The following is a 285,719-nucleotide window of genomic DNA, read 5'->3' as shown; positions in this document are numbered from 1 at the left end:
AATCCCCATTAAAAAAGGAAAAAAGCATAATTAAGAAACCCAAATAAAAATAGTAACGTTCTTCTTTTTTTCTCCCAGTGCAGCTCTGCTGGTGTTTCTTTACAGCCATCAGATTCCTGAACTAAAGAGCAGCTCAGGAAGAGGAATGGTTTTGCCCTTTCCTGGATCCTTTGGACATTGTGCTCAAGCTAACGAGGAATTTGCTTTTTTTTCAGGCCCTGAATGCCTTCAGTGTCTGTAAAACCCCCCTGACAGCAGCTCCGTGCAGACATTCCCATTTATCCACCTCCTGTCAGGGCGCAGATGCCGAAACTGGAGCCGCTCTTACAGCCGTGCTCCAGACAGAGGGAATATTGTTCCCTGCATTCCCGTTCCCCCACCAACACCATGTTGTGCCCCTCTTCTTCCTCCCCTCCTTGCACAGTGTTCTTTGGTTTCCTATGGCCACTGAAGGAAAATAGGGAAAAATATCACTTCCATATAAAAATTTCCCCTTTACCTTCCTGGTCTCTGCATTCCACTGCATTAAAATGTTGTTAAGTCAGGGACAGCTTTTCCAGGGAATCCCCATCCCTTCCTTTTACTGGGCTCTTCTCACTGTCGTGTGTAGTTCCCAAAATGGGATGGTTTCCTTTATCCTACCAGGTCTTCCCGACAGGAAGGGGAAAAGTTACTGTAGTTATCTATGAACTTTAATCCTAAAATAGAATCAGGGAATGGTTTGGGTTGGAAGGGATTTTAAGGATCATCCAGTGCCACCCCTGCCATGGGCAGGGACACCTTCCACTGTCCCAGGCTGTTCCAATCCCATCCAACCTGGCCTTGGACACTTCCAGGCATCCAGGGGCAGCCACAGCTGCTCTGGGAATTCCATCCCTACCCTCCCCACCCCCACAGTAAAAAAATTCTTTACCTATCTCATGTGGGAGAACGAGAGAAAAAAAAAGCATTAAAAAATCCCACGCCAAGATTTAATGGTGGAATATGGGCATTAGGATTTGTATCATGGAATCGTGGAATATCCTGAGTGGCAAAACCACACCGGGATCATTCAATCCAGCTCAGACACCCCAACAGTCCCATCCTGAGAGCATTGTCCAACCCCTCCTGGAGCTCTGGCAGCCTTGGGAATGTGCCCATTCCCTGGGAAATTGTTCCAGTGCCCCAGCACCCTCTGGGGGAAGAACCTTTTCCTGATATCCAACCTAAACCTCCCATGGCAATCTTCCCACATTTTCTAGTGCTACTAGAAACATATTTGAATGTTCATATTTCTTTCCCCCCCCCAAAAAAAAAAAAAAAAAAAAGGATTATTCCTGCCTCTCCTGTGCAGCTCTCCGGGAACACACAGCTCTGCCTTCCACATATTTCAAAATATTCATTATTTTTGCCCTTTCCAGCGTCGCCTCATAAAAATAAATTACAGGAATGAAAATTGGGAAGGTGATGGTTTAATTTCTCAAAAGCAAAATAATGACTCAAGCAGATGGAAATTGGGTTGTCCAATAGGAAATGGGGAATATGCAAATGGCTGCGGGTGGGAAGGAGGTTTTGGCACCGGCGGGTTCGGCATCGCCCTGGGAGATTTTTCCCCCCAGCTCAGCACTGGTGATGGGTGTCCATGTCCTTCATGGCCATCATCTCCAGTGAAAGGTTCCCTGCCCATGGCAGGGGTGGAATGAGGTGGGATTTAAGGTCCCTTCCAATCAAAACCATTCCATGATTCCATGCCTCCACGATCCCATGACTTTCTGACCGAGCCGCCATGGATGCAGGGTGACATTTCATCACAGCTTTGCCCTCGGTGGAAGATCAGGGATTTATCAGGAAGATCCAGCATTTATTCCCTGCTGTTTCAGGTAGGAAAGCCAGGCACGATTTAGGAGCTAACGTTGATAACTTCCGCAGGAAAAAGCTAATCAATCAGGGCATTGATCCTGGAATTTATTTCCTGATCACCCCAGTGGTTTTTAGATGATTTACACAAGAATTTGTCCTCACACCAACAAGTGGCTCCTCCCACCTGGATTTCTTTCCCTTTAGGGAACATTTTGCACCAGTGTGACTTTAATTAATATTTTGCTGAGCTGCCCTTGCCTCTCCCCAGTTTGAAATCCACTGGTTCCAAGAACAAGGATGGCAAATCAATCACCACAGGACCATTTTGAAACAACTCCTCTAATTAAGAAACCTGCTGAGCAAAGCATCCAAGCACATGGATAAGTCCATCTGTATTCAGCCAGACATCAGCACATGCAGAAAGTTTGGAATGTGCTTCCCTCCTGAGGAATTGCTGGATGGCTTGGGACTTCAAGGAAACCAGGAGAGATAGATCCATGTGCTCTTCCCTTAATGATCCCGTATTTTATATTCTGGAAGCAGTGCTTTTGCAGTGTGGATTTTCTTTTTCCCTTGGAAGCACCTCCACAGAATATTTCTCGGCACGTTTTTGTCAAGCTTCTTTTGGAATATTGAAGGACTTGGGGAAGAAAAGCAAGTGCACATTTCACTGAACCCCAGGACCTCTGAGGTTGGAAAAGAACTCCCAGATTGAGTCCCAGCTGTGCCCGATGCCCACCTTGTCCCCAGCCCAGAGCTCTGAGTGCCACATCCAGGAATTCCTGGGACACCTCCAGGGATGGGCACTCCAAAGCTCCCTGGGCAGCCCCTGCCAAGGCCTGAGCACCCTTTCCATGGGGAAATTCCTGCTGCTGCCCACCCTGAGCCTGCCCTGGCCCAGCCTGAGGCCATTTCCTCTTGTTTCCCACCCCTTGGAGCTCTGAGAGCCCAGATGTTGAACCCTCTGCTCCTGACAAGGATGACAAAATCTCTTCGATGTTTCCCTCTAATCCGAGATTTCACATTCAGCAGAAAAGTGGGAATCTTGCAAGGGAAATTCCCCTGGTGACAGCACCACGCCCTTCACAGGCAAAGCAAATTTTCATTTTTTAAGCCATTTTTATTATTAGGAAGCAAAATTTGGAGAGGGACTTCGGACAAGAGCATGGAATGACAGGAGCCAGGGAATGGCTTCCCAGTGCCAGAGGGCAGGGCTGGATGGGAGATTGGGAATTGGGAATTGCTGGCTGGGAGGGTGGGGAGGGGCTGGGCTGGAATTGCCAGAGCAGCTGGGGCTGCCCCTGGATCCCTGGCAGTGCCCAAGGCCAGGTTGGATGGAGCTTGGAGCACCCTGGGATTGTTGGTGTCCCTGCCCATGGAATGGGTGGAATGGGATGGGATTTAAGGTCCCTTCCATCCCAAACCATTCCATGATTCCTTGTTAAACCTTCTCAAGTGTGCAGAACTCACCAGAGCAGGAGCAGCTTGGCTCTCCTGTGACAAGAACAAGTCAAATCCATGTTTTCAGTGGGAATCAGGTCAAGCAGCCACTTGGAAACAAATTCTTCATTTTCTGGTGGCTTCGTCAGCTGCTGGGTGACCTCCTGTCCTCCCATCCCACCTGGAACTTGTCAAACCCCATAAATCCCTGGAAAAGGCCCTGGTTTTGGCGGCTTCTCTCCACTGAACAAGCTGCTTTTGAAAGCTCCCACTGAGTGCTATTTATATCCCAAACCTGCTCCTGGGCTCCGTGGAGAACGCAGGGATTCCAAGGAATTCCAAGGTGAGCATTTAGGGTTGTCATCATTTTATACATCACAAAGTTCTTCTCTTCCAGCTCCATTTTTGTCAGGTTCAAAGAGAAAAAGGAGCTTTATAATTTCCAAAAGGCTGGAAAAATCCAGGCTTTTTTCTTCCTGGAATGTCCATAACCAGATCCTTCCCCTCTTCCAATTAGGACACAAGTGATGTCAATTAGTGCACGTCCAGTGATTAAAATCTGTCTCCTCACATCCTGTTTTCCACAAAAAGCACCAGGATGTGCCAAAAGGCTGTTGCAGAGCCGGGCTGATCCCAGCACTCCAGGAGAGGGGAATTGTGCCAGGAAAACCTGTCAGCTTTGGACACCCAACATGCAGGACCTGGGAAGACCCAGAGCCAAGACCCTGCCTTGGCCAAGGAATTCATGCAGCAAAATATGGGATTGACTGATCAAAACTGTCCTCATCCACCCAAAATGATCCTTTGGAGAGAGGGATGAGCATGGTGGAGCTGGAAAAGGGAGAGGATAACTCCACATGTCCTCCAGTTTGGAATATTTTAACCTGAGCTCATTATTTCACCAATAAATTGAGGTTAAGAGCGAGGAGTTGGCTCTGCTGAAGGGTTTGAGAGTTCAGGACTCAGAGGCTCCAGCTGTGAACAACCAAACTCAAAGCCAACAATCTTTTGACCATAAATTTTTAACAAGAATTGTCATTTATATCTCAAATGCCAAGAATTTTTAGGGATTTTTTTTTCCCCAGTGACTTCAAATTGACCAGAGGTTCCCAGTCAGAATCTGCCTGGTACCCCATGGTTGTGTTAATTCCTTTTTTCCCCCAAAACAATGCCTGGCAGAGCTCAGTTTTATGGAGAGATGTAAGGAATTTATCAAAGAAAAGCCTTCAGAATTCCAAAGTTTTCTGTGATTATTTATTTCCGCACGGCTGTGACAAGATACGCTGGGATTGTGCTTCCATAGGAAAGAAGCCAATGCTGGATAAACTCACTTTAATGTAGAAAAAGAGTCCAAAAATTCCAGCAATGACCTTCCACTTGTTTTCTCCACGAAAATCCACACCTCGCAACCTGTTCTCCAAAATTTATTTGTCCAAACACCTCACAGATGCTTCAGGCCGCAGAAGGAGACCTGTAGTGTAAAATGCAGCCAGGAAAAAGAGGAAAATCCATGAATTTGTGGTTCAGATGGACTTTGAGCCAGTTCCTGGCAGGCCCTGATGCAATGCAAAGGCACCTGCCTTCCCTATTTTATTATGTTTTCCAAAAATACAAGTAAAACCAAGGGATGAGATATCCTGAGCTTGGCAGATGAGGATCGGATTTGTCACTTGGTTTATGGCTGATTTGGGAGCTGATTGGGAAAGGGAGGGAATGTTGGGAATGGTTATTCCCTCTCCTTGAATCCTCCCAAAGTGGGACAGAGCAGATGGGGCTGAGGTGCAAAACAGACAAAAAACTCCTTAAACTCCAGACGTCAGGAACACACGGAATATCCTAATTTTTTGCACACTGGAGCAAATTTATTCCTGCTCCAATCACCCTGGAGTCACACATTCCCTCCCTTTTGCCCCTCCAGCTTTGCCATCCCCTCCTCCGGGACTGAGATGTCCCAAATCCTGCCTGGACACTCTCCCACAGAAGAGGCAGCGAACCTGAGAGGGATTAGGAGGGCAAACCCCGTGTCTGAAGTATTAAACACCATCCACTCCCTCTTTTGAATAACAATTTGATTATTCCTGGCTGTGTTCCGGACAGAAGAACTCCTCTAATCCCATTTAACCCTCTTTGGGTTTGGAATTACTTTCCTAAGCTTTTAGGGTAATGAAAAGGCATCGCTGTCATCTGGCACTGTTCCTTTCTCACCACCTGGAAGCCCCCCCAGCCTTGTGATGCTGCTGAGCATCTCCCACAAAGCTGAAAATCCAGGGAATCTGCACAGAGGAAGGTGCTGCTTGCAAGGATCAAGAGGGAATTCTTTCCACAACCCCCAGGCACTTCCAGATGGGATTTCCTTGAGTTTCGTGACCCTTTGTGGGTTGCATTTATAGTCAATATGAAAAGAACCCAAAATCAAAACCAACTGCTGGAGTTTGGAAGATTGTCCGCTCTTCTGTCGGATTTGGAATTCAGAGTTCTTTGCTCCCCTGTGTCTCTTTTGCTTAAGGAGAGAGGAAAAGACGTGTGTGAATGTGTCGGAAGTCATGGAATTACTTAAAAACCTTCTAAGATGATCAAGTCCAACCATTCCCCAGCACTGCCCAGGCCACCACTGCCCCAAGTCCCCAAGTGCCACATCCACAGGGCTTTAAATCCCTCCAGGGATGGGCACTCCACCACTGCCCTGGGCAGTTCCAATGCCTGAGCACCCTTTCCATGAAGGAATTTTCCCAAATATCCACCCTGAGCCTCCCCTGGCCCAGCCTGAGGCCGTTCCCTCTCCTCCTGTCCCGACCCCCCCGGCTGCCCCCTCCTGTCAGGGACTTGTGCAGAGCCACAAGGTCCCCCCGGAGCCTCCTTTGCTCCAGCCTGAGCCCCTTTCCCAGCTCCCTCAGGAATTCTCCAGCCCCTTCCCAGCTCCGTTCCCTTCCCTGGACTCGCTCCAGCCCCTCCATATTTTGTTGGGAGGGGCCCAGAACTCTCTCCTTAATCTGAGGTGCCCCAGCTCAGGAGATGTCACTGCCCTGGGCCTGGTGGCCACACCATGGCTGGCACAAGCCCAGTGCCACTGGCTGAGCTCCCAGTTATTCCATTTCTGTTTTTAGGAAAAGCAAGTGGCTCCTCACTGGGGTGTGCCATATGCTGTTCCCTTCTCCCTGAAACTTCCCAACAGAATTCCGTTTCCTCCTCACCCACAGTGAATGAAAACCCAGCTGAAATCCATCCTCCCGCGGGATCTTTCCTCTCACTGCCGTGGCCAAGGAAATCATTTCCTTTGTCAGCAGGTGACACCGCTGTGTCCCCAGTCAATAAATGGTGACAGAGACGAGCGTCCCTCCCTATTAAACCCTCCTGATCCACTGGATTCGAGTCCCAACTCCACCTCCAACACCCACATGGATCCATTACCATCAATTCCTTCCCCCTGGTGTTTGTTCAGTAGATTGGGAGACACCAGGGGAGTTTTAAATTTTATTCCCAGCCGGGGAGGGATTTTAATGTCATTCCTCACATGGAGCTCTCGGCTCGGCAAACGGGCCGTGGGTTTTAATGGGGGAACTCGTGGTGCGGAGCATTATTTAGGGTGATTGAAGGGGGTGTAATTGGATGCTTTGTGTTCATTCCCATAATGGGATGTGCTGAGAACAACAGGGAAGCTGCTCTTTGCTTTCCCACCAGAACAGGGAGAGGGTGGGATGTGGGAAGTGGGATCTGTTCTCCAGCTCTGGGAGGTGGAATTGGAACAAAGGGATGCAGATGGCATTTACCTGTTTCTTTCTGGCTCTTTCTGGCTATTGGTTAGCATTGGCAATTTCCAGAGGTTTGGAAAATTCCAGCCTTTTTCATATCTTTTTTGTATTTGTCATAGGTTAGCAAGCATAGTCCCGGAAGGGACGTCCTTGCTAAGGGGTGCTTACAGTTTCCTCTGGGAACTGATAGAACCTATCAGCTGGCCAGTTTGAATATGGACAATTCTCTAAGCCACTTAAAGTTGTGATCACCTCTGTGATCCACATTTAAGAATAGGCAAACTCCCCCTCCAAGCTCTCTCTCGTTTCCGGCGCTGGCACAGGTGGCTGCGGGCCCTGTGTGGGGGCCAGTGGGCCCGGCCAGGCCCTGCTTGGGCCAGGCCGGGCCGGGCCACGGCCATCCTGAAGCCATGGACCTGTTCCAGCCGTGGAACCCCCCCCACTGCCTTGCCGTGGGCAGCCGGAGCGGCTCGGCTCTCCCCCCTCTCCACTGCGATAAGAAACATTCAACATTCCAGCTGCAAAGCTGCAAGGCCGAGGTGAGATTAACCCTTTTTATTGCTGTGAAGAGCTGAAAACCTGAGGGAAGAGAGAGAGGAGATGCTTAAAGCTGAAATTCTGTTGTGAAGCTATGATATATCAGAGTATCCTGTTGTAATTTCATGAAGATATGGGGGGTGGAGTGTTCAACTCGTGAGCAAAAGCACCTGCACTGAGATAGGCAGATGCTGACGCAGCTGTAATTTCATGAGAAGTTTGGACAGGGAGAGATGAAGCAGATGAGGACTTTTGCTCCAAACGGGAAAGGAGAAAACCTCAGTCCCTAGAGATGAACCAGATGAGGACTTTTGCTCCAAACGGGAAAGGAGAAAACCTCAGTCCCTAGAGATGAACCAGATGAGGACTTTTGCTCCAAATGGGAAAGGAGAAAACCTCAGTTCCTAGAGATGCTCCCAGAGATAGTCCTAACGATGAAGATGATGAAGACCCTTTGCTCCCAGGGAAGGAGAAGGGCCTCTGTTTTTGTTTCTGAACGGCTCAACCTTAAAATTGTACCCCAAAAAACTTCAAGAGTGGACCCTCGAAAGCAGTTGCGGGAAAAGCTGCAAGTCGGGGGAAAGGACTCACACGCAGGCAGAGAGACTCCTCTTCCTAAATGGACTGAACAATATTTGGAAGTGGGCGGCTGGCTCGTTGTGATAATGTTTTCATAGCATGAGCAAGAAGAGACTTTCTAAATGGACTGAACAAGGTTATTATGGAAGTGGTGAACAGACTGAACATCTTAAGGGTTGTCTTTTCACATTGTCAGTGGGAGAAGGGAGGAAGGTGGGGGGAGGAGGAGAGTTCTGAAGGTGGTACAATTTTTTTTTTCTCCCTCTTTTAGGTCTGTTAATAAACTTCTTTATATTCTTTCAAGTTTGGTGCCTGTTTTGCATTTCTCCTAATTCTTATCTCACAGCAGATAAACAGTAATGAGTATTTTGGACCAAACCACTACAGTATTTTTATCTTCCTTGTAGGAATTTTCACACAAAATGGACAGAGTTTGCTCACAGAATCATGGAATCATCGAGGTTGGAAAAGCCCTCTGAGATCATGGAGTCCAACCATCCCCCAGCCCTGCCCAGGCCACCATTGCCCCAAGTCCCCAAGTGCCACATCCACAGGGCTTTGAAATCCCTCCAGGGATGGGCACTCCACCCCTGCCCTGGGAGCCTTTCCATGAAGGAATTTTCCCAAATATCCACCCTGAGCCTCCCCTGGCCCAGCCTGAGGCCGTTCCCTCTCCTCCTGTCCCTGTTCCCTGCCAGCAGAGCCCGACCCCCCCGGCTGCCCCCTCCTGTCAGGGACTTGTGCAGAGCCACAAGGTCCCCCCTGAGCCTCCTTTGCTCCAGACCAAAAGGTTCATCCATAATCCCGAGGGATTTGGGGCTCTGGGGCTGCAGTAAATCTCTCCCAGCCCTAAATGACTAAAATGAGCAGGACTCCAGGGGTGCTTTGGTTGGGACTTTCCATTTCCACCCCGGAAGTCCATTTCTGCCACAGACACCTTGGATTGGAGAGGAATTGGTGTCCCATGTCCTGGATGGAGAAGAAGCTCTTCCCAGGGATGTCACACGTTGCATTTTCGGGCTCTTCTTCAATTGTCCAAGTACAGGGTCAGCAGAAGGACTTGGACCTTCTCCTTATTCCAGAGCTCCAGGAGCGTTTGGACAACGCCTCCAGGGAAGCACAGAGTGGGATTGTTGGGGTGTCTGTGCAGGGCCAGGAGTTGAACAGGATGATCCCTTCTCACTCAGGATATTCCATGATTCCACGATTCTCCCCTTCTGCTCCCACCACCTGCGAGTGGGGACATCAGGAATCCCATTTTTTATTTTGATAGGATTGAAAGAGTTTTTTCCTTGGGTTTGTTTCATCCACAACTTCATCATTTCCAGGCAAGGGAAACGTGAGTGAGAAAAGCACAAAGACCATTTTCCACAGCAGGTTTTGATGGAATTTCCCTGTGTCTACAGGTCAAAATCCATGGAGAGGATTAGCCTGGAGCAGCAGGTGTGCTATTTCATTAGGAGAAGCTTTTCCCCTAAAAGAAAAAATGGGAAATCTCTTTTTTTCTGACATAAATTTGGGAGATTTACACAGGAACGTGACAATTCCAACTCATTTATCTGTGTCTTAATCAATCCAAAAGACCCAAATTGAGGGAAACCCTCTGGGAAACTGGTTTTTTCTCAGAATGAGTTTTACTTTGAAATATTTATATTTGAAATATTTTCCCTGCTCCTTCCGGCTTTTATTGCCTTTGGGTGGCGGCGGCTCCGGATTTTGGAGGAAACATCTCCAGAGAATATTTTTACAGAAAGATCCAAGATGAGTCATTTAATACAACCTTACAAATAATGGTAAAAACCTCAAATTTCCAGGACTAATTACAGAGAAATTGTTACATCAAGGCTTCCAAATAATCGATCATAATTCACACGGCTGCTAATATGACAAGGAATCTGCCAGATAAAGAATAAAATAGAAGGAGTGGGAATATTTAGGAGCGTTTAACGATGAATTAAGGAATTCTCATGGTTCTTCCTGGGGATTTTAATTGGAAGTGGAGAACATTAAGTGCCCCTGTTTCTTGCCTCATTTAACTCTAGCAGGGATTGTCTGTTCCTTTGTTTTCTGGATGTGTTCCCTGTGGTTCAACCTATCCTGTTAATGATACTCCATGAGTTTTACTACCCTTTTTTCCCTTCTCCCAGGACAAAAAAATCTCCTTTGGAGAGTGTGGTATTTTCTTTGGAATGGCCCTCAGCAGGGCAGCCTCCACAGAGAAGAAAAAAGGGGAAAAATAGTCACCAAAAACTCCTCTTTCCTTGAAATTAAATGTCAACAACCACTCTATGTTGTCCATATATCATGGAATCATAGAATGTTGGGGTTGGAAGGGACGTTAAAGCCCATCCCATTCCAACCCCCTGCTGTGGGCAGGGAGAGCTTTGGTGACCCATCCTTAAAGGGAAGGAGGCACCCTGGATTTGTAGATGGTTGTGGTTGAAAGGGATGACAAAATTCCACCAAAGATTCCGAAGTTTTATAATTAAGTTATACACTTGGGATGGAAACTGGTGTTGGATGGTCCCTGATCTCCTGGGATGAGCCCATGGAAGTGGGGTTTGGATAAAGGGTGGGGTGAAAGGGAACGGAGAGAGGGAAAATGGGATAAGGGGAGATCTCCAGTGCTGGCTCCAGCACTGATCCAGCTGATGGGATGTGCAGGGTCCTGGGGCTCCTCCCGGGGTTTGGGGGCACCTTTTTCGGGATGAGTTTTCCCCATCCTGAGGGAAAAATTAGTTCTTGTGCTCAGTCCGTTCTTCCAGACCTTCCTGGGGATGGGTCGGAGGCTCCAGGGGCTTGGGGTGGTCTCGATCCCATTCCAGACCATGGGCACTTCCCAGCCTCATTCCTGCTCGGTGCTGGGATGCGCCGATCTCCGGGAGCCAGGACAGGGATGGCATTCCCAGAAAAGTGCTGCCCTGCCTTTTCCAGCCACATCCTGCTCTTTCCCAAGGAGTGTCACCAACAATCCTTGGATGGCTCCATCCGGCTGTGGGTATTTGGGACACACATCCCTGAGCTCTGGGACTCCTACACCCCTTCCACAAGAGCGGGCTGTGGGATCAGCTCCTTTGGCCCAGATCCTCCACCCTATGCCCGGACAGACTGTGGGACAATGGAGCCATTTCCATGCGGGAATATCCCTCAGTGTCCTTCATGCCAGCCCAGTTTGCTGCAGGATCTCGAAGGTGTTACTCAATTTATTGCCCAATACATCAGCCTGGGTTCCCTCAAACAGCTCCTGATGGGCTTGGCTCGTGTTCCTGATCCGTAATGAAGTCTGGAGCCAAGCTAATTAAAGCTGAGTTGTGGTTTCACCTCAACTCCATGCCCAGGCTGTCCTCAGGTGAACCTCAGGGAAGGACCAGGCCCAACACCAGCCTTGAAGGACCCAACTGTGAGGGCACAAATGTCCCCAGAGAGGTCCTGCAGGGCGCAGGGACCAATCCCTGGGAATATCAACTGTTTGTGCCGCAGTGTTTTTGATGGGCCAACATTATTTGTTCTGATCCCGTGGGATTTGCTGGATTTTGCCTGGAATAAAGGGCAGCAGGAGCAAAAGAGCTCCTCAGAGCCTTCCTGCATCTTCTTGCAAGGGAAGGGTGGGATTTCACTCACAAATTAAGGAGGCAGAATCATGGAATCACGGAATTGTTTAGGGTGGAAAAGCCTTTGAAGATCATGGGCTCCAACCATTCCCCAGCACTGCCCAGGCCACCACTGCCCCATGGCCCCAAGTGCCACATCCACATGGATTTGAATCTCTGCAGGGATGGGGACTCCACCCTGTCCCTGTGCCAGGGCTGGACAATCTATTTAGGGAAGAAATTTTCCCAACTGTCCAATCTAAACCTCACAGAATCCCTGAGGCTGGAAAAGAGCTCCAAGGCCACCGAGTCCCAGCTGTGCCCGATGCCCACCTTGTCCCCAGCCCAGAGCTCTGAGTGCCACCTCCAGGAATTCCTTGGACACCTCCAGGGATGGGCACTCCAAAGCTCCCTGGGCAGCCCCTGCCAAGGCCTGAGCACCCTTTCCATGGGGAAATTCCTGCTGCTGCCCACCCTGAGCCTGCCCTGGCCCAGCCTGAGGCCGTTCCCTCTCCTCCTGTCCCTGTTCCCTGCCAGCAGAGCCCGACCCCCCCGGCTGCCCCCTCCTGTCAGGGACTTGTGCAGAGCCACAAGGTCCCCCCGGAGCCTCCTTTGCTCCAGCCTGAGCCCCTTTCCAGCTCCCTCAGGAATTCTCCAGCCCCTTCCCAGCTGCATTCCCTTCCCTGGACATGCTCCAGCCCCTCCGTGTCCTTCTTGTCATGTGGGGCCCAAAATAAGATAAAATTTTGCCCTTTCTCTGCTCAGAAGAGGCATCTCAATCCAGTTTTAAACAACACAGCCTAGAAAAAATCTGTCCTGGGCACCAACAAAGGAACGAGGGCTCTTCTCTTTTGCTCTTCTCGTTTCTGAAGCTTCAGCCTGACTTGATTTATTCCCTGTACCTCGTGGCTCTTCTTCCTTTGGACAAACAGACTCCTTTTTGAAGCAGTTTGAAAAGATGTTTTCATCTCTCTTGTCTGGGCTGAATTGACATCACAGCTGGTTTGTCCCTGACATCGCTAAACAAACAAATGCCTTCTCCTGGTGTTAAATATTAAAGGAGTATCAAGCACAGAACAGGTGATTAATGACTCGGATGCTTCCAGCTGGCAAATTGAATTACTGGGAATATTGGACAGCACAAACTTCATCGTAAATTGATTATTCCATCCTTACTTAGAGTGGAAGGAAAACAATCCCAGAGGACTGGGAATGAGCCATTCAAGCGTGGCCTCAGACCGGAGACTTCCCTCAGATCCTTTTGTTGACCTGCTTGGAAAGCTCTGAATATTTCATGAGTGCCAAACCTTGGAGTGGGAATGGTTGATCCATAGGCAAGTCCTGGTGCAGGCAGATCCTGCAGCAGACTGCGTAAGCCTATTCCCAAAATGAATCATGGAATCATGGAATTGTTCAGGTTGGAAAAGTCATCTAAGACCAAGTCCAAACATCAACCAGCACCATCATTAAACCACGTCCTCAAGTGCACATCTGTGTGTTGTTTGAACTCTTCCAGGCAGCTGTGCCAGGGCTGGACAGCCTTTTCCAAGAAAAAAATTCCCTAATATCCAACCTAAACCTTGCATGGAGCAGTTTGAGGCCGTTCCCTCTCCTCCTGTGCCTGTTCCCTGCGAGCAGAGCCCGACCCCCCCGGCTGCCCCCTCCTGTCAGGGACTTGTGCAGAGCCACAAGGTCCCCCCTGAGCCTCCTTTGCTCCAGCCTGAGCCCCTTCCCAGCTCCCTCAGGAATTCTCCAGCCCCTTCCCAGCTCCGTTCCCTTCCCTGGACACGCTCCAGCCCCTCCATGTCTTTGTGGTCCTGAGGGATGAAGCTGGGAATCAAATTCCCTTTGATTTTGACTCTTCCTCTGCATTCCCCACCCAGACCCTTGGTCACCCGCTAGACCTCATTACTCACAGACAAATCCCATATTTGAATTGATAACAAAACTCCTTCTAAAGATGGGAATTTGTCTTTTACAACCTTTTCCTGCGTTTTCCTGGTGAAGCACCCCCAGCACAGCAACCCCAGCTCACTCTCAGCTTTATTTTGCCATTTTCCAACACATCTGAGACATTTTGGGAGCAGCCAGAGTGCCCTGTGCCAGGCTCTGGGTGGGCACAAGCCCAGCCTGATGTAAACTCAGTTTTGTCTGAGCTTTTGCTATTCCTAAACTCTGAAGTGACACCTCCAGAGGGAATTCCAGCTTTCCCACACACGGCTGATGTCCAAGACCTCCGGAAAACATCGGGGTTTTCTTGATTTCCAAACAAAATGAGGCAGAAGGAATTTTCAGAGCAATTTTTAATTTGCTGCTCAGTGTCCTGCCCGCACCCATGGACTCTTCTCCCTGGGTGACTTATGGTCTCCAGCTCCAAAAAGTCCTGGAGAGGTCAAATTCACCCCGTCCACATCTGGTGGTGGGATAATGGGAATGGGGCACCATGGACATAAACTGAGGTGTAACAGGGGAGAAATGTTTGTGTTTCTTTCCCAGTGTTGCTCCTGAGATTTCCTTCCCCAAGTTCCTGGTATTGTCTGGAGGGATCATTCCATGACCAAGAGTTTTTTTCCAGAACCAGCATCCCTGGCTTTTTCCTTCCTCTGAAATGGGAAAAGATGGAGAGAAGTGGTGAATTCAAATTTACAGATTCTTATTTTTTTTTTAAAGCAGAGGAGTCATTCATAGGGATTGGTCATTAATTCATGGAATTCTCATGGAATCAAAGAGCCATGGAGTGGTTTGGGTTGGAAGGGACCATAAATGCCATCCACTTCCACCAGGGACACCTCCCACTGTCCCAGGCTGCTCCCAGCCCCAATGTCCAGCCTGGCCTTGGGCACTGCCAGGGATCCAGGGGCAGCCCCAGCTGCTCTGGCAATTCCAGCCCAGCCCCTCCCCACCCTCCCAGCCAGCAATTCCCAATTCCCAATCTCCCATCCAGCCCTGCCCTCTGGCACTGGGAAGCCATTCCCTGGCTCCTGTCCCTCCATCCCTTGTCCCCAGTCCCTCTGCAGCTCTCCTGGAGCCCCTTTAGGCCCTGCAAGGGGCTCGGAGCTCTCCCTGGAGCCTTCCCTTCTCCAGGTGAACACCCCCAGCTCTCCCAGCCTTTCCTCCCAGCAGAGTTTATATTTTCTGTTCTCTTTAAAGGAAAAAATATTCACAACAAGAAGTAAAAAGTCCCCAACAACCGTGAATGGCTTTAAAAATCCTATTTTCCTTTTCCTCCCTCAAAAATGAAGGTTTTATTGCTTCTTCTGGTCAGGCCTGAGGCAGGATTTGCTGTTTGAAAACAAACTGCCAGCAGCCTCCAGCAAAGACAAGCTGCAGCCTCTGGTTTCTTCCAGCTGCCTGTGATTTCCTTGCCTTTGTAAATATTTTTCCCAAGCAAGAAATTCCGCAGGATTCCTTTGATCAGCCTCACATTCCTGCACAATCCGTTGGGGAATGCCAGGTAGGATTTGGAACCGGGTCCAGGAAGGAAATGGGGCTCAGGGAAGAGTGATTTTGGAGGGGGGTTTATCCCATCTAATCATGGGATGTTCCCATTTTTATGGGATGTTCCCATAATAGATGATCCCGTCTAATTATGGGATGTTCCTCCTTAAATCCTTAATGCAGTGAATTTTGGGAATATTGATGACATTTCCTATTTGTCAGGAGGCAGCTCTGTGTCTTTCCTGAAAGGAAGGAAGTGAGGGTTGCCTCCAGTGTCCATGGAAATGTTTTCCAGGTCCCGGTGCTGAGGAGCAGAGTTGGGAAAATCTCTTGGAGAGCATCAAGTGCCAGCCAGGATCCAGTGGAGGATGCGGGGAGGAGGTGGGAAAAGGATTTGATTTTAAATGTGGGTTCCTAAATCCATCCCAGAGCTCAGAGGAGGAGCAGGGTGGGATTTTGGGGTTTCCCATGCAGGATCAGGAATTAGACTGATGATCCCTGCGAAACCAGCTCAGGTTATTCCATGATTCTGTGATTCGTTGGAGAGTCAGTTCATGCCAAAAAAAGGTGTTTTCTCTCCCGGTTTTTTTTGGAAATTCCTAAGAATTCCTGCTCAGAACAGCTGGTTCCATGAAAAGCCAGTGAAGTGGTGGCAGCTGCAGGCACAATCCTGCCAGGAATGCCGGTGATCCCGGCTACGCCTGGGACTGATGGCTCATCTGGGCTCCCATCCACCCTCTGTGCCTCAGTTCCCAGCTTTCTCCATCCTGACGGAGCTGGAGAGGGATCTGGAGGGAGCTCCCATCTCCTCCTGCTGCCCTAGGCCAAAACAGCTTTTCCTTAGCACACAGATCCAACACTGGAGCGTGGATCTTCATCTGGGAGAAACTCTGGATGGAGGCAAAAGGCACAGCCAGCTTCCCAAAAATCATAAACCAGTCTGGAAAAGGTTTGGAGAAAAAAAGGGAGCAAATATTAACCACGGGTGAGCTTCTGGCTTATATTCCCCTTTTCCCTGATTTCTAGGACCCATGGAGCATTCCAGGGATGCTCCAGGGCAGGAAATATGGATGGCTCCAGACATTAGGAATTTTTGGTTTACTAATCCCAGAATGCCAGGATGGGTCAGGCTGGAAGGGACCTCAGAGGGTCACTGGTGCCACTCCCTGCTCCAGCAGGGCCATCCCAGAGCCCAGGGCACAGGAGCGTGTCCAGAGGGCTCTGGAATATCCCAGGGAGGAGGCTCCAGCCCCTCTCTGGGCTCTGTTCCAGCCCGGGCCCTGCCCAGGGCAGCAGTTCTGCCTCCTGTGCAGGGCAATTGCCGGGCTCAGGCCCTGCCCGTGGCTCTGGTGCCACTGCCGGGCCCCGGAGCAGATTCCAGTTCAGTTCAGGGCGATTTCTTTGCTGTTTGGGAAAAACGATGCCCCAAATTCCACACCGAAACAGACCTGGCTCAGTGGTTGTGCCCAGCTGTTTAAGACCAGAATTAAATCTTGAGGTTCCACGGAAAGCCTCAAAAAATTGCTCTTTTTAAGATCTCCAGCCTCTTCTGGAAACCAAAGCAGGAACTATTAACCAACAGGAATGTGCAGTGTGGGCCCTAAATCACCCAGATTGCTGCGGGTTTGCACTTCTGCTCAGCAGCTCGGCCCCGCTGCCTCCCCAAAATATGCCAAGTGCTGCTCCTGCAGCAGCTGAGGCAGCACAATCCTCCTGATGGCCCCTCTGCCGCCCTTCGTTCTGCTCCAGCTGCTCCCGAGGCTTCATTTGTTCCACCCCTTGCTCCATTAAGGATTTTATCCCAATTACTGAGGCTCCCCATCCTGCTGGAAATGGAATCTCAAAGTTTTTCCCTCACGGGGGTTGGGAGTGGAACTTCCTCAGCCTGGGAGAGCTCAGAGCCCCTTGCAGGGCCTAAAGGGGCTCCAGGAGAGCTGGAGAAGGACTGGGGACAAGGGATGGAGGGACAGGAGCCAGGGAATGGCTTCCCAGTGCCAGAGGGCAGGGCTGGATGGGAGATTGGGAATTGGGAATTGCTGGCTGGGAGGGTGGGGAGGGGCTGGGCTGGAATTGCCAGAGCAGCTGGGGCTGCCCCTGGATCCCTGGCAGTGCCCAAGGCCAGGCTGGACATTGGGGCTGGGAGCAGCCTGGCACAGTGGGAGGTGTCCCTGCCAGGGCAGGGCTGGCACTGGGTGGGCTTTAAGGTCCCTTCCAATCCAAATCTTCCTGGAATTCCAAGATTCTCTGAAACTTGGTGTCTGTGGCCCTGCAGAGCAAAGGGAGAGCAGGGGACTGCAGAGTTCATTTCACTCCCTCAATCAATATCTAATCAAAACCTAATAAAAATGGACAAATCTCTAATTGCGTTTTGCACCGGGTTTCCTTTCATGGCCAGAGTCAATATTCCAACAATAAAGCTGATCCCAGAATAAACCTGGATTATCAAATACGTTTGGTTTGTTGGATAAATGAATCATCAAGCCCTCGATAATCCCAGCAGCTCACGCAGATTTGTGCAGCACTGCAAACAAAAGGCGCAGTTCCATCTTTATTTACCTAAATGCTCATTAATTTTTCCTTCCTTTCCTCCTCCTTCTGAGACTTCTCCACCCACTCTTGGAAAATCAAAGCATTTTAACACCTTTTCCCCTCCTTCCTGCACAGTTCAGTGCCTTTGCCCATGTGGGGCTGCTGGAGCTGAGTTAATTTTTAACAGGAAGCCCCACAATGTCTGAGGTGGTTTGGAGACCCCCAAAGATCATCCCAGCTCCATCCTGTCCATGAAGTTTCCCCAGATCATGGATCTTGGATCCTCTGGTACCACCTCTCAGGCAGGGAAGTGGACGAATTTTGGCTTTATTAGCAATTAAAAGTGGTGTTTGTGCATTCCAGGGGCAAGGAATTCCAGCCTGGATGGAACAGATGTCATGGATTGGTGGAACATCCCCCAAAATGCACCAGACTTGGGGCAGGACACCCAGCACCGGGGTTTGGGGCTTGGGATGAGGTTCTGTTCCTCAGGATGGCTGGAATTCCTTGTTCCCAGCTAGTTTTCCGAGGGCTCCGGTTCACTGGGTAAATGAACAAGTTTTGGGAGCTGCAGAAACTGAAATCTGGCTGAGGGGACACGTCTGGTTTCATTCGTGTTCTGAAGAACAAAATCTCGGGTTTTGAGCTCAGATTTGAGGCCGTGTTGCTCTGATGAAAATAATGTAAAATAAAAAATATAACATATAAAAAAAATTTATAAAATATAAAATATAACATATAAAATATTATATAAAATAAAGTATAAACTATAAACTATAAAATATTAAATACTAAATATAAAATACAATATAAAATATAAAATATCCAATATTAAATATAAAATATAGAGTATAAAATAAAATATAATATAAAACATGATATATATATTAAATATAAAATATAAATTATAAAATATAAAACATAAAGTCTAATATAAAATATAAAATATAAAATACAAAATATAAAATATAATATAAAATATTACATATTAAATATGAATTATAGAGTATAAAATATAAAATATAAAATATAACATATAACATATAAAGTATAAAATATAAAATATAATATAATATAAAATATATACTATAAAATAGAAAATATGAAATATATAATATAATATGAAATATAATACAGAATAAAAATATTAAATATCGTAAAAATATTTTGAATATAAAATATGAAATATAAGATTTAACATATAACAGAAAATAAAAGTATAGAATAAAATATAAAATATTAAATATAATATAGAATATAGTATAAAAATATAAATATTAAATATAAAACACAAAATAGAAAATAAAATATAAAATACAAAATAGAAAATATAATAAAAATATAAAATATAAAATATAAAATATATCAGCTTTTCCCTGTTCCATTGATATCCCTGAAACCAAATCCTTCTCCTCTGCTGAGCCCAACATTTCCTCACTTAACACCTCGGAACTCGATGCAATCTCGTGTTTGGCTTTGGAAAATTTAGGGAAGGTCAACGTTTAGGGAGAGATGAGGGATCACATCTGGCGGAGCTGAAGCAGGGGCTGCAACAACGGATAAATGACGGATAAATCCCATCCATCCCAGCAAGGAGAGCCCCTGGCGGCTCCTCACAAACTTCCCAAAAGCTCAGACACACAAAAAGCTCACAACATCCGAAGTTACTTAAAATAATCTGAGGAAAAAAAGCTAAAACCAGAGTGGACAAATCCCCAGCTGCTTTATAATCCCATTTTTTGGGGGATTTGTGGAACAACCTGCTGCTGCCGTGTGCCATAACCACATGCCCACCAACTTCAGAGCTCTTGAGGGGCTTGAATATTCCGATATTTAATGAGGCTCCCAATTAAGCCGAAGCATGGCCATTAGTGCTGCCGTCTCTCCCAGAAACCGGAGGGATTTGAGTCCCTGACTCATTAGGACCTCGACATGTAAAGCCTGAGTGGGGTTGGAAAATAAAAAGAGAGAAAAAGAAGTTCCTTGGTGCTGTTCTGATGGAAAAGAGGGGATTAGGAAGGGTGGGACAGGAGGGCTGGGGACAGAATTCCTTGGGGAGTGAAGAAAGCGAGGCAGGGATCGTTCCACGGGTGAGGACATGGAAAAATTGGGAAAATCTTGGCCTCTGCAATTTGCATCTCCCTGGATGGAGCCAGATCCATTCCAAGTTTCAAAGGAAAGTTGTTCAGCCTGGAGAAGAGAAGGATCCAGGGAAAACTCAGGGCCCCTTTCAGAGCCTAAAGGGGATCCAGGAGAGCTGGAGAGGGACTGGGGACAAGGGATGGAGGGACAGGACACAGGGGATGGCTTTAAGATCGAAAAGGGGAGATTAGGTTGGATCTTGGGAATTGGGAATTGCTGGCTGGGAGGGTGGGATAGGGGTGGGCTGGAATTGCCAGAGCAGCTGGGGCTGCCCCTGGATCCCTGGCAGTGCCCAAGGCCAGGCTGGACATTGGGGCTGGGAGCAGCCTGGCACAGTGGGAGGTGTCCCTGCCCATGGAAAAGGGGGTGGGATGGGATGGGCTTTAAGGTCCCTTCCAACCCAAACCAGTCTGGATTCCAGCCCCACTGATGGGTTTAGGGGAACTTATTTCTAAAGCAGCAGCAGCCAAAGCAGGAAAATGATGTTCCAAGGAAATTTCCAAGGAACAGGGACCACGGATGTGCCTCGTGCCCCCTCTGAGCCTGTGGGAACAAATCTGGCCGGGACACTGTGACAGCAACGCCGACATGAGGTGGAGACTTGACTGCAGCCCTCCATCCAAAGCTGACTCCTTGGAAATGTTGGAAGTGGACACAAATTGTGCATCGTGGATCTGCTCCCAGCCAACGTCGTGTGAGCAGCACCAATTCCATGTGCTGCTGGATTTTGGGAATGTGTTGACCAGAATTCCTTTTCAGAGCTCATTTCTTCAGGATGAGGCCCATGGCACCAAATACCAACAACCCGTTGGGAATTCCAAAGACTCCATCTCCCAGGACAGGCGTTATTCCAGGTGGAACCACCCTCTGTGACAACATCTCGTGGAACTTCCCCCTCCCAGACATTGTTTTGCTCTTTCCTCACGGAATAAATCGTCTTTTGGGATCTTAAACCACTTCCTGGCCTCGGAGCTCTCATCTTTTATTGACTGAAGCCCTGCTGATGGCTCTGAGGACAGCAATAAATATTTGCAGTCTGGATTGACTCGAATTTATTGCAAAAAATTTGGAAACCTTGGGTTTGGAGGATTCAAAAACCCAATTCAACAATCCAAACAAAGCTGGATTTGTGTGTGGGGTTTTTTTAATGTTAATCCTCCAAATTATTAATATGGACAGGCCGTGGTGGTGGGGGCAGAAATTCCTTCTGTTCAATGATAAATAAAGACATGTTTAAATACGTATAAGATAAAGCAATTAAATTAATATTATTTGAATATAATTAAAAGTCCAGCTGAGCATGTTCAGGTTATTCACTGCCCACAGCTGCTGCTCACCACCCCACGGGTGCATGGACACCAGATTTTAAATGAGCTGAGTGTTTAAATACTCAAAGTCTGAATTAAAAAATCGGATGAAAAGAATCCTTTTTATATCTCTTTATATTAGTAAGAAGTGTTATGGAAGGGACAATTGTTTTATTTGTACTAAAAGGGAGCAGTATGGAATAAAGGGAGAGGTCCATTTCACAGAATTCCTGAAGGATTTGGGTGGGAAGGACATTAAATCCCATCCCATTCCCTGCCATGGCAGGGACACCTCCCACTGTGCCAGGCTGCTCCCAGCCCCAATGTCCAGCCTGGCCTTGGGCACTGCCAGGGATCCAGGGGCAGCCCCAGCTGCTCTGGCAATTCCAGCCCAGCCCCTCCCCACCCTCCCAGCCAGCAATTCCTGCCTAATATCCCCCCCAAATCTCCCCTTTTCCAATTTGAAGCCATTCCCTGGCTCCTGTCCCTCCAGGCCTTGTCTCCAGTCCCTCTCCAGCTCTCCTGGAGCCCCTTCAGGCCCTGCAAGGGGCTCGGAGCTCTCCCTGGATCCTTCTCTCCTCCAACCTTTCCATCTGCAAAAGCCAAACCGAGACATTCCCTAAATCCCATTTTTTGGGTGTGTCCGGGTATCCCTGCAGGCCCAGTTCAAGGCTGGAACATTCCCTGGGATCTGCAAACAACACCGAAAAAATTCCAGGTATCCCAAAGCAAGGTCAGATCTTCCCACAGAGCAATGTGGGCATGGATTTATCACATCCATGGGGCGGGAGGACCAAGAGGGAAAAGAAGAAGGGAGGAAGAAAGGAAGGGAGGGAAGACATCTCTCGTAGGATATCGATGGATTGAGCATCCCACAGGTGGTTTTTCCATATGTTTTTTGCTTTTTCCCTGATCTCTTCATGCCTTTCAGGCTGTCCCACCTAAAAATTTTCCCTGACATGGACAACGAGGCTGCTGGAAAAGGTCTTCTTTTCCTGCACTCTCCCACTACTGGCAGGAGTGAGGGATGTGGAATTACTTCCCAATTTTCTGCAATAAAAATTCCTCTCTGGGCAGCCACAGAGCTCTGAGTTGTGCTTTCCCAGGATATTTCAGGAGGCATCAAACAATATCAAACCTCAGGGCTATTTAAGCAAATACCAGGGAAATAATTGCTGGCAATTCCCTGGCAGCTCCCAGCAAGATTCCTGGGAAGTTAAAACAAATATTGGATGTACAGAAAACACAACAAAACCTCTGTGTTTATGATGCCAATTTTTAAACAGTTTCCTTGCTCTCACTTATATTTAAATGTAGGGAATAAATGGATGTAACTAAGATTCCCAATGTAGGGAATAAATGGATTTAAATAAGATTTCCTGTGTAATATATCCATGATGCAACTTTTTTATTCCTTTATTTGAGCAGGAACTTGCTGGACGGATGGAGTTGATTTTTCCTGCCAGGAGTAGGGAAGAAAATATGGCTCAGGCCTTTCCAAACCTTATCAGCGAATAGTCTGGGATGTTTCCAGCTGTGGATGGGAAAATTCCACTGCTCCTGAGGCTAAAATCCAGCACGGGATGAGGGTGAGGCTGTGTGCAACCAGCCAGGGAAATGGGATGTGATCCACAGGAAAACGTGGTGATAAATCCAATAATTACTGATTTTTAAGGAACCTGACAGGCAGCCTTGTCCCAAGAAATCCTCCTGTTCCGGAAAGGGGGTCAGGCTCTGCAATCTCCACTTGTTTGATCCGGCTGCAGCATCTTTTAAATGAGCTCTGAAATCAACTCTGCTCCAGCTGGGATTTGAAGTGGAATTCCCTGGAAGTGTCCAAGGCCGGGTTGGATGGGGCTTGGAAGAACCTGGGATAGTGGAAGGTGTCCCTGCCTATGGAAGGGGGTGGAACAGGATGGGATTTAACATCCCTCGATTCCAAACCATTCCATGATTCCGTGATTCACCAAGTGCTCTGATCCTCATTCCTGACCAGTGGGAATTCCGTGATCCAGGTAAAACTGGCTGTACCCACTGATATTTCCCTACAAAGGTCACCAACAACCTGCTAAAGGTTTTCAGTTTTGTGGATAAGAAATTCCAGTACCTTGGACAAGTCCCTGCTGCCCAGCTCGGGAATAGAATGTTCGACCAGGTGGAAATAATGGAAATTTTCCATAATTTCCTGACAGGAGGGGGCAGCCGGGGGGGTCGGGCTCTGCTCCCAAGGAACAGGGATAGGAGGAGACGGAACGGCCTCAGGCTGGGCCAGGGGAGGCTCAGGGTGGATATTTGGGAAAATTTCTTCATGGAAAGGGTTATCAGAAGTGTTATTGTTGTCCCACCTCCCAAACCTGACCAAATCCATAGAATGAGATTCCAACATGCACTTCCCAAACTCCCGGACATCCAGAGCTGGGAAGAAGCTCCTCATGGAGTGGGAAGTGAGGGAGAGGTGCAGGGAAAGCTGGAAATTTAAACCTTTGTCCTTTCTGAAGGGCCACACGACATTTTTGGCTGTTCCCAAAGTGGAACCAGGGCTGGAAAAGTTGGATCAAATATTCCCTTTATTTTTGGTCGTTTGGCTGGCATCAGATTCCCGAAGCACAACAAGGCTTTCCAACATGGAATTATGGAAGTGCCGTTGCTCCCGCAGCAGCTGGAGCAAGGAAAAGCAGCAGGGTCATGTTGGGGTTTATGGAATCCACTTATTTCCTGTCCTTAGGAATTTTATCCGAGTGCACCGGGAGCCTTCAGGGTGCAGGAAGTCACTTCTGTCCTTTTTGTTGGGAAAAGCCAAGTTCCAGATTCCTGTGGCCAGGAGGGGTGGATGAGCATGGGAGATGTGTCCCACAGATCCCACCAAACTGGGAAAAATGGGAAGCTTTTGTCGCTCTTTTTCCCCCTCATGCTTCCAGGATAACAATTTAACGGAGCTTTTCCAGGAGGGATTAAGGATGTTTTCTGTGTCTGATTTGTCCCACGAATCCCACCAAACCGAGAAAAACGGGATGCGTTTGTTGCTCTTTGTTTTCCCCTACTCCCAGGATAACAATTTAACTGAGCTTTTCCAAGAGGAATTACGGATGTTCCCTATGTTTGCCCGAGTCAGCTCGGATGGAGGGAGTCACGATTCCTGCTTTTACGTTTCCTTGGGTTTTTTTCCCTAAAATTTTATATATTATTATGATTCCACCTTCCAAACCTGAACAAACCCATAGAATGATATTCCAATAGGCACTCCCATATTCCCGGAGCTGGGAAGAGCTCCTCATGTGGAGGGAAGGGAGGGAAAGGTTCTGTCACAGCACCCAGGAAAAATCCCCCGGAATTAATTCCATGGATGCAGAACTGGCGACTGCTTCCCATGGCAGCTTTTCCAGCATCCCAATCTCCCTCAGCCCCAGGAAATGTGCATTATAATCCCCTTCTAGGAATAAAAATATCCGGCATTATAATCTGCTCATGCTCTCTCTTCATCCCTGGATTTGGGAGAACAGAATAAAGCGAACACGTTTTATACAAATAAACAAAATGACTCACCCAGTAACCCGGGATTAATCTGGAACATTGCTATTCTGGGATGTGCCACGGAATGAAGGGAACCTTTAGATGAGAGGACTTGGAAAGGTCAGGAGTGAGGATTGGGATGCAGCTGCCAGGAGGAGGGAAAGGAACGATTCTGAGCAGAGGTAAAACAAAACAGAAGGAAAGGTTTTTAAAAAGAAATAAAAATAGGAAAGGAGGTGCAGGAAATAAACTGGGATTTGGGAAAATCATCCTCAGCAGAGGAATTTCACCACATTCAGATATCTTGGGGTTTGGTCCCAGACAGAATCATGGAATTATTTAGGTTGGAAAAGCCCTCCAAGAGCATCAAGTCCAAGCTGTGACCAGTCCCCACCTTGTCAGCAGCCCAGAGCACTGAGTGCCACCTCCAGGCATTCCTTGGACACTTCCAAGAAAGGGCTGGAGCCACTTTTCCCAATCTTTAGGAGTTCCTTATTGATCTTTGAAATTCTCCTGAAAAACTGGTAAAAAAGTATTGCCTTCATCCTTTGGACACCTCCAAGAAAGAATTGAAGCCACTTTTCCTAATCTTTAAGAGTTCCTTATTGGTATTTTCAATTCCCCCAAAAGAAGAAATGATTCCCTTTATCCCTCTGGATGAGGCTTGGAACAAGCTGGGATGGCAGAACCCATGGCAGGGCATGGAATGAGATGATCTCTTCCAACCCAAACCATCCTGGGATTCTGGGATTCCATGACCTTCTGTTATTTCCTGGTGCTCCGAACACCTTGGAGAAGAAAAGGGATAAAAAGCCAGGTAGGGCACATTTGTATGGGCAATTATGACCCCTAATTTACCGCTGTAATTATGATGAGAGTGCATTAAAATCATGTAATTTGCATGCATAATGAGCAATTAGGGGTGTGTGGGGATACGATCGGAGCACTTCCACGTTGAACCCTAGAATCTGTGTAAATATTTTCCACAGTTTTCACAGGATTTACTCGTTTTACCCTCACAAGAGTCCTCAGCGTCCTACAAAACCCCACTGTTTTGTATAAATATAAATATAAATCTAAATATTTAATATAATATGTATTTATATTTATATTTATTATTTATTGTTATATTTATATTTGTTATAGTTATAGTTTTACTTTTTATTTTTGTTTTTATTTTTATTTTTAAATTTTTAAAATTTTTTAATTTTAATTTTAATTTTTATTTTTATTTTTATTTTTATTCTTTAAAATTTTTTATTTTTATTTTATTTTAATTTTTGGTTTATTTTTATATTTTTATTTTTATTTTTATTTTTGTTTTTAAAATTTTTATTTTTATTTTTATTTTTATTTTTATTTTTGTTTTTTAAATTTTTATTTTTATTTTTATTTTTATTTTTGTTTTATTTTTATTTTTATTTTTATATTTTTATTTTTATTTTTATTTTTAGGTTTTCCTTCCCAAGGAACCAAAATGCTGCATTTTCCTCATGGAAAACCCACGGAAGGAAGGCAAATCATTCTGGATTTCCTGGAAATAACTTGGTAAAATTGAATTTTGGTGGATTTGCTCCTCCAGCTGTGGGCAGTGCTGGGCAATCTCTGGTTGTTGTGTTAGAAAATCCCAATTTAAAGGTGATTTACCAACATGAAGAATGATCCATGGAGCCTGATCCTCGTGTTTATTTATTCCAGAGGATTATCAAATCCACATTATCCCTTGTTTATCTGTAATTAGGCCGGAGCAAGGTTTGCTTCATTCATGTTCTCGTTCCACCCATTTTCCAAAGTGTCACCTTAATCCGCTGTAATTACTGAGCGCTTCACACATCCAGTGGCTTTTGAAACCCATTAAAAATCCAATTAATGCAAAACCTTGGGAATTCCTGCCTTGCTGGGGCACTGCCTGCAGCCCTTGGCTTGGGAGTGAAGTGCTTTGGCTTTGACGCCGTGCTCTGCAAGGATCACTCGTTTCTCGAAAGGCTCGTCAGCCCCCGCTGCAGAGCTGCTGCTAATTGGGCGCTTGAATTTCATGAGCTTCCCAAGCAAAACTTTGGGATTGAATTTCGAGTTGAGCCAAGTTGGATAAAGTCGGATCTTTGCTCCTGTTTATCTGCTCCTGCCTCTGGTCACGCTCCCAAGAAAGATCCTCAGTGTCCACATGCTCCAACCTGGATCTTGCTGTTCACAGAACACTGTGGCCACAATAAAATTCATCTTCCCACTTCAAATTCCATCATCTGCTCATCCAGAGGTTCCAGATATTTTCCCACACCTCCCCAAACATCTTTCTTACAGCACCTGCAGAGTTTACTGCCCCACCCATGGTTTTGGTGTCCATGATTTGGTTCCTCTCCACAATTATTCCCATGGTTTTGGTGTCCATGATTTTCCTCCTCTCCACAATTATTTCCATGGCTTTGGTGTCCATGATTTGCCTTCTCTCCACAATTATTTCCATGGTTTTGGTGTCCATGATTTGGTTCCTCTCCACAATTATTTCCATGGTTTTGGTGTCCATGATTTGGTTCCTCTCCAAATTTTTCCATGGTTTTGGTGTCCATGATTTGGGTTCCTCTCCACAATTATTTCCATGGTTTTGGTGTCCATGATTTGGTTCCTCTCCACAATTATTTCCATGGTTTTGGTGTCCATGATTTGGTTCCTCTCCACAATTATTTCCATGGTTTTGGTGTCCATGATTTGGTTCCTCTCCACAATTATTTCCATGGTTTTGGTGTCCATGATTTGGTTCCTCTCCACAATTATTTCCATGGTTTTGGTGTCCATGGTTTGGTTCCTCTCCCTGGTTATTTCCTTGCCTTCCTGACCTACGCAGGAGCAGCAAGCTCAGCTTATTCCCTCTCCATCCTTCACTCTGTCCTTGGCCAGCACCTCCAAACTCAATAATCCCATTGTCCCCACCTCTCCAGAGAGTTTTTTCCCTCCTCTGGCCAAACCTCAGGATTGCAGTGAACCTGTTTCCATGGGATCACGATCAGCAGGGATCCAAATAAAAGGTTGGCCCCTCCTAATATTTGGGAACAGCCCCCCAGTCCTTCTCACTGGCTGAAGGAGAATCACAGAACCATGGAATGGTTTGGGTTGGAAGGGACCTCAAAGCTCATCCCATTTCCACCCCCTGCCATGGGCAGGGAGACCTTGCACTGTCCCAGGTTGCTCCAAGCCCCATCCAACCTGGCCTGGAATATTCCCAGGCCTTTTCCAACCCTAATGATCCTAAGATGCCATGATTCCGACATCACTTCCGTGTGCAGAAGTGGTTGTGGAAAACCAGACCTCGATACTGTTGGCACAATCCTGGGAATTAGGAAGGAGTGAGGTTGGATTGATGAAACCTCTCTATCACTGCCCTTAGCAGCAGGACAGAGGGAGGAGAAAAAATGAAGGAAAGAACTCATTTTGGGATTCTTGGAGTTGTCCTGTGCAGGGCCAGGAGTTGGAGTTGATGATCCTTGTGAATCCCTTCCAACTCAGGGTATTCCATATTTAGGGAGAGGGTGATTTCCTAGGACACATCACTGATTCCAGGCACTGAAAGGGACTCGATGCTGACAGAGCAACCTGAAAATCCTTTTAAATTCTTATTTTCCCTGATTAAACTGATTCTCACAGAGGATAAACAAAATGTTGGGAGAAAACTCTATTTCAGCTGTTTTCCGAATGAAGAGTTGCTCAGCTACGGTGGTGTTGTGTCCCAAAGGTCCCAGAGAATCAAACAGATTGCATCCCAAAATATTTCACCTGGAAAAGGCATCAGAGTTGGCATTATCAGTGCTGTTGTACCCTTTAGTGTGGAGGTCCAGATCTTTTCCAGGTGTCCTGGAAAAAAAAAAAAAAAGAGATTTAAAATAAAGTTAGACTGGACCCCTTATCATAAAAAAGGGATTTGAGGAATTGGAAAGATTGGGGAGAGATGTCTGAGCTGATCCAGGGATTTTCACTGGTGTCCAGTGGTCTGTCCATGCCAAGGAGGGGGTATCTGGGACAGATGGGATGGGAAAAGGTCGAAATTCAGGGAAGACGGGCAGAGCTTTATTCCTATTCCATAAAATTTTTCCAGGTGGCTCCCAAAGTATGAGGAGAGCCATGAGAGGCTGGAGCCCCTCTGCTCTGGAGCCAGGCTGGGAGAGCTGGGAATGTTCACCTGGAGAAGGGAAGGATCCAGGGAGAGCTCCGAGCCCCTTGCAGGGCCTAAAGGGGCTCCAGGAGAGCTGCAGAGGGACTTGGGAGCAACAGAAGCACCTGGAAAAGCCCTGGGAAGAACTGGGATATTGCTCCAATGGCCAATTCCCTCTTTAAAAACGAGCAACATCAGGGTCCTATTTCCAATCCGAATTTCCTTGTCCAGCTTCACCTTCCAGCCACTGACAGGTATTTTTTCCCTGCTCCCTTTTTCAGGATTTATGTCCCCTCTCCCAATAATTTTTCCGTGTAGGAATCCCTGGATTGTGTCCTAGTGAACTCTTCCCCTTCCCTTTGTCCAGCTGAACACTCAGAGCTGCTCTGGGCTCTCCCTGGAAGCGAGGAAGCTCCAGGACATGATTATTTTGTGGAATTCCGTAAATAAGAGGCTCCTTTGAGAATGCTGAGGGGGCACAAGGCGTGGAGAGGATTTAAGTGGCACATCCCTGATTTCTGCAGGCAGCGATTAGGGAATACTGACAGGGTTGGAAGGAAAATCCCATTAATGGAGGAGGTGTTCACCCCAGGAATGACCCCGCAACCTGGCTGCCCTTAATGAGGGCTGAGGAGCAAACTGCAGCCACAAACTGCAGGAAAATATTCCTGGAGCCGAGACAGGGAGCTCTGGGATCGATCAAACGGCTCACGGAGAGTCTCGGCTCTGCCGCAGGAAAACTGCGGAGATAGAAAATTGGGGAAGCTGCTGGGAGGTCTCAGCATCACCTGGAGAATATTGAACATTGATTTCAGACACACAACATGGAATTGTAAATCTTGGAATGGTTTGGGATGGAAGAGAACTTAAATCCCATCCCATCCCACGCTCTTCCATGGGCAAGGACACCTCCCACTATCCCAGGCTGCTTCCAAGCCCCATCCAACCTGGCCTTGGACACTTCCAGGGATCCAGGGGCAGCCCCAGCTGCTCTGGGAATTCTATTCCAGGGCCTCCCCACCCTCCCAGCCAGGAATTCCTTCCCAATATCCCATCCATCCCTTCCCTCTGGCAGTGGGAAGCCATTCCCTGTGTCCTGCCCCTCCATCCCTTATCCAAAGTCCCTCTCCAGCTCTCCTGGAGCCCCATTTCCTGTCTGGAAAATGGCTCCAGGATAAAGCTATCGAGCACTCAGAGGAACCATCCATCCACCCACTGCTAAAAGCAAGGAATCCTTGGATCCCATAATCACGGAATGGTTTGGATTGGAAAGCACCTTAAAGCTCATCCCATTCCAGCCCCTGCCATGAGCAGGGATGTCACTCATTGGTCAATCAGATGGATCTCCCATCCCTGGTGGGACTCGGTTTTCCCAGAAAGATGCCAGACTTGGACTAAACCAAGAATTTCCCTGGATCAAAAAGAAGCCATGGGAAAGACACTTTGCAATTCCAGAGTTAATCCTAGAAAAGGTCCTAGGATGAAGTTTTATGTGGGAGAAAAATGATTTTAAAGAATTCTTTATTAATCCGAAACCAGACATTGCTCACGTGACACGTGACACGCTGCCACCACCAGCGTCCCCTGCCACCACCAGAGTCCCCTGAAAGGAGGACAAGGACAAAACCTGGATCATCCCCCTGGACAGCCTTGGTGAGTCCAGCTCAGCCCATGGAGCTGCCTCAGGAGATGTCACCGAGTCCCTTCTGGGGAGAACTTAAAACCTCCATCCCAAAGGCCCATAAATACACGGATTGATTTCCTTGGACCAGCATAAATCCCTGGAGTGAGCAGGGCCGTGCTGATTTACTTCCACCAGGAAATGGCCGATAAAATGATGTTTAATCACTGTCTCCCTCCTTTCATGGGACACTTGGATCATTCCCATGCTGTGACCGACAGCATGGACTTCTCCAAGTCCCCCCAGATGGGAGGAGGAGAAATGGCAGCATTGCCCACATCATTCCAGAGGGAACTTCCCTTGGGATATGTCTCATTTCCACCCTAATCTGGCTTTAAACTCCCACTTTTAGCCATTGCTTTCCCTTTCTGCCGTGTTAAACACTTGGAATCCAAAGCCAAGGGTTCTCTCAGGGTTTTGCTGTGCCTGGTGGCGATTGGGATGGGATGAGCAGCTGTGGCTGTTTCCTTGGGGACTGAGAAGGAAAAGGGGAATGAAAAGGAGAAAAGGGAAAGTAAAAATGGAAAAGGAAAATGGAACAGTGAAAGGGAAAAGGAAAGGGAAAAGGGAAAGGAGAGGGAAAGGGAAAGGGAAGGGGAAGGGAAACTCACATTTTTCCAGTACCTAAAGGGGGCTTATAAAAAGGAAGGAGAGGGACTTTTTACATGCACAGATAGTTCCAGAACAAGGGGGAATGGCTTCCCACTGCCAGAGGGCAGGGATGGATGGGATATTGGGAAGGAATTCCTGGCTGGGAGGGTGGGCAGGCCCTGGCACAGATTCCCAGAGCAGCTGGGGCTGCCCCTGGATCCCTGGCAGTGTCCAAGGCCAGGTTGGACACTGGGGCTTGGAGCAGTCTGGGATAATGGAAGATGCCCCTGCCATGGCAGGGCTGGGACTGGATGAGCTTTTCCATCCCAAACCATTGTGGGATTCCATGGAATGCTCCTCTGTGGCTGCCAGCAAAGGCTTCTCTTTAGGGCTGTGTGAAAACCCCTCTGGGAAGAGGCACAGAAGCTGAAAATTCCCTCGTCCTCACTGGAATCTGAACCGGACCAAAGTCAAGATCACATCCATCGGAAAGCCAAGTCCTTCATGCTCTGCCTGTGGAGTGGTGCTTTCCACATGGAGAGAGAAATTGGATCAACCTGTTCCCAGAGCCCAAACCTTAACCCAGTAAAGGGAAATAAAACCCCACACAAATAAATTGCTACAGTTGCAGTTCTTTTATTGGCAGGAATGAAAAATCCCACTCCAGCTATTCCGGTATTTGTTTTAAAGATAACTTGGTCCTTTAGGGAAGGAATTTGGAATAAACGGAGCAGATTTATCCAATGGCAGGGAAATATAAATCTTCCCTACTTAAGCAGAGCAAACATTCCCTGCTTTTCCTGCAGCCAGCCTGGAAAGCATCCTGAAGGGCATCACTCCCAAACTGGACTTGATTAAATCAAACCTGAACTGCTCCTTCCATGGGAAAACTGTTCAGGAAGAACCAGATTTTGGGATTTTTGTGGGATGAGGAGCCCTGAGCTGTGGTAGAGCACTTGTGCATCCCATGGACCTGTTGGCAAGAAACTCTGCAGGACACACAGAGAATCCCAAACTGGTTTGGGTTGGAACAGACCTTAAATCCCATCCCACTCCCTGCCATGAGACACCTTCCACTATCCCAGTGTGTGGAAAATCCCGCTGGGAAGAGCCAGTGTCCATAAAGGAGACAGAGGAGTCCTGCAACTTTACTGGAATAAAGGCAGAGAGCCCCCTGGGCCACAGCCCGCGGGGTTTTCTCTCTCTGGGTTTCGGAGGACGCAGCCTCCTTTTATCCCAAACTCCGGCCGCACGGGGCCCTCTTCCTTCCCCATTGCTGAGGTACCCGGAAGGTGCAGCCTTCCCGAACCGCCTGCCCCACATCCCCCCTTAAAGCTGGCATTTGACCCCAAAATTCAGAAGTTCCGGCTCGTGCGGCCCCATTTGGCTGTTTCGGGAGCCAAACTGGAACAAACCCACGGCTGGAAGTGGGAACAGACATCCAGCCCCATCTCAAAGCCGTTCCCACCCATCCCCTCACCCACGGGATTGTTTGTACCAACACCAGCGCACACCTTCCCTATCAATCCCTCCTCTTCTTATTTCTCAATTTGTCTTCACAGACCTTTGTTATCATTAACTGAACTTCTTTAAATGCCTGGCGTGGTATAAAAATGAACATTTGAAACGCCCCCTCCCAACTTTTCCACCTGTGGTCCCTGCAGCCAGTGGGGCAAGGAAATCCAGAGAAACAACTCAGCCTAAAGCAGCAATGACAGCTCCCATCAGCCCAGAATCACCAGAGGTCCCTGTAACCACAGTCCGTAGTTACTGAAAGCCGAGGTCTCCCATCCTTCCCTCCTGCTGAGAAGTCCCAATCTCCGGGGTTTTAGAGACCTTGACCCGAGTGCGATGGATCCCCCCCGTGCTCAGCTGTCCCGAGCGCTGTTCCTGTGATCCTGGCTGGATGTTCTGATCAGCAAAGTCCAAAGGCAGTGTCTGTGCTCCCCAGGCTCCCTGTCCCAGAGATTTCACTGACGCGGGATTCTGGCCACAGATGGCTTTAAATACACATCACTTACCTCCACCCCCACTGTGCTGAGAATTAACCGGGTGAGAATCCCAAACGTTCACTCAATGGGGAATAATTGAGTGTCTCCTCGGGGTCTGGCTCTTACTCGTGCCAAAGCCAGCAGCAAAAGCCATACCCAGGGCACCTCAGTTTCTGCCACCAGCTTCAGAAGGTGTTTCTTTATTTGTCCGCTCATCCTTTCTGTTTGACCTGAATTCTGAGGGTGCTGGGGGTGTGGAGGTCCCACTGAATTCTCAAAGCAGCCATAATCCCTTGAAGGATCCTCCTGTAAAATGAGTTCCCCTGCCCGAGTCTGCAGCCTGCACTATCCCACATTCAGAAATCATTTATTAATGATCCAATAAACGCTGAAGTGCCCAGAAATGCCTCTGGTCACCCTGCTGTTGGAAAATGATACAAAATTTAAAATTTTTTGTAACTTTAGTCAGTCTCATTTGCCTTTGTCCTGGGGGAAAGGAATTTTAAATTTCTTTTCCAAGGACTGTTTCATCACTCAAGGTCTGATGATCTGAACATCTCAACAGATTAGGAGTAGCACAGAAGATGCACAGAAGATACACAAAAGATAATGACCATTGACAACCATTAATGACCATTAACGACCATTAACGACCATTAATGACCATCAACTCCAAACATCACCCCTGGCATGGTCAGGCACCTGGTCTGGGAAAAGATCAAGAAGAATGAGAACCGAGTTAACATCGGAGTTGAAGAAATCCGTATCCAACAGGAAACCAATACTGAGAGCAGCGCAACTTGGGACCAATGAACATCGAACCAGGGAATTTGTCTGGGTTTGGACTGTATAAAATATGTGAAAAATCTGGTAAAATCCATGTTTCCTGGAATGATTTTCTCTGCACAACCTGGGCAATGTGTGGATGAAATGATTTCCGTTGCACATCCTGGCCGGAATAAAGCGATGCCTCAATTCTCTAACCCTAAAAATGTTGGAGAGTTTTAATTTTTCCTGTAGTTTCGGTGACACTTGGGTTCTCCATCCAGGATTTGAAGGACAAGAGGTGTCTGTGCAGCCAGGGACTCCTGATAAATTTCTGCTCCATTAATTATTCCAGCCTCCCTCCAGAGCTGTGCACTCTCCTTCTGGAGTTGTAAACCCTGGCAAAAATCCCTTTCTCTTGTTGGTTTTCCCACAAAATCCCTCTCTCCTTCGTATACCTCCAGCTGAGCCAGAGGAGGTTGGACTCCGTGCTCCAGACAAGGGAAAAAAGTAATGTTGATTCTATTTCATGAAGAAAATTTCATGAAAAAAATATCCAGTCTGCCTGACTCTCTCCCTTTATTTTTCCATGAGCTGGGAGTAGTGATCCCTCCAAAAAATTCCTCCTGCCCTTTGGGACTGCGTTAAGTGGTGCCTGAGCAAGTTGCAGCTGCTGCCTTATCAGGAAGATAAAGTTCTGGAGAGGTTGGATGGGAAAGAATTGGGAAAAACTTGGGCTCTGCCTGTGCTGGAGGGCAATTCCTTCAATTTGTGCCTTCCCTTCCTTTTCCTTGTGTGCCTTGGAAGTGACTACCCACAGCAAGGAATTGGTATCCAAATAAAAACTCCAGGATTTATCCCAAAGGATTGGTATCAGCAGGTCCTGGTCCCTCCTGTTGGGTCAGTGCCACCCCGTCGCTGTCTGAGCCCCAGATGGGCTCAGCCCACCCAGATCTGGTCACTTTGTGTCCAAGGAACTCCAACAGCAGCAGGATGGGCTGGGAACATCCAGGCTTGCAGCCCTTGGCCCTGCAGGATTCCCAATCCCAAATCACAAAACTATTGTGGAGTTACTTTAGGATTTCTCTCCATGTTTGGATGATCTCAGCGCTTCCACTCACCCATCCAAAAGGGAATATTCCCAATTTTCAAGCTGGAGGTGTCCCTGACAGGAGGAACATGGAATACCAGTTTGTCCCAGTTAGCCCAGTCTCCAGTGGGATTTTGACCCTTCTGCAGGTGAGACAGACCAAGTCCTGCAAAGCCATATCCCAAAAAATGCCACTGGGCACCCTCCAGGTGACCTGGAGAGGAGGGAACAAGAGGTCGGGAACACAGTGTCACATTCACAGCCAGCATTAATGTCATTAGTGAGATAAAATTTAATTAATTAATTCATTAATCAAGGAGAATTTCTCCATGGAAAGGGTGGTCAGGCTTTGGAATCAGGCAGGGAGGTTTGGAGTCCCCATCCCTGGAGGTGTCCAAGGAATTCCTGGATGTGGCACTCAGTGCCAGGGTGGGGACAAGGTGGGGATTGGGCACAGCTTGGACCCGATGATCTTGGAGTTCTTTTCCAACCTCAAAAATTCTGGAATTCTCTATTAATGACCTCACTTGCACTGATCAGACACAATTTTGGTGCCCACAGTGAAAATTCATGGACACCAGGAGCACAAAACCTGGAAAACTGCTGGGATGGGTTTGTCTGGAGAAGGTGTGGAGGTGTCCTGCTCGTCATTTCCAAGAACCTCCACGGGACACATTTTCTGAGGAGAGGCCTCTTCCCACCAGGAACAATTTAGGATAATCTTTAGCACCCAGACCTGGAAAATCTCAGCCTTGAAATGAGCTGGAAATTTTAACCAGAAGTAGAATTCTCCACTGAGATTTTCCATGGTTCTGATGCCACTTGAAGGCCTGAAATCCAGTTTGGATCCTGCATTTAGCAGGAACTTCAGGTGGGAATTTTGGGGAAGGGGCTCTGAGAGGAGAAGGAAAGAACCCATCCCATGGACCAGCTCAGCTCATGCGACGAATCTTAATTTGTTACCTCTGACCCCCAAAATGGCCCATTTTTAATGGCTTTAAATAAGAGGAATTTAAAATAACACAGCAAATATTTTAAAATAAAGACATGTAATGCATTTAAGGAATTTGAGCTTCGAAGGAAGCAAAACTTGAGGATTTTTCTTGGATTTCAGCAATATCCAAGATCAGAACAACAATTTTCCTGAATATTTCAGCTCCTGGTTAAACGCCGCCAATATTGGCAAAATTCCTAAAGGTCTTGGCCAGGTTTCTGATCCTTTGAACCTCCAACATTCCAGGATATTTGCACAACTTCTGGATTCCAAATAATGACCTTCATTCTCAGATAAACACCTGGCTCCTGTTTTTGCCTTGCTCCTCTCTCCGCAGAAACCGTAATGTTCCTTAAAATCCCGATTTTCCACTCACTGGAGTGTGGCAGCCACGTCCCATTAAAAGAGTTTTACCAGGAAAATTATCCATGCCTTTAAATAGGTCATGCATACACTTAGCATATGTTCCATTATTCTCCACGTGCAGCCAATCCTGCCGGATAACTGAAAATATCTGGAGTCACGAGCAAATAAAATCATTCCTCTGATCATTAACAAGGAGGAAGTGTGGGAAAAACATGGGAAAAAAGAAGCAGGGGAGTGAAAGAAGAATGAGGTTTGGTGGGAAGTTCTAGAAGAGTTGTGTCTTGCAATGGGCATTCCAAGTGCTGAAGGAATTTATGGTTAAAAATAAAGGTGCCATCGCTATCCCCGAGAGCACCTGGAAGTCCTGGGCAGGGAAGGATTCCTTGGCATCTTCCACCTGCTTGGGTGGGATGGGATTCCAAAACCTCCCTGGGCAGCCCCTGCCAAGGCCTGAGCACCCTTTCCATGGGGAAATTCCTGCTGCTGTCCAACCTGAGCCTTGCCTGGTGCAGCCTGAGGCCGTTCCCTCTCCTCCTGTCCCTGTTCCCTGCCAGCAGAGCCCGACCCCCACTTTTAAAAAGGCTTCCAAAAAGGAGGAAGAGGGAATTTTTATATGGATAGTGACAGGACAAGTGGGAATGGCTTCCCACTGCCAGAGGGCAGGGATGGATGGGAGATTGGGAAGGAATTCCTGGCTGGGAGGGTGGTGAAGCCCTGGAATGGATTTCCCAGAGCAGCTGGGGCTGCCCCTGGATCCCTGGCAGTGCCCAAGGCCAGGCTGGACATTGGGGCTTGGAGCAGCCTGGGACAGTGGGAGGTGTCCCTGCCCATGGCAGGGGCTGGATTGGATGGGATTTAAGGTCCTTCCAACCCAAACCATTCCATGATTCCGTGGGCTGGAGTGATGCTGGCACAGTCTGGAGACATTTCCACGCAGTCCATCCTCATCTCAGCTGCTGAAACTCCACCTGGATTTTACAGAAGCCTGGAGGCTGAGCCAAAGCTGGATTAACTGGTGATGGATATTCTGAACCTGCCCACGGAGCAGAGCCCAGACCTGGCCCCACACTGGGCAGGAGCACTGCTGATCCCACAAATAACAGGAATTCCCACATGGATTCATTTTAAGTGATTTCTCCATCTGACTGATCCATGGCTGTTGGTTTGTGCTACTGGGAGGTTTGGAGCTGTGAAATAATAACTTTATGAAGTAGGACTGGGGTGGTGGCTATTAAACCTTTTCGGCCTTTGCCCTTCAGGGAATTGTTTGACACGGCCCCATTCACCACCTCACTCCATCTTTATTCCAAAGGGTACCAGCAGACCAGAAAATCATTTCAGATTTCACAGGAGCTTCATATCTGGAAGGCGCCTCTGAGTTCCCTCATCCATGGCCGTGTAGAGGGAAGGATTCGGAGTGGCAACAACAATCTGTGTTCACTTCCAGAGCGGGATAATCCAGGGAAAAACATGATTCTGATGGGATTCACTGAGGAACAGCTCCCTGAGAGAATTCCAGGTGCCTGGGGAAGAAATGGGAGCCGCATTCCAACCAAGTTCCTAAATCATCACCATCAAAAATGAAAACGCAGAAATCCACAGACAGTGGCAGCTTTGGGTCCCCGTAAATGTTTTAAATAATGTTTTCCTTTCACAATTCCAGCTGTTTATGCACATTGGAATTGCTTGTCATGGATTATTATTCATGGATGCAGCGTTGTTCCTTCCCAAGTGAGGGGCCTGAAGGCTGAAGAGTCCCCTCAACCCCAACCACCAGGTGAGCGAGGATGCTTTCACCTAAGTAATCCAAACCATGGGAACAAACCGGATTTTTGGCAGAATTATAGAATTACGGAATATCCTGAGCTGGAGGGATTCACAAGGATCATGGATCCAACCCCTGGCCCTGCCCAGACCCCCCAACAACCCCAGCCTGGGCATCCCTGGCAGCGCTGTCCAAACGCTCCTGGAGCTCTGGCAGCCTCGGGGCCGTGCCCATTCCCTGGGGAGCCTGGGCAGTGCCCAGCACGCTCTGGGGGAAGAGTCTTTCCCTAAAATCCCACCTAACCCACAATTCAGGAATTTGGTGTCCTTGACCCTTCTTTTATTCCCATATAACCATCGCTGTTACCGTTTCCTCTTCTTGTGTTTGGCGGCAGATTTAAGGGGGCAAAGCAGAATCCCTCGGTCCCGGAGGAGCTCAGTGGCCCCCCAAGTTGTCATAAATCCTGCTAAAAAGGCCACATTCTGGCACAGCCCCTCTAATTTATTTAAGAACTTCCATGGCCTTCATCGCCATAATTACCTGAGTGCTGTCATTAATGAGTTCGTCAAGGTTGATGAGCTTTGTGTGATTTTAGCTGCAAGGGGAAGCTCTGCTGAGGGAACCGAGGCACGAGCAGAGGGACACGTTTGGTGTCGCACCAAGTGTGAGCACGAAATGAAACAAGTTCAGGGCCACAGCTGCAAAATTTATTTGTTTTCATCTCTGAGGATTGATTAGCAACATAATTAAACATAATTAATGAAGATTCTCTGCCCCAGAGTGAGGAATGCCCCAAAAACCACCACGTGTATTACAACTCTCAGGACTCAATGCACAAAAATGTTTTATTTTGAGGTGGTTTGGGTTTTTGGGCAAGGTTTTGGTGGCAATGGGGCTGCAGGGGTAGCATCTCTGAGAAGGTGACAAAAGCTTGCCCCGTTCCTGATGGAACCAATTCCATGGGCTCCCGGTCAAGGAATTCCACCGGCTCCACGTCAAGGCTGAGCCCAGCAGCAACACCAGCAGGGTTTTGGGAACAAAAGAGTTAAGAAAGGGGGAGAATCCCGTGGAGAATCCCACACTGGAGCAGGGGATGTGGCCAAAGGAGGTTGTGATCCTGTGGGAAGCCCAGCCTGGAGCAGGGTCCTGGCAGGACCATGGATAGAGGAGCCCAGGTTTGCTGGTGGGATTTGTGACCCTCCAGGGAATCCAGGCTGGAGCAGCCCATTCCTGAAGGGAACACACGATTTTACAGGATTTTACACCACCTTCACCTGTGGGGGTGGGAGGTTTTAGTCATTTTCCAGGTGTGAAACTTCCACTTTCTCCAGAAATTCCCAAGACACGGAGTTACGACTCTTTCCAAAGGAAATAATTATTAGGGCTGAACAATTATCTTTTTTTTTTTTTTTGGCCTTTTTGTCTCCCAAACCCCACCTTGGTGGAGCCAGCTCTGATTTCCCATTCCCAGAGGTTTTGGGGTTTTTATTTAAGATTATAAGATTTTGGAGGGTGTGAATAAAGTCCTGGCTCCTTGGGAAAATTGTGCAAACAGATGAAGCGGGAAAAGTTCTTGGAAGGAGAAATGTGTGAATTCATCCTGACTGTAAGAAGGAATCTTTATCCTTGGAGATATCCAGAAATAAACTGGCCTGAACTCGGGGTTACCTCATTTGACTTTGCACTGCTTCGAGAGGAATGTTGGGTCCAAGGAATTCCATCAATCCCTCCGAACCTAAATTACCCTCAAACTCCGTGAATTTAAAATCTGGTCAAATACCACGGATGGCAAAATTGGGGTGAAGTTACTTCCTGTGGAATTTGGGAAATATTCAATAAATCCAAGGATTAATTCAGCATTTCCATGTCCCACCTGGCAAAGGGAGGATGTGCTGAGCTGGATGAGCCGGGGCAGATGGAAAAGTCCAAGGCTGGATGAAGTTTGGAGCAACCTGGGATAGTGGAAGGTGTCCCTGCCCTTGGAACATGATGGGATTTAAATCCCTTCCAGCCCAAACAAATCTGGGATCCTCTGGAGCCAAACTCCTTGGGACAAGCACCTGTTATATCCCAAATTTCCACCCTGGAGCTCTTTCTATATAGGATCTGTCCAAGGCAGAGCAGTTCCCTCTGCATCCCATGAAATTCCTGCTCAGCATAGACGGACCAGCTGGAAATACAGGGATTAATCCCAGCATCTCCACCTTTAGGAATAATTCCCTGTGGGGAGCAAAGTCAAATGCTGCCCTTAAATGAGATCACTTGGACCCGCTACATTTCCCTTATCTAAGAACCTGTTTCCATATCTGAAAGATAAGAAGGTGGGCGATGTCTCTGCTGTAATTTAACCGAGATAAACGAGGATGGAAATTATCCTTTGGTCTCCTTTGCTTCCACAGCCTTAATTACTCTTTCCTTTGGGAAGAATTGGGAGGCTGAGCAGAATAATGAGTTATCCAATCAATTCTGGAACTTCCCAGGCCCTTCCCAGTGGTTTTTTTTTGGATGTTTTAAACCCACCAAGATCTGACTCTCAAGATCTTGAGAGTGGAATTTTCTCTTGGGGTTTTTTCGGTACCAAAAGGAGTGAAAAATGCAGCAAGATTAAAATTCAGCTTCTCCACACGCAGCACTTGGAGGTTTTCTTGCCTCTCCTATCCTGCAATTTTGGCTGCATCACTTTCATTTCAGAAGGATGGAGGGTTCTGACTCCTGGATTCCTTCTCCTTATGGAAAACAAAGGGAATTTCATGCAGCATTTGAGTTTTCTGAATTATCTCTAATTTCCTTCCTATTTAGCCCTTTTTGTGTGCACACTCACATCATCTGTTGGCCACTCTCATTTTCCTTTCATCCTTTCTGAGTATAAGAATTGGCCTTTCCAGACATTCCCTGCTGGGAATTCTCTGCTCATTCTCAGGATCCTTGAGGTTCCTGTACTTCCAGGGAAATCTGTGGCTTTACCCAGCTACTGGTGGGGTGTTTGATCTCCTGGTGGGAATATTTTAGGAAGGAATTCCTGGCTGGGAAGGTGGGGAGGCCTAAGGGTGCCCAGAGAAGCTGACGGCTGCCCCTGGATCTCTGGAAGTGTCCCAGGCCAGGTTGGATGAGGCTTGGAGCAGCCTGGGACAGTGGGAGATGTCCCTGCCCATGGACAGGACATGCCCAGAGGAATCTCTGCTCTGAACCAGGCACGAAAATTCCCAAAGACATCTCCTTATTGAGACAATTCCTCCAAATCCTTGCACTTCCCTGTGGGATTTCCCTGGTGGAGGACACCAAAGACTCCAAGTCTCTGTTTCCACATTGATATCCAGGATTCAATCCTTCAGATTCCTTTAAAACTGTGCCTGGAAAGCAAATTCTCAGTGGTGTTTATTAACACAGAACCTGTTTTCCAGTTCTTCCCGTGTTTTCCAGCTCTTCCCGTGTTTTCCAATTCTTCCCGTGCTTTAATCGGGATGGAGCTGCCTGAGGCCAAGCAAAGGTGCAGCTCTGAGCAAACTGTTTCATGTTGGGAGCTTCTTCCTCGTCCCTGTTGGGAGAGAGGAGAATGAGCTCCTCTTATCACATTTGGATAATTAAAGGAAAAAACCAAATCCCAGGGAATTCCCGAGTGTGGGATGCAGTCAAACACAATCATTTATCAGCCCCGGCTTTGGAGAAAATCCTTTATTATCCTTTCCATCAAAGGCAGAACTATCCCATGGCTAAATCATCCCGACCTTCAACCCCTCTTTTATCCTTATATTTATTTTCCCTCATGTATTTTCCCAGTTTTCCAGGCTTGGAATTATTCAAGGTTTTGCTTCCATTCATTTTGATGGAGGTGGGAATGAGGAAACTCAGCTTTTGCTCTGGGGGAGTTGCTTTTCCATCCTGTTGATGCTGGCAACTCCCAGATGGATTCCAAGGTCCATTCCAAGCTTCCTTTCATAGGGAAAACCATTCCCAGTGCATTTTTCCTTCATCAAGAAGACCCCACAAGCAATACAAAAAAACCGCTCATATTATCCATAAAATCTTGATTTTTTTCTCAGCAAACTGCATCAGGTCCTGATTTAGGCTCCTGCTGACTTCAAAAGTCATCCCAAATGAGTGATTTAGGGTCCCTCAAAGAACCACCATCAAGATTTTTACCAAAAATGGGTTTAATATGAATTTATGCAAATGTGACTCGAAGCTGGATGGCAAAGTGACCTTAATTATTTACGACATGGATGAAACACAAAATAAAATCAGGTTAGAAATGATTTTGGAATGATTTCCACAGAGACCAAAGATGCAAAAGGGTAAGGTTGAACCATGAGGCTCAGGGTGGAAAAATCCTGCTTAAAATCATGGAATATCCCGAGTCGGAAGGGACCCACAAGGATCAGAGTCCTGGCCCTGCACAATCCCATCAATCCCACAAAACCACCTCAGAGTGGTGCCTCTCCGACCTCACTGACGGCTGTAAAACTTGAGGAGAACCCAAGGTATTCTGAAACAACAGCAAAGCTGAATAATTAAATCAGGACAGAAAATTCCGAGCCTGTCTCCTCTGAAATCTGGCTCAAATCCTAAATCAAACCCTTTCATCCCAGAAACTGGGTGGAAACTCCCAGTTCCAAGTGAAAATAATCCAAACCATCTCTTGTGGAATGAAGAGTTGTCCCATCTGAAAAGTGATCTTTAAAATTCCGTAATTTATCCTCAAATAATTGTTGTATGGGAGGGGACTTTTTCCTTCTTCCTGCTCCCACTTGTGCCCTTCAGTAGGGAAACCCGCTTTGCTTTTCTGGTTTGTGAATAATACAGGAATTCCATAAATAACTGATAGCTTGTTAATAAAGTGGCCAGATATGTTTTGCCCTCAAAAGGCAGGAATTTGAAGAGAATATCAAAGATTCCGAGAATAATTGATATTTGAATTTATTGGGCAATTCCTTTGAGGAGTAGCTCCATGAGATTCCATATCCCTGATCCTCCATCACATCCACCACCAACTCCTTCCCCAGTTTGTCCAGGAAGATTGGTGATTGCAAAAATCCAAACTTCCCTTCACGCTGACTCTGAGGATGTCCATCATGGGCTGCTCCTTCCTGCTCATCCCATTGGAAAAGCAGGAAAATAAGGCAAAGGATGCTCCAAACGGATTGGATTTCACCCAAGCTGAACTGAAAGAGGTTCCCCCTTTGAACCCAGCTTGCACAGATGAAAAAGAGACATTAAAACGGGGAAGGAAAAGCCTGACTCATCTGGAACAGGAACAGAAAAACATCTTGGCTGAAAAGAGATGAAAAAGGAGCAATTAATGTCTGGAATTCACCTGGAGAACTCGTTGCCGTGAGCTATTATTGTTCAAATTATTAGGCAGGTGTGTGAAGTGCCTCCTAAACTGGAGAGAAATTAAAAGACAGATTTTGCAGCAAACTCGGTGCTTATTACACAATTACAACCCCGCGCTGAGAGCCAGGAGCCGTTCCCGTCCATTTCACCTCGACTACGCCTCGAAATGCACCTGATGCCAAATTCCTCTCGATTTTAGTCTCAGATTCCTTTCATTGGCCTGAATTGGGAAAAATAATTGGATTCAGAGCGCAGGGGAGGATTGCAGGGAGGGTCTTTGTCCTGGGCTGTCAAGGGGAGGGCTGTGCTCGGTGTTTGTGCTGTTGTTGTGGGACAGACAAACGATGGTCAGAAGGTCACAGGCAGTGAAGTCACCATGTGGAAGGGGCTGGAGCCCCAGGAGCGGCTGAGGGAGCTGGAAAGGGGCTCAGGCTGGGGAAAAGGAGGCTCAGGGGGGACCTTGTGGCTCTGCACAAGTCCCTGACAGGAGGGGGCAGCCGGGGGGGTCGGGCTCTGCTGGCAGGGAACAGGGACAGGAGGAGAGGGAACGGCCTCAGGCTGGGCCAGGGGAGGCTCAGGGTGGGCAGCAGCAGGAATTTCCCCATGGAAAGGGTGCTCAGGCCTTGGCAGGGGCTGCCCAGGGAGCTTTGGAGTGCCCATCCCTGGAGGTGTCCAAGGAATTCCTGGAGGTGGCACTCAGAGCTCTGGGCTGGGGACAAGGTGGGCATCGGGCACGGGGTGGACTCAGTGGGCTGGGAGGGCTTTTCCAACCTCAATGATTCCATGATTCTCTGGGAATCAGTTCCAGGGCCTCATCATCCTCACGCCTTACACCACCTCAGCTGGGAATATTCCAAATCCTAATCCAGCTCCACGCTGCTGGAATTTTATTAACACTTTTTTCCAGACACCTCTAAGCTCCCTGTCCATGGCCAGGAATCACCAGCGACACCTGAAGTGCAATAACCCAGGGAAAATTTAATTTGTTCATCTCCAGCTTCCTGGCAAATGTGAGACTGATCCCTTAGCGCCTTCCCAAGAGGTTCCATCCCACGTGATCCAGGAGGAAACTCCCAGCATCCCATCATCTCTCCTCAAAACTGGATTAAAATAAAGATATTCCTTTTCATCCTTAATCACTGTGGGTTTTTCTGGAAGGGGAACTGATTCCTGCATGGATTTGGGGTTGGAAAATAAAGCAGGATCGGGTGGTGCTGAATCCCTTGGTCCATGTCCAGCAGAGTGCACTCCAAAGTCATTCCATGCCCATGGAAAGATCTCCTGCTAATCAAATCCATCCTGTGTTTAGCATGGAGTGGCTGCAGCGAGGAGCTCCTGGAACAATTTAATTGTTTCCCCCTGAATGATGGAGAATGCAGAGGCTCCGATGGGATTTCATTTTATTCAGGGAAATAAACTCACTCTGATTGCGTTATTCCAAAGAATTCCCAAGGTTCATTTCCATAGTGCAACGGGGGCAACTTTGGCAGCAGGAGTGCTGTGGATTGATATTTCCCTGTGCCTTCACAAGAATTCCCTTTTTTCCCTGACTTTTTCTGTTGATAATGCACAAGACACTCATTATTTTTGGAATGTCAGCCATCCTGGAGTTCTCCTCGTTCACTCCTTCTTTGTCCAACAAATCTTTGGGAAGGAGCACATTTTTAACGGGCTTTTTTTTGTGATTTCCAGGATGGAAAATTCCAATTTTGTTGCCATCATTGTGGCCACCCAATGGATTGAGCAGCCCTGTTTGTCACTGGTTAATTAAATGGGATCCACTTCTTTCCCAAATCCCAGGGATTCGCTGTTCCCATGCCAGGGAATGTCGGCACAGCAGGGCACGGGATTCTTTTGATTATTTCACAGCACAGGGCTGAGTTTTGCAGCCAGAGCTGGGTGTGAACCCACAAAACCAGGAGCAGGAACATCCACATCCTGCTGGGTAACAACAGCACCATGGGCGGGAGCCAAATCCCGAACAATTCCATCCTCCCATGGCAGGGTTTGGAATGGGATGGTCTTGAAGGTTCCATCCCACCCAAACCAGTCTGGGATTCTGTGGTTCCATCATCCAGCCCCAGGCAGGATGTGTCGGGTGGTGAAAGGGACTTGAGGACATTGAGGCCTTTTGGGAGTGATAAAAATGAGGGAGAGGGAATTTTCCATGGGCATGGAGCGATAGGGAAAGGGGGAATGTTTTAAACTAAAAGAGAGTGGGTTAGGTGGGACATTGGGAATTGGGAATTGCTGGCTGGGAGGGTGGGGAGGGGCTGGGCTGGAATTGCCAGAGCAGCTGGGGCTGCCCCTGGATCCCTGGCAGTGCCCAAGGCCAGGCTGGACATTGGGGCTGGGAGCAGCCTGGGACAGTGGGAGGTGTCCCTGCCATGGCAGGGATTTGATTAAATGATCTTCAACTTCCCTTCCATCCCAAACCATTCCATGATTCCACGATTCTATGGAACAGGAATGTCCCTTTTGGTCACCCCACACCGAATCCCATGGGAACTCTTGGATTTGCTGCTGGTTTGCAGCTCTGGGATCAGCAAGAACCACCCTTTCCATGGGGAAATTCCTGCTGCTGTCCACCCTGAGCCTGCCCTGGCCCAGCCTGAGGCCGTTCCCTCTCCTCCTGTCCCTGTTCCTGCCAGCAGAGCCCGACCCCCCCGGCTGCCCCCTCCTGTCAGGGACTTGTCCCCTCTGCCCCCCTCACGTGGATGTCATTGGATGAACTTCCAGGTCCCTTCCTGCCCCAACCATTCCATGATTTTTCTGGGCATTCCCAGTGGTTGGGTCCAGCCACAAGGGCTGCAGCCAGTTCCCATGGAGCTCCTTTTCTCAGCCATTCCTGAAAAATCTGAATCCTGAATTCCTGGATCAGGAATCCTCAGCTGTTGCTGCTCTCCCAGCTCTTTTCCCCATGGATGCACCACCCATCCGAGGTGTGGTGGCCCTCTGGGCACGCTTTGCCTGGAAGAACCCACACCACAAATTCCAGCCATGAAGGATCCCACAGACCATTCCCTGATATTATCCTGGGGTGCTTTGATCTGGAAAAACGGGAGACCCCCCCAGGGAGACCCAGCCCAAGGCACAGCCTAACATTAAGCTTGGCCTTAGACCCGCGTCTATCCCACCAGCAGCACAAATTGTTGCATCCACGTAAATCTTTGGACACCAGGAAGATTCCTCTTAATTCCAAACGATCATGGGGAGCAGAGCGGGGCTGACACAAGGAGGTTTGATGGGATTTATTATCATTTAAGTGATTTTTAATTTAAAATTCTGATGAATTTGTTATTACTAAATTAGATTTAAACTGCAGCACTGAAGATAACAGGTTAATAACTCCGTTATTTATCCCAAAACTCCATCCCTCCCAGGCTCGGCCCTAAACATTGTTCAATGAGCTTGTTCCAAATTCCAGGACAAACTCCATCCCATCAGGAGAGTGGGAAAAGCACAAGGCAGAGCTGCTGGAAACTTTGGGGGACCTGGAGCCACTTAAAACGGGCCTTCGGTGGTGATTTTAAATTCCAGCATCTGCCCCGGAAAGGGGAAACCTTGCTGGGATGGACTGAAATCCAGGGGCTGGGAATAAAGTTGGGAAGAGCCTGGTCAAGTCAAGAGTCAAGTGCTCTTGACTTGTTCCTCTGCCAGTCTGAATGGGAAAAATCTGTGGGAAAAGTAAAAATTCCATAAAGTATTTCAGATCATGGAATTCTGGAATTGTTTGGGATGGAAGGGATCTTAAAGCTCAGCTCATTCCACCCCCTGGGACACCTTCCACTGTCCCAGGGTGCTCCAAGCCCCAGTGTCCAACCTAGCCTTGGACACTTCCAGGGATGGGGAATTCACAGTTTCCCTCTTCCGGGGCTTCCCCACCTCATTCCAGGATGATTTGTTAATTACGCATAATCTGTTCCCAATCTAATCACACCCCAAATCCATCAGAGTTACGAGTCCAAGTGAAATCATTGAGTTTTCCCTCAATTTCATTGGAAGCTGGAATAAGGAGGGACTCCAGCACCACAGAACTCCCCCACACCACCCAATCCCTCTGGATTTTAATGGGGATTTATGGTCTCCTTCAGTCAAATCCCAAATATTTGTGGACTTGTTCCCAACTGGGAGAGGGAAAAGAATTTGGTTCTGATTGCTGCTGGATACAACAGAAAAGCTGCTCTGAGAGCTCCTGGGATAAATGGCTGCTGGAATGTGGGAAGCATTAAAATCCCAGAATTTTTGTTATTTGAGTAAGACTAATTCAGACTGATTTGATTTGATTTGATTTAATTTGATTTGATTTATTTGCAATAAAGGTTTAAAGTTGGTTTTATTTTTTCCCTCCTGCAACAGAGGGGTCTGGAACACACCCTTGGTGCTCCACACCATCCATAAACCTCTGGATCCCGGGAAATTCCAACGGCTCCTCATTCCTGAGGGGAGAAAAGCACAGTCAGGGATAAAACTGGACTAGGAAAGTTTTATAGGAAAAACCATCATTTTTCCTATAAATAGGAAAAGTGCTGCAGGTGAATTCCTTGGGATTCAAGGTGTTTTTATAACCCACCCTGATATTCTGATGGACCAAACCATTCCAGCTGTGATCACCCACTGGATAATCCTTGGAATGGGAGGGATGGATAAAACGAAGGAGTTAAAACCAGCCCCCAGTGCCTGCTACCAATATTTTCATTTCCCCCTTTTTATAAAGTGAGAACAACCTGATGGATGGCAAAAAAATTCCCAGGATTTTGTGAAAATCAACTTTTCTCGTGAGCTTGGAGAGCTCTGCCTGTGACCAAGACACCCCACGAGTCCCTGGCTGCGTCTCTGCCACGCATGGATGAATCCCAGATCTCCCGATTCCCCCCAAGGGATTCCCAGTCCAGATCCACAACTCAGGAATCCTTGGCTGCTGCTCTCCCAGCTCTTTTCCCCCATGGATCCCATCCGAGGAGTGGTGGCCCTCTGGACACACTTTGGGTGGCTCCCATCAGCATGAATTCTCATGGATTTGGGATCAGGAACAAAGCCAGGGACTTGTTTTGGGGTTAAGAGTGCCCGATGAGCCTCATGGGCTTTCCCAGGGATAAATGAAGCCATGAAGTGCAGCTGGGGGGGGGTTGCAGGCTCGGAATTTCCCATTGTCTGGGAAATGTTTTCCCACAAGTTCTGGAGCTGCTGGAGCCCGACCACAAACCCCAATCCTGCTCTTGGGAACATTCTGGGACCAGCTGAATTTCACAATTCCCAGCTAAATTATTGCAGCAGGGAGCAACCCCATATTTAACATCACAGAGAGTGATTTGGGGCACTCAGGAAAATCGGCTCTGACTCGATGAGTTATTTTAATTCCTCCTTTCTCCTCCCAGTCTGGAGAAATTCCTGGATTTGGGATCACAGCTGAACATCCTCAAGCAGATCTCAGCAGGAGCCTCAAAATTTCAACTTTTAGGAATAAATACTTTCAAAAAAACCACCTCAGATGGAAATAATTCAGGCTCTTACCCCACAGAGATTTGTGCGCCTGCTTAAATCCAGGCTGGGAATTATTTTCCCCAGTTCCAAGCGTTTTTTTTTTTTTTTTTTTTTTTTTTTTTGTGAGGTTTACTCCTCGTTTTCCCCTCTGCAGTGCCAAAGGCTGAAATTCCAAGGAATGCTGTCAGTGGTGTGCTAACAACCTGCTAACAACTTCCCTCCTAAGGGCTGTTCCGTGGAGAGCAGCAGCCAGTTAATGATTCCAGCCTTCAGGATCCAATAACATCTGGCTGCGCTGGGAGGATCTTGGAATTAACCATGGGAAGGCTGGAAATAGGGAGAGAAAGGCTCCGTCCTTCCCGTGTTTTTGATGTTCAACCCACAGAGCAGCCAGTGAGGAGCATGGCATTTTTCCCGGCATTTCCACGGGAAGAATTCCAGCTTTTCCTCCAAAACCTGCCCCTGGATGGGGCTTTCCAGGTGAGGAAAACACTCAGAGAGGTGAAAAAAGCTTTTGGGGCACGGCCACGTTGGGGTGGTTTGGTGTAGGAGTAAGAAGGGAAAATAGGGGGGAAAAATCCCTGGGAAGGGACCAGAGCTCTGGGAGCACGTCTGGGCTGGGATGGGCACAGCCCAGATGTGGCCCACATGTTGCTTGGAGGGCCAGCTGGGCACAGGTGTGCCAGGGAAAAGGGGGAAAAGTGGAAAAAAAGGGGAAAAAGTGGAAAAAAGGGGAAAAGGGGAAAATGCGGAAGGTAGAGAGAAGCCAAAGGCAGCTGAAGGTCACGCTGTGAGTGCAACCTCTGGAGATGGTCCCAAATTCCCCTTGGAACTGAAAATCAGGGAAAAAGGAGCATCGGGTGGACCCAGAGAAGCAACCTGGGAGTCCCCTCAGACAGGAGACCAAGCCGTGAAGGCGATGGGATGCAGCCAGAGGCAGGGAGAGGGTCTGGAATGGCACAGGACGGTGTCCCCTGAGGGGGACACGGGATTTGAGCACAACCACGGGGCCACCTCAGTTCCACCCTCAGCTGGCAGCAGGCTGGGGACAACCTCTGGCCAGCGCTGGGTGCCAGCCTGAGCTCTGGGGGCACGGGAATGGCACAGAAAAAGGGCTGCACCCATCCCTTCTCCCATTTCCCACATCCTTACAGGCTGGGAGTTGGGAACAGCCCCGGCTGGGACGGAATTCAGCTCCTTGCAGGAATTCCAAGTGGTGGATTGGGTGCTCTGAGCCCTTTGCGGGTGGAAGCACAGCAGAGCAAGGCACTGGATCATCCCATGGAGATGATGGAAGAGCTCAGCCCCTGGCAGGAGAGCACTGGAAGAGTCCTGGCCTCGTTAGCAGTGTCCTGTGGGGTCACAGCAAGCCCTGACAGTGCAGGTGTCCCTTCCAGAGCGCTGTCACCGTGCTGGCCCGGAGCACTGATCCGTAACCGGTGCAGGCAGACGAAGCTGAATTAACAATGCCCAAGGTGCCCATGGGTTTGGGGCAATCCTTGCAGGCACCAAGGAAGAAGGGAAGAGGACAGGGGCAGTCGTTTGCCCAACAAATCCTTCTGGGAAGCTGGAGGGGAGAGACCTTCACCAGCACAAATCCCAAAATGTGGGGACATCAGGCAGGCTGGGAAGGTGCTGGGAGCCAGTGGGGGGTCTTGGGTACTTGTGACCACTAAAGAGGGGATGACAAGATGAAAACCCCGCGGCTCAGGTGTGCTCAGCTGGATCAGACACACAGAGCAGCCCGTTTGTCACCTCCCCGTGTCCCCTCTGTCACTCCCGGGTGGTGACCGGCCTTAGCCCCCTGCCCTGGGGCAGCACCGTGGGCAAGCACAGGGTTTTTAGGCGGTGGAGGCTGGGGCAGCAGCGGGGTCAGAGCCCGGGGGTGCCCCAGAACCGGGCAGAGAGGGAGCAGGGTGGAATGGGGGGACACAGGGGGACAGCGGGCTCGGAGCCGGGAAGCGCAGCCCGGGACGGGCAGGATGGACCCCTCGGGCCGGGAGCGCAGCGCGGAGCCAGCGCGGGCTCAGGGCGCCCCTCACCGTCCCCACCGCACCGCGGCACGCCGCGCATCCCGGGACAGAGGGACCGCGCCACAGCGCGCATCCCGGGACACGGGGGGATCGCGCCCGGAATCCCGGGACAGAGCTGGACCGCGCCGCTCATCCCGGGACAAAAAAGAACCGCAGCAATGACACGGCGCATCCCGGCACAGAGCGGGACGCTCCGCGCAGCCCGGCTCCGTGCGAGCCGCACCGCCCAGCGCATCCCGGGCCAGCGCGGCTCCCAGCGCTCCGCGCGTCCCGGGAGGGAGCGGGCCAGACCCCACATCCCGGCTTGGCAGCGCGGCTCACAGCGCTCAGCGCATCCCGGAGCGGCGCGGGTCCCACCGCGCATCCCGCCTTGGCAGCGCCCGCGGCCACGCGCGCCCGGCGGCGGTGGCGGAGCCGCGGGGCCACGGGGGCGGCGGCGGCGGCGGCGGAGGAGGAGGAGGAGGAGGAGGCGGAGGAAGGCGCGCAGCAGCAGCAGCCACGCAGCTTTGACGTCGCCGGGCTGCGGCTGCCGGCCCCGCACGTATAGCTCAACGTGACGGCCCCGCCGCCGCCACTCGCGCCCGCTCCCCCGCGCTCGCACGGCAGCGCACCCGCACCCAGCGCGGCCGCGGGAGCCCCGCGCCGCCCCCGCCATGGGCCCGGCCGCCGCCCCGCAGCCGCGGTGAGAGGAGGGGGCCGCTCCCGGAGCGCCACAGCCGGAGCATCCCCGCGGCCCCGCGCCCGCCCCCGCCCCGCGCCGCCCCGCCTCCCCCCCTCGCTCCGCTCCGCTCCGCGCCGCGCGGGGAGCCCCGCGCACCATGCGGGGGCCGCGGCGCCGCGGTGGCATCTGATGGCCGCGGGGCGCAGGCGGCTGCGGCGGCCCCGCGCGGCGCTCGGCGGCCCCGGGAGGCGGCGGCGGCGGCGGCCGGAGCCCTGAGGGGGCCGCGGCCCGGAGGGGGTGCGGGGGCTGCCGCTGCCGGGGGCTCGCTCTGAGCGGGGCTCGCCCCGCGCCGCCCGCTGCGCAGCGGGAGGAGGAGGAGGCGGAGGCGGAGGAGGAAGGAGGAGGAGGAGGAGGACCGGCGCGGTGCCCGCCGCCTGCCCCCGCCGCCCTGCCTGCGCGGGCGTGCGCGGCTCGGCCGCCAGCGGAGCGCGGGGCTCCGGCGGGCGCTGCGCTGCCCCCCCCCGCCCCGCCGGGCTGGATATGTGGATGCTCACGTGAAGATGGATGTAGCGATCGGGCTGCTGGGGCTGCTGACGGTTCTGCTGGAGGGCAGCTCCGGCCAAGGGTGTACGGTGAGTCCGGGGCGCCGCGTGACCTTGTCGCGACTGTCGCCGGGGCGGAAGGGCGGGGGGGGGGGCGTGGGGGCGAGCGGCGTGGCCCCGCTTGAGCGCCGCGGGAGCCGGCGGAGGCAGAGCGGAGGCAGCGCCGTTGCCATGAGACGCTGACATTTCACGGCGAAAACCGGGCCGGGGGGCGGGGGGGCGATTCGGGGGGTCGGGGAGGGGGCGCGGGGGGGGCCCGCAGCCGGTCCCGGGCCGCGCTGGCCGCCGCGGCGGAGCGGGTGGGCGCCGCCTCCATGGGGCTCCTCCGCGCCCGCGGAGCGCCCGCGGCCGCCGCACTTGTTACCGGCGGCACTGCCGCCCGCGGCCGCGGAGCCAGGGGCGGGGGAGAAGGCGCCGCAAACTTCCCGGGTCTCCGCCGGGGGCGCGCGGACCCCGCGGGCGGGCGGCTCCGCTGCCCCGGCCCCGCTGCCCTCGCCCGTGACTTGCACATCGCCGGCGGCATCGCCCGCTCCGCGCTGGGGCTGCGGTCTTGTTGCTTCTCCCTCGCCCCCGCGCCCTCGAGGTGGCCCCGGTTCGGCGGTGCCCGGAGGCGAAGCGGCGGGGAGAGCGGGGCGCTCCGCCGGACCCCGCGCGGCCGGGATGCTGCCCGGTGCCCCGCTGCCGGCGCTGCCCTCGGCCGCGGTGATGCCTTGGTCCCGGCGATGTCTTGATCCCGGTGATGCCCCCGGTTCTGTCGATGCCTCGGCCGCGGTGTGGCCGGTCCCGGTGATGCCCCGGCCACGGTAATGCTTCGGTACCAGCGATGCCCCGGTTGTGGCAATGCCCCGGTTGTGGCAATGCCCGGATTGTGGCAATGCCCCGTCCCCGGTGATGCCCCGATTCTGGTGATGCCCCGGTTGTGGCGATGCCCCGTCCCCGGTGATGCCCCGGTTCAGATGATGCCCCGCTTGTGGCGATGCCCCATCCCTGCCCCGTACCCGCTGGTGCCCCGGCTGTGGCGCTGCCCCCGCGGTGCTGCCCGGCCGGGCGGGGGGGTTATGTAAGCGGCGCGGCGGGGCTCGGCGGCGGTGCGGTGCTGCCGGCAGCTCCGGCACTTGGGGCTGAGCAAGGAGATCCATGAATTTACCATGAAACGCTTCGTGTGCCATTCGCTCCTCCGAGCCCGCCCGCTCCCGCACTTCGGCATTCGCTTCCCACCGGGAAGAGAGCCCAAATTAGAGACGCACCCCCCTTTTTATTCCTTAATTTGGCAAAATCTTTGGGATTGCAATGTCTGAGGGGCTCAGCCCGCGGCGGATGGATGGCTGGGTGCGGATATCGGCGCTGGCAGCGGCTCCCTGCCTCCCCCGGCACACAGGCACATATTGTTGGATGCTCTGGAATAGCAACTGCCTGGAATAGGAGAGGGCTTGTTCGGGGAAGAGCGTGGTGGGGGCTGGAGGGAGGAGATGCGGGCTCAGCTCCGACGGCACTCGGGGCTTCGGAGTGAGACTTTGGTGCTGCTGCTTTCTCCTCCGGTGCGATCTGACGGCTTTATTTAGGTTAAGGACGGGGAGCGAGGGCTGCTGAGAGCGGGGGGAGCACCGGGAAGTCAGGCGTGTGTGGCTGCTCCGTGTTTGGGAGCGGTGCCGTGCGAATTTCCATGTCTTCATGGACTGCTGAAGGTCGGCTTGGGAATGTGGACAAAAAAATTGCAAGCCCGGGCTGTGCCTGCAGCCCCCGAGGAGCCTGCTCGGTGCGCCAGGGCCATTTTGGGAAAGCAGGATTGGAAGGCTGGACCCTGTAGATGATCCAAAGTGAGCCCCAGCCTGGGAGAGGGATCCTGCTGGGATCTTGGTGCTTTGGAAAAATCGGTTTGCGGGATTTGAACGAGTTTTTTGTCCTTTATCGAAGATCCCGAGAGCCTCGCAGCTCTGCTTCCCGGCGTGGTGCTGCCAGGGAGGTGTCTTGCCACGTTAACACTTATTCCTTGTTTTTGTGCTCCTCTGGGAGCGGGCACACCTCCAGAGCCCTCTCCATGAGGAAGGTGGCGAGAGGAAGGAGCAGACTGGAATCCATCCCTGCTCCCTGTTGATATTCCCAGTCCTGCAGGTGGCTCAGCCCCATCCCGCAGGCTCCGGCTGCTGCTCCAGCTCCTCCCTGGCTCATCCCACGGGAGGACCTGGCCTTGGCACGGCTCTGCCTGGTGATGGGCACTCGCTTCCCAGCCCTGGATGCTCCCATGGCTCCGGCACTGCTGGAGGTGCGGGGAATGCCGGCACGGAGCCTGGCACGGCACCGCCCGTGCCCACCCGCCACGGCAGCACTCGGGAGCTGCTCCCCTGCCTTTAAATGCAAAATAAATCCCCCATTTGCTGATTCCGAGTTCCTATAACAGTCCGGATTAATGTGCCGTGCTGTCTGCCTGGGCAGCTCCTCGTTAACTCCCCCGATGTTCCGTTGGAATGCTAAAGCTGGGATGGAAAAGCCGCGATCCTAAAGGGAAACCAGCGCAGAACTGGGAGCAGGGCAGGCCCAGCCCTGCCCTGTGCCACGTTCTGCTTCCTCAGGGGATGGGGGAGAGCGGAGCTGCTGAAATCCTTGGGAATTCGTGCAGTTCCTCAGCTCCGCTCGTTTTCCTGGCCAAAGAATCGGGAACGACTCCAGTGCTGCGCTTTTCCTCCCCTTTCCATGATGCATGACTTGCACTGCTAATAAAGCAGAAAATTTAGGGATTCAGGACAGGAGGGTTCTCCTTTCACCCAACTTCCAATTTCCAGAGGGAAAAATCGGCTCAGCGAGGAGCCTGACACGGGCACGGGGAGGTTTGAACAGCGCAGAGGCCACTCAGCAAAAAAATGGGAATTTTGGGAGAGTGGAGAAGGAATTCTGGGGTTTGTTTCTCCCCGGCTGAGTGGGCTCGCTGGGGATTTGGGATCCCGTTTTGTGCCCTGTGCAGTGAGGAACAGCGCAGAGAATTCCTGGATGGGAGCCTGGAGAGCCTGAGTGCTTCCAGCACCTCCGGGGTGGGGGCTGGAAAGATCCTGGGAATGGGGGGGACCTTGCTGGAGTAAGGGGCTGGTGGGGTGACAATCCCGGCTCCAGTGACAAAGCCGACACTTCCTGACTCCGGGAAGCTGATTCCAAGTGGAATCTGGGAGCGGCTCTGGGACCCCCTGGGTGAGATCCCGCTGGGGTCCCACGGGGGGTGCACCCCCCTCTGAGATCCTGGGGCCGCTGGGCTGGGGTTTATCCACTCCTTGCCGAGTTTTCAGGAATTTTGCCATGATTTCAGCTGGAATTCAGCAGGGCAGACCCCGAGGATGAGTTTTTCACGGCTGGGAACACCAGGGATGACACAGGAAGGGTGTGAGGATGACAGTGACCCCTCAGTGCCGCCCGCTCGCTGTTCGAACCCAAATCCTGTAGGGAAAAGGGCTCAACATCCCATCAGGATAACCACAGCATGGCTCTAAATATTCCTCCTGGAATCACACATGGAATGACCGTGGACTGTTTTCAGGAATATCGGAGCCTTCCCGAGCCTTTGCACCAAATCCAGGTGTGCAGAATTTTGGGAGAAGCACCCACGGCCTTGGGAACAACGAGGTTTCCCATTGCTGGTGCAAAAAACCTGGAAGTGAAGGAATTTAGTGTGTTAAATTCCAGGGAAATTCCTGGTTCCTCTGGAAGTGAAGGAATTTAGTGTGTTAAATTCCAGGGAAATTCCTGGTTCCTCTGGAAGTGAAGGAATTTACTGTGTTAAATTCCAGGGACATTATCCCGGTTGATCCAAGCCCCAAATGTCACCCAACGGCCTCAACACTCATTGCAGCTTTTCCAAAGAGCCTGCTTGGAACTGGGCATCCCAAAACATGGATCTGCCCCTTTTTCCCGGGATCCAGCTGGATTGGGGGCTGCTGGAGCTCCTTGGATCCCGGGGGAGGTGGAGCAGGGCCAGAGGGCATCGGGAAGGATCTGGGAAGGATCTGGGAAAGATCTGGGAAAGATCTGGGAAGATCTTCCGCCCCTGCGGCCGCCTCTTTGTGATGCCGGGGATTATTCTCTGGTGCCCAGCTCCCGGAGGGATTAAGGATCGCTGCCTTTAGAGCTGGGAGTGGCCTCCAGCCGCTCCAACCTGGCCTTTCCCAACGTTTTTACGGGTGGAGCGAATGGATTGGAAGGATGAGAGGAGGGATGGGAAGATAAAATCACTCTGAGGGAGAGCGTTGGGCTCCTTAGAAGGGCCGGGTCCTCGTTGCGAAACCTCTGGATCAGCGGCCAGGGAAAACCTCTGGATCGCCAATCCCAGAGGGAGGATATCCCATGGAGGGGACTTCCACGGAGGGTATTTCCATGGGGAATATTTCCACGGCCTCGCTGGGTGAATGCCGGCCTTGTCTGGGGCGCTTGAACCCCGCACAATTCCCGACATTGTGCCAGGGAAGCTTCCCTGGGAACAGGCAAGGAATTATGCGCTGCCGCAGGGGCAGCTGCGCTCCTCCGGCGCCTGCTCCAGGAGTTCTGCGGGAGCCAGCGGATCCTTGGGAGTTTTAACTCTTCCCTGAGCCCTGGACAGGGATCTCCTCCTCCCTCCGTGCCGCACTTGTTTGGGATTTCTGGGATGAGCTTCAGCTCCGTGCAGAGTGGGGAAGAATGCGTGGAGAGCCAAGGGATTGGGATGGACTCCGCTCCCACGGATCGGGTTGTGCCGAGGGTAAGGAGCTGGGAACACCCGGAATCCCGGGAGGGAGGGACTGGTGACCTCTGGTGTGCGAAGTCAGATGCCGGTTGCGCCCCAGGGTGGGGATTTGGGGTTTAGGGTGAAATTGTTGAGATTTAAATCGGATTTAAGCTCGGTAAATGTGTGGGATTTAAGATGAGCCAAAACTTCCCTGCGGTTTGGTGCATCCCAGGGTGCGCGGAGAGCTCGAAGGATCCTCCTGGAATGCCGGGAGCTGCATCCCTGCTCTGCTGCCTGTGCTGTGGGGTCAAAACGTTGCCTTGGACCCACGTGAGGGAGATTTGGAGGGAATTTGGAAAGGAAAAGTCCTAAAAAAACCTAAAATTCGAGTTCTGGGGGCTCAGAAGAGCAAAATCCAGAGGAGTTATGGTCAGTCTGAGGAAGAGGAAGGAGGAGAAAGGGGATTTTGGGAGCTTGGATCTGAGCTGGCCACGTGCTGGATGTTTGGGATGAAACAGAAATGATTAAAGGGCAGTTCAGTTTTCCACCTTCCTCAAAAGTTTTTTGGGATCTCCTTGGGTGAAGGGATAATGATCCCTGTCAGTCCATATATGGATTATACCGATCGGTGTATTCCTATAGGGAATGGGCTCCTCTGCATGGAATCCTCTTCCTCCAGTGGGAAATTCCCTTTGGGATGGGATCCCCGTGCAGGATGCAGACTGGAGCAGGGAGGATGTTGCTCCTTCCCCTTCCAGGACCAGGATAATCCCATTCAGCCCTAACTGGATGAGCTCAGGGATAGAAATTGTTTACTTGCCATGTATTTTATATCTTGGAAGGAATTTTTTTTTGGAGAAAGGGGATTTTGGGAGCCTGGATCTGACCTGGATGTTTGGGATGCTGCAGCTCCATCACCGCTGGATCACCCTTCCCTCGAATCCAGGCTGAGTCCTGACAATTCCCATCCCATCATCTCCTTTATCCTTTTATAGCCCCTCTATCCAATTCCGAGGCCTGTCTGGATCCAGAGGAAATTTTTCCTGCCTTTTCCAGAAATAATCTCTCCAAAAATAGCTGGGAATGGAGGGTGCTCACTTGGCTCTTCCCAGACGGATTTTGAAGCCTGGGCTCTTCTGGGATAAGGACTTTTTCCAGGACGTGGGATCAGGCTGTCCATGAGATTCCTCCTCCCATGGAATATTGAAGGACCGAGCCTTGAAATTCCTGCCAGGCTCACATTTTGTTGGATCTCAGGGAAAAGTTCTTCCTCCAGAGGCTGGTGGGCTCTGACCAGGGAATGGGCACATTCCCAAGGCTTCAGGATCTCCAGGAGCATTTGGACACCGCTCCCAGGGATGGGATTGTTGGGATGTCTGGGCAGGGCCAGGATGATCCCGGGATGATCCTGGATGATCCCGTTCAATTTGGGATATTTTAGAACCACTCCCAGCAGCACCAGAGTTGATTTTGATGCGTTTGCCGTGGAATTCTCAGGAAAACGGGACTGGAGGAGCTCTGTGCTTAAAGAAGGACATAAATGGGATAAAATTATCCCAGGAAAACAGGGGCAGGAAGAGGTGAGGAGCTGGATCCAAGGATCCATTGGAGACGTTGGAGGAGGTGACAACATCTGAAGTGATCAAAGCCCCAAAGTGAAAATCCAAAGGATTTTTTTCCTGGCTGGGTAATTGGAGCAGCTCCCTAAGAGATGTGCTGGAATTCCTGATGGAAAACATCGGATGGTCCATCAAATGTGCCAGAGGTTGGATATTGGGAAAATTCCTTCATGGAAAAGGTTGGCCAGCCCTCCACAGCTGCCCAGGGCGTGGTGGAGTCCCCAATTCCAGAGGGATTTAAATCCCTGTGGATGTGGCACTTGGGGAGCCGGGGCTGTGGTGGCCTTGGCAGTGCTGGGAATGGTTGGATTCGATCTTGGAGGGCTTTTCCAACCGAAATAATCCTGGGATTTATTAACAAATGGATGTGACTGTGGAGTATTTCAGCATTTGAGGGAGAAAACGGGGCAGGAAATTGGGGTCGGATGCCTCTGTCTATATTGGAGGTGGATCCCATCCTGGATGGTTCCAGGATCCTGGGATATCCTGGGAATTCTGCTGGTAGGCAATGCACGGAATTAATGGGGCAGTGCCATGAAATCCAGGAGTGTCTTCCCGGCAAAGCAGATTTCCATGGAAAATGATTAAAGGGATTGGTTTTCCTTGCAATTCCTGAATTTTAAAAATAATGGGATTTTCCCACAACTGGGGAAAACAGGTGGGAACCATGGAGTCACTGGGATCTCCAGAAGGAGCAGAGGAGAGGCTGGGAATGACGAGCGATCCATGTGGCCAGTCCAACTTTTCCTTTCCGTGGAGGTCGGGAATACTTTGGAATGCTGACAGGGAATGGATGGATTGAGCCTTTCCGTGGCCACCAATCTGTGCTGGTGCTCCTCCATCCCTCCCTGCTGGAATTCTGGGAGGACAGGTGGCCTCTGGCGCCTTTTGTCATCTCCAGAATTTCCCGGAAATCTGGGAGATTTGGGAAAATCCCGTTCCAGCAGCTGCTTCGGCAGCCCCAGGGTGGGATTCAGAGCAAACCTCAGGGATCTGGTATTCCAGTCTGGGATCCTTCAGGAGATATCGGGAACCCAGGATGAGGGGAAACCGCTGGGATTTTATTCCCACCATCGATTCCCTGAGGAATCCTGGCTGCTCGCCCATGGATTTGGGAGATGGGGATCAGAGGCTCCCGCTGAGCAGACGGACGAGAATCCCTCTTCCTGTTTTTTTCTGGGATGCTTCATTCCAGTCCAGGATCCATCCCTGCTCCATCCCTGGGTGTTGCTAGCTCCGGATTCCTCCCAGGAATCCATGGTGCTCTCAGCACTTGGATTAATCCACATTTCCAGCTCGTTTTTCCAGCTGGAATTCCCCTTGTTCTTGTTTTATGGATATTTAACCTTCGGGAAGTTTAATGCTGGACTTGGAACTGTTTTCCATGAGATGGGACATACGGAGATCCTGAATCCTGGAATGGTTTGGGCTGGAAGGGAATTAAATCCCGTCCCATTCCAACCCTTCCATGGGCAGGGACATTTCCCATTATCCCAAGTTTCTCCAAACCCCATCCAGCCTGGCCATTCCATGATTCCAGGATTGATATTCCTAAGGGAGACGACTGATCCCATCCTTTTATCAGCAGTAGTATCCTTATATAAAGTGTTCCCAATATCCTGATCCAACAGGGAATGCCGAGGTGTCGCCTCTTCCCTGGGTTCGGGAAGGAAAATCCGTTTGGAACGGGAAATCTGCATTCCCAACTCTCCGGGCTGGAATGCTGAGGTGGGATAACAACTCCTCATGGATCTGCTGGAGACGGCGCTTCCAGAGGGATCCTGCAGGGAGCTCGGCCACCCCCCGGGATGGTGCAGGGTGTGCAGGCTTTTCCTTGGAATTTCTGGCATCAGGGAGATCCTGAGAATCCCAGGGAAGGGTTTTCCCAAGAATTTTCAGCTGAGAATCCTTGGGAAGTGCTGGGAGCTGGAATGTGCCTGGTGGGAGTGGGAGCTGCAGGGAATTGGGATTGTTTGCATTCCAACCCAACCTTTTGGAGAAGGATGAGCCAATGTGGGGAACGGAGGGAATTCCCAGGTCATGGAATGTTCTTTATCCAGCCTCTCCTGCCTCAGGATCCCATTATCCCATAAATGTGACCCCTTTCCCAAGAAAATTATTTGCATTGTTAACAATAATCCTTGATAGAAAGGGAGCTGGATACCTGAAAAATTCCAGGATTTCCCTAGGAGTTAAAAAAAAAAAGGGATATTTGGCATCCCTGCTGTGCCATCCATGGGTTTTTGCACTGGAAAAGGGAAAATGGGAGCGGGGAGCTGGAGGAAGGAGAGGAAAAGGTGGGATGGGGGGGTTGTTCCTTCCCATATTCCCACTGCATCCCATTCACTTCTGTCGTGGATCCCATCCCAGCTATTCCACCTGCAGCTAAAAACTGGGAGATTTTTCCAGCTCAGGAGCCTGGAATACGAGTTGGGAACTAAGGGAATATTCACAAGGGAGGGGAGCTGCAGGAACTGGGCTCTGCCATGGGAGTAAAGGATTTTCCCTGGAAGTGGGAACTCCGCTCCCGGGCTGTTGGATGCCTTCCCTTTTCCTGATTTTTTAGCATTATTTTGATGGAATATGGAGCAATCCAGAAGTCTGGGAAGTGTTATACTTCAAGGCTCGAATCCATGCGGGAATGCTGCCACAGGAGTTTTCGGGACAGGTTTTAACCTGGAATTTGATCTCTTCAGGTGATGGGACAAAGTCATTCCCTGTTTTCCCAGCTGTCCCTCCTCTAGGAAGGGATGAGATGGAGAAAAATGGGAATTTTCCCAATTCGGTGCAGCTGGAGCAGCTCATTAACCAACCAGAGCTGCTCCCATTCCCATTTTTTTTAACTCCTCCCACCTGGAATTCATCCTGACCATTATTTAAATCCCAGCCAGGCTGGGAGCTTGGTTTAATTCCCCCCCCCAAAAAGCCTTGGAATGAGCTGGAAGAGCTCTGGTTATCCTGCTTTTCCAAATGTGAGTTTTTATTCCTTGTTAAAATCATTCCTTCAGCTGCGCAGGGAGGGAAAGGTGTGCGGGAAAATCTGGTGTTTTCCTGGATGAAAAATTCCAAATAAAACACGGATAAGGAGGGGATTTCTTTGTTGTGCTCCAGGTTTTTCTGGGATGTTGAGTAAAAGTTCTGGAGCAGCTTTGGTGGGGCTGGAGGGGGGCTCTGCTCCCAGTGCTGCCTCTGGAATTGCTGTGCCAGGAGCTTTTCCAGGTTATTCCATGTGGATTGATGGAATTCCAGGGGAAAAGGAGGCTTTAAGGAGTCTGGAGTCTCTGAGATGTGGCTGATTTAACATGAGGGGAAGGATGTGGAGTTTGGGATAAATTGTGACTTCCAAGAGTTATTCCAGGGGATCAGAGGGCTTTGGAAAAGCTGGAGTTTTCCTGGATAAAGAAAGAAATTCCAAGTCAATGAAAACATGGATAAGGAGTGGAATTCTTTGTTGTACTTCAGGTTTCTCTGGGAATTTTGAGTAAAAGTTCTGGAGCAGCTTTGGTGGGGCTGGAGGGGGGCTCTGCTCCCAGTGCTGCCTCTGGAATTGCTGTGCCAGGAGCTTTTCCAGGTTATCCTATGCGGATTGATGGAATTCCAGGGAGAAAAAGGAGGTTTTAAGGAGTTTGGAGTCTCTGGAATCCGTCCTTTTCCTTGCTGGAACAACAGTTTGGTGGGAGGAGAGGGAAGGATGGTCCCACGTGGAGCCACAAGTCGGGTGGATGAGGAATGAGCTGCTCTCCAATCCCAGAGGAGAAATTCTGGCCTTTTCCAGGAATTCCCGGTTTTGTACTGTGGCAGGAAGGGAGCTGGAGGTGTTGGAAAGGATTTACTTGGGATCAGCAAGGCTGGGTTTGCTCCTTGGCTTTGTTCCTGACCCCAGCTGGGCTCTATTAAACCCAAACAGTGTTGTGACACCAATTAATTAATTATCAGTTAATTAATGGGACCTGGCTGTGGGTGCTGATGGAGCTGGGATTTTTGGGATTGTCCAGTGTGGGGCCAGGAGTTGGATTGGATCCTTGTGGGATCTTTGACCTGGGGTTCCTGATCCCAGCTGGGCTCTATTAAATCCAAGGCATTGTATTAGAACACCAATTAATTATCAGTTAATTAATTGCACTTGGCTGCAGGTGCTGATGGAACTGGGATTCCTGGGATTGTCCAGTGTGGGGCCAGGAGCTGGATTGGATTCTTGTGGGATCTTTGACCTGGGGTTCCTGATCCCAGCTGAGCTCTATTAAACCCAAATGGTGTTGTGATGCCAATTAATTATCAGTTAATTAATGTCACGTGGCCATGGGTGCTGATGGAGCTGGAATTCCTGGGATTGCCAGGAGTTGGATTGGATCCCTCTGGGATCTTTGACCAGAGGTTCCTCATCCAGAAGTCTGAGCTGGACTCCATCAAACTTTGCATTGGGACACAGATTAATTAATTATCAGTTAATTAATGGCACCTGGTTGTGGGTGCTGATGGAGCTGGAATTCTTGGGATTGCCAGGAGTTGGATTTGATCCCCATGGGATCTTCTCAACTCAGGATATTCCGTAATTCCATGAATGCTTTGTGCCAGCCAAAACAGGGGCTGAACTGATGAATTAAGAAGCGTTTTCCAAACCTCCGGGCTGGGATTTAAGCTGTATCCATGGATTTCTGGGATGTTGGGAATGTCCAGGAAGTGGCTGCTCTTTTCCAAGTGCAGAATTCCGCAGATCCCAGCAATCCGTGCTCGGCCAGGCTGAAAAGCTTTTGAAGAACAAAACGTGAGGGAAAAATTCCCTCATGGAATGGTTTGGGTTGGGAAGGACCTTAAATCCCATCCCACCCCACCCCCTGCCATGGCCGGGGATGCTCTTCCCGATCCCAGGTTGCTCCAAGCTCCATGAGCACTAATTGGATCTCGTTAGTTTAATTAATCTCTTTATTTTTGCCTTGTAGGAAAGCTTAGCTTTACCTCTGGCACCAAAACCCCCGGAATTTTCCCACTGCGATCCCAATCCTGAGAAAAAGAACATTTTTTGCCCACAGCAACTCCGTGCTAAAAAAAAAAAAAAAAAAAAATCCCTCAAACTTCTGGGATTTTTTCAGAAGTGCAGCATCAATACCCTGGAACCAAATTCCCATCCGGAGAAATCCAATGGGAATTCTCCTATGGGTTTTTCCCACCTCCCCTGAGAGGCCAATCCTGCGTGTGCTGAGGGAAGGGAGCTCCTGAGTATTTTTTAGGGATTGTGGGAATGAAGGCAGGCATTCAATGAGGGTGTTTAAGGAATAAATGGGATCCGTCCTTTCTGTGTTTGCTGGGAAAGCTCTGGAATTCTTCACTTTTGGGTGGGATTTTCCAGCTGATTTTTAGGAGACACAGAAGTTCCATGTTCTCTGCCTGAGATGTCCAGGGATTTGTGGATTGGGAAACTGGGACAGGATGGGATAAACTGGTGGATCCTGGAGCTGAGCTGGTGGATCCCTGAGTATGGAAACATTCCAGGGGGATGTTTGGATGTGGATGAAATCCTGGAGATTTTCCTCCTCTTGATTGGTCGGGAATAGAGTTTAGGTGGAAGATTCCTGGTGTTCCACAGGATGGATTGATCCAGGTGTTTTCCTGTTTCCAATTGGAAAAGTGCTCTCCCAACAAATGGGATGGGTTGAATTTAATTCCAGCCTCTGGAGCTTTTCCATGGTGGTCCTGGTGGGAAAAATATCCAGCCCTGTCTGCAGCAGAACCCCCTTGGATGTGGGAGTGAGGGAAATCCAGGATGGCCTTCCCTTCCCAAAATTTCCCACTTGGTTATCCTGGATTTCCCTCACTCCCAGCTCCTTTTCATCCCAAATTTCCCCCCTTGGATCTGGGAGTGAGGGAAATCCTTCTTTTCCCAAAATTTCCCACTGCCTGGGATGCTCTTCCTGGAAGAACCAAAGCTCTTGGGGGAACATCTGCCAGGGATTCCCTGCTCAGGCTGGGAGAGGTTTTATGGAATGGGATTGTGGAGCTGGGATTCAGGGACTTGGAGTAAACCCTGAGTAAGTTACTCACGGGGTGGCTCCAATCCCGTGGGAAAATGGAGTGTTATCCCAAAAAAGTGGGATTTGGAAAGGGACCTTGAAGGGTTTTGAGTGGGCACTGATATTCCAGGAATTTCCCAGGGCTGATGGGAACTCAGAGGGCTGGGCTGCTTCCTGTTCCTCTTTCCCAAATTCCTGGTTGGAAATGCAGGATGTGTGGGAAGAAACGTTGCTCTGGGGTTTTCCCAGGATGGATTCAGGGTTGGGATAAGCCAGGGGAGGTTTGGGATGAAAATCGGGGAAAAGTTCTTCCCCCAGAGGGTGGAATAAGCACCGGAACAGCTCCCCAGGGATTGGCAACATTCCCGAGGCTGCCAGAGCTCCAGGAGTGCTTGGACACCGCTCCCAGGGATTGTTGGGATATCTGGGCAGAGCCAGGAGCTGGGACAACCCCTGTGAGTCTTTTCCAGCTTGGAAATTCCATAGTTCCCTGAAGGCTCCAATCCAGCTGTTTGTCACTCCTGTGCCCAGATGTGCTCCCAGCACCGATCCCGGGGGGGTTGGGAAGCAGAACTTTGGGAAGCAGGAATGAGGCTGCCAGCCCAATCCTTGTGTTTGCGCCACTTCCATGATGGATCGTTGGATCCCAGGGCTGCACATGGAGGAATTCATTCCCCATCATGCCCACTTGGGTTCTGGGCCAAACTGGTTTCTCTTTTCCAAGCCTGGAATGACTCACCAGGGAATGTGAGCTCCTCCCCCCCCCCCCCCCCCCCTTCCCTTGGTTTTCCATCCCCCCCCTTCCCTTGGTTTTCCATCCCCCCCCTTCCCTTGGTTTTCTCCCCCGCTCCATATGGAGGAATAATAAATAAATAAAGCTTTGAATTTTGGGAATGCTGAGGGATGTTCGGGATGGCAGAGTGGTCCTGGGTGCCTGCTTTGGAATTTCTGGGAAGGGCTGGGATAGGACAGAGCTGCTGGGCACAAGGAGGACCTGGAGGCTGGAATAAAGGGATTTTTTATGTATGGACCTGGATTTTCTGGATGCTCCAGAGGTGCCTGATCTTGGCTCTTCACATCCATGGAAACTCAGGATTCCTGGAGCGTTAAAACCCTCAACGTTTGGGAAGAGAAGGGTGATTCCGTAATTTAAAAGGAGGATGTGATGGGAATATTTAGGTTGGGAATGCAATGGGAGAAATGGAGAATTCCAAGGAATCAAAGAGCTTTAGCAGGGAATGGAAATTAGAGCTTTTTTCCCATTTTTTTTTTCCATTTGGATCCAGATTTCCTTGGCCTCTAAAGCCTTTAGGGTGGGTTTGTGCATCACCTGGCCCAGTGGGATCCCAGCTCCTGGCACGCTTTCCAAGGATTTCTGACCATGGGAATAATAATAATAATCAGCATATCCTGGGGGAACCGTCATGGTTTTATGGAATTTAAGGGGGAGGGAAATTCCCCCCCCCGCCCAAAAAAGGGATTATTAATTACTGTAAGAGGCATTAAAAGATCGTTTGGATTTCATGGAAGTTTCAGGAGAGCTGATCCCAGGAGCTCGTTTTAGTGGGAATTCCATCAGCTCGGAGCTGCTGCCCAACTCCAGGGCGATTTCCAGGAGGTCCTGGGGAGTATTTCCCACTTTTATTCCAAGGAAAAACGCGGAGAAATTGGGAGTTTAAGGCATACAAGGCAGGGTTTAGCAGCTTGGTGCATTTTTAAATAGGGAAGTGAAAATGAGGATTATGGAGAAAAGTGGGAATTCCAAGGATGGTGCTGCCTAAATTTTCCTTGGAATTCTCTAAAGTGCATCAAAGAAATCCTCTTAAATTTAAATACAGGGAGAGGTGGGAATTTGGGAGGGAATCTGGGTGTTGGATTTGGGTCCTGAGCGGTTGGTGCTAAGGATATTCCCAAATTCTCTTATGGAAAAATGTTATTTTGTTAGAATCCCGGTATTCTGGAATGGTTGGGATTGGAAGGGATTTTAAGGCTCATCCCAGCTGTTGGCAGGGACACTTCCACGCTCCCAGGTTGCTCCAATCCTGGACCTTGGACACTTCCAACACTTCTTTTCCAGGGAAAACCCTGCTTTTTCCATGTGCTGCTGTTGGAATTTGACAGAGTCCTTTGCCTCGGGGGAAAAACCTTCTGGCATTTTCCTTCCTCTGGGTCCTCTGTGGGGTTTTGGGTGTGACTGGAACAGTTTGGGGCCTTAGGAAGATTCCTCACAGGCTCTGTGTCCATGTCCCACCTCCTGATCCTGAATTCTGAGAATTCCTTGCAAATTTCTTTGGATTCCTGGAAAAGTCAGTGTGAGTTATCACTGGTGATAACTTGGAGGAATTTTAGTGCAGCTCCAAGAGGGTTTTTTCCTCTTCCTGAGCCTCTGGAATGCTCAGGCCGGTGGCACGAGGACATCAGAGCTTCCAACTGTTTTTAAGAGCTGGACAATGGGACTCGGATGGGTTTGGAAAGCGATAATTTGGGATTTACTTCCAAGGATTCTTGCTGGATTGGCCCAGCCCATCGGTTGATTATTGTCTGGGAATTCTGCACTTCATCCTGTGCCCCAAAACGCCTCAGCTCAGATCTGATGGAACTGGGAGAGCTTGAGGTTCAAGGGAAAAGCTGGGAATAAAAATGACTGGAGGAGCAGGGAGCAATTCCCTGTGGGATTTCAAATCCCTGTGGATGTGGCACTTGGGGACAGGGGGCAGTGGTGGCCTTGGCAGGGCTGGGAATGGTTGGATGATCTCAGAGGGCTTTTCCATCCCAAACAATTCCCATTCTGGAATTATCCCACCTCAGCTCCTTTGGGAGCATCCCAAAATCCAGTTTGCCCACTGGATTATCTCCAGCTGAGTTTGGCGTGCCCGGGAATGTCCTCCTGGCACGAAGCAGCGATTGGACCCCACAAAGCCCAGCTCACCCCAAAAAGGGTGCGGGGCACGTGGGGCCTTTTGGGGTGGGCCAAAAGCTCCTGGAGATTCCAGAGCTTTGCCTGGGAATGAATTACTCATCCCAAGCCAAATGATTTTGGGATCATTGGAACGGGGCTGGGAACGTGCCAGGAACATCCTCTGGTGCTGATGGCCTCGATGGAGTTGGGATCATCCACGGGATCTGTGGAGTTTTGTCCCAGATTCTGCCCCAGCTCCTCAGTCCCACCATGTTGGGCTCTCCAGGCTCAGGGTGGGCTCCACCACAAGTAGGAGGACGCACCTGGGAGCTATTCCAGGCTTTTTGTCCCTTTTTTTTTTCATGGAAATCATCACGGAACAGGATTTAGGCATATCCTGGCAGCTTTGCATAGTTCCTCTCTCCCTCCAGCCCTATTAATCCATGTGACAAATAATGGGGACATCAAAGGACAACTTCCAGAACTTCTGTTTTCCCACCCACCAGCTCTTCCAAAGCCGCTCTTCTCCCAAATATCACGGCACAGCGGCAGCTCCGATGCCGTTTCCCAGCATCCTGCCTTCCCTCCTTTTGACTCATTCCCAGAAATCTGAGTGGGGCAGCTCCTTCCCTCCCAGCAGATGGAAGAACCGGAGACATTTGGATAATTGTGAGGGGGATGATTTTCTTGGAAGTTGGAAGGGATCTTAAATCCAATCCCATCCCAATCCCACCCCTGCCATGGCAGGGACACCTCCCACTGTGCCAGGCTGCTCCCAGCCCCAATGTCCAGCCTGGCCTTGGGCACTGCCAGGGATCCAGGGGCAGCCCCAGCTGCTCTGGCAATTCCATTCCAGCCCCTCCCACCCTCCCAGCCAGCAATTCCCAATTCCCAATCTCCCATCCAGCCCTGCCCTCTGGCACTGGGAAGCCATTCCCTGGCTCCTGTCCCTCCAGGCCTTGTCCCCAGTCCCTCTCCAGCTCTCCTGGAGCCCCTTCAGGCCCTGCAAGGGGCTCGGAGCTCTCCCTGGATCCTTCTCTTCTCCAGGTGAACATTCCCAGCTCTCCCAGCCTGGCTCCAGAGCAGCTCCAGCCCTTGGAGCATCTCCATGGATCCCTCTGGATCACTCCAGCAGCTCCATGTCCTGCTGTGGAGCAGCTCTGCAGGTTGGGTATCACCCAAGGGGGGCACAGGGACAGAATTCCCCCTTTCCTCCTTCCCACACTGTGGGATCAGCCCAGGGAACGGAGAATTCCAGCCTGAGGCACTTCCAGCTCTCTTCCACCAGCATTCCCAATCCTTCTCCTCAGCCCTGAGCCATTTTCCAGCTCTCCCAATTTTTGGGAACAGCCTGGTTTGCACTGGGAGGGGCTGTGCTTTGTGAGGGGCTGGAATTCCATGGAAAGCTGGATTTTTCCATGCGGAGAGGGAAGGTTCAGCCACATCCCAGGCTTAAATGCAAGCACTGATCTTCCTGGGCTGACTCTGAAATGGCAACTTCCTAAATTCCAATAATTGGGAAAAAATAATTGGGGAAGAATTGGGAAAGCAATAATTGGGGGAAAAGCTCCAAAATAACCTTTTCATGCAATTTTCCTGTGTTTATCCAAGGAATTTCTGTGTGCCTGAAGGCTGGGATTGCTCATCCCACTGGATTTGTTGTCCAGCAGGAATGTGGTGAAAAAGATGGAAAAATGCACCTGAGTTTTTTAAGGAATGATGACAGTGGGGAAAAACATTCTTGGAATTTGGAATTTTAGTGAAACCTCTGGAAAATGGAATGAAATCTGGGCTAGGAGAGACTGGATAAAAATGCTGATGGATGCAGGGCATGGAAATATCCTGGATTTTTCCAGGGATAATTGTAAATTAACTCCTTTTATTTGTCAGTAGCTGTTTTCCATGGATTTCTACATCCAGCCTTTTTTATGGAGCATCCAAGCAAGAAAACCGGGAGAAAACGGAGGTGCAAACAGGATTTGAGATACAAAATCCCCCCAATTTTCCTTTCCCAGGTTTCCATACACTTAAAAATCCAATCCAAGCTCAGAGATGCCCCAGAAGAGCTTCCCGAGTGCTCCTTTATCCCTTCCCTCTTTTCCATATGGATTTGCCGGGATTTCAATTGCAAATTGCAGCTGCAGGTCCTGAGCTTGGCAGTAGCTGGGAGGTGCTTCCAAAGGCGTTGGATTCACCCTGGATCCATTGGATTCCACTTCCCCCAATCCCTTCTCCCGCCATCCTGATCTCCTCAGGGTGTTTTTCCTTGCCCAGCTGCTTCCCAGCCCTTCCCAGTGCTCCTGTTCCGTGCTGGTGCACAAGGAAAGTGCTGGAATGCCAAGGTTGCTCTCCTGAGATTCCCTCTCTGGAAATTTATGGAGTAGGGAAGTGGAATCTGATGTGAGCACGGATGGATGGAAGCCATGGATGGTTGAGCCAGCTCAGCCATCCATGAGGAATTCCTGCTTCCATAAATACCTGTCTCTGAGGTGTCCATGAGGAGAAGATCCTTCTCCAAAGGATGTTTTCTCTGTATTTTGGTCATTTTTTCCATGATTTTATTCTGGAATTTGCTCTGGTGAAGGGGCTCTGGGCACAGCCTCTTCCCAAAAAAATCTCAGGTGCGGGCAACCAGGAAGATCCCATTTTTTTCCATGGTGAAATTTGCTCCCTCTGGAATGCTGAGCTCCCTGTGGGATGTGTGGTGCCCATGGGAGGCTGCCCAGGCTCCTCTCCAGTAGCACCAAATCCAAGGAATCCTTGTTCATCCCTGAGCTCCCATTCCCAGCCTGGCTCAGGGCCTCTCCTCTCCTGTGGCTGCATCCTCATCCAGGTGGATTTGGGATTATGGAGCAACGTTGGGAATGGATGGGAGAGGATCCTTGTAGGGATGGCCTTGATCTCTCCTGTCCTTGGCTTATCTGGGTGGGAAAACCAGGAGGAGATTCCTAAACAGGGAATTTTCCCACATTTCTGTGGTAGGAAGAGGATTTGGGAAGCTCACAGGGAGTGGAGCTGCAGCACCCTCACATCCCAAAATCCCTGTTCCCACTGTGGGCTGGGAAATGGCTCATTCCATGAAAAACTCATTTGCATCCTAATGACTCTGCCAAAGAAGGCTGGGAAAAATAATCCTTCCATGGAGCAGGAGGAGGAAATTTATCCCTGAATCATGGAATGGGTTGGGTGGGAAGGGATAAATCCCATCCCATTCCCATGTCCCAGGCTGCTCCCAGCCCCAATGTCCAGCCTGGCCTTGGGCACTGCCAGGGATCCAGGGGCAGCCCCAAGCTGCTCTGGCAATTCCAGCCCAGCCCCTGCCCACCCTCCCAGCCAGCAATTCCCAATTCCCAATCTCCCATCCAGCCCTGCCCTCTGGCACTGGGAAGCCATTCCCTGGCTCCTGTCCCTCCAGGCCTTGTTCCCAGTCCCTCTCCAGCTCTCCTGGAGCCCCTTTAGGCCCTGCAAGGGGCTCGGAGCTCTCCCTGCATCCTTCTCTTCTCCACGTGAACATTCCCAGCCTGGCTCCAGAGCCCTGGGATGGACTTAGTGGCTTCCTCTGGATTCATTCCAACATCTCCACATCTTTGCTGTGTTGAGGGCCCAGAGGTGGATGCAGAATTCCAGGTGGGAACTCAGGAGGACACAGCAGAGGCCGAATCCCTTCCCTTGACCTCAGATCTCTCTCCCAACACCCCCAAATCCTCATTTCCAGGGCTGTTTTCCATCCATTCTCCACTCAACCAGTTTGTGCTTGGAATTCCCGTGTGCCAGGGCCAGGACCTTCCCTTTATCCTCATCCAAATCCCGGGGCTCGGGAATTTTTCCCACACACAAGCCCACAATCCGGGTTTTTCACTGCGCACCCCAAACCTCCAAAGTAGCAGCTCCAGAGCCGGAGAGCTCTTCTTTTCCAACTTCCCGACTGAAAAAAGATGGGAATATTCAGCAGCTGAGGTCGGAACGATCCAAAATGTTTCATTTTCATCCCGCTCCGCACTTCTTGTGCTCAGATCAGCCCCGTGGGCGTTGCTGGCACCACCAGGATTTCGCTGTTCTGTGCTGCTGGCAAAGCTGGCGCTGCCTTCCCAGAATTTCTGTTGGAGCTGTGCTGGCTCTTGGGATTGAGGAGTGGGAAGCTCTGCTCCAGGTGGGATTACCTGAATTATTATGGGCTGGCTTTGGACCTTTGCTGGAATTAATTCTTATTTATAATTATTTTAATTGAATTTAAGCATCCTGATCCTCCGTGCAGAAAATTGGGATTGATGCCCATCCCGAGGTTAATCATGGAATGGCTTTAGGTTGGAAGGGACATGAAAATTCCCCCCACTTCACCCCTTTTCCATAGGCAGGGACACCTTCCACTATCCCAGGCTGCTCCAAGCCCTGTCCAACCTGGCCTAAATCCATGAATTCTCCAGGATTTCTGGTCACTTGGATATTTAAGTTTCATTTTTCCCATTTAATTTGGGATTTCACCCTCAGCTCCAGCCACGCTGAGCGTCTCTCCCAACTGCTTTGTTAGGAGCTGTTTTGCATGGATTTGTACATCCAGCCTTTTTTAGGGAGCATCCAAGCAGGAAAAACCGGGAGAAAACAGAGATGCAAGCAGCACCTCACCCCACAAATTCCCCACGATTTTCCTTCCCAGATTTCCATAAAAATCCAACCCAATCCAAGCTCTGAGATGTTCCACGAGAGGGAGCTGAGAAAATGAGGTTCAACCCCAAGTGACCCAACCTCTTCCCATCGGTGGTGAAGTCACATCCCTCTAATTCCGGGTTGGAATGGTTCTAATCTACAATTTTAATGGAATTTTCCCCTGGAGACCTCACTAAGAGCCACTTTTCCCTCTCTGGATTCCCACAGCAGGACCGTGGGTGCTGATGTTGCAGAAATCCTTCATTAACTGCTGAAAATTTAATTGCTCCTGAAGTGCCGGCTGTATTCCCAGATTTCCCCGCATGCTGGATGATCCATGTGCTGTTCCTGTTTGTGGCAATTTGGAAATGCACCGGGGTCTCTCGGAGTCATTTGGCCCAAATTCCAGAGTGGCCCGTTAGGTGCTGCATTCCCAAAATTTTTTGCTGGAGCTTTGACTTCCCTGGCAGCCAAATTGTTCCTCCTTGGCAGAGGGAAGAGAGGCCTGGGAGTTTTAAAAGTGCAAATTGGAACTGTTGGAATGTTCCGGGGAACAAAGGCATGGGGAAAATGATTAAAGAATATTGGGAATGCAAACTGGGATTGGAGATTTTAGCTCCAGGATAAGACAGGTGCCGGTGGGATGAGTGTGTGCTCCGAGTGTGTGGGGCTGTTCCGGCTGAAATCCTGATTTTTCTTGGCTAAAGCAGCAGGAAATGGAGCCCAGCTTGATTTATTCCAGGGGAAAAAGAGTTCACGATCCAGGGTTTTATTTTTGTTGTGGATTTAATTTGGCGGAGTGATCATCAACCCTGATTCCCAAGGATTTGTGCCCTTGGAAGGGACCTGGTGTGAGTTAGGAAATAATCCTGGGAATGTTGGTGAGATCAGCTTTGTCCTGAGCGGGCGCAGTGTTCCCTAACACCTGGATATCATGGAAAAATGGGATAAACTTCAGGATGTAAAGAGGTTTCTCACATGGGGCCAGGCTGGGAGAGCTGGGAATGTTCACCTGGAGAAGAGAAGGCTCCAGGGAGAGCTCCGAGCCCCTTGCAGGGCCTGAAGGGGCTCCAGGAGAGCTGGAGAGGGACTGGGGACAAGGCCTGGAGGGACAGGAGCCAGGGAATGGCTTCCCAGTGCCAGAGGGCAGGGCTGGATGGGAGATTGGGAATTGGGAATTGCTGGCTGGGAGGGTGGGGAGGGGCTGGGCTGGAATTGCCAGAGCAGCTGGGGCTGCCCCTGGATCCCTGGCAGTGCCCAAGGCCAGGCTGGACATTGGGGCTGGGAGCAGCCTGGCACAGTGGGAGGTGTCCCTGCCATGGCAGGGATGGGATGGGATGGGATTTAAGGACGCTTCTGTCCCAAACTCTTCATGGAGTCTGGATTTATCCATTTTTCCAAGGCATGGGGCAGTGGGAAAGGGAGGAGAGGCAGATTTGGGGCAATTCCAGCCACAGATGGATTCTATGGGATTTTCCTGCTCACGGGAAAAATCCACTCACTGTGCTTGGTGCGGAACTGTCCCTGTAGGAGACGATTTGTATCCAGCTGATCCCATCAGAAATTCCTTTGGGAACAAATGTTTTGCCACTGGAGCAGTTTGGGCAGCTCCAGCCCTTTCCGTGTTCTCCCTCCTGGAATTGGCTCCGGAGAGGCTGGAGGAAGTTGTGCCACAGGTGCTGCAGTTTGAGGCTCTTCCAGATCCATGGGGACCTTTCCTGGCTGCCCCAAAGAGTTTGGGAATGGGAAGCTGACATGGATGGGATGAGGAGAGCAAACGTTGCTTCCAAAGGTGGCCACACCTCTGGAATGCTGTTTCCATGAGGAGAAGCTGCAGGAGCAGCCCTGCCCCCAAGCAGGGAATGGTCAGCTGAGCTGGAATTGTTCCTAAACCTTGGGCACTGCCTGGATCCATGTCCCAGCTCCATCCCGCTATCCCACATCCAGAATTCCCATACAGCACCTTCAGCTGGATTTCTGGGCTCTTTTCCCTTTCTTTCCACTGATTTTCCTTGTCTTGGAGCAGTGCTGGGAGTCAGCTGTCACCTCCAGGTGACAACTCCTGCGTGTCCCCCCTCTCCCACTCTCAGCTCTTCATTTCATGATTGGGCATTGTTTGCCTGGATGAATTCCCACTTTTTTTCATGGAATGTCACCTGCTGTGAGTGCTGTGCCTCTGGCTGGCCGCTCATCCAAGGCCTGGCCAGGAGGGAGATGGGAATGGGATCCCTGCTGGGAGGCTGCTGTGTTCTTCCTTTAGTTAAATTTATGGATGCAACGATGGTTTAAAGGCACCTGGGATCGAGGATACCTGGAATAGGCACGGGAATTAGGAGGGGGATGGGAAAACGCTGGCACAGATTCCCAAAGCATCTGTGGCTGCCCCTGGATCCCTGGAATTGTCCAGGTTTGGAGCAGCCTGGGATAGTGGAAGTGTCCCTGTCCATGGAAAAGGGCTGGAATGGGAGGGGATTTAAGGTTTCTTCCAACCCAAACCATTCCATGTTTGGGATTATTTCCTTTTCCCCCCCTTTTTAACCCTTTGTTTCCTAAGGCTGGAGTGTCATGGGAATGAAATTCCCACAGGGATTTTTGGGTGGAGTTAATGCTGCTGCAAGTGGCTCACGTGGGATTTGTCCTTCCTGTGGGAGTTTGAGCCTTGGGCTGGGAATGATGGAGAGAGCGGGAATAGGGAGTGATCCCAGCATGGGAATGTGGGTGTCACCTCTTGGCAGAGGAATTTGGGATTTCCTGGAATTTCTCTTTCCTGGTGCTTTAAATTTGGGATTAAGCACTTGGGGAAGATCCCAAAACTCAACCAGTGGCTGTCCAATCCCTGGGGACACATTTCCAGCTGATTCCAACAACGAAACCCCATGGAAAGATCCCCAAGGCTGCATTTTGGCTGTGGAATTTGGTCCCAGCCAGCAGGGATCCGAGAAAGCTGGGAATGGGTGCAGAAGGTGGGAAAAGCATCCTTTATCCCAAAAATGGAAGTGGCAGGAATTACTTCAGCACCTTCTGTGGCTGTACAACAAAGGGAACGCTTCCCACAAAAAAAGTGGGATCAAGGAATGAAAAAATGGGGAAGTTTTCCCTGTGTGTGATGTTGGACTCGGATATCGAAGTCAGGGATTTGTGCTTCCGGATCTTTTTATTCCAGCTCCGCAAATGCTCCCTCCAAAATTAGCCAAGGATTCCAGCCACCGCTATTTTTAGGGAAAAGGTTTTATTTTGGATCCAGTTGGTCAAAGGAAACGAGGAGGATTTTCCAAGAAACTCTGGGAAGTGGGAGAGCGGCTCCATTGGGAATCGGCCTCGAGTCACACCAGGAGAGGCTTAGATGGGAGATTGGGAATTGTGTTTTTCCCAGAGAAGGCTGGAAAGCCTTGGAATGGGCTGCCCAGGGAGTAGTGGAGTCTTTATCCATGGAAACATTCCCAAAAAATATGGATATGGCGCTTAAGGGCATGGTTGGACTCTGATCCTAAAGGTCTTCCCCGACTTAAATAATTTTAGGATTCCTCTGGAAACCTGACCACCATTGATATTCCCAGTAATTCCTGGGAGCTGAGACTGTTTGAGCGCTGCCAAATGATCCCAAAATCCCACAAAACTCATGGAATGGATAAGTTTTAGACCTCTCTGCTTCCAGATTTTTAGGCTTGGAGTTGTTGTCATCGCTGGGGCTTGGAAGAAGGAGACCCCCTTAATTAGTGATGGGATTATTTTAATTCTTTTGAATTCTCTGGATCCTCGGACAGTCCCACAGAGGTTTTCATTTGTGGGGAAAAATGGTTTGGATGAAATACAGGGAAGCGCTTTCATTGCCGGGATTACTTTTTGTGGGATTGATGGAAAAAATCCCCTAAAGACATCAGTATCCCATAACTGCAGCTCTTCCCTGAGCTCCTCGTTACGTTTTTATTTCCACCTTGGATTGTTTTTTCTGGATCCTTGGGAATTACAGACAGGGATAAAACCCCACCCAGTGAATTCCTGCATTTTTCCCTGCCGGAATTCCGCCCTCATCCTCCTCTGATGTGGAGCCATGTTGTGATTTCCTTACACGTCAGCCAGGTGTTGTTTTTCCTGAACTTATCCCAGTTTTCCCGGCTCTTGGATTCCCACATTCCAGTCAGATGCCGTTACCTCTGGAATGCAGCTGCAGGAATGTTTTCCAAGGGGATATTTTTATATATGGATATTGTTTCTATAAGGGCACACCCAGAGCCTTTCCTGGCTGATTGAATGTCCTCAAAGTCCCAATCCAAAGGAATTCCAATGGAATTTGGGAGTTTTCTCAGCCTCACTGGAATCTCACTGGGAAGATATTTGAGGCTTGAGGAGGATTTGGTGATCCCTGAGCTGTGCTGATGGATTGGGAGTGGCTGGGAATTTCCTCTGCTCCAGGGGCTAGTGTTGGCCTTTTTTTTTATGGAAAATGACATCAGGATCCTTTGAGAAAAGTGGGAATGAGGTGGTGGTGATGGATTGGGAATGTGGGGAAGTTTGGGAGCACTTTGGGATTCATTCCAGCTGGAATGGGAAGAGGAGTTTGGAGATTGGGAATTGTGGAGCTGTGAATGGGAATCATTCCCTGGACAAGGCCTGGAGGGCCAGGAGCCAGGGAATGGCTGCCCAGTGCCAGAGGCAGGGCTGGATGGGAGATTGGGAATTGGGAATTGCTGGCTGGGAGGGTGGGGAGGGGCTGGGCTGGAATTGCCAGAGCAGCTGGGGCTGCCCCTGGATCCCTGGCAGTGCCCAAGGCCAGGCTGGACATTGGGGCTGGGAGCAGCCTGGGACAGTGGGAGGTGTTGGATCGGAACAGGATGAGCTTTAAGGTCCCTTCCAACCCAAAAATTTCTGGGATTCCATGGATTCAGTTGTCCCTTTCCCTCCTTTTTCCAGCAGCACAGGACAGTGGGAGCTGGGAGCTCTCAGCCTCGTGCCCATCCCTTTTCCCATCCCGTTTTCCAGTTGTGCTTCCAGCAGCTCCTCTGAGCTGGGGAATGTGGCCGCCGCTGAGGGAGCGACATTCCCGGGATGTGAAGGAAGGAAAAGATCTCCCAGTGCAGCTCCAGGCTGGTTTCTTTCTTAAATTCTTTGTTCCAAGCCAGCCTGGAATCCTTCATTCCCAAAGATATTCCTCAGTTGTCCTTGAAATCCCTCTGCTTCCCTCCTTAGGAATGGGAGTTGCTGTAAAACCCAATCCTCTTCCAAGGCTTCCCTTGGGAATCTTGGAGTGCAGATTGAAGGGAAAAGCTTGGAATGTGGTAGGTAAAGACAAGTGTGGGCAGGTGTTGGAATTAGCCGGGAAAACTGCAGGAAAAGGTGCAGGAAAGCAAAGAGGGAGAGGGCAGGGACATCTCCCACTATTCCAGGCTGCTCCTGACCTTGGGCACTGCCAGGGATCCAGGGGCAGCCCCAGCTGCTCTGGCAATTCCAGCCCAGCCCCTGCCCACCCTCCCAGCCAGCAATTCCCAATTCCCAATCTCCCATCCAGCCCTGCCCTCTGGCACTGGGAAGCCATTCCCTGGCTCCTGTCCCTCCAGGCCTTGTCCCCAGTCCCTCTCCAGCTCTCCTGGAGCCCCTTTAGGCCCTGCAAGGGGCTCGGAGCTCTCCCTGGATCCTTCCCTTCTCCAGGTGAACATTCCCAGCTCTCCCAGCCCGGCTCCATCCCTGGAATTTATCAGTGATCCCATTTTCCTAAAAGCTTTATCTGGGAAGATTTCTTTTCTTTTTTCATGGAGACTCCTCCTTCAATCCCTTATTTCCCACACCAAGATTTCCTGGTTCTGCTTCTCCTCATTCCCAGATTTTCCCTATCCAGGTGCTATTTTGGGATGCTTTCCGTGCTCTGAGGGAAGAACCACTGGATAAACTCTCCTGCCCTTCTCCAGCCAGGACACCATGTCCTCCTTCCCTTTGGGCTGAGATTTCCATGGAATGGGATCTGATCCCAGCTGGAGCTCCCTGTGGAGCTTTAAGCCCATCCAGAGGGGAGGTGGAATATTCCAATCAATTCCTTTGAATTATTTAGGAATCCATCCTCAACTCCGGAGCTGCTTTTAGACAACAACCCTGAAACAGGAAACCTTTGTTATGGATTTTTCCATCCTCCCATTTCCTCATGGAAACATTTTGACTTTGCCACTAGGATGCGAGGTTTTCCTTCAGAACTTCCCATTTAGGATCTAAAAATCCAACAGAAAATCCAAAAAATTCACAACCAAAGCCTCCTTTTATCCAATTTCTTTTTCTTCTTTCTCCTCTGGAGAAATTATTTTCTGCCCCTTCCAGCTGATCCCTGCTCCTCCTTCCTGGTGGGATTGCCCTGTGTTGTCAGGTTTTGGGGATAATTCATCAGATTTTGAGGCAGAAGGAATTCCTTGGATTTGTTATCCATGAGGATGGAAAGGCTCCTCCTCTCCAGCTCCTCCCAATTCCCAGTTTGCAGTGGGAGAGGTGCCAGCTGCAATTGGGGTCGGGGTTATCCCGGTGATGGAAAATTCTCCCGAAGGCTGGAGAGAGGAGAAAATGCTCCCCGTGCTTCTTCCCTCTCAGCTTTTCCAACAGAGAAAACTCCGGAATTTTTCCATTTCTTGGCCCTGTTTTTTCTCATGGAATGAAGGAAAATCAGTCTCTTGGATATGGAACTCAAAGGGCAGGAGGAAGGCGAGGATGAAGTGTTGGATTGAGGTGGATTCATGTGGGAAAGGGTTGGAAAAGCCCTCTGATGGTGTTGGAGGCAGTAAATTTACAGCTGTGGATAATGGAGCTGAAATATTAGGAAAAAGAGGGAATTCGGGTGGTTTGGGATGAGCTTTGGGAAGCCATTCCTTCCTGGGAGTGGAGGAAGCAGCTCCAGCTCTCCTGGGTGAGCTCTGGAGGCTGGGACAGCGTCACTGGGGCCGCTTTTGAGGGAAAAACTGGGAAAAGAAACATCCTTTGGTTTTTTTTTGGTTTTTTTTTTTTGGAGGGCTGGATTCCTGTTTTTTTGAGCCTGGATCCTCCTTTTATTTTGAAGGGTTGGATGCTGAGTGTTTTAGGGCTGGGTCCTTCTTTTATTGGAGGGCTGGAAAGAAACACAAGGAATTATGGAATCCATGTCAGGATTGGGCACAGAATTCTAGAATGGTTTGACGTGGAAAGAACCTTGAAGATCCTCATTCCATTCCTCTGCCATGGGCACGGACACTTCCCACTATCCCAGGGTGCTCCAAGCCCCGTCCGACCTGGCCTTGGACACTGCCAGGGATGGGGACTCCATCCCCTGCCAAGGCCTGAGCACCCTTTCCATGGGGAAATTCCTGCTGCTGCCCACCCTGAGCCTGCCCTGGCCCAGCCTGAGGCCGTTCCCTCTCCTCCTGTCCCTGTTCCCTGCCAGCAGAGCCCGACCCCCCCGGCTGCCCCCTCCTGTCAGGGACTTGTGCAGAGCCACAAGGTCCCCCCTGATCATTCAGGGACCTCTTACCTGGGAGCTGCTCATGGCATGGAAGCCCCAGGTGGTTCTGTCCCAGCTGCTCAGCCTGCAGCATTCCCAGAATCCCAGAAAACCTGTGGAACAGTTTTCCCCGTTTCAGGAGAAGTTCCTCTTTGTGATGAGCTGCAGAGGAAGGGAGGGCTCAGGTGAGGGCTCAGGGCTTTGCTGTGGAAGTACGTGGAATCATGGAATATCCCGAGTGGGAAGAGAGCGCCAAGGATCAGCCAGTCCAGCTCCTGGGCCTGTTCATCCTGGTCCAGCCACATTCCCAGTGGTGGGAATGGGAGATGGGAAGATGGTTCAAATCCTGGAATGCTTTCTGTTGGAAGGGACCTTAAATTCCACCTTATCCACGGCAGGGACACCTCCCACTGTCCCAGGCTGCTCCCAGCCCCAATGTCCAGCCTGGCCTTGGGCACTGCCAGGGATCCAGGGGCAGCCCCAGCTGCTCTGGCAATTCCAGCCCAGCCCCTGCCCACCCTCCCAGCCAGCAATTCCCAATTCCCAATCTCCCATCCAGCCCTGCCCTCTGGCACTGGGAAGCCATTCCCTGGCTCCTGTCCCTCCCTCCCTTGTCCCCAGTCCCTCTCCAGCTCTCCTGGAGCCCCTTGAGGCCCTGGAAAGGGCTCGGAGCTCTCCCTGGATCCTTCTCCTCTCTGGCCACAGCTTCTCTGGCTGGAATTGCTGGGATGTTCTCCTGGCCTTCCTCAGCTCATCCCTCTGAGCTTGGGAGCCTCTGGAAATGCAGGGAATTCTTCAGGAAACACAGTTAGAACTTCTCCATCCAAGGTGCCAGTGAAGCTCAGGGGGCCCCACGTGTGTCCCCCGCTCGCCGTCACTCGGGGTTTTTGTGGCAGGACTCACTCAAAGGGAACTGGGATTACCTGAGTCCATCAATCCCTGGATGTTTCTGGAATAATTCCTTCAGGAATGCTCCACTTGGAGCTCCAACCTTTCACTCTCAGCAGTGGCAGCGTGGCCTTGGTGATCCCAGCCTCCTGTGTCACCCCTTTGTCCTAAAAACGCCAACAAAAAATTGGGAATTTCTACTAAGGATCAAATCCAAGTCAAAAAACGAGGCTCCAACCTCCCCCTCCCCATCCCAAAAAGGGATTTCTCATCATCCCGGATCTCTTCCTTCGGGAAAATGGGATGAGTTGGTTATTTTTAGCCCGTGGAGGCTTTTGGAGTTAATCCGTGGCTGCCACTGTTTCTATTTTCCCACAATTCTGACCCGAGAGGCGCCTGCCAAGGTTGGGAGTTGGTAACGACCTTTGATCACCCGACAGTTGTTGTTTTAATTAATTAATGGCAGATGATTAATGCCATTTGTATGGTCTATCTAATAATATATTTAAAAAGAAGTGTTAAAGTAATATTAATTTAATTAATAGCAGGTTATTAATGTCATTTATATGTGCTATATAATCAATGTTATATTTAATCAATATCAATTTATTAATATCATTTATATCTTCTATATAGTAATATGATATTTAATAATATTGAAGTAATGTTAATTTAATTAATAGCAAATTATGAATGTAATTTATATGTTCTATATAGTAATATTCTAATTAATAATAATAAATCGATATTAATTTAATTAATATCAAATTACTAATATATTTTCTATGTTCCATGGAACTCTTATTATACTGAATAATAAATATTAAAATAATATTAATTTAATTAATATCAGATTATCAATAGAATTTATAGGTTCTACAGAATTAATATTAAATTTGATAATAAATCGATATTCAATTAATATCAAATTATTAATATAATTTGTATGTTATATAATTATGTATGTTATATTATATTTAATAAAATATTTAATAAAAATCTTAAATTGATAATTATTGATTAAATTCAAATTAGCAATGTAATTTACACATTCTATAAAATTAATTTTCTATTTAATAATAAATATTAAAACAATATTAATTTAATCAAAATCAAATTATTCTGATAATTTCTATGTTCTATATAGTAATACTTAATAATCATTAATATATTGATATTAATGTAATTAATATCAAATTATAATATATCTTCTATAGAAATAATATATTTAATAATCAATATTAAAGTAATATTAATTTAATCAATATCAAATTAATAATGTAATTGATATGTTCTATATAGTAATATTATCTTTAATAATAATAAATTGATATTACAATAATTATATAAAATTATTAATATAAATTATATGTTCTAGATCATTAATATTCTAGTCAATAAGAGGTATTTAATTATAATTTAATTAATTAACATGAAATCATTGCTGGCTTTAGCCAAACAAACATTAATTAAGCACAGACACGGAGCTCCCCAATCACCTCCCAAAAATGGGATTGATTGGAAAAGCGCTGGAGGAGAGGGGCAGGAATTCGCAGCATCCAGCTTGGAATGCGTTGGTGTTTCCACTTGGCAGGATCCCGGATATTCCCAGGATCCCAAGGACCCCGGGAATGGCTTCCCAGTGCCAGAGGGCAGGGCTGGATGGGAGATTGGGAATTGGGAATTGCTGGCTGGGAGGGTGGGCAGGGGCTGGGCTGGAATTGCCAGAGCAGCTGGGGCTGCCCCTGGATCCCTGGCAGTGCCCAAGGAGAGCACTTGGAGCGATCTGGGAATAGTGGAAGTGTCCCTGGAGCTGGGAAAAGGAGCAGGAGCACCTGGAGGCTCCCCACCACCATTAAATTCCTGCACTTCTTTCCCAGTGCTGATTCCAAGGCTTTTATCCATTATTTCCTGCTTCCAGATCCCAATTCTAAAGGAATTTTTAAGCTCCTTGCTGGTTTTATTCTTTGGGCATCGACCTGGCAGCCAGACTGGTTTTATCCATGGATTTCTCTGCTTCCCTGCTCTCCCGCTTTGCCATTCCAATCCAGTTAAACATTCCCATTTTCCTCCCTCCTTATCCTGGTCCTTGGGTGGCTCCTCCAGAAGCACCTCTCTACATTTATCCTCCATTGGATACCAGGGAAAATTCCTTCATGGAAAGGGTTCCCCAGCCCAGGGAGGTTTGGAGTTCGCATTCCTGGAGGAATTTAAAATCCCTGTGGATGTGGCACTTGGGGCCATGGTGGCCTTGGAAGTGCTGGGAATGGTTGGACTCAATGGTTCCAGAGGAATTTTCCAACCTCTTCATTCCCTGATTTCTGTTCTCCATGTCCTTCTTCCCACCCTGCACAGAATATTCCGAAATCTTGAAATAATGAACTGCAAGAGGCGTAAATCCAGATTTGCTCCTGGATGAGTTATTCCAAGTGCAGCATTCCCAGGGATTTGCTATAATTTATTCCATGAGCTGCCTTCTGCTTGGGCTGGATGGTTTATTTTGAATATATTTTGAATATATTTTGAATATATTAAAAATACACATTTTAATACTTTGATATAGTTTATATATTTTTTTATATTTCTATAACTTTTTATATCTCTATATATTTAATTATTTTAATAGATTTTCTATTTTCATGTATTTTTATATTCATATTTTAATTTGTATATATTTTCAATATTTTTATATCTTTGAATATATTTTTGTATTTTTTGTATATTTTTGTAATTTTTGTATATTTTTAATGTATTTTAATATATTATTATACATTTTTCATGTATTTCTATATTTTCCTATTTTTTCTATATCTTCCTATTTTTTTCTATTTTTAATACTTTAAACATATTTTTAATTTAATATATTTTTATATTTTTTTCCATCTATTTTTAATGTATTTTTAATCTGTTTTGATCTACTTTTAAAATATTTTTCTATCTTTTTACTTTATTTGAAATATATTCTTAACACTTAGCTCTGGCAGAAGAGAAATCTGGGATTCTATTCCTACAAATGCAAAAAAAATTTGGAATTTTAACTGAGGGTCAGCTGGAGAACGCCAAAGGAATTCCCTCACAAGGTTAAAAATCCCCATAAATGATGAAACCAGAAATAATCCTAAATAATACTGCAGGAAGTTCCTAAATTTGGATGGTGAAATCCCGTGTTTTCTACACAAAATTCCCATTTTATCCCGGTAAATTCCACTGATATCAGTAAAATTGATCGTGGAAGCACCAGCCCTTTTCCTGGGATTATTGGCGCTGGATCAGGATAGGGAAAAGGGAAACGCGTCGGGAATTTGGTTCTTCCAAAGCTTCCATGGTGCAAACCCTGAGGATTCCTGCAGCCGATCCCATGGATTTATAGAATTCCGGAACGATCCCTGGCTGTGCTGGGTGGCTCCATGGGCTGGGTTTCCATTCCTCTCTCCAAGATGGGAGCTCCAGGCCCTTTTCCATGAGCTTTTCCCGCTCTGAACTCCAATGTGATGGATCTTCCCGGTGTTAAAGGGAATGAGGATTTGCCTCTGGAGCAGCCCAGGGATGATAAATGGATGTTCTGGATGCACAGGGCTCTCCTGCTGTGCCTGCTCGTTCCCACAGCAGAATTCCAGGGAATTGGGATGCGCTCTTGGCATCGATTCTGCCTGGGCAGGGATTTCTGGGCAGTCTGGGATTTATAAAGAATTTCTGGGATTGTAAAGAGTGGGATAATATTGACCAGGGGTTGGAGTAAGGTGCTTAATTATCATGGAATTATGGAATTTATGGGATGGAAGGGACCTTAAATTCCATCTCATTCCATCCCATTCCATGGGCAGGGACACCTCCCACTGTCCCAGGCTGCTCCCAGCCCCAATGTCCAGCCTGGCCTTGGGCACTGCCAGGGATCCAGGGGCAGCCCCAGCTGCTCTGGCAATTCCAGCCCAGCCCCTGCCCACCCCTCCCAGCCAGCAATTCCCAATTCCCCAATCTCCCATCCAGCCCTGCCCTCTGGCACTGGGAAGCCATTCCCTGCCTCCTGTCCCTCCAGGCCTTGTCCCCAGTCCCTCTGCAGCTCTCCTGGAGCCCCTTCAGGCCCTGGAAAGGGCTCGGAGCTCTCCCTGGATCCTTCCCTTCTCCAGGGGAACATTCCCAGCTCTCCCAGCCTGGCTCCAGAGCAGAGGGGCTCCAGCCCTGGGAGCAGCTCTGTGGATTCCTCTGGGTTTCTCCAACAGCTCCACATCCTTCTTATTTTGGGGACCCCCCAGCTGCTCCTCATATGATTTGCTCCCTATAATCCATAGAACCGTGGAATGATTTGGTTGGAGGGAGCTTAAATCCCATCCCACGGACAAGGAAACTTCCTCTATTCCAAGCTGTTTCAATCCCCACTCTGTGCCCATCCCACATTTCCCTAATTACACATTCCAGCTCCTTTTCTCCTTTACTTTTAATTACTGTTTCCACCAAGTGCCTGGACCTCAGGAATAATTACCCAGCGCTCCTTAACGAACATCCCTGCACCAGAACCCTCTGGAAGCTGCAATAAATCTGCTCCCACCTGCAGGAGCTTCCAGGATTTAATTAATGGCTCGGGAAGAGCATTCCAAATCCATTTGTTCCCCTCTCCCCCTCTCACTGTTGCTCATTTTTCATTCGTGGGGTTTTACTTGGGAAGCGAGGCTGGAATTGTTGAGCTCAGGGATGTTTGGAGAAGCTGGAAAAGTGGGATGGGAAGTGTGGAGCTGGCTGGCTTCTCCACCTTCAGCTGATGAGAATGAGAACATCAAAAATAAATCCCCCGAGCCCCACTGGTTTCATTCCTTCCTCTGCTCCTGCAGGATTTGGGGCTTTCCCTGGATCTCTGCGTTTATGACAGTGCCCGTCACTGGTCCAGCACAGAGATTTTCCTCTCCCAGGATCTCACACATTCCTTCCCCTGCATTCCCTGGGTCACACCTGTCCTTTTTCCAGGCTGGCTGGTGCATTTGTAGGAAAACTGTTCAATCCAGGTGTGCAGATTCCCGTAGGGATTGGATTTGTCTGAAGGAAGGTGTCGAAGTCCTTGGATGAGCTTTGTTCATGGAAAGGTGCAATCATCTCTCTCCAGGAACCACTTCCCAAAATATCAATGCCATTGATCTCCTTTCAGCTTTAATTATCCGCAGCTTCCTTCAGGAAAGCACAGGGAAGGGTTTTGCTGCCTGTTGCAGACACGGATTCAGCCCAAATCCTTCTGCTGCTGCTGGAAAATCTATGGAAACAACACCCTGGCACTCTTGGAAGCCTTTCTGGGAAGGGCATGGATTGATAGGACAAGGGGGAATGGCTTCAAATGGATGGAAGTTAAGTTTAGCTTGGATATTGGGGAGAAATCCTTGGCTGGCCCAGAATTGCCAGAGCAGCTGGGGCTGCCCCTGGATCCCTGGCAGTGCCCAAGGCCAGGCTGGACATTGGGGCTGGGAGCAGCCTGGGACAGTGGGAGGTGTCCCTGCCCATGGAAAAGGGCTGGAATTGGATGAGATTGAAGGTCCTTTCCGACCCAAACCATCCTCGGCATCTCTGATTATTCTTTGGGCCAAAGCTGGAAAACTGGGTTGAACTCTCCTTGAAAAATTCCCAGGGCACATGGAATAATCTTTGTGGGAATCTGCTGGGAAGGCTTTTGTCTTCAGCACGGAAGGGAAGGAATATTTGCAAGAGTTTTCCCATTTTCCCTGTTTTTTGGCAAAACGTGTGGAGGCCATTTTAGCGAAGTTAGATTTTAATGAAAGATAATGATCTTGATTAATTTATATTTATTTCCAATTAGAAAGTTTGGATAATTCCTGTTTTACTGGAATTCCTGCCAACACAATCGCTGCTGTCGTGGCTTGGTTTTTTCGTTATCCAGTGGCATTAATAGAGAGGGGAAAAGTCCTTCCCATCCCACTCCAGTTAAGGGGATGATCCTTGAGGGAATGGTCCCAACCTCATGTCCTTGGATTTCCTGGTGCTCAGATGAAGCACAATTCATTTCCATGATTATTTCCATGATTATTTCCACATTTCAGTAGCCCGTGATTGCCAGGTCGTTGTAAATACTCAGGAATATTTTGGTTTAAAGGTTTGTCCTTATTTAATTTGTAAATTTTTCTGTGTGAAACAACTTGGCCACGGAAATGATTTGTGTCAATTTTTCTGGAATTTTCCTGCTTTATATTTCATGGGAAAAAAAAATGGATAACTTCAATTTAATCTGGCAAACTCCCTAATTAGAGCGGCATGGCTGGTTTCTTTATTTGTATTTATTTTGAGGTATAAAAGATGCTTTTCTGAGGGTAGGAAAAAAATCCAGAAGAAAAGCTGGAATCCTGAAGGGCAAAAAATCCAATATAAAGCAGCCACTGAAGTAGGTCAGGTTTTAAATCCAGCAATTTGTTTGAGCCTCTGGAAAATAGGAGCTGTCAGATGTCCCGGTCCTCTGTCTGCCTCCAGGATTTTTGTCTGGGTCTGGTAAAACCAAGACAGAGAAATTCCCATCCTGGATTGACCTTGGAATGCTGATGTCCTTCAGCTCAGTCACTGCGTTCAGCATCCACATTCCAGATTTGCTGCGCCGTTCTGAGTATTCCCAAATCCAGCAGGACTTCCCAGAGATCCAGACTTTGGCTCGGGTCATCCAACCTGGCAGAATCCTCCATCCATGTTTTGTTAGGAGCTGTGTTGTTGCTTCCGAAGTCATTCCAGATGATGGGAAGAGAAAGGAGTGGTGGGAAAACCTCATCCCAGAGTGTCCAAAGAATTATTGGGATCTCTGGGCAGCTTCATCTCATGGATGAGGTGGATGCAGCTCTGGAGAGGAAGCAGAGGAGGTGAAGGGAAGGTTGGATGATGAATTATTCCAAAATAAGGGAAAAAGTGGAGGTGGGAATTCTAAAAGTAAGGAGACACCGGAATTTTCAGGAGCAGCATCGCAACCAACCTGGTCCAGTGGAGTTATCCCTGCCCTTGGCAGGGCTTGGACGAGGTGGACTTTGAAGGTCCATTCCAAGTGAAATATCCAGGGATTCTAAGGCAGCTGAATGGGAATTCCATCCCAAAACCTGGGGGATGGCTGAGGTTATCCAGCATTTCCGTGGGAAATTGTGGGATGGTTTGTGGATCTGCTATCCCTAAAATAATCACTGTGATCTGTCACTCACTGCAGCAATAAAAGAGACAATTAAAGCTTGGCCTAGATTAAGCTGGGTTAGCAGAGGCCTTGCGCACCAGCGATTTCCAGAGCAGCTAAAATCGGGGATATCCGCATTCCAGGGTCTATTTAAATCCAGAAAAGCAGGCAGGACACCCACAAGGGAAGGATTGGCACCTCAAGGGGTTGCCTGAGGGTAACGGAAGGTTCAGTGCTTGTCTGGAGAATCCCAGAATATCCCGAGTTGGAAGCAACCCACAAGGATCATGGAATTCAATGGATTCCCAAAAATGCAGCTCTGCAAGGGGGTGCCAGGGAAGGCTCCCAGAGCTGACCAGTAACACCAGTTAGGTGTGAGGGGAGCAGCCGCCATCGTTCTGTGAGCAATGGATTGATCCCGTGAGGTGGTGGGAATCCATCCTGACCATTCTCATCCTCTGCTTGGGATTGGGAAGCTCTGGATTTGTATAAGAACAGCCCCTGCAATCAATTTTTTAAATTAAAATTTCCATCCTGCACCCCCAGTGCTTCCCAGCAGCCCAGACACCAGCAAAATCCCGGAATTTGGGTTTTCCTTTGGGAAAACACTTCTGCCCCCGCTTTGTCCCTCTCCTAACTAGATCCTGCTCTGGAAAAAACAATGGAGTGATGGAGAATGTTGGTGTTATTCCATGTGAATCCCTTTCCGTGCTGGAATTTCTTAGTTTTCTTAGTTGTCTGAGGTAGAAACCTCAGTCTCAGACCGTTGTTTTCCCATAAAATGTGCTTTTGTCTTCTCATTTGACATGGAAATGAAGGAATTCACCTTGGATGTGGCCATTGGGACATGTGGGAAGTGAAAGCCGAGCGAAGGTCGGGCATTCCAGGCTGGGATTGGAGGTGACACTGTCACTTCCTTGTCCTTTGAAAAGTGACAAAAATGGACCCTTGCACTGCAAAGAGACTGGGGGAGAAGGGAAACCATCTGTTATCCATGGAAAAGTTGGAAAATTCTGGGATTGTTTTTGTGCTGTGGAGAGATTTAATGCTGGAATTTGCTGGCGATCCCAGGAGCAGGGAAAAGGATCCGCTCTGGGCAAAGTTTGTCCGTCGTTATCAAAGTTTGATGTGGGAGGCTGGGATCAGCACAGGTTCCTTTTATCATGGATCTGCTGGCAGGATTCCCACTGGGATATCAGGATCGGAGCCGTTTATTGGGATGGAGAAATGGAGACGGGGGTCAAGGTGAAGTGGCAGCTCCTGATGTGGTGGATCCCAACCCGGATCCCAAATCCATACAACCTTGATCACCAGGAGCCCATGGCTTCCCAGTGTTCCCTAATTATTGCAGACTGGTGGAAAAGTCATCCCAGTCTTCCCTCTTTTATCGCCAGGAGTTTTTGGGGGGTTTTTCTCTAAATTGGTTGTGGGGAAAAAAAGAGCTAGGATGAATCACAGAATCCTGGAATGGTTTGGGTTGGAAGGACCTTAAATCCCATCCCATTCCAACCCAACACCTTCCACTGTCCCAGGCTGCTCCAAGCCCCATCCAACCTGGCCTTGGACACTGCCAGGGATGGGGTTTGGCATCCTCCATGTGAGACACTGAAAATCCAAATTATTGGTCAAGTGGGTCAGGATTTCTTTTCCCAGGAAAGGGCTGCCCTGGAATTCTTTGGATGTTTGGGTGTCAATAATAATCCTGTCCCTGTCACATTCCCTCAGTTTGGATTTTTTCTGCACTCCTGTTTATTTATCAATGTGTGACCAGGTTTTGATATTCCAAAGTTTCTCTGGAATATTATCATATTCCCCTGGCATGGAATGAAGGGAATAGAACAGGGAAAGAGGCTGGGGATGTTATCTGTTACTGGGAACTGGCTTATTCTTGGGAGGAAGCAATTTCCTAGGAAAACAGGGTGGCATTTCTGGAGTCTCCCACTCACAGCTCATGGAATCCAGACCTCCCGGAGATCTGTCTGTGCTTCCCAGTTATCCGGAGCTCAGAATCCATTAGGTTCAAAATCCATCTTCTGGAATGAGCTTGAATTCCTGCTCCAGGGTGGATTTACTCCTGATTGTAGCCTTTCCACCCCTGCCTGAAATTAATCCCTCAATTAGTCTTATTCTCCTGGGAATCAGATCTTAAAATTGGGAGGAGATGGGATGAGTGGCAATTTTAACTCACTGAATTCCAGAATTATTTGGATTGGGAAGGACCTTAAAATCATCTCATTCCAGGCACCATGCCACAGGCAAGGACACCTTTTTCCTGTGGGATTTTTTCCCTAAAATTGTCTTTCCTGTTGCTTCGTGCTGTGCCTTTCCTGTCCTTGCAGCATTTTCCAGGCTGCTGCTTCTCCTGGAGACCATTCCCAGCTCTCCCAAGGCTCCTGCTTTATTTGCAGGAGGGGTCACTCCAGCCTTAGTCTCCTGGAGGTTTTGGAGGAGCTCTAATAAAGCCTCGTGGGAGGTGGTCTCGTTTTTCCATCTTGTTTTCCTTCTTGGAGCCGTATTTAAAGGAATCTGGGATCTCTGCGGTGCCCATGGAGATCGAAATGAAGGGAAAGGTCAACACCAGCTTCTCATTCCCACTCCTGCCTGGAGAGAGTTGTCTCCCATGGGAAAGGCTGTGGGCTCTAATTTATTGCCTTGGGAAAATGCTGGGAGGGTTGTTAGGAAAAGAAACGGGAAAAGGTGGTTATGGAAACACTGGGAACTTGGGAAAGGAAGGAGAGAAGGAATTTCACCATAGCAGGGCTTGTTTGGCTGGCTGGGCACGGCACTGAGGAGGGCCAAAGATTTTGTGGATTTTGGAGAGGTTTATATGGAATCATTGAGGTTGGAAAAGAGCTCCAAGATCACTGAGTCCAAGCTGTGCCCAATCCTCACCCTGGCTCTGAGTGCCACCTCCAGGAATTCCTTGGACACCTCCAGGGATGGGCACTCCAAAGCTCCCTGGGCAGCCCCTGCCAAGGCCTGAGCACCCTTTCCATGGGGAAATTCCTGCTGCTGCCCACCCTGAGCCTGCCCTGGCCCAGCCTGAGGCCGTTCCCTCTCCTCCTGTCCCTGTTCCCTGCCAGCAGAGCCCGACCCCCCCGGCTGCCCCCTCCTGTCAGGGACTTGTGCAGAGCCACAAGGTCCCCCCTGAGCCTCCTTTGCTCCAGGCTCAGCCCCTTTCCAGCTCCCTCAGGAACTCTCCAGCCCCTTCCCAGCTCCATTCCCTTCCCTGGACACGCTCCAGCCCCTCCATGTCTTTCTTCTCACGAAGTGTCCAGAACTGGAGTTTCAGCCCTCGAGGTCCCTCACGGGTGCCCAGCACAGGGGACAGTCAGGACAATCCCTTCCCTGCTCCTGCTCCCACACAATTCCCGATCCATCCCAGGTGCCTTTGGCCTTCTTGGCCACCTGAACACACCCGGCCCCATGTGTTTTGTCGTGTATCTCCTCTGCCAAAGAGTTTTGCAGGATCTGGGCATGGATGAGGGGATGTGGAATGGTGTTTCCAGCTTCTGTGATGTCTCTGGAGGTCCTGGGGTCGCTGTAACATCTGAAAACAGAAGTTTTTTGCACAGTTTGCCTTTGTCTCGTGCACAGAACACGTGCAACCCTCCCACCTCCCCTGCTGGACTTGGCTTGTCCTCCTGAGGAGGGTGAAAATGAGGGAATTGATTCCCAGAGAAGCCCTGATGGGAGGCACTGGGACTGAATTCCATGGATTCTGCGCCTCAGATCATCTGGCTCCTCATTCTGCCACTGCTTATTTAAATTTTAAATAGGATTTAAACATTCCTTGGCAAGCTCAGATTTGCCTGTAGGATTGCAGGAAATGCCTGGAATGAACATTCCCATTTCCTCTGGAGATTCCTGGATGGGTTTAAACCTGCAGCCAGCAGCTGGTCCTGTAAAAGGCTCGTGGAAGAGCAGGAACCTTTCTCCACCTCAGCCAGGCTGTGGTGCTCCTCTTTTCCCAGTTTGTTTCCATGCTGATGTGAGCCATTCCCTGGAGAACATGGAATTCCAGCACCCTGGGAGCTGTACTTTACCTTATTCCCACTGCAGGTTCTGTGGGATGTCACCACCACCCAAAACTCCAGACCTGAGCTGGAAATGCTGCACGAGAACCACGGATTTTCCTATTTAACCTGCCTGAAAATCCAAAAGTGCTGCAGGAATCTCTGGATGATGATCCCAGTGATGAGTTCTTCCCATTCCTCCACCATTCCAGAACCTTCTTAGACCAAGAGACACTCCCTGCCCCATTTTTACAGCCAATTTATCTTTGAGGGCATCAAAAAGTTCCAAATGAGCTCAAATTGTCATTTTTCGGCTTTGAGGCTGCTTTGCTGGTCCTGGGAGGATTTTAAGGTGGGAAGAGAATAAAGAACATCCAAAACTGCTCAGCCGCACGTGGCTGGTGTTCGGCAGAAGTGTAAATTGAATCTGAGCCGGGCTGCAGGAGCTGCTTGTGTGACAAAAGTGACCTCAGTGAGAGCTGTTTGGGTGACAGCAAAAAGGGCACCACAAAAATAGAGATGATCGTGTTGTTCTGCTGCTGGGAAAAAAGAAAATTCCTGAGAAAGTCAGGGAAAATATCAGCTGGAAATGTTGGTTTGTTGGTTTTCTCCGAGGCTTCCCAGAGCTTTTAATGGGAGCAGAAGCTGGGTTGTGTCACACAGGAAGTTCAGCTCATGGTTGGGATCCTGGAGGTTGGGAAGATGTGGATTTTGGGGTGGGAAGATCATTTTTGGCTGGGGTGACAGGAATGTGGAAGGTTTCTGGGATCTCAGCAATTAATGGGATTCACACCTTGAACTCCACATGTCCGGTTTGCCCAGAGTCTGTGGAATCTTCATCCTTGGGGATCCTGTGTCCAGCTCTGGGCTCCTCAGGACAGCAGGGTCAGGGAGCTCCTGGACATGGTCCAGAGGAGGGCTGTGAGGATGAGGAAGGGCTGGAGCATCTCCGTGCCCAGCACAGGCTGAGGGAGCCGGGGCTGCTCAGCCTCGAGAGGAGCCCCAGCTGAGAGGGGCCCTCAGGCCTGGCTGTCCCTGGCTGCAGGGAGGGCTCAGGGCAGGGCCCGGGCTCTGCTCCGGGGCCCGGCAGCGGCACCAGAGCCACGGGCAGGGCCTGAGCCCGGCAATTGCCCTGCACAGGAGGCAGAACTGCTGCCCTGGGCAGGGCCCGGGCTGGAACAGAGCCCAGAGAGGGGCTGGAGCCTCCTCCCTGGGATATTCCAGAGCCCTCTGGACACGCTCCTGTGCCCTGGGCTCTGGGATGGCCCTGCTGGAGCAGGGAGTGGCACCAGTGACCCTCTGAGGTCCCTTCCAGCCTGACCCATCCTGGCATTCTGTGTCCCTCCAGAACTGCCAGTATGAAACACAGTCCCATAAAACCAAGTTATCACTGGAATGCAGTTCCCAGAAACTTCCTTGGCTGTCAGCACCCCGAGCAGACTGATTTGGGTTCCCAGTAAATCCATCAACACCATCGGATCCTCCAGGAGAACGAATTCCCTAAAGCACAGTTCCTTCGCTGGCAGACACAACCAAGGCCTGGGATTCAGGTTATCCCTGACAACCTCAGCATGGTGGGAGCTGATTTTAGGACCAGCAAAGGAATTCCTGGTTGGGAGGATGGGGAGGGGCTGGCACAGGATGCCCAGAGCAGCTGTGGCTGCCCCTGGATCCCTGGCAGTGCCCAAGGCCAGGCTGGACATTGGGGCTGGGAGCAGCCTGGCACAGTGGGAGGTGTCCCTGCCATGGCAGAGATGGAATGGGATGGGATTCAGGTCCCACCAACCCAAACCAGTCCCTGATCCTGTGTTGGTTCCATGATTACACCCAAACCCTTCAGGAGAGAAGCTGACAGATCAACATCTCCATCCCAAGACTGGGAAGGGAATGCCAAGACCCTGCCAAAGCTCTTGGAATTCTCCAGGACTCAAATGAAGCTCTCTGAATGACGTGCCAGCTCTTCCTCTAATCTCCAAGAATTCCTTTTACTCCAAACCTGACTCTGCTTGGAGCAGGACCTTGATCCAGGTGATCTCCAGAGGTGCCTCCAACCTCAGCTATTCTCTGGATCAAGGGATTAATGCACACTCGAGTGGAAAAGACTGGATCTATGTAATTCCCTATATTTCCACCCACCTTCTTGGCTTTCTTCCACCCTAATCCCCATCCTGCCACCCAAGTTGGGAAGCATTTGGATGAGATTTTGGAATGTGGCCCACGGCGAGGCTCCCTTGGAATGGCTGCCACAAAGACGATCTCAGCAGAAAGAAACAAAGCCCAAAGCTGTGCCAAAGGCGGTGCCAGAGCTGCAGGAACACAAAACACGAGCGGTGGGGAAAAAAAAGGAAAAATCAAAATCTTGGATAGTGGTGCAAATTAAATTAGGAGGTGGAAATAAGCAATTAAAAGGGGATGAAAACAGGAATTTTGTGTGCCAGAAAATAACAAAATATTTTTAAAAAGCTGTTGTGTGAATTCCAGCCCCTTGGAAAGTGTGAAGCTCTTGGGTTTCGGGCAACGGATCGCTCGATTTGCTGCGTAAAAAGCAGAATGAAAAGCTGTGGATTTCGTATTTTTAGCACTGTTTTAAAGGCACTGGAAATGCTTGGAATGGGTTTCCTGGAGAAGTGATGGATGCTCCATTCCTGGGAATGTTCAAGGCCATGTTGGATAAGGCTTGGAGCAGCCTGGGACAGTGGGAGGTGTCCCTGGCCATGGCAGGGGTGGGAATGGGATGAACTTGAAGATCCTTCCAACCAAAACAATTCCGAGATTCTTGTGCAGGATAAGCCGAATAAAGGCAGCTGGATGTCTGTGCTGGATAGAACAGTCTTGGATCTGGGAGAAGAAATGGAGAACATTGTCCTCAATTTTCCTTCAGCTCCATCTCCTTTTGGTGTTCCCTTTCCCTCTCCCTTTCCCTCTCCCTTTCCCTCCCCTTTCCCTCCCCTTTCCCTCCTCTTTTCCCTCCTCTTTTCCCTCCTCTTTTCCCTCTCCCTTCCCTCCTCTTTCCCTCCCCTTTCCCTCTCTTTTCCCTCTCCTTTCCTTCCCCTTTCCTTCCCCTTTCCCTCCTCTTTTCCCTCTCCTTTCCCTGCTCTTTTCCCTCCCCTTTCCCTTTCTTTTCCCTCCCCTTTCCTCATCAAAACAGCCAAACCCGATCTTGGATTGCAGGGAATTTTTCTCCGTGGTAGTTTCTGGTTTGAGGCAGGTTGTGAGCTTGGAATTTTCCTCTTTGGCAGAGCTGGCTCTTCTTTGGAGATACGGAAGTTTGGAAGTAATGCTAAGAGTTGGCTCAGTGTGTGTGAGAAATTATTTGGGAATGTTCAGCCTGGAGAGATTTTGAGGTGACCTCCTTGTGACCTTCCAGGACCTGAAGGAGCTACAGGAAAGATGGAGAGAGACTTGGGACAAGGGATGGAGGGACAGGAGCCAGGGAATGGCTTCAAATGACAGAAAGGAAGTTTAAATGGGATCTTGGGAAGGAATTGCTGGCTGGGAGGGTGGGGAGGGGCTGGGCTGGAATTGCCAGAGCAGCTGGGGCTGCCCCTGGATCCCTGGCAGTGCCCAAGGCCAGGCTGGACATTGGGGCTGGGAGCAGCCTGGGACAGTGGGAGGTGTCCCTGCCCATGGAAAAGGGGAATGGGATGGGATGGGCTTTAAGGTCCCTTCCAACCCAAACCATTCCAGGATTCTCTTTGGCATCATGGATGAAACCAAGGAGAAAGGGACTGTGAGGGAACAGGGAATCACATCAGCACCGGACTTTCTTGGAATATTTCACACCCCTGTTTTTCATATCAAAACAGCTCAAAATCCAGATTTTAAATTTTTTTTTTAATGGAAAATTAATTGGAACAAATATCTAAATGAGAAGTCAGTGTAGAAAATCCAATTTCCCACCCTGAAACTGCTGGATACAGGGATGAAATTCCACAGTCAGTCTTGGAGAGGTGATGGAGCCCATGTGCTGCCTTTTAGATCCCTGAAAACCAAGGGAACACCTTGGGCATCCCAGATTTTCCCTGGCAGTGGGCATGGAGCAATCCCAACCCTTTGGAATCACCCTCCTGGCAGGATTAGCTGCGTGATGAAGCCACTTCCTGAATTCCGGAGGATCCTCTGGAGACTTTGCTCTCTGGAGCTCTCAAAGTGAACACGGGGAGCAGGAGATTGGTTTGGATCCAGCAAGGAATGGGAATTCTGATTCCATGCAGAGCCACACTGGCATTTTCCCAGGAGTGATGGCCTGCAACTCCTCATCAATTCCTGTTTGGATGCCTGGATTTTGTGGGAATATCTGTACTCTGTCATGCCCAAGATAAACAAAGGATGCTTGGATAAGGAATTTATATTTTAGATGGAATTTGCTGCTTTCCCTTCACCTGTTCCTGTTTATTTTCCTCCTTTCAGTCAATCACTGCTCGTGAATTCCTCATTTTTTCCAGCTGGAAGTTCATTTTATCCAAGTTTTTCTTGCTCCTTAGCATTCCCATTGATATTCCCTCCCATGCTCTGTCGCTATTCCCTGTTTCCCATGTCATGGATATTCCCTTTGGAAAAAATCTCGCATGGTTTGAGCCCTGAAATTTGGATTTTTTTCCCAAATTTTACCCAAATCCTGCCCTGCAGGGTTTATTTGGCACTTCAGGAGTCTTACAAGGAATTTTGGTGATCTCTTTCATAAAATCATGGAATTATTACAGTTGGAAAAGACCTCCAAGGTTATCAGGTCCAAACTCAGAATAAATCCCTCTGGGATGTTTGGAATTTTGAGGAATTTGATGTGGGCAGTGAAGCCGAGGATTCCTTGAGGTTGCTCCTGATTTTTCCCAGATTATATTCGAGCACCATTGGGAAAAGCCTTTATGGCTTTCCAAGTTTATTTGTTCTCAGAGGTTTCTTTGGGATCAATATAATTTGATTTAGAGGGGAATCCCGTGGCTCAGTGCTGGGAGAATTTGTTCCCTGTATCCAGAATTTTCTCCGTCAATTCCAAAGAGTGGCAGCTCTTGCCTCTGGAATTGTGCTGGGAATTTTGGGGGCTTCTTTTGGAAATTTCAGCTCCTCTGATTATTAAAAAATCCCAACAAATCGAGTGACAAAACAATAATTAAAAAGGATAATCAGGCAAAATCTTTGGAGCTTCGAGAAACGAGGGATTTGCACACGGAATCAGGGAATCATGGAATGGTTTGGGTTGGAAGTTTTAGGAGCTTCTAGAAGTGAGGGAATTGCACATGGAATCAGGGAATCATGGAATGGTTTGGGTTGGAAGGGATCTTAAAATCCCATCCCATTCCACCCCCTGCCATGGGCAGGGACACCTCCCACTATCCCAGGTTGTTCCAAGTCTTATCCAACCTGGCCTGGAATAATTCCAGGGATGGGACAGCTCCTCTGGACATCCTGTGAGGACCTCACCTCCCTTGTCATCATGGGCCACGTGGCTGTCCCAAAAACCTCAGGAATTGTCAACTCCCACCTTGCTTTTTAAGGAAAACTGGGAGTGGTTGTTATCCCAGGGTATTTTCTAGGGAGATTCCACACTGGATCCGTTGCCCGTGGTCACCCCCGAGCAGGAGAAGGGGCAGATTTTGGGGTCACCACCCAGGAACAGTCTGAGCCCACCCCTTCTTGCCAAAGCCATTTATTTAAATAAATATCATTAATTCTATCATTAATTCTGTTGTTAATTACATCATCAAATATCCCGAAAAGAAATCAACTTCCAGCCAAATCCACAGGGAAAATTTCTTTAGGAATTGTGTGCAAAGCCTGGCAGAGCAGGCAGCCCTGTGGCCCCGGCAGCGGCAACATGGTATCCCTTTAAAAGCAGGAAAATTAGGAATATTTTGGGAATTGGGGCTATAAATAGACGTTATGTAAGGTCGGGATGACGTTCCCGTCTCCGTTCACCTTTTGGCTTCGCTCAGCAGCTGCTCTGGTGCATCTGTGGTGCTGCTGGGCTTAGGAGATGTCCCTGGGAATTTAAGCCAGGCCTAAGCTTCCTAAAAACATCCTAATGGCCAAATGGTTGGAGGAATGTGTGGGAAATAATTAAGTCTGGCTTAAGTAATTAAAAACCATTCCTGAAATGTGGGAGAGCTCCACAAGGAGAGAAATCCTCTTGGAGAGGTGAGAAACAATCTTATAATTCCTGAATATTTGTGTGGATTTCAGGATTTAAGGGGGCTCAAAATATGGGAGAGTGGTGTTTTCCATGGGCATGGAGGGACAGGAAAAGGGAGAACGGCTTCCACTGCCGGAGGGCAGGGATAGATGGGATTTTGGGATGTTTTAAAAGCATCCTAATGGCCAAACAGTGGTAGGAACGTGTGGGAAATAATTAAGTCCGGCTTAAGTAATTCAAAATCATTCCTGAAATGTGGGAGAACTCCACAGGATCTCGTGATTCTGTACTGCTGTTAGAGAGTCTCTATTTTATTCCTTAAGTATTTTCTCACTTTGTCCCTTCTTATCCATGAAAGTTCCCATTTTTATAGGAAAATCCGGATTTATTTGGGGTTTTAAAGAGCCTTTGTGGTCAGGACTGCCTAAAATCAGGCTGCTGAACGAGCCACCCTAATTAAACCCTTCCAACTCAGGATATTCCATGGTTTTATGCCCTAAAGATGTGGATGTGATGGATAAATATCCAGTCCTGGAGCTCTCCAGAAGGAATATTGCAGCCTGGGATTGAAAGGAAGCTGGAAAAGCCTTTGGAGATCCAGCTCAGCTTTGATGATGCTTCCCAATCCATCTTCCGTATTCCTGAGTGGTTCCTCCTGGGCTCTTGAGGAGGAATTTCATTTCTATGGAATCTTATCCTGTTTTTTGGGGGGTTTTTGTGACCCTCAGCAATCCTCTTGGGAGAGGTGAGAAGTAATTTTATAATTCCTGAAAATTTATGTGGAATTTCAGCACTTGAAGGGGCTTAAAAAATGGGAGAGTGGCATTTTCCATGGGCATGGAGTGATAAGAAAAGGGGGAATGGCTTCCCACTGCCAGAGGGTGGGGTTAGATGGGATTTTGGGAAGGAATTGCTGGCTGGGAGGGTGGGGAGGGACTGGAGCAGAATTCCCAGAGAAGGTACCCAGAGAAGAGCGGGGAAAGGACCCGTTTTCCTCTGGAATTCTCAGTTCAGAGCCAGGAAAGGACCTGTTTTCCTCTGGAATTCTAAGAGCCAGGAAAGGACCCATTTTCCTCTGGAATTCTCAGTTCAGAGCCAGGAAAGGACCTGTTTTCCTCTGGAATTCTCTTCATCCAAAGGGAAATAACAACTCCTGAGCTCAGTGCCCCGCAGCCCCGTAGGGATGTCAGGGTTCATAAGTGTCCCTGGAATCCGTACCTGTGGAGCAGAGCTAAAAATAGGGAATGTTGTGTGCTCCCGCTTGGGCTCGGAGACGAGGCTGGAAAACAGGCCGGGAATTTTCCTCCTTGGTGGGGGTTTTTTTATCCAGGGCTGAGCGGCTCTGCTCACGTTTAGGGAAAGCTGGAAAAGCCCCAAAAAGGAAAATAATGGATATCCCAGGGAAGTTTTTGTGTTTGGAGGAATATGGGGTAAAGGAGAGGGAGGGGAAATGGAGGGAAATCCAGGAATGTTGTGGAGAGGGTAAGAAAAGGAGACTTGGGGTGTTATCCGTGAGGAGCTGTAGGAATAAATGGTGAGCAGATCACAGAATCCTGGAATGGGTTGGGTTGGAAGGGACCTTAAATCCCATCTCATTCCACCAGGAACACCTCCCACTATCCCAGGGTGCTCCAAGCCCTGTCCAGCCTGGCCTTGGGCACTTCCAGGGATCCAGGGGCTGCCACTTTTATCCATATTTATATAAATTTTTCATGGATGTATCCAGTCTGTGTCCCTCCATGCTCTTTTCCACTTGCTCAATTCCCAGGCTGTAAAAAGGACCCTTGGCTTTGTTTCCTGGGTTTTCCTGTCAGGAGAGGATTTATGGAATGCCTGTGGATGGGAATGTTGCTCTGGGGATTCCTCTGTGTGGTTTGGAGGGAGGAAAGATTCCCTCATCCATTCTTTTTAGCCAGGGAATTTTCCAAGGGCATTTCTTGATGCTGTTCAAGAGCAGATCAATATAAAATGTATTAAGATAATCTCCAAATTAATCTATAAATTACGATAATTCCTAATTAAGCACCTATTTAATAGCAAGGGGCAGGGAAACCTTGGAATGTGGTGGCTCCCAAGCCTGGATCCAGGAGCACCACACGAAAACCTGGGAATTTGCTCAGGGTGCTCATCATATCCTAGATATTAGGAAAATAGCTGGAATTCTGGATAACGCCAGAGGGATGCTCCAGGGATGTCTCACTCCATTGGAGCGGTGATGGACTAGGAGAAGCCTCTGGCAATTAATTGTTGAGGGATGGGGGTGTTTAATTAGCACAGAATTCGGTAATTTACGATTCCAGCGTGTACTTAATCATGCACATCCTGTTGGTCTGGTGGCTCCAGTGGGCTCAGAAGATTTAGGGAATAGAGATATCCCAGATTTGATTGGAAAAGGTGATGAATTCCAGCAGAATTGGTTTTCCCTCTGCTGTGCAGGCACCTGAACCTCAATATTTACTGAGCTGTGAAAAAAACTCCTTTCCCTCTCCAAGTCTTTGGGATCATCCCAAATACCAGCTGATAATTTTCCATGATTCCAAATCGCCTGGGAAAGAGCATTAATAGCTCAAATCTCCCAATGTTTTGTTTCCCATTGACTCCCTCACAAACGCTGATTGGAAAAGAGGGGAATTTTTTCGGGTTGATTGGGAGAAAATTCATTTTCCTATGTTGATCATTTAATCCAGAGCTTAAATTTGACCCAGTTCTGGCAGTGTCATTATTTCACCTCAGGTATTCCCAATCCAAAGTCCTCCCTCCATTGTCCTGGGCTCCAAATCCTGGGAGGCTTATGTGTAATGATGGGATCGACGCAGGGATGGGAACAGGAAAAAATGTCTGCAGTTTTTTGGGGAGCTGATGAGGGGTTTTGAATCCTCAGGAGGAATTTTTTCATGGAAAGGATTGTCAGGGATTGGAAATGGTGAAGTCCCTATCCTTGGAGGTGTCCAAGGAATGATTGGATGTGCGTGGGTGACAAGGTGGGGATCGGGAACAGCTTGGGCTCGATGGTCTTGGAGGGCTTTTCCTACCTCAGTAATTCGGGAATTCTCTCATTAACGGACACAAGGAGAGGAGATTCCTTGGTGTGGCTCCAGGATCATGGAATTCTCAGGCATGGGCAACATGGACTTTCCAGGGTTTATGCAGGCTGGGAATTGTGGGAAATGCCAAGGGAATCATGGAATTGCTGAGGTTGGAAAACCCTCTGAGATCATGGAGTCCAACCATCCCCAGCACTGCCAAGGCCACCACTGCCCCGTGTCCCCAGGGGCCACATCCACATGGATTTGAAATCCCTCCAGGAATGGGGACTCCACCCTGCCCTGGACAGCCCATTCCAAACTGGATAACGGATCTCACGGAAGAATTAAAATAGAGCCTGACTTGGATTTTAAGGAGAAAACACCTAAAAGGAGCAGCAGGAATGACAAAATCTGTGAGATTTTCCTGCTGTGTTATTTTTGCCGGAGAATCCAGAGATTTATAAAGAATAAGGGGAAAAAAAAAAAAAAAAAAACAACAACCCAAAAAAACCCATTTAAATGAACTGAGTGGAATTTTTCTCCCTGGGGAATTACAAGTTTTAGATGCCAAATGTTCTGCTCTGGTGTTATCTTTTCAACTGCCTTGGAGCTACCATGGAATGTCATCATCCCTCAAGGGAATATCAGGAATAACATGGAACAGAGCCAGTAGGAACAACAGACAAATGATAATCTGATAAATCCTGATAAAGCCATTTTTTCCCTGGAAACTCCAGGGTGTTTTTGTCTGCAGAGTTCAACCTTGGGAATATTAAAAAGATATTTGATATTAAAGTAATTTCAATCGTAACGGGAAGGTGCCCACAGGTTTTTTTTCCCCCTTGGGATAAATGATTGCAATAATTATTTTCTTTTTCTAAGGAAATGAGTAATTTCAGAAAATAGGGATATGGAATTTCATATCAGAGCCTGATATTTAAGGTAGCAATCCAAATAATTGCCTCTGGAGCAACTAAAAGTGGTCAATATTTGGGCTTTGTTAGGTCTAAACTGGCTCAGAGCATTCAGAGGGAATGGGGTGGGTTTAAAATCCCATTTTCTGATGGTGCAGAACCATTAAAATTCCCACATTTCTTGGCTGTGAGGGATGCTATAAATACCCAGGGAAAATTTATCCATAGAAAAGCTTGAGCTCAGATCTGTGCACAAACCCAGGAATAGTTCTGGGTTTGAACTGTTGGGGTTTTTTTCAGTCTCCAAAGAGGGTGGAGAAGGTTTGGAAGAGTTTTTCAGTGGGAATGGAGTTGCTTCCAAACTATCCGAAGGAAAACCTGCTGCTCTAAGTGTGGTGGAAAACAGGGATCAGTTTTTATTCCTTAGAGAGGGATCTGCTCTCCTGGAAGCTGCAGCTGGTGGGGCAGTGATGCTCCTGTGGGGCTGTGTCCAGCTGGGGATCCAACATCCAGGAGGATGTGGAGCTGCTGGAGTGATCCAGAGGTGGCCACGGAGCTGCTCCCAGGGCTGGAGTCCCTCTGGAGCCAGCTAGGAGAGCTGGGAATGTTCACCTGGAGAAGAGAAGGATCCAGGGAGAGCTCCGAGCCCCTTGCAGGGCCTAAAGGGGCTCCAGGAGAGCTGGAGAGGGACTGGGGACAAGGCCTGGAGGGACAGGAGGCAGGAATGGCTTCCCAGTGCCAGAGGGCAGGGCTGGATGGGAGACTGGGAATTGGGAATTGCTGGCTGGGAGGGTGGGGAGGGGCTGGGCTGGAATTGCCAGAGCAGCTGGGGCTGCCCCTGGATCCCTGGCAGTGCCCAAGGCCAGGCTGGACATTGGGGCTTGGGTCCATCTGGGATAGTGAAAAGTGTCCCAGCCCATGGAAAAGGGGTGGGATGAGCTTTAAAATCCCTTCCAACCCAAACCATTCCAGAATTCCATGTTTCTGTGCCACGGGGTGGAAGTTGTCACCCAGGAGTCTCCCTTGCTGATGCTGAGCCCTTTCTCCGGCTTGTCTGGATCTTGGGAATGGCATTGTTGTATTTCTTGATATTTTATCCATTGTAAGCAATAATTGTTGCTTCCAAATCCATCCTCCAGATGCTCCAGCCAAATCCGATTCCAGGTGCACAACTCGTTGTCCTGGGAAGAGTAAATAATACATTAAAAATGGAGAGTTTAAGTCTTTATCCTGTCCCTGTGTGGTAAGAGGAAGATTGTTTGTCACAGCACTGGAATTATTCCTGATTTATGCCAGGAGCGCCTGGCTCAGTAATTCCTACGGATAAATTAATTGTGTGTGATATTCCCAAGCATCCAAACAAACATCTCAGTGATTAATTGGGATTTATGCCTCAGTAAAACATTGGGAATATTCTCCTGTCCTTGCAGCACCGGGATAAATCATCTCCAGGGTTTCTGGGTGTGTTTTGTTTGGATTGTGTGGAAGTGGGATTAAACTCTGGCACGGCAGGGTTGGGAATTGGGATTGGGGTGGAAGCTGCACTTGGAAAATGGAAGTTTGATGTGTGTGTGAGGGGGAAAAAAATCAGGAATGACAGTTTATGAAAGTCAGGAGAGTGTTTTCCCTCTCTCCTGCCAACCGAGTGTGATCAGCCATCAGAGATGATTTCCCTTTATTCCTTGACTTTAGAGGGATGTAAATTTTCCTGTGGAATAACAATTACCTTTGGAAGGGCGACAAAATCCATTCCCACTTGCCATGATGGATAGGGAGAGCGTTGGAGCAACAAGAGGAGAGGTGATTTAGGGTCACCTGGAGGCACAGTGGGAGAGGCTCCAAGGAGCGCGAGCCAAGTGCCACCGCCGGTGCCAGGTTGGAGATGAATCCTTCAGGGAAACTGGCAGGTCCTGGCAGGTCGAGTGTCTGGAGAGGGAGCAGGGAGCAGCCTGGGAAGCTCCTTGCAGGGCTCCAAGGATGGAGAAGTTGGGGAGAAACAGAACCAGTGTGGTGGTTCTGAATTCCCATGTTGTCACTGCAGGCAGCTGTGTCGGGCTGTTAATTTCATTAATTGACTGAATTCCAACCTGGAGGTTGTTATCCTTCTCTCTTGTGCCCATTCCTGTTATTGCTGTGATATTTCAGGAGCTTTGACGATGCCATTTACATCCTTAGGTGATTTGGTGGAATCATGGAATTGTTGGGGTTGGAAGGGAATTTAAATCCCATCCCATTCCCACCCCCTGCCATGGCAGGGACACCTCCCACTGTGCCAGGCTGCTCCCAGCCCCAATGTCCAGCCTGGCCTTGGGCACTGCCAGGGATCCAGGGGCAGCCCCAGCTGCTCTGGCAATTCCAGCCCAGCCCCTGCCCACCCTCCCAGCCAGCAATTCCCAATTCCCAATCTCCCATCCAGCCCTGCCCTCTGGCACTGGGAAGCCATTCCCTGGCTCCTGTTGGTTATAGCTCTGATAAAGCAGAGGGAATTCCTTTTGGGATACATCTCTTGCATTGATTGGAGGCAGAAATCCTATTCCTGCTGGACTTTTGCTTTGGGAACTCAACCAACATGGAGCATTTTTGGGAATTATTAATATTATTCGACTTTTACATTTTGTTAGGAATTTGTCCTGTGCAAAGCAGCAAACAAAAAGTTACCGATTTTGGGAAAAAATTCTATTTCGAGTCAAGATGTCTCTATCTGCTTAAAAAGAAATTTCCTAATTTTAAGAAACATAATAATTTGTATAATTTGTTATGTCCAATTTCTCTTTTGGAAGGATCTCAACACTTATCTTCATGTTGGGAGTGATGGGTTTGTCTGAAAAAAATGGATTTTCCAAGTTTTTTGTGATGGGCTTCCAAGAGAGGATTATTCAGGGTTGTCTAAAGGCATGGATGCCATTGGGTGAGGAATTCACTTTTGTCCTGGTGAGGCCACACCTCGAGGGGTGAAACCCCAGTTCTGGACACCTCATGAGAAGAAAGACTTGGATGGGCTGGAGCAGGGAAGGGAACGGAGCTGGGAAGGGGCTGGAGAATTCCTGAGGGAGCTGGGAAGGGGCTCAGGCTGGAGCAAAGGAGGCTCAGGGGGGACCTTGTGGCTCTGCACAAGTCCCTGACAGGAGGGGGCAGCCGGGGGGGTCGGGCTCTGCTGGCAGGGAACAGGGACAGGAGGAGAGGGAACGGCCTCAGGCTGGGCCAGGGCAGGCTCAGGGTGGGCAGCAGCAGGAATTTCCCCATGGAAAGGGTGCTCAGGCCTTGGCAGGGGCTGCCCAGGGAGCTTTGGAGTGCCCATCCCTGGAGGTGTCCCAGGAATTCCTGGACGTGGTGCTCAGTGTCAGGGTGGGCATCGGGCACAGCTGGGACTTGATGGTCCTGGAGGGTTTTTCCAACCTCAGTGTTCCTGGGATTCTGGGATTCAGTTAACTTTGGAATAACCAGCTCATTCTCCAGTCTAGAGCCCGTTGTAGTTAATGAGAGATGTTCTGCTTGGTTTTGTTAATTTTTTTTCCTGATTGCTCATTAATTGTGTGTAAACAGCTTTGGGTCAGCACAAGTTTGTTTATTGGGATTTATTTAAAGATTGATTTTGGTGATTCATTTCTCCTCGAGCATTTGGAGGAGATTATTCCAACCACTCCCATTTGCGCTCCGTTCCTGGATCCTGACAAAATGAGCTCTCTCATTCCCTTATCCAAGAGCTGCTTTTCCATGAGTTCACAGGCGAGTTCCCAGGAATTTCTGCCCTGCTGTGCTGAGTGTGGGCAGCGCTCAGCCCTGTGTTTATCTCAGTAATTATTGCATTATAGATGCTTTAATAATTAACACACAGAGGCATTATTGGGTTTATATCCCTAATGAACAGTGACAATATCATCGACTAATAATTACCTTCCTCAAAACTTTACTCCGTGAGCAGAGCAGCACGGAGCGGGAAGCTCCCAGGCTCTGGAATGTGAGTTTGGAGTTGCACTCAAGTTCAAGGCTTTCCTTTTCCCCGTCTAAACAATTTAAATATTTATTGATCTGCAGCCCTTCATTATTTAACGTTATTTTGATGTCAGCCTGATCTAGTTCAAGGTGGCCCTGCCCATGGAGGGGTTGGAATGAGATGATCCTTTCCAATCCAAACCATTCTGGGATTGACTGGTGGTTTTGGGAGGGAATTTCTGCCATTGAGTGTAGGCTGAGCTGGTGGAGCTGACAATCAGCTGGCGGATGCAGAAAGTTGTTCCCTTGAAAAATTTGCTGAAGTCATTCCCAAAAAACGTTAATGGGCTCGTGTTGTGCAGCTCCAAAAGGGTTTTGTGCCGTTTGGCTCCAGCCCACACCAAAGGATCTGGGCAGAAATCCTTCTGGAGTGATCTTATGGCCTTAAAGATGAAGCTCTTAATGCATCATCGGATAAAATATGGATTTTGTGGTACTGTTAGCATTCAGATTTTTGGATCTGTGTTTTTAAGGGGAATAAATTGAATAGATTTCAATGTGAGTGTGAACATTCCGGTGTCTGAGCTGGAAGAGAATCCCAGAATGGTTTGGGTTGGAAGGGACCTTAAAGCCCATCCCTGTCCCTGGGCACAGAGCCTCTTCTCCATTTGATGGAATCATCGAATGATTTGGGTTGGAAAGACCTTGAAAATCATCTAGTCCCACCCCTGCCATGGGCAGCGACACCTTCCACTATCCCAGGTTGCTCCAAAGCCCATCCAGCCTGGCCGTGGACACTTCCAGGGATCCAGGGGCAGCCACAGCTTCTCTGGACAAGAGAAAAAAGGGACGGGAGAAGGTTCCGGATATGCAGAATTGGATCAGGAATAGTTCTTGCCTTGTTAAGTTGGGTGGAAGAGAAACCTTCAACATCCAGCATTCAGTGACAGTTCCAGGGGCTGAAATGCTCCTGGGAAGCAGGAAAGTTTGGAGCTGGATGAATGTGGAACGGAATTATTGGAAAACAGGGCCAGGTGAAATGCAGGCTCCGCAAGCAGCGGGGCAGGGATGAGAGGATGGAAAAATCCCTGGGTCAGTTGTTTGGAAGGAAAGAGAGAGTCTGGATTTCTGCTGTCAATAATAGAAATGGACACACTGGATTTGAGCATTCCAAGGATTTTCTGTACTAACTCCTGATATTTATGATCCTAATCCTAAAGGGCTCTAGACTGTGTCTTATATATTGTACATGGAATTGGAGGATTTCCCATCCCTGGAGGGGTTTGAAATCCATGGATTTCATACTTGGGGACACGGGGCAGTGGTGGCCTTGGCAGTGCTGGGGAATGATTTGACTCCATGATCTCAGAGGGTTTTCCAGCTTAAATGATTCCATGATTCTTTGGCCTCAATATATCCAAAGACAGGAAAAGCAGGAGTGGGAGAACATCCCAGGCTGGAGCTTGACACCGTGGTTGCCCATTCCATGGGAACTGAATTGTGCCATGGAAATCTGGGTCTTGCTCTGGCTGAAATCATGAGGCACATTCCCAGAAAAGCAGGATCCAGCCCTGAACACGCTGTGATGGTGGGAAATAACCCTCAGTCTCCCAGGAAACCCATGGAGATCTGGCTTCTTCTGAAAAGCTTTGATCCCACTGGGAGATTTGAAGGAATCTTTTACCTCTCTGCTGAGTGTTCTCCCAAATCCTCCTCTCTCAGGGGGCTTGGGGGGGTTTGTGGGTGGGCAGAGGGCGGAGCTTCCTTTGGGAAAAGCCTGTCCTGGATGTGTGGGTGGATGCCCAAGAAATGTGGGTACCTGTCCCTGCCAGCAGAAGGGATGGGCAAATCTCCTGTCCTGGGATCAAATCCCTGCATCCCCTCATCCGTTCAATAACAGAATCATGGAATCCAGAATTCCTGAGTGGGAAGGATCCACAGGGATCATTGATCCAGCTCCTGGTCCTGCCCAGACACCCCAACAATCCCACCCTGGGCATCCCTGGCAGCGCTGTCCAAGCGCTCCTGGAGCTCTGGCAGCCTCGGGGCCGTGCCCATTCCCTGGGGAGCCTGGGCAGTGCCCAGCACCCTCTGGAATAGCAGAAACATTCCGTGATATCCAACCTAAACCTCCCTGACTCAGTTTTGTGCTTCACGGATCTCTTTTCCGTGAGCTTCCCGAACAACATCTCTATTGTAGATGTCAGGCAGCTTTTCCTTCTGGGAAGAAAAACCGGCAAACACAGGTTGAGATCACATTTCTTCATCATCTGAACTTGTTCAGCCTTGTCTGAAAGATCAACGCAGCCTTCAAACACCCAAAACCCAGGACAAGATGCCTCAGGTGAAAGTCCATGGAAAGAGCATTCCTTCGGAGGGATGGATGCACAGTGGAACAAACACCGGCTGTCTGCAGGAGCTGCTGTCAAATGTGACAGGAGCAAAGGAGGCTCAGGGGGGACCTTGTGGCTCTGCACAAGTCCCTGACAGGAGGGGGCAGCCGGGGGGTCGGGCTCTGCTGGCAGGGAACAGGGACAGGAGGAGAGGGAACGGCCTCAGGCTGGGCCAGGGCAGGCTCAGGGTGGACAGCAGCAGGAATTTCCCCATGGAAAGGGTGCTCAGGCCTTGGCAGGGGCTGCCCAGGGAGGTTTGGGGTGCCCATTCCTGGAGGTGTCAGGAATTCCTGGACGTGGCACTCAGTCGTGTCCATTCTCCTGGCCAGCATGGAGAGGGCTTGGATTGGCCCCGGATGGACTCATGGACCCTGTGAAATTGCAGATCCAATTCCAACAGCCCCTCGGGTTGGGGTGGTTTCATCCTCTGGGCCTCCCAGGAGTTGCTGTGAGGGTGGGGAGCCCCTGGAATAGAATTCCCAGAGCAGCTGGGGCTGCCCCTGGATCCCTGGCAGTGCCCAAGGCCAGGCTGGACATTGGGGCTGGGAGCAGCCTGGGACAGTGGGAGGTGTCCCTGCCATGGCAGGGGGTGGGACTGGATGGGATTTAGGATCCCCTCCAACCCAAACCATTCCAGGATTCTATTTTCAATGCATCCCATTCCCGTGCTCTGCATCCAGAAGCCATCCCAGCCCTTTCATCCTCAGAGAAATTCTCGGTATTGCTCCAGAGGGAACAAAACCCAGGAAAAACCCTTCTCCCATGGTGCTCTTTCTCCTCTGAGTGACTTCTCCCATGCAAGGAGCAACCCAGCCCACGGATGCTGCAAGCCTGGGGTCCCTGGGCACATTCTCACCTTTGGAGAATCCCAGAGTTTTGTTTGGTTGGAAAGAGACCTTAAATTCCACCCAGTCCCACACCCTTCCATCTGCAGGGACACCTTCCACTATCCCAGATTGCTCCGAGCCCCATCCAACCTTGGCCCAACCTGGTGCTGCAGCTGGAGCTGGGGGGTCCTGGGATGTCCCCAAGTGCCACCACTCCTTGGCAGCTCCCACAGAGGGGAATTAAAGCTGCCTTTGATGTCTGAGTTTTGCCTGCACTTTAATATGGCTTGATCAAAGCTTTGAGCAAGAGCTTAAACCTTGATTTTTCGCTCACATCCCGCTCGGAGTGGCTGGATTCTCCCATGGATGTGTGGAGAGATGTTAAACCTTTTGGATCTTGTTTTTAATATTTAACAGCCACTTCTGCAATCGGCTCTAATTTCAAGCTATCAAACACTTTGGGGCCCAGATAATAAGGAGGATATTAGGTAGCAATATTTTATTTCTTCTGAGCTCGCACCGAGGATTTATGCAATCATTATTTTGATTAAGGACGTTTGAAAGCATATGTGAGTATTTTTCAGTCTTTGGTGCTATCTTTAGCTCTTCCAATTAATTTCCAATTCCAGGAGTCCATGGAATCTGCCAGAGTTTGCTGTGCTGAGGGATGTATTAAGGACAGCTTATGATCCATTAATTAGGAGTGTGTTTAAAGCCATAATCTCAGCGTTTCGAATGCATCTTCTTTCCACCCTTCCCATTTTCATCTGGTTTTCCTCAAATATTTGGTTTGCTGGGATCAGGAGAAGGATTTGCAGCTCCTGAAAATCAAAGTGCTGGGGAAGCTGGATGCTGCTGGATTCCTCCAGCTGAGGATCCTGTTCCAAAGCTCAGCCTTAAGCATTTCGTCCTCTATGGCTTCAGATTCCTTCTGTGAAATTCTTCCCTCACCTGGGCCTTAAGTGAGATCTCGACCAGGATTTTGTTGCTTTGTCTGGGGAAAAATGAAAAAAAAACCCTGTTAAACTCATCAAGTCAGGGCCTTGTGCAGGTGGAAAACACTTTGGGATGGATTTAAGGAGGGAAATGGGATTGGGAATATCCTGAGTGCCACCAGAATCTGCTCCACATGGAACTGACTCCACAAATTATTTCCTGGTGGTGATACCTGTGTGGATATGAAAATACAAAGGGATTTCTTTTGTATTTTGGTGGAAAAATCAGTGATCATGGATGGAGATCTGGAAAGGGCTGGAAGCTAATTCTGGTGTCTTCGGAGGGGCTTGCTGTATCCCTGTTCCTCAGTGAAAATTCCAGGCAGGCAGATGCCACTTCCTCATTACTCATCTGCTGGAAGTGTTTTCAATTCCAATTACGAAATGAAAAACATTTTGAGATCATTCCCGAAGAGATTTAAAACAAATCAACAATCTGACAAATCCAAAGGTTAATCACCATGTTTGGGATTTAAAATTAAGTTCAAAACCTGTGGGTTTTGGACGGGAAAGGAGCTGGGAAGGGTCTGGAGCCCCAGGAGTGGCTGAGGGAGCTGGAAAGGGGCTCAGGCTGGAGCAAAGGAGGCTCAGGGGGGACCTTGTGGCTCTGCACAAGTCCCTGACAGGAGGGGGCAGCCGGGGGGGTCGGGCTCTGCTGGCAGGGAACAGGGACAGGAGGAGAGGGAACGGCCTCAGGCTGGGCCAGGGCAGGCTCAGGGTGGGCAGCAGCAGGAATTTCCCCATGGAAAGGGTGCTCAGGCCTTGGCAGGGGCTGCCCAGGGAGCTTTGGAGTGCCCAGCCCTGGAGGTGTCCAAGGAATTCCTGGAGGTGGCACTTGAGAACATGGATTAGTGGTGACCATGGTGGTGGTGCTGGACTGATGGACTCTTCTGGTCTTTTCCTGCTTTATTGATTCTGTGGTTTTCTGATGAAAAAGAAAATTTTCAAAAGCTGTTTTTTGCATTTTTTCCTCCTTCTGCCATTTTTTCCCCCCTGCTCTTGTTGAATGGATTTGCTCCCACACGGAAGGACAGGAGGAGCTTGGGGTCTGAAATGACCAAGTGACAGAAGCTCTGGAGAAGAGCTGAGCTGCTGGGAGGTCCAAAGGCAGCCAGATGTGATGACAGGAGAATCCCCATTTTTACCCCCATCCACTGACTTGGCTCCGTGTTGGGAATTGAGGATGTGGAGTTCCTGGTTAGGAATTGAAGAGTTCCTTGTTGGGAATGGAGGGTGTGGAATTCTCTGTTAGGAATGGAGGATGTGGAGATCCTCGTTGGGAATGGAGGCTTTGGAATTCCTTGTTGGGAATGGAGGATATGGAATTTCTTAGTAGGAAGGGAGGGTGTGGAATTCTCTGTTAGGAATGGAGGATGTGAAGATCCTCGTTGGGAATGGAGGATGTGGAGATCCTTGTTAGGAATGGAGGATGTGGAGATCATTGTTGGGAATAGAGGATGTGGAGATCCTTGTTTGGAGTGGAGGATGTAGAGATCCATGTTGGGAATGGAGGATGTGGAGTTCTCTGTTAGGAATGGAGGATATGGAGATCCATGTTAGGAATGGAGGATGTGGAATTCCTTAGTAGGAATGGAGGATATGGAGATCCATGTTAGGAATGAAGGATGTGGAGATCATTGTTGGGAATGGAGGCTTTGCAGTTCTTTGTTGGGAATGGAGGACGTGGAGTGCCTTGTTAGGAATGGAGATGGGAAAGATGGAAGGAATAAACTCTTTTTCCTTTATCTCTCTCTTTCTATTCCTAAATCTTGGCCCTGATGCTTTATGAACGTGCCGAGCTCGTGGTGATTCTGGCAGAGCAGAGATTTTCTCTGGAAAAGCTGAGATAGGGTGGATAGTATTTCCCTTGCATCCATGAGCGTATCCATGAGGAGCTGGCGGCTCCTCTCCACCAATCCCAACCCTTGGGAAGCCAGTGCTGCCAGATAGGGATCAGATGTGGAATTGCTGCTGCTGAACTTGGGGCTGTGCAGAGTTGGGTGAGGAATTTTGCCTGGGAGAAGTGACATCCATTCTCCCACAGATTTTGCATGGAAGCAGTGACTTCCTAATGGAAGTTAATGACTAATTACCCTCTGTTAATAGGATTGGAGCTGTCCTCAGCCCCTGGAAAGGAGCTGGAAAAATCCTATAAACAATAACTCCCAACCTGGCGGTGTCTGAGTGCCCAGGTGGGAGTTTATTAATTCTCCTCATTAATTTTTATTGATTTGTTGATCGCTCATCGATGCCAGTCCAAATAAATCATGGAATGCTGAGGGATAACTCCGCTCCGGAGGTGTTCACGTCAATACCGAGCTGTTAGTTTGGCTTCCCAAGGAATCTGATCCATAGGGAGGTGATTTCTGGTTCTGCCAGACTCTGTGTCAATCCAATTCCTAATTAATATTGATGTTCTCCAATGATGGAGGAGCCTCAATAATTGCTCAGCTGCCAAATCTCATGGAATTGTTTCGATTTCCAATGGTTGGACACAAAGGAGTGTCCTAACAGCACTTCCAGGAGAAATATGGCCATGGGAGCTGGTATCCATCAAAACACAGGAAAAAGGAGAGGGCAGGGATTGACTGAGGGATGTTATCAATTCCCAGTGCCAGGAGAGCTTGGATCACCCAGAGCATCTCCCTGAGGGATGAAACACTGGAAACGGGGCTCCATAATTCCTGGTGGAATTCTTCCATGGGGGGTTGGTCCAACAATCCACGGTTGGTTGTGTGGGCAGCTGGCACAGAAACCATGGAAGCACCAAGGAGCCCTCAGGATCTCTGTGCCCTCAGCTCCTCTGCAGCTCTTTCCTGTCCCAGCACAGCCTGGGATTTACTAAAATGAAGGAAAACTTCTGCTTATCTCCCCTCATGGCCTGAGCTGGCCAAAATTTGGGAATGGGATGATTTATGCTGTGAGCAGGTGCAATTTTCCTGAAAAAGCTCCCAAGCATTCCAAGCTCGGTGCTCCAGAATTCCTCTACAGGAGGAAAAGATTCAGGGCTGACAGAGCCCCCAGCTCTTTTCCCAATGCCAGGGCCTGAAGGAAATGGGAGTTTTTAAGGCAAATCAGATTTTCCAGTGGTTGGAATATCTTGGAATGATATTTTAAGTGCCAGATGTGGCACTTAAAGCACTTCGTGGTTACCCTGATAAAGCACAGCTGGCACTGAAGTGGTTGGAGAGGTGGAGGGCAGGGTTAGATGGGATTTTGGGAAGGAATTCCTGGCTGGGAGGGTGGTGAAGCCCTGGGCTGGAATTGCCAGAGCAGCTGTGGCTGCCCCTGGATCCCTGGCAGTGCCCAAGGCCAGGCTGGACATTGGGGCTGGAAGCAGCCTGGGACAGTGGGAGGTGTCCCTGCATGTGGAATGGGCTTTAAGGTCCCTTCCCATCCAAACCATTCCATGACTCCAAAAGATCCATTCCCATAAATAAATTTTGATGGAGCCTGGAACACCTAAAATCCAGGCAATAGATTCCCAGCTTTTAAAAGGCAACACATTCCAGTCATTCAGCTCCTTCTCCACCTGGTGTTTGACAACAAAGATGTGAGAATGAGGTGTGAGACACCGAAGTACAGGAAACACGGCTTTAATTCAAGAAATCACTTCATTCCCTGAAAAGTGATTTGTTTTCCTTGTTTTCCTTGGGACAGATCTGTGCTGTCTCCCAAGAACTGCAAATGGTTGCTTTAAAAAGCTGTTCATTTTCGCTTAATATTCCAAAGTGGCATTTCCGTATTCATTTGCATTCGTGGATGGTTCTGTATTTTAAATTTTCTCTTTAATATTAAACTGTGCTTTTTCCAGGCAGCAAACTCAACTGGAATACATTCCGTAGTCAGTGGAATTTTTGTTCCAGAGCCAAACAAGGACAGGTTTTTTTCAGGATGGTATTATCCCTGCTGCTGGAATTTGCGGGGGGTTTTTGTAGCACCTGCAGCACTTCCTGCTGCTTTGGGACACCCTCAGAAATTGGATTTTTAGGGCTTTTCCTGGGCAGATGAGGGTGAAACATGGGAGGAGTGGCTGAGGGAGCTGGGAAGGGGCTGGAGAATTCCTGAGGGAGCTGGAAAGGGGCTCAGGCTGGAGCAAAGGAGGCTCAGGGGGGACCTTGTGGCTCTGCACAAGTCCCTGACAGGAGGGGGCAGCCGGGGGGTCGGGCTCTGCTGGCAGGGAACAGGGACAGGAGGAGAGGGAACGGCCTCAGGCTGGGCCAGGGGAGGCTCAGGGTGGACAGCAGCAGGAATTTCCCCATGGAAAGGGTGCTCAGGCCTTGGCAGGGGCTGCCCAGGGAGCTTTGGAGTGCCCAGCCCTGGAGGTGTCCCAGGAATTCCTGGAGGTGGCACTCAGAGCTCTGGGCTGGGGACAAGGTGGGCATCGGGCACAGCTGGGACTCGATGGGCTGGGAGGGCTTTTCCAGCCTCAGGGATTCTGTGAGGTTTAGATTGGATAGTTGGGAAAATTTCTTCCCTAATTAGGTTGTCCAGCCCTGGCACAGGTACAAGGTGGAGTCCCCATTCCTGGAGGGATTTCAAATCCCTGTGGATGTGGCACTTGGGGCCATGGGGCAGTGGTGGCCTGGGCAGTGCTGGGGAATGGTTGGACTTGGATCTTTGAAGGCTTTTCCAACCTCAATAATTCCATGATTCCATGAATATCTGTCTTGAACTCAGGCCAAGTGGGGAAATGGTTGGACTTAGAGGATAATCCCAGAGAACTTTTCAAGCTTCTGCTGGCCTTGGACACTTCCAGGAATCCAGGGGCAGCCACAGCTCCTCTGGGAACCCCATCGCAGCCTCTCCCCGCCCTTCCAGCCAGGAATTCATTCCCAATATCCCATCTAAACTTCCTCTAGCACATCTTGAGGCCGTTTCCTCTCATCCTCATTTTATGTATGGGCACTTTCCTTTGGGATAAATCCATGTCCTCAGTGCTGCCTGTCAGGAACTGCTCCACCAGCACTTCCTGACAAGAAAAAAAATTAAAATAGGGATTAAAAATACATTTCTAAAAGAGATTTTACCAAACTTCACAAATTAATTAGAATTCAGGAGTCTTTTTGATGAGGTGATTTTTAATGTGCTTGATTTTCATCCCTCTCTGCCGTTTCCAGCGGGGGGAAATTCCACATTTTCTGTGTGCTCCCAAATAAGTGAGATGTGTTTGCTGCCAGCCCGCGATGGTGCTGAAAAGGGTCTGGCACCGTCATCTGTTTTGTGGTGCCAGGAACAACCAAGTGTAGGTTCCATCAAGCCCTCCCTGGTAGATGATTCCTTGTCTTATTTTAGTAGATTCCTTGATCCCACTGCCGGCAATCTGTGGGATGCAAACGGCTCCGGGAGCACTTCAGGGAGGGAGTGGAGTGTGGGAAGGGTTCCCTCTATGCTCGTCTCTACAGTTCCCACCGAATCAGTGGGAAAAAAATGGAAAATGCCCTTTTTGTTGGGTGTAAGGGATGGATCGACCTTGGAGTGTTGTGGATTAACCAAGGAATTGTGAGTGTGGTTCTCTGGAACTGCTGGAATAAGGGGCTGGGAAATTTGGAAATCAATTTCCCTGGTTGTTACTTAAGTATGAAAAGCTCAAAAAATCTCAGTTTCAGGGTTTCAAGCATAAGTAAGAATTTAAGCATTGTCTCAGTGACTTCATTCTCACTTAAAACCAGAACCCAGCTTAAAACCCGCACAAAAATCCTAAAATTCCTCAGGAATCCTGCCTGGAATTCTCAGACCAGAGGGATATTTTCTCAGTGCTGATGCTCCAGGCAATTCAGTTTTTAATTCCAAAGTTATTTGCCATGAGTGTCCCACACGTGGTGCTGGTGGAAATGAGAGAACCCGCGTAATCCCTGGATTTCTTTTGGGAGAATTAATGTGGCAGCCAAAATCCATAAATCCATCATGGCAGCAGGCACGGAGAAGAGCAGCTCCTCTCTTGGAGCTGAAGGAGCTGAACTCTGCATGAGGGAATGAACGAGCAGGAGGGAAGTCAGGAAATAAATTCCTGTGGGAGCACAAAGGGAATTATCTCTAATTGTTTGCCTGGGCAGGGACACACGGGGGTGACCCGGCGGCGACGGATCTTTGAGAGACCTTTGCTCCCGCAGAAATGGCAGGAACTGGTCTTGCAGGGACGTGTCCGTGGCTCAGTTGAAGGAAAAAGAGGCAACATTCCCATAGGGAATGAGTGTGGAGCACGAAAAGGGAGTTCCTGGTGTTTTATTTACTCCCACAACTCCCGGAAATGGGATTGTATCCAGGGAGGGGATTGGTGGCTTCTTCCAAGGATAGGACAAGAGGAAACGGCCTCAAGCTGTGCCAGGGAGGTTTAATTTGGATATTTGTAGGAATTTCTTCATGGAAAGGGTTCCCCAGCCTTGGCACAGCTGCCCAGAGCAGGAAGTCGCCATTCCTGGGGGGATTTCAAATCCCTGTGGATGTGGCACTTGGGGCCATGGGGCAGCCTTGGCAGTGCTGGGAATTGTTGGATTTGATGGGCTCAGAGAGTTTTTCCAACCCGGACAATTCCAGGATGCAAAGAGACTGGAATGTCAGCAGGGTTGCTTTGGGCTGCAGGATAAATGATTAAGGACAAATTAAAGCTGGTGAAAAGTAAATAAGAAGGTGTTGAATCATTGGAGCAGACTAGAAACCAAGTTCCTGGGCTTTTTAGGAATTATTTCCCTCTCTGAATTTCCTAGAAAATTCCCTTTAAATGAGGTTTTGCAAGGGATATTCTGTATTTGTGCTCCTGCAGTGAACTGAAGGGTGCGACAGCCCCAGTTTGAGTGGGAAACTTGATTTTCCAGGCATGGAGGAGAAGGATCCCAGTGCTTCCAAAGGAAATCAGCTGGGGAGGGGTTTGGAAAAGGGATGGAGGGACAGGAGCCAGGGAATGGCTTCCCAGTGCCAGAGGGCAGGGCTGGATGGGAGATTGGGAATTGGGAATTGCTGGTTGGGAGGGTGGGCAGGGGCTGGGCTGGAATTGCCAGAGCAGCTGGGGCTGCCCCTGGATCCCTGGCAGTGCCCAAGGCCAGGCTGGACATTGGGGCTGGGAGCAGCCTGGCACAGTGGGAGGTGTCCCTGCCATGGAAAAGGGATGGGAAAGGGATGATCTTCAAGGTTCCTTCCAGAACCATTCCATGATTTTAGGATCTCAGCCCAAATCCATGTCTGAGGAGATCTCCTGGCCTTTTCCTGATCCCTCTCCGAACTCCAGCAGTTTTTAACACCTGCCCAGCAGCAGGAACAATACCCGGCAGTGCGAGGAGTTGTAAAGGGTGGAAAAAAGCCATAAATCCATCTGTTCCTGGAAAAAACAGCATTAGGGCAGCCCTAGCTCAACAGATCCACCACAGATAAGCTTTGTAATGTCAAAATTAGGTCAGGCCTAATTTTGTGGCAGCAGTGTTGGGAAGCAGCAGTGGGATTTGGTTATCTGGTAGCGTTGGGATGGCAGTGCCCTCAATCACGGAGCCTTCCCAAGCTCCACAAACACCGGGATAGGCAGGAATACTGAGCAACGCGGCAAAATCAGCCCCAAATGGGATAAAAGGTGACTTTGTCCTGTTTGATGGGAAAGTTTGGCTCGGGATCAGCTCAGAGGAAGGTGCACAACAAATATTCCCATGGGTGTCAAGTGGGAAATATTTAGGAATGATCCAGGAATGGCACGACTGGTTTTAAATCAGGTCAGCGTCACACCTGGAAGTTTCCTCTCTCAGGCACTTGGAACTTTGTCTCAGCCAAAATGAAGGATTTCTCCATAAGTGGAATATTTATTTAATAAAAGCTATTTGGGTAACATTTGACTTTCCCCAAAGAAAAATCCACTTAGAGAAGAAATAAAGAAAAGCTGTTTCAATAATGCATTTATTTGTGGACTGAGCCTCACCTCCAGCTGCAAAAATAGCCCCAAATCCCAAATTAGCTGCAGTAAAGTGCTCCAAATTCTGCCTTGATGAGGGCAGTGCATTCCCATGGCAATACCTCGGAGATTCCTGGTCATTCCATTTGCAGTTTAGGAGAATTAAGAGCTGGAATAATATGGGAAAAGTGAATTCTGAGAGTAGCAAACGTCTGCAATGACTTTAAATCTCCTCTTTCCTCAGAAAACCCCATTATTTCATCCTTTTTCTGCTGCAGAGCTGCACGAAATTCACTGGGGGCTTCACTCCTGCTAATTAATTTTCCATGGAAAAAGGTCCTGATGCAGAATGTGGAGCAGGGAGAAAGCTCATGGCTGCAGGAGGGGAGAAGGACTGGATTCATGGCAAATCCATCCTGCATTTTCCAGCTGGTCCATTACGGATCTCCTATTTCCCAAAAATGTCTCCAAAAATTCCCAAAAAATGTATTTTTAAATAGGCTTTAAGGAATCCTACACATTCCACAAATCAGGAAGATCTTAGAACTGCTCAGATTAAGGGAATTCATTCCAGGATCTGAGTTCTGATGTCGGTCAGAGCTTAATTCCCTAAGAACTGGTTTCCAACAAGGACTTGACCAAATCTCTGTGTGTGGGAGTGGAACTTTTAACCAGGAAGGAGCTGTGCCAAGGGATCATGGAATCGAATCCCAGAATGGTTTGGGATGGAATTGAATCCCAGAATGATTTGGGATGGAAGGAACCTTAAAAGCCCACCCAGTTCCACCACTGGAATCCACACCTTCCCTATCCCAGGTCGCTCCAACCTGATCTTGGACACTTCCAGGGATCCAGGGGCAGCCACAGCTTCTCTGGGAAATCCATTCCAGAGCCCCTCCAGCTTCCCAGCCAGGAATTACTTCCCAATATCCCATCTAAACCTTGGAATTGGTGGAAAAGAGCAGCCAAGAAGGACGACCTTTGTAAGGGGACAGGGAAAGGGGAAACTGGTACCATTTTTCATGGGAAGAGGGAATCTTGTGGGGCCACACAACTCTTCCAGCAGAACGAGGGGGTTGTGCTTGGATTTGTTGGTTTGTCTTTTCCTTGGACAACCTTTCCTTGCTCCAGGTTGTGCCTTGCTGGGAATGGTGCCGGGATGGATCCGCGCAGCGTTTTCCGTGTGTAATCACCAGCCAAATCCTCCTCAAATGTCACAAACAAAATCAATGCTAGGTTTATATTATTTTAATGGATGAAATCCCTGGAAGCAGCTTTCAGAAGGGGCTGGAATGAATATTCCTGTAGGAAAGAGGGAGGTGACGTTTCACAATTACGGGATGTCTTCTGAACCATAAGACTTTTCACTTAAAGGAAGAAAAATTTGTCATTTCCCGTGATTGGTTTGATCTCCTCTTAAAGCCGTGTTTTCCTTGGAGATGATAACACCCAGGGGGGCATTTTTCCTTTCCTGTTCCTTCCCAGATTTAATGGCTACAGGAGAGTGGCACAGGCGCTGAAACGAAGGACACTTCAGCTGTGATTTGGAGGGAGTTAGATGAATATAACGTGAATAAAAATGTAATATTAATGGAATATGGATTGAAAAGGATGTTGGAATAATGTTGCTGACTCCTCTAATTTGATCCCGAGTTTGATGAGCTGTGCTGAACCCTCTCTTACCTTTCTGCTCCGTGGTTCTGCTTCAGCATTCCCGTGTTTTGGAATTGGCGGTGTGGGAGATGATGGAAGTCCCAGTGGTGGCTCAGAGCCCTGTCAGTGACCGGACATGGCAGAACAAGGAGCGCATTCCATGTCCTTAGGATGTTGAACTCGTGAGGAGTGTGGAGGAGGAGCAGCATTCCTAGGAATTCCAGGGAAAAGCCAGCACACCGAGTATTAGTGCTGCTGTTCCACTTGGAAAAATAATCATAACAGGAATTAACGGATTCTTTCCAGGTCAGAGGGGACACATGGCCCCGACTCCTAACCAAGGACATTCCTGTCCTTCCAGGAGTGACAGGAGTTTCATGGAAAGAGCCTCCTGCATCTATGGGACTAGGGAATCATGGAATCCTGGAATGGTTTGGATTGGAAGGGATCTTAAACCCCATCCAGTTCCACCCCTGCCATGGGCAGGGACACCTTCCCCTATCCCAGGTTGTTCCAAGCAGCTTTATTCGATCATTGCATTGGACTTGGAATAACTGAAACTTGGGAGCACTTTTGGCTCACAAAACTACCTGGAGCAGGGATTGGTCTTTGCTGAACCTTCTGGAAAAGAGTGGAGAGGGAAAGCTCTTGGGACTTTGGAACTCAGGATGTGGTGGCTGGAAAAGCAGAGCTTGCTGGAGGCTATGCTGGAATGATGGCTTCAAACGGAGTATGGTGTTGGATAGGATTTTGGGCAAGAATTCCTGGCTGGGAGGGTGGGGAGGCCCTGGAATTGAGTTCCCAGAGAAGCTGTGGCTGCCCCAGGATCCCTGGAAATGTCCAAGACCAGGTTGGACAGGGCTTGGAGCCACCTGGGATAATGGAATGCACTGGGTTGGAATGAGATGGGATTGAAGGTCCTTCCAACCCAAACCATCCCGTGTTTCTATGGAGGAAACATCCATTCCCTGCTCCTCCTCTGCCTCTTCTGCCTCTTTGGCTCCAGCCTCATTTTTTCCAGGCTGTGGAGAGCCAGGCTTAGAAATCGGAAGTATTGGCAGGTTTGATCCAAATCCCAGGCATCTGGATCAGGATCCCATGGCTGTGTCCACTGGGAGCTGTGTGTGGGTTGGACCAGGAATGCCATGGTGAGGGGGGGTCTGCCGGGATGCCAGAGCCCCGCATCCAGGGAATACCATGTGGATCTTAGCAGAGGAATTGCAGAATGATCAGAGAACCAGGATTGATGTGATGTGCAGCACAGAGACCTGGAAAAGTAGCCTTAGGAAAGGGATCCAGCTGTTGCAAGGGACTTGGGGAGAAGTTTTGGGGCTCTTCCATGGGGAATGGGGCTGGGAGCTCGATGGCATCACATGGATGAACAGAAATGATGGCATTCCAGGTGTTAAAATCCCACAGAATTCCATTTTATCCCTTGTGGTATTTAGTTTCTGTGATTTTATTTGGGACTGTAAATGAGTTTCCTTCTCCTATCGATCCACTCCCTGGAAATTGTCATAGCTGTGAATTTCACGGTTCAGAAGTGAAATCGTGGAGCCGGGAATGTGCTTTGGAGACTTGTGGAAGCGGAGCTGGGATTTATGCAGGTGTAATAACAGGAATCTCGTGGTTTCCTTACACTTACAACGTGTAAGGCTGAGTAATTCCTGTACTACAGGTTGTACCTACAAGGAAATTAAAGTAAGGTTTTGCCTGAACTTAACTCCTGCTCCAAACCCCGATCCCACCGACAGCAACAGGATTTGGAAAGGAAGCAGCAGCATCAGTGCCACTGTTTCTCCTGCTTAATTTCCCTGCTTTAATTAAGTCTTTTCATTTGCATAACAGGTGCGATAATGCATTTAGGAAGATATAGAATAAAAACAATAACGCCGAGTTCATTTTGGAAATGAAAACGAAAAAAATTGGAGTGGTGAAGGTTTTGTTCAGGGAATTGCCAGGGATTAATTAAAACCGTGGAAATCTCTTGTGGTGCTGAGTATGTGCTGAGTAAACAAAGAGGATCTGTGGGGGGGAGATACTCAGTGCTGCTTCCAGGGGTGGGGTGGCCTGGGATGGGCTCGGTTGGTTGGATCATGGAGCTGAGAACGCCAAAGTCATGGGGTCAATTCCCTGAAGAGCTGGACTCGATCCTTGTGGGTTCCTTCCAATTCTGACTATCCTGTGATCCCATGATCCAGGTGGTTCTCATCCCATTTCTCTGCTGGCCTCGCAGCCCCTCCCATCCAGGGCCAGCCCCAGGGGTGGAGTGGTCTGAGATGGGCTCAGTTGGTTGGATCCTGGAGCTGAGAACGCTGAGGTTGCATTTGATTCACTGAATAGTTGGGCTTGATGCTGATGGGTTTTTTCCAACTCGGAACATCCCGTAATTCCATGAGCTGTGTGATTCTCATCTCATTTCTCTGCTGGCCTTGCAGCCCCTCTCACTGAGGGCCAGCCCCAGGAGTGGAGTGGTCTGGGATGGGCTTGGTTTGTTGGATCACGGGGTTGAGAATGTCAAGGTTGGGTTTGATTCCCTCAGGAGTTGGCCTTGATCTTTGTGGGTTTCTTCCAACTCTGACTATCCTGTGATCCCATGATCCGTGTGGTTCTCATCCCATTTCTCTGCTGGCCTTGCAGCCCCCCCAGCTCATGGCCAGCCCCAGGATTGGAGTGGTCTGGGATGGGTTCAGTTGGTTGGATCGTGGAGTTGACAACACCAAGCTTAAGTTTGATTCCCTTAAGACTTGAACTTGATCCTTGTGGTTTTTTCCAACTCTGACTACCCGTAATTCCATGATCCGTGTGATTCTGATCCCATTTCTCTCCTACCCTTGCAGCCCCCCCCACGGTGCGGATCGTGCACTCGGGCCTGGCCTGCAACATCGAGGAGGAGCGCTACTCTGAGAGGGTCTACACCATCCGCGAGGGAGAGACCCTGGAGCTCACCTGCCTGGTCACCGGCCACCCCCGGCCACAGGTGAGTCCCTGCCCACCCCGGCTGTCCCCACCACACCTTTTCCCCCTCAGACCCTCTGTGAGTCGGGTTCACCTTCATCGAAGAGTGTGGGGGCTGGGCAAGATCCAATGGGATCCAGGTGGGAGGATCCATCCTGGCTGTTGAGTGGATGTTGGGTGGTCCAGAGGAACATCTACAGCAGGAAAGTTGAGGTTTTTTTGGAATATCTGGTGTTAAAATCAGCAATATTGTGCTTTAAGGTCCTGGGGTGTTTTGGATCTATGGAGGTTGGTAAAAGAGAGGGAAACAAATATGAGGATGACAATTGCTGGATAAAAACCCCTAAAGTTGTCCTGTTATCTGGGATCTTCTCATCCCAGGGGTTTTAGTCCTCAAAATCCAGCTGGAAGGCTGGAAGAGTGAACACCCAGGAGTTCGGGAAGGTCTCCCTGTGCACCTGGATCTGGGATGTCATGGAAGCCCTGGCGTTGAAGCTGGATAAAACAGAATTAAAACTTGAAATAAACCAGCTTTTTCCAGGTCTGACCCAATTTTGTCAAGCTCAAGAGTGTTGGCAGCTCGTGCTGCACATCCTTGGTGTATCCCCATCCCAACCCCTTGGGCCAGGGCACCTCATTAATCAATTATTTTTAATTAGGATAATCACCAGGGATTTTCTTCCCGAGGTGATGAATGAAACCCTTTGCTGTTGGAAGTACAAAGGACAGGCAGGAGCTGGGAGAAGGGAATTCTCTGGGATGGTGAGCTCCTCCAGGAAGGAGGGATTTGCTGCTTCTCTCCTGTTTATTCTGTGATTGTTTCCAATTTAAGGAGAAGATTTAAAGCCAAAGTAGTGGAAGTTTATTCTGTGCTGGTTTAGGGCTGGTTTTTCCCAGTATTCCAATTTTTTCCTGATTTTTCCACAGGATGCTCTCAGATTTGGGTGGAAAATTGCACGGAAATTGTTTTCCAGCTGCTGTTTGATCAGATGCTGGGAAGTGAGCTCATAAAATATGGAACCGTGCATTCCAAGAATGCTTTTACTCTTCCACGTTCCTCAAATTTTCCAATATTCTTGGCATGGAAACTCCTTTTGGTTTAAATGCTGGAATAATTAAACAACGCTGGATTGGGAATCTGTAAAATCACAGAATCATGGAATGGTTTGGGTTGGAAAGGAGCTTAAAGATCAAACAGTGACACCTCCTGCCATGGGCAGGGATATTTGCCACTCCAAGCTTCGAACATTCCCACGGATTTCTAATCTGTGGGATTCGAGGCTGCCCGTGACGGGCCTGGGAGGAGAAATCCGTGAATATTTTCCATTTTTTCCCCCTCTCTCCTGTCACTCCTCCTTCCTGCTTTACCGAAGTGCACATTTATCCCTTTTTGTCTTTCCAGCACTAATTCTTTTAACTTTGGGATCAATGGATGTTGTTTTTTGGGATCTGATGGCTTGGGAATGTCTCTGATCTGCTCCAAGTCACCCTTGCAGTGACTCCACTCTGGGGGAGCTCCCTTTGAATACGAATCTTCAGATTTATCAAATCCTCCCATTTTTTTCAGCTCTCTTTGCTGCCTTTCCCACCACGTGCCGCAAAATTTTCCCTGGGTTTATTTCCAGGCAGGGAAATTCCTTTGTTCAGAGTGATTGTTGCACTTTCCAATTGAAAACTGCTGGAAATTTTCTGGAATTTCTACTCTAAATTATCTTGGAGTCTTGAGTTTTTTGGGATGAAAAACATAAGGATGTGGGAATTTTTGGAAGGAAGGAGAATTACAAATAATTCCACTATTAATCCCAAAAAATTTCCCTCACTCCTAATTAAATATAAAACTCTGAACATCCCAAAACTTCCTCGAATGTCTGCTTGTTATCCATGGAATGGTTTTGATATGTTCCATGTGATTATTATTTGTTATTCCCGATTTCCCAGCTTTGGAATGCACCATTAGTTGCCATGGAAATAAATTTTCCTGGATGGAGTTTTTCCAATGCTTTATCCCCGTTCAGGTGAGGTGAATGCAGCCCCTTCTTTCCACAAATTGCTGCTCTCAGGAGAGGTTTTTTGGATAAAATCCTGCAAAGTTTGGAGCAGGATCAACCTGGGGATCTGTCCTTTTCCCAGATTTTATCCAGGATCCAGGGGTTGGGCTGTGCCCGCTCTCCAGCTCCACAAGGGATGTGCCAGGATATCCAAAGGTCACTTATCCCTGGACAAAATGTGGGATTTGCTGGTTTGAGTAGCTAAGAGGTGACATTTTATCCACACTGGTGACCATCTCCTGCCCAGTCCTGTAGGGATGTAGCTTTTCCTGATTTTCCTTGGGAATTCTCACCTGTGCTGGCAGGTCCAGCCATTGGAAGCAAAGACTGTGACTTTCCAAAGTGAGGAATGACATTTTTGGACATTTGGATCATGGGGAGCAGAGGGAGAAGCATCTGACGAGCCAGGATTGGCTGGGATTTTGTACTCCTGGTTTTCCACTGAAGGATGAATGAGAAATTCCTGACAGGAGGTTGTATCCAGGCTTTTTTTTTCCCCAAGTAACAATGGGAAATGGCCTCAAGTTGTGCCAAGGGAGGTTCAGGTTGGACATGATGGGAAATTTCTTCTTGGAGAAGGTTCCCCTGGGGCAGTGGTGGAGTCCCTGTCCCTGGGGGATTTAAAATCCATGTGGATGTGGCACGTGGGGATATGGGGTGACCCTGGAAGTGCTGGGAATGGTTGGACTTGATCTTGGATGGCTTTTCCAACCTCAATGATTCCATAAGTTTATAAAGCCCTTGTTTGCCAATACAACCTCCCCTTCCTTGGGGATTTCTTTCCTCTGGGCGTGACTTTTCCAGTGTTTCTCCTCAAAGCGCTGTCCCACCTCGGGTGACATTATCCGTGTGGGAATGGCACATTCCAAGCAGCAAAACGTGCGGAGTTGATGGACGGCAGTTCCCAAGTCCTCCCCCAGTCCCTCACTGTGCTGCAGGGTGGCCTCTGTCCCTCCCATCGTGTCCCTCCCTCTTCCAGGTGCTGCCTCCCCACCCTTGTCCCCTGTCCCTTCCCGAGGGTTGGGAAGCAGCAGCTGCCAGTGCCACACGTCATCCCAACCATCTGGAAGCTGCACACTCCGGGATTTATCCTATTTTGAGGTTGCAACACATCTTAACGAGATTCCACCTCCTCCTCACATCCTCCCGCCACCCTTCTCCCAGGCACTGCTATCAGGCCACATCCCTTTCTCCCAGAAAAATCCAGGCGTGCACTCGGTGCCGGTGGGGTGTGAAGAGCGTGGTGGATCTGTGGTTCTCCTGGGAAGTAAAGCAGGGGAGGATCTGCTTTTAGGAGCCCTGGAATTTCTCCCTGCCTCTGTTTGGTTGTGTTTTCTTCCCACTTGTAGGAGTTGGGTGCTGTGCTGATGCTACTGAGGCAGCAGGACCTGCACCCCTTGGAGATTCCTGGGATTATGAGCCCAGAGCAGAGCCAGAAGAAATGTTGCTCCAGGGGGAATGTGGGCCTGAAAAAACACATCCTTCCTGCTGGGAATTGGGGTGGTCAAAGGGAGTGACCTAAGGGACACAGAGCAGGGAGTGGTTGGGGTCGGGAGAGACCTTGAATCTCATATCTATATATAAATGTATATATGCAGAAATACGGAATTCCTGGAATCCTGGAATGGTTTGGATGGGAAGGAACTTAAAGCCCATCCAGTGCCAGCCCTTCGATGGGCAGGGACACCTCCCACTGTCCCAGGCTGCTCCCAGCCCCAATGTCCAGCCTGGCCTTGGGCACTGCCAGGGATCCAGGGGCAGCCCCAGCTGCTCTGGCAATTCCAGCCCAGCCCCTGCCACCCTCCCAGCCAGCAATTCCTTCCCAATATTCCATTTAAATCTACCTTCCTTCACCTTAAAGCCATTCCCAGCGTCCTGTCCCTCCATCCCTTGTCCCCAGTCCCTCTCCAGCTCTCCTGGAGCCCTGTTAGGCCCTGCAAGGGGCTCGGAGCTCTCCCTGGATCCTTCTCTTGGACCTGATGATCTTGGAGGGCTTTTCCAACCTTAACAACTCCACGGTTTTAATGGGAAGGATTAGGTGGGATGAGGAGGCCTCTGTTGAGACATGACCCAGACTTTCCTGTACGATGGGATGTCTGGGTTCCCAAACCAAGGCAGAGTCTCTCCAGGGAAGCAGAAGGGAGGAAAGTTTTCACATTAGGGAGGATCCATAAGGAAAATCAATGGGTTGGGGAAATCTGGGCACCTTTGGAACAGGAACATCCATCCTTGCCAGGGAAAAGCCAAGGTTCTGAGAGACTGGGAATGTCACTCCAGCCCAGCAGAGCCCAAATCAGCAGCAGCTTTTCCTTGGACTTTTAAGATTTTCCTTTAGAAACGACAGTAGGAAAAGAAATAAAAAAACCTGGAGAAACCCAAGGCCAGGTTGGATGAGATTTGGAAAACCTGGGATGGTGGAAGGTGTCCCTGCCCATGGCAGGGAGTAGAATGGGATGGGATTTAAGATCACTTCCAACCCAAACCATTCTGGGATTCTAAGACCATTCCTGATCAGGATTTTTTCCCTGATTTTTTTCTCCTGATTTTTCCCTGTTCCAAATAGATGGATGGAACGAGCCGATCCACTGGAATGAATGTTGGTGAGTCCCAGAGTGTGTGTGGAGTTTAACTTCAGTTCCTCACACAACGCAGTGCTGACACCCAGGATTAGAGCCCAGGACGTGCTCAGAGGCACCGGTGGCTCATTCCCAAAGATTCTGGTGCCGCTCCCGGAGTTTCTTACTCCATGCTGTCCCTCCCTGTGGACTGTGTGATTCCTGTCCCGGATTTTTGGCACATTTCAGAGCGAGCCCTGCCTGGCTGTGCAGAGCTCTGCCGAGGTGTGAATTCAGGTGCTGCACTCGAGGGAGAAAACATCAAATAAACTCCTCAGAGCAGCACAAACGTCATGTAAAGCTTAATCACAGATTTCTTTTTGTGCTGGAGCAGGATGGAAACATTTTTCCTTGCTAAATGGGAGCTTTATCCAGTCAAACATTCAGGAAGGGGTTTTTTCCAGCATAAAATCCAGGCTAATTTAGTCATGAGTCAGGCTGGATTTTGTCAGGTGCTCAGTGAACATTTGTAAAGTCTTCCCGTGAACTGAGGAGTGTCAGATGGAATCAGCATCAATTTTCCTAACAAGGCTCCAATTACTGCTCCGAGGAGCCGCGGACTGGGGTGGGAAAACAGCTGCTCCTGTGTGAGAGACCCCACACCCCCCTTCCCTCGGCTGCATCAGCACTTGATAAGGATTCTTATCAATTAAAATCAAAACCCACCCACTTTGCCTCAAAGGAGCCTTTTGTGTCTCACTCGCAGCTGATCAAAGAGAACAGAGCGTGGGGGCTTTTTGTTGTGGGTTTTTTGGGTTTTATGGGAATGCTGCTTTTTCTGTTTGAATGGATGGAGAGCCGGGGAATGGGAATTTTTTTCCTTTCCAGGAATTAATAAGGGGAAGGCAGGATCCTGTTCTGCAGCACTGGAGGAGGCTCCGCTAATCACAGGGAGTAATTAGGGGGATGCATTTGAAATAATTAAGGGTTTTTTCCAACCTGCCACAGTTACCTGGGTCTGTTCATGGGACGATCTCGGTGCTTTCCAAGGAGTTTATGAGAGATGGGATAATGGGGAATGGCTTTAAACTGACAGGGAATAGGGGCAGGTGGGATATTGGGAACGAATTCCTGACTGGGAGGGTGGGGAGGGGCTGGGCTGGAATTGCCAGAGCAGCTGTGGCTTCCCCTGGATCCCTGGAAGTGTCCAAGGCCAGGTTGGAGAGCACTTGGAGCAACATGGGATAGTGGAGGATATCCCTGCCTTTAGGATGAGATTTAATATCCCTTCCAACCCAAATCATTCCAGGATTCCAATGGTTTGTAAGCTGATAAAAGGAATTAAACCCCTTAAGCTGTTTTATCCTGAATAATTGGAGCCATTCCTGCCAGATTTCCTGTTTCCAGGTGGCTGCGGTCTCTCCACAAGGAATGTGTTAGCAGGTTCCTAAAAAGGGCTGGGAAGTGCTGAGGGGAAGAGGTCAGGTTAAACCCAGAAAAAAAGCAGCAGCAGGGAAGGGAAGTTTGGGATTCAATCCCACTCCCTCAGTCGGGAATATCGAGCCCAGGCTTGTTAAAGCCTCAGCAATAATTGGGATGAGCCTGGAGGGAATCTTATGGAGCTGGGAATGACATCCAGGTCGGGGAGTGGCTCCAGAGCAGTTTCATGGTGACTTTGGGCAGCTGAAATCTGCCAGAAGTCCCATATGGAAAATTTCCAGTGCCCACAGAGCAGGACTCTCCTATTATTGTAAGGAAAACAGGAAAAAATTCCCGTTTTACCAAAAAATGGACTTGTCCTCTGAATATTTTCCATCTTTTTTCTCGCCTCCCAAAGCTCTGCAGTCTTTTGTTTTCCTCTTTGTGCTGTCAGCTTTTATTCCCCTGCTTCTGACAGGCTCTGGAAAGGCCGGAGCAGCGGCTCTGGGATAATGTACCAGGAGCTGCTTTTCCATGAGCACGGAACTCTCCGGTCTCCCGGCGCAGGGGTGGGGGTGGATCTGGAACAAGGGCTGGAGCTGGGAGGTCTTGGAGAAAAGGAATGGATTTGATGAGTAACTGGATAATTTGGTAACCAGGGAAACCAGCAGCTGATGCAGATCAGCCGGGGCTGGAGGAGAAGCTCTGGTGCCTTTGGAATGAGATCTTCCAAGGAAACTCTTGAGAGGCTTTTTCTGGAGGATAATCAGGGATCGTTCCCATTGTTGTGGATGGAGTGGAACGCAGGTTGTACATGAAATCCCACCCGCAGAGCTGATTCCTGCTCTGGGTCCAGCATCCAGGAGGATATGGAGCTGCTGGAGTGATCCAGAGGAATCCATGGAGCTGCTCCCAGAGCTGGAACCCCTCTGCTCTGGAGCCAGGCTGGGAGAGCTGGGAATGTTCACCTGGAGAAGGGAAGGATCCAGGGAGAGCTCTGAGCCCCTTGCAGGGCCTGAAGGGGCTCCAGGAGAGCTGGAGAGGGACTGGGGACAAGGGATGGAGGGACAGGAGCCAGGGAATGGCTTCCCAGTGCCAGAGGGCAGGGCTGGATGGGAGATTGGGAATTGGGAATTGCTGGCTGGGAGGGTGGGGAGGGGCTGGGCTGGAATTGCCAGAGCAGCTGGGGCTGCCCCTGGATCCCTGGCAGTGCCCAAGGCCAGGCTGGACATTGGGGCTGGGAGCAGCCTGGGACAGTGGGAGGTGTCCCTGCCCATGGAATGGGATGATCCTTAATGTCCCTCCCAGCCCAAACCATTCCATGATTCCCTGAACTCCTAAGGATCTGGAATTTGTTAGTTTTAAATTTTAAGGGAAGAAATTCTGCTCCCAAAACCTCGTCCATCCAAGGTGTCTGACGGGGAGAATTTGAACAAATCGGGATGTTCCTGCTGGGGTGGGATAACGACCCCTGGGGATCCTTCAGGGATGTTTTAATCTCCGTGCTGCCATTTCCATGGATAACATTTTCTCATGGATTGAGTTCTCCTTCCTCCTCTGGCAGCTGGGAAAGGCTTGGGAAGCTCCAGGTGGGTTTTGCTGCCATTCACCGGAGCACTTGGATGTTCTGACTGAGTTATCAGGCTGGAAAATCCACATCCAGGAGGATTTATATTCCCAGCTGAGATTTATTCCCAAGTTAAGGCTTCCTCTCTACTCCTCCAACATTTATGGGCAGCTCAGCCACTTGATTTTGAATTTATTTTTATTTTTTGGGCTTTTTTTTATAAACCGATCTTCACGTCAGGAAACAAATCAAGAACCCTGAACTCGAAGAGCAGGAGTTGGACTTGAAATAAATTCAAATATTGCATCAGGGGATAAATATTTGCCTTCCCAGCCCAAAGCACTTTAAAAAAAAAAACCAACAATTTTTTGCTGTCCCAATTAAATTATTTTGCTCCAGGTGTTTGTTCTGGTGCCGTCCCACAGCACAGACACTGAAATAAAACAAAATCAAACTAAAATATTGACTTTTCTGATAAATCTGGTCGTCTCAGAGGGGCTCAAAATTCAAGGTGTTTTCAAATCTCTTTTTAGGAGGCGACAGCATCTCCATCAGAATTTCTGTGGGATTTTTTGGGTCTGTTTCCTCTTTTTTTTTTGGTATTATTTTTCTTCTTAAAATCAAGTGAACATTAGAATTAAAAATTCAATATTTCAAGACAAATCTTGATTTCTTTTTACAGAAAAATCTTGCTGCACTTTCCTTAATTTTCATATTGGAATATTAGACTTGGAAAAAAGAAAATTCCACATAAGTCTTAATTTTTTTAATGGAAGATCTTGCTGCACTTGGGGGCTTTCCCCTGAATTTTCATATTGGAATATTAGACAAGAAAATTTCAATATTTCCAGATAATATTAATGAAAAATTAAATCTTTCCAGATAATTCTTAATTAAAATCTTGGCAAATCTTGGTGACTCTTTCCTGAATTTTTGTATTGGAATATTAGACATGAAAAATTCAGTATTTCAAGATAATTTTTAATTTCTTTACAGAAAAATCTCGCTGCTGCTGTTTTCTCTTTTATTTTTCTTCCTAAAATCCATGGAATATTAGACATGAAAAATTCAATACTCCCAGATAATTCTGAATTTCTTTTTACAGAAAAATTTTGCCGCACTTCGTGCCTCTTTCCTGCATTTTTAAATTTGAATATTAGACATGAAAAATTCAATATTTCCAGGTAATAGTAATGAAAAATTAAATCTTTCCAGATAATTCTTAATTAAAATCTCGTAAAATCTTGGTGATTCTTTCCTGAATTTTCATATTGGAATACTGGACATGAAAAATTCAAAATTTCCACATAAACCTGAATTTCTTCAGAGAAAAATTTTGCTGTGCTTGGTACCTCTTTCCTGAATTTTCCTCCTCCTTTTTGAGTCGTTTTCCTCCTTCTGTTCTAAAGGAAAACCTCGCTATCATTTTGATAAATAATAGAAATTATATAAATAATTCCAGCGCCATTCTGGGCTGAATCCTGAATCCTCCTGCGGATTTCGTGATCCAAGGAGATAAAAATAACGAGTGGGATTTTTTTCCCCCCCCTTTCCCATATGTCTATCAATCAAAAACGATAAAGATATTTCTGACTCGCAGCTTTAATGGTGTAATTAGGGCTAATTACATGTTCCAATGATTACATGTATGAACACTAATTACATAATTGCAGACAATTATGTTAATTAGGTAAATACATCGTTAAGGAGAAAGCTCTGGCAAAATCCAGGGAATTTGCACCAGACCCAAAGAAAGTGAAAACACAATAAATGAGGAATAGTCCTTCATGTCTGCAAAATCCAGGAGCCATGGGAATTGGAATGGATGGGTTGGAATGGTGTTGTTGGGAAGAGCTTTCAGGTGCTCTGGAATCTTGGAATGGTTTGGATTGGAATGGTGTTGGGAAGAGCCTTCAGGTGCTGTGGAATCTTGGAATGGTTTGGATTGGAATGGTGTTGTTGGGAAGAGCCTTCAGGTGCTGTGGAATCTTGGAATGGTTTGGATTGGAATGGTGTTGTTGGGAAGAGCCTTCGGGTGCTGTGGAATCTTGGAATGGATGAGTTGGAATGGTGTTGGGAAGAGCCTTCAGGTGCTGTGGAATCTTGGAATGGTTTGGATTGGAATGGTGTTGGGAAGAGCCTTCAGGTGCTGTGGAATCTTGGAATGGTTTGGATTGGAATGGTGTTGTTGGGAAGAGCCTTCAGGTGCTGTGGAATCTTGGAATGGTTTGGATTGGAATGGTGTTGGGAAGAGCCTTCAGGTGCTGTGGAATCTTGGAATGGTTTGGATTGGAATGGTGTTGGGAAGAGCCTCCAGCTGCTGTGGAATCTTGGTGGAATGGTGTTGTTGGGAAGAGCCTTAGAGTGCTCTGGAAAAAAATCCAGGGAATTTGCACCAGAGCCAAAGGCAGTGAAATCACAAGATGAATAATCCTTCAAGTCTGCAAAATCCAGGAGCCATTCCCATGTTGGGAATTGGAGTGGTTTGGGTTGGAGCTGTGTTGTTGGGAAGAGCCTTCAGCTGCTCCAGAATCTTGGAATGGTTCAGGTTGGAATGGAGTACTTGGGAAGAGCCTTTAAGTGCTGTGGAATCCTGGAATAGTTTGGGTTGGAATGGTGGTGTTGGGAAGAGCCTTCAGCTGTTGTGGAATCATGGAATGGTTTGGGTTGGGAGAACTTCAGATCCCATCCCATTCCCAGCCCTGCCATGGGCAGGGACATCTCCCACTGTCCCAGGCTGCTCCCAGCCCCAATGTCCAGCCTGGCCTTGGGCACTGCCAGGGATCCAGGGGCAGCCCCAGCTGCTCTGGCAATTCCAGCCCAGCCCCTCCCCACCCTCCCAGCCAGCAATTCCCAATTCCCAATCTCCCATCCAGCCCTGCCCTCTGGCACTGGGAAGCCATTCCCTGGCTCCTGTCCCTCCTGTCCCTCGGGGAATTCAGATTTTGTCCGGTTTAAACATTCCCTGTTTTTTAGCTCTCATCCCTTCCCTTTGGAAACCACCGCATCCCACTGCTGCTTCCCGTTGTGCTGATTCCCTTCACCCTGCCTTTCCAAACCCTTAATCCCAGCCCTTAATCCTGGTTTTATTCCTTGCTGCAAGCTGATCCAGGCTCTTTTTTAAAATTTTCCTTAATATCTCTTTGCAATTCTCTTGAAATGTGGGAAGCATTCCCAGATTCTGTTCCTTGGCACTTGTGGGAGTCCTTGGAAGGTGTGCCAGGAGCGCTCCACAAGACATGAATGATGCCATTTGGGATTCATGGAGTTTGCTGAGTGTTTCTTCTCCTGGAATTGGAAATGAGCTGGAATCTCAGCCAGTGGGATGCCAACATCTTTCCAATTCCTTTTCCCGGAACAAAGGAATTGCTGGAACCTTTTTAAGCCGTGCCAGGCTCAGGGCAGGAGAGATTTGATCCTTTTCCAGTGTTTTTTAACATTGTTTGAGGCATTTTCCTGCCTGGAGGAGACTTTGCCAATTCATCCTCTGGAAAAAAGGGAAAATCAGTGCACAGAGAGCAAAAACCATGGAAAAATCGAGTCAAAATCTTCGGAATTTCCATCCTGACTGAGCCCACACGTTCCTTGTCCTGTCTCCAACACCTGGAGTGTGCAGGCAGGATGTGCTCAGGCCGATATTTTGGAATTGCCTGATGGAAAAGTTGCATCCAATGCCTGGGATAAGATGGTATGGATGGATTTAATTCCCACCAAGGAATGCTCTCCTCTTTGGAATGTGTTCAGATCCCTGAATTTTGTGCCACCACATTCAATAATGTGACCACCAGTACCTTGTAATTTGAAAGGGAAAAGGACGGTTTTAGGAAAAACCCCAAACAAATAACCCTTGTCCAGCCAGTTACTCTGATTCCTGATTTTCTAAGGAATATTTTATCTGGAATATCTGATTTTTAAAGGAATCAGGGAGTTTTTGCAGGATCTGTGAGGAGCTGCTCCTCCTGCCCGGCCTTTGCTGTCGATGCTTTTCCTTCCAAGCTGCCGCCCCAGCTGAGCTGCCAAATCCCTCTCATCAAGATTCCCACCCTTTTCCCATTTTTCCCTGCTCCCTCCTTCCCAGTTCTCCCACCTTTCCAGCAAAATCAAATGTCAGCTCCTTCCATTGTCACCACAGCTGAACCTGGCGGCAGCTCAGACTCTCACTCCCGTTTTGGGATCAGCGAGAGCATCAGGGGGAATTGGGATCCTGTGGGAGGAAAATACAGCACAGCTGATTGGGATCCCTGGGAAATTTTGGGTTTGGATCACTGGGAAATTTCAGTTTTGGATCCCTGGGAAATTTAGGACTTGGATCATTGAGATTTAGGGTTTAGATCTTTGAGATTTAGGGCTTGGAACACTGGGAAATTTAAGGTTTGGAAAACTGGGAGATTTAGGGCTTGGATCTCTGGGAGATTTAGGGTTTGGATCACTGGGAAATCTGCGGTGTGGATCACTGGGAGATTTAGGACTTGAGTCATTGAGATTTAGGGTTTGGATTACTGGGAAATTTAGGGTTTGGAAAACTGGGAGATTTAGGGATTGGATCACTGGGAAATTTGGGTTTTCATTCAGAAAGTTTTTCTGGAAATGTGTTTGGGGTTCATTTCCAGTCTCACAGGGATATTCTGGAAATACCAACAAGGTCTGATGTGCGCATAAACTGGGAGTTATCTACTCCCAATATTTAGGGATTTTTCCCGGATTTTCTTCCTCTGCTGTTGGCACTGTCAGAAAGACAGCAGGGTTTTTCCGGATTATTTCTCATGGAGTTTTAAAAATGGGAACAAGTGGAAGCAAAAGGCTGATATTGACCTGCAGGGAATCAATAACCTCGGTGATGTAACCGAGCACAGAGACAGGGTGGGAACAGAGCCGCTTAAACCCGGCCTTGTGGGAGCTTCACTGGAGTGGGTTTAGTCTGGTCTAGAAAAGCTTCCCCCAAAACCTGCCTGGGTTCCTGTGGAGGGCATGGGATGGGTTTCCTGCCTTGGGAGTGTTGTGTGGGCCTGGTGGAGCAAAAAATTAGGGATGGGTGAAACTTTGGAGATTGAACTTGGCACTGGTGAGGCCCCACCTTGAATCTTAGGGTCAGTTTGGGGTCATCCACGACAAGAAAGACATGGAGGGGCTGGAGCGTGTCCAGGGAAGGGAACGGAGCTGGGAAGGGGCTGGAGAATTCCTGAGGGAGCTGGAAAGGGGCTCAGGCTGGAGCAAAGGAGGCTCAGGGGGGACCTTGTGGCTCTGCACAAGTCCCTGACAGGAGGGGGCAGCCGGGGGGGTCGGGCTCTGCTGGCAGGGAACAGGGACAGGAGGAGAGGGAACGGCCTCAGGCTGGGCCAGGGCAGGCTCAGGGTGGGCAGCAGCAGGAATTTCCCCATGGAAAGGGAGCTCAGGCCTTGGCAGGGGCTGCCCAGGGAGCTTTGGAGTGCCCATCCCTGGAGGTGTCCCAGGAATTCCTGGAGGTGGCACTCAGTGCTCTGGGCTGGGGACGAGGTGGGCATTGGGCACAGCTGGGACTCGGTGACCTTGGAGCTCTTTTCCAGCCTCAGGGATTCTGTGAGGTTTAGATTGGACAGTTGGGAAAATTTCTTCCCTAATTAGGTTGTCCAGCCCTGGCACAGGTACAAGGTGGAGTCCCCATCCCTGGAGGGATTTCAAATCCCTGTGGATGTGGCACTTGGGGCCATGGGGCAGTGGTGGCCTTGGCAGTGCCATGTTGCACTTCATGATCTTGGAGGACTTTTCCAACCTTAATGAATTTCTGAGGGACAGGAATCTCCTGAAAACCAAACTGGACTTTTTGGAGGAGGGCTTGCTTGGTTTGGTTTTGGTTTTTTTGTTTGTTTGGGCTTTTTTTTATTTGGGTTCCTTTATTTGTGACCCTTCTCATCCCAAAATCTTCACGTCAGACCCAAAATCTGTCCCCTAATGACTGTGGCAGGAAATGGAGTCAGGATTTTTATTGCTGAAAGATCAGAGGAGAAACATTTCCTCGTGTGGCGCTCAGTTGAGTTGCTGTCATCTCTCACAGCATTTTGGGAATGCTCCATGAAGCTGCTTCCCTGTTTTTCCCAAGGGTTTTCCAGGGGAGCAGAAAGGGTGGAGATGAAGAGAAGGAAAAGCAGAAACAACACCTGAAATTGTTGTTTTAAGATGAAAAAAGCCTCAATTTAAACCACCTGGGTTTCACCACAGCTTTGTCACTTTGAACCGCGATTCTGCTCCGAGGAGTGAATTCCAAGTGGAAAAAGATCCCTGTTGAAGGCATTTTCCATCTCGGTTTAGACCCCAGTGTGTGAGTTAATGACACAAGCAGATTTTTACACCTTTTTGCTTTTGAAAGAAAGAAAGAATTCTGGGAATAGGGAGCTGCCGGCTCCTGGTTTCCCAGACCTGCTTGGAGGAGTTCCAAAGATCTCCATCCTCCTGTAACAAGCAATTCCCAAAGTGGATGAAGGCATCACCTCTGGGTTGGGGTAACAACTTGGGGTAAACTGGGATCTCAGAGGTTTTCCAGGGAGGACCAGTGAGGCACTTTGCTGGGAAAACTTGGAATAATAAATGATTTTTAGGGAAAATTTGGGATTTGCACCTTTGGGCACTGGGGGTGGTGCATTGGTGGCAGTTGAGTGGTGGAAGTCCCGAACCTGGGGATGGTTTGGGCCATGGAGCTGATCCTGGTGGGGAGGAGGAGATTTCCCATCCCTGGGACTGTCCTAAAACTTCCAGCATTCCCAGAAAAATCCTTTGGAGCTGCTGACTCCAATTTAATGGAACACCATGGCTTGCAGAAGTTTTCCATAAACATTTGGGGCTGAGCAAACAGGAAGTGCTTCCTGATCCATTTTGTTACTTCCCTAACTTTGCCTTTTATGTTGGGAATTGATCCACGATCGATTTCTGGACCATCCTGGGTGTTTTAAAGCTGTTGATTGTTATTCCCTGATTTTTCCTTGGATACTGCACCACTGCTGAGCTTATCCCTTGCTTTCCTGAGGAAATTTTTGTCATTTTAATGAGTTTTGTGGCTTTTCTCCAGACTTTTTCCTGGTCTTCCACATCTTCCCGAGGTTACACCCCTCACAGAGGGGCCCTTTGCTTGGATTTTAATCCAAAGGAATTGTAAGAGCTTTAGATGGAGACAATGGGAAATTCCTAATCCGATTATTTTCTGGTTTATGGAACAAAAATGAACTTTTTGGTTCACTGGGAGTTCAGAGCAGTGGTGGGACTGGCATGGAGCACCTGCTGAGCACTGGGATCACCTCCCAATCCAGTACTTTCCATGGAATCCTGGAATGGGTTGGAAAGGATGTTAAAAACCATCTCATTCCAACTCCTTGCCCCAATGTCCAGCCTGGCCTTGGGCATTGCCAGGGATCCAGGGGCAGCCCCAGCTGCTCTGGCAATTCCAGCCCAGCCCCTCCCCACCCTCCCAGCCAGCAATTCCCAATTCCCAATCTCCCATCCAGCCCTGCCCTCTGGCACTGGGCAGCCATTCCCTGGCTCCTGTCCCTCCAGGCCTTGTCCCCAGTCCCTCTCCAGCTCTCCTGGAGCCCCTTTAGGCCCTGCAAGGGGCTCGGAGCTCTCCCTGGATCCTTCTCTTTTCCAGGTGAACATTCCCAGTTACCTTATTTCCATAGGAGAGGTGCGATTTTGAGCAGTTTTGGCTTCTGGGAGGTAACATCCCTGGAATTACCTCATCCTTGGATCCAATTCCCTTGTTTCCAACTCTCCCAGTGCCCAGCCTTCCAGGTTCTCAGCTCTTCCCAGTGGAATGGCTCTGAACTCCTGCGTGTTTAATCAAACCCGGGCCTTTCTTCCTGAAAAATGCGAGGATTTGATCAATTCCTGAACCTGGATGGCAACAACAGCGACTCATTCTGTCCCTGGAAAAAAAAAAAAGCAGAATTTAGATTGGTTCACAAGGGAAATAAGAGTCAGGATTTGGGTTTTATGGAGTTCTCATCCCCAGGCTTAATTTTGTGCCAGTTTAGAAGCTCAAAATTACAAAATGTGTCGTATTTATTTGTCTTTAGAGAATTACAGGGAACAAATTCCCAAGCATTGAAGTTATGAGGATGTGTTTGTGATTCCAGTGGTTTGACGTGGAATTCCAGCATTGGAAAACCACCATGAAAAGGAATAACTGGGAATTCCAACTGGAGCTTTGTCTGCTTCTTTCTGCCCTTAAATGATGTCTTTACTATTAAAATGAATTTTTTAAAATTTAATTGATGTTGCTGAAGAAAAAAAGCTATGGGAATAAAAAACTTCAAAGTTTGGTGCTATTTGGATCATTTCCTCAAATTCCCTGGATAATTGCAGTGGGGGCCAGTCCATCCTTTCCCACCAGGAAGGTTCAAATGATCCTGACCCCAGAAGAAAAAAACTCTGTGAAATTCCTGCCCTCAGCTCCTGGTTAATGCTGGAAAAGGCATTTTCCAGCCACGCAGGATGCAAAATCCATCATCCTTCAGTGGGATATTGATAGGAAAACCTTTATGGATGATTCAGGATTAAAGTGGTAATTTTTGGAAGCAGGGAAACGTCTGAAAGTTGTAAGGAACAACATTGGAATCAAGTAATCCAAATTAATCAAAGATTAATTGCCGCAATTAATCATCGGCCAGGTTGTTCCGAGGTTTTTTGGGAAAGAATTTGTGGGTATTTCCCTAAATCCTGCTTTTCCATAAAAAAAAGACTGATCCAACTGCGCAGGATAAAGGAATTTTATCAATTTATTATTTTTAACAATTTTTTAACTGAAATTTTACCAATTTACCTAAGATTGAAATATTTTTTCCCTCAGGTTCCACTCATTAAAAGCCTTTTAAATTATTCAGCAATTCCTTAAAACTCCTTTATTATTTCCAGTAATAGTTAAGCTTTCAGCCTTGGAGTGTAAGGAATGCTTCCTCTGCAATTCCAAAGCCAAATCCTTAATTTTTTGGGATTCAGACCTCTTGGACATCCGTGCTGCCTGATTTTCCAGAGCTTGGAAGCCAGTGTGTAAAATCTGAGTCCGGAGGTGAAAGAATCGATTTTTAGTTGATTTTATTTTATTTATTTTATTCATTTCCATTTTGGAAGCATCCCCAGATTCCAATCAGGATCACTCTGGAATTTTTGGGAATCAAGCGAAAAAAGCACTGAAATTCTTCCATAGGAGTTATGGCTTTGTGGGTGTGCTGCTGATTTTTTCCATCATTAATAGCCACAGTTTTCCTCTGCTGGAAAATAGAAGGAAATATCCTTTTCCCAAAGTGTTACAGCAACCAAGCTGGAAAAGAGCAATTTCCTTGGGATCCCTGGCACGGAATTCGGATGCTCACGTCCTGCCTGTTCACAGCTCCTGTCACTGCCGGCTTTTACTTGGATCTGGAAAAAATTGTGTTTTCCCTGGCAGCCTGTGGAAGTGTTGGGATGTGGAATCCCAAGGACACGAGTTGTCCCGTAAGGGCAATTTATTCTCTGGAAGTGGGAAGCCATTCGCTGTGTTCATGGAATCACAGAATCATGGAGTGGTTGGGGTTGGAAGGGAATTCCATGGCAGGGACACCTCCCACTGTCCCAGGCTGCTCCAAGCCCCAATGTCCAGCCTGGCCTTGGGCACTGCCAGGGATCCAGGGGCAGCCCCAGCTGCTCTGGCAATTCCAGCCCAGCCCCTGCCCACCCTCCCAGCCAGCAATTCCCAATTCCCAATCTCCCATCCAGCCCTGCCCTCTGGCACTGGGAAGCCATTCCCTGGCTCCTGTCCCTCCAGGCCTTGTCCCCAGTCCCTCTGCAGCTCTCCTGGAGCCCCTTTAGGCCCTGCAAGGGGCTCGGAGCTCTCCCTGGATCCTTCCCTTCTCCAGGTGAACATTCCCAGCTCTCCCAGCCTCTCCCTCTCTCCAGGTGAACTCCTCCCAGCTCCAGAGCAGAGGGGCTCCAGCCCTTGGAGCAGCTCCATGGATTCCTCTGGATCATTCCAGCAAGTCCACAACTTTCTTGTGCAGAGAACTCCAGAGCTGGACACAGTTCCCAAGGTGGAGTCTCCCAAGGGCAGAAATTTTGGAAACCAAGGACTCTCCAACTCTGCTTTTGGTTTCCCACTGGTTGGAAAATCTGAATTCCAACCTTTCCAGAATCAAGGATCCTCACTTTTCCAGAGGAAGCAGTGATTCTTTTGAGTTGTCTGCTTTTCCACTCCAATTTTCCATGTAAAACTTTGGAACGATGAACAACACTTTGACCTGGAGCTATTTACTAGCCCAATATTCCAGATATTCCCATGTGGAATAAACAGGAAGAGAGGTTTTGATGCCACTGTTGTGTATTGATGGTCTGGAGCAAAATATATTCCTAAAAGCCCAGAATTCCTGGTTATTAAGAAGGAATTTCTTCCCTGTGAGGGTGGGGAGACCCTGGCACAGATTCCTGGAGAAGCTGTGGCTTCCCCTGGATCCCTGGAAGTGTCCAAAGCCAGGCTGGACGGGGCTTGGAGCAGCCTGGGATAGTGGGAGGTGTCCCTGGGTTGGAATGGGATGAGCTTTAAGGTCTCTTCCCACCCAAACCGTTCCATGATTCTGCGATTCCCAAAAGAAGAAAACCATCAGAAAAAAATGGGAATATCAATTCATTTCTCCTCCCTGACCCATCACGGGCAGCCACAAATCCCACAGATCGGAAATCCCCGGGAATGTTCAAGGCTTGGAGCAACCTGGCATAGTGGGAGGTGTCCCTGGTGGTAGCAGGGGGTGGAATGGGACCTTTAAACTCCTCCCAACCCAGACCATTCCAGGATTCCATGAAATGCAGCTGCTCAGGGACTCTTGGATGAAGTGTTCGTACACAAGAGCTGTTGATTTCCTTGGGAATTTCCCTGATTCCTCCAAACTGAAATCCTAGTGCCACCTCCACAAATCTCGTGGTTTGGTGCCGAGTTTTAGACTGTGCCCATTTTCCAGACCTAAATTAATCCTTGTTTTTGGTGCAGAGTTTTAGACTGTGCCCATTTTCCAGACCTAAATTAATCCTTGTTTTTGGTGCAGAGTTTTAGACTGTGCCCATTTTCCAGACCTAAATTAATGCTGGTTTTTGTTGTCGAGTTTTAGACTGTGCCCATTTTCCAGACCTAAATTAATCCTGGTTTTTGCTTTCGAGTTTTAGACTGTGCCCATTTTCCAGACCTAAATTAATGCTGGTTTTTGTTGTCGAGTTTTAGACTGTGCCCATTTTTCAGACCTAAATTAATCCTTGTTTTTGGTGCAGAGTTTTAGACTGTGCCCATTTTCCAGACCTAAATTAATCCTTGTTTTTGGTGCAGAGTTTTAGACTGTGCCCATTTTCCAGACCTAAATTAATCCTGGTTTTTGGTGCAGAGTTTTAGACTGTGCCCATTTTCCAGACCTAAATTAATGCTGATTTTTGCTGTCGAGTTTTAGACTGTGCCCATTTTCCAGACCTAAATTAATCCTGGTTTTTGTTGTCGAGTTTTAGGCTGTGCCCATTTTCCAGACCTAAATTAATCCTTGTTTTTGCTTTCGAGTTTTACACTGTGCCCATTTTCCAGACCTAAATTAATCCTTGTTTTTGGTGCAGAGTTTTAGACTGTGCCCATTTTCCAGACCTAAATTAATCCTGGTTTTTGCTTTCGAGTTTTAGACTGTGCCCATTTTCCAGACATAAATTAATCCTGGTTTTTGCTTTCGAGTTTTAGACTGTGCCCATTTTCCAGACCTAAATTAATGCTGATTTTTGCTGTCGAGTTTTAGACTGTGCCTATTTTCCAGACCTAAATTAATCCTGGTTTTTGCTTTCGAGTTTTAGACTGTGCCCATTTTCCAGACCTAAATTAATCCTTGTTTTTGGTGCAGAGTTTTAGACTGTGCCCATTTTCCAGACCTAAAGTAATCCTTGTTTTTGGTGCAGAGTTTTAGACTGTGCCCATTTTCCAGACCTAAAGTAATCCTGGTTTTTGGTGCTTGCTCAGATCAGGTGGACCAAAACAGCAGGAAGTGCCTCTGACAGATTCCAAGATTCCAGTGTCTTCAACGAAACCCTGAGGATTTCCAACATCCAGAGACACCAGGGAGGCCGCTACTACTGCAAGGCTGAGAACGGCCTGGGCTCCCCGGCCATCAAATCCATCCGAGTGGACGTGTACTGTGAGTAAATCCTTGGAATTCTGCCTTTGGTGCTCTTTTCATGCCTTAAAATGTCTGCTGTTCCCAAGAAATGATCGGCTCCTTGTGAATCCTGATTTTAGCGGTGGATTCTACAGATCTGTGGTGCTTTTATGGTTGGAAAAATGTGAATGGTTGGGATTTCAGGAAAAAATGTGAAGGGTTGGGATTGGAGTGAAAAATGTGAATGGTTGGGATTTCAGGGAAAAATGTGAAGGGTTGGGATTAGAGTGAAAAATCGGAAGGGTTGGGATTTCAGGGAAAAATGTGGAAGGTTGGGATTGTGGTAAAGGATTGGGATTGTGATGAAAAATGTGAAAGACTGGGAATGCAGTGAGAAATGTGATGGATTGGGATTGCTGGGAAAAATGACAAGGATTGGGATTGGAGTGAAAAATGTGAAGGATTCAGATTGTGGTGAAAAGTGTGAAGGATTGAGATTATAGGGAAAGATGTGGAGGATTGGGATTGTAGTGGAGGGTGTGAAGGATTGGGAGTGCAGTGAGAAATGTGATGGATTGGGATTGCTGGGAAAAATGAGAAGGATTGGAATGCAGTGAAAAATGTGAAGGATTGGGATTGGAGTGAAAAATGTGAAACCTTGGGATTGTGGTGAAAAACGTGGAGGATTGGGATTGTGGTGAAAAATAAGAAATATTTGGATTTCCATGGAAAACATGAAATATTTGGATTTCAGTGAAAAGTGTGAAGGATTTGGGATTGGAATGAAAAATGTGAAGGATTGGGAATGTGGAGAAAAATTAGATTGGTGGGATCTGTGGTTCCCAAAAATTGCCCTCTCTGTGTCAGGTGGACCTCGGGATACGGGATAATTCCGACACAATTTTTGTGGCATCTGGGATTTGTGGCATGGTGCCTTTTGGGGATCCCAACTATTTCACCGGAATTTTCCCTCCGATTGGGTTTTGTTTGTTTTAGTGAACGTGTTTTTAGTGAAATTACACAGAAAACAGACAACTGTCAAAAACAAAATCTGTGGAAAACAGATGACGTTCCCGGCTGGAAGCGAATCCATCATTAGAGCAGGAAGGGAATGTTTGAATTTTTGAAGGAATCTCTCAAATGTGTTTTAAAAAACAACTTCAGTGTTGATATTCTTTAAAATATGGATTAAATATAATTTTGGAAGCATCTTGGCTTGTAAATTAAGAGGAAAAACAATATCAAAGCCGTGTTCCACGCTAATTTGGGAACAAGAGCATTGCCGAGGCCTTGAATTTAAAATTCTTTCTAATTCCAGCCTCTAATTGAAAACTGGGAAAGATTTGACAATGAATTCTTGAAAAAAATCCATGGAAATTCCATTTTTTTCCCCTCATTCATCTCCGTTCTTGACTTGGGACAATTTGACAGCAGCACATGGGTGGGAGATCTCCCTCTCCAGCAATTCCTGGATTTCATTTCCCGCTTAATCTGGGATTTGGTGCTTGGAACTGCATTGTTGTTCCTGCAATAATTAATTGTTGGGATATAAATGAAGAATGAGCCAGAGCATTGGGATGTGTGAGGGAAAGGGGCAATTCCATCATTTTTATGGATTTGCTGCGGTCTTGAAAATCCTTTCAGTCCTGCTTTTGCAGGAAGGATCCATCGGAAGTTTCCAGGTGCTTTCGCTGGATCTGCTCACGTCCGGTGGCTTTTCTGTTAATGAGTCCCAAAATATCCAATTTCTCCTGAGCTCAGTTCATTCCCAGGGATCCAGGGGCAGCCCCAGCTGCTCTGGCAATTCCAGCCCAGCCCCTGCCCACCCTCCCAGCCAGCAATTCCCAATTCCCAATCTCCCATCCAGCCCTGCCCTCTGGCACTGGGAAGCCATTCCCTGGCTCCTGGCCCTCCAGGCCTTGTCCCCAGTCCCTCTCCAGCTCTCCTGGAGCCCCTTCAGGCCCTGCAAGGGGCTCGGAGCTCTCCCTGGAGCCTTCCCTTCTCCAGGTGAACATTCCCAGCTCTCCCAGCCTTTCTCACATCCAGTGTGGGAATTTTTCCTTTCCATTCTGAATGTTTTCCATGTGTAACAGGAAGATAATTCCAGCCCAACACTGCTCAGCAGCCTCAGATCCATGGGCGAGCATTCCCAGCCCTTCAGCTTCCCAAAAATCCTCTGCTGTGATCCTGCACCTCCTCGGGCCATCACTGGGCACAAGAATTCCCTGTGATCCAATTGTCCAGCCCAAAAATTCATGGAGAGATAGCAAAGGATAAGAGATAAGGAAGGGAGGAGCTTTAGATGGGATATTGGGAATTAGGAATTCCTGGCTGGGAGGGTGGGGAGGCCCTGGTACAGCTTTCCCAGAGGATCCCCTCCCAGTAAACCCCAAACTCATCTCTTTTAGGAGATTTTAATGTTGGAAATGTCCAAATTTGACCTCAGAGAGCGAATAACAAGAACCCCGCTAATTAATTGAATTAATTTGCATTTCTCTCCTGCCGAAAATTCCATTTTTCAATGCTTTAAATGCTTTCCACCTGCAGAATATTCCAAATTGTCTCCTCTTCTTGTATCATGGAAAAAAAAAAGGGAAGGAAGATGAATTTATTTGCTTTCCTTACACGCTGCTCTTATTGTTTTATATTAATTTCCCTCTTGTTTTTTCCCCTTTAAATTTCCATTCATGAATCCTGTCCTCATTTGAACGAGGATTTAATCTCATCCCTGGGTTTTTAATGAACAAAAGGACAAGGAAAGGAGGTCCAATAAATCCATAAATATTGGGAGACACTGGAGCTGGGAATTAAAAATGTTGCTGCAATAGAAGCCTGGAATTCCATGCAGCCACTCCAAGGCAAACACAACTCAGAGAGGCAGCAGAGAAATTCATAAATTCCATTTTCAACATCTCAATTCTGGCTTAATTACCACGACCGAGAGAGCAATTCCAACATCCACAGGGAGGGGGGTAAAAAAGAGGAACCAGGAGTGGGGGGGATTGAAGCCAAGGAGAAGAAATTCAGGAATCCTGCAGAGGTGAGGGCAGAATTTCAGCATCACTCCCCCCTTAAAACCTTTCTGGCAGGAGAAAAACTCGGGAAAATAAACACGTGGGTGCTGCCTGTGTCCATGTTTTAAACGTGGATTTTATTTGGCATGCAGGAATGGGAGTGGAAGGGATTTCTTTAAAACTCTCAGGTTTAGGACTCACCAGAAAACCCCAATTTCACTTTTACCCCCAATGTTTGATGCCTAAAACAGCCCCTTCCTCGAAATCCTCTCTGTGGTCTCATGTGGTGATTAAACCAGTGGAATTAGGGTAAAAATCCCATTTTAAAATATTTTTCCATCCAAAATTCCCCACATTTTGTGTCAGACACACGTGGCCCCACACCAGGGGTGCAGCATGAGGGAACCTCAGGAGCCTTTTTAGCATTCCAAGAGAGGAAAAAATGCTCTCCCTCAGGCAAAACCTGCTCTCCATGAGGAAGCATTACCTCCTCCTCCTCCTCATCCCTGCAATTTCAATCCAGTTTTTCCAGCTTCTTCGGATGGGGAAGGCTGGGAAGGACAGGGAGCGATGTCAGGAGCAGCTGGAAGGTCCAGCTAAGAATTCCCTTCCCCATTCCCAGTGCTCCATGGTCGTTCCCCCACCCATTTTCCTCTAAAAAGTCGCATGTTGGGAGCACGGGAGTGTCTGTGGGAGGGGATGAGCACAGGGAGCTGCTGGAAAGAGTCCAGAGGAATCCATGGAGATGATCCAAGGGCTGGAGTCCCTCTGCTCTGGAGCCAGGCTGGGAGAGCTGGGGGTGTTCACCTGGAGAGGAGAAGGATCCGGGGAGAGCTCCGAGCCCCTTGCAGGGCCTAAAGGGGCTCCAGGAGAGCTGGAGAGGGACTGGGGACAAGGCATGGAGGAACAGGAGCCAGGGAATGGCTTCCCAGTGCCAGAGGGCAGGGCTGGATGGGAGATTGGGAATTGGGAATTGCTGGCTGGGAGGGTGGGCAGGGGCTGGGCTGGAATTGCCAGAGCAGCTGGGGCTGCCCCTGGATCCCTGGCAGTGCCCAAGGCCAGGCTGGACATTGGGGCTGGGAGCAGCCTGGGACAGTGGGAGGTGTCCCTGCCCATGGCAGGGGTGGGAATGGGATGGGATTGAAGGTTTTTCCACCCCAAACCATTCCAGGATTCTTTGACCCTGTGATTTTAAGACTCACAGACAATTTTTACCCAAGTAGAAAATTGATGACAAGAGCAGGCAGAAAACTGGGAGTCATGGGAATGGTCAAGGTCAGCAGGAATCAGAGCGTCCATGCATTCCCACCTTGCTGGTTCTGGGTGTCCAAACCCCAAAACCCTTCAATCACCCACTAAAATATCTGATTGATCCATCCTGATTAATCCCAACCCTGCTGGGGCAAATTCCACGTGAGAATTAACCATGCCTGGAGGAATGGAATTGCAGAATTCCCATTAGCTTGAGCCAGGGAATATTTTTATTTCCATGTTGATGATGTTTAATTAACCCCGAAGAGCTGAGGAAATTCCTTGCAGAATTTGCTCCTCAGAATCCTCCTGACATTAGGAATTTTTAACTCAGGGATAAAGCTCCCAATTAATTCCAGAGCCTTAATTCCATGGTGTTACCTGGCTGTGGATGCGGATTTTCTTTTCGTCCTGGAACAAACTCCAGGAAAAGTGCCATGAGGTTATTTGGATGCCTTTTATGCTGTTCCTTTCCTAAATTAAAGCTGGCTCTAATAGCTGTGGTTAGATCAGCCTGAGACGAGCTCGTGTCAGATGAAATTCGGGATAATTGATGCCGTAAATATCCCTGGAGTGCAAAGACAGCTTCTCTTAATGGCTCCAAAATTCCCTCTGTTTATAGGGATCTATAAACACTCATGGAAATAGGCCTGGTTTTTATAAAGAGCTGAGTTTAAGGCTTAAATGTGCTGTTCCTGACTGGAATACTCAGCTCCTGCCAATCCCTGGAAAATTTCCTGTGTGGGGTTTGTTCTGGGAGGCAGCTTCTCCTGAAGGTGAGGAGAGGTTTGGTGTGGGTGGTCTCACTGGGAATGTGGAATTATGGGAAAATAAAGGTTGGAAAGACCTTTGAGATCTTCAACTTCAACCTTCGAATCCACCAAAATTACTAAATCGCGCTGGGAGGTGTCTACTTGCTTTTGGGACATTTCCAGGGATGATGATTCCACCACTTCCCTGGGGAGTCTCTTCCAATGCGCGGCCGCTCCTTCAGTGAAGAGATTTTGCTCTTTGTCCCTTTTGCATTCGATAAAATCATGGAATGATTTAGGTTGGATCTTAAATCCCATCCAGTGCCACCCCTGCCATGGCAGGGACACCTCCCACTGTCCCAGGCTGCTCCAGCCCCAATGTCCAGCCTGGCCTTGGGCACTGCCAGGGATCCAGGGGCAGCCCCAGCTGCTCTGGCAATTCCAGCCCAGCCTCTCCCCACCCTCCCAGCCAGCAATTCCCAATTCCCAATCTCCCATCCAGCCCTGCCCTCTGGCACTGGGAAGCCATTCCCTGGCTCCTGTCCCTCCAGGCCTTGTCCCCAGTCCCTCTCCAGCTCTCCTGGAGCCCCTTCAGGCCCTGCAAGGGGCTCGGAGCTCTCCCCGGATCCTTCTCCTTCTCCAGGTGAACATTCCCAGCTCTCCCAGCCTGGTTCCAGAGCAGAGAGGCACCTTCCACTATCCCAGGTTGCTCCAACTTGGTCTTGGATGCTTCCAGGGATGGAGCAGCCACAACTTCTCTGGGAATTCCATTGCAATCCCTCCCCACCCTCACAGGGAAGAATTTGAAGATCCTCCGCTTGCATGACTCTAAATTATTTGGGATAATTAGAATAGCAAAATTAATAAAATGCTGATTCGGACAGATTTTTCCTCATCCTCCCTCTCCAGCCCCCTCCCTCTCTGTAGGACTCCGTGATTCCAGGCTCTGGAGAGCATCCATGTTTATCCAGCCTTGCTCCAGTGCCCACTTTTTCCCCACACCAATTTTTATGAAGTTCTGGCCCGTTAATTATCCTTGGGATCTTAATCCTCATTGGAATTTCAGCTTGGTAGACTTTGGGAAAGGAAGGCTTGGCACATGGGCAGGCTAATGCAATTCTCCAAGGAGGAAAGTCTTGGCTGCTCCTTGGAATTCTGCTGCATTTCCATCCCGAAAGAACATTTTGTGTTGGATTTGTGCTGAACTGAGGAGCAGCATCGCCATGGATGGCGTTTAGATGACTCCCTGAAGGTCTTTTCCAAGCTGGATGGGATTTTAGCCTCTGCTCCTGGAATGGGCTGGCTGGGAATTCCATCCAGTCAGCAGAAAGACTTCACTTGTCTGGGTTTAGGCCTGGCTCTAAATATTCTGGGCAGGTTGATTTTCCTCTTTGCTACACTTTGCTTTGATTTGTCATCTTCATTTGCCTCCATAGAGTTCCTTCCACAGATTTCCTCCTTTTTTCCTCATCCGTTCACTGTTATTTATGGCCTCTAGTCCCGGTTTTTCCTATTATTCCTCTTCCCTGAAATGTGGATTTTATATTCTTCTGGAGTCAGGCTGAGGAGAAAAGGGATCTTCTTTTCAAGCAGGGATTGTAGGGCAGCACTGGAGAGGTTCCTGCTCTGACTTTTTTAATGGGAAAGAGTTTAGGGCTGGAAAATAAATGGGAGCTTTGGAAGAGAAACAGGATAGGAGGGAGGAAACCTGGCACTTTTTGTTGTCGTGGAATCAAGGAATGCTTTGGGATGGAAAGGACCCTAAATCCCATCCAGTCCCTGCAGGGACACCTCCCACCATCCCAGGCTGCTCCCAGCCCCAATGTCCAGCCTGGCCTTGGGCACTGCCAGGGATCCAGGGGCAGCCCCAGCTGCTCTGGCAATTCCAGCCCAGCCCCTGCCCACCCTCCCAGCCAGCAATTCCCAATTCCCAATCTCCCATCCAGCCCTGCCCTCTGGCACTGGGAAGCCATTCCCTGGCTCCTGTCCCTCCATGCCTTGTCCCCAGTCCCTCTGCGGCTCTCCTGGAGCCCCTTTAGGCCCTGCAAGGGGCTCGGAGCTCTCCCTGGAGCCTTTTCCATGTAAACAATCCCAATTCTCCCAACCTTTCCTCACAGGAGCAGTGCTCCAACCCTCAGATCATCCCCACCACCCCCTCTGCACTCCCTTGTTTATTATAAATGAAGGAATAATCAGCTTATATTTCTATTTTTCTCTATGCAAATATTTTTTATTCTCCTTTTAGACCATTTAAAATCCAGAATAAGGCAGGGAGAGAGCAATGGGGTCTTACCAGGAGCCCCTGCTCATTATTTACACTCAATTAATTCAGAATTTCACTTTGAACAGGGATTTATTTAAACCTTGTAAGGAGCCTCTGGAAAAATTTCACTAAGCGGAGATGGATGTGCTCTAAAACCAGACTTTCCTAACCCAGTTTGTTGTTCATTAATTCCACAAAATTAAGTTTCTGTCCTTTAGAAAGTGGAGGAACGAGCATTAATTAGGTTTGGGATTATGAAACCAATAATTACTGACTTAAGGTGTTAATACTTCCAATTTGTAACAATTATTCCACGTCGAGCACGTCAGGTGGCCTTTGGCATCAACGCCTGTTTTTCCTGGCTTGGGAAATCCATTTTTCCTGCTTTTTTTTTAATGGAAAAATTATACAGGTACAGAGGGAATTAATAACCCAAAATTGCTGTAAAAAACCCAGTCCCTGCAGTGCCGGAGTGGTTTTAAATCCTGTTTATTCCACATTTTTTTGTGGGTGCTCCGGGTCCATCTGGATTTTCCAGCACGGTGGGGATCCAAAGTGAACTCTGGAAGAGCCTGATGCAAGTGGGATGAAAAGAAGCTTTCAATTGCTCTATGTCTTGATTCGAGTGCACTTGATTTAATGATAATGATCTGGGATTTTTTAATCAACTCTGATTGCATTTTTTCCACGGAATTTCATCTTTGGATTGACCGCGACTCCGGTTGAGTTCGACCTCTTTTATCTCATGGCTCTGTCTGGTTCTTAGGGTTGATTTTTTTCTTTGCTGCTCTATTAAAAATCAATGTAATGACATTTTTTTTTTCCATGAAAAATCATCTGATCGTGGAGCTTTGAGGAATCCTTTCTCAGCCCAAGCTCCTCTGTTCAGCTGCTTCCTTTTCCAAGAAAAATTAGTCTGGTTCTTCCCCAAACCGAATTTCCATTTCCAGCGATTCTTATTCCTTACATTTATATTCCCTGGAGCCAAAAGAGCTCTTTTGTCCTGTTTTCCCTCCTGAGGTGCTTACAGCCAATAATAATTTATATAATATAAATATAATTTAAATTATTCACTGTTCTTTTTGGGGAAATTCAGTGTTTTGTGCTCGTTATGTCTTCTCCAGCAAACTCAGATCCTGAATTATTTTTCCAGTGTGGAATTGTTTTCCTTTTGGTCTTTTCTTTGCCCTTTCATTAATTTTTTTTCATTGTCCTTTAATTATTTAATGCTGCTTAAAAACACATGAGACTAGGTTAGGATCCTGTACTCGGGTCACTGATTCTGAGTGTGGGAGTAAATTCAATACTTCCTGCACAGTGATCCCAGAAATTCCCACTATTCCAGGACTTTTCCAGTGTTTCAGACCATGCTGGGGCACTCTGGTGCTGGGAACCTCTGCTGGGAATTCATGGATGTGCCTCATTCTGTGTGAGCTTCTGATTCCTGGTGATTGGGAAAATCCATTGGTTGGGAAAATCCACTGGTTTAGAAAATCCACTGATCCTTTCCCATCTGTGCATATGTGCGAGGAATAATGGAATCATGGAATGTTTTGGGATGGAATGAGACTTAAAGATCATCTTGTTCAGCCCCTGCCATGGCAGGGACACCTCCCACTGTCCCAGGCTGCTCCCAGCCCCAATGTCCAGCCTGGCCTTGGGCACTGCCAGGGATCCAGGGGCAGCCCCAGCTGCTCTGGCAATTCCAGCCCAGCCCCTCCCCACCCTCCCAGCCAGCATTCCCAATTCCCAATCTCCCATCCAGCCCTGCCCTCTGGCACTGGGAAGCCATTCCCTGGCTCCTGTCCCTCCAGGCCTTGTCCCCAGTCCCTCTGCAGCTCTCCTGGAGCCCCTTTAGGCCCTGCAAGGGGCTCGGAGCTCTCCCTGCATCCTTCTCCTCTCCAGGTGAACATTCCCAGCTCTCCCAGCCTGGCTCCAGAGCAGAGGGGCTCCAGCCCTTGGAGCATCTCCATGGATTCCTCTGGACTCTTTCCAGCAGCTCCATGTCCTGTTCTGTCCCAGGGCTGGGGCAGCTCGGCAGGTGGGATCTCACCTGAGCAGGGCAGAGGGGCAGAATCCCACTTTTCCTGCTTCCCACACTGCAGGATCAGCCCAGGGCACAATTCCAGGTCACGTCCAGCCTCTCACCCCTCAACACTCCCAATCCTTCTCCTCAGGGCTGCTCCCATCCCTGTGGAAGTCCAGCATTGTCGTGGATGTTGCTGTTTGTTCTGTTAGTCCTGGACATGCCAAACCTGTCTGCTCCCCGGGAATTCCAATGCTAATCCAGCCTCAGAAACAATTGGAATTGGCTCCGTTTGGTGCCCTTGGAGAAGGAAAACCCTCCTGTAGTGCTGCACCCCCTGTGCCATCCCCCTGATGTCACCAGGACGTGCTCATAGGAGCAAGTTTCAACCAGGTGCATTTATAACCTCATTAACAGGGTGGAGAAAACATTTTCGCCATGAAATCCCATCACCGAGAGCTCATTGTATTTTTCCTTTCGGAATTTTGTTGTAGCCTGAACCCTCAGGAAAGCATCACAGGCTGGAGTTGTGTGGGGATTGTTGACTACTGAGGTCTTTTGCTTTGTCCTTTTGTGTTGGAGTGTGTTAACAGCCTCCTGGCACGGCTCTGATCCTCCCGAAATTCTATTGGAAATCGATGGAAGCTCCTCAGGGGGCTCCTGGGGTCACGCTCTCCATCGTGGGAACAAGGAGGGAACATTTGCTTCCTTCCAGCAGCTGGAAATGCTGCTTGTTTGCAGTGCTGGGGCTGTTCTGCACATGCAGCACTGCAGATGCAGAATAAATCTCTTTGAAAGGGTTGGAGAGGGAAAAATAGCTCACATGGAGCTGGGAATAACTCAATCCCTGTCTTTCCAGCTTGGTTAGAGCTGTTGTGTGTCCACACTGGACACACGAAGGGATGGAGAGCAGGAGAGCTCGTTATCCTTTCTGTAAGATGCAAGAAATAGAGAAATTAATTGAATTTTTGTGCTTTATATCCCACACTAAGCACTTCAAAGCTGCCCTGATAAAGAAGCTGTGGCTGCCCCTGGATCCCTGGAAGTGTCCAAGGCCAAGCTGGACAGGGTTTGGAGCAGCCTGGGACAGTGGGAGGTGTCCCTACCCATGGCAGGAGTGGGAATGGAATAAGCTTTAAGGTCCCTTCCAACCCAAACCATTCCATGATTCTGTGAATTACTGAAAGTAAATCTGATGAGGAGCAGCTGAGGGAGCTGGGAAGGGTCTGGAGAGTTCCTGAGGGAGCTGGGAAGGGGCTCAGGCTGGAGCAAAGGAGGCTCAGGGGGGACCTTGTGGCTCTGCACAAGTCCCTGACAGGAGGGGGCAGCCGGGGGGGTCGGGCTCTGCTGGCAGGGAACAGGGACAGGAGGAGAGGGAACGGCCTCAGGCTGGGCCAGGGCAGGCTCAGGGTGGGCAGCAGCAGGAATTTCCCCATGGAAAGGGAGCTCAGGCCTTGGCAGGGGCTGCCCAGGGAGCTTTGGAGTGCCCATCCCTGGAGGTGTCCCAGGAATTCCTGGAGGTGGCACTCAGAGCTCTGGGCTGGGGACAAGGTGGGCATCGGGCACAGCTGGGACTCGATGGGCTGGGAGGGCTTTTCCAACCTCAGGGATTCTGTGAGGTTTAGATTGGACAGTTGGGAAAATTTCTTCCCTAAATCGGTTGTCCAGCCCTGGCACAGGGACAGGGTGGAGTCCCCATCCCTGGAGGGATTTCAAATCCATGTGGATGTGGCACTTGGGGCCATGGGGCAGTGGTGGCCTTGTCACTCAGTGCTCTGGGCTGGGAACAAGTGGGCATCGGACACAGCTTGGACTCAATGATCCTAAATTCTTTCCCAACCTCAATAATTCCATGGTTGAAAGCTTGTGCTGGGCCAAGGAGGAAAAATAGCTTGGAAAGCACGGGAGTTTTACATTTAAGGATAATTTAGGAGCTGAATAACTCCCAGCTCAGCGATGCGTCACCGCTGTCTCCGCTCTGCCCGCCGGGATGAAGCCGTTCCCATCCCTTTCCCAGATGTGTTTTATTCTTATCCCGCCTGCTTCGAACATCTGAAGACAAAGGCAGCTAATTAACAAATGAAATCAGCAAACTGTGCAGGCCCAGCAGCTGAGAGGAGATGATCCAGCAAATCCAGCCTGGATCCTGCCGTGCTGTTGGCGCGTGTGACAGTCCCAGAGCTCAGGTGAGGGCTGTGGGCATGATCCGTGTTTCCCACTCCCAGACAGCTCAATGCCTTTGGAATTCTGCACAGGGAGGATTTTAACAGCATCTGCCACACTCTGTGCACCTTCCACTCCGCCATCCGGATGCAATTCCCGGGGAATTCGGATTAGAGCTGTTTTGAGCAGGTTAGGTTGAGCTTCCCATTTGTTCGAGAGCTTAGGGATGTGTGAGGGGAATTCTTCCAAACCAGTGTTTACCATGCCTGGCCCACCTGGGTTTTGGGGAGCGTTTGGTTCAATTCGGAGATTAAAGCCTGAGAAATCAAACCTGATGGTAGCACAAACCTCTGTGGGAAACATCTTTCTGTAATTATTTTCAGTTTGATTAACAGATTTTAACGACGTAGCCGCGCCCACGACTTCAGTTTTATTTAAAGAGTGATTAATCTGTTGACTCTTCATAATTTCATCAACCCAAAATGAAAATTCGGGGGTATTTTTTTTCCTTCTTGTAAAACAGCAAAGAGATTCATCTTGTTGAGCTTCCCAAGGTTAAATCTTTCTTTTTCCTCTTCGTTTATTTTTGTGTAGTTTTTGAAATTATTGACTCTGGAATGGTTTGGGTTGGGAGGGACCTCAAAGTTCATCCCATCCCACCCCTGCCATGGCAGGGACACCTCCCACTGTGCCAGGCTGCTCCCAGCCCCAATGTCCAGCCTGGCCTTGGGCACTGCCAGGGATCCAGGGGCAGCCCCAGCTGCTCTGGCAATTCCAGCCCAGCCCCTCCCCACCCTCCCAGCCAGCAATTCCCAATTCCCAATCTCCCATCCAGCCCTGCCCTCTGGCACTGGGAAGCCATTCCCTGCCTCCTGTCCCTCCAGGCCTTGTCCCCAGTCCCTCTCCAGCTCTCCTGGAGCCCCTTTAGGCCCTGCAAGGGGCTCAGAGCTCTCCCTGGATCCTTCCCTTCTCCAGGTGAACATTCCCAGCTCTCCCAGCCTGGTTCCAGAGCAGAGGGGCTCCAGCTCTGTGATCTCTTCTCCAACAATTCCATGTTTTCCTTGTGCTGGGGTTCTGGACTCAGCGTTCCAGCTGGGCCCTCCAAGCACACAGGAACAGCATTCCGTGTGCAACTCAGCCTTGGCTGCAACCATTCCAGAACCTTATCAGCACTTCTTGTTCCTTAAAACACCAATGACCATTCCAAGCCCTTCCCATTCCTTGCAGATTTCCAAGCCTGGAATATTCCCGTGCTGCTGGGAAAGAACAGCCACCCCCAGCCACCCACAGGCACCGAGCTTTGAGTAGGGGGTTTTAAAATCTGTGTAGAAAACTGAATCTCAATCAGTGCTGATTCAATCGGAACTGAAGCTGGAATTCTGGAGAGCTTCCATGAGCATTGGGATCAGGTGCCTTTAAACAACCTGCCTAAAGGCAGGGAATTTTGGAGTTTCATCATCCCCTGGAACACCCCTGCAGAATCCCTTGTCCAAAACCCGTATTTTTCCTGCTTCTTCTATTTTCCAGCTCTCACACGGCCTGAGCAAAGCCCAGCTTTATGGAACCACCCCCAGTCACACATTTGTGCGGCCCTTCCCGACAGCAGGAATATTCAGGGAAATCTCCCAACAATTGGGAGCATTCTTTGCTCTCCTGGTAGTGCTGCTGCTTTTGCTTTGCTGCAGCCATCGGGATCTTTCCAGCACTGCCGTTGGAAAAAATTCCATCAGGTTCTGCAGTGCGAATTTTCCATTAATTGACCATTATGAAATGCTTTGGCAGAGGCTTTGCTGCAGCTCCATTCCCAACTTGGATTTCTTGGAGCTTTCCTGATATTCCTATCAAAATCCATCCCTTGCCATAGTTCAGTGCCTGCTTGGAGGGGATTAGCTGGAGAGGGACTGGAGACAAGGCATGGAGGGACAGGAGCCAGGGAATGGCTTCCCAGTGCCAGAGGGCAGGGCTGGATGGGAGATTGGGAATTGGGAATTGCTGGCTGGGAGGGTGGGCAGGGGCTGGGCTGGAATTGCCAGAGCAGCTGGGGCTGCCCCTGGATCCCTGGCAGTGCCCAAGGCCAGGCTGGACATTGGGGCTGGGAGCAGCCTGGGACAGTGGGAGGTGTCCCTGCCCATGGCAGGGGTGGCACTGGATGATCCTTAAGATCTCCTCCAACCCAAACCATCCCAAGTTTCCATGATCCAGCATGGACCTGTTCCAAGAGAACAGATTGGACAAGCAGGTGATGACATCACAGCTCCTGGAATCATGGAGTAATTAGGAATCATCCATCTAAAATGACCTCTTGATCAACCCCCTGCTCAAACAGGGCCACCTTCAAGATCAGATTGCTCAGGTCTGTGTCCAGCCAAGCTTTGGATGTCTCCAAGTATCCCATGGACCCTCTGGACACTTGTCCGATTGCCCAGGGAATTTGTTTTCCTTTTATCCAGGTGGAATTTCTCTTGATACAGCTCAGACCTCTTGGCTCATAGTCCCTTCCTCTGCACTTCCAAGAAAAGTTTTTCGTCTTTTCCAGAACCTCCTGGTGGCAATTTAAAGACAGAAATTCCATCTGCTCTTCATCCTGGCTTGTCCTTTGTCTTCATCTTCTCCAGAAGTCCCTGGTTGGCATTTGAAGACAGAAATTGGATTTTCCCTTCATCCAGCCTTCTCCAGGATGGCCAAACCCCACTGCCCCAGAATCTGGATGGCCTCTGGTCAGCTTGGTGGCCTCCCCTGCATTGCTCCAGTTTCTCCATGTCTGGAGCTGGACAGGGAAGTCAGGAAGTTGCCGCATGAGGATGGGTTGGAAAAGAAGGCATTTTCCCCTGGAAACAGCTCTCCTGCTCTTGCAGCCAGGGATGGAGGTGGTTTCAGTCCTGGTTTCAGTCCTGGTTTCAGTTCTGGTTCCAGGTTTTGAGGGATTTCCTGTGGTTTGTCTTGAATAACTTCATGAAAATGAAGCTGAGCTCAGATTTGGTACTCTCAGGTCTTTCATCCAAGGATTCACCTTCACCCAAGGGTCAGAGCTTGGAGGAGCATCCCTGGACTCCGTGATGGAGCTCATGGCTTCTTGTTTGCCATCCAGGGATGTGCTTTAATAGGGATAACCTGGAAATCAATGTGGGAAACGTTCTGTTCTCCATCAAAACTCCGGGAACAGAGTTTAGGTGTTTGACCCTAAAAACTGAAGCGAGTTCATTTTCTCCTCTCTTTTTTCTACTTCATGAGGAGAAGCCAGAATTTCTGAGCACTCTCAACCCTTTTCAGATGCTGCTGTGATTTAAAATAACCTTTAGAACAACACTGAAACCTCATTAGGAAATGCCATCCTAATTTGGAGCAGCAGATCCATAATTTGCTCCTGCGATCTTAAGTTAAATGTTTTGGAGGTGAGGACGAAGGTAACATTTCCTTAAAATCCGTGCCCCATTACGAGGTATTATTGCTGGAATTGTCGGGAATTTTTGGAACAGGTTTTGTTTCATAATTAATCGAGAGGCTCTCCAGCTTCACTCTTCTTATGCAAATAGAAATGGAGCAGCTAAAGATGAATTTTTAGTCTTTAGATGAATTTTTAGTGTTTAGATTGGGTCTTTTTTTCCTGGAATTTGCTTTTCCACGTGGAATTTTGACGCGTTCTAATCTATTTATTTTATTAACAAAGTTCTTCCCTTAACAATTCCATGGATTGTCAAGCTTTGGAAGAGGCTGCCCAGGGAAGGGGTGGAAGGGGCACCGCTGGAAAAGTTCAGCCAGTTGTGGATGTGGCTCTTGAGGCCGTGGTTTAGCTGTGAGTGTGGTGGTGGTTGATGGTTGGATTTGGTGAGCTCAGGGGGGCTTTTCAACCTCAACAATTCCGGGATTCTCCACCTTTGCAGAGGGATTTGGGGGTGCCTTTGACTGGTTCCTTTTGGTCACGTGAAAATTTGAGAACCTCGTTCTCCATTTCACTGAATTTTGGCCTCAAATAAACCTGATGAACCAACGTTTTGATAATTACTCGCACCAGATTTTGCGGAAATTGGGTTAAAGTTTGGCATAAGGGAGTAATTAGCTCCTATCCAAAGGGTTTTTAAGGAATTTTAAGGAACAAGCTGTGCTGATAAGGTTCTGGAATGGTTGCAGCCAAGGCTGAGTTGCACACGGAATGTTGTGTTCCTGTGTGCTTGGAGGGCCCAGCTGGAACGCTGAGTCCAGGCCCCTGGCACAAGAAAAACATGGAATTGTTGGAGAGGAGATCACAGAGCTGCTCTGAGGGCTGGAGCTGCTCCAGAGCCAGGCTGGGAGAGCTGGGAACGTTCACCTGGAGAAGAGAAGGACGCAGGGAGAGCTCCGAGCCCCTTGCAGGGCCTAAAGGGGCTCCAGGAGAGCTGCAGAGGGACTGGGGACAAGGCCTGGAGGGACAGGAGCCAGGGAATGGCTTCCCAGTGCCAGAGGGCAGGGCTGGATGGGAGATTGGGAATTGGGAATTGCTGGCTGGGAGGGTGGGGAGGGGCTGGGCTGGAATTGCCAGAGCAGCTGGGGCTGCCCCTGGATCCCTGGCAGTGCCCAAGGCCAGGCTGGACATTGGGGCTGGGAGCAGCCTGGCACAGTGGGAGGTGTCCCTGCCCATGGCAGGGGTGGCACTGGGTGGGATTTAAGGTCCCTTCCATCCCAAACCATTGGTTTCCAGGGTTGGAGGGACAGGACAAGGGGCAATAACTTCCCACTGCCAGAGGGCCAGGTTAGATGGGATATTGGGAAGGAATTCCCAGCTGTGAGAGTGGTCATTTGGAAGTTGGGTGGTTTTGACCAGCACTTAGGAAAAACATCCCTTCCTTTCCTTGTTTGACCTTGTTCCATTTCTTTCTTTCCTCAATAAAATCATCCCTCCAAAGAAAGCTCAGAATAACTCCCGGACCAGGAATCTCCTTTTTCCTGGTGGGATAAAGCGCAAATTAATTACTTTGGTCTCCCCATATTCCAAGGGCTATTACATTTTTTTCCCTATGGAAGCAAATTCCTGGTTGTGGACATCTCATTTTCTTGGAGCTGCTGCAGTGGGAGTAATTATCCGATATCTGTATTTTAATCAAGAGAAATGTGTTCCGAAGCCTGGGATGAATTTACCTGCTGGAAGTTAAATGCCTGTAACTAAAAGCAGGGAATCTGCATTAAATTGCTGTATTAAATTGCAGCTTTAAAAGCAAACAGCTGCGTGCACATGATCCGCGGACTCCTGGATCCTGCCATTTGGATGCAAATCAGGCTGTCTATTTATTTCCAAAGCTTTATAATTTTGTGGAAAAGAGTTAGAAGCAACAAGGAGTAAAGCTGCGAACCAGACGAAACCGCGGTAATCACCGAACTATAATAGAAATATGATTGACATTAGCATGAGATTGGTGCTGTTGTTCTGCCTAAAAATGGGAGTTTTGAAGGAGATCCAGTTGGGGACGAGGAAATAAATCCTAAACCTGACTTTTGCTGCAAAATTCCTAAAATTTGGGGCTTTTAGAGCTGTTTTGTCTCCGGTTTACTCCTGACTTGTTATGAGGCGTCACAGGAAATTCCCAGCACCGCGGTATTGTCGAGTCAACTAAAGCCTGGCCTAATCTTGGTTTTTCCTGCCTGTTTTTTTCCCAGATTTGGATGATCCCATAGTCACGGTCCACCAGAGCATCGGGGAAGCCAAGGAGCAGTTTTACTATGAGAAGACCGTGTTCCTCAGGTGCGTGGCCAACTCCAACCCACCTGTGCGCTACAGCTGGCGCCGCGGCCAGGAGGTGCTGCTGCAGGGCTCTGACAAGGGAGTGGAGATCTACGAGCCCTTCTTTACCCAGGTAGGCCTGAAAATCGGGAATTTTTTCCATCTTGAGGCTTAGTAATGGGATCTGCCCGCTGGGTTTGGCGGGGGGGCACGACTGGGGATGGCCTCCGGATAACAACACTCCATCCAAACGCTCCCGGGTGTTGTTAAAAGACTTCCTAACATAAAATAGGTTTAAATTTTTGTAAAAATAGAAATTATTAAATGATGAGGGAGTGATATCTACAGGAGAGCCTTTAAAGCGATTTTTATTGGGTGCTACAATTCCATAGCTCTGATTTGACTCCTATTTCCTCATCCTTCCCGGTCCAATGCTGCGATTCCACACACAGCCTAAATTACAGCTTTAAAAGCTCTTCATGTAGGCCGGGGGAGGTTTAGATTAAGTTTTAGGAGAAGCTCCTTCATGGAAAGGGTTGGAAATCATTGGAATCGGGATGGGGTAGAGTTACCACCCTTGGAAGTGTTCCCAAAACGTGTGGATGTGGCACTTGAGGACATGGATTAGTGGAAAACCTGGTGGTGGTCGACGGTTGGAATTGATGATCTTGGAGGGCTTTTCCAACCTTAAAAATTCCTTGATTCCAGATTCTATGGCAACTCCCCGTGTTGGTTTTTACAGTCCTTTTTCTGCCTCTTTAAATATAAGGTTTCGTTTCACAATTCCCCACTTAAAAGATGAGGTGGCAAAAAAGGAAATAAAACCTTTTCCGAAATCTTCCCTCTCCCACTCCCTGCCCCGAAGGAAGCCTGGCTCTGTCAGATAAGCTGAGATTAATTTATCATGAACACATTTGCACCGAGGCAGGGAAAAAAAAGGTGGCAAATCCCATTGTCTGTGGCCAAAAGTGTGGGATGGTGTTTGGGAAAAAAAAAATAGAAAGAAAGAAAAAAAAAAAAAAGGGGAAAAATTGTTTTGGAAAATCCTAAGTGATAGCAAGGAAAGACAGAGGTGAAAACTGCCTGGTAATTTGGTGTTCAGAGCACAAAGCAACTGTGACTTTCATAAATAATTTTCACTTAATGATTTGAGAGCACCTTCATTTGTGGCTTTTTATTGTACTCGACAGCTTTATATTGCTCCAACAGCTCCGTGTTTTCCGGAGAAATGTGGAGCCCGGAACCTTGCAGAGATGGGAATTAAATCACAGAGCCAAGTTATTGGTGTCCTCAATGTAATGAGATTATTTTGAATTTGACATGAACGGAGCCAGTTTAGCAAATCTGGGGCTTTGCTTGGACTCAAGTGTAAACTGGAGTTCTGAAAGGTTTTAATTAAAAAGGGAGAGTGGATTTTTAAATTTTACATTCCAGTATGGAAATGCTGAGGATTGCTTTCCCTAAAATCTAAGGATTCATCTACTAAAATGTGTCTCATGAAATCAGATTTTTTTTTAGGTTATTAAGATCACCCTTCCTAAAATCTTCGAGTGGGTTTAATTAATGAATAAATCAGATTGTCCTGGTGATATTCAAATCTTATCCATAACCTTTCTCCATTTATTGGAGGGCAGCTGGAATTAGCAGGGTCTGGATGCGTGCAGGCAAGATCTGCTCCGTGTTTATGAGAGGAAAAGATGTAATTAAAGGTTCAAGAGTCATCAACATCTTGTGCTTAATTAGTTCATCTTCTGATAGGGATGCAAACAGGGAGAGCTGATGTGAAGAGGGAGAGAGGGGATTTGGTTTCGGAGGATCAAGAGGTGGGAATTTTGAGAGGGAATCTTTTTGTTGAGGGATTTGAAGGTGGATTTTAGTTTGGAAGTGAAATGAAATGGAAAGGGAAACAAAATTTCTCAGATATTTTACCCAAAAAAGAGGTTGATTGGTATTTCTGATGGTTTTATTATTTTCAGTAATTCACAGAATCCTGGAATGGTTTGGTGGGGAAGGGACCTTAAAGCTCATCCCGTTCCAACCCAGGGACACCTCCCACTGTCCCAGGCTGCTCCCAGCCCCAATGTCCAGCCTGGCCTTGGGCACTGCCAGGGATCCAGGGGCAGCCCCAGCTGCTCTGGCAATTCCAGCCCAGCCCCTCCCCACCCTCCCAGCCAGCAATTCCCAATTCCCAATCTCCCATCCAGCCCTGCCCTCTGGCACTGGGAAGCCATTCCCTGTGTCCTGTCCCTCCAGGCCTTGTCCCCAGTCCCTCTCCAGCTCTCCTGGAGCCCCTTCAGGCCCTGCAAGGGGCTCGGAGCTCCCCCTGGATCCTTCCCTTCTCCAGGTGAGCACCCCCAGCTCTCCCAGCCTGGCTCCAGAGCAGAGGGGCTCCAGCCCTGGAGCATCTCCATGGGTTCCTCTGGCCTCTCTCCAGCAGCTCCACGTCCTGCTCTGTCCCCAGGGCTGGAGCAGCTCTGCAGGTGGGGTCTCACCTGAGTGGGGCAGAGGGACAGAATTCCCCCTTTCCGCTTTTGTCCATACTCTGGGATGATCCCAAAATCCTGTCAGCAATTAAATCACAGGAGGCACCTGGAAAACTGAGCATATCCAGATCAATTCCTTAAACAGGAGCACAATTTTTCAGTCAATGAGAAACATCAGCTACTTATTCCCGCATCCATGGGAGAGAAACGGAGGAAACCTGCCCATCCTCATCCACGAAAATGTTGGAAAAATGAACTTTCCAGATCCCAGATCTCGACAGAGATTCTTTTCCCGGAGAGTTTGCATCCTCCCTGTCGCTCATTGGAATTGCACAGCCTGAGCGCGAGATTAAATTTGCTGTATTTACAATAATTATGCAATTAGACATAATTAGACTAATTATCCCAACCAATGAGGAAAATATATACATTTTTATAAATCTCTGCGAGCTGGGGACGTGATCCAGAATTCCATTGTGAGTTCAGCCCAAGTTCAACTTGGAGCTAAGGAGGGAATTGCTGGGATGTAGCTGCTCCGTGCTTCCAGAACTCCGTGCCTTTGGTAGCCTGGATCAGGCCCTTCCCTATTCCAGAGGAACCTCTTAAAGCAGGAATTTGATCTTTGGGAGCAGCCTTCCCAAGGCTTGGCCTTAATTTTAATCCCATTGTTTCCATGGGATGGGTTGTTCATAGAGACCACTAAAATGCCAATATTCCCAAAGTCTCCCCAAGATTTCAAGGACTGTTTCTTTTCCTCCCTGCTCGGCTGGATGTTTTTTTATGGATTTCTTTTTTTCCCGGTTTTGTACATTCATTTTCTCAAACTTCCATATTTTTCCTAGATATTCCTTGGTAGTTTATCCATGTGACATCATTAAAAATAATTCCATGTGTTCCTAAGGCTGAGCCTACAGTAAAGTTGTTCAGATTTATCAGGACACTGGATAATGAACATCTTCCACATCATTCTTTTGGAGCTTTGCAGGGGGAATCCCACATTTCCCATTTCCCACTTTTCTGTTGTCTGTGCTTGAAGGAATCCACCATTCCATGTCCTGTTCAGCTCCCTGCTCCATCCCTGCTCCTTGGCTAAAAATAGGATCCAGCAGCACCTCATTTTCAAAGGAAAACAAGAATTTTGTACGTTGGGATTTTTTACATCATGGAAATTGCACCTTGGATAAATAATCCTGAAAAATTTGCTACTTGAAGGACTCTGTCAAACCAGATTCCCTCTGGCTTTCCAGTGCTGATATTCCCTGTATCCTTTGGAAATCCTTTGGGGGAAGACCTCTAAGCCTTTAGGCAGAATCCCTGGAAAAGCTGTTTCCATTTTGTGGAATTTCTTGGGAATTTCCTCTTTGTTTTGGGCTCATCCCTTATGGATCAGTCGGTTGTGTCTCTCTCTCGTGGCTGTAACACCAGGGGTCAATCCCAAGAAAAGCACTCGGGAATGCTGGAGGAGGATGGAAATCCCAGATCCTGTATCCATTGTTCCTCTACCTCTGTCCCTTCCTAATGTTCTCTCCTCATTTTCCAGGGAGAAACAAAGATCCTGAAGCTGAAGAATCTCCGACCTCAGGACTACGCCAACTACAGCTGCATCGCCTCTGTGCGGAATGTCTGCAGCATCCCGGATAAAATGGTGTCCTTCCGCCTCTCCAACAAAACAGGTGAGGCTCCAGCAGCCCTTCGTGCTGTGGCTGCACTCAGCTCTTGGATTTGGGATTCTTTCATGGAATCCTGGAATGGTTTGCATGGGAAGAACCTTGAAGTCCATCTCGTTCCAGCCCCTGCCATGGGCAGGGACACCTTCTGTTATCCCAGAGTGATCCAAGCCCGGTCCAGCCTGGCCTTGGGCACTGCCAGGGATCCAGAGGCAGCCACAGCTTCTCTGGGAATTCCAGCCCAGCCCCTCACCTCCCTCGCATTTCCATTTCAAATGGAAATATCAAAGAATTCCTTTCCCAATATCCCATCTAAATCTACCCTCTTCCAGCTTAAAGCCGTTTCCCCATTGTCCTGTTCACTCCAGTCAGGAATTCCCAATTCCCAATCTCCCATCCAGCCCTGCCCTCTGGCACTGGGAAGCCATTCCCTGCCTCCTGTCCCTCCAGGCCTTGTCCCCAGTCCCTCTGCAGCTCTCCTGGAGCCCCTTGAGGCCCTGCAAGGGGCTCGGAGCTCTCCCTGGATCCTTCCCTTCTCCAGGTGAACATTCCCAGCTCTCCCAGCCTGGCTCCAGAGGGGCTCCAGCCCTTGGAGCAGCTCCGTGGATTCCTCTGGATCACTCCAGCAAATCCACAACTTTTTCATGCTGTGAACTCCAGAGCTGGACACAATTTCCTGGGTGGAGCCTCCAAGGACAGAATAGAGGGGGACAATCCCCTCCCTCCACCTCTTCCCTGTGACCCTGGATCCTCATCCCCCCCACCCACTGCTGTGACCTCACTTTTCAGACAAAAAGATTTCTTTATTCCAGCACAGACCAGTTCAAAACACCAAACCAGCCCCAAAACCTGAAGTGGATGCTGGAAATGGAACAGCTGAGGCCATCGCAGAAGCGTCACCATGCCCAGGTGACAAGGTGGCACTTAGCAGCAATGCTGTAGAGCAGGGTGGAGGTGCTGGTTGAGATCCATTTTGTGTCTAAAGGCACCCATGGCTCCATAAATTTCTTATCTCAATAGATAAGAAGTTTGAAGGGAAGCACCCCCCATGGCAGGGGGTGGAATGGAATGGGATGGGATTTAAGGCCCCGTCCATCCCAAACCATTCCATGATTCTTCAATTCCAAGCCCCATCTCTCTGCCTTAGCCTGGACCACTCTTTGCTGAGGAGGTTCCTCTGGGAAGGAACAAATTCCTCCTCTCATAGAAATCCCTGGATCTGCTATTCCAAACCTCTGCTGGGTGTCGAAGAGGGATTACTGACAGATGATGCCTCCCAGTTTCCATGGGAGGCACTGAAAAAGGTAATTTTAGCCCCAGCTCCTGCTGAATGGCACGTGGAACACTCCGAGCTGAGAATAACCTGAATGGAGCCTTTCAAGAGTGTTCATTGTTTCAAAGTGCCGGAGAAAAAGCAGGATATTTACCCAGAAAACCTCGGGAATTCTGGGCTCCTCAGAATAGTTCTTGTGATATGATTGAGGAAAAGCAAATCAGGCTTTTGTCTCGCTCCACGAAGCAGCTTGGGTGGTACGGATTCATTTGGAAATTATATTTGTCTATTAGCAGCCAGTTTAGTGCAGGTGATCATTAATACATAAATTAAGGCTGAGTTTTGGCAGGCTCCAGGATCAAATAAACCAGCCCAGGAATTTTTTCCCGAGCAAGATGAGGCTTTCAATCCGTGATTTTTCAGCTGCCTGCCACAGCTCATTGAAATCACAGCTGAAGCTGCTGCTCTGGCTGGGGCATGTGGTGGGAGACAAATTAAAAAAGGCTTAATTCACTTTTAATCCCTCGATTAGGCTGAAGTCTGTCATGATAAACTCGCTTTGTTTCCCGTCAGTCTGACAATGCCCTGGAAAGGGAATTATGTAAGGTGGAAAAAATATTGCTCTGCACATTTCCTGTCATTCCTGGGGGGAGGTGACTGGGATTAAAGGGGCTGGAAATCCTTGGATGGAAGAAGAGCTGAGGATACTCTGAGCTGAGCATTGCAGGTGGATGGGTTTGTAAAATTCCAGGATAGTTTGGGATCTTAAAGCCCATCCAGTGCCACCCTGCCGTGGGCAGGGACACCTCCCACTATCCCAGGCTGCTCCAGCCTGGCCTTGGACACTTCCAGGGATCCAGGGGCAGCCACAGCTGCTCTGGGATAATTCTTGAGCAAAAAGGAATAACAGAAGTTAAAGCTAGACAGGATCCCAAGGGATCCCCTAGTCCTGTTCTTCATTAGGTCTAAGCCTTGTCCTACCAATCCCAAGTTATCCTGGCTGGTTTTGACTCCCTGCAGGGCTGGCAGGGAATCTGATCCTGGCATGGAACAAAGAATTCTCCCCTTCCCCTTTGCAGCAGCATTTTCCGTGTTGGAATATGGGTGTCTTGTCTCAGGAATTCCTGAGAGAGCTGGAAAGGGGCTCAGGCTGGAGCAAAGGAGGCTCAGGGGGGACCTTGTGGCTCTGCACAAGTCCCTGACAGGAGGGGGCAGCCGGGGGGGTTGGGCTCTGCTTCCATGTAAAAACCTCCAGGAGGAGAGGGAACGGCCTCAAGTTGCATCAGGGGAGATTTAGGTTGGAAATTAGGAAAATTCCTTCCTGGAAAGGGTTCCCCAGTCCCGGCACAGCTGCCCAGGAGAGAGGTGGAGTCCCCATGCCTGGAGGGATTTCAAATCCCTGTGGATGTGGCACTTGGGGACATGGGGCAGTGGTGGCCTGGGCAGTGCTGGGAATGGTTGGACTCAACGATCTCAGAGCAGTTTTCCAATCCTAACAATTCCATGATTGTATAAAGAACATTTCCTTTATTTCCTGGGGGTCCCATCATCCCAATATCCCCAGGTCCTGCTGATCTCCTTGGAGAAGCTCACTCCTCGGGGAATGCAGAGCCCTCCACATTCCCAGCCCCATAAACACCGGCTTCAACCAGAGCTGCTTCCCTGAATTCCCAACAAATTTCCTTTCAATATATCCCTGGATCCCAGCTCCCTTTTCCTGAGCACATCGCTGATGATTGTTCCTGCCCGGACTGTGTCCTCCAGAAGCCTGAGGGTCCCTCCTTGGCAGCTCCTCGTTAAGCACTCATCCCTAATCCACTAATTAGGATGGTGCTGTTGCAGCAGGGCTGGGCTGAGGTGTCTGGAGCCGTTCAGGCAGAGCTGCACTCGGGGAATTGAGGAACAATTCATCCCTGCTATTTTTGGAAAGCCGGAATTATGCTCTAGGGGCACTGAGATCCATGACCTCGGCTTGCAGGCGTGACTTTGGCATGGCTGGGATGGATTTAATCCCGCGTGGATTTAAATTTAGCAAGGAAGGGACAATTCCGTGATGGGTTTAAGCCGGTTTAACTCCGCTGCCGAAGGGAGGATCCTGCTTCCCTCAGCACCGCTGGATCGAATCCCCACGGAATGAATCCCTCCAGTGTGGGAGCTGGGAGCTTTTGTGGCCTCTCCCAAGCGAGACCAGCGAGGAAGTGCCTTGAAAAGCCAAGATCCGCCTCCCTTCCTCCCGCTGGAATTCTCAATGCCACATCTGTGCGTGAATGGCAGCACGAGCCCACGGAGGCATCAAAGTGCTGGAAAAGGGAGAGGAAAAGCACCCGGCAAAAGAGGGCCATAAGGACATGAGTCATCAAAGCTGCGGCCCCACGGCTCAAAAAACACAGGGATTCTGGAAAAGCTGGAGGAGGGGGTATTAAAAGGGTGTTGAGGATAGAAAGGAGCGCAGGGAATGGGATAGGGATACCTGGACTGGCTTGTGTGAATATATGGGGATATAAAAATATTGAGCTCAGCTGAAAAACCTTCATAAATACAATTTCTACTTAAATTTAGTTATAGTTTAAGATTTTAGGGAAAGGTTCTTCCCAAAAGGGTGCTGGGCACTGCCCAGGCTCCCCAGGGAATGGGCACGGCCCCGAGGCTGCCAGAGCTCCAGGAGCGTTTGGACAGCGCTGCCAGGGATGCCCAGGGTGGGGTTGTTGGGGTGCCTGTGCAGGGCCAGGGGCTGGACGGGACGATCTTTGTGGATCCTTCCCACTCAGGATATTCCATGATTTTACAATTCCATGATAATTCCACTCTTTATTTCTATCTCGTAACTCCCCTCTCCGCTCCCCGAACCTCGTCATTTTCCATTTTGACAGGATGCCCAGACAAAATGATCTTGCTCTTGCCTCAACTTTAAGCCTCTTTATTTCAGGGACAGGCTCAGGGGAGACTGAAAAATAGGATTTTTTCTTTTTAATCTCTGGCAGGAGCAGCGACTGCTCAGGGACCCCAGTGGGAGGTTCAGGGACACAGACAAGAGTGGCTCTGGCCATCAAGGGACACCTGCCCTGGGTCAGGGGAGCTACCCATTTGTCCCAGGACAGATCCAGGAACTTTTACCAGCTGGAAATTCCTCCTGTGTGCCAGGGAAATTAGGTCATCTCCCAGGTCTATTCTAACTCAAACCATTCCATGATGATCCTAAATCACTTGCAATGCTTAAAGCTGCTCTGGGAATATTTTACCTCAGTAATTCTGTGTATTAAATCAAAAAAAGGAGACAAACTTGAAAGATTTGGGATCTGAGAAGCTTCTCATTATTTTTTCTTGCCCTGTAAGTGCTGGAAATGTAAAGGCAGTGAAAAGGAGATGGGAGAAAAGAGGGAATAAGAGAAAAAGAAAGATGAGATAGAAGATAAATAAGTTTTATTTGCCTAAACAAACACCAAGTTTGTAGAACTAGAACTGGTCTAGAACTGTCTAGCTGGAGTATTTTCCATGAGTTGTGCAACTTCCACTGGGATCTCTCAGCAGCAGCAGAGGATGGACATAGAAAAGTATAAACGAGATTTTCATTGCCTGTTGAGTTTTTGGATTTTTTTCTATTATTTTTCCCTGGGTTTATTTTTATTTAGGGGTAATTCAGGCTTTCTGAAGGGCTGATGGTGAAAAGAAAGGACCTGTCCTATTGCAGGGTGGTCAAGAAAAAGTTTATTTTCGCCCTATAAAATAAGGGTAAAAAAGAAAAAAAATGAGGGGGGAATGGAGCTGAAGGAGGAGAGATTTAGGTTGGATTTATGAAAGGAATTCCTGGCTGGGAGGGTGGGGAGGGGCTTGGATGGAATTCCCAGAGAAGCTGTGGCTGCCCCTGGATCCCTGGCAGTGCCCAAGGCCAGGTTGGATGAGGCTTGGAGCAGCCTGGGACAGGGGAAGGGGCAGGGGGTGGAACAAGATGAGTTTTAAGACCCCTCCCAATCTCATTCTGGGATTTTCTGATTCTAATTCAAAATCTGGGAATTCCAATCCACTCTCGGTTGAACTTTCTGGAATAAATAGCTCCAGAAATGCTGCTTCCAGCCTTGCAGGAACCTCAAACCCTTTCTGCTCTGCCTGGAAAGGGCCTGTGCACTGCGTGTCTAGTTAGGAATATTGGCTTTGTGTTCCCACTAGAAATCCTGGCTGTAAATTAACTGGATGCACACGCAGCAATGTATGGAAAAATATAATTCAATTACATTCTACTATTTCAGTTCTGCCTTTCAAATAACGCCCCGAACTGGAGGAAATAATGTCCTTTCATTTCTATTCATCACGGCTGAGAGCCTTGTCAAGGACATGACTTGCTGTGTGTACTTTGATATCGCTATTAAATTATTGGGTTTCTTTTGCATTTCCAGTAATCCCTAAAGCCAATTGTGACATTTCCTCAATTCCACACATCGGGCCTAAATACCTCTATTTGTCTCACTGTAATTATGACACGGTGGCAGTGGATTTTTTTTCTGGCTGCTCCAAGAATGACAGATGGATTTTCTTCCCAGTGCCATTCCAGCCTCGGCTCCCCGTCCCAGGCAGCAGCAGAGACTCCACACCTTCAAATTCTCTGAACATCTTTAGCAGCTCCTGGAATAAATCCCAAAATGGTTTGGGTGGGATGGGACCTTAAGGATTATCCCGCTCTGCTCCCTGCATGGGCAGTAATCATCAGCTATCCCAGGTTGCTCCAAACCCCATCCAACGCGGAGCATTGCAAGGATGGAGCAGCCACAGCCTCTCTGCTCCAAGTGCTTGGCAGCCTGGTCTAATTAAGAGTGCTAACGATGACTTAATGAGTGCTTGTTTTGTGCTCAGTCTGAGCAAGTCTTGCCCCTGTCATTGATCAAGACCAGGGTGTGTTTCTTGCTGGTTTAGCACCCTGTGAGGACTGGGCTATGTTGGAGCCATTAATTATTAATTTTCTAATCAATCTCCATCCATCTGCCAGCCGTGCCTGACTCGCCTTTAACACAAGGCCAAAGAAAGGGATGTAATTCCCATTAAAATTCCTGGTAGTGCCTGGAGCAGCAGGGCTGGGCGTTGTGACCCGCTGTAATTCCAAGAGCACTTTGTCATCCGCACCGTTGGCTTCCCAGGCAGCTCTGAAATCCCGGGATGCGGCAGCACCGCTCCCACACGGAAGCCTCTGAATGGGAGCCCCTTTCCCAAGGCTGCAGCTGCGGCGTGAATGGGAGCGGGGCGGATTCCCTCGGATCAGTAGGGCCTTGTTCTGCTAGGGGAGGAGCTCCCGGCCGCTCTGCTGCTCTCTTTGTCCCCTGCCAAGCCAAGCCTCACTCCGACATGTGGGATTGGCACTTGGAAACCCCGACTTCCAAAGGGCAGTGGAGATGCAGGACCCTCGGAACATGGAGGCATTCTCATGGTGCCCAAATATGGTGTTTGGAAAGCTTGTTCCGTGCAAGTTTTGGGAATATTTCCCAGAGCTTGCTATTGTTTGATAATAGTTTTTATTATTGTTAGCAGATTTCAAGGAAAGTTTTCACTGGGAATGTTGCCTGGCTGAGGCTCTGCTGGGGTGGAGGCTGTGGTTTGGAGAAGCATTGCTGGCCAAGCCTCCATGGCTCCCTCATTAATCCTGGAAGTCATCTAGGACAGACCTCTGCTCAGGACGTGGCCTTGGGGGTGATAATAGACCCCATTTAGTCCTGACTCCTTCTGGCAGGGATAGTTTGGTTACATTAGGAATTCTTGGAATTTATGGGATTTCACACATAAGCCTCTCCCGTGTCTCCATGAGGTTTGGTGTTGGGGGGTTGTGCTGGCTCTAAGGCTTAAATTCCCAAACTAGGACTGAACTTAACTTAATAAAATCCAGTATTCCTCAACTCCACATGGACCTGGGATCAGACCAGGCTGGGGGATGAAGGGATTGACATCAGCCCTGGAAGAAAGACTTGGGAATGTTGGTGGGTGAGAGTTGGATGTGTCCATCCCTGAACCCCCCAGGCCCTGGGCTGATCCTGCAGTGTGGGCAGCAGGAAAGGGGGAATTCTGCCCCTCTGCCCTGCTCAGGTGAGACCCCACCTGCAGAGCTGCTCCAGCCCTGGGGACAGAGCAGGATGTGGAGCTGCTGGAGAGAGCCCAGAGGAGCTGGGATGATCCGAGGGATGGAGCAGCTCTGCTGGGAGGAAAGACTGGGAGAGCTGGGATTGTCCAGCCTGGAGAGGAGAAGCTTTAGGGTGAGCTCATTGTGGCCTTGCAGGGCCTGAAGGAGCTGCAGGAAAGATGGAGAGGGAGGATTTCCAAGGGCTGGAGGGACAGGAGCCAGGGAATGGCTTCCCAGTGCCAGAGTAGGTTTAGATTGGGAATTGGGAAGGAATTGCTGGCTGGGAGGATGGGGAGGGGCTGGGCTGGAATTGCCAGAGCAGCTGGGGCTGCCCCTGGATCCCTGGCAGTGCCCAAGGCCAGGCTGGACATTGGGGCTGGAGCAGCCTGGGACAGTGGGAGGTGTCCCTGCCCATGGCAGGAGGCAGAATGGAATTGATTTTAAGGTCATTCCAACCCAAACCATTCTATGATTCCATGATTCCCGGGCTATAACTCCCCATTCTTTTGTCCTTTAGCAGAGCAATATCAAAGTAAAGGCTCATTATTGCTGGAATATTGTGAATATTCCCTTTATCTGCTCCACTGAGTTCTGTTTGCTGAAAACCTCAACAACCTGAATTTCTTAATATTCTTCAGATTAAATCCGGCTTTCTGGGGTCCTGGCTGCAGAAATCCAGGGATTTCTGTTTGGATTTTTGGAATAGGAACTGAAAGTGAAATGTGGGGTGTAAATAAAGGGAAACTGCTGTATCCAAACCATCATTTCCATGTCCTTTCTGTTTGGAGTGCTGGGATGAAAGGGATGTGTCACAGCCTTTTTATCCCATCCCACTTTGTTCCTGACGGATCCAAAGGGCTCCCTTTCATCTGCAGGATTAGGAGGCCGTTATGGAAAACAGCCCCACCAGATTGGGTTGACGTCGGCGCTTTTATCTTTTGCTCCAAGTTTTGAAGGGTTATCCGTGGTTCCCTTGTTCCCTCTCTCAAGATTTGATGGGAAGTGAGAGCAAAGAGCAGCTCCTTGCTGGAATTGTTCAGGAAAAATGATTAAACTCAGGGAAGAGGAAGGGAGAGGGAAATAGGGGCCAGCTGGGTGATGGTGATGACCCCACAGGTTCTGGTTGTACCTGGATCCCTGTTTTTTCCACCTTCTCCCAAAAAGCCTCCTTAAGCAGAAAACATGGCACTCTTCCCAGTTTCCCACCTGGAATCCCAAACCAGGGATCCATCAGCTGATGGAAGAAGAGCTCAGAGGATGTGATCAGAGACCCTGACACAACTGGCAGAGCTGACTGGTTTGAGGTGTGGATTTTTAGCCATGAACCAAATTCCTTTAGTTTGAAATGACCCGAACCAGGAATTCATGCTGGGAAGGATTTGTGGAGTCCAAAACTGGGAGGAGCTGGAAGAGAGGGCTTGGCTTGTAAATCTCTGCTCTCCTAAGGAGTTTCCTTCTGGTGACCAGGGATGGGACTGAGGGAACAGCTGGAGCTGTGTCAGGGGAGGGATACAATGGAAATCAGGGAAAGGTTCCACTATTCCAGAGGGTGCTGGGCACTGCCCAGGCTCCCCAGGGAATGGGCACAGCCCCGAGGCTGCCAGAGCTCCAGGAGCGTTTGGACAGCGCTGCCAGGGATGCCCAGGGTGGGGTTGTTGGGGTGCCTGTGCAGGGCCAGGGGGTGGACTGGATGTGGGTCCCTTCCAGCTCAGGATATTCCCTGATTCTGATGTTCCCAGTTCTCCCTGTGCCAGACCAGGTATAAAGGAAGTTCTTCCCATTTTTTTGTTCCCGCTTCCAAAGGCAGACAAAGCAAATTCCTCTCGGGTGAAGCCCAAATAAAGCAAACTCTGCTTTTATGGCTGATTCTTGTATTTGCCTCTAGTGCTTGCTTTGTATTCCTTTAATATTGAAATAAGATTCCCATCTAAAGCAGAGCACCCGGGAATATCTCCCTGTAATAACAAGGATGGGGATGTGATTTTGGAATGTAACATTTTTATTGCCTTTCCCTTTTTATTACCGCCTTTGCTGGCGTTCTTGGCTCAGAATGTCAATCCTTCACCTTTATGCCTGAGTTTATTTGGGATTGCTGCTTTTCCTGGCCTAGCAATGGATATTTATACATTGGCTCATCATTTATGCAGTTTAAAGGATGCCTTGGAGCAAAGCCTGGATCCAGCAAGGGTGGATCCCTCACCACAGGGGACACGGGATGTCACAGCTCAGAGTGGGACTTTATATTTACATTTATATTTTTAATAACTATAATATTTATATTTATATTTATATTTATGATATTTATATTTTATTTATCTTCTATTTATATTTTAGTTTTTTATTTGTATTATTTATATTTGTATGTATATTTATATTTCTAATATTTCTATTATTTCTATTTCTATTTCTATTATTTCTATTTTATTTATATTCTCCAATGAATTGCTGCCCTGTCCTTTCCTCATGAGCATTTTCTCCTCTTCTATCACATGGAAATATTTCATGGAAAAGGAGAGGTTAAAAGAGAGAATTAAATTTAATCCCTTCTTTCCGAGAGCAGCAGCATCTTCCCATCAACCTCTGCTGGCTGATCCACAGCTGCTCATAGGATATTTTATGGGAATTATGGGAATTAGGTGTGAGCTGCAGGTTGTACATCCCAGAGAGGGAAAAACACCTCTGTCCTGGATTGTTGAGTCTCTCTATGTGCAAAGAGGAGTTGTCCCAAGGAAGATGCCTCTCCTGATTCAAACTCCAGGGATTCATCCCAGGTGTCAGCCAAGTTCCCAGGAATTCATTGGGAAGGAGGTGGATTAGGAGGGATGGATCAGTGGGCAGGATCTGACTTGAGGAGAACACACTTCCCATGCCAAAGAAGTTCTTTACTCATTCCTTTTTCCAAGGTTTCCAATCCAGTGTGCCGGCACCTGTCCCACATGTGACACGTTCCTTCCCAAATGTGGCTGCAGTGCTGTCCATCCATCAATCCCTGCTCCCATTAATCCATCAATCCCTACCTGCCTCTGCATGCCCAGGGAATGTGGCTGCCCCTGGATCCCTGGCAGTGCCCAAGGCCAGGTTGGATGGGTCTTGGAGCAGCCTGGGATAGTGGCAGGTGTCCCTGCCCATGGAAGGGGCTGTAATGGGATGGGCTTTAAGATCCCTTCCCACCCAAACCATTCCATGATTTTATGAATCCCTGGCTACTACTCTCCCTGCTTTTCTTTATCTCCTTCCCTTTGCCTTACTGGAACAACCAGTCAGAGCTGGGACAAGAAACCAGTGAATGACTGAACACAGGGAATGGCTTCCCAGTGCCAGAGGGCAGGGCTGGATGGGAGATTGGGAATTGGGAATTGCTGGCTGGGAGGGTGGGCAGGGGCTGGGCTGGAATTGCCAGAGCAGCTGGGGCTGCCCCTGGATCCCTGGCAGTGCCCAAGGCCAGGCTGGACATTGGGGCTGGGAGCAGCCTGGGACAGTGGGAGGTGTCCCTGCCCATGGCAGGGTTTGGATGATATTTAAGATCTCTTCTTTCCCAACCACTCCCTGATTCTGTGATTCCTGTTGTGTTTTGCAGCATCCCCTTCCATCAAGCTCCTCGTGGATGACCCCATCGTGGTGAACCCTGGAGAAGCCATCACCTTGGTATGTGTGACCACCGGGGGGGAGCCGGCGCCCAGCCTGACGTGGGTGAGGTCTGCGGGGGTCCTGCCCGACAAGACAGTCCTCAACGGGGGCACTCTGACCATTCCCGCCATCACCTCTGAGGATTCTGGCACCTACAGTTGCATCGCCAACAATAACGTCGGCAATCCCGCGAAAAAGTCCACCAACATCATCGTAAGAGGTGAGTTCAGTTGGAAAACCATTGGCTTTTCTTTTGGAAGATTATTGTAACCCTAGTCTGGAAGGATGGCAGCATTCAAGGCTCAATGTTCAATGCTCAAGGTTCACTGTTCAACATTCAATGGTCAACCTTCAATGTTCAACGTTCAACATTCATCAGTCAATGTTCAATGTTCAAGTTTCACTGTTCAACATTCAATGTTCAACGTTCACCATTCAATGTTCAACATTCAGTGGTCAACGTTCAATGTTCAACGTTCAACATTCATCGGTCAATGCTCACTGTTCAGTGTTCACCGTTCACTGTTCAACGTTCAACATTCACCGTTCAATGTTCAACATTCAATGGTCAACGTTCAATGTTCAACGTTCAACATTCATCGGTCAATGTTCAATGTTCAACATTCAATGGTCAATGTTCAATGTTCAACATTCAACATTCATCCGTCAATGTTCAGTGTTCAACATTCATTGGTCAATGTTCAATGTTCAAGGTTCACTGTTCAACATTCAATGTTCAATGTTCAACATTCATCAGTCAATGTTCACTGTTCAACGTTCACCGTTCAACGTTCAACATTCAACAGTCAACATTCAATGTTCAACGTTCAACATTCAACGGTCAATGTTCAATGTTCAACGTTCACCATTCAGTGTTCACCATTCAATGGTCAAACGTTCCATGTTCAACGTTCAACATTCAACGGTCAACGTTCAATGTTCACCATTCAGTGTTCAACATTCAATGGTCAAACGTTCACTGTTCAACGTTCAACATTCAACGGTCAACGTTCAATGTTTAACATTGAACATTCAGCATTCAATGTTCAACGTTCCATGTTCAACTTTCAACGTTCACTGTTTAACGTTGAACATTCAGCATTCAATGTTCAACGTTCCATGTTCAACGTTCAACGGTCAATGTTCAATGTTCAACGTTCAGCAGTGGTGGTGTCCTGTGTTTCCAAATGGTCCTGGTTGGACTAAATCTTGAAGGTCTCTTCCAACTTTGGTGATTCTCTAATTCCGGGATTTCTGGTCATTTCTAATCAGTTATGGCATGAATTAGTGTTGGCTTCCAAGGCTTCCAGAGCTCTTGCGCTGGGATCAAAGCCCTGAGGTGGAACAAGGGTGGTTTGGTGTCTTTCTGTATTGGAGAGATGCAGCAGCTTTTCCATGCAAAGTGGAGAGAAATTGGTTTGTTCAGCCTTGAGGAAACTGAGGGGAGACCTCATTGTGCTCTTCAACACCCTCCTGAGGAGCAGCTCTGATTTCTGCTCCCTGTGACCAGGGACAGGACCCAGGGAGCGGCTGGAGCTGTGCCAGGCAGGCTCAGGCTGGAGAGCAGGGAAAGGTTCTGTCCCAGAGGGTGCTGGGCACTGCCCAGGCTCCCCAGGGAATGGGCACGGCCCCGAGGCTGCCAGAGCTCCAGGAGCGTTTGGACAGCGCTGCCAGGGATGCCCAGGGTGGAGTTGTTGGGGGGTCTGTGCAGGGCCAGGGGCTGGATCAATGATCCCTGTGGGTCCCTTCCCACTCAGGATATTCCATAATTCCATGAAATGATCACCAAAGGCCTCAGATGCATCCTGAGCTCCTGGAGAAGTCGTTGCCTCCTTCACCTCTTCCTTCCTCCTCATCACCTGAAGCTGTTACTGAAATTAAGGCTGGGAATTTGCTCCCTATGGGGAGCTTTAGATTGATCCCTGTGCTTTAATTCCAGGAAATATCAGCACAAGTGTCTGTCTGAGGTGAAAATAAGAGGAGAGGGCTTGGACAGCAATTGCTCCCAAGTGAAGGGAATCTCTCCCTGCTCGTTTATCCCCTCCTGGAAAACTCCAAGGACACGGGTAGTTGGTCTGGATACAGAGCTGGATTGGCTGATGGGCATGATCAGAGAGGATGAATCCACCTGATCCAAAGAGTTGATCTGAACCTCATTTTCCAAAATTTAATCTGGGAATGGCAGTGAAACACAAACTCCAAGCTATAGGAACAGGAAAGAATAACCTGGGATTAATCAGCCTTGGGAAAAACTGATGGATAAAGAGCCAGTGTGTGAATATTTCATGAGAGCCACAACCCCTGCTCACTTCTCATTCCCCAACATCTCCTGCTCTCCAGCAGGATGAGGAATTAGAAGCTATTTCTGTCCTGGGGGTCGGGGAGGGAGCGTTGGATCATCCTGGGTCTGCAGGAGTGGATCAGGAGCCGGGCATGGATTTATTTGGAATATTGTGTTTGAATTTGAATTTCTGACATTTGGCTCTGAGGTTTTGTTGTCATTCCTTGGCTCGGGAATGTCGGTTTGCTGGGATTTACATGGGGATGAGGTTGGGAAGGGAAGGTGGGAGTGGAAAACAGCTTGGAATAAGGAAAAGGAGAGGAAAACCTGGGTGTGAAAAGAAACTTCAATGTTTTGATTGACCCAGCAGACAGCACCAGCCAGGCTGGAGGAAAAGCCACTTCCCTAAATCCCTGCAGACACAAATTCCATGAGTCATGGCATCTTAAAAATAATAATAATAATAATAAAAATATCCCCTCACATTTTTATTTATAGAAGACGATGCCTGGGAGCTGCAAGATGTCGAACAAAGTCTCATTAAAACACACGAGATGGTTTTTATTTCCTTTTCCCTCTCTGCTCTGTGGCCCTGTTAATGCTGAGAAGGGACCACGATGAGGAGAACCCATCAAACAAATGAAGCTCAGCTCCTTTCCAGCCCCAGTTTTATTGTTTCCCCCTTCTTATTTCTGTTAAATGGGAAAAGCTCTCCTTCAGAAGAAAAAAGTCTTCATTCCAGTCTTGGATTTATCTTTGCTGGAAGTGATGCTGAGTTGAGGAGGGAACAATGAGAGAAAAGCAGAGTTTTGGGATGACCTTTGTCTTCATTTCTCAGCATTTTGCCTCATTTGTTTCTCCACTTTGGCTCATTTTGCTGCTGTGGGTCAGGATTTTCACACAGCAGCTGAGGAGAAAAGAAAATTTGCTGGAAATAGAAACTTCTAAGACAGGCAGGAGAAGCATTTGGTAAATGGAGTTCACATCTTGTGTCAAGTGCACCCCGAATCCCAGGATTAGACATAATCCCCTAATCTGCCCCAGAAAGAAACGTTCGGTTCCCTCGAAGCATCAGCAGGGCTCAGAGGAAATTTTCTCCCTTGAAATTTCTCTAAATTTCAGTGTCTTTGTCCAAGTGTGCCTTTGCTGTCTGTGCTTCATTCCATGAATGAAGCAGCTCCATGATTTTTTTCTGGATGTTTTCCTATTTTTGCAGTTACTGACCACCCACACCTGACTTGAAAGGGGAGAAGTATATGGGATAAGGGCTGGAAGGACAGGACACAGGGAATGGCTTCCCACTGGAAGCTCTGGTGGATTCTTCCCATTGGATTTCTGGTGGATTCTCTCCTGGGAAAAGTCGAATGTTTTGTCTCAAATCAGGGATAGAAGGGGCAGGATTGACAAAGTTCCAAATTGCTTCCAGTGCCTAAAGGGGCTCCAGGAGAGCTGGAGAGGGACTGGGGACAAGGCCTGGAGGGCCAGGAGCCAGGGAATGGCTTCCCAGTGCCAGAGGGCAGGGCTGGATGGGAGACTGGGAATTGGGAATTGCTGGCTGGGAGGGTGGGGAGGGGCTGGGCTGGAATTGCCAGAGCAGCTGGGGCTGCCCCTGGATCCCTGGCAGTGCCCAAGGCCAGGCTGGACATTGGGGCTGGGAGCAGCCTGGCAGAGTGGGAGGTGTCCCTGCCCATGGATGAGGTGGGATTGGATGGGATTTAATGTCCCTTCCAACCCAACTATTCCAGGATTCTGATTCCAAGGTGGCTCCTCCATCCAGTAAGAGAGGAAAATGCTGGATAACATCCTTGAAGGACACTTGCACATCAGATTGGGGCACAGGGAGAGCCACAGAAACGTTTTCCAGGCCTTAAAGTCGGGAGCATTGACAGAGTTGGGAATGGTCTCAGCCCGCGTGAAAATCATGGAATCACGGAATTGTTGAGGTTGGAAAAGTCCTCCAAGACCATCGAGTCCAACCATCCCCCAGCACTGCCCAGGCCACCACTGCCCCATGTCCCCAAGTGCCACATCCACAGGGCTTTAAATCCCTGCAGCAATGGGGACGCCATCCCATTCCTGAACATCCTGCTCCATTTTTTCCCTCCCGAGCAACTTCTCCCATTCCCATCTTTAATGGGATCCCTCCTCCTTTCCCATTGTAACAGCAGCACATTTTTTGTTCCATTTGACTCTGCCTCTGTGACTTTCACAGTCTGGGAAGTGGAAACCTCATCCTTGGAGTTCATTTTTCTGAGGGGTGGGATTCCCTGTCAGTTGCAATGGAAAATAATGACCTGTGCTCAACAGTAGCACAAAAGCTCTTCCTGAACAAAAAGCACTCCAGGGAAATCCCTTTTAAAGCCAGGATTGCTGGAAGTACCTCTGGATTATGGCTTTAAAAACTGTGCGTGAACTGTAGGAGTGGCCGCTAAAAAAAAATCTGGAATAAAAATAGAAGGAGGAAGCTCCAATTGGGAAATAAATGAGCTTTTGTTGCTTTTTAAATAAAATTAAAATCCTAGAATATTGTTCTCTGCACCTGCTTCCCTCCTGCTTTCCTGCTCTTTATCCCAGAGATTTTTTTAGGAATTTCCCTTGGGGTTTAGGGCAGTAAAGGATAAAATTAGGCTGGTTGGACATCAGCACCTCTGGAATGTCCCCAGACTCCAACAATTGGAATGTGAGCAGGGACCCCAGCTCCAGAGCATGGGAAAGGCTCTGGCATTTTATCCCAGAGGTGGAACTTGGGTTTGGTGGCAGTGGTGAGCGTTGTCACCCAGCAGGTCACCCCTGGCAGGAGGGTGAGCAATGGCACTTCTGGACTTGTGGTCACTGCCTGGAATCTTCTGGGAATGGCTGGAAATTCTAAAATCCTGAAGTGTTGGGTTTTCCATGGAACTGGCACAAGGAGGTTTTTTCCATCCTTGTTTTCCTGTCTGTATTCTGGGAAGGGCTCCCAGCAAATAGGAGAATGGAATAAATTTCAGGATGTGGGTCTGGCATGTGTGGTCACTGCCTGGAATCATTTGGGACTGGTTGGGAATTCTAAAATCCTGAAATGTTGGGGTTTCAATGGAACTGGCAGAAGGACCTTTATTCCATCCTTGTTTTCCTCTCTGTATCCTGGGAAAAGCTCCCAGCAAGTGGGAGAATGGAATAAATTTTGGGATGTGGGTCCATGGTGGCCTTAGCAGTGCTGGGATAACACCTGGACTCGATCTCTGGGGGCTTTTCCAGCCTTAATAATTCTGATTTTCCATCTTATTTCCTGGCTGGAGAATTCCAAAGCTCTTGGCAAATACCTGCAGGCGTTTCCTCCAAGGAGAAACGCCCTCTGTGATGGGATTTCAGAAGTTTTTAGCGGAGCAAAACTGATCTTGCAGCATATCCAGAGGGTTCCTACAGCCAGAAGTTCCCAGTGCACTCCCTAAAAGTTTACAGCTCTGGGAATGAATGTGGGAAAAAGTGGAGCTTTGGAGTTGAATAAATCCATTTATTTTTATTATCTGCTGGAGCAGGCTCTGATCTGTGAGCTCTTCCCAGGCTGGAAGGTCATGGATGAGTTCATAGAAGGCTTCCCTATAAAAACAGAGATGGTTTATTGATCCTTCTGCCCTTTCATTAGGACTTCCCAGACTTTTTGTGAGCAGGAATTTGATTTTGAAGGGAGTTTGCTGCTCTGGAGGACATCATGAGGAGCCTGTTGGGCACCACGTGGCTGGGAGGATTTATCTGAAGGGATTTCAGGAGATGGGATTCCTTGGATCCCTCTCCTTGTGTTCAGGTGGACACATTTTTTCCCCATTTTTCCCAGGGGTTGCTGGGGGCAGTGGCTGGACATGAGGCCAGGGGTGGCCAGGTGGGAAAGAGGCCAAAGGCACCTGGATTGGATCGGGAATTGTGTGGGAGCAGGAGCAGGGAAGGGATTGTCCTGATTGTCCCCGGTGCTGGAACTGCTGAGGGACCTTGAGGGCTGTGTCCAGTTCTGGTGCCTTGAGACACTGAGGGACATGGAGGGGCTGGAGCGTGTCCAGGGCAGGGAACGGAGCTGGGAAGGTTCTGGAGCCCCAGGAGTGGCTGAGGGAGCTGGGAAAGGGGCTCAGGCTGGAGCAAAGGAGGCTCAGGGGGACCTTGTGGCTCTGCACAAGTCCCTGACAGGAGGGGGCAGCCGGGGGGGTCGGGCTCTGCTGGCAGGGAACAGGGACAGGAGGAGAGGGAACGGCCTCAGGCTGGGCCAGGGCAGGCTCAGGGTGGGCAGCAGCAGGAATTTCCCCATGGAAAGGGAGCTCAGGCCTTGGCAGGGGCTGCCCAGGGAGCTTTGGAGTGCCCATCCCTGGAGGTGTCCTAGGAATTCCTGGAGGTGGCACTCAGAGCTCTGGGCTGGGACAAGGTGGGCATCGGGCACAGCTGGGACTTGGTGACCTTGGAGTTCTTTTCCAACCTCAGTGATCCTGGGATTCTACTGGGGGAAGGATAAAGTTTTTCTTACTTTTTTTTGGCTAAAATTTATTAATTACTAAAACCTGAGAATTGCTTCTGGCAGGGTTTTGTGCTGTACTTCAATATTGCTTTAGATCCCGGCTGATAACACAAGACAAGATCTAGATACTTTTAGCAATGTTTTTTTTTTTGGCTGAGAAAAAATGGAATTTTTCCAAGTTTTTTCTCCTACTGAAGGAGGAGAAAACCAAGAGGAGAAGGATGAGTTCCCAGTGGTTTGTTCTGATGTTACCAAGGTGCTCTGCTGCCCTTGAAATGTGTTTTAAGACACTTTTCCTGTGGCATCAAGCAATCCCATCCTGGGACTGGGATTATTTAATTCTCTGCCCGGCCTGAAAAATTTTGGGAAGTTTTATAGGATCCTGATGTAGTTTTGAGGCATTTAAGTGTGGAAGAAAAAGTGTTGAAGGGAAGTGCATCCCGTGTTGGAAGAAATCCAGGCTCTAAGGAAATCCCAAACTCCAACACAGCTCCTGGGCCATCCCAGAAGCAGGAACAGGGATAATCCAGTGAGGAAACCTTGGGAACAGGGGGTTTCTCTAGGTTTGGGAGAATGGCTGAGTTTCACATACAAAGAAAAGAGGGAAAATTCCCAATGTATCCCTTTGGGGCAGGAAAACTCAGCAAGGCTTTTTTTTTTTTTTTTTTGGACAGCTTTGGCACAAGAATTAAACTTTGTCAAAGCCCTGGAAAACACCCAGCTGCAACATTCCAAGGATTTAGAATTTGTTTGGCAAGTGCAGAGCCCACTCTGAAGGGTTTCATTTATATCCCAATTCTTGTCTGGCTCTTGACAAGACCCCTGAATTCCCATTTTCCTGTGGGATGGGGCAGCCTCGAGCTCCCACGCTGGCCACATATCCATGTCTTAGCAAGCCTGGATTTGGAGCATAGGAAATATTTTGGCTTTTTCCCCCTTTTTCTTCTGCTTGGGGTTTTAAAAGTGACGAAATTCCAGCTGCTGAGTTGTCCCTGTTTCTTCTTGGTCAAACTCCTGCAGCTTTTGGAATTTGCCCCTCACGTGAATGTGTTGGGATCTCATCCATCATCCATCGTCTGTATCTCCTTAAAATCAGGGAGGAAACAGCATTCCCTGACAAAAAATGGGAGGACACAGCAATTTCTGGCTCCAAACCCAGTGACACCACTGGGACAGCTCCTGGTTTTCCCAAGCTGGGAGCTGAGGGTGGGAAGTTGTGAAATTCCCATCCCTGGAGCTCTTCAAGCCTTGGAAAACCTGGTGTGAGCTGGAGATCGGAGAAGGAACCTCCTGAGCTCAATCCCACCTGGATATTTCTCTGAATTACAGAATGGTTTGTGCTGGAAGGGATCTCAAACATCATCTATTCCCAACCCCCAACATCTTTTCCCCCGGTGCCACCGATTTCCTTGGAATCTTTCCTTCTAAAAGCCGTTAAAAGAGGAACCACGCTGTGTTTCTCCCCCTTTGATCTCGCCTTCATCTCTTTAATGGATCAGATTTGGAGCAAGTTGTAAACTGAAATTTTCATCATTCAAAGGAATCCAAAACCTCCCCCTCCTTCAAAAGAGCAGCTCCGAAGGAGCCGGGAGCTAATTAAGCTGAGCACACGGAAAAACAGGCACCTGCCACATGGAATAATAAATCCCTTTCTTTGCAAAATTAGCGGCGTTTTCTAAAAGTAGAGCCAAAACCTGAAGTCTTTCCATGGGATTTGCATTTAAATTGGAAGTGGGAATGCATCTGGCCTTGGAAGTGCCAAATAATTACTTGATATGAAAAAGTTTGGAGATGCTTTAGGAGAAGACGTTTTGACATCTTAATTGTTCGGAGAGCTGCTGGAAGTTGAGGATTTAAAAAACTTCCAGCTCAAACCGTGCTGACAGGAGCAGAATGAGCTGGTGCTGAAATGTTGGGAACGTGGGGCTTTTTTTAGCAGGAATTTGCTTCGAGCCTGTCTTGGGATGCGAAGGGAACATTTGGGAAGCGGCGTTTTCTCAGTTATATCAGAGTCTTTTCCTCATGGATTAGAAGGTGTTGGAAGAGGCTGCTCAGGGGTGGAATGGAGTCACAATCCCTGGAATTGTGATCAAAATGAGGGGATGTGGCAGCTGAGGACTCGGTTTTAGGGGTGCTGGTTGATGGTCAAACTTCCTGATCTCAGGGGACTTTTCCAACCTGGACAATTCCATAATTCTAAACGCCCAATTTAAGGAATTTGAATTTTGAGAGTGGTCTAAGTTGGGGTGTCCTCCCTAAAAACTCAGACTTTTTATTTCATTACCATATTTTTTAATGGTTTTTGAATTCTTTTAGATTTCCTTCCAACCCAGGCTGTGTCCTTATGACCAGAACTGCATCCAGGTCTGGGCTTCTGAGGACAAGGAAGGTGTGGATGTGTTGGAGGAATCCACGGAGCTGCTCCAAACACCAGAGCCCCTCTGGAGCCAGGCTGGGAGAGCTGGGAATGTTCACCTGGAGAAGGGAAGGCTCCAGGGAGAGCTCCGAGCCCCTTGCAGGGCCTAAAGGGGCTCCAGGAGAGCTGGAGAGGGACTGGGGACAAGGCCTGGAGGGACAGGAGCCAGGGAATGGCTTCCCAGTGCCAGAGGGCAGGGCTGGATGGGAGATTGGGAATTGGGAATTGCTGGCTGGGAGGGTGGGCAGGGGCTGGGCTGGAATTGCCAGAGCAGCTGGGGCTGCCCCTGGATCCCTGGCAGTGCCCAAGGCCAGGCTGGACATTGGGGCTGGGAGCAGCCTGGGACAGTGGGAGGTGTCCCTGCCATGGCAGGGGTGGGATGGGATGGGATTTAAGGTCTCTTCCACCCCAAACATTCCACGATTTTGTGCTGCTCTTTCACTCTGCAGAGCTGATACCCACAAACTCTGTTATTTGGGGTGTGGTTTTGCTCTTCTATTCATAATTAACTTTTACAATTAAGCCAGAAATCTTTCATTTCCTCTCTGTTATTTTCCTCTCCAATATTTTCCTGGCCCATGACAGCAAACGAGAGTTTTTGGCAAGAACAAATCCGAGTTTTCCTCTCCCTTGATCCACAGAACAGTGTCAAAATATATTTTCATGGAAGAGAACAAAGTTTAATGACCACACTGGGATAATCACCAGCAAAAAAGAGCTTTTGGCCAATTGTTAAATTGATTTCTCCTCAGATAAAAGGGAATTTAAGGGGAATCCTGGAGAATGTTGAAGACACCCAACTTTGTTGCTCACAGCCAAAATAAACAAAGATTTGGAGTCTCTTCAGAACTTGTGATAAGAACTTTGATTTTCCTTCTCTTGATTTGGTAGCAGCAGACAAGTTACCGCAGAGACAGCAGGGAAGGATTTCCATGAGTTTTTATTCAGTGGGAATGAGGGGTTTGGGTGGCAAATGGATCAATTTAGGCTGGAATTCCTCATAAAAAGAAATGTGGACTTCAGGGCTCTTCCCATGTGTGCAGATTTTCTTGTTTCATCCATTATCACATAATTCCAGGATGGTTTGGCCAGGCTGGACGGGGCTTGGAGCACCCTGGGATAGTGGAAGGTGTCCCTGCCCATGTCACTGGATGATCCTTAAAATCCCTTCCAACCCAATCCATCCTGGAATTCTGTGATGTTTGGCCATTTCCTTGCTGTGTCTCTGCAGTCCATTGTCCCTAAAAATTAAGTGGAGAATCTTTCCGAGGATCACAAACTCTTTTTCCCACGTGTGAGAAGGAAACAGGACAGGATCAGGAAAACCTGGGCATCAGGAAAGTTTTCCTGCCTTGTCTGACCCAGGGGATGCAACTGAGGCACAGAATTCCCAGGGCTTTTGGAGGATCCTGGAAGTGAGGTGGGGCTGGGCGTGAAAGTATTCGAATATACTTGGGAAAATTCCCATTCTGGGCACTCAGGAACAAGGGCCAGGCTGGATTCTGAGCACTCCAAACTTCCAATATCTGCTCCAAGACCGTGCAGGACTCCACATCTGCTTGGGTGGCACTCTGCTCTTGTTCACTGTGAATGGGTCAAAACAAAATTGCTGAGAAACCTGAAGGGGAACGACCAAAATTACCCAAAACCTCCTCTGGGGAGGGCACAGAGGGTTCCTCGGGGCGCCTCTGGCTGCTCAGCAAAGGTTAAAATCAGAAATTTGGAGTTTTGCTGCTCCATGGCCCCGTTGTCACAGGTCGAACGCAGACAGAACCATCAGCAACCACAAATCCGAGCATTCCCTGTGTCCTGCGTCCACTTGGGAAGCAGCCAGGGGTCCATAATTCCTGTGTCAGAGCCTGCAAATGGTGCAGAACTTGATGTATTTAGTGGTGGTGTTTGAGCCACTGGGAATCGGTGAGGCAGGAACATTCTGGGGCACTAAAGGAAAATTTGGGGTTGATCAAGGAGGGGGTGGGAAAAAACCAACGGAACCCCATGAATGCAAATAGGCCTTGTTTGAGATCCTGAAATGCATTTGATTACTTTGAAAATATAATTAATGAGGGAGGGCGGGGACTCTTTGTGAGGAGTTTGAGGACAAAAGTTGTTTCATCTTGGGTTGTTTGATCACATCCTCATTCTTCGCGGCCTCTTTGGAGCGAGGCTGGCACTTTGCTGGCTCTCAAAGAACAGTTCCAGATTTATTTGTGCATTTGCTGCTCCTTCGGAGCTCCGTGTGCTGGTGGCGTTCCCAAATCCCTGCTGGGAAGGGGCTGCAGAATCATCTCCCCCATTTTGCTGGTTAATCAGAGAACCCTGGAATGGTTTGGGGGGGAAGTGACTTTAAGGATGATTCCATCCACCCCTGCCGTGGCAGGGACACCTCCCACTGTCCCAGGCTGCTCCAACCTGGCCTTGGACATTTCCAGGGATCCAGGGGCAGCCACAGCTTCTCTGGGAATTCCATCCCAGTCCCTCCCAGCCAGGAATTCCTTCCCAATATCCCATCTAAATCTCTCCTTCTTTAGTTTATAACCATCCCCCCTCGTCCTGTCCCTCTCTGCCTGCATAAAAACCCCTTAACTTTTAATTTATATTTTATTTCTGTGCCTCTCCCCATGGAAACCTTTCAACGATGCCTAAAATGGAACTGATAGCACAGAGACAAAATCCATGGCATGGCTCAGTTTTCTTGGCATTTTGGAATGCCCTCCTGGAAATTTCCTCCTGGAAATGCAGGTCCAGGAATCTACAGATGAGGGAAATCCAAGTTTCATGGGACTGCTGGATGGAGAAAATGATACAAAAATCCCTTTTCCTTTATCTGGAGGGATTTGTACCAAACTCACCTCAGGTTTTCCCAATGTGGTGGAAATGAGGAATGTCTGAAGGGATTTTGGAGACCTCATCCAGAGTCATGGAATGGTTTGGGTTGGACAAACCTTAAAGATCATCGAGTTCCAACCCCCTTCTCCTTGCAAGAAACAGCTTTGACCCAAATTTTGAGGTTCTGCCCCCTTTTCTTACCTTGGAGTTGTTCCTTTACCACTCACAAAGGAAAGTTACCCTGACTTCCCTGCTAGACTTTGTTCAGTTCTAGGCAGGAGAAACTGCTGAAAATTCAGAAATAAAAATAGTTTATTGAGGTTATGAGCAACTAATTTGGGCTGAAACGTCGCTCTGGTCGTGCCCATCGAGTTCTTTTTTGGTTTTCCCCTGCCTGAAAAGGATCTGCATCAAATATTGAAGGGTTTTGTGTGTGCAAGCATTGTTTGTGCTGTTATTTCCACACCAAAAAAAAAAGCTCAGCTCGTGCCTCAGAGTTTAATTCTGTGGCAGTTTCTGACTGGTTCATCCTCGTGATTCCAAGTTGGTGTTAGTGCTGATTCCTGGGAATTGGCTGAGGCTTTCCCAAGGGAAGGAGAGATGCTCAGTAAAGAGAAGTGCAAAAAATTCCATCTTTGTTAAAACCATGAAACGTCCTTAAATAAATCTGGATAAATGAATAATGTCAATAAATTTAATAATAAATGAATAAATAAAATCGAGCAGTTGGGTACTTTAAGATGCCGTTAGAACTAAGGAACAGCATCCAAAATGAGGATTTTCCTGCAAAAATACCAAATTTTCCATTCTCTCCTTAAAAATGTTGCCTTCCTCAATGGAAGAAGCCTCTCCCACCCTGTGGAACTGAGGGTGAAGAGCTCAAAATTAGGGTTTTCTCCCCCGCTTTGTAAAGACAAATTTTTTAATTCAAAATTCAATCCTGTGGCTGCAGCCCCTTCTAAAATCATATTTAGGCCTCCAGTGAAGCCAAATTTGTAATTTTTTTATAGCAAACTGTTCTTTTTTCGTGTTTCAGCCTTAAAAAAAGGACGATTCTGGATCACTCCTGACCCGTATCACAAAGATGACAACATCCAGATCGGGCGGGAGGTGAAGATCTCGTGCCAGGTGGAAGCCATCCCTTCAGAGGAGCTCACCTTCAGCTGGTTCAAGAACGGGCGGCCCCTGCGGAGCTCGGAGAGGATGGTGATCACCCAGACTGACCCCGACGTGTCCCCCGGCACCACCAACCTGGACATCATCGACCTGAAGTTCACGGATTTTGGGACCTACACGTGCGTGGCGTCCCTCAAGGGAGGCGGCATCTCGGACATCAGCATCGATGTCAACATCTCCAGCAGCACAGGTGAGGAGAGGCTCCTTGGGGTCGGTTTCATTGGGATGGAGCCATCCCATGGTGGAGAAGGTTGTGTGGAGACCTCCCTGCACATTCCAGGGCCTCCAGGGAGCTGGAGAGGGACTGTTCATCAAGAGCTGGGGACACGACACAGGGAATGGGTTTGAACTGAAAAAGGAGAAATTTAGGTGGGAGATTGGGAATTGGGAATTGCTGGCTGGGAGGGTGGGCAGGGGCTGGGCTGGAATTGCCAGAGCAGCTGGGGCTGCCCCTGGATCCCTGGCAGTGCCCAAGGCCAGGCTGGACATTGGGGCTGGGAGCAGCCTGGGACAGTGGGAGGTGTCCCTGCCCATGGCAGGGGGTGGGATGGGATGAATTTTAATCCCAAACCATCCTGGGATTCCCTGACCCTTGAACAGCGGCTGAGTTGCTTTGATGAAACACCGGAAACCTGAGGAAGTTCACTGGTGGACCATTTTTGGTCATGGAGGTGCTCCAAACACTGGAGCTTCTCTGGAGCCAGGCTGGGAGAGCTGGGAATGTTCACCTGGAGAAGAAAAGGATCCAGGGAGAGCTCCGAGCCCCTTGCAGGGCCTGAAGGGGCTCCAGGAGAGCTGGAGAGGGACTGGGGACAAGGCCTGGAGGGACAGGAGCCAGGGAACGGCTTCCCAGTGCCAGAGGGCAGGGCTGGATGGGAGATTGGGAATTGGGAATTGCTGGCTGGGAGGGTGGGGAGGGGCTGGGCTGGAATTGCCAGAGCAGCTGGGGCTGCCCCTGGATCCCTGGCAGTGCCCAAGGCCAGGCTGGACATTGGGGCTGGGAGCAGCCTGGCACAGTGGGAGGTGTCCCTGCCCATGGAAAAGGGGTGGGATGGGATGGACCTTAAGGTCCCTTCCAACCTAAACCGTTCCATGATTCCATGATTTTACAATCAGGAAGAAATAACTGGGAGCATTCTTAGAGGAGAAGAGCCACCTTTGGAATGATGGCTGAGCATTCCATGCAAACTTTGTCACCTCCCTGCCCAGGTGGAGCAAATGGTGCTGTGTGCGCGTCCAATAACCACTGAATTCCCTGTACTTCCTGGGAAACCCTTTGGAAAACTGATGGAATTTCCTGGAAACATCCATTAGTTGGCCATTCCTATCAGCTCACCACAATCCCTGCAGGAGGGGATGAATTCGGTCACCCCTTAAATTTCCTGCCCTGGATCACTCCAGAAGATCAGGAAAGGGGGAAGAAAACGTGGGATTTGGGCTCAGCTTTTTTAACATCCTAAAAGGAATTCTGCTCTTGGAATGACTTCATTACCCAACCAAGCGGAAGCTGAAATAGTTGCAGTGCTTTGAAGGTCATTACTGATTCATCAGGATTCATTACTGCTCTGCTAATTAGGAACAGAAGGCCCAGGCACAAACACATTTCCCAACTGCCAGGACTTGCAGGGATTTATTAACATCCCTCTGGATGTCTGGGATGGGGGGGAATTTCCTCTTCCTGACATTTCCGAGGCTCCTCCTGGAGTCACCGAGAGGGGCAGGAGGGGCTGTGTCAAATCCTAAGGAAGGAGGAAATCCATGAATTCTCTCCTCCCGCCGGTTAGGAAGGGACGCGTGGCTCCTGACACACTTGGAACTGCCCTTGTTTAGCAGGAATATTTTTTCCCTTGACATTTTCAGTGGGAAAAGCACGGATTTGTGTCCTAAGTGTCTTATATAAATGGACCTGAAGTAATCCCCTCACTGCTCCCCCCATATCTCAGTAAAATAGGTCACTGAAGAGTGGGAACTGAGACTCAAATGTGGAATATCTGCCCTGGAAAAGCCGTGCCATCCATAAAACCCACCCTGGGCAAACATTATTGAGAGCCAGGCTGGGTTTTTCTGGATATGTGGGATCATGTCATGGAAACCTGGAGGCAGAAGATGCTAAAAAAGCAATGAGATGTTGAAAAAGCAACAAAAACCTCAAGAAAGTGGTAAGCAAAAAAAAAGAGGTGGATCAGAGAGTGTCAGTCTGTGCAAGGGGTTTTTTCTCTGCCTTAAACGTTGGGTTTAAGCAGGAGGAATAAGCTTTGGGATTGGGATGGTTTGCTCTGTTCAGGACAGGCTTCTACGCTGCTTTTATTCCCAAAAATCAGCATTTGTCCCTTCTGGCTCATTCCCTTTCCACCTTTTCCTTGGAGATGTTATTGAGCAGGGAAGAGGGTTGTTATTTTGGGATATTTTCCTTGATTTTCTGGTTTTGCTGCTCTGAATTGCCACAGGAAGGGCTGGAGGTTGTGGTGATCCCTCTTTTCTTAAGGGAGTCCTTCCAGTGGCTCATTCCTGCCCGGTGTGGGCACAGCCAGATGTCCTACAAGGAAAATTCACCAAACAAATTCCTGCCCTCGGGATGAGCCTGAAGATGTCCTGAGCTTAGGATGGCAACATCCTGGAGCAGGACATGGATTTTGGATGAGCACAGGGCAGCCTGGAGGCCTTCAGATCTCCTGGAATAATGGAATCAGTTTGGGTTGGAAGGGATCTTTGGGTTGGAAGCACCACTTTCCACCATCCAAGGTTTCTCCAACTCTTCCAGGGATAAATTTGGCTTTCCGTAAGTTCTGCTACATCCAGGCAGAGAAATTCTTGGAGAACTGCTCCATGTGAGGCTGTGCAGTATGAAAAGGGCTTGCCTGTCAAGCTAATCAGCTCTCCATTAAATAATGAATTAATTAAAGCTCCAGGCTGCCGTTCTGGGACCTGCAGCCTTGATCTGGTTGTGCCACAGGAGTCCTCTGGTCATCCTGTTCCTGCTTTGATGAGACATGAAAGAGACCTCGATTCCAGCTCGAAATATTTATCGGAATCACAGCCTCGCTGCATAACGAGGATGTGGGGTTTGGGAGGTAATTAGTGGCTAATTAAGGTATTTGTAAACCTTAAGCACCATCCAGAGCGATCGTTCACGGCGGCCCCAGGAAACAGAGAGAGGCCTTTGGTTATTGCAGCAAACGGATGGGTTTGGGGAGCCATTATCCTTGGAGTTTATCCAAGTTTATTGGAGGGAGCAGGGAGCAGAAGGGACACAAAACAGCGGGATTTCGTTAAAAAGCTTTGTCTTTGATAGTTCTGATTTCGTGGCTAATGTGCAGAGATTGTTCTCGTTAATTCCATCCTCGGGAGCCCCTTCCCGTCACACAGCAGGGAAAGGCCCAGGCCAGGCCTTGTCCTGCTCTGCAGCCCAGTCCCTTGGGAAATCTGATTTCTGTGGGATGAATCCACCCTCCACGCATTGATTCCAGCGGGGTTTCGGGGAGGAGACACCCTCTGTGTGGCAGAGCCTCTTTGTTCTTCTCCAGAGGGCTGTGGATGGGTTCCTCATCCCGTGCTTCTCCTCATCCCTGGATGCTGCTCAGCACGGTTCCTGTGAGAGCACTGGAATTCATTTCCCTAATTTGCTGCTGGCTCTGCATGTTCTGGGTTTCAGATGTTCCTCTTTCCTCTGGCTGCAGAGCAAGGTGCTGCTTTAGGGGTTTAGTGCTGTGTTCCAGGCACTGATCCTGGAATTATTTTCCTGCCTGAACAAGAATTTTGTCCAAAAATCAGGATCATCCCAACCCTCAGGACTGGACCCTTCATCCAAGGCCTCACCATCACTTAAGGGAGAGAGGAAATGGCCTCAGAGGTGATTTAAATTGGATCTTTACGAAAATTCCTTCTCAGAAAGGGTGGGAAAAGCTGTCCAGGGGCGTCACCATCCCTGGAATTATTCAAAAAATGTGTGAGTGTGGCACCTGGGGACATGGGCTGGGGGTGACCGCGGTGGTGGTGGTAGTGCTGGTTGATGGTTGGACCGGATGTTCTTAGAGGGCTTTTCCAATTTATAGGGTTCTGTGATTCCATAAAATCCATGGTGGATATTGTGTCCTCATGTGCAATTAGGAGTGGTTTGTGCCCCAGAAAACATGGACTCCCCCCTTTGGAACTGGAATTTGTGTCCCTTGCCTGGGGGGACACAGGAACTGGAACGACTGGAAACTGCCCATGAAATCCAGCCAGGAATTCCCGACAGGCCGCTCCATCTCCTTTCCACACCGGTGCCTTGATGGACCCTCTTCCATGGGGGTGAAAGGCCATGGAAAGGGTAAAGGAAATTCCCTGGAGTTTTCTTTCCCTTGACTTCAGCTGCTTTTCCAATCGTTTGGCTGAAACAGCAAATCTCCCCGCGGGCTCTTCTCTCACCTCCGAGTCCCTTCCAGCAGCAGCTCCTTGGTTTTCCCCAACATTTCTCCCAAAAAAACGGAGCAGGCTGAGCAGTTTCAGCCTCTGTTTACAGACAGAACCAGCATAATTATCCTTCATGAATAATTATCCCTCGCTGCCCTTCCCAGGCAGAATGATCTTGCTCAAATCTATTTTGTGCCACGGCTCAGCCCTGTCTTAACTCCGGCATCACATCAGGGCATGAATCATGAGCTGGGCCCAAACTGCAGCTCTCAGGCAGAGGATGATTAATCCCGGCCAGTCAGACCTTCAAATTCATAAATATTCCACAAGTAGGACACACAAATAACTTCTCTTCTCCCTTCCAGCCGGCGCAGCGTGGATTCCTCAATATTCCTGAGCCAAGCTGGGTTTGTATTCCTTGGATAATGGGAATTCCAGCAGTTCCCTGGGGAGATTCTCTCTGGGTTATTTCCAGTTTGGGTGATTTCTTGATGTGCTGCTCAAACACTCCTTCGCTGTGCTTGATCCTAATTATTAGGATGAATCCATGTGGAGCAGCCTGGCCACATTATCCCGGGATTTTTCCCTGTCACGGACAGAGGTCGCTCCAAGGAAATGTTTTCCTGAAGGCTCCCAGGGACACAGAGGTGCCAGCAGCCCCTGAAATCCCCAGGGAAGAGCTCAGCAGTTGTGAGGCCACCACTTGTAGGGGCTCCTTGTCCTCCTCCACTGATTGTCTTGGAATCATGGGATAGTTTGGGAAGGGATAAAGCCCCTGCAGCCTCCATGGGGAGGGATATTTTAATGGGATCAGAGGGCCTCTGAAGGATTCTTCTGTCTGCAGCTTCTTGCCTCTGCCAGTGGCAGTTAATTAATCTGTCTGATCTGTTAATTAAGCTGGAATTTGATCCATCAGGACTTCAGAAAGCTCGAGTAGCACTAAAACCAACCAGAATACGCAAGGAATAAACATCAGGCTCAGGAATTTTGTTCTCCAAGTGTCACCAAAGCTTTTCGTCCTCTGAGTGTCACCAGAGCTTTTTGTCCTCCAAGTGCCACCAGAGCTTTTTGTTCTTCAGGTATCACCAGAGCTTTTTGTCCTCCAAGTGTCACCAGAGCTTCTCGTTCTCTGAGTGTCACCAAAGCTTTCTGTTCTCCAAGTGTCACCCTCCACTTCAGGAAACTGCTGAGAATGTGAACTTATTTTAAAGCCACTTGGTGCAGGAATAAGGGAACATTTGTTGTTTCCACTTAGGACCAGGAAAAATCATGGATTTGTCCTTTTCCAGCCTGGGCAGCGGATCTGCTCCCGGCTGTGGCTGCAGGAATCAGGGAACATTTGTTGTTTCCACCTAGGGTTTAGGTAACTTTTTATTCTGCAAAGGAGGGACAGAGCTGCCCTTTCCTTGGAGCAGCCTCTGGAGCTGCGGGAGCCTCGGGAAGAGGTTGAGTCCTCCAGGGCTCTCCTTGTGCCACAGCAGCACCTGCTGGGAGAGGGTGACTGGCACAGCTGGTGACAGCCTGGCACAGCCCGGCACAGCCCTCCCCACCTGCCTGGCACCCCTCCCTGCTCATCCCACTGGCAGCATCTTGGCTGGCACATGCTTGGTTGATCCCTGCTCCTTTCCTCATGGATTTATTTGAGCCTCTGGATCCAGCTTTGCTCACTCATCTTTGCACAAGTGGTGGGAAAAGAGGAAGCAGCCCCAAGTTGTGCTAGGAGAGGTTTAGGTTGGATATCAGGGAGAATTCCTGCCTGGAATTCTCCCCAGCCCAGGGCAGGGGTGAAGTCTCCATTCCTGGAGGGATTTAAAAACCCTGTGGATGTGGCACTTGGGGACATGGGGCAGTGGTGGCCTTGGAACAGTTGGACTCGATGATCTCAGAGAGCTTTTCCAACCTGAACAATTCCATGATTCCCTGTTTCTTACCTTGCTCACCTAGACCCACCATTCCCTGCTCCACGGGTCTCCCTACATTTTTGGGAAGAAAACGATGAAATTCTTATTTTCTCCTCAATCCTTTTGAGCCAGATTGTTCATGGAGACAAATCCCAGGTGCCCAGGCTGCCAGTGTCTGCTGTGTCACCGTTCCCCAAAAAAACTGGGATTTATTTTTTCAGCCTGTTGCTAATTCCAGCTACATTTGCCAGCGGAACAGACAGCTCAGAGATAATTAAGTACCTGTGAGGTTGTGACAAATAGCTGGGCTGAAAAGGGGAAACCCTGCCAAAAACCCTCCCTGAGCAAAGGTTCGGGGCTTTTTCTCCCCCTAATTAGAGAGTGGAGAATCGGGGTCTCAATTTAGGGGGAACTGGAGCCATAAATGGGGTGGGGACGGAGAAATCCTTGGTGGGACCTCACTGTTACTCAAACGTGACCCAGAGCTGCAGCCAGGCTTTGGATTTATGGCATTGCCCCTGGAATTCTTCATCTTAATGGATGGTCTTGTCCCTCCTGTCCCCTGTGCCGTTCCCAGGAACGAAGTGAATAAATCCAGGGAACCATAACGAGCCGCTGGCTGCCTCGCAGCGCCAGGCACTGCCAAATGCCGCGGGAGATGAGGAGTCGGAGCTTTAAAGGGATCTTTCCATCTGGGACACTGACAGAGCCTCTCTTATCAGCTGTCACCACCCTCGTGGGCCCTGCTCCTTATCTCAGCCAGGTGCAGCTCTTGCTGTGCTGTTATCTCTGGTTTTTCAGGAAAAACTGATGGAAAAAGAGGGGAAATTGTTGTATTTGCACGGGAGATTTTTGTCCAGGATCTGCTTTTTTTCCCCTCAAAGTTGGACGTGCTGTGCCATTCCCTCTCCTTCCTCTCAGACACCTCCAGAAGTCCCCGTGGGAAGCTGGGTGTGCTCTATCCTGCTTTTTTCTGGAGAGGATTCAAGCTTTGAGTGTACAAAGTGTCCAAGGCCAGGTTGGATGGGACTTGCAGCAGCCTGGGATAGTGGAAGGTGTCCCTGCCCATGGCAGGGCTGGGATGGGATGAGCAGCGCAGCTCCTGGACACACGGAACTTGTTTCTCAGCTCCTCCCATGACGAGCTCAGTGAAGGAGTTCCTTCAACCAGAAGAACTTTCTGGATATCTGGGAAAAATCTCCTCAATTTATTTGGATCCCTTCCCTGTTTCAGGGCCAGAATCCTGGAACGGTTTGGGTTGAAGGGACCTTAAAGCCCATCCAGTTCCACCAGGGACACCTCCCACCATCCCAGGCTGCTCCCAGCCCCAATGTCCAGCCTGGCCTTGGGCACTGCCAGGGATCCAGGGGCAGCCCCAGCTGCTCTGGCAATTCCAGCCCAGCCCCTCCCCACCCTCCCAGCCAGCAATTCCCAATTCCCAATCTCCCATCCAGCCCTGCCCTCTGGCACTGGGAAGCCATTCCCTGGCTCCTGTCCCTCCATGCCTTGTCCCCAGTCCCTCTCCAGCTTTCCTGGAGCCCCTTTAGGCCCTGCAAGGGGCTCGGAGCTCTCCCTGGAGGCTTCCCTTCTCCAGGTGAACACCCCCAGCTCTCCCAGCCTGGCTCCAGAGGGACTCCAGCCCTCGGAGCATCTCCGTGGGTTCCTCTGGACTCATTCCAACACATCCACGTCCTTCCTGTGTTTTTGCCAAGTTCCCTCCCTTGTCCCAGCTGGACTGGGTGATTCCTGAGGCAGGCTGGGATTGGATAACTCAGACCCATGGCTCTCACACAGCCTGGAAAGTTTGGAATCTGGAAGAGGCTGCCAGCACCACATGCCCAGGGATCAATCCACACGGACAAGCTCCAGAGGGAAAATTCCCGTCCTGGCCCCACCTGGGGCTGCAGCAGAGCTGTGTGGGCTGGCACAGAGCTTTTCCCTCGGGATATTGGGGTCTCAGGGGTCTCATCCCGGGGCTGTGACCCCCTGGCTCTCACGGGCAGTGAATCCCTGAGCCAGGGAAGGTTGTGGTTCCCAGGGCAGCCGGAGGAGCCAGGAGTGGGAGCAGGGCTGGAGGAGCTTCCAGGATCCATCTGCTGGGAAAGGCTTGGATCCAACCAGTCCCAGGCAGGAGCAGATCCACTGCCCAGGCTGGAAAAGGACAAATCCAGGATTTTTCCTGATCCACACAGGGCTCTGTCACACTTGGCCTCAGCTGAGAAGCCATGAGCCAGGTGAGCTCGAAAATGCAGGAGGAGTCTTGGGGTTAGGGTTGATTTTAGGATTAGGGTTGGGATTAAGGTTAGGGTTGGGATTAGGGTTGGGTTAGTGTTAGGGTTAGATTTGGATTTAGGGTTAGGTTTAGGATTAGGATTTGGTTAGGGTTAGGATTAGGGGTTTGGTTAGGGTTAGGTTTGGGACTATGGTCGGGTTAGGGTTGGGATTAGGGTTGGGTTACAATTAGGATTGGGATTAGGTTTAGGGGCAGGATTAGAGTTGGGTTAAGGTTAGGGTTGGGATTAGGGTTAGGGTTAGATTTGGATTTAGGTTTAGGGTTAGGATTAGGATTGGGTTAAATTTGGGATTGGGGTTTTGGTTTGGGTTAGTGGTCAGGGTTAGTGTTCAGTTTATTTTTGAGGTTTAGTGTATGGTTCGGGTTCGATTTAGCTTTAGGTTCGGGTTTAGAGTTTGTGTTAGTGTTAGGCTTAGGTCTGGCTTAGGGTTTGGCTTGTTTTAGGGTTTGGCTTTGGTTAGCATTAGGGTTAGGGTTAATTTTTGTTTTAGGGTTAGGATTATGGTCACGTTTGGGGTTTAGTTTTAGGGTTAGGATTAGGGTTTAGAGTTTGGTTATGGTTAGGGTTAGGTTTAGGTTTAGGTTTTAATTTAGTCATAGTGTTTGCGTTTCTGTTAGGTTTAGTTTTGGGTTTTTGGTTAACTTTTGGTGTTAGAATTAGGGTTAGGACTAAGTCAGTCTTCAGGCTGTCACCTTTCCCTATAAACTCTATTGTCCTTCTTGGAACGACACCTTTTTCCCACTTTTATCCATGATTTCTCAGTGCTCCATTTCCATTGGATTTTTCCTGAGCTTGCATCCTGCCGTGGCACATGAGGATATAACAGAAATAATAATGTTTTATTAATATTTCCAATGTTTTTATAAGCAGTTGTTAATTTTTCTTTTTATTTTATTTTCCTTTTCTTTTGGAAGTATAAATTCATTTTTCCTTCCCTCCCCTGTGGAAAAAGCTCTTCCTGTGTCTTCCTATCTCACCTGCCAGGAGCTGTTAAAGCCTTCAAAACAGCTGAAAGCAGTACTTTGATTCCTATGATAGCCCCAAATTTCCACTCTTTTTCCTACCAGGCTTGTCAGGGCTGGAGACACGGAGCAGATCCCTGGGGAAAGCTGAAATTGCTTCTCACCGGGATGAGTTTGTTGTTTCTGTCCCTTGGGAGCTGAAAATTGCCTTGGAGTGTTTTTCCTGCAGACAGGAGGGAGGTGCAGTCTGGGTTTTGGCAGCCCTGGCATTCCACCAAAGGAGCTGAGTGAAGGACAAGGAGGAGAGGAAAAGCTCCTGGAGGGGCTGTTTTCCCACAGGGAATGTCTCCCCATGGTTCAGGACAGGAGATCCATGAGGAAAGATGAGTTTTCAGGAGGCACCAAAGGAAAAGGAGGCAGGGCAGTGTTTAAATCAGGATTTTCCATCTCTCCACCCACCACACAGCATTCCAAGCATTTTCCAAGCAAGGCTGGACACCTCCCACTGTGCCAGGCTGCTCCCAGCCCCAATGTCCAGCCTGGCCTTGGGCACTGCCAGGGATCCAGGGGCAGCCCCAGCTGCTCTGGCAATTCCAGCCCAGCCCCTCCCCACCCTCCCAGCCAGCAATTCCCAATTCCCAATCTCCCATCCAGCCCTGCCCTCTGGCACTGGGAAGCCATTCCCTGGCTCCTGTCCCTCCAGGCCTTGTCCCCAGTCCCTCTGCAGCTCTCCTGGAGCCCCTTCAGGCCCTGCAAGGGGCTCGGAGCTCTCCCTGGATCCTTCCTTTCTCCAGATGACCATTCCCAGCTCTCTTAGCCCAGCTCCAGAGCAGAGGGGCTCCAGCCCTGAGAGCCTCCTCTGGATTTGCTCCCACACATCCACATCCTTATCCTGTGTCCTTGACCATCACCAGCTCACTGGGAGGTGTTCCTGCTCCATGGGGCTGCCCAACTCCTGCTGGAAATAGTTCCAATATCCCCTTTGGAATTGTTAATGCCAATCCCTGTGGAATAAACTCCAATGACCCTCCTGTGACAGACCCCAGCTGCATTTTGGGGTCAGGCCTCCAAATCTGAGCTGATTCCTGAGTTGCCGCAATCCTTCCTCGTCCGCAGCCTTTTATCCATGGGCTGGATAAAATCAGCAGCTGGTATAAAAACGGGATTTAGTGCCCAACAACCCTAAAAAGGAAAGCAGAACTCGCCGTGGGGAAGTGAGGGATGGTGGGACAGCACTGGCACAGTGGCAGGGACACACAGGGATGACACGAGTGCCACAGCAGGGCTGGGAAATCTCCTCTGAGCCTCTCCAGGCAGCTGAGAACTTCACCCCATAAATGTGGGAGCTTCCAGTGTGCACAATCCCTGCTTCACTGTGGATAAATTCATTTTCCGTGGATAGTTCCGAGCAGGAAGCCCATCCTTGGTACCCGACTGTTGACCCCTCTCTTTTCCTATTTCCAGTGCCCCCCAACCTGACCGTCCCTCAGGAGAAATCCCCGCTGGTGACGCGGGAAGGGGACACCATCGAGCTGCAGTGCCAGGTGACCGGGAAACCCAAACCCATCATCCTGTGGTCACGGGCGGACAAGGAGGTGGCGATGCCGGACGGAGCCCTGCAGACCGAGAGCTACGACGGGATCCTGCGGATCGTCAACGTCTCCCGGGAAATGACCGGGACCTACAGGTGCCAGACCAGCCAATACAACGGATTCAACGTCAAACCCAGAGAGGCTCTGGTGCAGCTCATTGTGCAGTGTGAGTAAAGCCTGAGCTCCCCTTGATTTTCTTTTTGTTGTGCTGAGCAAAAGTTGATTTATTCCTCCCCTAAACAAATAGCAGCAAGAATCTTACGGCTGTTACATATTTGATGTGGGGTTGTTTGTCGTGGCAGTTCCCCGGAATCCATGATTTTCATGTAAATATGGAAGTAAAAATGACATAGGAGTCTCATTTGTGGTAAAAAAAAAAAAAAAACCCAAGCCAAGTGTGAGGCAATCATTATTTTCCCCACAGCTTTGAATTCCTTGACACGCGAACAAGCAGATGAGAGAGGAGGACAGATTTCTCTAAATGCTGAGCTGATCCTGAGCTCATTTGTCGCTGCTGTGTAAAACAAGGAGGAAAAAAGGAGGGCAAGAGCTGTTCCCTGGGAGCTGATCCGCATCCAGATCCAGCCTCGGGAATGGGGAGGGAAAAGGGGGGGATAATCAGTTCTTTTTCACTTTGGAAACATGCGGCATTTGTTGTTGGAGCACGGAAAGCCTGGTTTGAGGTGGTTTCTGGGAATAACAGGAGGGATAATGAGCCAGTCTTTGTGCTGTGGATCTGAGCAGTCACTGAGCGACTTCCCTGTGCTGTCAGGACTTAATTTGGGTATTTTATGAAGTGCAGCCCTCATTTATTCCACTTTCAGTGCCCCAATCTTCTGTCACTTGGCTTTTTTAGCAGCTCAGCACAAGTGACCTCTTTTGCGGCCTCCAGGGAGCAGCTGCTGCCTCACACACCCTCAGTGCTGATAAGCAGCTGATTTGTTTTTCCTGGCTCTGTTTTATAACAAATTATTGATGCATTTGATTACATGGTTGGGATCTGCGGAATTCCCATCCCAGATTTTTCCTGCTGCTCTAGCTCTGCTTTAAATCCCAAAGTCAACGCTGAAGGGAGGATGGAAGCTTCTCCCTTGTGGGTTTCTCTTGGTTGTGGTGTTGGTCGCGGGTTCATCCCACTGGAACTTGGGAATGAGGGGTCTGCGCCTCCTGTGCTTGGCTCAGTCCTTTTTTCCTGGGAAAAAAGGAGGCTCAGGGGGATCGCTGTTATTTTCCCACCTTTTCCTGTTGCCAAAACCCCTCTTTCTGATGCATTTTTGTTCTGCTTGCAAGGCAGAATTTTGCTAATTTTAAGAGGAGACACAACCTGAAAATGCTTCCAAGAAGTGGGAGTTAAACAGGTATTTCCAGGAGCTTTTCCTTTCATCTCTCTGTGTTTAGAATTCTGCTCCTTTTATTCACATCCTGGCAAGTGACAAATTGGAGATGAATGGAGAAAAATTATGGCAAGCTTTGATTATTTTTCCCGTGGGAGGAAAGTTTTTGTTCCCAACGACTCGAGCAGCGTTTCCCTACCGAGGGTGGCATTTAACCAATTGCCATAAAAACCAGTTGTCTTCAGAATTTTGGGATATTTATCCTAGATGCTTCCAGCCGTGATGAACAGGGAAAGATATTTAATGGAACCCTTTTATTTAGAAGATAACTCCTGGATTTCACTGGGGATGTGCTGTGTGAGGATATTCCCATTCTTTGGGAAGTTCTCCTTGTGCCAGCAGGACTTTGTCTCACTGGAAGTGGTTAATTAATCTATTTTCATGGAATTATGGAATATCCAGAGTGGGAAGGGACCCACAAGGATCACAAATCCAACCCCTGGCCCTGCCCAGACAACCCCACCCTGGGCATCCCTGGGAGCGGTGTCCAAGCACTCCTGGAGCTCTGGCAGCCTTGGGAATGTGCCCATTCCCTGGGAAGCTGTTCCAGTGTTCCACAGGGTAAATCTTTCCGTGGAATTACTGCTCCAGGTCACATCTGGTGGGTCAAATTAAAGAAAAATGAAAGGTAAATTCAAAGATAAAGGATTTTATTTCAATTTGCCTCCCTCATCTAATGCATCTTTTCTTTTCCCAACCTGTCTTTTCCACTGCCATTCCTTTATCCCATCTCAGTGGTGTCAGGATCCCAGCCTGGGAGTTCTCCAGGGAAATTGCGGCTTTTTGGGCTTGGTCACAGTTTGGCCTCAAGCTGTGGTTTAAGATTTTTTGCTTTTTCATGTTTGCATTAAATCCTAAAACTTCCCTAGAGAAATGAAAATCCTGGAGTCACTGAATGGTTTGGATTGGAAGGGAATTCCTAAACCCTCCTATTCCAACCCCCACCATGGGCAGGGACACCTCCCACTGTCCCAGGTTGCTCCAAGATGAGTCTTCCCCTGTGTTTGGTTTCCCATCATGGCTTAGATGGGATACCGGGAATTGGGAATTGCTGGCTGGGAGGGTGGGGAGGGGCTGGGCTGGAATTGCCAGAGCAGCTGGGGCTGCCCCTGGATCCCTGGCAGTGCCCAAGGCCAGGCTGGACATTGGGGCTGGGAGCAGCCTGGGACAGTGGGAGGTGTCCCTGCCATGGCAGGGGTGGCACTGGATGATCTTCAAGGTCCCTTCCCACCCGAACTCCTCGGTGATTCTTATTTTATGATTTTCCTGCTGAATTGTGGATAAATCAATTTTTAACGAATAAACCAAACTCTGCTGGTGGCAGACAGGGCAAATCCAGGGACAATTTACCAGTTCCACTTTTCCAGCTGCAGGAGAGGGCTGGGGACAGAAAAGCGCCACCAGGTGCCACCTCATGCACTGTTTCCATCGCGTCCCTTAGGAAGTGATCGGACAGCGAGGATGGGATCGTTTGTCGTTGCATTTTCCCTGTCTCCCTTTTCCTTCTGCTCTCCATAAAATCCTGTTTACAGCACAAACGCCTTCCCAAACTCATCCATCTCCAAACCCTCAGAAAGCCTCTTAAAACATTCGAGATATTTCATGGAAGCCTGGCTGGCAGAGCTTTGTTGACCACCTCGGGATACTCAGGATTTCCCGTTCTGTCGGAGTTCAGCTTTATTTGTGTTGTTCTTCCTTGGTAATAAATTCCAAATAACTCTGGAAAAGGAGCTCATCCTGCAGGAATTACATTGGGAATGGAACAGAGCTAATTAAGGAGAAAGATGAGGCAGAGTGATGATCTCAGGTGCGGAGTGGAGCAGCGTAAATGAGTTATTCCCGTTTTCCATCAGCTGGAGAATCCAGCCCTGAGTCCTCTTTCCTTGATTTTAGATTTCTTTGCAGCTGGGAATAGGAAAAGGAATTTTTCTGCCTTGGAAAGGCGATTTGGCAGCTCAGGAATGTGCTGGGTCTACTCTCAAAATATCTGCCTGATGAAATATTTATATGCAAATATTGTATTAATAACGAGATCAGAGTTGTTGTGAGAGAAGGAAGCGTTGCCCATCCGAAATGGGACTGGGATTCATGAGCTAAAAACTCCTGGAATTTTAGGAAAGTAATGGGGAGAAACTCTTTGAACAGGTAGGGCGGCCAATCCCTGTGGGAATTTGCCACCTTCATGGAATTGTCTTGTGAATGGGGATCAGGAGTGTGGGAAAACTCCCAAAGAGTGAAATCTGCCAGATTATAAAATTTTAATTATGAAAGCTCATTAAAAAGGGATAACCAAGGAGCTGGAGAAATCAAATGGGGAAAATATCTTGATTTTTAAATAAATCTGTTCTAAATCTGTGTTTAAGCAGGCTGGAATGATAAAGGAAATTGGAATTTGCATTTAATATTAATATTATTTACATCCTTTTTTCCCCTCCTGATTGAAGATTTGAGTGGGGAAAGCTGATTAATATTCAGGACAAATATTACATAACCCAATCCATTCCCAGGCTGTTGCATTTATCACTTTCTGAACAAATTCTTTCTCCAGAGATAAAAGTCGGGTTTAATTTGGGCTCTTTGTGGTGGGAGAAAGGACAGCCTAAAAAAAAAAGTTTAGAACTCGGTCTAATTTTTTAAATTCTGGGTCGTTTTCTCCCTTCTCTCCCAATGAAGAAATGACCTTAACAACTTGAAAATATCAGAATAATGGTGCTCCCACTGCTTTCATAATCTTGATTTGCTTTCCAAAATGGTTTTCTCCACCCTGGTGGTTGTATCCGAGGAATTCCATGCTCCTGCCCAAAGGATTTTCCCAGGATATGGCACAGGTTGATGCTGCTAAGCTGAGCTTAAATCTTCAACCTTCCTATGGGGACATTTATTGATGTATTTAGTTTTATATATAAATACAGAAAGATTTGGGCACTCCGGATGGATAATTCCCACTGTCCTGGTGTTTCACCTATGGATCATTCCCAGCTCCTTAATTCCCAGTCCAGAAACTTCCCAGGAAACTGTAAAACAACAAAATTCCTCTCCAAGATCCTCATTTGATCGAGGCTGATTTCAGAATAACCCACAGGCAGTCACGGCTTGGGTGTAATTTATCCACATGGATCAAGGCAGGGAAAAAATTATGGAAGTCATGGATGGCTGGATTGGGAAAGTGAAATCCCAGGAGCTTTTTGACATTCAGCAAGGTCAAGGACAACGTTGAGTTTGCTGACCCAAGGAGGTGATGAATATTCAAAGCCTGGCACTGTGGAAAATTTAAATGAGGACCAGAGTATTTGAATATTTTCTTATTTAATATTAAAATTATTATCACGGAGAGACCTTCCTGTCAGAAATTCCGAAGAAACAGAGCATTCCAAAAGCTGAATAAATAGAGATGTTATGGGGGAGGGCAATGGAATTATTCTTATTGGGGTTTTTTGGGAATTGGTCTGGGAGAGGATAATCCCGCCCCACAGAGCAATTCCAAAGCATCTTCCAGGCAAAAATGGTTTTGGATTTGGAAGAAGAAAGCGTGAGTGGGAATAGATGTAAATATTCCATATCCATATTTAAAATAGGAAGGATCAGAGCTTTGGTTGCTCCAAACCCCACCCAACCTTGAACATTTCCAGGGATGGAGCAGCCACAGCTTCTTCTATTCCCAATTAATAACAAGAGGTTGGATTTGAAGGGAAAAAGGGAATTCCAGCCCAAAAGAGTTGAGGAAAATCCAAGAAATTCCTCTCTAGACCTTGTGGAATTCAGGGATATCCACCCCCCCAGTTATCATGGGAAGAAGGTGAACAACAGGATGAGAGGGAATGATGTAGTTGCAATATAAAGGAGTCACAAAAAGCAAGGACAAGTCAACACCAATCAGGGAAAGGTAAATTGGAATAATTAATTGTCCTTTCAGCTGATTTTTTTTGCCATTTCCATATTAACAGCGGAAGATGCTGAGTAAATGCATTGCCTTTGTTTTCCTGTAATACTTGGAGATTAATTCCCATAATTACACGAAATATGGATTTCAACAGAACTCTGGCTGCAAAGTGCAGCATTAAAAATTAAGATTATTTGGATTGACACAGGACACAAATAATTCTGTCCATGGACGCTGCTCGAATTTGTCCCAGCTGATTTTTTAGCTCCAGAAATCTCTCTCCTCCTGCCTCACTTCCCAATGTTTGACTTTGTGCCTGTAATTGCCTCACAAAGCAGAGTTTTGAAGGCAATCCACAGATTTAAAGACAAGCTGCTGCTTTGCCTGTGCTCCCTCCCAAACCCTTTGGATCTTATTCCCAATGCCAGCATTATTATTCAGGCCTGTTGTCCACTGCTGTTAAGAGGGAGGTTTGCAAATCATTTCGCCTGTGGAGCTGGCAACGGCGTCAGCAGGAAGATTCCTTCCAGCAGGAATGAAATTAGAGCTCTTTGTGTCCCACATAATCAGGTTTTGCAGTGGAGCCAGGCCAGGGGATGCTGGATTCAGTATTGGAGTCGCTGGATGCTGGGAAATCTGGGAAGGTCTGTGGGAATGATGATTTTTTGGAGAGATTTTCCTTGGGTTCCACCAGGTTTTGAGGAACCACATCAGGAGTGAAATCACTGAAGGCAAGAGGAGTCTTGAGTGGAATCATTGAGGCTGGAAAAGCCTGCAAAGATCATCAAATCCAACTGTTCCCAGCACTTCCGAGGCCACCACTGCCCCATGTGGGCACATCCACAGGGCTTTCAAATCCCTCCTGGGATGGGGACTCCAAACCTGCCTGGGCAGCCCCTTCCAAGGCCTGACCTCCCTTTCCATGAGGAAATTCCTGTCCCTCAAAAATTCACAGCATCATGAAGGCTGGAAAAGCCCTCCAAGATCACGAAGTGCAACATGGCACTGCCCAGGCCACCAATGTCCCCAAGTGCCACATCCACATGGATTTGAAATCCCTCCAGGAATGGGGACTCCACCCTGTCCCTGTGCCAGGGCTGGACAATCTATTTAGGGAAGAAATTTTCCCAACTGTCCAATCTAAACCTCACAGAATCCCTGAGGTTGGAAAAGAGCTCCAAGGTCACCGAGTCCCAGCTGTGCCCGATGCCCACCTTGTCCCCAGCCCAGAGCCCTGAGTGCCACCTCCAGGAATTCCTGGGACACCTCCAGGGATGGGCACTCCCAAAGCTCCCTGGGCAGCCCCTGCCAAGGCCTGAGCACCCTTTCCATGGGGAAATTCCTGCTGCTGCCCACCCTGAAGCCTGCCCTGGCCCAGCCTGAGGCCGTTCCCTCTCCTCCTGTCCCTGTTCCCTGCCAGCAGAGCCCGACCCCCCCCGGCTGCCCCCTCCTGTCAGGGACTTGTGCAGAGCCACAAGGTCCCCCCTGAGCCTCCTTTGCTCCAGCCTGAGCCCCTTTCCAGCTCCCTCAGGAATTCTCCAGCCCCTTTCCCAGCTCCCTCAGGAACTCTCCAGCCCCTTCCCAGCTCCGGTCCCTTCCCTGCTCCAGCCCCTCCATGTCTTTCTTCCCAAAATTTCCCCCAGGACTGGATGTGCTCAGCACAGAGGGGAATGAAGCTGCTGAAGGGTTCTGCATCTGTGCCCTTGCCTTGGTAGGACATGGATCTTACCCTGGATGTTGTCCAGCTCCTCCACCTGCCTGGCAGAGCTTCCATGGACCATGATTTCCTTGGGAATCACTCCAGTCATTATCCATCATCCATGACACTGCTGGTATGGCCACAACTCCTCAGTGTGGAGACCACACTCATATCCTGGGGAAGATCTCCATGGCCTGGTGGCTCCTTGAGCAGCTTCCCTGATGGGAATTCCTGATAGAAAATTCCTTGTAGCAGGAATTTTCACACTCTCCTCATATTCAGAAGCTCTCCACAGAATGAAGGGAAATTTCACACCTTCCATTTATTATTGGTTTGATAAACAAAAAGCAGGGACATTTTAATTTTTTTTTAGAGGAATTGTTATTTCCAGGGAGTTCAGACCTTTGAAAATAAACTCAAACCATTCAAATTGATGCATATTCCTCTCAATTGATTCCTATTCCTCACAATTGATTCCTATTCCTCCCAATTGATACAAATCCCTCACTTTTCCAGGCTCCACTGCCACTCCAGTGCCCATTAAGAGATATTTTTTATCATAAAGCCACTTTCCTCCCTGCTCTAATTGACTGTTTCCCTCCGGATGGGGCAGTTTATTCGGATTTATTTCATCATTCCGATGGATTATTGGCACATTTTGTTCTCGGTGAAGGAACAGACTGATCCTATCCTCATTTTCCTGTCCGTGGCAGGGCTGCCTTGCAGAAAGGGACAGGGACATGAAGAATTCCCATTCCTGGTTAGGACGACAGGAATTGGGACTGATTTTTCCACCAAAGGATGGTGATTTTTCCTTTTAGGAGGGTCCTCGCTTGCAGTGGAGAGGCCACGGATTCCCATTCTTCTGTAATTTGTTTTATCAGGATAGTTCTGATGTGTCTGGGCAATGTAAAATCATCCCAAGAAGTTTTGTGGAGCCTGGTCATTTCTGGAATGATCCGTTGGATGTTGGGTTTGGTACCCTCAACACTTTGGGAGCTACGGAGGGGAAACAACGCCATCTCTACATCCCCTGCATTGGAATAATCTTGGAATCATGGAATATCCTGAGTGGGAAGGGATCCCAAGGATCATCCATTGCAACCCCTGGCTGTGCCCAGACACCCCAACAATCCCACCCAGTGCATCCCTGGGAGCAGTGTCTGAACACTCCTGGAGCTCTGGCAGCTTTGGGAATGTGCCCATTCCCTGAGGATCCTGTTCCTTTTGGGTTTTGTTATCCTTTGCAAGCTAAAATCTGTGACTCTGAACCTGGAAGACCAAACATAAACCCATGGAATGGCTGAGGTTGGAAAGATCATGGAGTCCAGCAGGATATCCAGCACTACCAAGGCCTCCACATCTCTGTTGGAATTGGAAAATGATAAAATCCTGGGATTGGCTGGGTTGGAAGGGACCTCAAAACTCTTCCAGTTCCATCCCTGCCACGGGCATGGTTGTCGTCAACCTTCAGGATTCTCCAAACTCCTTGGATCCACTTCAAGCCCAGGTTGGATGAGTCTTGGAGCAACCTGGGATAGTGGGAGGTGTCCCTGCTCCAGGTATAAATCATGGATCATAGTTGGTTTCTGAGTCTTGGATTTGGGCTTTGGCTGATGTGGAAAAGAATCCCAGAATCCTGAAATGGTTTGGTTGGAAGGGACCTTAAACCCATCCAGTTCCAGCCCTGTCAGGACAGGGACACCTTCCACTATCCCAGGTTTCTCCAAGAGGATTAAGAATGGTGGGAAAGCAAGGAAAACAGGGAGTTCAGGGTGTTCCAGGATAATTTTCATGACGATGAAGTCGAATAAACCCAGCAATCCCACTGACTATGCACGGCTCCCAAATATATCCAACGTGAGCCCTGATGGAGCTCGGGGAGGAAATGAAAAGATATTCCCTTCAGTAACCTTGAAAATTCAATTTTGGAGATAAAACAAGGCTTGATAAAATTGGTTGAACGGGAAGATGAACTCCAACAGGAGAGGAAACAGCTGGAAGAAGGAGAGCGGCAATAAATGGATTTACTGGAAACAAAAAGGCAATTCTGTGTAAAACATTGGGCGGAAAAACCAGACTTAGAGGCAGTACTATAAAATTTTACAGACTCCTGTGGGAGGAGGAAAACAAGGAAACGTTGGAGTTTGTTCCCTTCTGCATGAAATTGCTGGACACAGAAGACAAATCCATCTGCCCTAAAAGCAGCCCCAAAACCAAAGGCGATAGCCCTTATTTATGCATTTGTTTATTTAGTTGGGAGTTTATTTTAGTTGAAATCGAGCCTAAATGCAAATCCAGGCTCAGAGATGATGAGCAGGGCCTGATTCCTTGGAATCTTCCAAATGGGATTAAATTATTCCCAGCATTCAGCACCAGGAAAATCCGAATGAACTCAAAACCCCGTTTCTCTGAGGTCTTTTATGTCACATCTACTCAGGGCAGCTTCATTTCAGAGCAAGGCTCTGCTTTAATGCTGGACTTTAAAGTGCAGCATGTCTGAAATGTGGAATATCACGGGATGGTTTTATTTTAGGAGCTGTGATTCCTTCTTTCCCCGTGGCCACACACAGGGCTGAGCTTTGGGGCTCACTGGGGTTGTTGGAGGGACCCTAAATCCCATCCCATTCCCACCCCCTGCCATGGGCAGGGATACCATCGGCTGTCCCAGGCTGCTCCAAGCCCCAGTGTCCAACCTGGCCTTGGACACTGCCAGGGATGGAGCAACCACAAATTCCCTGTTCCACGGCCTCCCCACCCTCCCAGCCAGGAATTCCTTCCCCATTTCCCACCGAAATAAACCCTTTTTTAGTCTGAAACCATCACCCCTTGCATGGAGCTGAGAGAGGCTCAGGGTAGAGCTGTAAAATCTGGCTGTGAGGGGTGAAAAGTCCAGCATGAAGCACAGGATGGTTCCTGAGGAGAGCAACCAGCAGCACAGCATCCTTCTGCTTCCTCTCCAGCTCATGTTTTATGGAATAAAGGTGTTTTCCAGCTTCATCTGCTCCTAGGAAATGGTGTGAGCCCTGCTCTGCCACCTGCTCCTCCCGTGGATGATAAAGCCGAGCTCACTCTTCAGTGTCCCCCTCACTGAGGATGTTAAGAGGGCTGGGATTCCTTCTCCAGCAACCTTTTATTTCATTAAAATAGATGAACTTCCTATTTTTGAGGCAGCTTCCTTTGTGCCCGGCTGGCTTGGTGCTGGCTGGTGAATGGAGCTTTGGGCTTTGGCCTTGTCACTCTCGGTCCCTCTCTGGGTCACCTTTGTCTGTTTGCAGTCCTTGAGTGCAGCCTGTCCTGGAGCTGTTGTTGGAGCCAGAGGTGCTCAAGTGTCCAAAAAGTCCAGTGGCACCTGGATTGGATAAGGAATAGGTGGCAGAAGGACCAGGGCAGCGACTGTCCCCTGTGCTGGGCACTGGTGAGGTCACATCTCAAATCCTGGGGGTCAATTGTGGGTTCCTCATGACAAGAAGGACATTGAGGGGCTGGAGCATGTCCAGGGAAGGGTCTGGAGCCCCAGGAGCGGCTGAGGGAGCTGGGAAGGGGCTGGAGAGTTCCTGAGGGAGCTGGGAAAGGGGCTCAGGCTGGAGCAAAGGAGGCTCAGGGGGGACCTTGTGGCTCTGCACAAGTCCCTGACAGGAGGGGGCAGCCGGGGGGGTCGGGCTCTGCTGGCAGGGAACAGGGACAGGAGGAGAGGGAACGGCCTCAGGCTGGGCCAGGGCAGGCTCAGGGTGGATATTGGGAAAATTCCTTCATGGAAAGGTTTGTCCAGCCCTGATTCTTCTTCTGAAATGCTTCACCGAGAGTGTCCAGGGTGTCCCAGGGCCAGTTCTCCAGGATTTTGTTCCCACTCAGGAATGTTGTTCATTCCCCTTGTTCCAAGATGTGCTGCTGCAATTCTCCAGTGCTCAGCTCTGGAATGGGAACAGATTCCACCCTCTCTCCCACGAGCTGTGGGGACCAAACCCCTCCTTTCTCCACCTCTTCCCATTTATCTTCCACCGTTCAGGGTTTGATAAATGCAGGACAACTAAAACAGGGTCAATACACCCCAGACTGGTCATTCTGCCTCAGCTGAGGACACCTTGTCCTGCTTTTCCTTCTCAGGAGACACTGGGAATTGTCCAGGGGAGAAATGTCTGTCTGGGCTGAGCATTTGCTCCAATAAATTCCCATTCTGCCCCTCTCCTGCTGCTCTGACCTTTTCTGGCCCTATTTTTTTTTTTCTGTTGTCTTTAAACCTGCCCGAAGTTGGTTTTTTTTTGGTAACCTGAGGACAATTTGCTCTGAGCTGATTCCCTCTCATTTTCCATGGATCCCAGGCTGAGCCATCTCCAGGGTTTCAATCCCTGACCCCAAATTTTCAAGCCCTGACCTCGGCTGCTTAAAAATAGGGGCGGTTCAATGAATTTCAGCCTCTGAGGTTTGTTCTGAGTGCCAGGCTCTAAAGGAGATGAAAGCCTCACCTGGCCCAAAGGTAAATGCATAATTTAACTTAAAGCCACGATTTCTGCACATAAAACAGGCCCCAAATCTCCCAAGGACAGAGAAGGAAAGAAATCTGGGGGGTTTATTGGTAATTCTCTGCTCTGATCAACAAAAGCCAACCCCGTCCACCGGACAAATAAAACACAGAGGTGAGAACTGATCTCTGTTTCAAGGCAAATAAAATCTGTCACAAACACTGTCCAGAAGAGCAGTAAAAACGGGGTTTTGGTGCTTTTTTAAGTTCATACATTTCTTTAATGTGCACATTTCTGTGTTTTCTGCTCTCCTCACATCCCTTTGCCTCCCCTGTCCGAGCAAAACACGCTTTTTATTTCGAGCCATTGTGCCGAGATCTCCCCCAGATGTTTCCAGATGGATTCTGCTCCTCTTCCCTGCCTGGTTTTTTCCATGTTTATCCCTGGTTTATTTGGCACTTTGGCTGCAATGTCCTTTTCCATCGCTTTTTGGGAGCGTGGCCACGGTTGGGATGTGGTGACCCCAAGGAGGTGATCCCACCTCTGGGGGTGAAGGTCACCTGGGCTGGCTGAGCTGTGCTGGAGGCGGGTGGCACTGGTGGCATCTACAGGAGGGGGCAGCCAGGTGGGATCAGGCTCTAATCCCAGGAAACCAGGGGCAGGATAAGAGGGAACGGCCTCAAGTTGCACCAAGAGAAGTTCAGGTTGGATATCAGGGAGAATTTTCCCATGGAAAGGGTTGTACAGTCTAGGGCAGGGCTGGAGTTCCCATTCCTGGAGGGATTTAAATCCCTGTGGATGTGGCACTTGGGTGCATGGGGCAGTGGTGGCCTTGGCAGTGCTGGGAAAGGTTGGACTCGATGATCTTTGAGGGTTTTTCCGGCCTAAACTATTCTGGGATTCTCTGTGGAATCACGAGGCTGCTCCAAGGGCTGCAGCTCCTTTGTTTTCCTCTGGAAAAGTAAAAAACTCAGAGCAGGGAGTTCTGGGAGAGGTTTCAGGAGTGGGCAGAGTGTTTAAAATGCCCCATTAAATCATTAATAGGGTTGTGTGCAGAGCTGACCCGGTGTCACCAATGGTATCAATGGCCCCTGTCAATAACGCAGCCCGAGGGAGCCAGGAATAGAATCCAGCACTTCCCCTGGGCTGATAAGAGCCTTATCTCCAATTTCCCGTGTGCATTTCCCACCTTTCTTCCCTGTTTTGTCCTCCCTTCCTCAGTGTCCTTGTAGGAACCTGGGAGGGTGGGAAGGGGCTGGGCTGGAATTGCCAGAGCAGCTGGGGCTGCCCCTGGATCCCTGGCAGTGCCCAAGGCCAGGCTGGACATTGGGGCTGGGAGCAGCCTGGCACAGTGGGAGGTGTCCCTGCCATGGCAGGGGTGGGATGGGATGATCCCTAAAGTCCCTTCCAACCCAAACCAGTCTCCATCTCTTCCCTGCCCTGTTCCTGTCCAGTAAAGTTCAGCCCCACAAATGATGGAATGTTTGTTGTAGGAATGAGTAAAAACATGATTTTCCTGCTAAATATTCCGAAGGAGTTGCTCCAGGAATAAGCCAGGGTGTTGCACCCCTGGCTGGATCCCTGCGGGAGGAGAGTTGGTTCAAATCCCAAATGGAATCCCAGAGTGGGTTGGGATGGAAGGGACCTTAAATCCCATCCCATCCCATCCCATCCCATCCCATCCCATCCCATCCCATCCCACCCCTGCCATGGCAGGGACACCTCCCACTGTCCCAGGCTGCTCCAAGCCCCAATGTCCAGCTTGGCTTTGGACACTTCCAGAATCCAGGGGCAGCCACAGCTGCTCTGGGAATTCCCTCAGAGAAGTGAGGCTGAAGGAAGAATTCCCACGCAGGGGATGCTCTTGGTCCATAATTCCAACTACGCTTTAAGAAGGTTCCTGGATACAGCAGGAAGCAAATCCTAAGGGAATATTGGATGCTCTTGGAATCTGGGAGTGCTCCAGTGGGTTAAAGGTTTCTTTAACCTTTTAGGGATAATTTTTTATCCCTAAAACTGAAAATTTTTCCTTGGAAGAAATTACTTTGGCTTCTGCATTGGAGCAGTTTAATACTGACAGTGAAATATTGAAATATTATTTATTGCATTTAAATCAAAAGATTTAAATCTTTTACTTATTTTTCAGATTATTTTGAAGGAGATTAAAAATATCTGTGAATTAGGGGGCTTTTTGTTCTAAAATCCTCGCTTTTACCCAGAATCCCTGAATGTTCGTTTGCTTATCTCTTCGATTAGAATATAGAAATTAATTAGAATGAAGCAAATATGTTTTAATGAACATTTCCTACTATTCCCATTATTTCTTTTAATTCTAGATGAGTTTGGCTTGGTTTTTTTCCAGTTTTTAGCTTAACCTACCTTAAAAAACTGTAGAAGAGCGACATTAAATGATGTTAAAAGAGAGATTTTTAAGAGGTCACAATTTTGCAACACGTGATGGTATTTTTCCCTCCAAGGATTTCGGAAAACATTCCTGAAATATCATGAGGAATTATCATGAGAAGGAGAAGGAAAGACCTTTTTTGTTCTAGTTTGGAGGTTTTTTGAGGTCTGAGGGGAAACTTCCTGTGAATAACTGGAAGGGCACCTCTTGGAAAGCAGGGAAAAATAATTGGATAATAAAGTTAATGGAGTAAGGCAGCGAGTCTGGTAGTGAAATAACAACAACAGATTCCACAGCGAATCAGGGCCCATGGAATATTGAGTTTCCCCCATGGGAGGAGCTTGGATTCCCTGATTTAGCCAGGAAAGGACTGGGAATAAGCAGGGAAGGGATGATTGGATCAGCAGGGTTTGGATTGAGCTGCTCTAGAGGAATGAGATGAGACAAAACCACCGTGAGGTGAAAAAGTCCTGGCAGAACTCATCCCGGATGTTGATCTCCATGTAGGACAACCCTTTGGAACATGCAGGAAGTCTGTCCCAGGGAGAACAAGACACAGATATGGAAATCTTTCCTCCACATCTGAATTCCAAAGGAGTTTCCTGGGCTGTGCCAGCTCTCCAGAGCAATTCCCTTCCCAGTTTCTGCAGCCACTTCCAAAGGAAATCCCTGATTTATGACCAGCAGGGGCAGCTGGGGAGCAGCTCCCAGGAGAGGCAGCTCCAGTGGCTGTGGAAAACAAGGATACAGAGGGTTTGGGTTGGATCCCAGAGCTGTTGTGGGACTGCAGGGCCTTTTATGGCTCCATAAAACACTCGGAGCTGGGAAAAGTAAATCCAGCTCCAACCTGGCCGCGGGGTTGGCTGAGGATCATGGGATTCCAGAATGGGTTGGATTGGGGGGGGATTTAAGGATCATCCAGTGCCACCCCATGGGCAGGGACACCTCCCACTGTCCCAGGCTGCTCCCAGCCCCAATGTCCAGCCTGGCCTTGGGCACTGCCAGGGATCCAGGGGCAGCCCCAGCTGCTCTGGCAATTCCAGCCCAGCCCCTGCCCACCCTCCCAGCCAGCAATTCCCAATTCCCAATCTCCCATCCAGCCCTGCCCTCTGGCACTGGGAAGCCATTCCCTGTGTCCTGTCCCTCCATCCCTTGTCCCCAGTCCCTCTCCAGCTCTCCTGGAGCCCCTTTAGGCCCTGCAAGGGGCTCGGAGCTCTGCCTGGAGCCTTCTCTTCTCCAGGTGAACATTCCCAGCTCTCCCAACCTGGCTCCATATTTTTTATCTGGGAAATGTTTTAAAATGAGTGCAGAGGGGCTTCTCCCCAGCTCACCAGTGCATCCCTGCTCCTCCAGGGCCATTCCTCAATCCTGGGGATGGAAGAGACAAATTTGGGAGCCGGTACCTGCCCATGGAGCGGGAGGAACAACCCAGGGCTTAGCCACAGCTCCCCTCATGAGCTCTGTAGGATCAAAGCATTGTTCCCTGCTGTTCCTTGATTTATATTCCAGCCAGGACAACTTTAATTCCATAAAATCCAAGGAACAGCAACAGCAGAGCCCATAAAAGATGCTCAGCAGAGCAGACACCTTTGAAAACCCACGGATTATGCCCATTTCACGGCGCTTTAAGGAAGCTCCTCACTATTCACCCACCCCGTTCTGGCCTTGGCTCGACAAATAAAGCAAATCATGATTTGTAGATATGGAGGGAAATTCATGGTGCAGCTTTGCCCCAAAGTTATTTTTTTATCCGTTTGTTTACTCATTTGAATATTTTTCACTTGCAAACGTCGCACGTGCTCGAGCACAAATATTGAAGCTCAGGGAACTGGGAGTCGCTGGTTGAGGCTGGTTCAGGATTTCCAGGGAATTTAATGCCCAGTCAAGGAGCCAAACCAGGACAGAGGCACCAGCCTGGAAAATCACAGCGAATTCTGCAGACTGCGGAGGCGACTTGAAGCTCAAAATCTAAGTTAGAAAACTCCTGAGAGTGGGGACTGGGATTTTCCATTGTAAATCCCTCTGCAAAGCAGGCCCTGCCACGGAATGCGAAAGAAAATTAAATTACTTATAATTTTACAATGAAATTAATCATCAAAATGCCTCTAACTTAAAATTTGGACCTTGCTAGGGATGAGCTGAAAAAATTAGGAGTCTGTTATGAGAATCTTTAGAGTTCTGACAAGGGCTGGAGGGACAGGACACAGGGAATGGCTTCCCACTGGAATCTCTGGTGGATTCTTCCCATTGGATTTCTGGTGGATTCTCTCCTGGGAAAAGTCGAGTGTTTTCTGTCCTAAATCAGGGATAAAAGGGGCAGGATTGACAAAGTTCCAATTTGCTTCCAGGGCCTAAAGGGGCTCCAGGAGAGCTGCAGAGGGACTGGGGACAAGGGAGGGAGGGACAGGAGCCAGGGAATGGCTTCCCAGTGCCAGAGGGCAGGGCTGGATGGGAGATTGGGAATTGGGAATTGCTGGCTGGGAGGGTGGGGAGGGGCTGGGCTGGAATTGCCAGAGCAGCTGGGGCTGCCCCTGGATCCCTGGCAGTGCCCAAGGCCAGGCTGGACATCGGGGCTGGGAGCAGCCTGGGACAGTGGGAGGTGTCCCTGCCATGGCAGGGGTGGCACTGGGTGGGATTTAAGGTCCCTTCCATCCCAAAACATTCCATGATTCCATGAAACAGGGGGTTTCCTCCTTGTACCATGGAGATAGCCATGCAGGGCACAGTTTGGAATGCACAATTCCAGGATGGATTTGCACATCTATTTTAATTTACTCCCAGATGTGCAAATGGCTTTTTTCTATTTCTGGTCATTGTGGTTTCATTGCACTGAAATAAATCCATTATCCACGGTGGAATATCCGTATTCCAAGCTTTGGCTGGAAAATTGCTGTTGTCATTTCACAGGGATCACAATCCCTGTGTGCTGCAGCTTCCCAAAGCTCCTAAATCCCATCTTGTCTGGTCTTCTCCATGTCCTGGGCTCCAAGTTCCATTCAGGCACCTCCACATCCACCCCAGGAGCTAAAAAACCTGGAGATGTGGCTACAGTGGGTGTAGGAATCCAGGAATAGATGGATTTGGAAGTGTGTTTTTACAATCTGGTCAAATTTGTGGAATCACAGAATTCCAGGAATATTTGGGTTGGATGGGACCATAAGGATCGTCCCATTCCACCCCTGCCATGGCACGGACACCTTCCCTTATCCCAGGCTTCTCCAAGCCCCAATGTCCAGCCTGGCCTTGGACACTTCCAGGGATCCAGGGGCAGCCGTAGGGACGGGGCATTCCTTGGAATTTTCATTAAATGACTGGGCAAAAAGTCCAACACGGTGGGAAGATTCCCATTGTTTCAAAATGGTATTTTCAGGATTCGTTTTTGCCTGCCTCTTCGCCATTTTCAGGATCTCTCCTTTTCTTTCCAACTCAGTGTTTTTTTGGGGTTTTCCCATTTCTTTAAGTAAATTTGCTTTTTCTTTCCACAGGCTTCTGTGGGAACCAAGGAATATTTTGTCCCATAATCCACCAAACCCCACTTTAATCTGTAATTCTGTTTATCCTTTATGGGGTTTATTATGATTGTTCTTAAATATGTGCATATTTCATTTTTATTTCTCTGGAAAAATTACGGATTTAAACCATTAAAAAGATCCAGGTGGTCTGGGATTGCCATGTTTCCATATCCATCTGCTTCTGGAAGTCGTTGGGAGGCATTTCCATGGAGATCATGGCATAGAAAGGGATAACAGCTGGAAATGGCTCAGGAGTTGTAAATACTGAATAATTCACCTGTCTGGATTTGGGATGTGCTCCCACATTCCCGTGTTGGAGAGTGGTTTTGTAGGATACTGAGAGAGGAATGACTCCTATTGTCCCTGGAGTGGCCAGAGGCGTTCTCCTAAGGGTCCTGGGGTTTTGATGGATTCATCCTGGGAGAATCGCCATGGAGCAGGGCTGGCAGGGGGATGCTGCCTGTGGAGGTGCTAGCTGCTCCCAGATTTTTCCAGGGGGCTGATTGGGCAGTTGGGTTCCAGCAAGGCTGGGATTAGAGCACTTCCATGTTGGGTATTTACATAAATCCCTTGGAATGGAGCCCTGTTGGAGCAGGGAATGCTCTCCAGCCCTTCCCTGGGTGCTTTCCCAGAGTAGCCAGGGAGCTGATTGGAATTATTTTTTCTTTTATTTTGAATTTGTTTTGTTTTCTACTGCGTTGAAAGTCAGGACCTGGAGAGCTTCAAAGTTCCATTTCATTTGAGTTTTGAATTCCATATGGAAACAATCCCCGGCATAGCTGGAGGTGCCCGGAAGGAACAGCTGGAGGCTGGAGAGCCACGGGAATAATGACTGCGGAGGGGTGGGAATTGGGAAAGGCTTTGCCAGCATCACAATGAGCCCTGCAGTGCAGCTGAACTGAGCCATCATTCCCCAGCAGGATCCAGCATCCCAGGATCTGCTGGAGGCTGAATTCCCAGTGCTGTTTCTCCAGTGGATTCTGGTTCCAATTTTCCCTTCAGAATAAAAAATGGCCATAAGTTGTCCAAAGGAAAAATTCCCAATATTTGCCTTGAAACTGCTGCGAACATCTTCCCTGGGTCCCTTCCCTTCAGTTATCTCTGGCTCTTTCATGGAATCATGGAATGGTTTGTGTTGGAAGGGACTTTAGGGATCATCCCATCCCACCCCCTGCCATGGCAGGGACACCTCCCACTGTGCCAGGCTGCTCCCAGCCCCAATGTCCAGCCTGGCCTTGGGCACTGCCAGGGATCCAGGGGCAGCCCCAGCTGCTCTGGCAATTCCAGCCCAGCCCCTGCCCACCCTCCCAGCCAGCAATTCCCAATTCCCAATCTCCCATCCAGCCCTGCCCTCTGGCACTGGGAAGCCATTCCCTGTGTCCTGTCCCTCCATCCCTTGTCCCCAGTCCCTCTCCAGCTCTCCTGGAGCCCCTTGAGGCCCTGGAAGCAAATTGGAACTTTGTCAATCCTGCCCCTTTTATCCCTGATTTAGGACAGAAAACACTCGACTTTTCCCAGGAGAGAATCCACCAGAAATCCAATGGGAAGAATCCACCAGAGATTCTAGTGGGAAGCCATTCCCTGTGTCCTGTCCCTCAAGCCCTTATCCCAAATCTTTCTCCACCTTTCTTGCGGCTCCTTCAGGTCCTGGAAGGCCACAATGAGGTCACTCTTGGTCTCCTCTCCAGGCTGAACATTCCCAGCTCTCACAGCCTTTCCTCCCAGCAGAGCTGCTCCATCCCTTGGATCATCCTGGTTGCTCTGGACTCACTCAGCAGCTCCAGGTCCTTCCTCTACATCCAATTCTGGTCTATTCCTACAGAAATGTTAAATATATTAATAAATCATTGGGATTTTTGTTATAAAACACACAACCCCCATTTCCAACCACGTCCTATAAAAGACCTGCTTTATAATCTATAAAACGTTTCCAGATGTTTCTTGGGAGATGCAGGGCTGGAAATTGGAGAAATTCCACTCAGTTTTCCTGAGCCTAGGAATGATGGATCAGAGGCAAAGGTGGAGACAGAGAATAAAAAAACCCCAAAATTAATTGTCTGGTCCAAATCTTCATTGGAGTCTCCTCCTCAGGCAGGAGACAGATCCTAGGAAGGAACTTTTCCTCACAGGAAAACACGCCCTCAATGATTTCAAAAAATACAAGGAAAGGGAAGAAGCTGGGATGATTTGGAAGCTGGAATGGCTCTGCCTTTGCACTGCACATCCCTGAGGGAGTAAAATCATTTATACGATGTCTCCATCCCATCTTGGAAATGGCTCTGGCTAAAATCATCCTGGATTTGGTGGCATCTTAAACAGGTGATGATTTAGCACCATTCCACATCTGCAAAGGGGAGATTCCCACTTCCCACCTGGACTGGGATATCCTGGATCATCCCCAGGGCAACGGTGCAGCCCCGTCCCCATCCAGACCCAATCCAGAGGCCGGACAAGGGGAAACAGCCTCGAGTTGCTCCAGGGGTGGTCAAGGTGGGAATTTTGGGAAGAGTTTCTTCACTGGAAGAGTGGTTAAACATTGGAATAGGATGTCCAGGGAAGCGGTGGAGTCTCCATCCCTGGAAATGTTGAAAAAAAGGAGGAAAAATGACACTTTGGATAAGGTTTCTTGGGCATGGGGGGACTTGGTCAAGTTGATGATCTTGGAGTTTTTTCCAGGTATTTTCCAGCTTAATAATTCCAAGATTCCAAGGTGGTGAAGATCCAAAAATACCTTGATAAATTCTGTCATCCAACCTGATTTATCATTTCCTCCTCTTGTTTTCTGGGGTGCCAATCCTACCCCAGGACCAATGAAAGGTTATTCCTTCTCCATCCCGGGTTTTTGTGGGATAACATCCCTGTGGTGCGAATCCAGCAGTGGCCACAAACCCAATGGAAACCCAGCAGAGCCATGATGATTATTTTTTATGATTATTTATTTATCAGTGCCGGTACTGGGAGAGAGAAACTCATTATTTGCTCATCTTAAAATGCAAATTGGAGAGGCCAAACCAGCAGGTGAAGCTTCTGCTCGGGGCCACGTGGTGGAAATAAATTCCGGGAATTTTCTCCATGACAAATCCCACAATAAAAACCAGGATTTGATCATCACCACGAGGAGCAGCTGTTGGGCTCAAAGCAAACCAGCATCTTGTCATTTCTCCGGATAGCTCCAGAACTTTCCTTTTTTCCATTTTCTAATCCTTAAAACATGAATGTACTTAGGCTAAAGAACTTCATTAAACATTAATAGGGAGCCTGTTTTAACTCCAGCCCCGTTTGTTTCCCAAAGATAATTGTGGAAGAGAATGAACTGTGCTCCCTTGGCAGATTTGCTGGATATTTTTCCAAAACTAATAGTGGAATTATGAAAGGAAAGAGGAGGGAAAAAGTAAATTAAATCAAATTGCCAAAGCCTTGGGGAAGAGCTGATGCAAATGAGTTCAACGCAGAGAAGTCACAAACAACTCCAGTTTTTCTTCCGAGCATCTGGGAAGTCACAATCCTATAAAAACAACAGAAAACCCGACAGAAAAACGAGCTCTTAACTCCGGTTGGGGCTTTTATCAGCCCTTCCCTTTGCCATTAAAGTTATTACCTGCAAAAGTGGGATTCAGGAATGAGCAGCCCGAGTTAATTTTCTCCTCCTGTCACTGGGGATCATCAGCCCCTGGATAGATGGGAATTGTGGGGTTTAAAGACTCTTTTGACCTTAAAGGCAGGGGAAAGTTGCATTTAAAAGCTATTTATGAGGCTAAAGTAGCTTGTGAGTAAATAAAGCAAGGCGAGAAGAGAGAAGGGCCTGAATACAAATTTCTGTTCAAGTCGTCAAACAGAGCTGCCACAGGGAGGTGAAATTGTTCCCTGGATTTGGAGCATTAAATGGAAGCAGCAAGGAAAACAAAGGAGGGAATGCTATTCCAAGCCAGAGATGAGTTTTGGGTGTTCAAACATTCCAAGGATTTATGAGCAAGGGGAGAAAATGATAGAAAAATTGTCCATGATCTGGTCACAGCTTCCATGAGAAAGGGAATGAAATCAGGAGTCTGGAGGTTGTTGATAGCTGGGAGGGAGACAGCAACCCGTGGAGAACCTGAGGATAAAATGTTCTTGGAAAGAGAGTGGAAAAGGAGAGCTCCTTTTGAAAAGGGAAAGGGAAAGGGAAAGGGAAAGGGAAAGGGAAAGGAAAAGGAAAAGGAAAAGGGAAAAGGAAAAGGAAAAGGAAAAGGAAAAGGAAAAGGAAAAGGAAAAGGAAAAGGAAAAGGAAAAGCAAGGGAAAGGAAAAAAGAATGGAAAAGGAGCTGGAGTGGACTCTCTGAAGATTCTTCTCTTCAGAGTTTCTTTATTTTAATGTGTCACGTAAAACAGCTCTTGACAAGGACACAAAACTTCCCTGTGCCAGCCTGGAATGGGAGGATCTCAGGAATTCTTCCCTCTCAGGGGTTAAAAACTGAGCTGAGTTCTTTAGAGAGCCAGAATGCCCTGGCATTCCCTGGTTTGCATCCCGTTGGGAACACATTTCCCATGCGTGTTCCTGGCTCTAGAGAGCTGTGCTGACAAGAGCTCTGGCCAGGTTATCCTTATTTTCCAGCAGTGATGAAGTTTTCCAAAGGCAAATGGCAGCAGGAAGTGGGGTCTGTGCACATGCCTGGCCTTGGTTATATTTTATTTATTTGGTGTTCTGCTGGAATCAAAAGGAGTTTGAAACTGCGCATCTGAATTATTTAAGACCGGTTTCATCAGAGTTAAGGCAGAACAGGCTGCTCTGGTTGGGGGCAACTGGTTCATTCTGGGCTTACTGGGACAGCAAAACCACCACAGGAATGGAGAGCAAAGATCCAGAGATGAGAATTTGTGGTGAAGCCGCTGCTGGGGTAGGGAGTTCATGGAATCATGGGATATCCCGAGTTGGAAGGATCCCACAAGGATCATCCAGCCCAACAATCCCACCCCGTGCATGCCTGGAGCGGTGTCCAAGCGCTCCTGGAGCTCTGGCAGCCTCGGGAATGTGCCCGCCCACAAGAGAGGTCCCCACTGAGCACGGAGTCACCAGCTCAGCTCTGTGCCTGCAGTGTTGGTGCCTCGTGCACTTTATTCAAACCAAGTCCCAGAATTCCAGACTGGTTTGGGACAGAAGAGACCTTCCAGACCATCTCATTCCACCCCTGCCATGGGACTCCTTCCACTAGACCAGGTCGCTCCAAGCCCTGTCCGAGTTAAAGCAAGGCTTGTATTGGTTTTATTCAGTGTTGATCCAGGGGATCCCTTAACAAGAACTTGGGTTAGTCCTGTCTCTAGGACAGGTCCTAAACAAGAACCTGGGTTAGTCCTGTATCTAGGACTGGTCCTAAACAAGAACCTGGGTTAGTCCTGTCTCTAGGAGAGGTCCTAAAGAAGAACCTGCATTAGTCAACCTGCATTAGTCTTGTCTAAGACAGGTCCTAAACAAGAACCTGGCTTAGTCCTTCCTCCAAGCCAGGTGCTAAACAAGAACCTGGGTTTAACATGTTTAGTGTTAAGGAAGTGCAAAGAAGAAACCACTCAAGCTCCTGCAAGAGGAGGAGACTGGGTTAGTCCTGTCTCTAGGACGGGTCCTAAACAAGAGCTTGGGTTAATCTTGTCTCTAGGAGAGGTCCTAAACAAGAACCTGGCTTAGTCCTGCCTTTAGGCCAGGTCCTAAACAACAACCTTTGTTAATCTTGCCCCTAGGCCTGGTTTCCCCACTCTAACCCCCTCCCACCCTCCCTGTGTCTCCGCAGACCCCCCGGCCGTGGAGCCAGCATTCCTGGAGCTGCGCCAGGGCCAGGGCCGTGGTGTCACCATGAGCTGCCGCGTGCTCCGGGCCTACCCCACGCGGGTGCTGAGCTATGAGTGGCGCCTGGGCAGCAAACTGCTGCGCACGGGGCAGTTCGACCTGCAGGACTCCACCGAGTTCACCGTGAGCAGCCTCTCCCGCGACTCCTACGGCATCTACAACTGCAACATCATCAACGAGGCGGGCGCCGGCCGCTGCAGCTTCCTCGTCACAGGTAGGAGGAGTGGATTTCCATTCAACTTCTTAAAATGGCTTTTTTAGTGTTTTTTGAAGGAATTGTAGGCAGTTTGTTCAACTTTCCAAGAGGAGCTGAAGTTTCTCTTCAAAACTCTGCTCATGGAGCGTTTGGGTTTGGTTGGGTGAGGCTTGATGGGCCTCGATCAACAAAGAGGAGATTCCCAGACTTTGAGAGTTTGAAATGTCTGGGTTGGGAGTAGGAGAAGGAGATAAATGGACATTACCAAACGTCAGCCCCTGGCAGGGACTGGAGCAGCTGTGGTGGGAAAAGATGGATAGGAGAGGCAAAAAATGGGAACCAAATTGTCATCGAAGGGATCGATAACCAAGAGGAGATCCAGTACTAAGAACGGGGTCATTTGGGACCAAGGAATGAGAAGGTTTTGGGGGGTTTTATGTATAAATATGGGAAAAGTTTGGTAAAGAATTGTGTGGCTGGAATGATTTCCACTGCACATCCTGGGACGTGTGGATGGAATGATTTCCATGGCACATCCTGGCCAGAATAAAGTAATTCCAGATTCTCCAAGGCCTTAAAGGTGATGCTGGAGAGTTTCCTTTATTCCTGAGTTTCGGTGACAGTGGGGTCTTGGAGGACCTCTTGGATAACTCAACTCCTCCTTTGGTTGCCAAAAAGATCCCAAGATTTGGAGAAGTTGATCCATCTTGAATCATGCCCAAGTTGAATCATCTTGAGGAGTCTTGTTGGGATTGTGGTTGGCGAAAAGAAGGAGATTCAGCTGGTTTGAAGATCAGGATTTCTCAGTGGAAAATGAAAATATTCCTTCTCCATGGGCACCTGGTAGGGTGGATTTGAGGGAAACCTGAGGGATTCACCAGGCAGCAAAATTCCACTGTTTGAAGTGGTCAATAAAGTTGGATTTCCTCTTCTCTCCAGCTTGGAGAGCAGGGTGGGCACATCACAGGCTCCGACAACTTCCAGCTCCTCGGGAACAGAGGGATCTTGGGATTTGCTTCTTTTCTCCAGCAGCAAAGGACTTTTACACAAGATCCCAGGCTGGGGGAGGCTGTGCAGCCCCCAGGATCCTCCCGTGGGGTATAATTAATGTGCGGATGGAGCCAATCTTGATGTGGCTTTTATCTTTGGGATCTTGGAGCTGAAAAACTTGGATCTTTGAAACTGGGGGGTTGGAAGTCTTGATTTTAACTCTATTGGAAATTAATGACATTAGTCAGGAAGGCTCTGCTGCCTGATCCTGCGAGACCCGGTGCCTGCAGCAGATGTGTCCAAGCCGAGGTCTTCAGATTCCCGGAATCCCATCAGGTTTTAGGTTCCACATCCCTCTGGTTTTCCAGGCTGTGGTGGGTGAAGAATTCCCGGTTCCGCTGCACCAGCTGGGAGTGGGCTCAGTGGGGACTCTTGGAGGCCAATAAGAGCAGCCTCAGCCTCTCTGAAGAGTCCTAAAATGTCTCCAAACCCACACTGGATGGGGTTTGGAGCCAGCTGGGATAGTGGGAGGTGTCCCTGCCTATGGAAGGGGTTGGAATGAGGTGATCTTGAAGGTCCCTTCCAAGCCAAAAAGGTCTGGGATTCCTGTCAGAGGAATTCCTGTTTCAGCTCAAAATTCCCCCAAAAGCTGCTTGGAAAGGAATGATGGGAAAAAAAGCCAACCAAGAAGAAATTTCAGGGTGTTTAAAGGAGGAATTCCATAGAAGGAAAGATGCCCCATTGTTGGTAGGGTTTTATCCCAGTTTGACTCCAGTTAGAATCACCTGGACACAGGGGTTTCCTTCTGGGATTGCTGCCAGCCTGGCAGCTCCCAGGATTCTGTCACATCCCAGGAAAATGAGCATTATTATCATCATCTCTGCCACCAGAAGGAGAGGGAAGGATTTCATGGAAGAGCTGCAGATCCCCTCTCAGGGACCCTGCTCTGATAACAGGACAGACTCTCCAGATGCATCTCTCTTGCAACAAAAGGAAACCATTTTTTCCAGCTCCCCAGTTGGTTTTTTCCTCAGTAAAACTTGGTTTAGCAGGAAAAAATGTGGGTCTGCTTTCAGGTGGAGACTTTTTCCTTGCTTGGACTTATCTATCCCTGGAAGTGTCCAAGGCCAGGTTGGACACTGGGGCTTGTAGCACCCTGGGATAGTGGAAGGTTGATGAATACTGGAATGTGATGAACTTTAGGGTCCCTTCCAACCCAAACCATCCCATGATGGGAATGGCATCCCCTCGGCAGGAATTTCACACGGCACAAACATGGTGGGAATACAGCAAATCCTGCAATTCCTGATGGTTCTGCTCCTTCCAAATGAGATCCAGCCTTTGGCTCACACCATTCAGAGCCTGCTGGAGGTGTTTTCACAGCCACCAACTTCTCCAAATCTTGGGAGTTTAATCCCAAAGGCAGCTCTGAAGGAAACCAGAAAAACTGTTTGGCCTCAAATGAGTAAATTTGGTTCAATTTATCCATCAGGATTTGGACCCCAGACTGTGGGAATTTATTCCAAGGCAATTATTTTGCCACAATTGGGGCAGTTGGGAGTGGTTTGAGCAAACTACAAAACTGAAAATGAGTCCTAAAATGATTTTATGATGTTTTCCATCTCCCAGCCCTCCCTGTGCTCATTTAGGGTTCATCCCATGGTGTTCATTTATGTCGGATTAAGGATGCTGTAAGTAAGACTTGGACTTTTCTTAGTATTTTACGGTTAAACCTGAGTTTATTTAGAAAATAAATGCCCTGACACTCTTCTCAGAGCAGCAGCTCTGCTGTGCTCCTGATTCCCAGCAGCACAGATGGAGTCAAAGCCCTGGGGAACTGAAAATGATGAAAAAAATGATGAAATGGTTAAAAAGGAGGCTTGGATTTCACTGGGAATGTGAATAGAGAGAAGAAATTGGGCACTTCCTAGACATGACCGGGAAAAAAAAGCGCCATAAATAACTCCAAGGCAGGAATGTGGCAGTTGTGTGGAGCTTTTGTTTTGGGGAGAATAATGGGTTGTTGTAACCCATTTTAAGCTGGGTTTATTCCTGGTTTTTCATGCAGGAAAACAGAAATGTGCTGGACTGGGGCTGCAGAAAACCACTGGTGTGCTCAGAGAAAGCTTTTCAGTGCAGCATTTAAGGCTCGAAAGATTTATTCTGACCCCAGAGCCTGCAAAACCTCCTTTTTTTTGTCCTGTATATTTGGAGCCAGATTGGAGGAGATGAAAGCCAAATAAATCACACTTGGAAGAGGGGTTAATTTATAGCATCTGGGCCAACGTGAGGCAGATGTAACCTGCCAGTCTCTTCGACATAAATATGAAGTGACAAGGCAAATTGTGTTGGTGGGGAAGCAGAGCTGAGTTCATGCTCCTCACAGCTTCACCGCCTCGATGTTTTATTCAGGGCTTGATAGGGCCAGATCATATCCAGAGAGCAACAAAACGTGGCAGTGGCTCCATAAAACCCTGCCAGGGCTGGGAGCAAATAAATCAAAACAGATCCATGAATGGCAGAGAGGCCGAGGAGTCTCCCCGAGGGAGGGTTTGGATGCTGCAGAAGGAGGGGGATGAGCACAGGACAAAGCTTCTCCCTCCCTGGAGCAGCTGCTGAGGTCCCAGAGGTTCCTCCAGGACACACCTGAGCCCTGCCTGGGTCACGGCCTGGCCTGGCCAGCTGGGGACACTTCTGGAACAGCTTTTTCACAGTGGCTTGGGTTCCTCAAGGCAGGGTCTGTTGATCTCCATGTTTTCCAGGTTCCCAGCGGGCAAAGGAGGGGTGAGGGATGAAGTGAGATTTGTTTCTTTTTCTTCTTCTTCTTTTTCTTCTTTTTCTTCTTCTTTTTCTTCTTCTTCTTCTTCTTCTTCTTCTTCTTCTTCTTCTTCTTCTTCTTCTTCTTCGTCTTCTTCGTTGTTGTCTTCTTCTTCTTCTTTTCCTCCTCCTCCTCCTCCTCCTCCTCTTTCTCCTCCTCTTTCTCCTCTTTCTCCTCCTCTTTGTCCTCCTTCTCCTTCTCCTTCTCCTTCTCCTTCTCCTTCTCCTTCTCCTCCTTCTCCTCCTCCCTCCTCCTCCCTCCTCTTTCCACGTCCTCTTCCACACTATTATTAATATTATTATTATTATTATTGTTATTATTAGTATTATTCTGCATCATTAACAAGTGACAGGACAAAAGGGAATGGCCTCAAATTGCACCAGGGAAGATTAAAGTTGGATATTAGGGGAAAATTCTTCATGGAAAGGGCTGGGAAACACTGCCCAGGGCAGTGGTGGAGTCACAATCCCTGGAATTGTCCAAAACCCATGGATGTGGCCCTTGAGGCCGTGGAATAGTGGTGAACGTGGCAGGGGTGGTTTGACAGCCAGATTTGATGATCCTAAAGGTCTTTTCCAACCTGAACAATTCCATGATTCTCTGTGCCCCTCGGGAGCTGTTTAGGATTAGGATTACCTAGAACTGAGTTTACCTGACAAGCCTTGGTTTAACATTTCTCTTCAGCAATTCAGAAGTTTGGGAAGATTGACCCCCTTGAGACGGAATTTGCTCTGCTGGGGTTGCCCTGGGCTGAATTTGTCCCCAAAATTGTGTCCAAAGAGGGATTTTTAAGGAACAGAGGCAAAATTTTGTTCCCTATCCGTAAAATTCTTTAATCGGGGCTGGATACACATCCATGTGGGATTCCTTCCTTAATTTCCACCGGGAATCTCTGTCCACAGTGGATGGGGCTGGCTTGGCAGGGCTCTAGATTTAATATTAGAATTCAATATTTCCATTATTCATCACAGCCCTGGGTAGGGCTAAACAAAACTCTAATGGAATTCCATGGATTTAATTCCTTTTATCAACCAACTTCTGATCCCACCAGTGAGGGAAGACAGTTCGGAATATTAATTCCGTGTTGTTCTGGCCTGTGGAATTTTTCTGCCGTGGGATATTGCATTAATTAATGAGCTCATCTTTAATTATTTACTTTGTCTTACATCACCCTGGCAGTGCTTCCGGCCAAGTGCAACATCAAGCCAATCAAGGGCTAATTAGGGAGGCTTTAATTGTTAGTTCGTGATCCGAGCTTTCTCTTTTCTTGGAGCTCTCGGAAGCTTTTTGGAGCTGGTGATGCTGAATTGAGAGCCGAGCAAACCTGACAATCCAAACACTCCTTCCTTGCCAATCCCTCCGGAAGGGATTATCCCCATCCATGGCAGCATTCCAGTTGTGCCAGGAATAACTGAGGTTGGAAAAGACCTCTAGGATGATCCAGTTCAACCAGCACCCACCACTTGGATTATTTTTCCCGTGGGAGGAAAGTTTTTGCTCCCAACGACTCGAGCAGCGTTTCCCTACCGAGGGTGGCATTTAACCAATGCCATAAAAACCAGTTTGTCTTCAGAATTTTGGGATATTTATCCTAGATGCTTCCAGCGTGCATGAACAGGGAAAGATATTTAATGAACCCTTTTATTAGAAGATAACTCCTGGATTTCACTGGGGATGTGTCTGTGTGAGGATATTCCCATTCTTTGGAAGTTCTCCTTGTGCCAGCAGGACTTTGTCTCACTGGAAGTGGTTAATTAATCTATTTTCATGGAATTATGGAATATCCAGAGTGGGAAGGGACCCACAAGGATCACAAATCCAACCCCTGGCCCTGCCCAGACACCCCAACAACCCCACCCTGGGCATCCCTGGGAGCGGTGTCCAAGCACTCCTGGAGCTCTGGCAGCCTTGGGAATGTGCCCATTCCCTGGGAAGCTGTTCCAGTGTTCCACAGGGTAAATCTTTCCGTGGAATTACTGCTCCAGGTCACATCTGGTGGGTCAAACTAAAGAAATATTCAAAGATAAATTTATTTAGACTGGGATGATCCAGTCCAACCAACACCCACCACTAAACCATGGGACACTCAGGTACCTCACTCTGCCTGAGGATTTCACATCTCCTGCCTTCCCTTCCCCCAGGAAACTGGGATTTGAGGAGATGGACACTGGATCATCCCTTCTGATGATCCCAGAATCCACCTCTGGAAGGAGCTCTTTGGAAACTCGTTCAGGAATTTCTGCCCCAGTGTTTGTTCTGTGCCCTTGGCACTGCTCCTGGTGGCGGAACACCGTAGTTCCCACTCAGGATATTCCATGTCCGTGGTCCTCAGCATGGAGCTGGAATCATTTCCAAATTCTCACTGGAACAGGATTCCCAGAGAAGCTGTGGCTGCCCCTGGATCCCTGGAAGTGTCCAAGGCCAGGTTGGACAGGGCTTGGAGCAGCCTGGGACAGTGGGAGGTGTCCTTGCCCATGGCAGGGGTGGAATGGGATGAGTTTGGTCTCTTCCAACCCAAACCATTCTGGGATTCTTGGTGTGTCCCAATTCATTTTACGCTCATTCCCCAAAAAATCTGAATATTCCTTGGAACACCACATCCAGCATCCCTGGGATGCCTCCCCCCACCCCAAAAGACACCTGCTGCCGGAAGTTTGACGGGAAGTGGAAAAAATCATCCAAGACCAAAGGTCCCCTGTGCTGTCACTGGTGGGAGCTTTAAAATTCCTGCTGGAGCAGCAGCACCAGGGAAAAAATCCTTTTCCATTCACCTGCCAGGCATGGGGGGGAGGGGGGGTTATTTGAATTAAAAACCCTGGAGACTCCAAGAGAGCCCAGAGCAGCTCCTGAAAATATCCAGCAGGAAAGATCCTTCCCAAGGCAGGCAGAGCTTGGATGTTGTTGTGTTTTCCTGCTGAATTCCTGCCTGGTTTTGGAGGATTGGGATGAGGAGGAGCTTTACCTTGGCAGCAGATTCTGCCCTGCCCTAAAAACTTTACCAGGGCAGCTTAAGCCACAGGTGGGCAAATGGGACAGACAATTCCCACTGGGAAACAGGAATTTTTCATGGATTTCCTGCCCCAACGCCCAGCAAAGGCAGTGGGCTCTGAGCCAGTGAAAGCCTTCTTGGCAATTATTCCACAGTCTGGAAATTTGGGATGTTTACTTCATCAGACTAGCAGGCTGTGCCAAATTTTTGGGAAGGGGACAAGGTGGGATTGCTGGATCTCAATCCTGCTTTTCCTGTCAGCAGCAAGGAGAGGAAAATGAAATTAATTCGTTCCACGCCAAGGCTGGAGGATGGAATTTGGGATGGAAGGAGAGGGTGGCTGAGGTTTTCCCTCTGCTGCAGATTTCTGAATCCTGACTGCAAGCCTGCCCCGGGGGGAGAAGGAAAATAAAGGGATTTCACCCCAAAAAGTCATTGCTGGATGTGATCCAGAATCCCAGACTGGTCTGGGTTGGAAGAGACCTTAAATCCCATTTTGTTCCACCCCTTTCCATGAGCAGGGACACCTCCCACTATCCCAGGCTTCTCCGAGCCCCATCCAACACTTGGGCACTTCCAGGGGCAGCCACAGGGATGGGGCATTCCTTGGAAATCTGCATTTCAGTCCATTCCTGGTTGGAATTTTGTCCCGTTTCTCCCTCAAAAATGACTCTTTGTGGGATGTGAGGGAATTGTGGGCTGGCTCTGGAGTGGTTGGAGCAGCCACGAGCTGTTGGATTTTTCGGGAAGTGGGGAGCCCACAGCTGGGAGGGGACAGGGATAAGGAGGAGGAATGCCAAGAGGGGAGAGCTGCAGCTTCCTGGGAAGTCCTGAGAAGCTTGGGAAGCCTTGGGGGGGCCTGGCTGGACCTGGGATCCATGGATGGAACCTGGGTGGGCATGGACACCTCCAGGTGTGGAGGCAGAGCTGTGGGAATGCTTGGGAATGCTCTGGAGCCTGGCCAGGGGCTGGAGTCGATCTGGAGGCTGCTCCTGTTCCTTGTGTTGCTCCAAAGATTCCACGGAACTCTCCTGGCTGCATTTCCCTGTGCTCTGATCCTGTTTTCCCAGGAGTTTCCCCATCTCGCCCCTCCTCAGAGGCCTCAGCTCCCTCCCTGTGCCTGTGGTGACACGTCATCATTTATTATTTACAGTTCCAGGATATCCCATCCCTTTCCCTGCCCATCCTTCAGGAACCAGGTGTTCGGCACTCCCTGACAAGTGACACCCCTTCCCCCTTCCTCACCATGGGATTTCTGCAGGATTCCTGCTGGGAACAGGAAAATTGTCACCTCCACACTGAGCCAGGGATTTCTTTGGGGGTTCTGTGGATCCCATTGCTTCAGGAATTTCTCCCTGTGTGTGAGCCATGTAAAAATGAAGGCATGGAATGCTGGCAGCTATGGATCTGGGAATGGGAGCTTCCCAAAACTCACCGATCCCAGTGGGGGAAGCGGGAAACTCCAAATCCTACTAAAACTGGATTTATTGATCACTCAAGGCATCACGGCCCCAAATTGATGGAAATGGAGCTGAGGAACCCCTTGACCTCCTGGTGTCAGGTTGGGATGAGCAGGAAGCATCGGCGGGATTGGGAATGCCATGCGAGGAGCAGCAGGAATTGCAGGAAGAGGAACGGGAGCTCTTGCATGGCTCAGCCAGCAGATGTCACCTTTGGGTGTCGCTGGGGAAGAGTTGGATCCTCGGGAAAACCCCAGGGAAAAGGAGGAATCAGTGAAGGACACGTGCAGAAGGAATCTCGTGGATGCCACGCAGAGCATTCCACACTTTTCCTACTTTGGGATGTTGGGTTTCTGTGCCTGGAATAGGAATGGGAACCTCTAAACCCATTTGGGATGGACAGACCTCAGATAAACTGAAATTTGTGCCTCAATCGGGCATTAAAAAGTTCATTTTATTCCCGAATCATCCCTTCCCTGCAAGTTCCAATATCTTAATAAAGCTGTAAATATTTTGGGAAGAGATTTTTCTGGGAAGGGTGGGAAAGTCTCATCCTTAAGTTGCCGGTGGGAGCAGCAGGTGCAGGGTTGTCTGTGCCTGCAGTGAGGAATTCCCTGGAGGAGCTGCTTCCAGGGAATTATTTATTACTAATATTTTAATATTAACAGACTTTATTAACTTTAACCCTGCTCTGCACTGCTCAGCCCAAACAATTCCAGGCCTTGGAATTCACTCCTGGAGGACAGGGAAGGCCTTGGAAGTCCCTCCTGGAGGGTTAAGGGAAGGCCACATCTCCATGAACATCCTTCAGGTCCCTCCCAACCCAAATAATTCCCTGACTTTCTGCTTCCGTGGTTCTGGGGAGGCTGGGGGTGATGGAGATGATCCAGCTGCAGGACTGGGATGAGGAGCAGATCCAGGAGGAGATGCCTTTCCCAAAGGATTTTGCCTTTCCCAAAAAGCAAATAAAGAGCAAAACATCTTCTCCTTCTTCCTGCAACCCTTCCATAAAAGAGAGATCCTGGAATCAAACAGAGCACAGGAATGGGCAGCATTTTCCATAAACTCCGTGTCTCCCAGTATTTCACACAGTTAAAGGCAGAGTTTTAGTTAGGATTTTTGCTCTCCCAGCATTTTAAGGATGGAAAGGGCTGGAGCTGAGGCTGCCGAAGGGGGAAGCATTTATAAATCCCTGATTTTATCTCCTTTCCCTAAATGTTTATGTGGGCTGTGATAAAGTGGGAGCTGCTCACAGCCAGCTCCTGTCACTGGGAGTGCCATAAATACAGGACAGAGCTGCTGCACTTCCCGAGCCCCCAACTCCAAGGAATTGGCAGAACTTGATGGGAAGATAAAGGGGAATCGGAGAAGGAAATGATTCCTCGAATGCTCTGTGTCCGCACAATTCCCAGTGTTTGTTCCTGCAGGACAAGGAGCCGACACCAATCCCACCCTCTGCAGCTCCAGCTGGGATCTGGGACATTCAGGAGAGAGGGCTGGGGGCAGTCGTGGCATTGCTGAGATCCCTGTGCTGCTCTGCTCTCATCCCAGTTGGAATTTGCAGAGCCCAGTCTGGCAACAATTCCTTTAAGGGAATTTTTTCCGCTGGGATAAATAGCTGAGTGATCCCAATGAATCACGGGAAGAGGAATCCTGGCTGATTATTTTTTCTGAAAGGGACCAGCTGAGTCTTTTTCCTTTTTTTAAATTTTAAAAACGAAAATTCCCAAGTCTTTAGGAAGAAGGAATAAGGAATGTGAAAAACCTCATTCCCTCTTTTCTGCCTGGAATGCAGAGTCTCTTAAAGCCCATTTAACAGTGGGAACAATCATTCCCAATTAAACAATTCCTAATCCAGGAGAACAATCCTGGGCATGTAATTGACTTTCTTCTTGCAGGATTAGATCAACGATCCTCCTGGACTTGCTCCTCCCGTCCAGTTTTATTCTCTCATTGCTTTATAACATTTATCACGTTGTGTAATTGGCTTTTTGTGATACAGACACCAAAAATTCTCTCCTTTCCCCTTTATTTAGAAACACAAATTCCCAAGTCTTTAGGAATAAGGAATGTGGAGTCCAAGGATGCAGAATATTTGAGATGCAGCTTTGATGAGCTACAAACGGACAGCTGAGAAATTCAGGTGTCAGGAACAGCTGGTCCTGAGCCAGATTTATTGTCCGGGATCTGAGGGTGAAAGAGACGGGAACACTGCAGGGAAAGCTGGGCTGAGGAAGCCACTGAGCCAACAACTCAATCCTCTTCCAAGGTGGAAAACAGCTCCGGGTTTGGAGGTGGGGCAGGAATTGGTCACCGAGAGAGGGATCCCTTTTATCGGAGTGAAATCAAACCGCAGCACCGATATCTGCTAAAACCGGGAGAACTGGGATAGAAACCGCTCTGCCTCCGGGTTTTCCACACCGAGGGATGATGAGAAATAATCCTTGAAGCTCTGGATTAGGACACTTCAGTCTGTTTGGTGAATAAATGGGAATTTGGGGAATTTCAGAGCTGGGAGGAGGAGGTTGTTTGCTTGCTTTTAACGACTTTAAACACAGGGACAGAGAGAGGGACTTTGGGGAAAGGACTGGAGTGCCAGGACAAGGGGAATGGCTTCAGACTGGAAGAAAGTAGGGTTAGATGGGATCTTGGGAAGGAATTCCTGCCTTGTTCAGGACAGTTCTCCAGCTTTTAGATCCTGGTGGGGTTTGGGATGGAGCAGCTCAAGTGACTTTTCTGTTTGCTTGGTTTCTCTAATTAAGTCCCTCGGTGACTTTCAAACCATTTTTGACCTTACACTGGTACAGGGCTGCTGGATACTGTTGGGGTGTTGGGATGTTGGGATGCACTCCCTGGAGGGATTGAATGCCGCACAGCAAATGCTCGTGACTGAAAATGTTCACCTGGAGAAGGGAAGGATCCAGGGAGAGCTCCGAGCCCCTTGCAGGGCCTAAAGGGGCTCCAGGAGAGCTGGAGAGGGACTGGGGACAAGGCACGGAGGGACAGGAGGCAGGGAATGGCTTCCCAGTGCCAGAGGGCAGGGCTGGATGGGAGATTGGGAATTGGGAATTGCTGGCTGGGAGGGTGGGGAGGGGCTGGGCTGGAATTGCCAGAGCAGCTGGGGCTGCCCCTGGATCCCTGGCAGTGCCCAAGGCCAGGCTGGACATTGGGGCTGGGAGCAGCCTGGGACAGTGGGAGGTGTCCCTGCCATGGCATGGGATCTGAGGTCCCTTCCAACCTGAACCAGTCTGGGATTCTGGAATTCTGGGATTCATCATCTTTTCATTTCTCTTCAAAGCTTTGTTGGCCAATGTTGCTCTGGTGGGGTGGTGGCCAGTTTCGGGGGTTTGTCTGGAGGCACAGAATGCCAGGATGGATCAGGCTGGAAGGGACCTCAGGGGGTCACTGGTGCCACTCCCTGCTCCAGCAGGGCCATCCCAGAGCCCAGGGCACAGGAGCGTGTCCAGAGGGCTCTGGAATATCCCAGGGAGGAGGCTCCAGCCCCTCTCTGGGCTCTGTTCCAGCCCCTCTCTGGGCTCTGTTCCAGCCCGGGCCCTGCCCAGGGCAGCAGTTCTGCCTCCTGTGCAGGGCAATTGCCGGGCTCAGGCCCTGCCCGTGGCTCTGGTGCCGCTGCCGGGCCCCGGAGCAGAGCCCGGGCCCTGCCCTGAGCCCTCCCTGCAGCCAGGGACAGCCAGGGCTGAGGGCCCCTCTCAGCTGGGGCTCCTCTCGAGGCTGAGCAGCCCCGGCTCCCTCAGCCTGTGCTGGGCACGGAGATGCTCCAGCCCTTCCTCATCCTCACAGCCCTCCTCTGGATCTGCTCCATGTCCTCCCTGTCCCTCCTGAGGAGCCCAGAACTGGACACAGCACCCCAGAGGTGCCCAGGGCTGAGCAGAGGGGGAGGATCACCCCCTGACCTGCTGGAAATGCTCTCCCTGATCCCCTCAGGACCTCTTTGGCCTTGTGTTGTTCTTTGGACAGGCAGGAGGAGAACCAGGAATATTTGGAAATCCCTCCTAGTGCCTCCTGTGGTTTGAAGTGAATTTTCCAAGCTTACTTCTGAGCCTGCAGCATCACCTGAGTGTTGCAGCGCTAAGCTCCAGGTCCCTCTCTCCTCACTGATTAACAGGGAAGCTCCAGTGGCTTAAGTGGATTTAGAGTTCCCCAAAACCCCAAACCTGCAAACATTTATCCACCTTCTCTGTTTAACAGGGATGATCAATCCCCGGACACCGAGGGTTTGAGTTTCTCCTACCAATGAATACAAATTTCACCCCTGCAAGCCCAGCCCGGGCTGACACCGTGTGCAGGCAGCTGCCTTCTCCCTGGAGAAGGGAGATTTCCTTCTCTCCTCAGATAAATCACTGGAAGAGTCAACTCAGTGGGAATTGTTCATGTAGTGAAATTCAGCTTTTACATGTTTTACTCTGATGCCTTTTCCTACTCTTAAAATCAAGAGTCAGACACGGTTAGAAGGGGAAAAGGGATTTTACCTTGGTATTTATTTTAAGGATCCTTAGGTGCACACGCCCAGGTGGAATGCACCCCAATGCACACCACAATGCACCCCCAAAGATCTGGTATCACATTAGAGGTGTTACTAATTAGCAGATCTATCAAAGGTTCCCCAATGAGAGGCTCGAGTGAGCCCCCCTCCCCAAGGAGCCTTCCCCTGGATGGTTCTATCTCAGGTTACAGAATGTGTTCTGGAGAGGACCTTGGGCTCTGGGGCACACTGATCCCCGGCTACGAAGCTTCTGAGATGTTGAGTCTCCTGGCTGAACAAACAAGTCCAAGAATGGAGGCAAAAAGCACTGAGAATACAGAGGTTGTAAAAGGTATAACAGGGGTATAAAAGAAAAGGCAAAAAATCTTCATGGCATCGACTCCACGGAGCCTTGTTTTGCTCTGAGTGAGAACTGAACCACCGAGCTTGGATTTGGTTTGGTTCTTAAATTATGGGAGGAATTTCTTATCCCATCATAACCCAGCAGATCAGATCACTGGGATCACTGGGCTCTCACAATTCCATGCAGGAGAGAGGATCCCAGGAATCTCCTCTGGAGTCCTTGGAAATATTTATTATTTATTCTAACACTTTCACCACCTGACCTCAAGTATATCACAAAAATCTCAGTGAAAATCCAGGAGATGTGTCCAGGACATGACACTGTCACCTCTCCTTCCCATATGGATTCAGATATTCCTCCCAGGAATTTGTTATGATGATCCAGTGGTGGGGACTCAATGCTCTTCCTGGCAATCCCTCCATGTGCTGCAATATCCTGATTTTTAAAGATTTCCTTCGTGTCTATCCTGAAGCTCCTTTGCCTCGTTTTATCCAGTTCTCCCTTTCCCATCCCTATTGAAATTAAGGATAAATTAGGACATGCCACTTGGAGATAATGTTTACAATTTGAAAAGCTGCTGTCTCTTATCCCTAAACCACATCAATCCACTTCCCACTTTTTTTCCCCATATTTCATCATTTATGGACATGCTTCTGTTCTTCCCAGCTTTTTAGAAAGGTAAGAAGAGACAACACCTCTAAAAGCAGCTGTAGAAATCTGAATACGTGAGGAGGAGCTCTACAAAAAGTTTTAAATATCATTTCAAGTAACGCCAGCACAAATTGATGACCCTGATTTATTTTTTCATTGAGCTCGCTGCAAAAGAAAACTGTATATGATTTACAAAGAATTTGAGAAATAAGGATTGGATGGAAAACTCGGCCCACTGAATTGCTGTTCTTTGTTTCGGCAGGAGAGTTCCACTGTGGCTTTGAGGATGGGAACATTTGCCTGTTCACTCAAGATGACACAGACAACTTTGACTGGACAAAACAAAGCACTGCCACGAGGGACACGAAGTACACCCCGAACACGGGGCCCAATGCCGATCGCACCGGCTCCAAGGAGGGTGAGATCCAGCAGTGAGGAATTTGGGATAAAGGAACTGGCCAGGACAGGCAGTTCAGCCACTTCCTGGTCATGGAATCCCAGACTGATTGGGGCTGGAAAGGATTTAAATTCATCTTGTCCATGCCATGGCAGGGACACCTCCCACTGTCCCAGGCTGCTCCCAGCCCCAATGTCCAGCCTGGCCTTGGGCACTGCCAGGGATCCAGGGGCAGCCCCAGCTGCTCTGGCAATTCCAGCCCAGCCCCTCCCCACCCTCCCAGCCAGGAATTCCTTCCCAATATCCCATCCATCCCTGCCCTCTGGCACTGGGAAGCCGTTCCCAGAAAACTGGAGTTCTTCTCTGGGGAGGTTTGAGGAACAACAGATACAGTCCATGTCCCTCGGAAGGCCCCACTACTGCCCCTGATCCTGTGTCACCCAAGGCAATGACATCTCAGGCTCCTTCTCACCCTGGTCCTGGAGTTTAAATGCAGACGATCCCAGAATTCCAGACTGGTTTGGGTTGGAAGGGACCTTAAAACTTCCTTGTCCCACCCCTGCCATGGCAGGGACACCTCCCACTGTCCCAGGCTGCTCCCAGCCCCAATGTCCAGCCTGGCCTTGGGCACTGCCAGGGATCCAGGGGCAGCCCCAGCTGCTCTGGCAATTCCAGCCCAGCCCCTGCCCACCCTCCCAGCCAGCAATTCCCAATTCCCAATCTCCCATCCAGCCCTGCCCTCTGGCACTGGGAAGCCATTCCCTGGCTCCTGTCCCTCCCTCCCTTGTCCCCAGTCCCTCTGCAGCTCTCCTGGAGCCCCTTGAGGCCCCAGAAGGGGCTCTAAGTTCATACCAAGATCCTTCAAGGTCTCCTAGAAGGAATTGCCAGTGCTGAGGAGTGACTGGTCCCAAAGCACAGCCCCTGATGGTGCCATTTCCCACCTTGCCTCGTTTTTATTATGCCATTTTCAAAGCGATTCCCTTCACATGAAAGTCCAGTGGGGAAACCTGGCTCACCTTAAAATATTCTCCTGCTTTCTGTCATTTAAATTCTACCTTGGGCTCTCTCAGCCTGTCCCAGCGAGGTGGTCTTTGCTCCATTTTTGCTCTGGCTATTGTTCAAATGTGCAATTTTCAATCTGCTGCCCCTGTTACCGTGTGCTCCCGACTGCAGCGTGGATTTGCATTTGAAAAGTCCGACACATTGAGCTGAATTTATTGAGACCTGCAGCAGCTCCCGCTATTTTATTGTGTGCACTTCCAAAGGGGAAAAAATTCCTCCTACACCACATTCATGTGGTTGGATTAATTAAATAATATCTCTGTGGTTGGCATGGTCCAGGAATGGAATAAATGGACATTGTCTTCTTTGGGATTGACACGGCCAGGTGAAAACAATCCTTGAAAGGTTCCCATCATGGCATTTTCCCTTTTATTTCACAAGTCGTGTTTCCAGGGACAAATTCCACCCTCAGGACTGAAGGCTGAACCCACTCTGATTTTGTGCAAAGGTTCATCAGTTCGGAGGTGTCTTCCAGCACTGTCTTGCTGCCTGGATTTTAGTTTTCATGGAAAACACGGCTTTGGGGCAGCTTTTGGAAACTCGGGGGCTTCATGCAGGAAAAAATGACTCCCAGAAATGCCGTGGTGGGAGATGGAAGTGAAAACTTTATCAGGATGATCCCAGTGTGTTCCTGAATTTCCTTCTGTGTCGGGTGTTGAGAACCTCATCCTGAGGATTTCCATCTGTGCTGGCTGTTGAGAACCTCATCCCAAGGATTTCCATCTGTGTTGGGTGTTGAGAACCTCATCCGGAAGTTTTCCTTCTGTGTTGGGTGTTGAGGGCCTCATCCCGAAGTTTTCCTTCTGTGTTGGGTGTTGAGGGCCTCATCCCAAGGATTTCCTTCTGTGCTGGGTGTTGAAGGCCTCATCCCGAGGATTTCCTTCTGTGTTGGGTGTTGAGAACTTCATCCTAGGGATTTCCATCTGTGCTGGGTGTTGAGGGCCTCATCCCAAGGATTTCCATCTGTGTTGGATTTCCTTCTGTGTTGGATTTCCATCTGTGCTGGGTGTTGAGAACCTCATCCCAAGAATTTCCTTCTGTGTTGGGTGTTGAGGGCCTCATGCCAATGGTTTCCCTTTGGATTTTTCCAGGTTTTTACATGTACATCGAGACGTCCCGGCCCAGGCTGGAGGGGGAGAAGGCCAGACTTGTCAGTCCCATTTTCAGTGTCGCTCCCAAAAATCCCTATGGAGCCACCAACACGGCCTATTGCTTCAGCTTCTACTATCACATGTATGGACAGCACATAGGTGAGAGAAAGCCAATGTCCCGGTCCTTTCCTTTGGGAAAAATAGCTGGAAAAACTTCCTCTTGTTTGAAGGCAAAGCATGGGAGCAGTGCCAGCCCCTCCGAGGGCCTGTTGTAATCCAGGGAGGAGCTTGAGAGCATCTAAATTGTGGCAAAATTCTGTTTTCCACTAATCAGGAATTTGTAGGAAGGAGGAATTTCCCTCTTACGGCTGGGAAGTGTTTCCTGCACGCGTGAGATTTGGAGCAGGGAATCGAATGGGAATCCCGTTGATTTGAATGGGAATTTTAGAGCCTGGAAAGAGAAAAGTTGATGTTAACATGGATTTTTCCTGCTTTTAATGGGATGTTTTAGGAATTCCTGACCGGAATCAGGATCAGGCAGGGAGCAGCAGCATTCCCCAGGTATTTTCCATGGAAAAGTCATGGAGAATTTGCTCCCACTCTGCAGGAATGTGGATTTTCAAGGGGTATCTGTGAGTGCTTCAGGCATTCCTGACTGGATTCAGAATCAGGCAGGGAGCAGCAGCATTCCCCAGGTGTTTCCTGTGGAAAAGTCATGGCAAATTTGCTCCAAAGCTGCAGGAATGTGGATTTTCAAAGGGTACCTACCAGTCTATTTTTAGTCCTGGCTCTTCCAACACCCAGGTTTAATTTCTTTCTGTGGCATGGAAAAAAAAAAAAAAAGTGGAAAAATACAAAAGTCCAAACAACAAAAAGCCAATTTTTGGAAGTCTTTTGTGGGGTTCTTGGTGCTCCCAGCTTGCCAAGAGGTTTTCCAGTGTCAGAGTGACCTGATTTGATGTATTTTTATCTCTGTTTCAAGGGCAAACTCATCCTCCCAGGGAATTCTGGTGGTTGCTTTGTCCAAGCTCCCCCTGCCCTCAGGCAGAGCTCGGATTTTAAGCAGAGCAGACAAGTGCACTCAGGTTTTTTAGTGCTGCAGGAAGGTGGATGCAGCCCCAGGTTGGAATTCTCCTGGCTCTGTGCTGCAGCAGGAGCTGGGATTTTTATTGGAAAGAAGGGATTCAGCCACTCCATGCTGAGAGAAAATACAGAAATTGCAACATTTATTCATATTCTGGTCGTTTATTTATGGGGTGTTATGAAGAACGAATTACAAACATTGAGGGCCAAAAGGGTTTCTGGAATTCCTGATACATATTTGGAGTGTAAAGGTTTTTTGGGATAACGTAAAGAAAAACAGACACTGAGGTCTGTCCAAAACCTGTGGGATTTGGGTTTTTTTTCCTCGATTTCCTCTTGAGCAAGCGTCTATCCTTAGATTTTTGCTGGGATCCCCCTTTCCCTGTGGAAATCCTTGAATTGCCAAGGCAAGGAGGGATCTGACCCCGGGTGACAGTGGTGATCAGCGACCAGAATTCCACTGGATTTATTCCTGGGAATATGGACATGAGTTGTAAAAATCCCAAATTTCTCAGTATCACTTTGGTTCCTTAGTTTTTAAAAACTGCAACTCCCATCATTTTAGCCAATGTTCAAAATTCCATTCTTTTATAGAATCCCAAAATCCCAGACTGGTTTGGGTGGGAAGGGACCTTAAACTCATCCCATTCCAACCCCTGCCATGGGCAGGGACACCTTCCACTATCCCAGGGTGCTCCAAGCCCTGTCCAACCTGGCCTTGGAAAGGCTCAGGGGGGTCTTATCCCTTGGAAAAATTCCTGGATGAAGAGTGTGAGGAAGCTCGGGGATGCTCAGGGACAGGACAAGGGACAATGGGAGTAAATTAAAGTGGGGACAATTCCATTTAAATGTAAAACTACATTTTTTTTATCTGAAAAGAGTCAAACACTGGCACAGGTTGCTCAGGAAAGTTGGGAAATCCCTGTCCTTGGAGATTCCAAAATCCAGTGGTATCTGGTCCTAAGCACCTGCTTTAATTAAGCCATGCTTTGGATGGGATGAGCTCCAGAGGTGTCTCCAACCCCGGCCATTCCGTGGGAAATATTTAATTGGTAATAGAGATTTTTTCAGAATTACATTTTATGAAGGCTTAATCCCCCGTGGATAATTCCAAATCCCATTGCTGGGACAGATTAACTGTTTTATCACCAGCTGTCACAAGCCTTGACCCCTCACCGGGGCTTTGGAATTTGCTGCCAATGTGGAGAGGTGCTTCCTATCCCCCTTTGGGAATGAATCCTGCCAGTCAGGGCAGCTCTTGGATTAGGAGGCATTCCCAGCTCATGGATTTATCCACCACAGCAGGGTTGGAGCTGCTGACTGAGCTCCAAACACCACGGAATCCCAGAATGTTTCGGGTTAGAAGGATCTTAAATCCCATCTCATCCCACCCCACACCTCCCACTGTCCCAGGCTGCTCCCAGCCCCAATGTCCAGCCTGGCCTTGGGCACTGCCAGGGATCCAGGGGCAGCCCCAGCTGCTCTGGCAATTCCAGCCCAGCCCCTGCCCACCCTCCCAGCCAGCAATTCCCAATTCCCAATATCTCATTTATGATCCCTGTGCTGTAGGATCCAGAAGAATCCCAAGCAGTACCAGGGCTGTTATTCCCATCTCTCAGGGACGAAGCACTTTGTTTCCAAAAGAATTTCAGTGCTCATCCAATTCCTTCTACACTTCCAATAATGTTTGGAAAGATCCCTAAGAAAATGGGATGTGATGCTGGAATCATGCTCTGTTCCTGGTGTGGATTGGTCTTGGGGTTTAAGGGAGATGATGCTTCATCCTCCACTCCTAAAACTGAGGGATCCCAGTGGTATCCATAGGAGAATATTCCTATTTTAAATAATTAAAACCCCTTCCCAGTTTATCCAGCTCAGCTTCTGTGCCTGCTGGTCGGAACTTGGGATTCCGTGGAGAGGGGGCTGAAATTTCCCTGGAGATAAGGAGAGGTCCTTGGGAATCTTCGCAGGGAGCAGAGTGCAGAGCTGAGCTCATCACTGAGATCATCCCCAGTGTTCATCCAGGAGATAAGCAGGGTTATCCCATCCCATTCCATGGCAGTGGGATTTGGGAAGAGAAGGGCTTTCTTCACCTGGAACACGCAGCTCCTGCTCACAAGTGGGATTGTAATTCCTGACAGATCCCAGAGCTCCCTCGGGGAGTGCTGGCTGCCGGAGAAACCAGCTGTGGATCCAAAGGAGAGGTGGATTATCCCTAAAATAAGAGAAATAGGAATTCCCATTCCTTGATTTGAAGCAGACAAGGAGCTGCTGTTGGGAAGAGGAAGATGAAGAGTCTCTGTCTTTTCTGTGTTCCAGGGCTGAAACAAAAGGAATTTGTACATCCATTAGAGCTGTCACCACCCATTCCAACAATCCATACTTCCCATTTTTCCATCCACACCCCAAAATGGGACATTTCCAATTGATGCTCCAAGAGCAATAATTTTTCCTGCCATGAGAGAGCCATCCCAAAAAAAAAAAGGGGGAAGCAGAACCCGCTGTGAGAGCAGAGCGTGAAAGCTGAAGGGCCGAGATGGCAGAGATGATCCCAGAGCATCCCATGCTCTCCTGGCAGGAGAAATGGAACTTTATTCCTTCATTCCCAGTTTTTACTCCTGGCCACTGCTTTTGCCTCCTGCTAGTCACTTCATGGAATCCCACAATGGTTGGGGTTGGAAGGGACCTTAAAGCCCATCCTGATCCATGCCCTGTAAGGCCAATCCTGAGCATTTTTGGAAGATTCAGTTTGAGCTTCATCACTGGAAGTGCCCAAGGCCAGGCTGGACATTGGGGCTTGGAGCAGCCTGGGACAGTGGGAGGTGTCCCTGCCCATGGGAGGGATGGAATGGGATGGGATTTAAGGTCCCTTCCAACCCAAACCATTCCATGATTCCATAATAATACAACATAATATTACAATATAACATTACAATGATATAAATATAAATATAGATAATAGAAATATAAATGTAAATATAAATACAGAAATAGAAATATATTTGGAGGAGGGATGAGTCCTAACAGCATTCCCAGCCCTGCTCCATGCACCTGGGCTGGGCTAAAGGAATCCCTTTGCAATCCCTCTCGGCTTTTAGGTCTTTCTCTGCTTTGTGTGGAGGCAGAGCCAGACTTTTCCTCAGCAGATCCCTTTGTGCCCATTCCCTGCACTCCAGGCGGGATTGCTGCAGTGGGAGGAGGGCTCCCTTCCCAGCTCCTCCAGGGAAGATGGATGATCCCATTCCGGTCACCCTGGTGAAGGAGCCATCAGGGGAATGTTTCCTGCTCCATTGAATGTCCAGCCTGATGTTTTCCAAAGCTCCACGTTTGGCTTTTGCTGGAAATAAGGACTTCTCCTCAGCAGGTGCAGCTGCCTCAGATCTGAGAGCTTCCCTTGGAAAAGTCATTTGTGGGATCTGCTGTGCCAAACATCCCAAAAAACGCTGCTCCTGTGGGAACGTAGCTGTCTGAATGTCTCAGATTAAGAGAAACACATTGAATTTCCAGAGCACAAGGAGGCCCCACTGCCCCACGCATCCACAGGCAACCACGGTGGCAAACAGGACCAAAACCCCCAAATTCTGTGAATTCATGAACCCAGATAAATGAAATTTGGGTTTTTTTTGGTGCACCAAGAGTCTCATTCTGTTCATGCCTGCAGGTGACCCTGGTGTCAAAAATGTCTGTGCTGGCACCAGTTGCCTACTGGTGGGGAAAGGTGCAGCTCTGTGGGGTTTTCCTGCATGGGGAGGGATTTTGGAGATTATTTTAACTCAGAGGATGCTGCTGTCCTACAGAAATATTCCCAAGGGTGTCACATCTCTCTCTGAGATGGATCTGCCAGGCTCTAGGGCACTCCAAGGCTTCAACAATGGGCAGAGGAAAGCTGGACGGTTTTAAGCAAGAATTCAGCATAAAGCAACCAAATTGCTGATTTCTCCCTGGATAAGGAGGTTTAAATGTCAATTTCTTGCTCCAAAGCACAGAAAATTCCTTTTTGCCTGTTTTCCCTGGAATTCTCGTGCCTTTCCTGAGCTGCAGGATGGGTGCCCAGTTCCCCTCCGCTGGGAGTTTCCCATCACCAGTTCCCAGCATTCCTGAATTGCAAAGCTTTTGAATTCATGCCGAGGAAGTTCCACACCTGCTCAGATCCATGGAAAGATGGGTGAGGAGGGTGCTGCAGCCAGCCCAGCATCCCTGCTCCAGGCAGAGCCTTCCCAACTCCAGTTCTCCTCCTCTTTTCCAGGAAGTTTGAACGTTTACCTGCGGCTCAAAGGTCAGACTGCCATAGAAAACCCCTTGTGGTCTTCGAGTGGGAACAAGGGACAGCACTGGAACCAAGCCCGGGTGAACATCAACCCCCCCACCTCATTCCAGGTAAGGCTGGCACCTCCAAGAACCGGGAATTCGGGGCTAGGAGGTGGACTGGGAACACTGACCCTTTTCTATGGGATTTCACAGCTCTGGAAGCTGCTCACGGACAGATAATCGCTCTCCTTGGGCACCACGGAGCTTAATAATGCTTGAACTCAAAACACCTTCCTGCTTCCTAAAGAATCCAATGGGATTTGGAATTATCCATGGGGGGTTAATCCTGAATAAAATGTAATCCAAAAGATGCTGGCAGTGATTCCAGCAGGTTGTGATTTCAGATTAGCAAGTGGGATATAAAATTCCTCGCTGGGAGAAGTGATTGAGGGCCCCTGTGTTGGAGGTTTTTGGAAATACGTGGATTTTCTGCGGGAAAAGGAAAGATCTGGGAGTGTTTGCTGGGAGCATGAGACACAGCGGGGTTGTGACAGGTTTTTCACACATTTCCTGCTGGGGTTGACAGGGAGGGGCTGAGGGACCTTTAGAGGAAGTTCTCAGGCACTCCGGGAGCTGTTTGGAGTCGGAACCATCCCCAAAAAGCAGCTGCTGCTGCCAGCAGGTCCTGCTGTAAGCGAGGCTGGGAATGTGGTGATGGAACGTGGGAGTCACAAGCCGTGCCCGGAGTGCAGGGTTCTCCTCTGAGAGCTCTGTCACCTCCAGGCCCCTGGGGGAGAAAATGTATTTTTGGGAGAAAGAGTCACAGACCAGTTTGGGTCTGAAGTGACCTTGAATCCCATCCCATTAAATCCCATCCCACTGAATCCCATCCCATTAAATCCCATCCCGTTAACCCCCTGCCATGGGCGGGGACACCTTCCCCTATCCCAGGCTGCTCCAAGCCCTGTCCAACCTGGCCTTGGAAGATTCCTTCAGTGCAAATCCAAACTGCTCTCCTAGAAATTCACATTGGGTTTCGCTTCCTTTATTTTCAGGGAATTCCTCATCCTTGGTTTTTATTTCCATGCATGAGAGGCATTGACAGGAGAGAAATGGTTTGGTCCATGGGATTGCAGAGCAATTGCAAGGATGGGAATTAGAGGAAAATTGAGGGAGAGGGATATGTGAAGTACAGTGTGACAGGAGAGAGAGCTGGGAATGTTCACCTGGAGAAGGGGAGGATCCAGGGAGAGCTGCGAGCCCCTTGCAGGGCCTAAAGGAGCTCCAGGAGAGCTGGAGAGGGACTGGGGACAAGGCCTGGAGGGACAGGAGCCAGGGAATGGCTTCCCAGTGCCAGAGGGCAGGGCTGGATGGGAGATTGGGAATTGGGAATTGCTGGCTGGGAGGGTGGGCAGGGGCTGGGCTGGAATTGCCAGAGCAGCTGGGGCTGCCCCTGGATCCCTGGCAGTGCCCAAGGCCAGGCTGGACATTGGGGCTGGGAGCAGCCTGGGACAGTGGGAGGTGTCCCTGCCAGGCTGGGATTCTGGGATGTTTGATGGGAGCAAAGTGTCAGGAATGGGGAGAAGAGGGAGAGCAGAGCTGAGGAACCCTGGACCAAGCACAGAAAAGATCAGAGTGGTTGAGTTTTTCATTGGTGAAGTTGGGAAAAATCCAAGAACTCTGAAGAGTGAACGACAAAGACATGTTTTAATATCTGAACATAAAAAATGGCCTGGGAAAGGGAGGGACAAGATGGATTTGAGGGATCTGAGGGGGTTTTGGAGACCTGGGAAGGGCTTTAGAAAATCAGGGAAGAATCAGACATTTGGGCAGGGAAATGGAAAGGATTTGGCAGCAGCAATCCCAGGGAGTAGGGGAGGGAGAGTCCAAAGGGAAGATCCTCTCCTTGGCTGTTTTTCACCTTTTCCATTGTTGTGTTTAAAGGTTTCAGCATAAAATAAATGCAAAGCTCTGACCAAATTTAGCAAATAAATGTCAGAGCACTCAGAGCCCTAAATTCCTTTTTTTTAGCATCTCTTGCATCAAAGCAAATTTCATTTTCCATTTAGGAGTGTAAGTAGGAAGGAATATAAAGCTCCCCATTAAATTTAAGGAGAGGGAAGTGAAGGGAATCTTTGCAGTAAAACATGGCAGTGACAAGGAAATTAAAACTTTTTATAGGGTAATTTATAGGGGGAAAAGATTTTATACCTTGTCAGTCCCTGTGATATAGAACAAAGCTCTTTTCTTGGAGAACTGGGAGCACTGCAGTGCCTTAAATCTCAAAAATATTCCACAAATCCGGCTCAGATATTCAGATACTCAATATTTGTAAGAAATGAACACCCCAAAAATAGAGAGCCCCAAAACCAGGGGGAAACGTTGGTTCTGTCATCCAGGAAATGTCAATTTTAGTTCAGGTTTGAGCAGTAGGACATGGCAATGGTGTGGATGATTGGGATTAGATTTATTGCTACTTTAGGATCTAAATATTGCAGTATCCAAATAAAAACTCCAGGATTTATCCCAAAGGATTGGTATCAGCAGGTCCTGGTCCCTCCTGTTGGGTCAGTGCCACCCCGTCGCTGTCTGAGCCCCAGATGGGCTCAGCCCACCCAGATCTGGTCACTTTGTGTCCAAGGAACTCCAACAGCAGCAGGATGGGCTGGGAACATCCAGGCTTGCAGCCCTTGGCCCTGCAGGATTCCCAATCCCAAATCACAAAACTATTGTGGAGTTACTTTAGGATTTCTCTCCATGTTTGGATGATCTCAGCGCTTCCACTCACCCATCCAAAAGGGAATATTCCCAATTTTTAGGCTGGAGGTGTCCTTGACAGGGGGAATGTGAGAGACCAGTTTGTCCCAGTTGGCCCAGTCTCCAGCAGGATTTTAACCCCTTTTGCAGGTCGACGTGCACCGAACTGAAACCTCTCAGCTCCCCAATTTTAGGGTTATTAATGACACCCTGAAACCCCTCCTGCACCTGCCCACCTGGTGGGATTGTCCTGGGACTCCCCAAGTGCCTGGCAGGGAAAGGAAGAAGAGGTGAGAGGGGCATGTGGGGGAGGATAAAAATCTGCCTGAAATCCTGTGGAAAAATCCAAGAATCCCAGACTGCTTTGGGCTGGAAGGGACTTAAAAACCACCTTGTTCCCCTCCTGCCATAAGCAGGGACACTTTCCATATCCCAGGGTGCTCCAAGCCTCGTCCGACCTGGCCTTGGACACTGCCAGGGATGAGGCAGAAGCTGAATCTCCCAAAACCACTCAGGACTGGCTTTTTAGGGTCAGAATTCCATTCCATTAAGAGCAGGGTGGCTTTTCTGTACACAGAACCCCCCTTTTCTCCAGTTGGATGCAGTATTTGTAACAACAGCTTTGCAAAACCACAATGGGGTTGGCTTTTTTTGGGGGATACTGATAGGGAATTCTGCTCGATTGGCACCTCCTGCCCATCCCTGGGAGCTGCCGGTTGGGTTCTGCTCCGTGCCCTGTCAACTCTTGTGCTCTGATTTGTTCTGAGTGTGGAGCAACCCCTCTCTGAGGGCTACTGGACCTGCTGCCAAATGCAGCTTTTAATTAAACGCCGCCTGTTGTGTTTGGACAGAGCCCTTTAGGCTGGAAATTGTTTTCCATTGTCAGGGAAAATTGGACTTTCAACTCCACTGATGGGTGTTGTGCCTGCTGCCAACGAGCTGGGGCTGGATTTTGGGGGAGGAGATGTTTTCCTCTCACGATGCAGGCACGATTTCCTTTTCCAGCAGTTTGGTGTCAGGCAAGGAATATTGGAGAGAAAATTATGAGCAGGACCTTAAAATCCCAGTCAGCCACTCTACAGAGGTTAAAGTTCCTCTTAAATAGAACTAAAATGCCAAAACGCAACCCAATTCCTCTGAAAAAACATTCCTAGATGGAATCTAAGCTTCTAAACCCACATGTTGGGAAAAACAGATCCTAGCATGGAATTTACTTCCACAATACCGAATTAGGTTATTTGCAAATGTCTTAATTTTAAGAAAAGTGGGGGTTTTTTTGGTACTGGTTTCTGTTTAAAAGAGGGGTAGGAGAGACATGGGGCTGTCCCGCCAACAATTCCTGCCCCAGCAGGAGATCTTGGAGGTTAAAATCCACCAGGGAGATCCCTGTGGCCTCCAAACCAAAGGAATTCCCTTCCTGAGCCCTTGAGATAACAATAACTTTGAGTTATGGATGCAGGGACACCAGCCTGGATCCTGGTAGGTTTCTCCCAAGCTTTGGGCCCGGAGAAGGATGCAGGGGACAGGTCCTGTCCCATCCACCAGGTGCAGGTGAGGGATCCCAGTGTGGACAATGGGATGGGAGGGACTGGTTGGGCCACGTCCAAGAGCCAGAAATCTCAGTTTTCCATGGAATTTCCCTGGCTCCTGAGTGTTTTCATGGAATCTGTGCTCAGGTGGATGCTCAGTCCTTCAATACATTCCTCAAGCTGTGCCTCTGCCACTCACTTCAGGTGGCAGGAATTCTGGGGGAAAATCTCCTTAAAGCTTTAATTCCATTGAATCCTGCTCTTTGCCAGAAACCTCTGTTTTCCTTGGAATTTCTCTTGCTCCTGAGTGTTTTCATGGAGTCTGTGCTCAAGGGGACACTCAGTCCTTCAACACATTCCTCAAGCTGTGCCTCTTCAGGTGGCAGGAATTTCTGGGAAAAACACCTCCAATCTCCTTAAATCTCTGATTCCATCCAATCCTGCTCCTTGCTCCAGGAACGTTGTCCTCACACAAGCACAGCACACAGCGGTGGAGCTGCTCTGGACACACCAGGTGACGACTGAGGATGATTTCCAGCTCACTCCGGAAAGGAAAAGCCCTCAAAGCTCACACCCCTCCTTGTCCACCCTCACGTTGATGAGAACTCGGCTGAATTGGTTTTCCCACCCTGGGAAACAACATTCCAAACCCACTAAATTGGTTTTTCTCACCCCAGAAGTGTCTGAAGAGCATTCCAAACCCACTGAATAGTTTTTCCCACCTCAAAAGTGTTTGTAGAGTATTCCAAGCCCATCCTCACGGGTTAACGCCGGGCTGAACGCAACGGAACCTTTTTTATTTATCCCCCTCTGATCTGGTGGACATTTTTCATTTATCCCCCTCTTCTCTGCTGGATGTTTTTTACTTATCAGCCTCTGATCTGCTTCTTTTTTCCAGCTCATCTTTGAAGGGATCCGTGGCCCTGGAATCGAAGGGGACATTGCTATTGACGATGTGTCCATTGTGGAAGGAGAGTGTATGAAATCCGACCAACCGGCCAACAGTAAGTGGCTCCGCCCCACAAGCTGCTTCCTGTATTTCTGCTTCCCAAATGGATCTTTTCCAGCAGAACAGTCCCTGCTTTGGTTCAGCTGGAAGGTTTAAAGTGGAATGTTGTCCTTGGGAATGCTTTGCTCAGATGGGAGATGCTGGATGGGTACGAGGCAGAGGTGAGAGCAGTGGGTGACTCCACACTAGGCTGGGCTAGATTTGAGACACTCAGATAAAACAACATCAGAACAATGTCCAGGGGGCCCAAACCATGTGAAATCCATGGAAATCACTGCTGTGATTCCCTGAGGACTTTGTTTCATCCCTCCATCCCGTGTGTGCATTAAAACGGAGGTAACTACACGGCCAGGTGGATTTTCAGCCAGTTCCTGCTCTATCCACCTGGTGAGGGCTGTCTTTGTCCCCTTGTGGTGGGAGGTGACCTTGGAGCACTGTAGCAATGCTGAGGGGGTGTGGGCACCTCTTTAATTCTATTTCCCACCCCCCCCTTTTTGTAGATCTACGATCAGGTGCTGTTGGGACATTAGTACATATACGACTTCTCCCACTCCTCCTCCTCGTGTCTGTCTTAAGTCATCAGAGGTGACCTTATCCTGGCAGAGGCTACAAAAGATTCACCAGGCACTGGCATGAAGAAAGAGTCTTTGTAAAATGGACATTTCCAAACAAACTACCAAAGATTCCTCCACTGACTGACTCAAAAGTTAACTAAATACGTAAATAAATAATTAAAAAAAAAAAAAATTTAGAAAGCACTGGGGACTTGAAAAGGCGTCACGGGAGTGGAACTCACTAAGAACCAAGCGTGAGACCGAGATCTGGCCTAAGTAAGGAAGAGACCTTCAGGTGCTTTTGTGGTCACTGATGAATTCAGCATCATCTGGTTGAACTCTCGGCAAAGAGCTCTAGAAACCCTTGTCAAAGCACAAAGTCATGGCTGGTTTTGTTTCAAATGAATCGTTTGCTTGTTACCATGGAAACCTAATGGCCTGCCAAAAAAAAAAAGAGGAAGGAGAGAGAGAGAGAGAGGAAATACAAACACAAAAAGAGAGAGAAACACCTCACTGTAAACAGGGTACGTGAAGAGCTGGCGTTCATTTTCCCTTCGCGAAGGTTTTTAGCGTAGAGTCAAACAAATGTTGGCCCTTTCTACTTCGGCTGTCACCTCCCCTCGAGGATAACCCGGAATCGGAGCTGTTTGCAGACATTCCCGTGTCATTCCTCATGGCTCTGCTTGGTGACTGTGTGCTGTCTCCTTTTGCATGCATTCCCATCCAGGATGTGCCACCTGGGCTTACATTTGTCACAGGCTTCACTGGGAGTTTGCTCGCGGCCGCTGGAAGATCCCTCTCCCCTCCCCACCAGAGTCATCAGCTCTACGGAAGTGAAGAAACCAAACCACCGTCTTTTATAAATTGCCATGGAAACCAAGTGCCTTCAATGAAACAAGCCTGATTTCAAAAAAGAAAAAAAGAAAAAAAAAAGAACAAAATATATATATATACATATATATATAAAAAAGAAAAAAAATATAATAAATGTAATAACGATGATTTCAACACGGAAGCTTTGCACCGCTAAAAACGTGGGTTGTGCAAACTCTTTTCTAAACAAACTCTGGAGCCTGGGTGTGCAGGCAAGGAGACGGAGCCGCTTCTGGAGAAGGATGGATGGACCTAAGCTGCTGTGGAAAGCCTTTGGGATGAGATCCGTGTTGTGTGACCTTCCAGACAGCCATGGCCTTTCAGCTTCTTATCCATTAGAAACAGCTCCCGTTGGTGCTGCTGATGGGGGCAGCACTTTTTGATGTCGTCGTCGTCGTCGTTTCAGGTTCTCCAGTGGGTCAACCAGAGGAACAAAGGTGGTTCAGACACACACTTGATGCAGAAGGTTGTGAAACACAGGATGATTTTCTTACTCTCCCCCTCCGTTGGGATGGCTCCCGACATCCGGAGCTCCGGACGCCCCGAGGGGGCTCTGCCTCTGCCCCGGAGCCAGACTCGGTGCAGAGGGCGAAAGATTATTTTGTTATTGTAGCGAAATTAAAAAAAAAAAAAAAAAAAAATTAGAAAAAAATTTAAAAATAATCCACTTTTACAAGGAAAAAAAAATAAAAGCTGTACAAAATGGGTTCAAGCTACCCGAACACGTGCCGGTTTTCCACTGCATTGTAAAGTTCCCTTCCAGTTGGTTATGAAATTTGAAGACCTTTTTCCTTAAATTATCTCAGCTTTTAACTTCCTTAAAAAAAAAAAAAAAAGAAAGACTTTTGTCTAAATAAGAGTATTATTATTATAATTATTATAATTATTATTATTATTCTGTGTTCTCTCGACACCCTAGGATTAAAAACAAAACCTGATATGCAAATAATTGGAGTACAAATGTGAAAACAAACAAAAAAATGAGTATAAGAATTGCAAATAGGAGTATAAAAAGCACAACGAGATGCAGTAAAACAATGACAAGGCTTGATTTTTTTTATTCTGTAGAGAAATGTTTGTGCAAATTCAGTAATTCCACTGAAGAGATAATTTTCCAGCTCTGTTCAATAAAGCCTCTTTCCAGGTAAGGCAGCCCCGTGGTGCGTGTGTTTGTTGAGGCCCTGGCAGGGCGTTCCTTGCTAAACTGGTGTCAGCTGGAGTTATACTGGTCCATACTGGTGGTGCTTGGGGGCTGGAGCGTTCCCAGGATGCCCTTGGCTCCCTGGTTTTCAGGCAGTTTTGGTGTCTTTAAGTCCCTGCGCTCAGAAGATGGTGGGAACTCCAAGTCAGGACATTTTCAGAGAATCCCAGGATGGTTTAGGTTGGAAGGGACCTTAAAGCTCATCCCTGGAATCACAGAATATTCTGGGTTGGAAGGGACCCACAAGGATCATCAAGTCCAAATCTGAACTGAATGGTCCATACAAGGATTGAACCCACAGCCTTGGGTTTATCAGGACCTTGCTCTGTTTGGAAGAAAGTGGGAACTCCAAGTCTGGATGGACTGTGGGGTTTGGCAGATGGTGGGAGCTCTGAGTGTGGACGGACCATGGGGTTTGGAAGACTGTGGGAAGCTCCAAATCTGGATGGACTGTGGAGTTTGGAAAACTGGCTCTGAATCTGATAGACCATGGGGTTTGGAAGATGGTCGGAACTCCAAATCTGGATGGACTGTGGGGTTTGGAAGACATTGGAAACTCTAAGTCTGAATGGACTGTGGGGTTTGGAAGAAAGTGGGACTTCTGAGTCTGATGGAGCATGGGATTTGGAAGATGGTGGGAAGCTCCAAATCTGGATGGACTGTGGGGTTTGGAAGATGGTGGGAGTCTGGATGGACCATAGGGTTTGGAAGGTGGTGGGAATTCTGAGTCTGGTGGCCTGTGGGGTTTGGAAGGTGGTGGGAACTCTGAGTCTGGATGGACTGTGGGGTTTGACACCCTTAAAAAACACAAATCACCGAATTTCCCTTTGGAAGCCCTGGATTTTTTCTGTGGATGAATGGATGGAGGAGCGGGTCAGGTATGGTGAGACCCTGAGGCAGATTTTCCTTCGGAGGTTGGTGTGTTTGGGAATTCAGGATCCAAACCTTGTCGTGCATGTTCCCATGGATGTCTCCTGAGAGCCACAGAACTGAGGGGTGATCCAAGAGGCTTCTCCGTGGGTGCTTTTGGCAGGACTCTTTTTGGAAGGCCTGGATCTGCTGGGAGCCAGAGTGGCCATCTGTCAATCATTTCCACAGAATCCCAGAAGATTTGGGTCAGAAGTGACCTTCAGGCTCATCCCATTCCAACCCCACAGGCGGGGACACCTTCCATAGACCGGGCTGAAGGAAAACAGGAAGCATTCCTGCTTTTCCCTTGAATCCATCCCTTCCAAAAATCCAAGCCGAACCTTGGATGCCCATTGGAGATGAATTTTCCAGGCACAGGGCAGAGCTCCGGCCGCAGGGCTGGTGGTGGCAGCGTGATGGGAACTCCGTGGGAAGTCAGGATTTGGGAAGTTAGGATTTGGGAAGTGCCCTGTGATGTCCCGCCTGTGATAAGGGATTTGGATGATAAGGAACAGGAGATCCTGCTCCATTGGTTAGATGCCAGACTAAAACTGCAGGCTGAAATCCATGTTTCCTCTTTCTATTTGGATTTTCCTTTCCCTCACTCCCGTGGAATGTTTGATAAAGAATTTCAATTGACAAAGACCACAGATGTCTTTTTCAGGGCAGGATAATCTGTGTGTCCTGAAAATCCGAGGATTTTGTGTGAAAGGAAATGTATTTCCCATGACTGTTCCCGTTTTACTCTGCTAGAGTGCAGGAGGTGCTAAGAAAAGATGGATTTCTGTTCCCGATGTTGATTGTGGGAGTAGTTTTATCTTCCTTTCCATTCCCAAAATAAAGCACTGAAAAGGAAATGGGATTTTACTCCAGGCCATGGATAAGAAGAACAATTTGAGGTATGAATTTGCTACTCTTGGTTTTTATTTTATTGTACATTTTGGACTGAAAATGGATGTGAAGATGTTGGAGCAGCAATCAAAGGCAGTTGGAACTGGCAGTTCCCTGGAATTTGAAACCTCTCTGATTCAGTTTCAGGGTATCCAACCTGGAAATGTCCCCGATGGATTCTTAAATTGGACATCAAATACTGAAATGTGCAGCAACTGAAGTGCTGGGATGCTGGGAGAAGTGACGGGGTTTGATGGGATGGCTGCAGGAATTAGCTGGGTGTTCCCAAAGCAGAGGGGGGTGGAGCACAGGAGAAGTTTTCCAGGTTTTTTCATTTCTTTCTCAGGCTGATCTGGGAGGATAATGATGGTAGTGGAGAACTTCCCTTTTCCTTTCACAAAGCACATTGAATGTGGAATCATGGAATTATGGAATGGTTTGGGTTGGAAGGGACCTTAAATCCCACCCAGACCCACTCCTGCCATGGCAGGGACACCTCCCAGGCTGCTCCATGTCCCCTCCAACGTGGCCTGGAACACTTCCGGGGATGGAGCAGCTTCCCTGGACAAGCTGAATCCTACAAAATCATGAAAGGCTCGGATCTCACCGTACTACCAACCCACCTCTTCTCCAGCCTGGCCTGGATCTTGGATGGGATAGAAGGAGGGATAAAAACATGGATTAAAAGGGAGTAAACCCATTCCAATGACACCACGGATGCACAATTAGGATTTGAAGGCCAGAAATCCTTGGGAATGTGGAATTTCCTCTAAATTTGGGAGAAGAACCTCTAGTTCCCCCAAAAGTGATGGAGCTGAATCTTCCAGACCCCAAATATCTACCAGCCCCACCTGCGAGATCCAACCTCCACTGATCCTAGAGCTTTCCTTGACATCCAGCACTGGAATTCCTGCTGCATCCAACATGGGAATGGAATAATCAATTTTGGGGTGATTGGGATCCCCAAACTTTTAAACAAAGCTGAGCATCAGCTTCTTGTTCAAGTTTGTTTTCTCTGCTTGCCTCATCAGGGCAGTGAATTCCCTTTGTAGGGAGCAGTTCAGGCAGAAGGATCCGAATTTTTTCCATGCTGAGTGGAAGAGGCTTTCCTGGTTTTATTTTGGGAGAATTTACTTGCCGGGAATGTTTTTTTCATATATTGAGGGGTAATTGAAACTCTCTTCCTCCCCCAGAAGTGTGTGATCCATCAGGAAAATGGGTTTGTGGAGCAGTTCAATAAAAAAAAGCTCCAGTTTCGAGTTATAAGCACTCCCTGCCTCTCCATGCTAATAAAGAGATTGGGAACCATCTGGAATAATTCTTGGATTTTCCCATAACACTATAAAAAGCTATAAAAAAGGTTAATTTTACATTTCAATTTTTTTTTTTTTTTAATGGAAAATAAGCAGCATGCAGGAATGTTCTCCCCTTTTTACGTGCTCCACCACGATTCCGGTGTCAGTCAGCACGGAAGGAATGAAACCATCGGATTATCCCTCATGCAAAGGAATTTAGGGACCTGCAGCTCCTGCAATCCCACATTCACAGGACTTGCAGTGTCCAGAATTTTTCTGTCACCTCTCCCTAAACCCCTGACTCTGTGTTGCCCCATAAATCCCATGGGAATGTTGGTGTATGATAAAAACCAGGAGTGATCATTAACCCAAACACAGGGAATTCGGGATTGTACATCCTGCTGATCCTTATTAGAGTATTATTTTGTTTTCCTTTGCATCTGTCAGATTGGGGAGCTTATATTCGACACATCCCAGAATCCCAGACTGGTTTGGGTTGGAAGGGACCTTAAATCCCAGCAAAATCCGTCCCCCTTCCATGGGCAGGGACACCTTCCACTATCCCAGGTTGCTCCAAGCCCTGTCCAGCCTGGCCTTGGACACTTCCATAGCTGGGTTATAGTGAGACTCAAGCGAGGAGAAATTCCCTCTTCCTTAAGGGTCCCTCCCCAAACTCCCAAACTCATCCCAGTTCAGCCATGACCCATCAGTCTTCTCCCACATTTTGTAACTTACTGGGAGTAATGGAATCATGGAATCATTTAGGTTAGGAATTACCTCCAAGAACATCGAGTCCAACCATTCCCCAGCACTGCCAAGGCCACCACTGCCCCATGTCCCCAAGTGCCACATCCACAGGGCTTTAAATCCCTGCAGGGATGGGAATTCCCCCACTGCCCTGGGCAGTTGTTCCAACACCTGACAATGATAAAATCCATCTCAGATTCCTGAGAAGAAAGGTTTCAGATACCCAAAACCTAAACAGGACCATCTGTGTTCCCTCTGGATGGATGGGATGGATGGGATGGATGGGATGGATAGATCTGTGCATCCTGAAGTGGCCTCTCCCGCCTTGGTTCCTTGTGTGACACATTCAGGTTGGATGGCACCTTACGGGACCTAGGACAGGTGATTTACAATCAATTTCCTTCCTTTTCCAGTCTCTGTAAGATTTTTTCCCCCATTGAGAAAGAAACTGGAATGTTGAGTGCTTGGACAAGTGAATATTGAGCTTTGCTCACTGCCAAGGTCATGGCTACAACTGGAGAAATATTCCCGCTGATCCCTCGGGATCCTGGAGTTTCGCAGGCAACTTTCACCTTCCACAGGTGGGAGGGAAAACCAGGATCACTGCAACAACCACGACTGGAATTTTTGGATGGATACAACCACAAAAGAGATTGAAGAAACACAAATTATTGAGAGAAAGAACAAAGAGCCTCAGTACCTTCTCAGGAATGCTTAGATCTGCTGCACGCTCCAACTGCAAAGGGGAAAAACGAAGTGTTTGTGTCTGTAAATACCCTATAAATACCTGTAATTGGATGTATTTCATGTAAATAGGATAACGAGGACATTTCAACGATCTCCACTGTTGTACATAACCCAAACTTGCTCTCTTCTTTTCCTACACCCCCACTGTAGATTGATTTGGGGTCATTGTCGAGTCTGTATCTGGTTGAGTTCCAAACTGCTCTCACTTTTACCTCAAGGGTTTCATGTTCTTTATGTACATTTTATAAAGAAAAAAGAAACCACTCTGGATTTTTGGGTACCTTTTCCATTGCCAGCAGTATTTTCTGTCTTTTCTGATGTTTTCTGCTCCGGGATCCACCGGGATGAAGGGGAGGGATGGGGTTTGGTGGGGGATATTCCTCGTTCCATATGTCCCTTGCCCTCCTGGGAAAGTAGGAATGTGTTTCCTTATCCCTCCACCTCTTGCTAAGTACTGAAAGGTTTTAATTAGAGCAGGAAGAGACTGGGCCACCCTCTTCCCTACTGGGGCCAGTCCTTCCCTTGACTGGTCCCAGGAGAATTTTTCCAGCTTCATGGCCAGTTGAGGGTCAAAATCCATTTCTTTGGTTTTCCATAATTCCCATTTAATCCCTGGGAAGCAAACCAAGAACATCCTGCATGAGGATGTGTGTGTGCCTTGTTTTGGAGCACTCCTCCTGTGCCGTGTGGGAATAGAGGGATGGGCACATGGAGCTCTCCTGGGAATCTCAGCCTGTGTGTAACGGGCTGGTGCAGCACAGCACCCCTGGATCACTGCATGATGATCCCAAACTTCTCATGGTTGTTGGATACATCGTTCAGTGTGGAGGTTGCCCATCAGGAATTCTACGGTTGACGTCCATTCTCTGCTGCAGGCATGGCCTGGGTATTCCTGGTTTTGTCCTGCTCTTCTACTGGGACTAAATCTCAGAATCATGGAATTGTTTAGGTTGGAAAAGCCCTCTGGGATCATCGAGTCCAACCATTGCCCAGCACTGCCAAGGCCACCACTGCCCCTTGTCCCCAAGTGCCACATCCACAGGGCTTTAAATCCTGCCAGGGATGGGCACTCCAAACCTCCCTAGGCAGCTGTGTCAGGGCTGGACAGCCCTTTCCACGAAGAAATTCTTCCCAATATCCAAATTAAACCTCCCCTGGCCCAGCCTGAGGCCGTTCCCTCTCCTCCTGTCCCTGTTCCCTGCCAGCAGAGCCCGACCCCCCCGGCTGCCCCCTCCTGTCAGGGACTTGTGCAGAGCCACAAGGTCCCCCCTGAGCCTCCTTTGCTCCAGCCTGAGCCCCTTTCCAGCTCCCTCAGGAACTCTCCAGCCCTTTCCCAGCTCCCTCAGGAACTCTCCAGCCCCTTCCCACCTCTTTGTCCCTGGACATGCTCCAGTCCCTCCATGTCCTGTTCCTGGGGATCCCAAACCTGTCCCCAAAGTGCCACTGTCCATGTTGGTCTGTGTGGGGACAAACCTTCCTAGAACCCTTCAGGATTTTCCTGTGGGTGAAATGAGACCATGGTAATGAAAGCACACTTTGTTCTTTGTCATGTTTTCCTGTATTCCCTTGTTTCCTGTTTTTCCTGCCTTTTTCCATCACGGAAAAGGCCTCCATGATTTTCCACCATGGAAAACGCTCCCATCATTTTGCTGATTGGATCAGTGACTGTCAGCTGTCAGTGTGACCACACATCCAAATGGATTCCTGAGGGAAAACTCAGAGTTCCCAGAGGAGTCTTGCTCTCCACAGGTGGTGACAAACAGCAGCACACTGGAATTCATGGCTTAAAAAAGAGAAACTTTTCCATCTCTTGTTTTTCAGCCTAAAAAATCCCATTATCCCATTGGATCTCAGAACCTGAAGTCATTCCACAGGCCATTATCCCATCCTGGGGATATTCAGTGGTGACACTTACGGGGTGGAGAACTTCATCCCATTGATCTGCTCCATCTTCCCTCCTGGAAATTGGATTTTGGCTCCACATTGGGCCTGGAAGAGACCCAAGGGCACATCCCATGGATACAAACACAGCCCGTGTTATCCATGTTTCTGTTGGAATCATCGAATCCCTGAGGGTTTGGGTTGGAAAAGACCTTAAAGCTCATCTTGCCCATAGGCAGGGACACCTTCCAATATCCCAGGTTGCTCCAAGCCCCATCCAACCTCCCCTTTGGAATTACAGGAAATAAATTGGATTACACCCCAAGACTTGAACCTCACTGTCCCCATCCCACCCAATTCCATAAAGATTTGTGGAAGTTGGTTCACACAAACATCCGAGCAAAAATGTTTGATTTTGGCCATGTTCTCCCAGAAACTCCCAAACCAAACCAGTAACATCCAATCTATCTTTGGGATAGATTTTAACAGGTTTTTGGAAACTTTATCTGCGGGAAAAGGACCAGTGTGGGATAAAATGGGATCAAGCCTGGCCTGTAAAATGCATGGATGTGTGAATTTCTGCTCCTAATCCACTGGCAATTTTTGTGGAGTTGACATATTCCTGCTCTCTGGATGCAGCACTGCCAGGACTGTCAGATTTGTCTCCCTAGGGAATATTTTTGATTCCTCTTGGAGGTTTTTTTGGCACGTTGCCTTGTGGTTTTTTTCCTGCCAGGAGGCCAGGGGTGTATTTGCAAGGATTAAAGTATTACTGGAGTGGCTCCAGGCCTTTCCTAATCCCCATTATTCCCTGTAATCCCACCACGACACAATGCTTCTCTGACATCGCTTAATTATGCGCTGCAAATTAATTGAAAAAAAAAAAAAGCTGTAAAATGACATTCTGAGGAGGGATCTAAATCCCAATTTCTTTGGCATGCAGCAAAAATTGGTAGTTTTGCTGTGTTCAGTAATCCTTGACATTTCCATCCTAATTCCTCAGGGAACAAGGATTACGCAACCTCCTGGGAATGGATTTTTGCAGGATCTCAGGCCTTTCATTTTAATAAATCTTGGAATGTTTGTCCCATTTCTAAGGGGCTTGAAGGGCAGTTGGGATCCCAGGAACAATTTAGAGGTGGGGTGGTTTTCTTTGGAATGAGGCACTGGCTAAGGAATTTTATGCCTGTTCCCTAGGGAGGCTGAGTTTGTAGGGAATATTCCTGGGAATATTTAATGGCCATTAAAAAGTCCAGCCAGGAAAAATGCTTGGAGAGGGAGTTCATGGTTCAGGTTTTGCCCCTGGATCCCTGGAAGTGTTCCAGGCCAGGTTGGCCATTGGGCCTTGGAGCAGCCTGGGATTGTGGGAGGTGCCCCTGCCCATGGAATGGGTGGGATGGGATGGGATTTAAGGTCCCTTCCCACCCAAACCAGCCTGGGATTCTCTGGAATGGCCTGAAAATGCCAACAGCTCCAACCCTGCAATGCCTGAATTAAGGGATGTTGAGGAACAGTGGCCATGGAAAGGTAAGAATCCCTTGGAGTTCTATTATTATCATTTTTTCCCACTTTTTTTGCCACCAACCTCCTGGAATCAGTTCCAGCATCCATCAGGAGCTGAGGATTAGGAGAGGATCAAGCACTGCTAATTACACTGCTAATGAGGTGCTAATCAGGGACCCTAATGACTCCAGCACCACCACTCCAAAGCCATTCCAGGCTCCCAAATCCTGGTAGGATCCTGCTCCAGAGAGGTTCTGCCTTTGGCATCTGCACGGGGAAGGGCAGAAGGGATGGGAAAGGATTCAAAGAGATTTTGCATGGGGAGGGACAAAGTCAGGGCTGCAAAAGAGGAACTGAGAGGGGTCTGGGAAATCTGGGAGGGTCTGGAAAAGGAGTGGGAATGATTTTCCATGTTTCCCATAATTCAGAGGGAATCACTCAGCTGTAGAATAACTTTTGTTCCTAAGTTTGGCTCAATGGACAAATCACAGCCTCCTGTGTTGTCTGGCTGCTTTTTCCCACTTATTTCCTAGAAAATCCCACAGGCAGGGACACCTTCATTCCATAAAACATGGAATGGACGGGAATAGAATTGAATCATGGAATGATTTGGGTTGGGAGGGACCTTAAATCCCACCCAGTGCCACCCCTGCCATGGCAGGGACACCTCCCACTGTCCCAGGCTGCTCCCAGCCCCAATGTCCAGCCTGGCCTTGGGCACTGCCAGGGATCCAGGGGCAGCCCCAGCTGCTCTGGCAATTCCAGCCCAGCCCCTGCCCACCCTCCCAGCCAGCAATTCCCAATTCCCAATCTCCCATCCAGCCCTGCCCTCTGGCACTGGGAAGCCATTCCCTGGCTCCTGTCCCTCCAGGCCTTGTCCCCAGTCCCTCTCCAGCTCTCCTGGAGCCCCTTTAGGCCCTGCAAGGGGCTCGGAGCTCTCCTGGATCCTTCCCTTCTTCAGGTGAACATTCCCAGCTCTCCCAGCCTTTCCCCCCAGCAGAGCTGCTCCATCTCTCAGATCATCCTGGTGCCTCTGGATTTGCTCCAAATGGGATTTTTAAGCTCCATGGTGCAGTTACGACCTCACTCAAACCCCTGCAAGGTTGACACTTACAGGAACAAGAGCTCCTTGAGCATCCAAAGCCCTTTTTGCTGGGAATGCTTCTTCCACAGGCAGTTCCTGGCAGCTTTCCCACATGGCTTTGGGAGAGCTGGGAGTCCTGCAGCCACCCCCAGCCCACAGAGACAACCCCACTTTGGAGATGAAAGTTAAAAATCCCAGAATCCTCCTATTTCCCTCAGAATCCTCCTATTTCCCTGTGTTTTCTGGGAGATGATGGTGGTTTTATTATCCAGAGTGGAAGATCCTGCCAGGAGCTGCTGCCTCCCCCCTGGCAGCCCCGTGTCCCACTGAGCTTTGCCATCATTCTCACAGCGCTGTTGTTCCCAAATTTGCATCCCGAGCTCCTCTCAGGCAGCCTCATTATTCCCAACATTGAGCAAACTCCCCAGGACCTGTGTTCCCTACACGATGCTGTCCCAGATGTTCCCCGGACTGAATCCAATGGGAAATGCCAGGCTGCGCTTTCCATCAGGTGTCCTGATAAATAAATCTCTTTAATTAAAGGCAGCTCTTGATTTCTTTTTCTTATCTCTTGAGTGGTCAATCTGCCCAGCTTTATCTGCATCTCAGTATTCCTGTGTGTTCCGAGCCAGCAGGGAATGGGATCAGCAGGGAGAAGCCTCTTGCTGGGCGAGCAGCAGGACCCGTAATTCCAATTAGGAGGAGCTCTAGGGGCGGTTTAAGCCCCAGCTGGGCTCTCCCTGTGCCTGCAATCACCACCCATTAGCAAGGAAGATGATTTAGGAGCAAGTCTTGGAATATTTTCTCCATTGAAGCAAAAAAAGGATTTGGATTTGTCTCGTTCCTCATGTTCTGTGAGGAGAAGCGAGGCTGAGGACATTGACCCCCTGACATTATTGACCGTTGACCACTGACCATTGACATTATTGACCCCTTGGAAGGGACATTATTAATTCCTGGAAGGGACATTATTCACCCTTTGGAAGGGACATTATAAACCCCTAGAAGGGACATTTTTGACCCCTGAAAGGGACATTATTAACCCTTGGAAGGGATGTTCACCCCTTGGAGGGAGATTTTTTAACCCTTTGGAAGGGACATTATTGACCCTTGGAAAGGGACATTTTTAACCCCTGGAAGGGACATTGTCATCCCCTTGGAAGAGACATTTTTAACCCTTGGAGGGGACACTTTTAAACCTTGGAGGGGACATTTTTAATTCCTGGAAGGGACATTTTTAACCTTTGGATGAGGTGTTTTTAACCCTTGGATGGGACACTGTTGACCTCTTAGAAGGGACATTATTAACCCTTGGAAGGGACATTATTGACCCCTCGGAAGGGACATTTTGACTCCTTGGAACAGACATTATTAACCCTTAGAAGGGTCTCTCCAAGGCTGATAGAATGAGGGGAAGGTGCAAAAGAACATCAGTGATGATTCCCAAGGGAATGGGAAGAACAGCCCGGAAGGAATGTTGGTAACATCCAGAGGAACAAGGACATGAAGGGAACAACCCCCATTGTCACCAGGAGTTCCTCAGCCTGAGGAGAGCTCCTGAGGGGGTCCCTGTGGGTGAATCCCAATCCATGTCCTGGTGCTGAATTTGGGCTGGGGCAACCCCTGGGATCAGTCCAGGCTGGGATGAGCAGATAGAACAGTCCTGGGAAAGGATTTGGGTGCTGTGGGTGAGAGCTGGAAATGCCCCATCCCAGAACCCTCCATGCCCTGGGCTGAGCCCCAGCGTGGGCAGCAGGAAAGGGATTGGGATTCTGCCCCTCTGCCCTGCTCTGGTGAGGTCCCACCTGGAATCCTGGCTCCAGCCCTGGATCCAGCACAGGAAGGACCTGGAGCTGCTGGAGAGAGTCCAGAGAAGGCACCAGGATGAGCAGAGGGATGGAGCAGCTCTGCTGGGAGGAAAGGCTGGGAGAGCTGGGAATGTCCAGCCTGGAGAGGAGAAGCTCCAGGGAGAGATCATTGTAGCCTTGCAGGAAAAATGGAGAGGGAGGATTTCCAAGGGCTGGAGGGCCAGGAGCCAGGGAATGGCTTCCCAGTGCCAGAGGGCAGGGCTGGATGGGAGATTGGGAATTGGGAATTGCTGGCTGGGAGGGTGGGCAGGGGCTGGGCTGGAATTGCCAGAGCAGCTGGGGCTGCCCCTGGATCCCTGGCAGTGCCCAAGGCCAGGCTGGACATTGGGGCTGGGAGCAGCCTGGGACAGTGGGAGGTGTCCCTGCCATGGCAGGGGTGGAACTTTGAAGTCCCTTCAATCCCAAACCATTCCATGATTCTGTGATGTTTAAGGTGATGGTGTAGCTGTCACATCCCAAATCCAGCCCAAATCCTTCCATGATTCTGTTGAAATCCATCCCATTCCATGATCCTTTTTGACTTGGGGGAGGAAAAACCTCTCCATGACCTCCCACCTCATTGACATGACAGGAGATCAAAGCCTGCCTTGCCCTAAACATCTCTGATCTCGTGGAATCTGTGATTAGGATCCAATCTCCCGGCTCCAGGAAATTGCTTGCAGGTGCCAGGAAGGAATTCCCCTCCAGCCACAGCTGCCTGAGCTCCTCCTGCCTGTATGTGCCTGGGAAAAGCTGAAGCAGCAGGAATTTCCCTCCGGATGGGGTGGCTGTGCAGGCTGTCCTCCATGCTGCTCCTCCGGGATCCCTGCCAGGTGTTCCTGTTCCCATTTTCCGGGTGCTTTGGCAGATTTGCAGGGCAGGCAGGAATTCCTGGCCGGGTGGAACTAATCGGGATTGTCTGGGCTGGCCTGGCACAGGGCAGCTCCTCAATCCCTGCCCAGGCATCCATGGCCTCTTGGTCTCCCGTGGCACAGAACAGCTTCTCCTTCAGCAAAGAATGAAAGATTTCCGTGTCCTTCCTGCCAGGAGAGCGGCTATCGGGATTTCTGAGGGAGTTTAATGGGCTGTGACATTCTCGTTATGATCCAGGTGATCGGAGAGTTTAATCTGCACTTCAGTGTGGGAATTTCTCCTCGGAGCAGAAGTTGATTTTTCATGTGAGTAACCAGGCAGGAACTTTATTTGTGGTGGATAAAGGCAGGAATATTGTCAAGGAACGTGTGGTGCATTCCCAATGGGAATCAGGCTTTTATAAACCTCTGACACCAGGCCCTGCCTAGAAAGGACTTTTCCAGGTGGATTTTTTAACAGGACAAGAGGAAACGGCCTCAAGCTGTGCCAGGAGAGGTCCAGGCTGGACACCAGAAGGAATTTCTTCATGGAAAGGTTGTTAAACCTTCGAACAGGCTTTTTTCCTGATGGGAATTTTCCCCACTGACGGGAATTTTCCCCACTGACAGAATTTTTTCCCCACTGACGGAATTTTTTCCCCATTGATGGCATTTTTCCCCACTGATGGCTCAGACCTGGGGACCCAACGGGGTCACCCTGTGCCCAGAGAGACCCAAATCCCCTACGGGCTCCATGAAGGATCTCTCCAGCTTGTTTGTGTGCATGTAGCTGCTTCTCCATCATTCCATGCCTGAGTTTCCTGGGAAATCTGTCTCTTAGGAACTTCATCCAGGTTTTCCTCACCACTTCTGATCAGACTGAAGAGGATAAGGTGGAAAAGCTCATGTCTGACCTGCTCTTGTGGATCTTCTTGGGAGAAGAAGTGAAGTGAAGGATCCTCGTGCCAGAAGGTGAAATCATGGCACGGGAATTCATGGAATGGTTCAACTTGGAAGGGATCACAGTGGATGATCTGATCCAAGCTCCCTGCTCCAGCAGGGCCATCACAGAGCACATGGCACAGGATATTCCGTGCTTTCTCCCAACGGGTCTCTTCCGGTGATGCCTTAGGATGACTCTGAATTCCGCCGGAAAATATTTTCCTTTTAGGACAAGTTCTTTCCAGGCTGTTCCAGCCTCTCCACAGCACAGGAAGGACCTGGAGCTGCTGGAGAGAGCCCAGAGGAGGCACCAGGATGATCCAAGGGATGGAGCAGCTCTGCTGGGAGGAAAGGCTGGGAGAGCTGGGAATGTTCACCTGGAGAAAGGAAGGATCCAGGGAGAGCTCCGAGCCCCTTGCAGGGCCTAAAGGGGCTCCAGGAGAGCTGGAGAGGGACTGGGGCCAAGGGCTGGAGGGACAGGAGCCAGGGAATGGCTTCCCAGTGCCAGAGGGCAGGGCTGGATGGGAGATTGGGAATTGGGAATTGCTGGCTGGGAGGGTGGGCAGGGGCTGGGCTGGAATTGCCAGAGCAGCTGGGGCTGCCCCTGGATCCCTGGCAGTGCCCAAGGCCAGGCTGGACATTGGGGCTGGGAGCAGCCTGGCACAGTGGGAGGTGTCCCTGCCATGGCAGGGATGGGATGGGATGGTTTGGAAGTTTCCTTCCATCCCAAACAATTCTGGGATGTTTGCAGGGTACTTTAGGAGCCACAGTGAAACCCAAGGGTTCCTCTGGTTCTCCCACACTCCTGGTGGTTCATCCCATGCCGCTGGAAGCCGGAAAACCCCCCCATCCCAGAGCTGGAGTTACATTTAAATATTTGGCCTTTTTTTGTTCAACTTCCCTCACAGAGTTGTTTTCCAAAATAATTTATAGGGAAGTGTTAGAATGCAAATAATATCCTTTTTCTTTTCCATAGACTCATTCAACATTTCCATTTCCATTTCCCTCCGAGTTGATTTATGGGAATTCTCAGCAGCCTTATCCATAATTCATAAACAATCCCTATTTTTTTATATCCCTTAAGCTGCTTTGATTCCCTCTTCCATATCCTTGATTCTTTCCTCCTTTTCCCTGGAAAAAGTGGTGCTGTTGCTATGGGAACTTCTCCTTCCCACCAGTTTTTGGATTTTCTTTTTTTCCCTCCTTTTGCCTTTCAGAAGGAACTTTTGCTCCATGACTGGATCCTTTCCCTTCTCCCTCCCAGCTCGGCTGCTTCAATTGGGAAAAGCTTTTCCCAGGATCTTAGCAATGCAGGAGGTTCAGATTCTTTAATTCCTGTTTTTTTTTTTGGGGGGGGGGGTTGGTTTGGTTTTTTTGTTTGTTTTTTTTTTTTGGTTTTTTGTTTGCTTTTTTATTATTTTTATTTTTATTAATTTAATTTTTTTTCACTTTTAAAACTTTTTAAAAATTTATTTATTGGTTCAGAGGGAGCTCTTGGGGGTTTTTTGGTTTTTATTTTAATTTGGTGAAGGTCACAAAGTCTTTGGAAAAGAAGAAGTTCAGGAAGAGGTGACAAAGCAACAGGAGAATTCCTGAGAGTGGGAAGAGAGAGTGGATGGGATGAGGTAAAAGCAACTTTGGAGCTTCCAGGAGCCGCTCAGGTGCCACCACCACCTCTCCAAGGCCCCAGAAGAGCCTCCTTGGCAGATCCCGTGTCCAGGAGGGCTTTGCACACCTTTTCCCAGGATTTGGGGCGGAGTTACAACATCCTGGGATTCTAGACCGGAGTCCAGGAGGTCACAGGAATTTCTCACCCTTTTGAAAGTGTCCCTCACCTGTGATGTCACTGCCATTGATCCCAAACCTGCAGTTAATTGCCAGTTAATTAATCATTAATCCACTTCAGCCCTCATTCGGTTTGTGATCCAAGCAGGTTTTTCCCTGAAATTCCCTCACACGGGATCAGAGTAAAGGATGGGATGGGATGGGATGGGATGGGATGGGATGCGATGGGATGCGATGGGATGGGATGGAATCAGTGGGATGGGATGCGATGGGATGGGACGGGATGGGACGGGACAGGATGGGGATGGGATGGGATGGGATCAATGGGGTGGGATGGGATGGAATGGAATCAATGGGATGGAATCGATGGGATGGGATGGGATCTGATCCCCTCTGCTGCACCCTCAGCCTTTTGGAGATGTTGGTCCCAAATCCACCAGCTCATCCCACAATTCCAGCTGGGATGGACAGACAAGGAGGAGATTCCCAACCTGCCCAGTTTTCCAAGTGCCTGAGGAAAATGATCGAGTGGGATGAAGGACCATGTTCCAGGATGGAATTGGACATCCAGCAGAAGGGACACGTTCCTACTTGCAGGGAAATCCAGCTGAGCCAAGTTATTCCCTGGTGGGATTTGTTTTGGTGGTGGCCACAGGTGTTTTCCCCACTGATGTCCAGCAGCTCCTCATGCTTGGAACCAGGAATTTCAGGCTCTTTGTGTATCTCCACCATTCCCAAGATCCATGAAATCAAAGGATGAATCTCTTGGCATTTCTCCAAATCCAAGATTTCCTGCTCAAGGAATCAAAGATTTCTCAGGTGAGATGGACCTGGAGAACGGAATTAAAACCACTGGAACAGAGCCAGAGTCACCTGGATTGCTTTAATTAATTAATTAGTTAATTATTGCTGCAATTAGGCTTGGAATGGCAAATTAAAATTAAAAAGCCAAACCCAAATAAAATAAAACCAGGAAGAATCCAAATGAATATTTCCAGTATGAAATGGATTGGGAAGTTTCCATGAACCTCTGGTGGGGAAAAGCAGGCAATGAAATATTTTAATTTCTTTTTATCTGTGTTATTAAATATTAAAATAAAACACAGCATAAAATACCCTCCCTCCCCCCTGCCGGGAATCCTGAGATATTCCAAGCCACATTCCCAGCCTGGAATGAGCCTGGAAAACCCCTCAGTGTGAAACACATCCCACAAAAGGGCCTTTCCTTTTGCAGCCCAAAAAGAGCAGGACCAGGGTGACTTTATAAATAAATAAATAACTAAATCATCCATATCCAGGAGGAAAGGAAAATTCCCAATTCCCAAAGAGCCAGGCAGCAGGAAGGGCTTCATTTATTTGGGGCTGGAGGAGGAATCGGCCCCAAGGTTTCATTCCTCACCTCCAGCATTCCCAGAACTGGCCTTTACAAATATTTGTGCAGCACTAATTTGAGATTGTGAATTAATACTTAATTTAATTAGTGCTGCAGTCTCTGAGGAGCTGGCTCACACGTGTTGGATGAGCACAACCTTGGCTTTTCCACCATGGATTTTGGGAGGTTTTTCCACTTCCTAAAGCGGAATCCAGCGGGGAGAATGTCACCTTTGTCGGAATTTCTGTTATTATTATTATTAGTGTTATTACAGTTATTATTACTATTATTATTGCTGTTATTATTATTCCCACATGGATTTTTCCAGCCTTGGTGCAATGCCAGCTGCAGGTGCTGGTTGGATCAAATATTCCTGACCTGAGGAATTCCCAGCCTCAACTCCATGGAAGCAGGAGAGGTTTGGAGCAGGAATCTTGTGGCTGTTGTGGGATTTCCCTGTCTCCAGTTGAATTAATGAAGTGGAATCCGGGATCCTGGAGATTTAATCCAGGTCTGACGGCATTCCCCAAACTCCTTTGTGTGTCCTTAGGGGATTTTCAATTTTTTGGGAACTTCAAATGAATAAAATAAATCCAGAGAAAATAATGGAGATGGGAATGTTCACCTGGAGAAGGGAAGGCTCCAGGGAGAGCTCCGAGCCCCTTCTGGGCCTAAAGGGGCTCCAGGAGAGCTGCAGAGGGACTGGGGACAAGGCCTGGAGGGACAGGAGCCAGGGAATGGCTTCCCAGTGCCAGAGGGCAGGGCTGGATGGGAGATTGGGAATTGGGAATTGCTGGCTGGGAGGGTGGGGAGGGGCTGGGCTGGAATTGCCAGAGCAGCTGGGGCTGCCCCTGGATCCCTGGCAGTGCCCAAGGCCAGGCTGGACATTGGGGCTGGGAGCAGCCTGGGATGGTGGGAGGTGTCCCTGCCCTGTCTTTTCCAACCTTAATGATTCCATGATTTTAAAACAGAATGATTCCATTGGAAAAGAGTGTGGGAAAGGTGTATTGGGAAGTGTTTGCCACAGGTCAGTTATTAGAATTATTAGAACCCTAGATGTAGTTATTAGAATATTATTCTAACTATTATTCTAGTTATTAGAGTTCTGGATAATGATTATTAACATTAATATCAGTGTTATTAATATTTATTCATTAATTAAATGGTAGTTTATTATAATTAAATTAATTCTTATTGATATTAACAGTATGCAATGACCCTGCAATCTGGAATCTGTTGGCTCTAATGGACTCTCATGGCTGGGGAATCTGAACTCCTTGAGAGCTCTCTCTGTTTTCTTGAAAAAACCCAAAATCCAGCAAAATTTCCACAACAACCCAATTCCAGGCAGTGATGCTGATCCTGTGTCCCAGCCAGGGTTTGACATTCCAGGATTATCCTTGTGAACTGGTGACAGATTCCCTGCTTGTGAAGAGCTCTGAGGGGTTTTAGAGCATGGGTCCAGGCTGGAAAAGTGGGAATTCCTTCATGGACACAGGTGCTGCTCCTGTGATGTATCCATGGTCCCAGTGAGCCCTGGATTTGGGAATATTCCCTGCTGAAGCACTCAGTGCTCCCCACAATGTTCTCCTCATTAAAAGGTGGGACCCCAAGCAGTGACCCCCAAACTGCTCCCATTTGGATCCTCCCTGTGTGGAGGAGACCCCAAGACTCCCTGGAATTGCAGGAAGGCCACGATTCCCTGCTCCCTTTCCATCAGGACTGGAATAGGCACTTCTCCCAGTGCCCAGGAGAGCTGGAGAGGGAATTTCAGCGGATAGAAACAGGGAATTCATCCCTCCCTCCTCCCAGAGCAGCAGGGGGAGTGTTCAGAGCTTCCCATCCTTCCTCCTGCAAATCCATGGAGCAACCGCCAATAAATGGATCAGGCAGCTCAAGGTTCATACTTCCAAAGGTTTTATTGGATTGTGTGCTTGAGGTATCATAGCATTTCCCTCGCCTGCTGCTAATTCCCGATGGAAAATCCCTGAAAGGGAAAGATTTTCCAGGCAACTTTCAGCGGGACTCAGCAAAACGTTTTAATGACGGATTCCTGCTTTTATTTCTGCTGAGGAGGCTGGGGCTGGAGACAGGCACATGGATCAGCAGGAATTGCAGGGCTCATAAATAAACCAGGACGAAATGAGATTCTTATTAAAAAAATGGATTTCTTTTCCTTTTTTATTTTCACTTGCTTGAGATTTAATTTTTAAATCCAAAGGAAAGGGATGAAAGCATCCGTTAATTCAGCCCATGATGACTTCAGCAGAGAGAATGAAAAGGAAGACAAAATGTGCTTTTTCCTCCATGTATTTGTGAAATTCCTCAAGTTTTTCACAATTCCTAAGGCCAGGATGGTGTGGTCAGAATTCCTGGCTTTTTCTTATCACTCCATATTCGACTTGGGACAAATAAATAGAAAACAATGGATAATTCCTGCTATTTCCTGGTGCTGCCTGAAGCAACATGAATTTCTCCACTCCACAGCATCCCATATATTGTCCCATAAATAAAGAACAGGGTATTCCCTCCGAATGACACCATTCCCAATATTTCTGCCTTTCTGTGGAATTCAAATCCCTCCCTCAGCATAAAAACACCCAAGGAATGATTTTGTCACAGGCCAGGACAAGCTCTGAGTTCGAAGCTTCTCAGAAAAGCAAATGAAAAGATCCAAGGAAAAGAATTTAAGGGATAATCAGGAGAGGAATAATATAAGTTGGAAAGGCCAGGTTAAAGGCTGGGCTTGTTCTGGGGAGAAAGGAATTCCCACCTGGCTCCAACTTCCTGTCAGGAATTGTAGGGAGCAAGATTGAATTCCTTTCTCTGTCACTGCAGTGGGTGGGGAACAGGGAAAAACATTTCAGATTTGGATTTTCCAAGATTTTTGGACTCTCAATGCCAGGATATTTGTGTAAGAAAATTGGAGGAATAGATTGCGGCCTTCCAGGACCTGAAGGATCTGTGGGAAAGATGGAAAGAGACAACTTCCAAGGGCAAGAAGGCTAAAACCCAGGCTATAAAGATATAACTGGTTTGAGAGAGGGAAAGCAGGAGTCAAGGGATCTGGATGTCTCAACACCATGGAAACATTAAATTAAATCCATTAAAACATCTATTAAATCCAGGCATTCCAATTCTCCATGAACACAAACTCCTGGCTGAAGGTTTATTAGGGTCCAGTTAAAATATCTGCGGATTATTTTCCTCCCTTTCTTACCTGTCCAAGGCACAGCCATTTCCAGGGAATGAGCAGCAATCCCATATTCCATGAGCACTCTGACTTCCAGTATTTATTATTTCCCAGGGTGTATTTTCCCACCTCAAACATTTACGTGGACATTTAGCACGGTTACTTATTCCAGAGAAAAAACTGCTGGATTTATCCAAATGTTATTATGTGCAGTAAAAAAACCCCTCATTTTCCCCGCCGAAGCTGTGGTTTTATCCCAGAAAATTGGGCTTTTTATTTATTTCATTTTCCTTCTCAGCAGTTCCCAGGAATGCAAAATGACAAAACAATTCCCGGTACAATAGAGGCGTTCTTGGGCTGCTGGAGTAACTCCTGGCAGTGGGAAGTTCATGGAAATCTCTGCTCTGGAGGTGGTTTCAGGAATGGCAGAACATCAAAAATGCGTTGGAATTTTGCCTCCAATGTTGCCTGAAATCGCCTGGAAGTATCTGTGGATTTTCCCCCCAAAGAGCCTGGAAATGCAAATTAAAATTCAATAATTTGTTCATTACCTTCCCGAATGCAAATAACGTTCTCTAAACGCTTGGAAATAAATGTCATTGATCCTTGGGAGGCCGAGCAGCTCCGCAGCTGCCAGCACTCTCCCTCAGCTCATGGATTAATTGTGTTCCCTCTGCTGCCTTATTTCCACATGCCAAATTCCACATGTTCCGGGTGAAATTCACCTGAGGGGGAAACTTGACGTGCAGAGATATCGAATGGCTTCAGGTTCCACTGTGCAGAAGGTCCAGAATGACATCGTGTTATCCACACCCGCAGGACTGGACGCCCCTGCACGTCCCTGCCAGCCTGGAGAGGGGTCTGTGCTCAGTGGTGGGACGGTGACGCTCTGCAGGCCGAGCGGAGGGACCTTTGCAGATCCTGCTGCCCACCCTCACCGCAGCCAAAGCCGCTGGCAAAGGAGCCTGGATTCACTGCTCCACAGTTAGGAAGGCTTCTGCTCCTGAAACAGCTGAGAAAACAGGGGCTGATACAAACGAAGTGAATCGATAAAAAGCTCGGTATTCATGGACAGAAACTCTCTGACTAATTAAAGTTAGGAAGTGGTGTGTTAATTACAGGCGGGCGGCACGGGAGTCGCCTCCTAGAGACGTGGCAGCCCCTCACACGGTGATCTGCCCTCTGTTTATTTCACCAAGAGTTCCACGTTAATCCCATACGTATCTCCAGCACCTCCCAGCCCCGCTTCCCATTAAAATGCGGTAATTAGTCCTGTGCACGTGCGCAGTTCTTTTCTTGATTTGGGCCGTGGTCTGGATTTGAGCCAGCGGTCTTGAAAGATGAAGTCGGGGATCTCTTCGTCACCATGAACTTCCTACCTGCTGTTGTGGGCAAGCCTCGGGAAGCCTTCTGGAGACGGTCCATGCCTCGTGCCTGTGTTTGATCACGCAATCTGGGTGCTGGCTATGATTCCATCAGCTTCTTTTGTCCTCAGGACAGTTCAGGTACTGTAAGCAAAGTTTCAGACAGGCACATAAGGGTAAATAGCACTGTACTACTTGGCTAAATTCCTAACTCTTCGTTGACTTCTCTTTAGGTTCAATCAGTACAAATGGCTTCTAACTCTTGGCTAAAAGTTTAACTCTTCATAATCTTAACTCAGAAGATGATGTCGTTTAAATGATTTTCTCCTGTGCTTATTATCTACACAGTTGGTAACCCTGGCTCAGGTTCGGAACCAGATTTTACATATGATTCTAGTCCAAAGTGTATCCAAAGACATTCATTTGGATACAGAACTAATAACTGACGTGTCAATCAGAGTGAAAAGATCAACAAAGTTTGTTTACAACTTGAGAACTGACTCAGATCTTACACTGGATAACATTCCAAGCTGATTGTATCTGCCCTGCCCTGGTTTCACGGTTACCAAACTGGCCCTGGACTAAAGATTGTTTATAATGATTGTAATTACAATTCTTGTTCATAGATCTATACTGCTGTTAGACACATCTTGTTAGTAGATATTTAGAATATTTAGAAGAGAGTCTCGACGAGGTAGAGGCCTTGTCAAGCCTCTAAAGTGGGGAAATGAAGCCTTGGGTTTTAACTTTCCTGTTTCTCAGACCCCGCAGTGCCTGGTGTGTGACTCTGCAGTTCCTTGTACCCTGTTCACTGCTGCTCTCTGTGCCAGGCACACAGAACAAAGCCTCTCCGGGCCTGCTCTCCAAGGACACCCAGACCGTCCTAGGCCCAAAAGTATAAACCAAAAGCCTCTACAGGGGGGCAAGCTCGGGGAAATTACATCATTAACTGAAGCTTTAATTGGAGAATGAACCCTGCTGTGCAAATGAACCCAACCTATAAAAGTGTGAAGAACTCGTGACCTGGGATGGGACAAACACCTGGGAAGCTACAAAATCTTGGGAAAAGACCAAACTGAGATTTACGTAGCTGCAGGAAAAATCTCAGGAATTCTGTGGGGAAAAATCCCAAAAATAAAGAAAACAGAGCTTTGAAAGTTTGACAATTCTGATAGAAATATTTTAAAAAGTCTAAATCATGGAAATATTTATTTTAAAACCTGATTTATGCTCTGCCTTGAATGAGCTCATTCTAATTGAGTGGAGAATTCCCAGTTCCTGGTGGATCCCTGGGATAATTTCACCACATTATGCCACACTGGAGATGTCAATAATCCGAAACCCAAGATTTCCCTCTCTGAGTTTCAAAGCTCAGCCGATGCCCCAGGCTTCCAAACCCAATAATTTTATTTTAATTAAAAAGTGTTCTGCCGCTGGAAATCGCTTCCCTGGCTGTTTCCATCTTGGAAACAGCAGGAGCATGGGAAGAAGCTCAAGTCTATTTTTATTTCAGAGTAATTCCCATGGCCATGGAAAAGTCAGGAATTATTCCAGTGCTCCTGTGCTGGCACAACTACAGATGTTGGGAAAACGGGAAGAGGTTTCATTGGAATTAAACCACAAAGACAGCCCAGCCCGAGCCCAGTTTGTAATTCTGGGTACAGTGGACTAAACTTTCTTGTTCAACCTTAGGCCAAGTCTAAAATTAAGTCAGATAAAATGATAATTATTAATGATTTCCATCTTCGTACAGCCATTTTTTTGCTGGATAGTGTAGAAGAGACTTAAATTGAGCTTATTAAAGAAGAAAACCAAGTTCATTGGACTCCACTCTCCAAATGAACCCAAATTATTTTAATTATGACTTTCCTAATTTACGTACCAACTGGTTTTAAATGGTTTTGGTGGTGCTGATGGATTTTTTTGCTTGTTTTTAATAAATAGATATTTAAACCCAACGTATTTCTAATTAAAACACATTTTCCTCATGAGCTCAGAACCACCACCACCCAAAGCAGCCTGACCTGTGCTGGAAGCTGAGTGGGGTGTCCAGGCCAGCCTAAACCTCCAGACGGCTAAGGATCACGTCAGGAGCTTGGAAAAATTGTGGGAATCGCCAGTTCTTAGGGAAGCACCTGGGCTGATCACTGCATTGGCTTCAGTGGAGATCCGACAAATTCTTCAGGTCAAGGAGAAAAAAAAAAAATTAAAAATACCGCTATTAATAATTTAAAAATGGTAGCTCCTCCTATGGGCAAGAAGGGAATCAAACCCCTCAAACATTTTCCCCCTGGCCTTGTTTGGACTCACACAATAAAGGCAACAATTCCTGCTTTGAAAACAGAAGAAGATCGATGGGTTGTGGACGTTTATCCCAGTTAGGAACAGTGGAACCAGTTTCCAAAGAGTTTTAGACAAGAAAGGCAAAATTCCCTCTGGAATCTCCTTGTGAGCTCTGTACCCTGCCCAGGGGAGCTGTGTCACCTCCAGGGACGGGATTTTTGGGATGTTCTCCAGGAGAACAACTCGGGAGAACGTTACAGCTTCCCATGGAAAGTGTTTTCCTTACTGGATGTCAGCTCCATCCATCCATGGATCCATGGATCCATCCATCCCCCCATCCATCCATGGATCCATCCATCCCTCCATCCATCAGAGCACTCAGGTGAGGGAAGGAGTTGGAATTCTTGCCTGACCATCTCAAAAGCACATTTTTCTCCTGGAGATACTCAGGGAATACGGGAATGAGGCTTCTGCAAAGGTGGAAATGTCCCTTTCCAGCTCAGCTGGAAAATGAGGATTCAGAGCCTCGGGATCTCTTCTTTTCCATGTGCTGAGGCACTTGGGGAGGATCCAGGTGAAAAACTGGAGCTAAAAGTGAAATCAGGAACAGGAAAAGCAGTTCAGGTGGGCTGGAAGTTGGGGAAGCAAAGCAAAGCAATTCCAGCAAGAATGAATTCCTAAAAAAAGAAATCAACCTCAAGACACAGTAAGTATTTATAATAAATGAGCATAATATGAAAGAATAAACAAGATGAGTGAAATAATGCAGGAATTAAGGCAGTTCCCTCTGAACAAGCCAAAAAATGAGTGGATGTGGCACTTCCCAATATGGATTAGAAGTGGGATTGGTCAAGGGTTGGATTTGATGATTCCGGAGGACTTTTCCAGCCTTTAGCTGATCACTCAGCCCCAAGCTGGGGAAGCACCTCTGGAGGCTTCTCCCTTCCTGCACATCTTTTTTTGGCTGCTTTTTCCTTGGAAAAGGAGCTTTGGGCTGTGCTGGTTATTCCTCAACCAAAGCACGTGTGGGGTAGATCCCTCTCCCTCCCCTCAGCAGATTTACAGGACTGCTGCATTCCTTTTTTATTTGAAAGTTCATTTTTCACAGGGATGCAGAACATGAGAGCCAATCCCAGGAGTTCACAGCCAGAGGTGGCTCTGGGATCCCTGCCAGCTCCAGGAGATCCCAGGCTCGGGGTGAGGGCTTGGGAGCATCACAGGGTCTGTCTGTGGAGGTGAGGAGATCCTGAAAAAAGCTAGCCACAAATTCCCAAGGAATTCCCAAGGAATCCAAAGTCAGCTCTTGGCTCCTGCCCTGGCTGGTATCCATCCATCTCCCTCACCCAGTCCCAGGTAGATCCCAGCAAAAAGTCACTTCAGTTGGAACAGCAGGAGCTGGAGGATGGGGATGAGTGGTTGAGCTGTACTTAAGCAGAGGCTGGATAAAACCAACCTGGAATTTAGGGAGTATCCAGGCTGGATTGCAGGTTTAGAGTCAATACAAGGAGCCACATGGCTTTGGCTGCCTGTGCTGGTCCAGAGGCAACAACCCAGAGCTTTTCTGCTCTGAAACTTCCCAAATTCCATTTATTTCAGTTATTTATGCCTGGAGTTTTCCAAAGGAATCTCAGCCAGGCCAGGAGTTGTCCCCATGTTCTACTCACTCATCTCAGGTGCACAACAAGGGGTTTGGTGGAGCTGACTTCAGAAATTTGGGGGGTTTTGTACACAAATCAAACCCCACGTTCTGCTCACTCATCTCAGGTGCACAACAAAGGGTTTGGTGGAGCTGTGGAAGTGTCTTGGTTCAGAGGGAAATTCCTCTGTTTATTTTCATTGCAGTTCCCTGGATAAATTTATCGAGGTCACCAGGATGGGAAGGACTCCCTGGCTCCATGAGGGTGGGATCAGCATTCCAGGCAGGTGGGAATCCCTCCCCAGCTGCCCACAGCAGGGCTGGGAACTGGCAGAGGAAATGGGCTCTGCTGCAAGGAAAACAGGGAAAAAATGTGCCTGGGAATTTGGTGGGACTTCAGGGATCGAGTGGAGCAGAAATGGTGCAGAGCCCTCGAATGGGCTGAAAAATAAAAATCTTCCACTTCAGTTCTCAATGACCTGAAAATAAATATCTCGATAAGCTCATCTTTGATATTTGGGGGAGGGTGAAATTCCCAGAGATAATTTCAGTGCTGGAGAAACAATTTCTCATTCAGCTGGAATGAAACGCTGGGGGAAAAAAAAACATTCCCTCAAAGAAAATGATCCTTTGTAGCTGCCATGAGCAGGGAATCAGGAGGGAGCTGAATTTTAGGAGTGGATCAAATGTCCAGCCTGGTCTCAGGGTCAGCCTAATTTGAATATTCCTATTTTTTTGTAGCTCCCTATGCATTTTTTCCAAGTCTTTTCAAAGGAAGGAGGATGCAGGGATGAAAGGGAATTTTTCCTTGCACTTTGGTGGCTTTTACCCCACTACAGCTCATCTTTTACTCAACAAAGCTGATTTTAAAATGATTTTTAATGGTTTTTCAGGTGCTGAGATGTAGAACAAACTAATTAGGCCTGGTGACAAATGACCTTGCGGATCCTTCTCCTCGATCCCTGTTTTCCCTTCACCTTTAAAGCTGGGAACAGAAATAATAGGGAAGAGTTCTGTAATAATTGAGGTGAAGGCTGTGGTTTGTTCACTCCAAGGTGATTGTGGCTTGGGTTGTTTATGGAAATGCAGGATTTAAGAGATGGGGAAGGGAAAGGGATAATAATTAAAATATTCCATTTTCCGTGATTTTTCTGGGCTCTGGGGAGAGGGGAGGGGCTGAAATGGAAAGGTCCATAAAGCAAGTATGTTACCATGGATAGGATCCATGAAAACACCCCAAGTCCCTCAGTTCAGCAATTCCTTTGGATATTCCTTCCCTCTAAATTTATTTCCCTGCACTCCAAGACTATCCAATTAAAAATAAGACAAAAAGAAGCCTGGAAGGACACACATCTACCAAAAAATATTATTCCCAAAATTATGATTTCTTCTGAGAAAAAAAATTGCTGTTCTGAGCCTTTGGTCAGGCTGGGATTTTTCCCTTTTCCATGGTTTTGAAGGGAAGTCACCATCCTACACTTTGGCATCCATAAAAAAGGGATTTAAAGGTTCTTACCTTGAACTCACGCCCAGTCCCAGGAAAATATTGACAGCAAACTCCAGATCCTGAGGGATAACGGATCTTGTTGGGTGGTGTTGGTCTTTCCTTGGCTTCATCCATCTGGAAAAAAAGATGGAGACAATGGGACATTTCCTTTTTAAAACTGGTTAATGGCACTTGTATCAGCTGTGGTGTCACTTCCAAGCTCTTGGCTACCACCAGAATAATTTGGGGTATTTCCTGAGGAATCCTCCACTGGAAGCTGGTCCAGATTCTTGGAATAAAGATTTTAGCCCAGGATATACTTAGGAAGGAATTTCTGGCTGGGAGGGTGAGGAGGCCCTTGCAAAGGGTGCCCAGAGAGGTTGGGAATTCCTCATCCCTGGAATGTCCAAGGCCAGGTTGGATGAGGCTTGGAGCAGCCTGGGATAGCAGAAGGTGTCGGGGTGGAACTGGATGGGCTTTGAGGGCCCTTCCAACCCAAAGCATTCCATGAAACCAAAACAAAAATCAAAAAATGCTGTTTGAAGGACTCTCCAGCTGATTGGGAAATTTGAACTCTCCAGCTGATTGAGCGTGTGGCAAGGAAAAATCTGGAATACTGCAATATAGAAAGCAGAATTCCAATCGAAACTTGACAAAACAATTGGTCTTGTTTCCAGCAGGAAACACAGTTTGCAACGTATTTAAATCCTGACAAGCTCCATCTGCTCCAACTCTGCTTCCCGATAATTTAATTACACCAGGTATCTGTGCCTGAGCCGTTCCCAGCATCAGGAGTAAGGGATTCATTAGCAGTGCCCTCCATGTGCTGTTTGTTCCTTCTCCTTTCCCTGGGATTTCTATCAGCTCCTTCCAAAGATTTATGTTCTGACAATCTCCATCTGGGCTGCTCTAATCCCATTTTCTGGGATGTGTTTGTTGTGTTCCACGGAGAGAGGGAAGTTGCAATCTTCCTTTGAGGAACGGGAGCAGCTTTCTAAAAGCTTGGGAAGACATGGAATTCCATGGAGTCAAAGGAGCTGCTTTTCCTACAAATAAAACTGGATTTTTCTGACCCCCAGCAACATTCCCTGGGTTCTGTCAGTGCTGCTCCTGTCAATATTCCTGAAATCTTGGCAGAGATCAGGGAAATAAATAAATAAACAGTCACAAAGGCAGATAATAAATAAATGAATAAATTAATTACAAAATTAATTAATTAATTAATCCCCCTTTTTTTTTCTGTACAGGCAGCACCAAAAAAGAGGAAGAAATTAAAAATTGCCTGAAAATGTTCAATTCCACGTGCTGATAGCAGATAAATTCACGGACTCAAGAAAATTTTACACAGCTCAAGTTTGTTTCCTTTTTAGAGTTCTCTCTTCAAGGAATAAAAATGGAACCATGTGAAGGCCTCGGGGGTTTGGCAGGAGAGCAAGGCCTGACTCAGTGGAATGTCAGGGAGGAGAGAAGGCCGAGGAAGTCTTGTCATGGAATTAGGAATTCCCATATCCATTCAGCATTCCCTCCAAAACCTCAGCCAACAGCACAGGCTTAGGCACTGGAAAGAAATAAAAAGATGTTTCCCAAGTCTCATCATTCTCTGGGTGATTTCCTGAGCTCCCCATTTCTCCTGGCTGGGGTTGAGGGCAGGATGCTGCAGGAGGGGAAATCCGGAGCTGAAATGATTCCATCAAGAGGAGTTTGGCACAGATAATCTGATTTTCTTTTCTGTTGCTGATAAGAGCTAAGACAGGCAGAAATGAATCCATTTGTAGTGCCCGGAGTGAATCATTGTAGGTGAAGCTGCAAACAGGGGCTGAGCTGGTTCCCTTCCAGAGGGGCTTTTGATTTCTCCCTGCAGGTCAGGTGGAGAAAGAAAGAAACCAGAATTATTTGATGAAGAAAGTGGCAGAGATGAAGTTGGAGAGAATTTCTCCTTACAAGTAGAACCTATTTTCATCCCTGCAGCTTCCGGGGAGCAGGATCCTCCTGCCTCAGGGCACAAAACCACTTCAGCCTCACTAAATGCAGAGTATTTTGCTCCTTCCAAGGTAAATTTTTCAAGATTGGTGACAAATTTGAGCACCTCAAATGCTGTGTCCAGTTCTGGACATGAGAAGAAAGACCTGGAAGGTCTTTGAAAGGAACCTTTGAAGGTTTTGAAAGGAACAGAGCTGGGAAGGGGCTGGAGAATTCCTGAGGGAGCTGGGAAAGGGGCTCAGCCTGGAGCAAAGGAGGCTCAGGGGGGACCTTGTGGCTCTGCACAAGTCCCTGACAGGAGGGGGCAGCCGGGGGGTCGGGCTCTGCTGGCAGGGAACAGGGACAGGAGGAGAGGGAATGGCCTCAGGCTGGGCCAGGGCAGGCTCAGGGTGGGCAGCAGCAGGAATTTCCCCATGGAAAGGGTGCTCAGGCCTTGGCAGGGGCTGCCCAGGGAGCTTTGGAGTGCCCAGCCCTGGAGGGATTTCAAATCCCTGTGGATGTGGCACTTGGGGACATGGGGCAGTGGTGGCCTCAGAGTGCCGGGGGATGGTTGGACTCGATCGTGGAGGGCTTTTCCAACCTCAGCAATTCCATGATTCACCCACATCTTTATCCTCCCATCATTTTGTCTTTAATGCGCATCTTGGGGATGAGTCAGTGCCAGAAAACCCCATCTAATGAAGAATTCCTGAAAATCCAGGGGTACTTGTCATCCATGGAACTCTGCTTTCCTCACCCTTCATTTTTCTGTCATTCCTAAAATTCTGGTTTCTGTGGAAGAAATAATATGGAATTCCTGGAGGTGGCACTCAGAGCTCTGGGCTGAGGACAAGGTGGGCATCGGGCACAGCTGGGACTCAGTGACCTTGGAGGGCTTTTCCAAGCTCAGTGATCCCGCAATTCTGTGAACACCTGGTCAGAAGGGCCAAAGCACTGGGCAGTGGAGCCAGGCTGGAGCTCCCAGTGTCTGCTGCCAACGTGCTCCATCCATTTGGTATCCATGGAAGCCATTCCCTGTGGAGACCACAGAGCTCAGGGACAATCCCAGAGTTTGTCCCTGAAGTTCCTGTTTTAAGGAGATATCGGAATTTCAAAACCAAAGGGGATCTCCCAGATCCTCATCAGCCTCCAGGCTCAAGCAATTCCAATCTAATCCCTGGATACTTCCCAGAGAAGTCCCAGGCAGGAGCAGGCTGGGATCATCCCAACAGGAAGCACTGCTGGAAGTGGTTTCAGACAGAAACTCTTTCCTTTGGGGACAAACCTTCCCATTGGAACTGTTGGGGAATGAAGGGGTGACAAATTGGGGGTGAATCATCACAAATCCCCTCTTTGCTGGATAAAAGCAACTCTTGCACCTCGGTGAAATTGAGGCAATTTCAATTTCGGACATTCCTGGTTATTCTTGGAAATAACAGTGCTATTCCTGGAGAAAAAGGGGAAGATACTTTCCAGGAACTGTCTGACAATGGAGAGCAGGGACTGGAACACAAAACCCCTCAATTCCTGTGACTCAAATGTCTCAGCTGAGCACATGGGTTGGGTCCAGCCCTGGGATCCCAGCACAGGAAGGACCTGGAGCTGCTGGAGAGAGTCCAGAGGAGGCACCAGGATGATCCAAGGGATGGAGCAGCTCTGCTGGGAGGAAAGGCTGGGAGAGCTGGGATTGTCCAGCCTGGAGAGGAGAAGCTTTGGGGTGAGCTCAGTGTGGCCTTGCAGGGCCTGAAGGAGCTGCAGGAAACCTGGAGAGAGAGGATTTCCAAGGCATGGAGGAACAGGAGCCAGGGAATGGCTTCCCAGTGCCAGAGGGCAGGGCTGGATGGGAGACTGGGAATTGGGAATTGCTGGCTGGGAGGGTGGGGAGGGACTGGGCTGGAATTGCCAGAGCAGCTGGGGCTGCCCCTGGATCCCTGGCAGTGCCCAAGGCCAGGCTGGACATTGGGGCTGGGAGCAGCCTGGGACAGTGGGAGGTCAGGGTGGGAACGGGATGGGATTTAAGGTCCCTCCAACCCAAACCATTCCATAAATCCATGATTTACCTGATGGACACCACACCAGCACAACCAGTGCTCCCAGAACCTTCCCTGGACATGCTCTGGGAAGCAATGGGTGAATTCCATAAACACAGAAAGGGGTGGGCGATGAGGAATCCATGGAAATCGATTCCACAGGGCAGTGGAGACTCCATGAATATCTCAGCACCTGCATAAATCTTCTGCTCTTTATTAAGTCCTTCACAGATTTATTAAATTCTGGGTGGCTTAAGAAACACAAAAGAACTGCAATAAAAAGAGAGAGGGGATTGCTCATAATTCACATTTTAATAATGGTCAAATGAGTCGATTTTATCTTTTCTTCTGTGATGGATGTTGTATAAATTCATATTTGTGGGGAATTTATGCAACTCAAACTCACGGCTCAGCTGTAAATAATGGAAAGAAATCGTTTTGCAGCCTAAAATATCTTTGGCATCAAGGTTTCTACTTAAAGTCTATTATTTTGAGCAGAATAATTTCTTTTTTTTTTTTCACATAAATTTAATTTATACGAATGTGCTGTTGTGAAGAGCAGAAGGTTTTGGTTTTTGATGTAGTGGAGCTGCAAAAATTAATGCCAAAAAGATAATTTAGAAGGGTAAGGAAGAAATGACTCCTTGAAAATATTAAAACAGGGAAGAAATCAAGGTGGTTTTCCTGTTTCTTAATTGTTTTTATCTGAAAAAAATCAGGAAGAGCTGGATTCTACCCTCAAAGTTCATGGACAAAAGGTCTCAGCTGGTCCCTTCCAGGAAATTTAGGGAGTGGGGTCTTTCCAAGCTCCATGCCAGGATATTTGAGAGATGGGAACACTCCTCTCATCCCAAATCCCTGAAAATTCCAAGCCTTCACCTGCATCACTGACAGATTTTTATGCCAAATTGGAGTTATTAAAAATTCCTAGCAATAAAAAAAATCCTGGATTCCTGTGGGACCTCCTGTTAAGGAGGAGGAAATGAATTGATTGAAGGGTGGGGCAGGAGTCAGGAAGGGAAACAGTGAATTTTTGATTTGCCTTTCCAGCTAAAATCCCAAATTCCTTTATCCAAGGGCACTTGTCAGGGGAGCTCAGAACGAGGCTTTGGCAGAGAGTGGAGTCTCTGTGGAAGCTGGGGAAAAAATCCACAAGAAATCCAAGAACAGTGAACCCTCAGGAGGAAAAATCAGAGCTTGAAAAGAAATGGAGTGTAAAGTAATAGGAACTAAATAGGAACTAAAGCCCCATTTCTTCTCTCTGGGAGATAGGATTCCCAGGAGGATCCAAGGCTGGATTCTTTAAAGGGAAGTATAAAATATGGATATTTGCATATTTGATTAATATAATTGCCTGCGGATTGCAGAATTCCCTCTGTCCAGCACTGATAATTCAACATTCGCTTGTTGTTTAAATATTTGAGGAAAGTGCGTTTCCCTCCAGGAGTTGAAGGTCATTCCTGTTCCTTCCTTCATCCAAAAAGCACGGAAAAGTCAAATTCCAAGAGTGGGTCACTGATTCCCTGTGATATTCATACAGAGATATTCCAAATGTTGGAGAAGGGAAGCCTCCAGGGAGAGCTCCGAGCCCCTTGCAGGGCCTAAAGGGGCTCCAGGAGAGCTGGAGAGGGACTGGGGACAAGGGATGGAGGGACAGGAGCCAGGGAATGGCTTCCCAGTGCCAGAGGGCAGGGCTGGATGGGAGATTGGGAATTGGGAATTGCTGGCTGGGAGGGTGGGCAGGGGCTGGGCTGGAATTGCCAGAGCAGCTGGGGCTGCCCCTGGAGCCCTGGCAGTGCCCAAGGCCAGGCTGGACATTGGGGCTGGGAGCAGCCTGGCACAGTGGGAGCAGGAGCTCCTGGACACCTGATTCTCATTAATGCTAACTGTTAACAAAACACAGGGAAGAGAGAATTCCATGGTGCTCTCCGTGCCCATTCCGGAATCTTGGAAGCTGCTTGGGTATCATTGAGTTTCAGAACTGTTGATATCCACGTTTTCCTGCAATCCCTGCCCATTCCCAAGGGACATCAGTTGGAGCTTGCCAAATATTTTAGTTCATGGTTTATCCTTCCCACCTTGATTAAAATCTTGAGTTAGAATCTTGATCCCTAAAAAGAGCTGGGGAAAGTGGCTGATTCCCTGTGGTGAACCCCACACATTCCTGCTCTGGATGTTGGACTTTGCAATACCTGGCAGAAGGAACAGGTCTAGGCTGGAGGGAGAGCAGGGAATCCTAAAATCCCAGGATGGTTTGGGCTGAAAGGGACCTTAAAGCGCACCCAGTTCCACCCCTTGCCATAATCAGGGACACCTTCCCAACCAGGAGAAATCCAATCCTAATAAAACCCTTTTTAAGGTAAAAAACCACTTTCACCTGAGGCTCTGCCTTGGCTCCTTTTCACTTCATCAAATAATAACAGCAACAAAATTAAAAATTCCAGCGTGGAAAGGAAAATATTTGTGTTCGTGGTCATTTCCAGGTTTAGGTTTTTCTTGGTGAGATTTTGGAAGCTGATATTGGGTAGGCACAATGGGAATTCAGCCTTTCAATTGAAGATCTGATCAGCAGCTCTTTTTCTCCTCATGAAAATTCCTCTCGGATTCGCACACAGGAACCTGAGCAGAGTTTTCCAAGGGAGAATTTTCTCATTTATTCCCCGTCATGCGTTTTTCTGTTGTTATCTCTGCTGATTGCAGAGCTTTTTAATGTGGTTTTTTTTTTTTGTGTCATCAGTGCTCTTTCCACCTTATTTATTCATTAATGCCACGGCCCAGGTGTGGGATCGCAAAGCTGTTCCCATGGCGACAAATGGGGCACAAAAACTGGAGTGGAATGGAACTGCATGGACAGGGAATTCTGGGAAGTGGGAAATGGAAAAGCTGCTGGTTCCCCACAAAAAATCCTAATAATCAGTAACGCAGGCAAAGGAAATGGTGGTAATTTCATGGGTGCCTGAGCTACTGAATTTTCATTTTTAATGTTCCAGGGTGGAAATGTTTCTCTTCACGGAGAGAAGTGAGGGATGGCACGGAAATTCTGGGGCAAAAATGTTCCTGAGGGGCTGTGGGACACAGAGATTGCCATCCAGAAATCCATCCATCCTGGATTTCTTGGTGGGAACATGAGCCCAGAGCAATAAATCCTCATCTGGTGAAGCTTTGGAAATCATTTGGGAGTGGATTTAAAACTCAGGGCAGCTCTGGGGGCAGATGGAGCCTGAGGGTACCAAAGCCTCACTTTTGGCTGCAGCTTCTCCCCAGGAAATCTTTGGGACTCTGGTTTGGACTTGGAATCCAGAATTTTCCACAGTTTTCTTCTTTGAGATCCCACTAAGTCCCAGAGTTTGGCCTGAGCAGCTCCTGGGGTGGGGCCAAGCCATGAGACAAAGCCCCAGATCACACCTCTGCCCCTGCATGGCCTTTCCTGCATTCCAAAAATCCATCATTTCCATTCCAATTCCCAGAATCCCAGGACAACCTGAGCTGGAAGGGACCGTCAGGGATCAGCGAGTCTAACTTCCGGCCCTGCACAGACCATCTCCAAAAAGGAGCAGCAGAGCAAAGGTTGAATCCATCATTTCTGAAATCTTTCCATCAAGTAAAAAATAGTGAACTCCCAGCTTAAAAGAGCAAATCAGGAGCTGCTGCTCTGATCCTGGATGCGGTATCCCAGAATCATGGAACGGTTTGGCTGGAAGGGACCTTCAATCCCAGCCAGTGCCTCCCCTGCCATGGCAGGGACACCTCCCACTGTCCCAGGCTGCTCCCAGCCCCAATGTCCAGCCTGGCCTTGGGCACTGCCAGGGATCCAGGGGCAGCCCCAGCTGCTCTGGCAATTCCAGCCCAGCCCCTCCCCACCCTCTGAGTAAAGAGCTTTTGTTTCTCCTCTGATACTTAAATCCATGCTCCAAGTCCAGCCAATGCCTTCTACTTCCCTACAGGAGAATCTGTGACACACCCTGCAAAAATATGGAAATTTGTCCCGAAAGTTCCTGGTTTATGGACACCACAGCACCAAAACACAACCAAATTCCTTCTTTCTCACCTCTCACCCCCCACAAGCCTCTCCAGAGGAATCAGGAAGAGGCTCCACCTTGGAGAACCTCCTCAAGTTTTCACAAATCCTTCTGCCTGCCTGGAGCAGGAGCTCCAAGGTGAGCAGGAGCCAATTAAGCCCCATTGACCTGCAATTAAACTCCTGGGGATGCAAACTGCAACAACAGCAATGAAAATTGATTTCATGTTCTGGTTTTGGTTACTTTTTTTTTTTTTTAAATGAGGATTTTTAGGTAGCTTTATACTTTTATAAATCAAGCCCACCTGGGAAGATCTCTGGGTTCAGAGCAGCTGGAAGACACAAGCAACACATCAGAATTTTCTTTAATCCAGCTCTTTCCTTGCTTGGGATTTTTGTGCAAGCTCCTGATAACTTCCATGAGGGAAACCATGGAAGATA

At 48.6% G+C, this 285,719-nt stretch overlaps 1 protein-coding gene and 3 long non-coding RNA genes across 6 annotated transcripts; 3 read left to right on the top strand and 1 right to left on the bottom strand.

The window, feature by feature from the left end:
* Positions 1-13,967: 13,967 nt before the first annotated feature.
* LOC104695883 lies at positions 13,968-52,224 on the bottom strand. 3 transcript variants are annotated; one of them, XR_005601911.1, is made up of 5 exons: positions 52,111-52,224; positions 41,438-41,582; positions 28,429-28,506; positions 24,694-24,805; positions 13,968-14,337 (listed from the first exon to the last, which is right to left on the bottom strand). It is a non-coding gene; the product is annotated as an uncharacterized LOC104695883 (long non-coding RNA). The 3 variants fall into 3 exon arrangements; XR_005601910.1 differs by lacking the exon at positions 13,968-14,337 and having other exon boundaries at positions 23,068-24,805; XR_005601912.1 differs by lacking the exons at positions 13,968-14,337; positions 41,438-41,582 and having other exon boundaries at positions 23,068-24,805.
* A 4,575-nt stretch (positions 52,225-56,799) lies between these two features.
* On the top strand, positions 56,800-251,406 carry MDGA2 (MAM domain containing glycosylphosphatidylinositol anchor 2). The gene is made up of 14 exons (XM_039552148.1): positions 56,800-56,875; positions 122,086-122,225; positions 141,767-141,941; positions 159,000-159,196; positions 163,087-163,219; positions 174,161-174,430; positions 187,253-187,582; positions 198,406-198,699; positions 221,645-221,914; positions 235,857-236,069; positions 238,202-238,360; positions 243,531-243,661; positions 248,717-248,822; positions 249,328-251,406. Exons 1-14 carry the CDS (start codon positions 56,815-56,817, stop codon positions 249,414-249,416), a joined length of 2,568 nt encoding a protein of 855 aa, XP_039408082.1. The 5' UTR covers positions 56,800-56,814; the 3' UTR covers positions 249,417-251,406.
* A 14,877-nt stretch (positions 251,407-266,283) lies between these two features.
* Positions 266,284-268,472, top strand: LOC104695881. Its single transcript, XR_002273204.2, has 3 exons — positions 266,284-266,756; positions 267,638-267,820; positions 268,281-268,472. It is a non-coding gene; the product is annotated as an uncharacterized LOC104695881 (long non-coding RNA).
* Positions 268,473-272,818: 4,346 nt separating this feature from the next.
* Positions 272,819-278,864, top strand: LOC109950889. The gene is made up of 2 exons (XR_002047808.3): positions 272,819-276,072; positions 278,519-278,864. It is a non-coding gene; the product is annotated as an uncharacterized LOC109950889 (long non-coding RNA).
* The last annotated feature ends 6,855 nt before the right edge of the window (positions 278,865-285,719 follow it).

The sequence above is a fragment of the Corvus cornix genome, chromosome 5, assembly GCF_000738735.6.
Source record: "Corvus cornix cornix isolate S_Up_H32 chromosome 5, ASM73873v5, whole genome shotgun sequence".
In the NCBI taxonomy this organism is placed as follows: Eukaryota; Metazoa; Chordata; class Aves; order Passeriformes; family Corvidae; genus Corvus; species Corvus cornix.
The sequence above is the reverse complement of the archived record's forward strand: the minus strand, read 5'-3'. Positions and strand labels throughout refer to the sequence as shown.

Bases quoted from the DNA above. Each gene is read 5' to 3' on its own strand.
- MDGA2 (XM_039552148.1), top strand. From the start codon at position 56,815: ATGCGTGGAGAGCCAAGGGATTGGGATGGACTCCGCTCCCACGGATCG. The intron at 238,361-243,530 runs GTGAGAGAAAGC...CCTCTTTTCCAG, and splicing joins CATGTATGGACAGCACATAG to GAAGTTTGAACGTTTACCTG. The intron at 243,662-248,716 runs GTAAGGCTGGCA...TCTTTTTTCCAG, and splicing joins ACCCCCCCACCTCATTCCAG to CTCATCTTTGAAGGGATCCG.